We start from the raw sequence: 283344 nt of genomic DNA on the forward strand, positions 1-283344 counted from the left end.
GAAACTTCTCTTAACTCGCCATGTGGTTTCCTCCGACCCTCCCTGGCCCCCGAGGCTCCCCACCCCAAGAAGCCAGCCCTGACCCCAACCCAAGAGCAGCCCTTCTGTGGGGCTTTGGCACATCCTTTCAGAACTGTTCAAAAAATGCCAATCTTTCTTGCAAAACCAAAACTCAGGATCGGCGTCTGTGTCTGTTTCGCGCCTGGCCCGGCATGGGCCCAGCATGGCTCTCTGTGGGGTGAATGAACGGCCCGGTGAGGAGCCTGGACAACCGGCCAGCCTCCACCCTCGAGAATCTCCCGGCTTGCTCCGAGTGTGCGGGGAGGGCGCAGTGCCATGGGGCCGAGGGAGGACGGCCTGCAGGGGACAGCTTCGCAGGAGACGTGGGCAGGGACTTGACGGATGGAAATAATTTTGATTTGTGGAGACAGTGGGAAAGGGCTTTCTGAGCAGAGTCAACAGCAAGGATGCGATACCTTGAGTTTGGGGTTGCCAGGGAAGAGGCAGTGAAATTTGAATTTCAGATGAACAAAGAGTACTTTTTTAGTATACGTATGCCTCAGGTATTTCAGAGGATATACTTGCACTAAAAAAGTACCTGTTGTTTATCTGAAATGCAGATTTAACAGGGTGGAGACCCTAAATGAGACTCCAGTTCATGGAGCATCTTGGCGTCTCCTGGGCGGTTTCCACGGAGCAGCGGTGCCTTTATTCCCTGTCTCACAAACCAGAGGAAGAGACAGCGGGAAACGTCCTGCGACTCCTCTGTGGGCATCACGGGTCTAGGAGATGCCGTCTTCCCGTGCGCCCCAAGCTCACTACCGCGGGGTCCAGGCGGGCGCTAAGAAGCCATCCAGTCCTGTAGAGGCTCAGAAACATTCGATAACTTGTCTGCTCAGACAGCCGAGTGTCTGAAAACACAGCTGGCCCACTGCCCTCTCTCAGTGACCGGCGTGAGGTTCCTGGAACGTCCACAGTCCCCCAGACACGTCCACGCGGAGGCATCCGGCTGCCTTGCCACTTCTCCGCAATAGCTGGGAATTTCTTCTCTTTCAAACATCAGTGATAACCTGTGATGGAAAAGAATCTGATAAAGAATAGATTTATATGTATGTGAAACTGAATCACTTTGCTGTACACCTGAAACAATGTCGGTCAACTATGTCCAATTTAAAAAATGAAAAAAAAAAATCAGTGAGATTGTGCCAAGCCTGGAATTTCAGTTTCCCACTCCAGCTGCCTGAGTGTAATCCAGCGAAAGAAAACCAGAGAAATGTTCTGACCTCTTCGGTGGTGTCAGCACCGCACCTGACTTCCCGGTGGGGTGAATTTCCATACCCGCCCCTGCCCACCCCGGGGGTCTTACTCATTTTTCAGTACATCCAACACCAGCCCCAGTGATAAAACCAGACACTTTCACTATTCAGATGTTGATCTGCACTGAGAGTGGGTTGCTAACGACAACAAGCAGTGAAACAGCCCGACCGAATTTCCCCTGCTTTGCTTTTTGGGTTTCACCTTCGTTTCATTTTGCAGAGTCAAAGGGACTTGCTCAGGAGGCCGAAATGCCGGGCCAGCAGCAGGGCCTGAGATCGTGTGACCGTGGCTCCTCCTCGATCAGCACCTGCCTTGCCTGGGTTGACTTGTCTTCACTGTATTTTCCCAAGTGACAAGGAAGAGTGGGGTCAAGGACAGAGGAGCAACTGACTGACCTGAGTCTCAGACATTCCAACCTTGGGACCTCTTGCAACTGCCTCAGCTGGTGGACTGTGGTGGCCACGCCCACCCGCCAGTGTCCAAGAATGGGACAGGGGCCCCCAGACCTCAGGGATAGACAACTTCCCCCTTTTCTCTCACCCCAAAGATGGGGCAGTGCACTTTGTAGGCAGGTAACGTCCTTCAAACTGATTCATTAACCCACAAAACAGCGCCAGCCCATTCTCCTCACCAGTGTTTCCAGCGAATCACAAGACAGACCGCCCCTTGGCAGACTGGTGAGCACATACATTCAAGGCCATGTAATAAATGTAATACTCAGTTCTACAGGAATGCTCGAAAGAGCCCTTTGACAAAAATAAAATGAGGTTTATGATTTACAGTGTATTTAGAACAAATATTTGAAAGGGTGTTCCCTGAGAAAGAAGTCACCCTCGCCTTCTTTCCACTCTGCCTCCCAAGAGGGAGGAGAAAGTTCCCTGAGGGAGGTGGTGCCTTTGGGTTGAACCACGTGCAACATGAGATGTTAAGAGCCCTGAGCCAACGCCCAGGCTCAGAACTGGTACAACCAGACTCACAGGTGACTCTTCTTTAAAAAAAAAAAAAAAGAGCATCTCATGTGATAACTGTTGATACAGATCAGCAAGGAGGTCCGATTCCCCTTGCACTGTCCCCTCTGAGGGTGGTCACCATCCTCCCTGACGGCCAAGTGCAGCTGGACAACATACAGAGCTTCCCCTCGAATAAACAGGAAAGAGAGGAGAGAGGGAGGAGGCAGGTTACAGGAGGAAATTATTACTTATGCAGATGAGAATAGCTGGGGGGACTCCATGTTTTCACTGCAGGAGGAAGGAGTTGCTGTTTGATGGAACGGCTGCTCCTTCCATCAGAGAATGAGATGTGAAAAGCTGCACATGGTCCTGGTTTAGAATTGGGTCTGTGCCAGACTCAGCTTGAACAAGTTCCAAGAATTAGATTTTTTTTAATGCAATTACCAAAAAAACAAAAGTGTAGCTAAAATGGGTGATTTGCATTTTCTATTGCTAACTACAAAATTCATAAATGATCAAGTGCAAAAATGAAAAGGGGAAGAAAAGCCTCACGATTTAAAATGTTCATTAAACTCACAGTGTATGCATGCTAATAATGCAAACGATACAGAACTATGAGCACAGAAAGTGACAGTTTCCTGTTACCCTTCTCAGAGACAGCCGGAGGTAATGGCTTAGAGGGTGGTTTTCCAGGTTTTTCTCTATGTGTGTGCAATTAAATGTATACATTTTTGCAGGGAGAGCACACTACAAATAAAGATCATAATTTAGTACTTTCTTTTTGGAGTTCAGTTTCTTTTTTCTTATAACTGTATCTTGGACATCCTTTCGTGCCAACATTTTATAGACACAGTTTATACTTCTAACTGCTACATAGGGTTCCACTGAGTGGGGATAATTACAGGTATATATATATATTTTTTTTAAGAATAGTTGATGTACAATGTTGTGTTAGCTTCACGTATGCAGCATAGTGATTCAGTGATACATATACATGTATATACATTCTTTTACAGATTCTTTTCCATCATAGGTTATTACAAGATATTGAATATAGTTCCCTGGGCCAGACAGTACAAGATATCAATATCTTGTAATAACCTATAATGGAAAAGAGTCTGAAAAAGAATAAACTTATATACATGTATGTATCACTGAATCAGTTTGCTGTACACCTGAAACACTGTCAATCAACTATACTTCCATTTCTTTTTTAATGGGGGAAAGGCTCTCATTTTCATCAGGTGCCTTTCTTAAGGGCAGAATTCCCTTTCCCTGTCCTAGGTCACAGCACATGGAGTCACCCAGCACGGGGTGGGAGGGCGGTGCCAGGTTGGTACCCATTGGTCCATGATGGCATTTAGCCAACTGGTCATCTTCCCTCACTAGTCACTCCATTCCCATGGGGCCTGGCAGGAAGTGGACCGTCTTTTCCTGCAGATCCTCTGATTCTCTGCATCCTTTCCCGTACTTGTTATTATTTGTCTTTTCAACTTGGGCCGTCCTATCGGGTGTGAAGTGATTTTGATTTGTATTTCCCTGCTGACTAATGCTGTTGAGCATTTTTCATGTCTTTGTTGGCCATTTGTACGTCTTGGTTGGAGAAATGTCTGTCCAAGTCCTTTGCCCATATTTTAACTGGCTTGTCTTTTTTTTTTTAATATTGAAAGTACAATATTACAGTATTATATTAGTCTCAGATGTACAAGGTAGTGATTAGGTAATTTTATACATTACAAAACGATCACCACTTGGCTTGTCTTTTTGTAAATAAACCTCTGGACACTTTTGTTTCTTCCTTCCTTCCTCTCTCTCTCCCTTTTCCCACTAAGAGAGCACTCGACAAGGCGATCACGCACATGCAGTCCCTGAGCACAGGATGCCACAGTCTAGCAAAGGAGCCAACACAGGGGCAACACGTGTTAGCGGTGCGGCCCGGGAGCTCCCAGGAGCTGGAGCGCCTGAGGTGGGTTGAGAAGAGTGTCCCGGCTGGCCTGTGGTCTCTGTGAGTCTTGTTTCTCCAGCGTGTAAATTAAGAGGATGGCAGAGGGCGCCCCTTGGTGCACTGGTGCTCCCTCAGCGTCACCTGTATGTGGATTCAAAGAGCAAATACCACCACGGAGTCATCTGGTACACAAAGCTGTTAGACAGCAGCTCTGGTAAAGCAGACTAGGCTGTCACGTGTGGCAATTTGGGGATTATAGGAAGACCTCCTCCCCGTGAAAAATGTATGTCCAGGTACCTCCCATCTCTGCAAATAAGCCGCTGCAACCACAACAATCTCCTATTTTTACTCTCTTGAGACATGAAATCATGCATGATTCATCCATGATCATTTCTTCAATAACTGGTTTGCTAGGAGAGGTCAGTTTATTAACATTAAACTTAGAATTTGAATCCTATTCCACCACTAACCAGCTGATTGCCTTGGCCAAATCCCAATGTGTCCGAGGCTGTTCCCTCAGTGCAGCAGACTTGGTAATCCCCGCTTTGTGTGGTAATAACTTGGGTTAAGTGAACCGGCAGACAGTAAGTACGAGCCAGAGCAGAACCGCAAAGCAGTGGTTTGAATGGGTGTCGCAGACCTTGAAAGAAAGCAGATTGCAACCTGAGGACAGGGGGACAGGTGGGAGGGGATTCGTGAAGAGAAGCAGGGGTCTGCTGTCTATTAAAGGGAAGGTCTGGGGTGGGGAGGGTATAGCTCAGTGGTAGAGCATGTGGGTTGCCTGCACAAGGTCCTGGGTTCAATCCCCAGTGCCTCCATTAAAAATAAATCAATAAAAACCTAATTACTCCCCCTCAAAAAATAAAAAAATAAGGGAAGGTCTGGTGGGCCTCAGAAAGAGGGCCTTAATCAGAGAGGAGATGCCACTGTAGCAGGAGAGGGGCTCCAAGGACAGCCCCCCTTCCTCCGCCAGGCCAATTGCAGAGTGAACTTCGGGGGACACCAGCATCACCTGCGTTGGGCTCCGTCGTCTGGGGTTTCCAGGGAGGGCCGCTGGCCCAGCCCCCGAGGGCCCGATTGCCCGTGGCCGGGCAGACACGAAGCGCGGTGCTCTGAGCAATGGAAAGAAAGCTTCCAGCCTTGCAGGGCAGCAGTTCACCCCCAGAGGAAAACGTCCTTTGTGGCCGCTTCCTCTACACAAGGGCAGCTTTGTGCCTCCCGGGAAACCGCCGCCTCCCGGGATGCGGTGCAGCCCAGTGATGGGGCAGGGACGTGCCTCCTCGAAAACAGCCCTGCTCCGCTAAACCTAACGACTCCAGCAAGCCCAGCTGGGCTCGGGGCTGACCCTCAGGTGAAGGCCCTGCTCCCTGGTGAGAAGCACCGGCCTCCTTGCAAACGAGAAGGAACCGGAACCGCGGGCCCCCGCACAGCTGCGCCCACCTCCTTCACTCAGACGCAGCAGCTCCCCAGAGGCAATCTGCACCCGGAGAGGCTTTCCTGACCCCACCCCTGCCTCCCGCCCCGCCTGACTTCTCATATGCTTTGCATACCCTACATTCAACTTCAGGGGCACCTTTGCTTGTTTTTTTATTTAGGTGACATTCCCGTCACACAAAATGAACCACTTCAAAGTAAACAATCCAGTGGCATTTAGTGAAACCACAGTATTCTGCAACCACCACCTTTATCTAGTTCCAAGACCTGTTCGTGACCCCAGGAGAAGCCCCAAGAAGCAGCTACCCCTCCAGCCTCCTCTCCCCCAGCCCCTGGCAACCGCCAACCTGCTTTGCTTCTGTGGATTCGCCTGTTCTGAATATTTCACACGAACGGAGCCACACAACACGTGACCTTTGCGTAGGGCTGCTTTCACTTAGCATCCAGTTTTAGCGCCCGTAACAGTCAGCGCCTCGTTCCTTTCTGCGGGTGGAGGTTCCATGGCATGTGTAGGCCACAGTTCGTTTTCTGTTCATTCACTGACGAGCTGTTGGTCCTCGTGAAGAGCGCTGCTTTGAATGCTGGTGAACAAGTATGGGACTGGGTCCCTGCGTGCAGTTGTCTTGGGTGGATACCCAGGAGCAGCACTGCTGGGACTTGGGTGATTCTGTGTAACTTTCTGAAGAATTGCCAAGCTGTTTTGCACAATGGCTGCACCATTTTACATTCCTGCAGGCGGCGCATGAGGGCCCCTCTCTCTCCACATCCTTCGTTTTGCTTTTTGGTACCGCAGCCCCCCCAGCAGGTGTGGACTGGTGTCCGGTGATTTTATTTGCATCTCCCTCATGACTGGTGATACTGAAGGGCTTTTCACGGGCTGCTGGCCGCTGGTGTACCTTCTTAGGAGGAACGTCTCTTCACATTCTTAGTCCATTTTTCAACACTGCGTCTTCTGTCTTTTTCACGTTGAGCTGAAAGCATTCTTCGCATGTCCTGGATGTGCTCATGTGCCTTTGTTGTCGCTCTCAACACATTCCAGTTTCTTACATGTTTGCCTCCTCCTCTAGGCGGAGAGCACTTGAAGGCCAGGGCCCGTGACTTTTGAAGAAACTCCTCTAGTCCCTGGGCCTGGAACAGTGCCCGGCCCAAGCGGCCCCACTCCTGCGCTAACAGCTGGTGGAAGGAGTAAATAGTCGTTAGGGGTCCTGCTGCGAAGAGAGGGTCCATCCTTAGCCCTCATTCCACTCTCCACTGTTTGCACCAGAGTCTCGGCCCTTTGGGCTGCGCTCTTTAGTGCCAGGCAGATGGTGGGCGGGCTGCTCCATGCAGAGGGTAGAGGTGAAAAGCCACTGTGGGCCTGGTTTTGCTGACCAGCATCCCTTCCTCCACTGCTGGCAGCAGAGGCCCTCCGTCCCGAGGGGAGCCAACTCCACATCGTTCCCGTGAGGCTGCTGCCCACCCACGGGCAGCCACAGGCTGGGCCTGGCTCATCAACGACCCCCAGGCCCCACCGGCTCCCTGATGGGCCTGTCACCAAAACTAGGAGCCCAAAGCCCACCCCAGGCCACCACAGCAGGAGCGCTTCACGGGGGTGGCAGCTGGGCCCGCTGCACTGAGGGTTGAGCTGTGGTCTGAACAGCTGGAACGGGTTGAAAACACACCTTCGCTGCTGGGCCGTCCACCCATTCCTCTCCGTCTAAACAACCAAGCACAAGAGTCGGTTCATCAGCCACGTGCGTTGTGCCCAGCCGAGGCCCGGGGTGGGTACAGCTCAGAAGGCACGACACCCACCTCAGGTGTTTTAAACTGTCAAGAAACAAACGTGCCCAGGAGCATGCAGCGAGGGGCTCCTCGGACCACCAAGTCACAGCCCACCGCAGACACACACTACTATATAGAAGACAGACAGACAACAAGGACTGCTGCACCGCACACGGAGCTATGTTCAGTTTCTTATAACGAGCTGTCATGGACAAGAATCTACATGTGTACGTATGTATGTATATGACTGAGTCGCTTTGCCATGCACCTGAAACTAACATTGTAAACTGACTACACTTCAATCAAAAATAAGAATTTAAAAAAAAGGCTTTAGTGAAACCCTTCGGGGAGTTTGGAGTTTTGAGGCACAAGACACACATCCTTGCTCAGCTCTGCGATAGATCTTTCTCTGCTCCCAACTCTGATGTTTCAGTTCGTTTGGCCTCATTGTGCGTCCGACTCATGAACATGTGTTGGGTAACAAGTGTGAGTCTTTGTGCCCCTGGAGGACCCGTCCTTGGACCTGGGCCTGGGAAGGGCCTGGAGGTGGCTATCCTGTGCTGATGCAGCCCCTCGAGGGGCTGACAGGCTCCTGGTATTTTGGGTGATGAATTATTGGTGAAGGAGGTTGGAGGTGGTGCCTTTTCCTAAGCTATTCTGAATCACATCCAGACTCAAAAGAGTCCTGACCTTTTGAAGAGAAGATTGTTCCTTCTGGTTGGAAATAGTCACGGTGTTTCACGCCCGCCTTCTTGGAAACCTATTAGGTGACCACAAGGAAAGACGCACTTTGAAAGGAAAGGAAGAGAAAAACCAAGTCCTGGAAAAGGCAGATACTGGCATGAGGGGCAGAGCGGGCTAACCTGGTCCGCCGTAAACTGGACCAGGGCGTTGGTGATGCGTCGGACATCAAAGGAGGTTAGGAAGGCCTGCAGTGTAAGTGGTGGAAGGTGGCCTGTTCACCTAAGGGGCCAGAAACTATAAAAAATATGTTTTTACCTTAATGTCTCCCCTCTCTGCTCTCCCCCTGTCTCTGCACTGTTAACTCGGGAAGCAGCCCTGATCACTGCACACAGCCCTGCCCTGGTCCTGCCCAGGTGGTTTTCCTGGTCAGTGTCCACGCACCTGTCCACTGCCCCCCCCGCATCTTCTCAGTGGCCCCGACGTTTTCTCGTTCATCTCTGCGTCATCAAGCCACTCACCTCTCCGTGGCCGACGTCATGATTTGGTTACTTACCGGACTGCTACCATGCAGAGGGAAACACGGGCTTATGCTTCTGTGTGTCCAGAATGTTTCTGGAAGGACACACAAGAAACTTACCAGTGGGAAGTGAGGTCTGGGGTGGCAGGAACACATGCTACTTTCCACTGTATATTCTTAAGTTTTATTTTGACCTTTTTTTAAACTATGTGTGTTATCTTTAAGTCAAAAATAAATGAGGGGGAGGGTATAGCCCAATGGTAGAATGTGTACTTGGCATGTCCAAGGTCCTGGGTTCAACTCCCAGTACCTCCATTAAAAAAACTCAGTAATAAATAAATAAACCTAATTACCTTTCCTCCTTCAAAAAAAAAAAAAAAAGAATAAAAGTATCTACCTCTGGTCCCCACCCCTCCCCAAGGGAAGGCACATATTTATTCATTCATCTATAAATTTGTCAGGTTTTCTGGGGGGAAGGGAGGCAATTAGGTTTTTATCTATTTATTTTCATGAAAGTACTGGGGATTGAACCCAGGACCTTCTGCATGCTAAGCACACGCTCTACCACTGAGCTACACCCACCCCCCTGGCTTTTCAAGGTTCAACTGCAATGTTAGTTTTCTAACATCGGGGAAACTTTAGGCTCTAAGGTCCTGAGACCGCGCCTGAAGCTTCCTCCTGCCAACCAGCTGAGCCGCAGAGCTAGTCAAAACCACTTTGGTGTTGTCACACGGAGGGAGGGACGGTCCTTGTGCAACACAGGACACCCAGGTACTTCCCACAGGACAAGTGCCAGTGACCCCAATATGCAAATAAAGCTGTCTGAACAACATGCTCTTCCCCAGAACAGTGTTCTCGGAGGCACTCGGGTGAGCAGTAAGAAGGGTGCCCATGCAGCGAGGCACACCCTCAGTCCACATCCCAGTCCCTTCACTCTGCACCTTGAAGAGAGCAAACCCCCAGAGAGAGACAGAGCCCCGAGAAACCCAGCACCGAACAGCGCCAGGACAGAGAGACAGAGACAGACAGAGACAGAGAGACAGAGAGAGACAGAGACAGAGAGACAGAGACAGACAGAGACAGAGAGAGACAGAGACAGAGAGACAGAGACAGAGAGAGACCGAGACAGACAGAGACAGAGAGACACAGAGAGAGGGAGAGAGACAGACAGAGATAGAAAGAGATGGAGAGATGGAGAGACAGAGAAACAGAGACAGAGACAGAGAGACACAGAGACAGAGAGAGACAGAGACAGAGACAGAGACAGACAGAGACAGAGAGAGACAGAGACAGAGAGACAGAGACAGACAGAGACAGAGAGACAGAGACAGAGACAGACAGAGACAGAGAGACACAGAGAGAGGGAGAGAGACAGACAGAGATAGAAAGAGATGGAGAGATGGAGAGACAGAGAAACAGAGACAGAGACAGACAGAGACAGAGAGACAGAGACAGGAAGCCTCAGGGGCAGAGACAAACACTTCATCCCGCTTCCCAGCTGTGCTCACAGGTGGAGTTGACCTTCTCATGCTGGTGGCTTGGAAAGAAGCCGAAGAAAGGTAGAAAAAGGAAAAAACAGGGAAGGGGGAGGAGAAAGTGTGAGTAAGAGGCGCAGAGCTGACCAGAGGTTGCGCTCACATAACCCAGGGCGACCAGGGGCCGCTGACCAGCTTCCGAACCCCCAGCCGCCGCTCTGGTTTAAAAGAAAGAGTGACCTGAACAACAAGGTCTCACCGTACAGCACAGAGAACTATGGTCAGCGTCTTGTAATAATCCGTAATGAAAAAGAGTTTGGGAAAGAATATGCACATAACTGAATCACTGTGCTGTACGCCAGAAACTAACACATTGTACATCAACTATACTTCAATAGAAAAAATAAGCAAACAGAAAATAAAATATGAACTTTTATTTAAAGTGTGACTGGGGGAGTGTTTGGCTAGGCGGTAGAGCACGTGCTTAGCATGCACGAGGTCCTGGGTTCAATCCCCAGTGCCTCCATTTAAATAGACAAACAAAGAAACAAACAAATAAACTTAATTACTTCCCTACACCATAAAAAAGAAAAAAGAGAGAGAGATTCAAAGTGTGACTTAAGACAATGAAAGAAATGCTTCAACAGAAGTGGATGGCATCAAGGATACATAAACCAATGCATATTTTTTAAACTTGCATTTTGTTTGTTTTCCAGCTGTGCTGACCAGTCGGACAATTAGTGAGTTCCCTGGGCCAGCCGGCAGGGCAGGACCTGTCAGGCCCCTGAAAGTGAAGAGGCAGCACCTAGACAGCTCTGAGTGTGAGCCGGACTTCCAAGGTCAGAGGGCTGGAAGCTGAGGATGTTCTGGGTGTAAATTAAAATCTTCACAGCAGAAAGCAAAGCTTTCATATAACACAACAAGGTTGACAGGCCTCGGTCTGCAGAGAAGTTTAACACTTAGCCGACAGACCAGCTACTTTTTCATAGGCACGGTTTTCTCATCCATAGAACAGGGAGACTGAGTGGGGCCTCCAAAGTCCTTTCTAGAACATTCTAGAATCCAGAGGCTCTAAATTGTCTGAAGAGGAGGGTGGAGAGGTGAACTGGGCCAGCAATTCTCCACAAACAGCATCGGGAGACCCAAATCCTCACGAGGAATCAAAAACCAGATAAACACAATGATGAGCTCGTCTGAATAAATCGCTCAGGCCCACAGAGTGCAGTACCAACACAGACCCTGTCCCTTGTGGAAGTTTTCATATCCACAGAAGAGGAAAGGTCCGGTGGTCTCAGATATTTGCCCAAGCGGCAGGGAAAACCGTGAGGCCATAAAAACCAGAGGTACCAGTGTGGCCCCGCAGACCCACGGCTGCCTGGACGTGCGGCCAGCCGGTGGTCCCCAGAACCAGCTGCACTGGTGCTGAGATGCGGAGGGGTCCAGGCCATGACTCCCACCCCCCGTCATCTCCCGGAAGATTCTGACTGTCCTTGCATCACTGTTGCCACCTGTCAGGTGCCACTCAGATTGCTTGGACTTTGTGAAGTGAAAATACTCTTATTTTCCTCAAATGAGAACCTATGCCAAAGCATCTAACTATTTTTGTAATTTTTTAAGTATACTTTATTTTTTCTAATTTTTCTCTTCTTCTTAGGGTATTTATTTATTTATTTATGTATTTATTTATTTATGTATGTATTTATTTCAGGATACTTCATTTTTGAGAGTGGTTTCAGGGTCACAGCAGAAATGAGTGGGGGGTAGAGAGATTTCCCCTCTGCCCCACCCTCCCCCACCCTCCCCCATCATCCGCATCCCGACTCAGAATCCCGTTGATTTGGACGTGGCCTGCTTTTTCTTTCCAGATTCTGCCTGGAGTGCCGGGATCAGGGCCTCTCTGACTCAACCTGTTCACAGTCAACCACCTGCCTTGTGTGGAGGGGGCGGCAGGAGGAGGTCCAGGAGCCCCCTGCTCCTTGTCCATACCTCCAGCTAGCTCTGCTTTCACCCCTGCTCGAGGCCTGGCCCTCGAGGTTCCCCCTAACTTCTGGTCTAATGAGTTCGCTTCCTAACGCCTCACCTCTGTGTAGTCTCTGAAGTTTTGCCTTCCTCCGGTCTGTTGAGTCAGTTCGGTTTCACAATCTGCTTTCCAGCTTTCAAAATTCCATGAGCTTTTTTCAACAGCCAATCCCTTTCCTGTTCTTTTTGAACTCAAGGGTTTATGTCCTTTCTCATTCCTTTACTGCCGTTTTCGCAGGCTTTGAGGAAGGAATCATACTAAAAGCATGTGTTCAATCTGCGAAATATTCCCTCAAGTTCCTTCTTTTGTTTTATTATTGTGTCCCCCGCCCCCCTCCCCTGTAACGGGGAAGAACAGACCTGACTCCACACTGAGTCTATATTCCTCTAGCTCTAACCCTGGGCTCTGTTTCCTGCGCTTGGTCAGGCTGGTTCTGCACCTTTTGTAAAAGAACCTTGCCTGTGCCCTGAAATGTACAGGGTAGTCCATGCTCAAGGCTCTGACCTTTAAGGCTGTTACACTGTTCCATTCGTATAGAGATAAAAAGTTGCAGAACAGAGAATAATATTTGTCATGTTGAAGGTTTACAGAAACATTGTGACCAGACCTAGGTCTGCAAGAACAAAGAATTCCTTGCCAAGAAGTTTGCAACAGCCAGTCACACCCCCTCCCCTTCTAGGAGAAAAGATGCCTGAATTCTAACAGGAGTAAGATGGCTCCTTGGGACACTAGCTGACATTTTCTCCGTCTGCTGGCTTTCCGAATAAAGTCACTGTTCCTTGCCCCAGCAGCTCTGCTCTCAGTTTACTGGCCTGCTGTGCAGCGAGCAGTACTAGCTTGGATTCAGTGACACCCCCTCTATGCATGCACTCTCTCAACTTCCACTTGGGTATGTAAACGTACTTTGAACACTGTATAAGATGCATGTGTTTTCCAATTTTAAAATAACGGCATCGGACTGAAAAATATTGTTTTCAGCGACCCCCTACTTGGGTACATTGTAGTTTAATCCCTCAGATTGCTGGAGAGAGTTTACCTCCATCTCTTTGCTGCCATATTTTAAAATCAGATGAACATTTTAACCCATTTCCTTCTACACCAGAATATTTCTTTTTGATAGGTACTCAGGAGTAGAGAGATGGGACACAGGGGTTTATGCACGTTAAATTTATTAAATAGTACCGGGTTTCTCTCCTAAAGGGCTGGCAGCGAGAACTCCTCAGGGCCCTTACATCTGCACTGTGGCTCTCTTGAAGGAGGGTATAAATAAACAGCAATTCTCCAGTTTGTATGACCCTGAAACTCTCCTGGAAAAGCATCCTGAGCCTTTGGTGTCTCACAGAATACCCTGAGAGACACTGACACAGATTACTACAGACTGGAGGAGCAGCTCACCGTTTTGGGAGGTGGAGAGAGGCTAGTAGCTGTGAGCCTAGCTGGCTTTTAATCTCACGGAGTCATTGTATATACATGACTGCATAGTGGATCCTGATTTGTGGCTGGCCCAGTAACTTATTTTTCTGTTATCTGAGAAAAGACAAGATGTTTTTCCTAATACTTTGGGATTTTTTTGTTTGTTTGTTTGTTTTGTTTTGTTTTCTGCTAGGAGTCAAGATTGACCTTGGAATTTTTTCCCAGGGCTGTGGGCATCAGAGATTCAGCAGTCAAAACTGTGACTGTTCAGGAAAAACACAGGCATCAACTCACAAACTGCTGGCAAGAATACCAAGACCAATATTCAGGTCTGACAGGCAGACAATCCGACACTGGTGCAAAGAAGAGAACTGATTTTAACAGGTTAACATTTAAAATAGTAATTAGACATCAAAGGTTTTGGGGAGGGCGTAGCTCAGTGGTAGAGCACATGCTTAGCATGCACGAGGTCCTGGGTTCAGTTCCCGGTACCTCCATTAAAAAAAATAAAGAAAGAAAGAAATAGAACTAATGACCCCACCAAGTTTTTTTTAAATAAATAAAAGTTTTTAAAAATTACAAAGAAAAAAAAAAGTGAAGCCTGACTCAAAGGTTAAATAGCTTTGAAAATGAAAGCAATGCTAATTCAAACTAAGGCTATACTATTATAACCATTAGATCAGCCTGGAATTAGAACATAACCTCTGTGTGGACATGACCCAATCTACTTAGCTCACTAAAGCCTAGTCCAGGGCCTGCCCAGAGGAGACACAATAAGTAATTATTGAAGAAATAAATGAAAACAATCAGACATTTGTATTTCAAAGGCCTTATAGTGGAAGATCTGGGGTTAAAATATTAAAGTTGTATAGACATAAGTATGTCTCAGAAAATTTCCCCTAAACCATGTACAAATATAGTGCATGGAGTCAGGCCAGAGCACCTCACTAGGGCTAAGGAAATGTGATGGACACCTCCTAGGATGGCCATCCCTCTTTCCTGGGAACGGGACACCCCTCCCACAGGCGTGGACTCCTGGCAGCCATATTTCTGCCCTGTGACCCTTTGCCCTGACTATAGTTAATTGGATCAGACTGGACAAAGAACTCTAGCTGGGCCAATCAGATTCTCTCTTCTGGAAACCTGATGTTGAATCATGAAAACCTAGTTAGTCTAGTCCAATGGTTCTCACCCACGGTGATTTTTTTACCCCCACCCCCGGGGACACTGGCAATATCTCGAGACATTTTGGGGTCGGGGAGAGGTTGGGTGTTGTTGGCATCCAGTGGGTAGCAGTCAGGGACACTGCTGAATAAGCTACAAGGTACAGGACTGCCCCCACCAGTAGGAATTACCTGCCTACACTGTTGATGGTGTGAGGCTGAGAAACCTTGCTCTAGCGTGAGCACCTGAACAGGTGTCAGGTAACTCAGGTGACTGGGGCTGCCAGAGGCATCCACTCTCCACATCCAAGGGGAGCAGAGTCAACTCACAAGGAGAGGACAGTGAAGTCGTGCAGAGAGCATTGAGCTTAAAGCCAGAGTCTTCCAGTTCCTGAGTCCTCTTCCTTCCAGACACCAGACTCCACTTTTGCCCCTTTACCCCCCTAATATATTCTCCTTTCACACTTAAGGTAGCCTGGTTTTGATTACTTGAAACCAAAGTAACTTAAATTAATACAGTTGGGCAGCTTAGAGATCTTTCTAGTTTTCCAGGATGGAACAAATACGTAAAATGAAACTGCTGTCGTGAATTCTCCATGACAGCCACGCTGTTATCCCACAAATCCTCTACAATGAGGCACCGGAGTGAGTGGAAGCTCTCCAAAGGGCAGAGGGGTCTAGAACACGCCTGCCCTGGGCGTGTGAGTCTTTTGGGAATCGGGACCCCTGGCTCACCTACTCTGCCACACACCTGAGCCCCACCCAATTTCACCAACTCCCAGTCACTGTACACAAAGCGTCTCGCTGCTGCCAATGATACCTGGTAATGCTTTCCAGTTTGCACATGATTTTCTATGTCCATGCGCACCATCAGCTTGGATACTGATTTTATTTCTCCCTATACAGGAACTCAATACAAGTTGTGATGGAGGGTAAGCCACTGAAATGGTCTTTTGACATTTAGTTTCTTCCTGGAAGTTATATTGTTCTTTAGCTACATTTTAAGAATATTGTGAATTCATTCTTTTATCCATACCTATGGTTTCTTAAACATTTAGGAGTCACTGACCCCTTTGGGAACCTGATGGCGAATCCCCTCTCTGGAAAAATGCACGTGTGTGCTATATTTTGCATACAAATCTAAGGGCCAATAGACCATTGAGAGGCCATTATAATCATCCCCCAGATTATGAGCCCTGCCTTAAATATTTATTTAGTGCCTACTGTGATTCAGACGTAGGAAACAAAAGGATGAAAAGGGAGCGTTCTAACCTTGAGAGGAACACAAAGTAATAAAACTGCAGAGCAGTAAACACTCAGCTGCAACCCAGGTAACATTTGCTAAGAGAAGGGTGGTAGCCTCAGACAGAGGAATTTAATCCAGACTGGGCATTAAGGGAGGATTCCTGGAAGAGGTGACATCTGAGCTGGGAGTATGTTGACTGAAAAAAAAGCGTAGCCTGAAAGTTGAGAATTATGTTTTATTCGGCAGACATTGTGAGGACTTCAAGCCTGGGAGACAGCCTCTCAGTTAGCTCTAAGGGACTGCTCTGAAGAGGTAAGGGGGAGCCAGGGTATATAGCAGTTTTGGAGCAAAGACCAGGTAGTCAGAACATCAAAAGATTATGTTTATTAAAGAAAACCAGACACCTCAAGTTAAGGAATTTAGTGCTTTTCTACACTTGGGAAGACGCAAGGGTCTGGGCTCAGTAAAATCATTCCTCTGATGTGCACCTCTGCCATCTGGGGCCAGTCTCCTGTTCTTTCTCGTCCTGAGTTCCCTCAGGGATCCCTGTTGGAGGCGGCTGCAATGTGATGGCTTGATGGCTGCAACATCCTTTGTTTACTGACATGGCAGGCACTATACTTCATTCACAAGTATTAACAAGCAGGAGGAAGCAAGGTCCAGTAGAAGGAGGAGTGAAGGATGTTCCAGACAGGAAAGGGGAAAGACCGTCTCGTACGGAAAGTGTGGCAAGGTCATGGAATGCAGCTCTCTAATCTCTGCTTGTTAGCTCCCAGCTCCACTCCTGCTTTTTCCTGTATTGCAGGGGCTGACTCAGCAGATGTCATGAATCAGATCCCTCTGGCAACCGCTTCTGGTGAGGTTCTGCCGGGGGGAAGTGTCGGTGGAAGACGAGTCAGGACGGAAGGAAAAGCCACGTTCCCTCGCCGTCGTAGCGGCCCCAGTGAGCGGGGAGGACTCCTGGGCTCCGAGGGCAGTGGTGGCAAAGTGGGTCAGCCTGGACGGCCCAGCAGTCATGAGTGCTGGGTGACACACTTCCCTCCTGCTCCAGCCTAGAGCCCCAGGCAGTTCCTAACCGCTGGTTCCTAACCTTTTCTCTTTTGTCCCTCCTGCCCTTTCAAGTTTTGAAACCAATTCCCTGCGTAATGTAATACAGCCTCTGTTTAAGATACCTAGAGGGGCTCTGTTTTTGTGACTGGACACTGACTAAGACAGTCATGGACCAGAAAGCACAGTGAGGGGTGGAGGAGGGCAGGGGTGAGGATTTGGTTGACTAGGTAATTGGGGGCCAGATCATTCAAGAGCCTCTTAGGAAATGATCAGGTGTTTGAACTTTATCCTAAGAGCACTGGAGACCTGAGAAAAAATTTAAAGTCATGGTCAACTTGGTCACTATTGATTTTTATGAAGATCACTTGGGCTATAATACAGAGGCACCTAAACTGAAGAAAGTTTTTGCAGTTATCGAAGGGAGAATTTGATGGTGGCTGATACTGGGGCAGTGCCGTGAGGTTGAAGAGAAGGGACTGGAAGGATTCTGATGAGGTTGGAGGCTGGAACGTCATGGAACGCCATGGCACATTAGAGGTGGCTGTTTCTGTTGACAGGTGGGTTCCATAGCACCTCCATTTGAATGTGAGTGTGCTCTGTAACTGCTCTGACCAATAGAATATGGCAGGAGGGACACTGTGCCAGTTTCTGGGCCCAGGCCTTAAGAAGCCTGCAGCTTCCATTTCTTATTTCTTGCTTCTTGGAATTTATACTCTTGGAACACAACTGCCACACTTTGAGAAGTGCAAGCCCAATGGAGAGGCTCTGGCCGACGGCCCCAGCTACGCTCCCAGCCAACAGCCAGCATCAACTGTCAGCCATGAGTGTGCACCATCCTGGACGTCCAGTCCAGTGGAGCCTTCAGATGATCCCAGCCCCAGCCACTGATTGTAATTGTGCCACCGACCCAAGAGATTCCCACCCATCTGAGCCCAATGAACCCACAGGCCCTTAAGAGACAATAGTAGTTGTTGTTTTAAGCCACAAGGTGTTTTTTTTTTAAGCCACTAAGTTTTTGTTTGCTTGTTTATTTTAATGGCAGTACTAGGGATTGAACCCAGGACCTCATGCAAGCTAAGCACACACTCTACCATTGAGCCCTCCCCACCCCAACAAAGCCACTAAGTTCTAGGGTGGTTTGCTGCACAGCGAAAGAAAACAGGGATAGATGTGGAAGGAGAGAAGACAGAATCAAGCAGGATGTCTAGAATTCTGGTTTGGGCCCAGCTGAGCAGTTTAGGGGCGGGTGCAGGTGTAAGGTCTGTCATAAACTAGGAAATACATATTCTTGGAACGTTGTTAAATTTTTTTTTCTAGATGCTACCATGTTTTGTCTGCAGCGTTAGCCATCCAGATTTTAAACAGATTTATATTCTGTGGATCTCTATCTTTAAGACCCTCCAAAATATGAATTTTAGTATCTTCTGCTATAAGAAAAGCTGTGCTTCTCAAAGTATCAAGACGTACTGGTACCTATTTCATCACATTTAGTCCTGGTAGATCTAGGCATCAATTTCCAGGTCTTATTCGTTCATCAAATATTTACCCATCCTCTGCCAAGGACCCAGCACTGTTCTGGGTCTTAGGGGCCTAACTGTGCATGAGGCAGATACTATCCCTGTCTTCATGGAGTTTACATTCTGATTGGCAGGCAGGCAAAAAAGTAAAGAAAATAATCACCAACTTGATAAAAAAAAGAATGAAAGAAACAAGCGGGTGCAGATGGAGAATAACAGTTGGGGGGAACCTACTTGACATAAAGTGGTCAGGGAAGATTTTTCAGCTGAGACTTAAGGAAGTGGAAAGAACTAGCCGTGAGAAGAGGTACAGGAGGGGAAGTGAAGGTCAGTAACCATGAGACCAACAAGAGCTCAAGCCCTTGGGTGGTTAAACGCTGGACCAGATTCTAGGAACTGAAAGACTTGTGTGTTGGGAGTGTCGGGAGCCAGAAGTCCAGCAAGATGAAGCGAGAGAGGGACGAGGGGATGGTTGAAGCAATACCTCTTAGTCCCTGCGAAAGGGTCTGCATTTCATTCTAAATGCAAAAGATAGGCAGAAGCGTGATCATGCCCTGATTCATGTTTTAAGAAGATAAAGGTCAGAACACACAGGAGGGGAAAACTGGTTGAGAAATAGTTGTGATTTTGGACAGAAAGACGGCCAGGACTTAGGTTCACTCTAATCTCCTTTGCCTTGGACTCAGACTCTTCCTTTGTGAAGCACAGGCAGAGGAGGAGGAGAAACAGAGCAGCAAACACTTCTTCCCAAGGACCCGAGGATAAGACTCTTGCTTTGTGTAAAGATGTGGAACGTTTCCGAGATCGAGGGTGTCTTCTACTCCTCTCCACCAACCTACTTCCCCCAACCTACGGTTTCACTCTAGCAGGAACTGCCATCTGTGGCCTTCGATGCACTGAACCAGTTCGTGGCTTTCAAGCCACTTCATAAGCACTATTTGCTGTCTGCCAAGTTCCTTGGCAACTGAAATGGGGGGGGTGGAATTTGGATGGACTCAATCTCTGGAAGATTAGTCCAGTTTCTTTTTCTTTTCTTTTTTTTTTCGTCCTTCTGCAGGGCCATAGGACTTATCTGCCAACAAAACTAAACTTGCGTGTAAGAAATCAGACTGAGGAGCCTTATTAGCCTTAAATTCAGTTTCCGTGTCCAATGCCTTTAAGTTTCTCAGTAACGCCATGTGAATATTGGCAAACTATCCTTCATTTAAAACAAAGCAACACAAATCAGCTGAAATGCTTAGAAGCTTCTCCAACATCCAGAGGCGGATGGCAATGTGAAAAACGCTCTAGTTTAAAAAAAGTGGGGCAAATTTTTCTGTCAGTTCAAAAACATGGGTAATATTATAAACGCGGCCGGAGAGAGATCCCTTGTTCCTTCTGCCGCATGAGGACACAGTGAAAATACAGTGTGAACCGGCAGGCTTGTCCTCACCAGACACACCTTGATCTTGCACTTTCTAGACTCCAGAACTGTAGGAAACAAATTTCTGTCGTTGACAAACATGTATCTCCCGACTACTTGGAGGGCGACCCCAGGACTTCCTTAAGGCATCACCTGTTCAAAGAAAAGTCAGTTACCCCCACTGTTACAGTAACTGCACTTGATTTTTTTTTCTACTTATAAAAATTCATTTGGTCACTAACGTACTCAAATCCAATTTAGGCTGAATGTAAATTTAAACTCCTTTCTTCTCCCTCCCCCACAAAAAACGTCCTTTGTCCAATATAACACACTTTCTCAAACTCCTTCCGTGGTGAAGTAACATTGTAAGAACTTGTTACATTCTTTCCTGAATCATACTTAAACATGACGGAAGTTCTATCTACCAAGATTCGCTCTAAGTAGCTCTTACCCAGCTATATTGGAGAGTAAATCTTGAAGGAAATATCAACTCTTGCCTGCTGAGTATGCAGAACTATCAAAGGCTGAAATCACAGGCTGTCAACCCTTTAGGAAAATCATTTATCTCGAAGGCCTGTGGAGGGTCTGCCCTCTTTAGCCACTGATTACACCTGTCTCCTCACCCACAGCTGACGATGCCTAAGAGAATCCTAAAAAAAGGCGCGTGTGTTTGGAGCGGGGGCGGGCAGGGTAAAGGGATGGGCGGCTAAACCTGTTCAGAGCGGTCAGCTGGTTCAGGTCACAGCGCTCAGTAGGCGCTGACCAGCTTCCAATCAAACCTGACCTTCCCCATTATTTATACTTAGAGTTACTTTTTTTTTTCTTTTTTGAATTCTCTCAATTTCCTAAGGCCGCACACGGGCAACCCACCAAGCGGGAATGACAGGCCGGGAAGCGATAAAACAGTGACTCCCGAGCTCAAAACATGTCGGGTCCTCTTTCTTTCAGAAAAAAAGAAAAGCAAAACGAGCGGAAAAGGGCCAGGCGAGGCGCCCGCGAGGGAGCAGCGGGGTCGGTCAGGCCACTTAGCGTCAGGCGCCGGGCTGCGGGCGGACGGGCGGGAGCGCGGGGACCCGCGTTCCTGGAGGCCGGTCCTGCCCCACGTGGCCGCCGCGGGCCCAAAGTCCAAGGGCGCGCCCGGCCTCCACTGGGCGCAGGGTAAACGGGCTGGACCGCTCCGCCCCTGCCCGCGAGGGCCGGGCCGCCGCCTCCGCCCCCAACCACGGTGGCCGTGCGCGCGGGGCGGAGAACCGGAATCTGCGGGCGCGACGGCCCGCCCTCCTCTCGCGAGAGAGCGGAAAGGAAGAGGGTTGGGCGGGCGACGGGAATGTAGCCAATGAGCGGGTGGAAAGGGCGTGATCGACGGCCTCCTTTAAGCCCCGCCCCGGCTGCGGAGGCCCGGGTCGCCGCCCGCGTCTCCCTCCCCTCTTCTTCCTGCCCTCCCTCCCGTCCCCGCCCCGCTCTTCTCTTCCCGTCTGAGGTGGCGGCTGGCTCCCTCCACTCCAGCTCCGTCTTCCCTCCGCTCCCGCCTCTCTTGTCCCTCGGCCCGGCCCGGCCTGAGCGCTCCCCCCGCCCCGTCAGGGTCGCCGCCTAGCCCCCGACCCCTGGAGTGCTGCGCCTTGTCCTTTCTCTGGGCTTCCGTCCGCGCCCGGCCCCGCCATGAATGAGGAGTACGACGTGATTGTGCTAGGCACCGGCCTGACGGTGAGTCCGGGCCCGGGGGGCGGCCGGCGCGTCTGCCAGCCCGGCCCCCCGCACCCTCCCGGGCCGCGCGGCGCCTCGGAGGTCCTCCCGGCGGGCCTTCCGGCCTGCGTCGCCGTTTCGGGCCGCGCCTGCGGCGGGGCCTTGCGGGCTGGGGCTGGCGGCCGCGCGGGGAGGGCGGGCGGGCCGGCGCGTCCGGACGCGCAGGCGGCTCCGGGAGATGGGGCGCCCGGTCCGGCAGGTGCCGGGGAGGGTCGTGGCGGCCACGCGTAAGTGGGCGGAGAAGAGAGCTCCGCTCCGCCGCAGGACGACGGAGGAGGCGGCCGGGGCTGCGGCCGCACCTCCCGGCCGGGTCCCGGCCTCGCGCGACTGGAAGCGGAAAGGCACCCGGCGCAGTGGGGGAGGGTGGGAGCCGATCGCCGGGCGATTTCCTGCTTGGCCTCCCACCGCCGCCGCTAGTCTGGGTGGCAGGTCACTGGGTAGTCACAATCTGGTGAATTGTTCGAGTTCGGTGAACTCGCGTTTTTGGAGAAAATTAGTTTTCTTTCCCCTTCCCCCCTCCAGGTGAGAGGCATTGTCCGTTCCTTTTAACCACCCTCCCATCCCCCTTGAACAGCTTGATTTGGAAGTGAGTGTTCTCAGAATGTGCCTGTCTAATGCTTCTCACCTGACCTTTGCCATCTTTTGCTTTTTGTTGGTTCCGACCTTGCCTCCCTTATCTCCCCTGGACGCCTTCCCCCTGAGAAATGGATTAGTAATGGGTTGCTAGAGGCCAGGCTCTCTTCTGCTATATATACCTTCTTCAGGGAGCTAGAAGATGAATGGGTAACAAAGTACAGAGAACAGTCGTGATGCGAATGCATGGTGTTCCTAATACCATGCTACATTTGCTCTCCTAGCTATCTGTCTGTTTAGAGAACTTCAGATAATATTCTGCCAATAATGCAGGCAGGTGTTTTACTTCTCTTTGCGCTTTTATTTTTTGTTGGGGGGAAGTAATTAGGTTTATTTATTTTAATGGAGATACTGGGGATTGAACTCAGGACCTCATGCATGCCAGGCATGCACTCTGCCACTGAGCTATACTCTCCCCTCTTTGTGCATTTCAAAGAAAACGAAGACTAGTCATCTTGCGAAAGAATTTCCATTTGAAGAGAGGATCATTTCCGTTATCAAAGTTTTTTTTGAAATTTGGAATTTTGACTTTGGGTTGCTTAATTTTAAAAAGATGACCACTGATTTAGATCTTGTGTATCCCGTATAAACTGACCTCAGAGTCCTGAGTCATTTAATGTAAACCTGCTACAAATTTGTTGAAATGCGTTGTATTATCTCTCGGGATCAAACTAGTTTTTTTTTTTTCAGATAACACTCCCAAGTGACTAGTTTAGATTTCTCTGGACAAGAGAGAACCTTCGAACTTGCATTTGGCTGATTTCTGAGGAAAAGGTTGTTAGGAACTAGAGTGGCACTTCTCTGACCTGTCATTTGTGTGTTAAGAGGGACTTGTGGTGACTGTTGGATGATGCCCACTTCTGCATGCTCATGTTGGCCGGTCCGGAAGCAGATATGGGACTGGCTAGGACGTAGCACCAGGTGGATGAGGTTGCTCTCTAGAAAGCTATGTAGTCATTTGGACTGGGAGGTATTGGGTTAAATTTCTTTTTTGGTGGTGAGTTTGAAGACTGTTGGATGCCTAGCAGGATAGGCCTATCCACTGCAGTTTTTTTTTTTAATTTTTGAAGTGCTTAATTGCGATTCTGAGCTGAGCTTAGTAGTTTGCGGTGGACTTTGCCCACTGGAATGGGTGCCCTTGCTGCCAGCGTGTAAGAGCCGGTTAGTTGCACTGTTTTTCTACGGTTACTGCTGGTCTTTCAGATTTGCTCTCGATTAGGTCAGTTAAACAGACAAACGAGTGCAAATCCATCCTCATGCAAGTTTCCACACTCCTGGTTCAGAGGCATCACTTTGTATCAAAGATGGCACAGTCTTAACTGTACAACAACTGAGTTAAGATAATGCCCTTTATTTAAATCTTCATTTGGGTTAATCGTGACCTTTTTGATGAGTGGTAGATGTGTATTTAACTAGAAATCAGACCAAGTTCTGTCATTTTATAGCTGTGGTAACTTTAATCCTGTGAGGCTTCCTAGATTGTTTTTTACAAGATACTCTGAGAATTGTATCAATTCAGAGCAGTCACATTATTACTTTTGTAGACAGGAGGACTGGTGATGGGATGACTTTGGTAATGATAAATTTCGTACCTTCAGTTTTAGTCATACAGGGATTTTGATTACTTAAGTGAAGAGGATACCAAAGTTAAAAACCCTCAAGTTAGAATTAATTTTGAGTATTTGGTGTAAACATACCATTTAATTTTCTTAATTTTTGATTTGTAAATATTTAGTGCCTGAGGTTTAAGAATATAAAAACAGGCATATGTTATCAGTTATGGGTACCAAATATTACATGATGCCTGTATGTCAAGCACTTGGAGTGCCAGTAACTTGTTACTTTTAAAATAAAGTGTAAGGAAGTGTTGGAGTTTCTGTGTTGCCTAGTGTTGTCATTGTTTTATATCAGTTGTTATGGCTAAATAAGGTCATATTAGCCCACAAATAGCGATAGTACCTTAACAAAGAAGACCTAAAACGATTTGGTATAAACCAGAGCAGAATCTTCATTCTGTCCAGGAGAAATGGAATATTCCGTGTAATTGAATTTTTTAAGGAATTGAGGGTTATCCCCTTAAAGAACCACAGCTTTTAGATGAAGGTCTTTCCAAATGGTATCACAGCTTATCTAACAAATTAAGGACCGTCATTAACGGACTTAATAACTAAGATTTCGCATCAGGAGGATTGATGATTGTGTGCGTGCTGTCACATAATGAAGCCATTGAGACCTGGTGGGCTTTGTAGAAACTTTGGCCTCCTTACTGAGTCCTCTCAGACTGCTTTTTTATTAGTTAGTTCTACAGTCTGCTTTTCATTTGTTCCTTTTTGCTTATTTTGATGGTTAGGCTGGCGATGACAGGCAGCTTCCGAACATCTAATTTGCTGTTTCTGAGTGACTTTGGGCTTGGCAGTAAATTCATGAATCTTAGAAATAGTGTATAAAATAAGGGTAACCAGCTCCGCAGCTCTGCGTCCCAGCGGTATTTTGTTTTCCTCTGTGGTAATTCTCGTAAGGAGTTACGAATAGAAAAGGACACTTCAGTGATATTTAACCAGATTACATTCAGCATTATATGTTTAAAACATTGTACATCCCAGACATGCTTTTCCTCCTTTCTCTTTATTAAAATTTTGTGATTTCAAAGAGGAGTTTTTGTACCTAATTTAAAAATCTTAAATTGCCCTTTATATTTGCTCGTTGGAAATCCTTGCCATTACTGTTAGAGTTCTGTGGACAAGGACTTTCTGTCCACTGCAGCAGTGATCATAGGACCAGTATCCATGCAAATGTCTTATTTTTGGAAAGTTTAAATACCACGTGGGCAGTTTGTATTTTAAATCAGCCTTAAGCATACTGGCCCAATACAATGGAAGTAAAATCAGATATATTTCAGCGTCTAGAGGTGGTGGTGAGACATTTGGTTTGAAAGACCACGGGGTAAATGTTTGGCTCACGTACATGTTCTGCGATCACCTTTACGTCCCCTCTCACAGGACCTGATTAAAGGCTTCCTGGAGTAGTGGCTTCCTCACTTTCAGCTCCCTGTGACTGTTTTGCTCGATTATGGGCAATAAAAGGGCAAACACACCTGTCTTTAAGCAGCTGCTTCTCCTGTGGGGATGACTGTAATAAGTTAGTATGAGAAAGGTGCTAAGTGTCATGAGAGACACACAGGTGGGAATTCAGACAGGGTAATCAGGAGACCCTTCCGAAATACGGAAGTATTTAAGCTGGTTGTTAAAAATGCTGATAAATAGAGTGGGGGAGGGGGAATTAGATGAAGGTAGTCAAAAGGTACAAACTTCAAGCTACAAGGTAAATAAGTACTAGGGATGTAATATACAACATGATAAAGGTAACTGCTGTACGTTATGAATGAAAGTTGTTACGAGAGTAAATCCTAAGAGGGAAAATGTTTTTCTCTATTTCTCTAATGTTGTATCTTTACGAGATGATGGATGCTCACTGAACCTACTGTGGTAGTTGTTTCATGACATGTGTGAGTCAGATCACGCGCTGCACACCTTTACAGTGCTGTACGTCAGCTATAGCTCAAGAAAACCAAGTTTGGAACGGGAGGAGGAGCCTGATTTTCTGGGCAGACGGAGCAGTGTAGGTCAGTACTGAGGAGAGGATATGTGTAGGGAACAGGGAGTTTGTTTTTCCTGAGACAGAAGGTGTGAAGAGGTACAGTGGAAACAGGGTTGGAAAGAAGGTAAATCACCAAGAATGTTCGAGATACTAGGCTGAGAAACATGGGTTTTAACTTCTAGGCAACGAGAGCGGATTTTGAGCGGGAAAGATGTAATTAGAGCCAGATTTCAAGAAAAGTTATCTTTCTGACAGCTTTTTTAATGAGCTGCGTTAGAGGGGCAGGAACATTTAAAGAAACACTTACACTGCTGAAAACTCACATTCGTTTGCATTCTGTTACTGCTGTGAGACATAACACTGAGATTAACTGATTTAAAGTTTTTCTAATTAATACATTTTCCTTGTATTTCTAGACAAGCAACTTTCAAAAGGCACTTTTCTTTAACATCACTTATTAGGTGCCTTGTTTTCCTAATCACATTTTTGTGTGTATTTACTTTCTGTTTTGTTTTTTAAATCATAACAGAACTTTAAAATGCCGTAGGATTTAGAGTGTTAATGGTTTGGTCCCTTGGAAGTTACATCAGAATATCAATGTACTCTGGCTCTGTTTTCTTCCAAGCCTAAGCTGCTCTCTAAGTAGGAAAGGGGCTGGGCCTTCCCTTTTCAGGGCACTAGAATACCACTTAGTACCGCTGGCCTCTGAAGCTCTACTTAGATCCATCACAATTCATGTATAGGAGCACCATTCAGGCTGCTTCAGTACGTGAGAGGTACCTCGCCTAATGTGTGTAGGTGCTTTCCTTATCAGTTAGTTACTCTGATCATTGCACCCCCAGGGCTCTGTGTAGGTGCTGAAGGGAAGTGAGCCTCAATATCACTGATTCGGTCCTTCCTGACCATCTCCACACCCACATCCACACAGACTAGAACTTTGCTGAACTTTAAACATTTGGTTTAATCTGTTTACCTCTTCATGTAGGACAACATGGGTGTCCTAGCTGGGTGTCAGATGCCATTATCATAAAGACTTGGATTCTGAAGATGGTTTTGTAGTTTTAGTTATTTTGGATGTAAGTCTCCATATTCTTACTCTGCTCAGGTTGGTTGTGGATGATTCAAAATTCATTGTGGAGCACTGTCATCTCTTGGATTTATTTGAAACTAATATGTTGGCTAATACTCATTTATGTATGTTTTCTAGTACAAGTTATCAGTGTTCTTGACATGCGGTGGATGGTCCAGGTTTTCTTGTGTGAAAAAAGGAGCTTCATTTAGAGTTTTTTCTGAGTTTGACTTGCTTTGCTTGTTTATCCTGTATTCAGCAGGTCATAGTAGATTTTAGTTTTGAGTTAATTTGGAAAGATACTCAAGTTTTAGTATCGATGGACACCTTGTACTCAGGTATGATTGATAAGTTTCATCAGTGAATTAGTGGCTTCATCCCATGTTGTAAAGTAAAATTTAAGGTCTTGCCTGTGTGATACTATGTATTTTATTCTCTTGGCAGTGTAAGAGCAGTCTTTCAGAGATGGGTTCAGAAGAATCCGTGAACCTGCAGAGTTTTAACTGGCTTTTGTCTTTTTTGCTCCAAGTGATACCTTCAATATCAGCTCTTTGGACTCTGGTGAATCTTTATATTATTGCGTCCTTTATTAGGCCTTGGCCTTCAGTGCTTGCTTTAGAGCCACTGCTTTAGGCCCAGTGAGTGGGTCATGCTTATTCGCAGTGGGTGTGAAGTTGTGTATAGAGCTGTGCAACACGCAGAGTTTCTTGCTGTGATTTTGCTTCTGAAAGTTGAACTGTGAAGTCTACTTTTGACGGCTGGAAGTGTGACTATTTGGTCTTCGTCTGTTTGTGTCATAATCTATTTTTGAGATTGTAAATATTATTCTACTTTCATATCATATATTGAGCCGTGTATGTTAGTGCTTCTTTAGATTTTTTTTTAAACAAGTGATTTGATTTTGGTAATGTTAGAGTTGATTTTTACAGTTAAAATACCTTCAGTTCTGTTTATCAAGACCTTATGAAGAAATGAAAGGCTGGGCATGGAATGGAAGAAGATATTTGCAATGCATAAAACCAATAAAGGGCTTTATATATCCAGAATATATAAGGAACTTCTACATAGCAGTAAGAAAAAGACAGAGAGCCCATTTTAAAAGTGGACAAATAATGTGAATAGGCACTTACCAAAGGAAGATACCATTGTTACCAGTAAATTATAAAAAAAACTGCTCAGCCTCATTAGTTATCAGGAGATGTGAATTAAACCACATCACAACTAGACTGACTAAAATTAAAAAACTAAGAACACAAGTGTTGGGCATGGAATTGAAACAACAGGAACTTTCATACGCTGCTGACAAAGTGTAAACTGGTGCAGGCATGGTGGAAAGCTTGTTGGCAGTATGTGCTGAGGTTGATCATACTGTGTGCTCCTTGATGTGTAACCAACAAGTGCGTGTGTGAAAGACACACTGAGAATGTGTACAGAGCATTATTTGTAACAGCCAGAAACTGGACACTATCCCAGTGTGCGTCAGTCATAGAGCGGATAAACCGTTTGTGGTATGTCTGTGTGGAGCATTCCCTGAGCAGACTCCCCTGTCGCTTTGTTACCCAGGGTGTGGTCCATGGAGCACCTGCTTCTGTGGACACCTGAGGACATTACCTGCCAGTGCAGCAGGTTAGACACACTGAATCAGTCTGCAGTGTAACATGATCCCCAGGTGTTCAGTGAAGGCTGCGCAGGGCCTCTCCAGTTGTGGTTCTTGAGACTGGTCCTGGACCAGCAGCATTAGCATCGCCTGGGAACTGGTGAGACACGCAAATTCTCAGGCTCCACCCCAGGCTCAGAAGCTCTGGAGGTGGGACCCCGCAGTCTGTTTTAACGAGCTGCCCGAGTGATGTGGATGCAAAGTGAAGTTTCAGACCCTGCTTAGAAGTTACATTTCTAACAAGTTCACAGGTGATACAAATCAGGAAGCACTCTTTGATACCCACCGCTGGTAGGGTTAGGGTTAGGCAAACCTGTAAAAGTCAGGATAGTCAGATTGTAGGTTTCTCAGGCCATGTGGTCTTTATCACAACTGCAGTTCCGCTGTGGTACAGTAAAAACAGCCAGCATGTAAGGAATGGGCATGAGTGTTGACCAGTAAAACTTGATGTACAGATAGAGCCTGTGGACTGGGTTTGGCTCCTGTACTTCGGGGATCCCTGCCATATAGTAAGCAAGTAAATTTTGACCACAAACACACTAAAAGATGTGTACAAAAAGTATATACTACATGATTCCAGTATTCAGAGTTCAAAACCACGTAGACGAAGCCTTCGCTCTTCAAAGTCATGAACTGGCTTGGGCTGGCAAGGGGTTATGACCTGGGGGCGGCCTTCTGGAGTGCTCATAATGTTTTGATTCTTGATCTACATAAGAAATGACGAGGAGAGGGTATAGCTCAAGTGGTAGAGGGCATGCTTAGCATGCACAAGGTCCAGGGTTCTATCCCCAGAACCACCTCTAAAAATAAACTTAATTATCCCTCCCTCCACAAAAACTTAGGGGAAAAAAAAGAAAATCATGCACCCTCCCAGAATAAAATTTGAACCTGATAGTAACTAATTTAAAACATTTAAAAATATTAAAATAAGTAGGTATATTATGGAAAGTTTGAAATATGTATGAATTTTTGAAAATAAGTTTCTCAGAGTCAGGCTTCTAGGGTAGTGAGATTGTTCTGTTGTCTGGAGTCTTTTGGATAAATTCGAGAAGCATTAGGATTTATAAAGGTATAGGGTATTTCCTTAGTCTTTTTAAAAAAAGAAAAAGAAAAAAAGTCTCAGCCTCCAGAACTATGAGAAATAAATATTTGTTGTTTAAGCCAAAGGAAAAAAAATTAAAGCTTTTATCGCCTAAATTCTGGTTGTAGTGGCTTTGAGTGAATGTGTATCCCATCTCTGTGTTTCTTTTCATTGATCCATTAATTGGATTCTTCCTTGAGTTTTTCTGTCTTGATTTGGTCTGTCTTAGTATGTCCATGCCTTTTCCTCTTTCTGCGGAGGGTGCTCATTTACAACCCTCTGTTGATTGTCAGTTGTATTAACAGTTATCCTGGATGCTTCCTTTAGGGCTCCAGTTTTCAACCCCCCTGGTCTCAGGATCTGTTTAGTCTTAAAAATTGAGGACCCTGAAGAGCTTTTGTTTAGAAGGATATCTGTCAATACTTATCCTATTAGAAGTTAATGCTGAGAAATTAAAAAATAGTTTTTATTAATTCACCTAAAGATAACAGTGATAAATCCATTATGTGTTAACACGTGTAGCAATTTTATGAAGCATAGCTGTTTTCCAAGATAAAAAAGCTTGTGAGAATATCATCATTTTTCATTTACTACACACCGCTCTAATGTCTGGTTTAAGAGATAGCTGGGTTCTCATCTACTTCTGTGTTCAGTCTTCGTGAGTTTTGTCTCAGCTAAGTATATGAAGAAAATAAGGCTTTTGCACAGATGCGTAGTTGGAAAAAGGTGTATTTTATAGCCTTTCAGATTGTTGTAGATACTGTTTTACACCGAAACACTAGTGGCGAGTTTTTTAAAAAATTAATTGCAGTATGTGCACATCAGTGAACAATTCATATTTTGTTATATTAAAATCCATTAATCTAGCTTGCACTTTGAATTCCTCTCTCCCCGTCCCCCGCATGATTTTGTAACATCATTGGTCACTTGGAAAGTACTGGTTTAGTAACGCAGAGCTTCTGAACTGGTGACACATTTCATTATGCAATATCAGAAACTCAGATCTGTTAGTATCATCACTGATGTCTGAAAAGTCCTTTAAGTATTGGGGATCTGACATGCCTGTGGTGTTGGATGTAAGTTTTCCAAAATACAAATTTTCATTCAGAATTTTGACTTTTCATTTTTGGCAGCAAATACTGTCTGTTGTTTTCATTGACATTCAGTTTTGGGAAACTGCCAAATACCGAAGCCTGAGTAATCACAGTTTGTCAGTCAGTTCTTTTTTCAAGTAAAAATGATGATCCATGAAAAAAGTAGCTAGTTTAGCTTACGGATCAGTTGCACGAAAGGCTTTTCTTGAGCCAGAGTTGCCTTGTGTTACGTCCCATTTTGCTACACAGGATACGTAAAAGATGAGTGTTCAAGGGTGTATGTTTAACAGAGGTGGTTTTTAATGCTTCATCAAGGACAATCTTAAGTGAAATTGGCCTGTTTTTTCAAACTGTGAGTGCTTGGTGGTGAAGAATATAATGACTGGTGCGATTAGAGCCTCTGCCTTCATTTGTTTTATCCACCATGGATCTTGCACCATCACTGAAAAAAGTAAATAATGTCTTAGTGTTACTATGAAGATAGTTTTAACTTTGGGAACCACAGACCACTCTGAACCCTGGTTCCTTTAGGGCTTTGTCTTTACAATTATGTCATATATTGCATAAGAATTAATTACCAAAAGAATGCTTAATGACAGGCCTTTGTGTGTGTGTGTGTGTGTGTGTTTTAATTATGTATCTGTTTGAAATAGCTGTAGCACTTTCTTTGAAGATACTTGTGCTTTCCCTGTAGGAATGTATCCTGTCGGGGATAATGTCGGTGAATGGAAAGAAAGTTCTTCACATGGATAGAAACCCATATTACGGAGGAGAAAGTGCATCTATAACGCCGCTGGAAGATGTAAGTGTTAGAATAAGTTAATGTGCCTTTTATCCTTTGAGTCTTTTACTTGTGAATCTCAACTTTACTTTTTATAGATGGTTTTCATTTTGTTTTATTAAATAGATGATCTGTAGCATCGTAGTTTTCAGGAGCTCCTCGTTTGGGGCTTTTAGAAATTTAAACGGTGGCGTCTGTAGCTGTCTGGCGCAGTTGTCTGCTCTCTCTCGAAGTTCGTAGAGTGTACGCTGGGCAGGGTGCATAGAGGGTACCTTATGATGCAGACTAACTTGCCCCAGGCACATGCCAGTGCTTTCCACGCGGTCTCAGTTACCTTCCCTGTCACTCAGAGATTTTCTCCTATTTTTCAGAGGACAGAGTAGTCTGTGGGGGTAAGATCACAGGGATGGGCTGTGAGCCCAGGTTAAGACTGCAAAACTTAGTTCCTTTTGGTAGCCTCCCTGCTTCCTGCCTTTTCAAAGAACATGGGCACGTGAGGCATTTCCAGAGTATGTTTTACCAGGCACATTCGCTTCTCTGACGTTTGTTCAGCATCATGTGCATGAATCTGAGCTGTACTGTGCCTTCTGGGAGATAGATATCAGTTACTTTTTAAATAGTGACTTAAGTTAACTTAACGTTTATATCAAAAAGGTTTTTTTTTCTATATTTAGGCGTACAGGACAATATGTATGGAAAGAAGAATACCAGGAAAGAACAGTATCAGTGGATTTTTTTTTGTTCCATGTCTATCTGTCTTCATGTCCGTTGAAAATAACAGACATGATACTTGACCTAAATAGTTCATTCCCCTGCTAAGAACAGTGTTTTCCTACGTAATTTTAATACCATTTCACAAGTAAGAAAATTAACCCTAATATCCAGACCCTATTCAGACTCCCCAGTATCCCAAGAACGCCAGATACTGCTGTGTGGCAGTGGTTTGTTTTGTTTCGTTTATTTAAGTTAGTTTAAGCATTGCCTTTCGTGTTGTTTCCCTTTATTCTCTTAATCTGCGAACATCTCCACTTCCTTTCTTTTGGGAGGTCTGGGCGGATTTATAGACGGCACTGCTGGGCACTTCATGCTGCCTCACACCGTGCTGCTGGCTGTAGCTTCGCTGGGCACGGCGCTCGGTCTGACCTGGTTAAAGTGATGGCCCCCCAGCTTGTCACCCTAAATCATCTGTGGAGCGATGTGCTGGCACCATTCCTCCCTCACCGAGTGCATTTATGTATTAGCTCCTCGTCAGTAAGAGGAGCAAGCTGTATGCTTTCTTTTTTAACGTAGTCAAGAACTTGAGGTTTTTGAGTAAATATAGTCTGTTCCACCTTGGCAATAGAATTCATGAGTTTGAATGAGTATTCTAAAATTTTAAGCTGCAAGCTTTTTTATCTAGAGCTTCAAACTCATGTAAGTTATAAATTAACTGGAACTTACTTGATTTGATTTTTTATTGAAGTATAGTTGATTTACAATGTTATGTTAGTTTCAGGTGTACAGCAAAGTGATTCAGTTATACATACATATGTATATACTTTTTTGGATTTTTGCCATTATAACTTGTTTTAAGATATTGAATATACTTCCTAGTATTATATAATAGGTCCTTGTTTGTCTGTTTTATATATTATATATGTTAATGCTAAACTTCTAATTTATCCCTCCCTCCACCTCTCCCTGTTAGGTAACCATAGTGTTCTGTGGCTGTGAGTGTATTTCTGTTTTGTAAATAAGTTCATTTGTATCATTTTTTTTAAGATTCCACATATAAGTGATAAAATTTTGATATTTGTCTTTCTCTGAGTTCACCTAATATGATAATCTCTAGGTCCATCCATGTTGCTGAAAATGGTCTTACTGAATTCTTTTTTATGGTTGAGTAACATTCCTGTGTGTGTGTGTGTGTACATACACACCACGTCTTCTTTATCCAGTCATCTGTCGATGGACATTTAGGATGCTTCCATGTCTTGGCTGTTGTATATAGTGCATCTGTGAACACTGGGGTGCATGTATCTTTTCAAGTTAGAATTTTCTCGGGATATATGCCCAGGAGTGGGATTGCTGGATCATAGGATAACTTTAAGTTTTATAAGGAACCTTTATACTCTTCTCCACAGTGGCTGCACCAGTTTACATTAACACCAAAAGTGTAGGAAGGTACCCTTTTCTCCACACCCTCTCCAGCAGTTGTTATTCGTAGACTGTTTAATCATGGCCGTTCTGACTGGTGTGAGGTCACACCTCACTATTATTCTGATTTGCATTCCCCTAATACTTAGCAACGCTGAGCATCTTTTCATGTGCTTATTGGCCATCTGTATGTCTTCTTTGGAGAGATGTCTGTTTAGGTCTCCTGCCCATTTTTTGATTGGGTTTTTTTGGACATTAAGCTATTTGTATCTTTTGGAAATTAATCCCTTGTTGGTTGCATCATTTGCAAATATTTTCTCCTGTTCTGTAGTTTGTCCTTTTGTTTATGGTTTCCTTTGCTGTGCAAAAGCTTTTAGGTCCCATTTGTTTATTTTTCTTTTATTTCCATTACTGTGGGAGATGGATCCAAAAAAAATATTCCTGTGGTTTCTGGCAAAGTGTTTTGCCTTTGTTTTCCTCTAGAAGTTTTATAGTATCCGGTCTTTAGTCCATTTCGAGTTTATTTCTGTATATGGTGTTAGAGAATGTTCTGTTCTCATCCTTTTGCAGGTAGCTGTCCAGTTTTCCCAGCACCACTTGTTGAAGAGACCGTCTCTTCTCCGTTATGTGTTCTTGCCTCCTTGGTTGTGGGTTAACTGCCCACAAGTGCGTGGGTTTGTTTCTGGGCTTTCTGTCCTGTTCATTGAGCTGTGTCTGTTTTTGTTAACTGGCACTAATTTTAGTTGTTGTTTTTCTGATTTGAAGAATCTAAAATTTATTTTCAACTCCCTGCATAATTATAGAAGCAAAATTAAGCTTTTGTTAGCTTTTTATTCAGGAGAGAATGAGTTTAAATGATTTCTACAAATACTAAGGGGTGTATCTGCAGAAGTCGTATCTCACTGTCTGTGCTCTTGCTTTTCCACTAGTAAGAAAGCACACGCCACCTCTGCAGTATTTATTTCCGCATCCACGAGCTTAGTCATACATCTGACTTACAAGTGTATTGGGACTTTGCTAAATATTCTGACTAAAAATGAAATGAACTTGTTATTCTCTACCTCACATTGGTGATATTTTGTTCTACCAAAACCACTTCATCAAAAAAATAGTTGCATAGTATAATGAAAATTAAATTTTGCTTTGGTTTTAGTTATACAAAAGATTTAAGATACCTGGAGCGCCACCAGCGTCAATGGGGAGAGGAAGAGACTGGAATGTCGACTTAATTCCCAAGTTCCTTATGGCTAACGGTAAAGAGTGCTCCCTTAAACTTAATGACAGTACATTGAGTCTGACTTAAAAGTAGAAACTGGCTCGTGACAGAGAGTCTCAGTTCGGGTGTGTGGAAGTGGATCTTGTTGAATGGCGGCAGTATGGTGAGTAAGAGGTCCGCAGAGGTGTCCGCAGTCAGTGAAGAATGGAGGGAAGTGGGGACAGAAGCCTTTCATGCGGTTGTATTGGTCGACCTTCCTTTCACTGGTTTTGATTTGGAAGGATATGCTTAAAATTTTCTCTACCTCAAGGTTATAAAAACAGTATTTTCTTTTAATGGTGTTATAGTTTCATTTTTTTCACCTTATACATAAATTCTTCTGTTTTTCCATGTAAGTAAGTTTGGTTTTTTACCTGTCTGAGAAGTAGAGATAGGAATTTACTTTTTCAAAATAATTGTTTTTCAACACCATTTATCTTTTCCACTTTGATTAGAAAATTTTCATTATATATTTAATTCTTACACATGGGTCTCTATTTTTCACTGGTTTATGGATGAATTAATATACGAGGTACTGAAACGCCTGAATGCATAAAACTCTCTTCATCTTGTTCTCAAGAAATAATTTTTTCTTGATTGTCGTAGTATGTTTTTCCTTGCAAATGAGCTTTAACATAATTTGGTTTCTCTAAGAAGTTTACTGTTTTTAGCATACCAAAATTTCTTTAGTTTAGCCTAGCTTTTTCTCAATCCAAAATTATTGGCCATTTTAATAAATTTAAATAAATTAGAAACTCAAGAGCACCAACTACTGTAGGATTTTGCCTATCAGTTGCCCCTCTTTAAAATATGACAGGAACTTTAAAGAAACCCAAACCCGTTTGCAATAGTATTGCAATTCTAAGCCTCATACCCCTCATAATTACTGTATAACTTCTACAAAAGCAGTTTGATAGGGTTATTAACCTTGAAGTCGTAACATTAAAAAAGGATCTAACTGTGCTGAGCAGTAGGTGTGCACCTTGATTGTCCTACTTAAAATACGGCCTTGGAGAGTTTTGTAGGAGTTCCTGGACAGTGTTAAGAAAATACTGGAAAGCTGTTAGTATTAGTAAATGTACTTCTATTTCTGCTCATTTTTGAAGGCAGTAAGATGTAATTCACAGTTTGAATGATGTGACTCTTACAGGTCAGCTGGTTAAGATGCTGCTTTTTACAGAGGTCACTCGCTATCTGGATTTCAAAGTGACTGAAGGGAGTTTTGTCTATAAGGGAGGAAAAATCTACAAGGTTCCTTCCACTGAAGCAGAAGCCCTGGCATCTAGTAAGTAACTTTATTTTATTTTCGCAGAATATTGAGATTGTATAATGGAAAGGGATTTTAGAGATAAAATTTAAGGTCCCCGGTGTCAGCCAGCCACCCACTCTTCCAGTCAGTGAAGACTTACTGGGTGTCTGTCACGTGCCAGACCGCGTCCTAGCGGTGGAGACTGCATCAGTAAGCAGGAAGTTCAGAATTCTGCCCTCTGGAGCCAGGAGAGGGTTTACACCGGGGGCTTGTTGCCGGTGAATCCCAGCCTCCCGATCTCATGGCGCTTTGTCTGTCCATAGTAATGGTTCACAAGAACCATCGGTTTTGGAGTGTTTCCTCCATGCTAGGCGATGTGGGAGCCGCGTCACACCTGCTCTCTTACTTGACGTGTGAAGCCCTCTGTGGGGCAGGGGTTCTGTTGTACAGATGAGTTTGCTCGGGCCTGGGACTAACGCAGGGAGCGGGGCGGTACTGGAACCTGGTGGGGTGCTCGGGGCCCCTGCGCTTCTCCACGAACCACGCCGGCTCCGGGGCCGCCAGGACGGGGAGGAGCTGTGTGCTGGTGAAGTGCGGCCTCTCTCCAGGATGCTGCCATTCTCCAGCGTCTGTGTGTCTAGGAATTCCCAGTGAGCGTGGAGTGATTTTATTTTCTGCCCCAAATTATGCCCTTTACTAGCTCACCAAAGAGTCCTGGTTAATATTGTCTGAGCTCTTTGAAACAGCAGCACACCTAGAAAAGACCTTCCATCCTTGAAGGAGTTTCAGACGCCGTGCAGCGCAGTTCCAGGAGGAATAAAATGTGTACAACTAAAGGGTAGAAGAGTTTTACATAGTAAGTGCTCTTTGAGTTTAGAGGAGGGAAAGGTTTACATTGGGAAGAGTACCAATAAATTCTCCAGTAATTATTTTGGTATTTAGAGTAGAAAAGATTGCTCACCTAAAAGCCTAATACGAATTATTTTTGCAGTTCCTCCATCTCCATTATTTACGTCTTGCAATTAGGGGAGAAAATATTGGGCATAAAATGTTGAAAGACACTACAGCCAGAAAGTAAAAAATACCACTCAGAATCGTGGCCAGGTTGGGAGTGATAGCTGGGTGAGGGGAGGAAGGAATGGCTCCTGACTGAACGGAGGAGAGTCAATGGTGACATCACGGGTTAGAGACCATTTTACATTTGTTCATTATCGGTCAGTCTAATATAAGTAAAGTGTTTTCATAGAAATAATTCTAGTTTAAGAGTTTGAGTAGAATTTTTTTGAACAAAGTTTGTGGTTTTTTATTTAAATCTTTTGTTCTCTCTTTGAGCTCTTCTCTATATTAATAGCTTCAACTACCTTCATTTAATAAATATTGAAGGACTTTTGACAGTTTTATTTTTCCATTTTTGATTTAATATTTTCAAGTATGTAAAACATTTACATGACCTGAAAGTCAAAATTATATCAAAAGATACATTTACATACTTGTTCTTATCTTTTCTACTCCATTCTTTTCCGCCCTGATAGGTGATCATTTTTACTTGTTTCTGGTTTATCCTTCTTATGACCTTTTTGCAAAAACAAGCAAATATTTTAATGTATGTATTTTTTAAGGTTAGATTTATTGAGGTTGCATTTACATACAGTGAGATTTATGTGTTTTAGTGTACTGTTTTATGAATTTTTACCAATCACTCCCTTAGCAGCAAGTGGATAGGATAGGATTTTGAGCTCAGAATGGCAGGCATGACAGTTCTAGGCAGAATGAATGAATGGAATAAGAAGTGTGGATGGTGGGAAATTCAGGAGGAAGATAATTAAGAACAAATTATCTTATAGTTTTGACAGTCGCTAACGTTTTTGAACATCATGTGCCGGCATGTATGTCCGAATGCTTTATGTGTGCTGTCTGCTCTGCATGGTCCTCGCTGCCGCCCTCTGAGATGCGGTGCTGTGATCCGTGTTTGCAGGTGGGAAGCTGAGGTGTGCAGGTGGGAAGGAAGAGCCCAGACAGCCAAGCTCATGACTGGTCAGACTGGTTCACTTTTAACCACTGAACTTTCTAGAATATAAATACAGCTTCTCAGACATTTTAACAGCTGTCACATACCCGTGAGTTCTTTTTTGTCTCTGCTACGTGTTTCTAGTTGCTGTGATTGTGTTTCATATAATATGCCGTCTAGGTCTCTTGGCCGCTTTTCTTTGGAAATTCTGACTTCCTAAGATATATATATATATATAAAATAGAATTACAGCCAGACCTGGTACTCTTAAGTGCTTTCTGCCCACTGAGTGTCAGTGGGACTTCTACTTTCCTAGGAAAATATATTTCAATTAATGTAGCCTTGGTTTAAATTGGCTCCTTTAAAGAGCTGAATGTATACTGTTGGTTCTTGTGGTAGGTCATGATGCCAGCTAAAGCCTCAAGATTCCAATAAATGCTTGTTCACTGGTCAAATGTTATTTTAGTCACATTAATGAGAAATATGCTTGACCTCTAGAGTAACATTGATCACAAATACTCTGTTCAGAAATGTTTGAGCTGTTTTCATGAATAGCTTTGAAACCAGCCCAGCTAAGTCTCGTGTCTTCCGTTGAGACGTTAGCGTGTGTGTTCTCACTCTCGCTGCTGTGAGGCGTCTGTCTGGAGCAGCTCTTGCATCCCAGAGCGAGGTCACCGAGGGCTTGTCGGGGCAGCAGCTAAGAGCCTGCTGCAGCACCCGGCTGCCACCTGGCTGAGGCCGTTCAGGGCCACCGCTGGAGTCACGTGTCGTGTGCCGTGCCTTTGTGCTTCTCCTGCAACACTGATTCTACTCTCATTTTTTGTTTATTTTTCATTCCATCATCAAATCTTAAACCTGTTAGTTAATTGGAATGGTTTTTTTTCTGTTCTCTTATTGAAACTACTCTGTTTTTTGTAGCATTTTTATGTTTTAAAAGTCTGGACGTATGTGTCTTGGTAAACAAATCTCATTGTGCAAATGAATGAAGGAAAGTGATACCATTTGAAATGAAGTGAAGGGGGAGGGTATAGCTCAGTGGTAGAGCATGTGCTTAGCATGCACAAGGTCCTGGGTTCAATCCCCAGTACCTCCACTTAAAAAAAAAAAAAGGAAGCGAAGACATGACTTGGGACTAAATTGTGAAAAGGTTTTTTTCTAATCCTCTTATCACATAATTAGATTATATTTTCTTTGTATATTATAAATGTAATATTAGTCAACATCTTTTATATTCACTCCCATCAGACATCAATTACGTAGATTGACTGTTGAGCACCTGTGTGCCAGGTCCCCTTACTGGGTTTGGAGGTAGGGAGGGTTTAACAGAATGAGAAAAGTAAACAAAATGCTTTCCTTTCTGGAGCTTTCTTCCATTAGTGGGAGATAGGCAATACATAAATAAGGAAAAGCATATGAGATGGTGAAATACTGCACAGAGATGAAAGGATGGGGTATGGGAGGGGCCCCAGTTTTACGCAGAATGAGCAGGGAAGGCATCGTCACACAGAAGTAGCTGTCACAAAAATAATACGGTAGGAAGTATTTGACCCCTTGGAGTTAGAGCTTTTTCAGAATGAGCACTGGTCTCTGATGATGCAGTTGCACTGCTGTCGGTTCTGACATAAAGGGGTGGACGAGCAGTGGGGAGCCTCTCCTCTGCTGTGGGAGGGTCTGCGCGCGCCGGTGTTGGGTGCTGTGGGTGTGAGCGGCCCAGCAGGCTTGAGGCTTACAGAGGGAGGGAGATGAAAAAAGGAAACAGTGGGGAATTTGAGAACACGATAGTCATTTTTATTTTAGAAGTAGTCATGAGGTACCTCCACAATTAAGTGTTGGTAACAGCTTTAGGGTCCAAAAGGCGGGGTCCACCGGAGTGTGACCCCGAGTATTGGTGCACTGCAGTGGTGATGTGGGTTTCCTTTCGTGTCTTACCTCCCCTGACGACTAAGCTTGTGTCTTAAGTAGGGTGTAGTAATAAAATATTTCTTTTTAACCTTATGCCTTTACTGTGTATGCATTCTGTCCATGTTTTTAATGCTAGGTTATAAATATTAATTTAAACATGTAGTCAGCTGGCGTGAATAGCTTCTTCATGATCATGTTAATTTTCAGTTTTGTTGATTTCAACTAGAGTCTTAGGGGAAGTAATGTTTAAAATATCAAACTGTCAACAGATATAAAAGAAACAGTTAAGAGTTTATTTTTAAAGCTGTAGTTGTTTTTAAAGTAGCTGTGCAGTTGAAGAAAGGGGAAGACGACGGAACCAGAAAATTTTCTTCTCCTTTGGCTGTGTCTTTCTGCCAGCTGTACATGGTGGTGTGAGTACTGGCTGGTAGGAGGAGCTGAGGTTCACTATGTGGTGGTTTACAGCTTTCTCCTCGTCGTCGTCTCCGTGTGCAAAGCAGTGTACTGATTATCTCGGGCTTTGTTAAAGTGAGTGGCAGCATGACCAGCATCTAAATTTCTTCGAGGTCAGTTTGTTCTTGGAATCTAAGCTGCTTTTCCATTAAATGCCAGAATCTGTGTTGGCATACAGAAAAAGAAAAAAATGAAGAGCATTTAGAATTTTAGGCAATTGATGTGGTACAGGCCAGAGTTGTCAAAAGAGCACTCCGATAGATGCCTTCATGAAGAATAGTTTTTAGAATCATATTTATCTTGTTCCTAATAAGAGAGATAATTAAACATTCTACATTTAATTAATCACTAATTATTTGTAATTGTATTGTAAAAGTGAAGACTTAATAGCTGATCTGTTATAATTGTGACAGTTTATTTTAAAGTGTTATGAAACTTGTCAGTTTATTTTAAGGCATTGTCCAAAGCCCTGTATTTTAAATTGCACATTGCATTAGAGGAGCCTCAGATAACAGCATGGGCTACTTAAACTTTCCTCTCACACTTTCTTTCCTTCAGTGGCCTATTGTGAGTGTGTGCTTTTTGAAAAATCCTTTTTAGGCTTAATGGGGCTGTTTGAAAAACGTCGCTTCAGGAAATTCTTGGTGTTTGTTGCCAACTTCGATGAGAAAGACCCCAGAACTTTCGAGGGCATCGACCCTAAGAAGACGGTGATGCGAGAGGTATACAAGAAGTTTGACCTGGGCCAGGACGTTGTAGACTTTACCGGCCACGCCCTGGCGCTTTACAGGACTGATGAGTAAGTTTTCTGGGTTTTACATTTTTATTTTTCTCGGAATTCTCACTGAATTTCCCAGTTCCCCAAAGTGGAAATGCTAAGCAAACAAATGTATATCTGTATAACACTATTAAAGATGAAGTTCTAGCTGCAACTTAGTGTTAGAACCTTTTAAGTAAAATGTGAGGGTATTGAATCCCTTCTTAAAAATCCCTTCTTAAGGAGACTTTAAATTGAACATCAGAATGCAAACCAAAGCCCTTTTCTAATATTTATTTTCTTTTATCCAGCTATTTAGATCAGCCGTGTGTTGAAACCATTAACAGGATTAAACTTTATAGTGAGTCTCTGGCGAGATATGGCAAAAGCCCCTACCTTTACCCACTCTATGGCCTTGGAGAACTGCCACAAGGGTTTGCAAGGTGAGAGCCCACATTCAGCCTGGGACCCCGAACCCCACAGATCCTGAACCTCAGTTTCAGTGGAAGTGCGTGAGATACGGTTGTGAATGATGAGACAAATGTCTGAGTAGTAAGATGGATGCTTTTCATTTTTATTGATGAAATCACGGATCGACAGTTTTCAGAAAAAGTTGAGTTGGATGAATATATATTCCCGTGTAACCAAAACTCCAGTCAGGATGGAGAGCATTGTCCTGGCTGCGGGAGGTCCCTCCCGGCCCCAGCCCCCGCACAGCTGCGTTTGTGACTTCTGTCACGGTAGATGACCTCTGCCTGGTTTTGAAGTCTTTATAAGGGGAATGATATGTCCTCACTTCTGGCTGGCATTTGCCTAACAGTACTTTTGAGATTCATCCGTGTTGATACATATGCTGGTGGTCGTTAAAACCACTGAGCAGTGTTGCGTTATATGCATTATGTGAACATACCACACTGTCGTGTGGATGGACATCTGAGTCATTCTCAGTTTCCGGGTGTTATGAATGAAGCCACGGTGAACTCCGTGGAGAAGTGTGTATGGACGTCGATTGTCATTTCTTTTGGGTGCATATCCGGGAGTGGAATTGTGGGCTGATCGGCAGGTGTGTGTTCAGCTTCCTGGCACTCGCTGCCCAGCAGCTTTCTAGAGCGCTTGTAGCACGTTACACACACTCAGCGCCGTGTGAGAATCCTGGTCACTCCAGATCCCTGTCAGCATTTAGTGTTGTCAGTCTTTTAACTTTAACCACTCAGGTGTGTGTGAAATGCTATCTCATTATGTTTTAATTTGCATTTCCTGAGGACCAATATTGACACACCTTTTTGTGAGCTTGTTGGCCATTTGTACAATTTTGTGGTGTGAGGGCTCATTTCTTGTGCACATCTTAAAAGGCTGGGTTGTTTTGGTTTGTAGGCGATCTTGATGTACCCTGGCTGCAAGTCTTCTGTCAGTATGAGTGTTACAGATGTTCCTTCCGGCCTGTGGCTCTGTGGCTTGTCTTTTGATCAGCAGACGTTTTAAATTTTGATAATATATCAAGTTTTTTTTTTAATGTTTAGTGCTTCTTGGGTCCCAAGAAAGCTTTGTCTGCTTCCAGAGCACGAAGATACCCTCCTTCTTTTTCTGAGAAGCTTTATGGTTTAGCTTTGTGTTAAGCCTGTGATTTATCTGGAGATGCTGTTGGGGCGTGAGGCGAGGCTCGAGGTTCGTTTGTTTCTGTACTGATACTCAGTTGCTCCAGCACCATTTGTTGGAGAGACGTCCTTTTCCAGTTGCCCCGGTGTCTTTGTGGAAAATTAGTTGGCCGTAAATACAGGTCTGTTTTGTCCCAGTGATCTATTTATTTTGCCTGTTCCATTACCACACCATCCTGATTACTCTAGTTTTTACAGTAACTCTTGAAATTAGGGAATATAAATTCTCCAACTTTGTTCTTTTTCATAATTGCTTTAACTATTCTAGGTCTTTTGCATTTCTACATACATTTATTTTGTTTTATTTTTCAGCGGGGTAATTAGGTTTATTTTTTTGGTGGCAGTACTGGGGACTGAACCCAGGGCCTCATGCATGCTAAGCATGCACGCTACCACTGAGCTGCACCTTCCCCCTCTACATACATTTTAGAACAGGTTGTCAACTTCTAGAAGAAAAAGTTTGCTGGGATTTTGGTTGGGGTTGAGTTACAGCAATTTGGGGAAGAATTGGTAACAGTCTCCTAGCCCGTGACTGTGCGCTCTCCACGTTTTGCGGTTTCCTTTGGCTCAGCAGTGTTTTGTAGCCTCTGTCACAGACGTCTAGCACTTACTTTGTTAGATTTATTCGTGAGGATTCTGTTATTTTGATGCTATCAGTGAAAGCTCCATTTTTATTTAAGTTGTCAGCTGCTTATATACAGAACTACAGTCGATTGTTGTATACAGACCTGATACACTGTGACCTTGCCCATGCTAGTTCTGTTAGCTTTATAGTTGCCTCCTCCTCCGTCTCCTGGGTTTGTGAAGACAAACTTTTCTTCACTGTGTGAGGGAGTCACCCTGTGAAGCTGTCTGGGCCTGTGCAGCTTGCTTTGTGGGAAGGAGTTTGATAGTTACTTCATTTTTTCTTTTCATATTTTATTAAATAACCATTGTGCTTGATCGTTAAGGTCTTTAACCCTTAATGTCACTTGGTTATTCTGTTTGTTTATTTAGATAGCTTTGTTGTGGTATAATTCCTGTACAGTGAACTGTATGTATTTCAGACGTATAATTTGACGAATTTTAATAGACGTATACACCTGTGAAATGGCCACCACAATCAAGACAGCTAACATTTCCAGCAGTCCCCAAGAGGTGCACATTTCCAGCTCCTGATTTCTCTCTCCCCACCCCCCCCCCGTAACCATAAGTTTGTTCTCGATGTCCGTGAGTCTGTTTCTCTTTTGTAGGTGAGTTCATCTGTGTACCTTTTTTTCCACATATGAGTGATATCATATGGTATTTTTCTTTCTCCTTCTGGCTGACTTCATGAAGAAGCACAGTCAGGTGTGATCTTTTGGGGTTTCACTGGAAAGCCCGAGGTATCTACCAAGCTCCCCTGACATGGCAGTTTCAAACTGCAAACCATCTGTCCACGTGGCCTGGAGCGAAGTCGCTGCTCAGGTTTTTCTGCCTCTCAGCTGTTGGTGCCGGATTCCTCGGAGTCTCTCTCGTGTGTACAGGCACTTCTGGAGTTAGTTAAGGGTTTGAAGAGATTTTATGATTTGGTCGCGCCTCCTTTTGGAAGATTTCCCCCCACAATTTTAATCTACTTTGACACCTCAAATTCTGTTTTATGGCAGCTTAGATCAGTGAGACTGCAGGTTTTTGCGTCTGCTGTAGCTGCCCCGTGTTACGAGGCCTGGAGTGGCAGTCCTCAGGGGAAGACCCGTACGCGCCACGTAAAGGTCTCTCCCAGCTGCTCCCTTTCCAGTCCCTTCTCTGGTTCCTACTTGGTTTGAGTTGCTCTCCTGATAGGCTTGTTGTTCAGAGCTCTGCTTGCACGCAGGAGGGTTAGATGTACACAAGCAGTTCTCCTGTTGCTGGTTAGTGTTTTTTGGACTTTGACAGTCATAACTGTGAATGTGAGACATCATTTCATGGTTCTGTTTTATGATTGATGCTTTAATGACTTCTAAACCGCTGCCTTCTGGAAGGAAACGCAATACGTCTTGGCTATAACTGGTTAGATCTGACAAGAAGACCTGAGGATCTGGAACGATGATAAACGACTGACTGCGCTTTGAATACTTCTCTAGGCTGAGTGCTATTTATGGGGGCACCTACATGCTGAATAAACCGATCGAAGAAATCATTGTGCAGAATGGAAAAGTGGTTGGTGTGAAGTCTGAAGGAGAGGTAAGCAGCTTGCAATTTATAAAAACGTCATAAAAACGTCATACTCTTATTAAGAGAGCCTTACTGTCTGATAGTACTTACTTCTTGTGAACGCTGGTCCTAGGTTTCAACTATGCTGTTTTCTTTATGGTAGCTTGGTGTTCGCAATGACCGCAGAGTAATTACAGGTGCTGGCTCCCAAAGTTTCATTTAAATTTAGCTTTATTTGTACCACTGTTGGTGGGAATGAGGCTTGGCCAGTATTGACCACTTTATTATTTAGGATTATTAACAAATTATTAAATAATGTTAATAATCATTACTATTAACATTTATCATTTTATTTGGGTTTAGCCATGGAGGTGGCCAGGTGGTGTTTTGAACAGCGTGTTTCAAATTTAAATTGAACATAAATTGTCAGTTTTGTTAAAGTGCACGTTTCTACTCGGTAGGTTTGTGGTGGGCCTGTGTTTTCTTGAAAGCTTTCAGGTGGCGCCAATGCTGTTGGTGCGCAGACTGGACCGTTCACGTTGCATGAACTGTCACCCCTCATGGAAACGGTCTTCATGGGTTCAGACCGTGCGGTCCACACTCACTGCTTGGCCCCGAACCCTGATTGTTGTTGGAGGTCTTCTGTAACTGTCGTGTACTTTCCGCATTCACGTGATAGAGGTTTACCAGAGAGGAGTAAACGTGTCAATCTGATGCCTCAGAGCCCTTTTTATTGCAAGGTTTCATTCCATTCTTCTTTGCTTCACACAACTACTTCCTCTTACGACATTTCAAGCCTTTGATGGAAGGAGGAAGGCTGTGATATAATAACATATAATTTATCTTGCAACTTAAGTTTTACTTAGTATAGTTTTAAAATGAGAATGATTATGGTCCATTTGTAATATTTGTACCACTGACGGACAGTTACACTTTTCACTGAGTGTATTCACATGTAATGACAGTCCTTAAACACAGTTTTGTTTAATCCTAACCACATCCCTTTGTGGTTAGGTAGAGCCAGGATTTGAACCCTGGTCTGCCCAGTTCTAAAACCTACACTTCTGAACACTAGGCAACGCATTTTTCCTAATACTTGAGTAAGATTTAGGATTTGTTCCAGGAGAATTTGTAATCTGTAATTCACCAACACTTAACTTCACGAAGATAACATGAATTTGAAGGACCAGTGGCGCCAGTGTACAGAAGCGTCACTGACCCCGAGTGCCGCAATCTTGAATGTTTGTTGCAGATCGCTCGCTGTAAGCAGCTCATCTGTGACCCCAGCTACGTGAAGGACCGAGTGGAGAAAGTGGGCCAGGTGATCAGAGTGATCTGCATCCTTAGCCACCCCATCAAGAACACCAGCGATGCCAACTCCTGCCAGATCATCATCCCGCAGAACCAGGTCAACCGCAAGTCGGGTGAGCGCTGAAGGGCAGCGGGCGCCTGTGGACGCTTGTTAGACATAATTCACTTTGTGTTTTACCCCCGTATCTGCTCTGTTATGGTGAGGAAACTAGTTTACACTGGAAAACACAGTGTGATGGGTTCTTCCAGCTCACAGAGGCGCCAGGTCCTCGCGTGGGGGTGGACGTGGCGGCCGGGCCCCCCTGGCCTCGCGCCCACCGTGGTGTGGTGGTGCCCACCGCCACGCCGCTGGGGGCCTGTGCTGATGTGCTGACCTGATTTACCTGTTCGGTGTGTTTTTGGAGCCGATGACAGCACTGCTTTTACGTCATCGTTTGTCTACTTCATACTTGTCTTTGACTTTGATTTCTCTGATTAAGGTCAGGGTTTAGCTCTAAAATCGTAATTCCTAATCCGTTTGCTTTAACCGGCTGTTTTCACCCGGGAGCTGCTTCTGTCTTCCTTTCAGTTAGAAGCCCTAAATCTTTTATTCATCAAAGTTCAACTTAAAAGGGGTTGCTGGCTTTTAATGGCTGGTGGAAGCTGTCTGTGTTTCATTTTCTCCACGAAAGAAATGAAGTCACAGGAGATTATTAGTAGGACAGAGGGACTTAAACATCCATCAAGGGCTCCCAAGCGGCCTCTGGACCCGGGAGGGTAAAGGGAGCCCAGCAAGGATCTTCTCTGTGGGAAATCACCTCGCTACTTTGTGCTGTGCAGACACGTAGAACCTGTGAATTGTTAGATGAGCTTGTTCGCCAACTCAAGAATAGCTTAATGCTGTTTGCAGTTTTACATGGTTTAAATCAATGAGAAACCAGTAGTTAAATGAGTCCTTTCTTAGCTATTCAGAACCTTTCTAGACACAGGGTTCAGTGAGGAAGAGCCCCCCAGTGAGCTGTGGCAGAGCTGAGGAGTCTCATTGCCAGGCCCAGGGGCTCACTGCCGCGTACGCCCCTCACCTCCAAAAGGCTGAAAGTCGCTGGGTATTTGCCTGTTGTGTCTAGGGCCCTGCTTCCTCCGCACAGAGGTTAGGCTTAGACGACACTGTCTCTCCAAGCCGTTGGTCTCACCTCGGTGAAAGGTGGCCTTCCCGAGCGCACGCAGGGCCTGCAGTTTCGGGCCCTGTGCTGAGCGGCCTTGCTTGTTTCAGACATCTACGTCTGCATGATCTCCTCCGCACACAACGTGGCTGCGCAGGGCAAGTACATCGCCATCGTCAGCACGACCGTGGAGACCAAGGAGCCCGAGAAGGAAATCAGACCAGCCCTGGAGCTCTTGGAGCCGATAGAGCAGAAGTGAGTGACGCGCTCGTTTGCTTCAGCTGAGACGGACTCTGGCTCTGCAGTGGGGCGCACCCACGGGAGCGGGGGAGGCAGCCGCCATCTCCGCCAGCCTCGCCGTGTGTGCGCGTGCGTGTGCGCGCACGGAGCTCACCTGCTGACTTAATTCTCTCCCCCTCCAGATTCGTTAGCATCAGTGACCTCCTTGTACCAAAAGATCTGGGGACAGAAAGCCAGGTGAGTAGCCGTCTGCAAAGGGTAATTAATTACCAGGCTTTACTGGGGTCGTCCCTTAGTGGCCTCAAGTCTTGTAATTTTCGTTTTCAGATCTTTATTTCCCGCACGTACGATGCGACCACTCACTTCGAGACAACCTGTGATGACATCAAGGATATCTACAAGAGGATGACAGGGTCCGAGTTTGACTTCGAGGAGATGAAGCGCAAGAAAAACGACATCTACGGGGAGGACTAGCAGCAGCGCAGCCGCCGCCATCAGGACAGACGTAAACTTTGGCAGATGACGTGTATTGTATGAGATCAGTGTTGTAAGGCCTGCTTTTGTGATCAGAACTGAGATTGCAGAGCACTGTACCAGTAAATGTTCCTCCCCTTCCTAACATCATGTATTAACTTGTTTTCATGGAGTGGCTATGCAGAATTGGCAGGTGCCCACATTCTGTCCAATTTAACCTATACTGGCTTGATTTTTCTAGTGAAGGATCAGTTTTAAAACATTGTGATACTGATACAGAGAACTCGATACGGCATTTGTATCTTTTAATCAGTGTGTAGCCTTTGCCATTACTGCTTCTGCTGCTCCAGAGCGGACCGCGTGCCACCTGCTACCTGTCCTCCAGACGCGGAGGAGGAAGACTGGAATTGACTTCTCCATCACTGGGGACAGCATCCCCCACCATGCCCGTCCCCTTACGTGTCTGTCAAGTATTACGGCAGTGCCCAGGCAGCACGGCCCGACTCTGCTTTACGTGGGCCTCAAATTCTAACGAACTCCAGCGTCTGAGTCATTTTGGAGGGAGCCTGTGTGCGGTGTTTAACCTAGTGAGATTGATGAGAGCAGAGGGAGAGACCCACCATACAGCAGGTAAACCTAGAAGCTTCTTTGGTATCCCAGGTGTGGCCTCTTCCACGGACCAAGCTGCGACACAGTATTGACTTGACAGAGCCCCCACTCCAGCGGTGTCTGTACTGCAAAATAAAGCCCCCCTGGAAACCAGCTTCCTCGTGTCGGTGTGTCGTGTCCTGGCGGGGCAGAGCTGTAGGTACTGTGCCGGCGCGGGCCCTGGGGGCCCGTCCCCGGGTGCGCAGGCGGCCGTGCTGGTGCTTCAGAGCCCCGTCCTTCCCGCAGGTGACGCTGTTGGGTGGGACAGGTGCTTGACTGCTTTCATTTAATTTAAACTGTGGTTAGAAATGGTTTTTACTGGTACCTCCTGTGGCCTTGACAGTTAAAGCCTCGCCGTGTATGCCGTCACTTAGCTCCGAGGAACGAGGGGCGTCTCAGCTGCATTCTCTTCGTCTGAATGCTGAGTCTTACAGTTGAGCCTGACAGACAGACTAGGCAGGTGGTCTGTCCCAGGAATTGGGGTGTTAACAGCTAGCATCACTCAGTGATGACCTCAGCTCAGTTCTCAGTCTCACGCTCCTTTTTTGGCCAGAGGATTCTTTCTTTGTTGTGGGAGCTTCCCTGTACCCTGGATGCACCTCCCTGGCGTGATGACCCAGAGTCTTCCAGGGCACAGGCTCACCCGCTTGAAAACCACTGCTTGTCTGCGTAAGATTGAGACTCCAGCCGGCCCTTCCCCTCGCCCTGTACTCATGCCGTGAGCTGCTGGCGCAGGCAGAGGCACAGGCTGGGTAAGCAGCACGTACAAAGAGCAGCAGGGCCTTCTCACGTTCTCCAGGCAGCTTATTTACTGAACAGCTACTATTTCCGTGCCAGGCCAGCGAGGTACGAAGGTGAGGAGCCTTCAGTTCCGGAAGAGGTGGCCTCTTGGGCTCTTCAGCAGGGGTCGCACGAGTGTGTCAGGCAGGCAGCACCTGGCAGGTGACAGGTGCCTGCCAACGTGCGTTTCCTTCCCCTTAGTAATTGAGCTCAGGGTACCAAGGATGGTGACGGTCCTCTTACTAGATTCTTAAACGAGCGGGCTTCTACACAAGCGCTAATGTAAAAATAATTAAAACTATTAGCTTCCTCCTCCTGAGACAATCACAGAACTAGTGCAGCCAGCACGCCCGGCTGAGGAGAGGGTGAGCAAAGCAGGAAAAAGGCTTTGAGAGACGTTTCTGTACAGGTCTCATGTGACCCCGTGGAGGGCCAGGTGCGAAGTCCAGTAACTGTCCTGTCGCTGCTGCAGGGACACCTCGCCCTGCAAGGGGACGCCCTGGGCAGGTCAGTGGGCCTAGGCTGACAGATCGAGGCCAAAGTGAGGTAAGTGTTCGGATTCCTCTGGAAGCTAGTCCTTCCGCAAAATGGCCTTCCAAATTTAAACTATAGAACGTTCTCTACAAATTTAATTTTTGCTATGAAGTCAATTGCAGATGCATATGAATGATTTTTAGTTGTCTTTTATTAAAAAAAGAAACAAATTAGTTACAAAAACCTTTGTTCCAAACAGATACTATGTATCTTACAAATGTTTCTGCTTAGTTTTAAGGACTACTGTAGAAATGATTTCTAATATAAATAAGTGATTATTTCTTCCTCAGCTGATTTTGTAGTGTACTAGCTACAAAAACTAAGTGAAAAATTTGTACCATTTAGGAAGAAAAAGTGTCACTTTATGTAGTGTTGCTTGAATAACAACAAATAAAACCATTTAGGAATATAGTTTTTACACTGGTGTTGGAACCTGTAAAACAGTGTAACGTGCATTACATGTGCCGTTCTGACCTTCACATGCAAGAACAAAGCTACTGATTAAAACGGGTTTTTTTGTTTTTGCTAGTTTTTGCTACAGTTGAGTACATTTGTAAAATTCTTATTTTTAACATTAAGTTCAATTAAAAGCTTTGAAGGCATACTGTTCAAAGTGAGAATAATTTAGAACAATGGCAATACTGCAGCCCAGAGCTGCTGGGGACCAGGCCAGACGTCCCAGCGACGTGAAGATGGAGGAGAGCCTTCCCGCAGGCTGCAGAGCACTGATCTGAAGTTCTGTGTACCTCAGAGGTTTTCAGGGAAAAGGGAAAATACTAATTTCTTGTTGGCATCAACGATGTCTACGTAAGCTACAGTTGAATTACCTGGTAAGTACAAAACTTGACAATAATTCCATCTTTAAAACCAAATAACCAGGAAGTATCTCATCAGCAGGAGGCTGCCTAAGGGGGAAACAAGTGTCCGCGTCTGGGTCACAGCAGCTCCTGGCCTGGCGTCAGACGGCCTGCAGGTGACACGGACGTCGTTCCCAAAGTAGGTCAGTTACCTCACGAGTGACACTTGAGTGATGTGATGCCATTTATGCCAGACCAGCAGCAGCTCCACCCCTAAGTAAGCAAACACTTGAGATCTGCAGCCTGATGTGTAAGGTGCAAGACAGTTGTCGCACAGCTGGTCGCTCACGGGTGACGTTACCTGCTGACAGTCCCTTGCTGGGAGTGAGGGCTGGGTCCTTACCAGTAGCTACTCCTAAATGGAGCGGCTACTTTTTGTATATTTTCAACAAAGTCATTTACGTCTGTGATGAGGATGCCACTATTTTCAAAGATTTCTCTGGAGACCACAGGCTTTTCTGTAAAAAAAAAAAATCGGTGAAAAATTCATCTACGTACAAAGTAGCAGAATCCCTTTAATTAAAAAAACCAAAAGACAAAAAAACCCACCCTCATGCACGTGAGGGGAATTCCAAAGCAGCCACCGCCCCAAGAGCGGGGAAGGGGGGGCTGCAGACCTGAGCAGTGACAGCTAGTCATTCCTTAAGGCGTCCTCAGAAGCCTGGAGCAGGGGGCTCCTAGCGAGACAGACCCCACGCTGCCTCCCGCCCCGCCGCGTGCGGTGCCAGGACACGCCGGGTCTGAGCCTGTTCGGCTGCCAACTGGGGCAGGTCCGCACGTCTTACGGTGCCCAGGGGCTCCACGCGGAGGACGTTCTCGAGCGGACCTACTGTGGCGTCGGCTGGTTGGATTTACCTGTTAGGAAGACGGCAAACCTGGCGTGGACATGCTGAACTTGCAGGCTTAGCAGGCACTTCAGGGGCTCGGTGTTTGCTGACGACCGAGAGTCACACTGGTGGTAGGGGAGTGGCTCGGTGATGTCCGCGCTCTGGCACGACTTCAGGATCAGGCTCTTCCTGTGTGCGGTCGGGTCCACCCTGGAGGAGGTGCGCAGACGCGCAGAGCAGGCCCGGCGTGGGAAAGGTACCTTCGTTTTCAGTTTATTCCTACACTTTCCCTAGACGTCGCTGCTGTCCCGCCGAGTTCCCGCACAACATCACAGGCGCGCCTACTCCTCCTCAGGTAAAATACGGGGGCCTCGTCCCACAGCAGGGGCCCTACGGTCACCTGCCACCGCGTCCACCCCTGCCGCTTGGCAGGCGTTTCTGACTAGTGGCCCTCCTCCTGCCTCGCCCCACAGCAGCGCCCCAAACCTTACGCTCTCTTCAGAAGCTCTACACTTAACTGTTGGTCAGAGTCACCGATTTCTTGGAAAAAAAGTAAGAACAAGATTTAAACTGAGGTGGAAAAGAACAAGGAATTCTAGCTGTTACATGATTTTAATGAAATTGGTGACTGGCCGTTTTTCCTTCCAGAGGAAAATGTTCCCGGGACTTCTCCCCCTCCGCCCTCGGTTCCGTCTCGCGCCAGCACGCGCACCTGGCTGGAGGGAGCCCCGCCCCACCCCGTCCCACAGCCCGTCACGAGCGCTAGCCACCCCCGAGCTTCCCTCCAGGCTTCGTCCTGTGTGCACGGAAAGGCCTAAGGTTGGCGCCACGCTGTACGGAGGTTTTACTTCTATTACTGAGTAGACGTCTGTATGTGCTTCTACTGGGTTAAGCTCCATGTGAGGTCGCTTTGCATCCCTTTAAAGGGCTGCGTCTCCGCTTAGCCCTGTGCTCGCCCAGAGGTGGACCTGAGGCTGCTGCTGTCTTTACCGATCCCCAGCCCTGGCTATAAACGTCTCTAGAAACAGTGGTTTTTAAAAGCTAGGTTTTTTTGGTTTTAGTTTTAGATAAATTCCTCCCCCACAAAGGTCAAAATAATATGGCGAGTTTTCTGAAAAGTTATTATTATCCAAGACTGGCAGGCTCTGAAGAGCAGACTCGGGTCCGAGGGCGACAGAAGGCCGCGCCCCCCCCCAACCCAGGCACGCGGGGGCCGCCTCCTCCCCTTAGTCCTGAGGGCGACCCTTCCCCCCCACCCCAGGCGCTGCCTTGAGCCCCTCCCTCGCTGGAGCCCCAGCACCAAAGCAGGAGCGGCCGCCAGGTCAGGGAGGGGCCTGCCGCGTGGACGGCCAGCCTCCCAGCCCTCGTCCCTGTACTGCCGACACCCGTGGGGCCCAAAGTGGTCCTGTGACTCATGTCCCCTCCTCTGTAGACCTCCCTGGGTCTCGCACCCCTGTCCCCTAGCAGCCAGCAGGCCTCTTCAGCCAAAGAACCAATCAAAACGCCGCGAAAACCCCACTCACACTTCTAAGAAGGCTCGCCTACTGACAGGCTACTGTTTAAAGTGAAAATTAAGGATACGCGTGTTTCATGCATCTTGTAACTCTGGCAACTTAAAATATGAGTAACTCAATTTTTAACAGACAGTAGAGCCTGAACTGACGACACTTCAGGGCTCCAGCGCCAGTGTTGCGCGGGCGCAGACAGTGCTACTCAAAGAAGGCGCCTCAAACTCATGGTTACGGTTACAACTTGCGCTTCCTCCACCGCAAGCCCTGCTTTAAGAACAAAACCCAGACGCCTGTCAACGGACCTATACACCGAGCGCAGCAGCCTCGCTGCCGTGAAGGCCTTACCTCACGTCTTCTCTCAGCTTCTTAGTTTCCCTGTAGTGAAGCAGCCACTTCCACTTCCCATTTCCATTTAGTTTCTCCAGGATTTTGACAATTTCCTTCAGTTGAACTACAGAATAAAGTTAAGTTTGACAAAAGAAGATGTGTTTTAGAATTTGGGGCTTGTCTGCTCACAGTCCAGTCACCGCTACTTGCGAGTAGCAGTGCCCCTGTTTGTGTGTGTGCCATCACTGCCCCTCTCACAGCCGGGCAGGACCGCGCCTGCTCAACCCCTGGCAGCAGGGGGCCGCGCAGCGGAGCACTGCCTGACGAGCAGCGACAGCGTCTAACGTACGAGATCATGCAGTTGGAACAAAACTAGGAGGTCCAGTTGCAACAGAAAAGCCAGGTCTAGGTTCCTAAACACAGAATCTACAACTACTTTCCTCTCCAGTTTCCATGCAACGTTCATGCTTGTTCAGGGATGTCCTCACCTTCCATCGTGTTCAGTTCTAACACGCTATCCAGGCCCGGCAGATTCTGATTATGTGTAAAGTGTCTGCCCTGTGCCCGAACATTCTTCCGTCAAGTTTGTTGCCCCAAAAGGACTTACATATGAGTGTTCAAGCAGATAACTGAAGACTTAGAGCCATTTTTTAGATTTCCACGGCACTGACAAGATGGTAGGGGTGACGGCAACAGAAATGGAAAAGAGGGCTGATTCTAAACAAATAGGTAGTTGACTTGATCTGGCAAAGGAAGGAACTGAACATAGCCAGATCTCAGAATCAGTAGTTTAGCCACATTACTGAGAGGTTTGGTCGTGAAGGGAATCAGTTAAAACAAGAGGGTAAGAACGTGCTCAGTGGGAACCAGAATCACGTCAGACTGCGTGCACGGCCAATGGAGCCCTGTTCAGTGGGTGGTGACTGCTGTAATAATCATTTCTTTTTGATGAAATAATTTTTGGGTCACTGAGTGAGGAGAAATTTGACTAGATAAGAAAGTTAAATAAAAGACTAACCTAAGGTTAAAGTTTCTAATATTGTGTCATCTGACACCACGAAGCCTCCCGTCCGCAGGAGCTCCTGGTGGGTGCCGTCGAGCACGTCCTCAGGGCTGTCCACTCCGGCAAAGATGACGCTGGGGAGATGCTTCAGCTTCAGCAAAGAGGGAATCTGGGAAACAGGAAAGGGCCCCCCAGTGAAGACAGGTTCAGTGGGTCACTTCTGTCCATTTTATTCCAGATTCAGAAATAGCGGGAAATACCTTTAACCTTGATGACTGAGCGGGAATCCTCCCACACGGGAGGAATAAACTGTTCATTAGCAACACTGCAGACTCATTAAAGTCAGTTAATTACAAAGTGGTCTCTCCCGCTCCAGAGGCAGAGAAGGCGGGGCCCGGAGTCGGGCGGGTGGCCAGCTCAGCACCGCTCGCCCCGTCGCAGCCTGGCGCAGGTCAGTCAGTGCTCTGGGTTCCGGTCCCCCTGACACAGGCTGGTGCCCGCCCGGCCCGTAGGTTACACCTTCTTGGGGCAAGCAATTACTTTTATTTAACCAACATGTAAATATGGTAACAAAGAGTTAAGAAAATTTTCACAAATCCTTTTAAAGCAAAATTTGTTACTGTTAGGCAAGATGCAGATTCATATTTCAGGTGAGGAAACTCACCACTATGTCTCTTCACTGAACTTCTCCATTACTTTCTATGAGAACTAACCCTGAGACGTAATGTGCCCCGTAAATACCCTGGTAAATGACAACAGAGTATCACCTCAACCCCACTGCCTTCCCCCCAGACTCAGTGGAACTGTGGTTTAACTTACTCCCTAAATAAAAAGGCAGTGATGAGTCTGAGAACTATAGAACGTAAGGTGCCCGGACACGCTTCTTTCAAGAAAGTGGCTGGAAACCTACCTGGTGCAAGTGCGACGCTATGTCCTCGTTTCTGATGATGACCATCAGCGTGTCCTCCTCTCTGCGAGGAGCCTGGCAGAACCGCTGCGGGTCCGCTTCCACGTGGCCCCCTTTCCTCAGGATGTTCTGAAAGAGTTACAAACAGCCGTCACTACACGACGGATACTGCGCACAACTACTTGCAGGTTTACTGAGAACCTTAGGGGCGCACGCTGTTCACTGAGTTACATCCCAAAGGCATCGTCAATGGCAGCCTGGCTCCGCACTGGGTGAGCCTGGACCTCAACGACCCCCGGGGTATCACTGACACTGGGCTTTCCAAGTTTATTTCAGAGGCAAAGCACTTGATGAGCCCTTCGTGTCCACAAGGGCTGAGTCTTCTGAAACACGAGACTCGTACACACACAAGTCTCACCCTCTTCGAGGGAATCACCCTGGGGAGGCAGACACTACTCCGAAAATGCCACCTCCGGTCATGACGTTCCTAGAGCTCCTGACAATACCCATGATGCCTCTGCACGGCTTCGAGTGCCACGAACACGGGCTCCTTCTGGAGAAGCCAGCAGTCCCCCGGATCCGGGCGTCTCTCTTCCCCGGAGGAGAGTGGGAGACGCCCGCGGTGCTGCTGGGCTTCCGAACGCTGCTGCGACGCGGTCTCCCGTCCCCCCGCGCAGGACCGCCCTGCAGTGAGACGGCCGGGAGGGTGAGCTCATGTAGTTCCAGAGGTCCCTTAACCTCCAGCTTTGTTGTGACTTTGACGTTGTTTCCATGTAAAGGATTCTGGAGGTTTACCAAAAACACTGTCCGAGCATCCCTTCTTGTTTCCTTTATGAAAATAAGGTGTTACTTTGGTCTCCCCTGGATCTCAAAACAACTAAAAGTTTGACTATTTCAATTCTTCACTCAAAATGTACAGCAATGTCTTTTCAAAGACATCCGTACAGGTAAGATTTCTTTTAACGAAGAGCCCACTAAAATATCTAAATATAAATCCTCACTTATTTTACTAAGAAACTATTTGAATAATACATTTTCTGTTATGTTGAACATTTTCATCAGATCTGTGGAATTCTGGGCTATTCTGTCATGTGCTGTATTTGGACAGTAATAAACTGTCTTCCGAGAAACGGGGGCTTGACGCCCTGTCACTAGCGAATGCTTCCGGGCTCCAGGACAGACGCACTCTCCACAACAGCTTTCTGAGCTTTTCAAAACACTTTGCTCTTGATCACACTTTACTCTCAAATTTATAATGTGTCTACTCTGTCACTTGAAGGTCAGTTTTAACCTTTGCACAAAATCTTATTTTTTTGTTGTACGTAGAGGCCACATGATGGACTGAAAGCCATTTAATGCTCTAGTTTTTCAGCTACACCGCTCACTGAAATGGCGTGGGACTGTAGCAGAGACAACAGGAGGCGGAGGGCGTGGGGGGAGCCAGATCTGGCAACTGTGAAGAACCATGGACAATGAAAGGGTCCCTGACGGGGAAAAACCAGTTATACAGAAGGTTGGGTTCCACAGATTTGGAAACAAAGAAATAAAAATCCTATTTAAATGGCACAGCAGGAAGCACTGGCTACCTTGCAGGAGGCTACGCTGGAGGCCTGAAGCCGAGGCCTGCCCCCCCCAGCTCCCCAGTCTGTGCTCTGCCTCCCAGCGCAGGTCCCCCTCTTAATGCAGACACGCTGCTCGTCACCTTTCAGAAACACTTCTCAGTGCCTCCCACCACCTGCAGCCTCTCCGCGCCCCTCCAACCCGCCCAGCTCGGTTCCGAGGACCACGCTGCGCCCCAGGCGCTGCCCGGCCCCGAGGACCCGCCCCGGGGTCACTGACAGCTGCGGACGCTTCCCGCTCCTCGGAGGCTCAGCACTGACGGGTTTATCACTGGACACCCTCACCACGGGCCAGACACCCTAGGCTCAACACAGGACTTAGCAGGGCCGTAGGCCTGGGTGAACTGTCTGAAACAAACCTAGCCAAGCCTTCAGAACCGAGTCTTCCTGACCCAGCCGCCCACACCTGGGACAAGAGCATCAGTTCCCTGAGAAAACGTCCCTCAGCCCCCAAACCAGGCCCCCTGCCCTCAAAACAACGCTGACTCGCCTGCACCGCTGTTGTACGTCTGTGTGTCTGTTTCTTTTATCGTGTTTCTCTTGGCTTGTTAGACCCGATGGATCAGGACAGAAAGGCGACAGGCTCCAACACAGACACGGAGAAGGACCCTGTCGTCTGGGCCGGCGCCTGCTGTGAGGGGGGCCTGAGGGAGGTGCCGGTCTGCGGGGAAGAGGGGCTGGCAGGGCCGGGGCTGAGCTGCAGGTGGGGAGCGTGACTGCGCACAGGGTGCGGGACTGAGCCCCCTGCCCGGCAGCCAGAGACAGAGCGGCGGCTTCGGCACAGAAGGGTGAGCCTGGTGGTGGTGCGCTGCAGGGGAGACTGTTTGTTTAATGGAGGTACTGGGGATGGAGCCCAGGACCTCATGCAAACTAAACACGCACTCTACCACTGGGCTATACGCACCCACTGCCCCGCCCTGTTTTTGAAACGGAAACAGAGATGTGTGTGTGCGAACGGACACATACGGGTACTTCCTGGTCCTGCCCGCTGGGAGGACGCGGACACAGTGACACCAGTGGCACGGAGTTCACCCAGTGCCCTGACCTTGATGCCAAGTGCTGTTCTCCACTAACAAGAATCCCAGCTCCTTGGAGAAACGGTGGACTTCAAGGCTGGGGCAGGGGACACGCGGGCTGAGCCTGCACCACCACGCGGCACCTCAAAGGGAGACGTGTCAGAAGAATTACAGGCACTTCCCACCAGGACACAAGCAGCCAGCTTACAGGGACTCCCAGGGCTGGGTCTGGGACAATCGGAGCAGGAGAAGGAACAATGAAGGGCCAGGTGGTAACTGAGTCGGGTAAGAGGGAACCCTGGTCCATGCCGAGAGAAGTAAGTGGATAAATAAACAAGAGGAAGAGAAGGGAAAGCAACGAGCATGTGTGCAAAGAACAAGGGCGTCAGTGTCCCCCCTTGGCACCCGTCACAGTTGTTACCTCATCCAGGCAAGTGTCTCTCATGGGAGTCACACCCGCAGAGTGAATGGCGGCCAGTGAACGGCCTGAGGAGCAGGGTATTTACATCCCCCCAGGAGCCCCATTTACTAACAAGGACAACACGCTGATGAGTTAACTCTGCGCTTAAGCAAGTGAAGAGTGAGCACACCAGGAATGGGTCAGGGCACCATGTGTCCCTCCTGATGTGCCACGCTCAGAAGAACACATCCCACCTGGTCTCCTCACGGAAAGTGCGTGAATCACCAGGAAACGAGGGACAAAGGCACGCCCATCAAACACCTGGCCTCGGTCTTGCCAGGGAGTGGCAAACGGCGCCACTGCAAACTGACAGACACGACAAGCAAGGACCCGAGAGGCTGCACGTGGGGCTGCAGGTGCTCAGCGTGACGTTCAGATGGTGCCAGGGTCATGCGGGCGAGTCCGCACACTCAGCCCCCACACACTCGCGTGGTGGCTCCCCGGGTGGCAGACACCCTGTCAGCCTCAATCCGAGGGCACCCGTGTCTGCAGCACACGGTCAACTGGTTCAGAAATGTTAACAGCAGGACATCTGGGCGATGGGCACTGTTTCTGCAACCTTCATGTAAACTGAAAATAAAGTTTTTAACAAAGAACGCCGTCTTTTCTCAAAATACAAGAGAAATTCTGAGACGATAAAGTGAGACATTCTGGCTCCTACCAACTAAGGGTTTCACCACAGTTCCATCACTTAGATTTAAGGACCACGTTCACCAGAACATACATACAAAGTCCTACATACAAAGTAAGAAAAAAAATCCAAAACCAAACAGGTCCCTCTCAACTAGACACACTGATGGAGGAACACAAGCAGTGATTTTTTAGAAATCTGAATTTTACCTTTGGACTATGTTTGTGTTAACGTTTGAGTATGTCTGCCCTGGCGCTGTTCTGTGACAGTCAGTCACTGCACTAATTCTGGAAAACAGCACACATCTTTAAACACAGGACAAACTGCCGATCCCTGAGGCCTAACATTCTGTGTGCAGTGAAGGACTGAGCTGTGGAGCTCACAGACCCCTTCACGTCACGGCCACTTGCTGAGCCCGAGAAAGCTGCATGACATAACAAACCAAGTTAGATGCAGTCAGAATAGCGTGAACGCTAAGAAAGTGCTGGCACTTTACCTTCGTTCGCACAAAGAATGCCCTGTCCTCCGTCTCGACGAGATGGAAGAGGAAGGTGCTCGTGCAGGCCTCTTTCACCACCCTCTCCAGTTTGACACGCAGACTGGTGCACAGGTCCGAGACCATGTCCTCGTAGGAGGCCGGCCTCGCCGGGGAGGGGCCCAGCTCACAGGGCGCGGCCTCCCCAGGAGCACCGGCCGGCCCCTTGTCTGGGAGGACGGCCTGGTGGCTGTTGGCCATCACCTTGTTGAACTCGGCGTATTCGCTGAGGATGAGGGAAATGTCACTCCGGGACTCCTTCAGAGTGCTGTTGTATCTCAGTTTGTTGAGGTGGAAAGAAACAGTCTGGCTTCTGTCTGAGTTCCTCAGACGATTTCTACCGTAGCCGCACCTCTCATTCCAGGAGGGACGGCTCCCACGGCCAGGCGTGTGGGTCCTCGCCTGCCGACTCTGGTGTCTGGTGTCCTTGTGCACGACTGTCACCACAAGGGGACTCCTGCTCCGGGAGGCAGGGTGCCCCAGGGGATCGGGGGCTGACGTCAAAGGGAAGGCCCCGGCGGCAGTTGGGAGAGGGGGCTCCTTTGGAAAAACAGTGGTGGCAGGGGCGGGAAGCCAAGAACCTCCACCCTTCACAATCTGATTTAGCTTATATGCAAAGCGCAGATACTCCAGATCCAGAGTGTTCTGGGTGAGGCTGTCTGCTGCCTGCACAGCATCCGTCCAGAGGCTCAGCGGGCCCCACGTCGCCCAGATGCTGGGCTGCCCCCTCAGGCTGGGCAATGTTCTCGAGGCTTCCTTGAGCTCCTTTGTCACAGTGAAGTTGGCGTAGGACCTGGGTACCCCGCAGAGATCTCGGATCTGGACGTAACAGGGCACACGCACGTCTTCTTTCTTAAGCCCAAGGGGCCAGCTCCTGGGAGGGACGCAGGCCTGCGGCCCAGGGGCCTGGCCAGAGCAGCCCCAGCCATCACCACCGCTGCTGTTCAGGCTCCGAAAAGTGTCAGAATCGCCTTTTGAAGCACCTTCTTTTTTCTTGGAGTGACTGCGTCGCGAAGCACAGGAGTCTTCCGTGTCTGATTTGGGGTTTCCACAGTCACCAAGAAAGTCCTGATCCGAGTCTCCGGAGAGCGGTTCATAATGGATGGCACAACTCATCCCGATATCCATGCCTCCGCCCAGGGCCTCAGACTCCCCCTTGGCCCCTCGCCCCTCGCCTGAGGTCTCATTTTCTGTCTGCTCTTCAGAGACCCCACACACAAGAGGGGAACGAGATTTGGGAACAAAGGACGCAGACGGCTCTTCACTGCTATTCTCACCGTTTACCGCCGTTGTCTGGTAGGAATCGGTGCGTAAATACAAGGGGAGAAGCCCACCACTCGGCAGGCCCTGCGCCTCACACGTGGCCCTGTCCTGCAGCGCGCAGACGGGCTTCTGCCTGCCTTCTGGAGGGGCGGCGGTACTCAGCTGAGTGCCCGCGCTGCCCAGGTGGCTGGCTCTTCCATGTAACTGACCTTCAGTGTCATTATTCTTGAGCAAACTGGCCATTCTGACGACGGAGATTTCCTCAGTTTGAAACCCTGTCTCCATGTTTAAGGGGCCTGGACAGTAGGCTACCGCGGCGCTGTCTGAGGACAGGGCGGGCCTGGGCACCTCCGCGCGCACGCAGGCCGGGGCAACGCTGGCTGCAGCAGCTGGGCCGGAGCTCAAGGACTTAGCTGGCAGGTAAGAGCCTGCATCCGATTTCAGATCGCTGCTCATGAACTGCTCCTTACCACTCTTCAGGCCGGCCTGCTGTCTTAGTGACACACTCACACCACTTGGGGCGGAAAGAAATGTGTCAGGGAAAGACTTACTGTCTGTCATCTTTCTGGGGCTGGGTGGAGGCTCACCGGTCCCCAGGACAAGATGGCACAGGTCGGCGTCTCTGCTGTCTGTGCTCACTGGCTGCAGTGGAGTTCCCAATGTTGCCAGGGTTTCTGGAGAATCTCCGTATTTGGCAGCAGAAGCAGGCTGGCTTAACTCCGCATCACAGAATGGCACCTTTTCTGAGAAAGAGAAACCCTCACCACGCTCAGCTGGGACCACTTTCTCGGTTACTCGACCAGGAAGGGTTAAATACCTATCTTCTCTTCCTGGGCGATTTCTGAATGTGGGAGGCGTCTCAGCAGAGAGCTGCACCTGCTGCGCCTGAGTTATGTCACCGTGTCCCACTGGATGGGTCACACCAACAAAGACATTTTCTGTTCCTGTTGTGGCCAAGTCCACTGACTTCATCTGGGAGAACTTGTCACTTTTCCTACACTGTGTGTCAGAGAGTTTTAAACTACCTGGGGACACGGCCCGAGCTGGCTGTGCTGCTTCACCTGGTGCCTGGGGGTCAGGACTAGAAGCTGGTGACACTTCTTCAATGAAAGAAGCGAAGGGGAAGTCTGAGGCCACGTGAACCTCCTCTGCAACCCCAAGGGCACATGTTTCTTTAGAAAGTAGCAGAGTCACTGTGGATAAATTGTCACCTTCTCCCTCCTCCTCTTCCAGTGGTCCCGCTGACGTATTACCAGGAGAGCCCCCGTCTCCTGGCCCAGTTACTTCCTCCTCCGGCTCCTGAAGCTCGAAGCCGGGTAACGGGGCCGCCCACCCTCCTCCCGTTCCACCCGCGGGTACCTCTGTGCGGCTCATGGGCGGTGACACTGCAAAAGTCAGGTCAAGGTCAGTGTCTTCCTCGGACAACTCGAGGCTGACCTCCTCTCTCTTCGTGGGTAGGCTGGTTTGCTGGGTAAGTGCTGAATTATATGATCCAGATCCCCTGTTGTCACTGGTTAGACCACTCCTGTGTCCCTTGGGTTCTGAAGAGCCATCCACTGCACTCCTCACTGACGGGACGCGGCCAAGGGGATGCTTTCTCCCCGAGGAGGCGGGGGCTGACGAGGAGTCTACGTCTTCAACCTGGGACGGCTCTATGATCTCTTCTGAAGAGATGCTCAAGAGACTCTGAGTCTGCAGGAGAAATTCTTGAGACAGTTTCATTTCCTCTATCGGTAACGAACAATTAGAACTTTTAACTAATGATAATGCCACTGAGTTATCAGGCGGCGATGGTGAGCCTGGAACAGCCTGCTCCTTCGGTAATGAACATGTTTCTTTAGCAAGCGTCTCTCCATTTACTGAGGGTGCACAAAGGTGCTTAGTGCCTTTCTGTCCTGGCACGGCTAGAGAGGGGAGGGCCCTAACACTCTGTGTGTGTGCCTTTTCAAATGCGGGTGCAGGATGTGGAAGACTCGAAGACTGTATCAGCTCCACGTTCAAGGCTGTAGCTTTCTCAGGCCTGCTTTCAGCCTCTGTCTGCACCGGCACATAGGCACTTTTTTCAAAAGTGAGAGTAACTGGCTCCAGATTGATCATCACACACCCCGTATCATCCCCCCTTCCCGCCGAAGGCTGGCGTTCTTTGTTTATGGGGCTGGCACGCTGGACGAGGCCCTGCAGAGCACCTGCTTCTGTCTGCACTGCTGCATGAAAAACATCAACCTCGCCCTGAAGGGTGCCATACACAGACTGCTGACAGATCACTGGTGGACTGCTGGCCCCATCACACGTCTTGGCGAACATGGTCTGTGTGACAGCGTTGTTGTACGAAGTTACTCGTGTGCTATCAAGTGGCTCAAAGGCTTTATCTTCACTAGGAATCGAGGGTCCATTAGTCTGGGAGCCTCCGATGCCAGAAAGCACGCGACCAGAAGTCTCTACTTTCTCTGATGTCTCTTGCTTGGCTTTTCCTGCACTTATCTGAAATAATAAAATAATTAAAAATCAAGCGTCAGTTTTTTTAAAAAACACTCATGTACATGAAGAACAGAAGAGACAAAGGTCAATTTCAGTTTGCTGTGTTCTTCTCAATCTTCACAGCAGAGACGAGGCACAGCCCTCTTTTGGGTCCGTGTCAAACGCCCCACAAACAGGAATCTGTTTCCTTTCAATGCATACACAGGTGGGAGCTCAGAAACCTCCTTGACTGCACAGAACCTCCGCTTTTTTCTTTCAAATGGAATTTTGGGAGGAAAAGGGACCAGACCGTGGACCATTTAAGGACTTCAAAATGCAGCCCTGTTACATAGCACCACTTAACTCAGGAAAGCAGCACTAGAGGAAGAACCACTCAATTAACTTTGTCAGTAAGATTAAATTGACTTTTAAAGCAAAGAATAACTTATTTTAAACACCAGCTTTCAATCAGGCAATAAGCACACGGTCACCCGGCGCTCTCCCACGAGGAAACGGCGATCTCGCTCTCGCGCTCAGAGCGCGCTGGTCAGCAGCTTTCCCAAGCTGTCCGTCTCCATTCTGCTAAATAGAGGTCCCTTAGCTCCGAGCTAGCTTTCTGGCTTCTAACTGGAGAGAGTCTCTCTCTCATTATAATGCTTTCCAATTCGACAGAGCAATAGAGAACACAGTGTGGTTTGCAGGAATAAACTAAACCAAAGGGCCTGAAGCATTTAGGGTAAACATTCAAAGAAGCCCCTGTGACCCTCCCCATCTCGCTGTGGCCGATGAAGCCGGGCCACAGTGAAATCCAGGTGGTAATAACCTTGACATGTTTATAGTGATACATTTTTTAATCATAGGCGAAGTCTGATCATTTTAAAAAGAACTGCTAAATGAAACAGCCAACTGAAGGCAACACGCCCCTGGTTTCGAACACTTACTGTGCTGGAGTCGTCTTCACACCTACGTTCCCACAGAATAAAGGAGTGGAACAGAACTGTACGTGCACCTGTACAACAAGGCACGGCGTCCAAGAAGATTATGGGGGAACATTTGCAGGTATACACGACGGGAAGTGTTAGGTGCATGAATTTTAATATTCTGCCTTCTACTTCTTAATACTCTTCCACGTTTGCAAAAAATCATTCCTAACATCCTAAAGTAAAATTAGCACTGGTGATGGTTAATATACATTACCAGAACAAAGACTACTTCATAAGAAACCAGTGTATACATAGGGAATAACTGGAGTCTGCCTAACCAAACTACAGATGTTTTCTGATTCTAAACTAGTGACTCTTTACTGGATTTTATGCGTCTCTTTGAGAATAAGATGAAATTTATGGATCCCATCCTCGGAGAACCCCACTCCCCACATAACATATACAGATGTGTGCACATGTGAACACAACACCTGTAGGTACACATATGACAGACACACACACACACACACACACACACACACAGAATGCGGCACTGGGAGACCTCCAGGTCGTCCAGGTTCAAATCTTGGCCTGACAGCTCACTCCCTGTGTGACTTCAGGCCATTCTGTGCTGCTCCGCCCTCAGTCTCCTCATCTACAAGGTGGGGAGACACGGTCCTCACCCCCCCAGCTGTGTGGGATTCACTGATTACTGTGAGCAAAGCGCTCAGACTGCCCTCTGGCCCCGAGCACGCAGCTCTTCGCTCGATGAAGAGGAGCAGCTGGGGACACTCACAGATCCTCTGAGGCTCACCCTCGCACCTCCATGTTGGCCCAGGTAGAGACTCAGTGTTGACACGGGTCCTGCAGGCACCCGAACCCACGCAAAATTATCCTGGAATAAACCTGGGCTGAAAGCTTAAAAAGGCAGGTATTCTGTCAACCCATTTACTTAATATTTTGATTGAGCTTTGATTATCTGGCCTGGCTGAAGATCAGCTGAGAACAGGGGAATGAAACAAAGTGTATTTTCCACATGCACCAACAGTTATCGGCAGACCTGTGAAAGGTCTGGTACTTGATTTACTGTCCCAGTATTTTCTTTTAAAAACAATTCTAATATACTCAATTCTGGTTCACTTTAAGGTCTGCTGAAGATTTTTGATGTTTGTATTAGCACACGTGATCCGTAACCACCACTCGAGGCAGGACGGGACAGGCAGTACCCACCTCTTTTCAAAGGCAGTAAGCGCAGCTGAGCGCAGGCGTCAGAAGCCCCGCCTCCCCCGGGGAAATCGAGGCCTTGTTTGCAACGTGATTTCACATATTAAAAAAGTTTTCTTCAAACTACCAGCATTTACAGCATTCAGGGTTACTTACCTCACCGTTACTAGAACAGATGTAATTCTGGCTTTCTGGGGTCTCCAGATGACCCTCTGTCACAAAAACTTCTTTCTGCTCACTCTGCAGCCAGAGCTCCAAGCCCCTCGCGGGCGGTGGTCTCACGAAAGGAAGCAGGGAGTGCGTGTCGGGGAAGGATGCCTCGGCAGCACGACCCCCCGGAGCCCCCCTCGCCTCCAACAGAGGGTCCGCAGGGCACCTGTCCACGCAGGAGGGCTCCTCGACTTCACCGAATTCAAACGAGTCTAATGTGCTGTTTATAGACACATATTTTGCTGGGTTGCTGTGCTCTACCACTTTTCGGGACGATCGTACGACCTTGTTTTGATTGCTGTAAAACAGAGCTACCCACGTGTGAAGTAAAAGCTTCACTTCTTCCACGCCATCAGGCAAGTCAGTGTTCCAGGGCCTGAGATTGTAAAGAGAACAAAAATCACCAAAAATGATTGTTTTAGTTGATTGTCTCATCAAAGGCAAATGCCTTCATTATCAATGTTAGGTTTTGTATTCATTTTGTATTTTACAAATTACATGAACGTGAAACAATGAGTAAGATAAAAATGAAGTTGATTTAACAATTATAATGAGTATAATTCATTCTTTGACAGAGGAAGGAACAGAAAACCAGAACTTTAAAAGTGATTTCTTTTTAATCATAACACCCCTAAGCTGTACGACCGTGATCAGAACACTGGCTCCCCACTCCGCCCAGGACGTCTCTCGTGTTCCATGCAAACTCTCTCTGGACACAGCACACATGTTAAGTGAATCAGGGTTCCAGCAGCTTTCCAAACCCTCATCTCCTTGCTTCTGCAGTTTAAATATGACACTTCAAAGACTCACAGACATCTCAAAATGGAAAGCTGTTCACAAGGCTAAAGTCATCTCCCAAAAGTTCTCCATGTGATCACTAACAGACAGTGGCAAAACCAGCCTCGTATTCTTTTGTTTGTTTGTTTGTTTATTTTAATGGGGGAAGGTAATTTTAGGTTCATTTACTTTTTTAAACCGAGGTCCTGGGGACTGAACCCAGGACCTCGTGCATGCTAAGCAGGCACTCTACCACTGAGCCACACTCTCTACCCTCAGCCTCATATTCTCAACCGTCAGTAAACACGACTGCCTTGTATTATTACGAGCTGCTGGACTTCACACACACACACACTGCTGTCTCCCTCCCTGAAGTCTGTCACAAGTAGCCCTTCTCACTGCCTTTACCGTCACGCCCACTCACCCATGCAACGCTCTTACTACAGTCTTCTCCAGTGGATTATTGGTGTATTTGCTGTCTAAGCTGAACACATAATCTGTTTCACACTTGAAAGTGACCTTAAAGGAGCCGTCGCAGCTGAACACGGTGTGAGAGCAGGAAAAGTCTCTCAGGCTGGAGGGCAGCAGTCTGCCCCTGTGCCTGAGCGCCGGGTCCTCGGACAGCTTCTGCAGCGGGGAGGTGCTCTGCTGATGCCGAAATGGCATCACCTTCCCCACGGGGGTTCCTGCTTCGGGGCCTTTTGTGCCATTCTTGGCAAAGGCAGGGCCTGGTGCCCCTCTCTGCTGCAGGTGCCTCTTCGAATGTTCTGCAAGGAGCAGGGCATAGGAATGCTCCACAGCAACAAAAGAGCTCTGGCTCGAGTCGGAACTCTCCAGCGTTTCCTCGGGAAGTGCCGACCGGGCTTCGGCAGGGGCCTGACTGCCAGGCTCCAGGCTCCCTTCCTCCTGGCTGACCGCGGGGTCCGGCGTCGGGCTGCTCTCCTTATCAGGAGAGGACTTAGGTAATGGTCCACCTTTTGGACTTCTAACTCCTCTGTGGTATTCATGGTCTGATGTACCGTGCAAAGAATGTTCTTTAGAAAGCAAAGCATCGTTTTGTGGCAACTCAGGGGAGCAGGGAAAGAGTCTGGGCTCCGGTGACGCTGTGGAAGAGGTAGCAGCACGCAGTGCCAGATCAGCCAACATGTTCAGGGCCTGAGAGTCACAGCTGACAAGGGAGGCTTCAGGTGGGGCTTTCTGAGCCACTGTGATATCTTCTGGTTGAGCTGTATTTATGGTAAGAACATGCTCCTGACCATCTGAAGTTTCTGATTGAAGCTGTGAGGCAGTTTCTCCTTTGGCTTCAGTATAAAAGAAAAAAAAAAAGACACATAACATTTGATTTCCACAGCATTAATTCTTTGTCCTATTACTACGGCTTGGTGAAAATCAACAGTTAAGTCAATATATTTAAAAAATCGATTATGTTGCATAAATTGTATACTAAAATTTTGCTATCAGACAGGTCTCTTGCAACTCTCAGATGCATTATAACGTATTTACCAGAGGAACAAGTCTTAAGGATTTAAAAAGAAATCACACTTCAAAAATGCATGTACTGAACTACACACAAGGCATACTACTCAGCTAAAGAAATACAGAGAAAAAAACAAAAACAAGTAAGGAAAATGAGCGTCCTGCCCTCAGAGAGCTTACAATCTAGTAAAAAGAATGTCTAAGTTTGAAACGTATACTGTAGTACGTTAACATACTTATCTTAGAATCATTTTCCTTAACATGTTATTAGAGAAATCACCTAAATTCAAAATAGAGATGATTTTTAACCATCATGTTTAACCATTTTAAACATCAGCTAAATCATGTTTAGTTATAATGTGTAATTGATATGAATAAAAAAAGTCATAAGAGTATTCAAAACTGCCAATTAATTTCAAGTTTTAAAACTTTAGTTTCTGCAATGAAAACATTTCCTCTCTATTTGCAAAACAGCAAATCTCCTCACTTACTGATAATCAGACACACCCATCTGCCTCTAATTTGGAGAACTGGCGTTCTCAGGACACTGACTCAGCCTTCCTCACTGCGGTCCTCACGAAGGACAGAGTTCACAGCAATACGAGGCATGAGTCCCTGCAGCAGGTGGACGGATGGACAGAAAAGCAACTGTGCTCCTCTTTGTCATTCACAGCAGCAGGTCTGAAATGAACTACTGCCCTGTCTGCAAAGGCCAATAACAATACATTTATAGAGGAGAAGGCACTCTGGCCTATGAGATCATCTGGCAGAATGAGAAGAGTATGTGTATGGTGAGCTGGGTACAATTGATCAACCACTGCCCGGTTTTTATTTAAAAACAGCCAAGTCCAAAGGGGAAGGTGGGAGAAACTGACCCAAAGAACGAAGTCTCATGACCCCCGTCAGGTGACTGTAAACACAAATTTAACTTTAGGATCTAACGTGTCTGCCGACATGAAGTTCATTCTGTCCTTCTTACCACCACGGCTCTCACACCGAGTATCACTGTGAGCAAGGTCTAACATAGAGAACATGGCACTGAATCAAGAAAAAGGGTTCATTTTAATAAATGTGTGTCATCTCAGGCAAATCGACTTGTCAGAGATTTTCAACCAATTAAAAATACAATACCAATGATCTCTTTTAAGAAATACAGATAAGACAATGCCAAATGAATTATACAAAAATATTAAAAGTTCAGTAAATAAAAACAATATTAAAATCTTTAAAAAGGATAGAACACTATTAGTTTCAGTAAACAAAATGTGCCTCCTTGAACTAGGACATTTCAAGTATAAGAAATAAAACAGATTAGTATGGGGATTAAGAAACAGAAGAAACATTAAGAGACTATTTTGAAGGTGGTAATTCTAAAACTATAATTTGGAACGTGGCTGCACAACATATACAGACATTTGCAACACAAATCAGCCGATGTCTGAACACACATTCTGAAAATGTTTCATTTTTCTGGGCTCACTTTTTTGCCAATGCCCAATTGCATATCTCCTCCCACTAATCGATTAGTCTACAAATACTGGAAAGCCAATCCAAAGAGCTCAAATGACAAGGCATTATGTACAATCAACGCTCATGAAGTTGACAAATTAATTGGAAAGACAGGACCAAGATAAAATAAATAACTGGAAAGATGTATGAATTTAATTCCATAATGTTCTAAAAAACCCAAAGGAAACAGAAGGAGAGAGAGATGCGTGCAGATCAGAGGATCAGGAAGGCCTCCGCGCGGACTTTGCTGAGCAGACCCTGGACCGGGCGAGGGGCCTGCACAGCAATGAAAGCAGGCGTAACGTGTGCTCGGTGGCACCGAGTGCCTGGCAGGGAAGGGCCGTGCTGGGAAATGGCAGGAGAGAAAGGCGGACGCGTGGGCGCCCACACCTGGCCCGGGTGCCAGAACCGCAGCACTGCAGGCTGCAGATCAGCGTGGCTGGTGAGCTTTCAGAAAACCTGCAGTCATGAAACAGCACTAAAGAAACCGAAAACTAAAAACCAAGCTCATCCACAACAGACAGCGTCGCCCCAATGAAGCAAGTTTCTTTCCCTGACTTCCACTACATTTGCGCTTTTTAAAAAACAATCTAAAGACAGGTAAGAGAGAAAGTATAATCGGAGAATTAGAATTCTAAATACAAAAGTATGAGGAAATAGAAGTTAAAAAAAAACAACCCACACTACAACCTAACAGGACTCAGTAGCGAAGATACTGTAAGATTTATAGGTTTTACAGCTTGGCAGAACCGCGCTAAACTCAGAGGGGAGATAAGAAGGGGCGTGGCACTGGGAGAGAAGTGAAGTCCGTGGTGACAGGGAGCGTTCCAGGAAAGCGGTCCCAGCAGGTGGTACACAGAACTAGAACAGTCAGTCGTCTGCTCAGATAACGAGACTTTATCATTCACTTCTGCAAAATTAGTTTGGTAAAACTGCTTTTAAAATTAATTTAATGCCTTTTAAAACCAGACACAGGATTCGGGATTACTGACTGCTTTGAACAACTCCCTTACGGTCCTCTCCGGACAAACAAGCTTACAACTGTCTCCTTTTCACAACTGATTATGGTCCAGGAAACACTGCCAGGTCCTACTTGCCTGTGCATTTAGTCATAAAAAAGGCTGTTTGTACTTTAACACTGGTAAGCACCTCATGTTCAGGCTTTCTGCAAACTGGAGAGAAGGACTACCTGGCGAGGGCACTTTCCTCTCTCACCCCCGACGGAAGCCGGGCTCCTCATGGCGTGGGTGGCGTGGGAGGCGTGGGTGTCTTAACTAAAGACGGCAAGGCCATGACAGGGGTCAACTGCTCTTGTACTGTTACACTATCTTGCATCTCAACTACTCTACTGTGGTGTTTAAATTTACAGGAAGAATATTTCTTACCAGGTTGCGGCTGCTTTCTGATTCTGGGATTCTGAGTGCCTTTCACTATATTTACCCTCTGTTTTTGTGGAGATTTCTTCACAGGTGGTTTAGCCCATGGAGCAGTTTTGACTGGAGGTTTCTCTTGTTTCCTTGCCCGTTTAGCATCCGTTGCCACTGAAACATCTTTAGAAACGGGAGCGTCTTGGTTTTTCCTATCCAGTTTGGTTGTCTGTACAAACTGTGCGGTCAGCACTTCAGCACCTTAGGCAGAAAAGACACCGTATTTTAAAGGGTGGGCGCTCAGATATTTATCAGCATAGCTTCTCCTTTTATTTCTTTTGTTTAAGGGTGGGTAACTTTAGTAACAGAATAAAATACAAAAGTTTGGGTATTTCATTAAAAGGTTTTTTTTAAAACAAAGCAAGAGGTAAAAGTTCTCATATAAATACAGAAATACGAACTTGCTAAGTGTTGGTCTATATCCCTGTCGGGTTTAGAAGAAAAATACCAGAGTAATAACTACAAAAACAAGGTATGACTTAATCTTTGCTGAGCGATGCGCAGGCAAGGATGGACGTGCTAGTTCACAGCACTGGGTGACAGATAGTTCAATTCACTCAAAAGTGACACAGCTCCCATAAGGCCATGTGGTTAAAACTACAATCACACTGTAGACAAGAGGCGGTCGTTTGCAAAGAGCAATCTTACATATTTTACTTTACTACACCTAAATATCGAAGTCTTAATACCACTCGAAAAATCACCTTTTAAGAGAAGACAGAGGAAGGTACACGGAAGAAAGTCCTCATCTGACTTAATTTCCTATAAATCTACTCCAACTGCTCACTTCTCTTACGAAGTGTTCAGCTTTGCTTCTCACGGTGAAGGAAGGAAACAGCAAAAGGTGGAGAAACATGAGGAGAAAAAAACTACCCGCTTATATCACACATGGAAAGTTTCAGTATTTTAAGAGTTTAAAAAAAATTTTAATAAATGTTTCCTTTGAAAACTTCTTCCCCATTGACTTTTCATAATTTCAGTTGTTCCTACCAAAAAATTTAAGCCCAAAGATGTATAACACAATCACACATATGAATGCTTGCAAATATTTCTCAATTATGTTAATACAGAAAACACGGTATTTCTAACTGACGACAGAAAACACGATACTAAACAGTTTAAGAAATTGTGATGGCTAACAGTGAAATGCAGAAAAGAGACCAATTTCATATCACTCTTGGGGGTGAGAGAAATCAGTGGTTTTTAAGAAAAGCTTTTAGAATCTCTTAATGTTGAACATCTCTTTGGGTCTATTTTCCTCTCTACTGAATTATTAAAAGGCAATAAAGAATTATATATATATGTATATATATATATATGTATTTTTTTTTGAGACTAAGACTGCTGATTCTACACCAGTTACAATTTCTGAAATTTTTATAAAAAAAGGCAAAACATTAATCAAGAAGGAAAACAGTTAAGCCATCCCCAGGACCTCCATATAAATAAATAAATAAATAAATAAATAAATAAATAAATAAATAAATAAATAAATAAATAAATATCCAATTACCGCTCCCCTCCACACCCCCCCAAAAATGCTGAGATAATCCAAATCAGGGGAAGTGTAACATCTGCACAGACAGGAAGGGAGCATTTCCCACAGCCTGGGTCCTGGGAGGAAAAGGGGAGACGAGAAGCCACGGGTGACCCTGCAGGGGCCTCTCCACTTATCTGCAATACTCAAAGCCGTGTTTCTCAAACCGTGTGCAATAACCCACGGGGGTCTGCACAACAAACTTAATGGGTTCCAACCAGAATTCCATCTTAAAGGGAACAGAAGATACCAGATTGTGTTACACACAGTTAGGGTAAATAGTTTTTGAAATTTCTGTTTCAGTGTGTATGAGTCTGTGCTGGACTACAACAGAAATCGTGTTTCTTAGAGTGGATGAAACTAAAAACATGTGAGAAACAGTGACAAACATGTATGTTCAATTATAGACAATTTATTTACTACCTCTCAGTAAAATGGTTCATCTGGAGAAGAAACCCAATAAGGGCTGGCCTGGAATTTATAGTGAGTCACTGTGTTATACCGCCATTCTTTCCACCACCCTCCAAAACAGACACACATAGGCGTGTGTACACACGCACACACCCTGAGAACAAACTACAACTAGCCAGAAATAACTATTTGTTAAACCACAGTGTAAAACCTTAAATATCTAGAATCCTGGAGATCCACATAACTCCAACGTTTCTTCTTTAGGCACCAAAATTTCTAAATTCAAATACCACTGACAGGGTTGGCAAATATTCTCTGTGAAGGGCCAGACAAAATGTATTTTCAGTTCTGAAGGCCACGCAATCTCAGTCACAACCACTCAACTCTGCCAGCGACGTACAGAGGCAACAGGTAAATGCCTGAGGGACCCTCTGACCACAGTCTGCTGACCCCTTCTGAGGAGTCATAGCACATTTGTTCCCAGTTTTAAATAAAATACACTACACACAATCTGAGATGATGCTAAGCCAGATGGTGTTCTTGTCTATGTCCGCTAGGGTGCATCTGACTGTACATTAAATGGCTCTAGATGCTGACTCTCAGTTTTTAGGGGCAACAAAACCACTTGTGGAACTCTTTCAACATGTGAGCCTCCAGGCCACTGGGCATTTTTCCAGTGGGTCTGTAGTAGGATCCAGTGACCATTAATAAAACTCTGACATACAAAGGATTAGAAATTCTGCCCCAGACTGCTCTAGATTTGGAGGATCCAGGCCTTTCCCCCTTTACACATGTTCGGGTTGTCAGCGACCACTTTCTGCTCTTTGCTGTTAGTGTGCCAGACTTAGAAGAGCCTCTTCTTCCGCTCAGATTTGTCCGAGGACAGCTCAGAAACTGGATGACCTTTTCTCTTAGAATGGCACGTGAATACTGATGGTTTGAGCAGTTTTACAAGTGAAACCCAAGTTTCTGTCCTATTGCTTGATTTTTCACCTGTTATCCAGGTCAGCACCTCCCAGACTTCAGCCTACAGACCCATCCCCTGGACAGCAGCCCTGAGCGACACGGCTGAGTCGGGGACAGACAGGCGCAGGGCACAGTGGTTGTCGTAACTGCTCGTTTGAGAATCCGCACAGACCATGCTTACCTCTTTTCCTCTTCTGAGGAAACTGTCCTTTGACTAACTTGAGGGTCGTGGGAGAGTCGGGCCCCTTGTTGGCTCCAGCGGGGGTCCTTTTGGGGAGAGGGCGGCACAGGCTCACCCTTTTACTCGGCACCACGTGCACTGTGCTCCGCTTTCTCTTGGGCTGAACTCTCAGACTCACCGCCGAACTTAACGGGACCAGAGCTCCCTGCCTTGCTTTAATCATCTCCTCAGAATTCTTTTCTGTCTCTGTTTCTTTTCTTACTTCTGCCTCTGAGTCATGAAATTCAGGATCTGGAGGCATAACTAGAGAAAATGCAGCATCACAAATTCCATCTGAGATACAAGGAGACTGAGGACGCTCTGCCAATAAATCTAACACAGTGGATACTTCCAAAATGTACGCATTAGGATCGGAAAAATAAGACTTCAACTGAGTGAAAGACTGTAAAGGGCACTTTTCAGCGGGAGGAACCAAGTCAAAACCATTGGACGCTTTGCCAAAGAATGCAGTCTCTTTAACTTCGTCCTGAGATGCAGCAGTCAACGCAGGACTTCTTTTCACCTTGCATAATCCTTGGAAATTATGCTTGACTAACGTGTTTAGACAGATTCCTTTTTCAGTGACTGATTTCTTTGCTTCTAGCAGGGCACAGTTAAGGGCAGGTAAAACAGGTGTCACCTTCAATGAGATGTCATCTTCAACTTTCAAGTCTTTCTGCCCTAAAATATATACACAGATATTAAAAACCTGAAGTCCTTTTTTTTTTTAAAAAAATAATAACACGCAGAAAAAACTGCTTTAGATTACAAAATTATGAGATGGTTAAATATAAGACAGTGTTTCAAATAGTAATCTAGATGGCAATGAACAGAAGACTTACGGCTGCATTTAATGAATGTATTATCATCTCCATACACAGAAAACACACACACAAAACCAAAAAAGAATCATTCAAATGGAATCAGCAGGCAAGACTGAAGAAGGCAGACCTGCCTTCAGCTCCGTCTCACCTGACCGGGGCTCGGGAAGAGCTCAGTGCACCACTGGAGCAGCAGCACCGCCTTCAGAACTGGCAGCTCTGCCGTTCTGTTCTCATTTGCTGCTTTTAAAATGTGTCTTATCTGTACCTTAAATAACTTACTTCAAATCCTCAAAAGGCAGACTTCCAGTTGTAAGTAAGCAGGGATGTAACGCACAACATGATAAAACGTCATCAACACCGCTGACATCACCCAGGAAGGCTGTTACGAAAGCCAGCCCTAAGAGCTCTCATCACAAAGAAGGCTTTCTTTCCTATTTCTTTAATTTTGAATCTTTCTGAGACGATGGATGCTCACTAAACTTACTGTGGCAATTGTTTCCTGACGTATGTAAGTCAAATCATTACGCTGTACACCTTAAACTTAGACAGTGCTGTATGCCAACTGTATCTCAGTAACACTGGAAGAAAAAAAAGTCACAGTGCAAACCAACTGAACTAGCAAAAGTGAAATCCTTAAGTAACCCCCAAGTCTCCTGGTAACTACTGGTGTATAGTGCATCATCTTCCCTAGCAAATGAAATTGAAAAAAAATTTTTTATCTTAAGTAACAAGACTGACTAGTCTGTGTTTCCCCTCCTCCCCCGGCTCACTCTGTAACTGAAATGCTAATTTTTCAGCAAATCAATAACCTAAAGGAAAACAGTAAGGGGAAAAAGAAACGGGCAGAAGTGGACTAATAAAGACCTAGAAAATGTAAGAGTTGTCAGTACTAAAAACCCACAGGCAATAGACCTTTGGTGCCTTCTGAAACCAAGTACAACTGAACACCATTCTTGTTAAAGAAAAAGAAACTGCAAAATCAAGAAACACCTGGCTGAGTACATCTGTACTCGAGCAGGTGTCAGGAAAAGGGAAAGAATGGAAAGGGCAAGAACAAACAGGAAAATGTGACCAGACATTAAAATAAAAATTCCTTGTTTTTGCGGTTCACTTAGACAGTAACAAGGAAAAATAAAATATAAAGAAGTTCTCATGTACTATACTAACAGTTCCCAATGAATTAGCATTCTTCTAAACAACTTCGTTATTTCAAGAACCTGGGAAGGCAGAACCCAGAATGACTTACAACAGACTATTATGAAATCTATGAAAAAGAACTTTTTAAGTGATTCTTTTTAAAAGAATCACTCAGTCTAAAACAAACAACCACAGCACTGAACCTCTAAATGACAGAAACAGAAAACGTCGCAATGAACCAGAGGAGGTCGAGAACACTAACGCAGCACTCCAGTGTTTCTCCAAAGAGAAACCCTGTGCTGTTTGGCACCACACACGGCCACTGATGTTTCTTATGCGAGTGGTGGTAGACACTGAAAAACAAGAATGAAGGTAGAGCTCTGCCACACTGAGGGAGGCAGCAGGGCGGCAGCACAGGCGGGAGCCAGCTCGAGCCTGCTGTTTGACCCTCTGAACTGCTCGTAATAAAAACACCCGTTTTAAGGGCTGTTAAGTCAACTGCACCTAGCAGAATACAGACATCACAGACGCCCGAGGAATGCGAGCAGCTACTGCCATTACGTTGTCACCACTGGTGATGTTCTGCCTATTCCAAAGTGGTGCCTGAAAAAGTACAGTTCTCTGCTTTGACTAGCTGAATACAATCTTAAAACATCAATTTCTGAAACATTTTGTATTGATTGTAGCTTTATAAATACCATATAGAATTTTATGTTTAAACACAGTGTGATTATAAAACAAAGAGGAAACTTTCCTCATACGACAGAAACAAGCTGTTCGTTTACTTTCATTTACTTACTCGCTCAGCAAATGTTTTCTAGGTGCCTGACCCTGAGAGGCAGAAGGGATACAGCAGAACACAAGGCAGGCATTACATAATCACAGACATCATTATTTAAATCACGCCAGTGACAAGCCGAGGGCCCTCACCAAAGGAAGAGTGGTGATGGGGCTCAGTGAGGTGACACTTACACTGACACCTGACAGACACGAGTAACAGGCTAGATCGTGCTGCTCCTCAGATATTATCTGTTCTCTCTCCCCACCAGAGCCTCTTCAGACTTCGCTTCCTAGCTGCTCTCTGAAATTCTAATACTACAGATATTCTGTATCTCTGTGTACACACCGCATGAGCAGTATTTTTGCCCCTGACAGCCAATTCCTGGTCATGGTGGGCAACATCACCCGATAGGGGAAGACCAGCAGTCCAGACAAGAGGGAAGGGTGCCCACGAGGGCCTCGGGTCCTACTGACGGGGAGACTCTGACACATGTATCTCCTAGCTACTGCTGCTCAATGACAAATGAATCCAGCTTTGGACATGCTGAATGCAAGGAGCACCTGAGACATCTCAGCGGAAAGACAGTTCTGCAGGCAGGTGCGTGAAGCAGACAGGAAAGGCTAAGCCTACAGAGAAAGGAGATGAAGGATCCACCCGGGAGGGTAAAGGAAGACAGTCATTTGAGAAGACAGCAGTCACCAGAATCACGTGCTGCTGAGAGTTTAAGATGAGGACGGAAAGGTGGCGCACAGGTGCAGGGAGCCGCAAGCCCCGGGCCTTACCTGCTGACGGGGATAAGTGGAATAAGTGTAGCCCGTGTAGACCTGCCTGCTCCTCCCCGGAATCTGTAGAGAGAATCAGAAGAAAAGTTGGATTGTTCGTTCACACAATAGAAGTAAACATACTGAACAGCACATTTTCCACAAAGTCGTCCTTACTTGTTTCTGATATTAAGGCCGACGATGTAAGTAAAATGAAGAACTCCCGCTCTTCTAAGCATCTGATGATGGCCTTGAACATAAAAAAGAAAGAAGATTCAATTCCTCTCTCCTTCCCCCTCTGCCACATTCTTCAGTGGTTTTTAATCTCACGAAAAGTTAAAGACAAAAGTTCTTGAAATGTTAGTATTTATAGGAATAAGGACAACTCTGTCCCCAGTACCAGAAACTGCAAGTTCCTCAGTGCTCAGTCGTGGCCTTGGCAGGGCTACACCTCATAACTAACGGGAACACCAAGGCCTGGTATCAGGGTCATGTTCGACGACTTAACGAATCAATCAGAAACGACTTCTTTCACCTTCTCACTGGCTCGTCCGACATCTCACACTGCTGTCGAAGCAGCCACTGTAAACTCAAGGTCAGCCAGACCTGTGACTGACACTTAAGCCATGTTCACACAAAACGTATCAGACCCGTGAAACTGGAAAAGCTGGAAGACCCCACTGAAGGAACGCTTTCTGCAGCTTCCCAGAGATGGACAGTGATGGGAAATGACCTAATTAGGTCCCCTGGAAACGAGAAATCCAGACAATAGCCGTCTCCTCTCTTTCCCTCTACCAGTCCTCAGTGGTAGCTGCCATTCTGAACCACAAAGATAAACAGTTCTTCTTTCCTATTATTCACCATCTCAAAAGCCTACACACCCATAATGAAGACAAAATCAATGTTCATACAATAATTTTTCAGCTAAAAAAACTGAATAAAACATACTACTTTATGAAGTGAAAAAACAACCTATTTCAAAAACTGATAGGTCTAAGCCTACAAATGTGATAAATCAGTAAGTTCTTCAATAACAATTGAAGGGTGGAAAAAAGACATCTTGTCTAATTATTTACTGGAGCTAAGCTATGGCATTGACGCTTCCGCAAGAAGCAGCCACCGCCCGCAGTCCCCACGCGCCCCCATCACAGCCACTGTGCGTCTGCTGGCGGACGTTTCTGTCTCCTCCACAGTCGAGTGAGTCCCTTGACGGCAGGGGCTAGTTTGTATTTTTCGCTTCTGGCATGTAGTAAGCACTCAGGAGAGAACGACTGAATAAACGCATCAGCAGTTACATGTGCCCAGAGCTTTGGTACCTATTAGCAAATGCGCATAATTCTTGTTAGGGTTTTAATCAGTGTAAAAAATGAAAGTAAGTAATCGGCTACATTATTCTGCATTTTAGGTTTTAATAGAGATGAAAGTAAAATCCCTCTCTCTGCTTAAACCTGTAAGTTCTGCATTCCAAAGAGTGTGCAAATAAAACGGAAACACGCAGTGCTATCTTGCTAGTCTCTCAAATCATGTGCTGAAAAGACTACAGAAAGTTCCTGTTTTATCCTTTGTGGGGAGTCTTTGAAACGTCTACCTCTAGCCTCTTCCATTTACACACAGGAAAGCACTGCCATACGTGACTGTAACACCTCTTCAGAGAGACTGTGCTCTGTCCTGTTCCTGAGGCACAGGGTCGCCTACTGCTCAGCCATTACACAGCAGGCACCAAGGCGGCAGAAGTGCTTAAGACGTGATACCTGCGGTCAAGGGGCGCGACGTCTAGGTGGGGGACACTGATATGTAAGGATTCTTCCCAATATAATGGGGCAGGAAAGGCAGCCCGGAGCACCGAGGGGCAGGGCCTCCTGTGATGTGTAATTTCTGTAAGTAATTATCATGAACACACAGGTTTTGAAGCAAAGCCGGGCACTGAGTTCGACACTAGAAGCACTCGCAAGGCGGCTCCTCCCCAATGCATTCCTGAAAATACCTTTGAGCTTTCTTCCTTTCAACTTCCAAATGTAAAATGAACTATGCTACTTCAGAAACACACGGCCTATCATCCTGCATTCAGTGGTTATCGGCTCAGCGCCTGCTGTCACCCCCCACACCTCCAGACTGCAGAACTGGGGGGTGGGGTGGGGGGAGCTGGCCCCGCACCCAGTTCCGAAAGGTGGACTTGAGTGGCCTGAGCTAACAGTGAGGGCCGTTCCCTTTCCTGTTACTGGCCAGGACGTGTGCACACGATGGAACTGCTCTAAGGAAACACGCCAGGGTCTGGAGGAGGCGTTCTCTCTCTGGATGCAAAAAGGAGGCACGCCACCCTGCCCAACGGCCCAGGACAGAACCGTCACGCAGAGGAGGAAGCAGCTCAGAGCCAAATAGCACTTGAGCTTCCTGATCACTCAGAACTGAGAAGTGAGCCTACTGAAACTCTGTTTAAGACAGATTGGGTTTTGCTTATACGCAACTCAAAGCATCTCACCTGACCGTCCCCGAGGCAGCTCACCTTCACAGCTTCTGCATCTGTTCTGTTTAATTTACTGATTTCACGCTATCTACCATGGGGAGAGTCCATCGTGTCAGAGAGCGCTCGAACCTGCCGGGCCCCGTCCCTCCCTCACACGTTTCCTCTGGGAGCTTGAGGACTCGCTCGCTGTCAAGTCAAGTATCTACTCCCATCCTCACCCTGAGGAATGTGGCCAACGTAACAGAGGTCTTCCGCTCGCTATGTGTTTCTCAGTAGACTCTTACTTTCTACATCATGAAAACAGTAGAAGCTGCAACTTTTCTTTCTTTTTAAATGTAAGTATTGACACAAGTCACTTTTAAAGAAGTATTCACATGTGGTCCTTTGACTAATGCAGAAATACCAGGGATCTATTCAACTCTTCAGTCATAAAACAAAAATAACAACAAAAAAAGATCTAAGAAAAACTATCCTCTTATTCTTAAAACCAGGAGTGTAAACTGACTAGTGAGGCACAGAAGTGAACTAAGACACAAAGGGGTTGAAATGTTAGCCAGTAAACATCAATACATATTAAATGATAAACACCCTTTCAGCTAAAATAATTCGATCTAGCAGAGGGCCAACTAATAATTCGATGATTTCTCAATTTAAGGAAAAAATAATGATTACACTTGAAATGGATGATTCTTACCAATTGCTCATTTTTAATGTATTCTGTTAGCTTGTCTATTTTCTCCCCTTGTTTGTTTGACAGTTCCACCTCATACATATTGAAGCACATTTCCTGGCAACAGACTGTGGAGAAAAATCAGAAAAACAAGTTATTTTAAAGTGTGATTATGCGTTAAAAAATGCTATTATGCATTTTTATGACTGATTTATTCATGCTAAAAAGATGAAAGGACAACTAGGAATACTTTTTAAAAAACATTTATCATTCAAGGCTCTTGGTTGTAAAACTCCTTAATAAACAGTTACTGTATACAGTATTCAAAAACAATGCTTTTACTTATAACACCACTACTGCAGGATTAACACGACAAATAAATACTATATAAATAATACAAACAGCAATGTTCCATGAATTAATCTAAATGACCAAGAAATTTCCTTCCCGTGTCTTCTGCTCTTTTCCTTCATTTAAAAGTACATACAGTTGACCCTGAGCACCTGTCCCCCACTCCCGTGCAGTTGGAAACTCAGGTGCAACGCTGCAGGCGGCCCTCAGTGTCCGTGGCTCCACAGCCACAGGCCACGCGGTTCTGCAACACGCAGTGCTGGAAAGATGGCGTATGAGTGAACCTGTGTTCTTCCAGAGTCAGGGGTACATAAATAAATAAAAACAACCACAAAGCCTCTGCTCCCCCTGAGAGGAATGATTATAAACTCCCCACTATTTGTAAGCATACCTCTGTTTGCTTAACTCCCTCGGCATTCTATATTAAAGCTGGTCTTTGCCACATTAGATGAACTACCTTTCATTAGTTCTAGCCGGCCTCGCAGGAACTGAATCACATGGCAACTCTACAACTTTCATGAAAAACCCCTTTAAGCATCACTTATGGGAAAACAGAAGTAAGATTGTGTGTGTGTGCACGCGAGTGCGCGTGTATATACGAAACGGAGCATGGGAACAACTGAAACAAAGCTCAGGACAGGCAGTGTATGTGACATTTCAACAGACCTTTTTGCTCCAAGTAATTCTGTTTTTTAAAAGCAGCTTCTGGTAATCTTTTTTTCAAAGACGACACTTTTATTACATACTTAAAATCTAGTTCATGTGGTCTGAAAAACAAAACAACAATACCATGTAACATAATAAACACTGACACTACTGAGTCTTAGTTTTTGGTTTTCTAATATAAATGCAGACCAAGATATCATAACCACAAAAAGCCCTTAAACCTATAAACTCCAGGCTGAATAACGTGCATATTAATAGTTTAGATTTTCAAATATATGACCTCATAAACCATAGTCTAAAAATATGCTCACATTTTCTGAATGCATTTATTTTTGGCATAACCAAAATATCTACATGTGTGGAAGAACTATGCACCTTGGAACAAGAATTTTCTAAAAAGTATGCCTTTTAAGAGTTGAAAACTTTCAACAATGTCGGATTGCCCACCCCGCAGTGCCACAGAATGAACCGCATCCAGACTTCGGCACCATTTCCCCCGACTACTTTTTCCTTTTTTAAAACGAAATACTTGTTGACTTACCGATGCCTCCTTTGCCCCAAATACTTTGTATATCCTTAAGAAAAGCATTTCTTTATGTAACCACGAAACAATTAGCAAAATCAAGACAGTAACAATGGTATAGTATAATACTTTAACCTACAGACAGAACTTTTCACAAGTTTCCAACTGTCTCACTAAGGTCCCTTGTAACCAAAGAAAGTCCTTTTCCTGCTCTGGTCCAGAATCCAGTCCAGGATGACACATTACATTCAGGCACATCTCTTCAGTCTCCTTCAATCTGCAACAGTCTCCTAGTCTTTCTTCACCTTTCGTGACCTTGATATTTTTGAATAACACAGAACACTATCACTTGTTTTGCAGAATGTCCCTCAGCCTGGGAATGTCTGAGCTTCCTCTTGATGAGACTGGCAGGATACCCAGTCACTGTCTGTGCAGCACACTGGAAGCACAGGATGTTCACTCCTCTCCTGGCAGTCTAACTTAACCACTTAGTTAAGGTGGTATCTGCAGCTCTTCCCATCGTCAAGTCCATTTTCCCTTTTCTGAGACATGCAAATACCACGAAACTTTCATCCACTATATCACGCCTCCAATGACTGCTATGGTATTGCCAACTTCCGAATTCCGTCACTTTTTCTATACTTACTAGCAGAATTCGGTAGTGAGGAAGAACTTGCCCTTCTCTCCTATTTATTTATTCATAGAATTCTTAATTTATTCTATGGGCTATAAATTCCCTCCCTTTTTTAAAAAAGGGCCAATAGAAAGAAAATGAATTCACATAGCACACCAGTTTTCACCTCATATTTCAATTAAACCATGTATAACTTTCAACGGTTTGGGTGCAAACCAAGAAGAGGTTAAACAGGAAGATATCACAAGATGCCTTTCACTGTTCTCCAGAAGCAAATATTATAATTCATCCTAATGTTAATACATGTAATAGCTACTCTTTTTAACACCAGTCTAGGAAAGTCATGTGAAAATTAGGAAATTAGAGGCTGCAAATCTTAATAAAGACTCTCACAGAATTAAGTGGCTATAATCTGCTGCAACTGTAATTCAGGCAAACCCAATCTGTTTCCTGGGGAAAGTCAAACTTTCGGTATCAAATAGATTAGTTTAGCCTGAGAGGTCATTGTCCCATGAATGGATTAAGACACCAAAATTTAAAAAGTGACTTGTGAAAGATGAGAAAACCAACTTGTTTCGAAGCAAAGGTCAGAATTCAGGTCTGAGTTTCGGTCTCCTGCGTCGTGCTCCTGTGCTCTGTGCAGCTACCCGGGAGTAACTAAAATCCAGCACAACTGCTACATCTCACTCCAGTGCCAGCAAGCCAGACCTCAAAATGAGACTTAAAAGACTGTACAAGCATTAGTAAAGGACACTGATTCAATACTCACAGTTGTGTTGGAACCACTGTACCGTAAGACGACCAAAGAGTTATATCACATAGCAGACAGCCCTGAATGGTTAATTTCCCTTTCCATGGAGAGATGAGAACTGTAAGAAATGAGGGTAAGAAAGAAACTGATTATCTTACTCACTAACAAAACATTTACTTAAAAAAAAATGAAAAGAACCAATTAAATAATTTCTTACCATTTTCTTTGAGTTCAAGTCTAGGGGGGGAAAAAAAGAAGCATTTTTTATAAGAGCAAAGAAAAGAAACCCAGCAAAACAAAGTGTGCACACAATTACTCACACGCTGTTATGATGAGGAGCTGGTGCTGCCATCTTTTTAGGTTCCCTGTACTGAAAAGCTACAATCACGTAAGGGCAGATCTGTCTGGGTCGCTCAGTAACAGTGCTGCCTGAAAGTTCATAGAGGTAATACTGAAAGAAGAAAAATAAATATTATCAGGGTAGCACTACGGAATTCCACGTGCACCAAGTTTATTGCAACCCCACCCAGTCCCGAAAAGTAACTCATTAGACTGAGAAACGTACTTTAGGAGTTTGTTCCCAGGTGACTATACCTGACTCAGCTCAAAGGTGCGAAAATGACTTGTCTTGGGAGAGACCTTGTCAGTATCTGCAGCCACGTGGCAGTCACAGCCAGAAGATGGGCTAGTATAGTTAGTGGTATAATTCTCAGGCACGAACTTGACTCTTCCCTAGAATGAAAATATTAAGACTAATCAGATGTTGTCAAAGAGGAATAATCTTACTCCAGGATTCATTTAATAAAGATGTGGATATGTTAGTCGACTAACAGTTAACTGTGTAAAGAACTACAGTTATTAGAAAATTATCTTAAGGGCAACAATAGTTTTAATCATCCACAAACCCCCTTATATTTCTATTTAACCCTTAAAACTGTATTTAAAAATCTGGTACGTTTGGGCATCTTCCTGAGGCAAATGTCCATAGCTTTTATCACACTATCAAAGGAGTACACGAACTGTCTCAAATTTAGGAGAACCATTTCTTTAAAAGAAAAGTTACACAGCCCACCAAATGTACTGGCTATTTAATGACTATATCATAAAAGATGACAAGTGAAATCTAAAATTTCAAAAGATGAGTTTCCAAACTGAAGTATTACATAATTAATTGTAAATTACAGGCCGAGAGCCTTCTGTTACACCAGGACCCCATACGTCAGCAAGGAGCAAATACACAGTGAACCCCTTAACAGGCCGATAGCCCTGCTAACTAAACAGCTGACAGTGTTTCCCATATAGATTTCTTTTCATCAAGAGTCATGTATCTCCCAGATAAGGGGGAGGGAGCTGTCAAGTTTATCATACAGTGTTTTAAAAGAAGTTTTGAATAAGATAATGACAAACATGGAAAAGATAAAAATATACAAAACATACATCAAGATGAAGTGCGAAATTACAGGCAATTTTATCTGCATCTTTATAAGATGACTTACTTTAAAAATATATATATATATATTGCTGTTGAGGTCCTGCCTCTTCCTTCACAGGGCCAGCAAAGGCAACATGAGACGCATAACACAAACAGGACTTCTCAGTGAGCAGCCAGAACCCGCTGGGCCTGGCTGGCTTTTGAGCAGGAAAGTAAGGAGGACTGAAAGCGTATGGGCAAGAACTAAGCAGCAACACCCAGCAGACAGGGTGGGACAGAGGGGCAGGAAACCAACGGAGAGGCACAACCCGACATAAACAAACAACCAGCGTTCGCTATCTGAGCTGACAGGCGCATCTTCTGCAGCAGGACCACAGCACTCAGCACGGAGCAGGAGCGAAAACCAGCAAGAGCAACAACTGTGTGCCAAAGCTATGCTACCTTCCCTCCAGCTCTTGGGGACAATTTTGGAATATGAACAGTTGACACTTTTGAAAAAAACAAAAAACAAACAAGCCAAAAAAAAAAAACAAAACCCAAGAAACCCCAGTAGTGTTGGGTTTATAACCAAAGAACTTAAGGTAGTAAAAAAGCTGAAACAAAAGCAAAAACAAGACCACAGAATATGTCCTCAAAAATCAGAGTTTTCCTATTATTTGAGTTCACAATCTCCTATTATTTGAGTGAAAATTCTAATCGTGTGATTCACTTATACTGGATTATTTAAGGGCATTTAAAAAATTTCTGAGATCATGAAGCTGTCAACAACGGAGGTCTCGATGTTCTAGGGATAAAAAAAATAAAGATTTTTGACAATTTAAAGTAGACAATTAAAAAAAAGTTGCTTTCTGAATTCATGTCTAGTAACTGAAATCATAGTTTTATAAGCAGCTACTTGTTTTCTGTTATTTAATGCTTAAAAAGTGGCATCGTGGGACAGAGTGAGAGGAAGGGTTTTCACTGAACTTGTTTTATTATTTTGAAGTGTTTTTTTAAAAAACATATTCATAGATCATCTTTTAAATTAACAACAACAAAAAGCTGTCTTTTAAGGAAAGCAAAAATAGCAGTTATTTTTTCTGAATTTGGAGAGCTTTCTTCAACAAGGACTATGTTTAGCAAATGATCTGCAAAGAATATTATCACAGACTGATAAGCTTTCAGTTTTAAAAGAAAAATCACACAGAAGTACATTTCGGTTTTACCTTAATTAGATTAAAAATTACAATATAACCAGACTTTCCATGATACCAAGGTCTTGCATGAAGATAGTCTGAGTATTTGGAAATATATACACCTAGGAAAGTATAAAATATACATTAATTTACACCATAAAAAGACTGTTCACCATATATAATTCACATGTAGGGCTACTTGGAACAATACAAAAGACAAACAAAAGCTAATATTAATAAACGACTTTGAAACTTCTCACCTTTTAAAACCTACTCGAGATGTTCTACACGTATGGAAACGTTAGCGCTAAGACAGAATGTATGTGTCTGACAACCAATTTTCTAGCTGGGTGTAGTAACGGGAAAGGGATAAAAGTATCAAATTTTTGGAAAATTTTTCTTTTGTTTTTTTCCCCATGCAGCCCCTCAATGAAAAGACCTACAGTTACCTGATTCTCAAGTAATTTTTTGCCAAAAAAAAAAAAATCTCAGTAAGCACTGTATCTTAGAATGTGTGCTAATGTCTATCACTGTACTTCGTGGCTGGGCAGCAGAGACATAAAAGGAAACAGAACAAGTCTGCTAGACTGTAAAGTCCAGTAAGGCAGGGAATGAAGTGCACGCTACAACATGAATGAGCCTGAAAAACACTGAACGAGGTAAAGTGAGTCACAACAGATCATATATGATTCTATGTACATGGAATGTCTGGAACAAGCGAATCCATAGAGGTGGAAAGTGGCTGCCCAGGCTGCTGGGAGTGGAGAGTCACTGCTAACAGTTATGGGACTTGCTTTTGGGTGATGAAAATGGTCTAAAATTGATTGTGCTGGTGGCTGTACAACTCTGTGAATGCACTAAAAAACATCAAATTGTATACTTTAAGTGGTATGTGAATTTTCTCTCAACAAAACTGTTATTTGGGGGGAAAAAAAAACCATCAGCAGGAACCTAGCCATGAAGCCCAATGACCCTTCTCGGTCCTCATCTCCACCTTCCGCAGCATCTGACTGCTACGCGGCCCTCCAGACGTCCTCTGCTTTCTGCCAATGTCCACTTCCTGACTCTTCTCCTCTCCCCACGCCCCATCCCTCGTCCCATGATGACCCCAACGTTTTGTTCTTCGTCATCTTTCAAACTTCTTTGCTGTCCCATGTGACAGTATCTTTGGTTTCAACTCATACCCTCTCCCTGCCACCTTGAGCCCCAATCTCCAGTCCTAATTCCTTTCCCAACTATTTTTTACGACCAGCAGGACAGCTTCCAGAAACACTCAGAAAAATCTCATTACTTCCCAAATTTAACTCGTTACAGTAGTGGTGTCCATTCACTGAGAGCTAAGTCCTTCACATGGTCTCACGTAATCCCCACAGCAAATCTAGAAGAGAGTCTCATCTATTTCACAGATGAGGAGAGTGAAGCCTAAGGAAACTTAAGTGCTAATTCACATTCCTAGCGATCAGATGACCTTTCTCCTTTACCTCGTCAGCCGCCCTACACTCTCCTCTCCTTGTGTATCTCTTTTCCACTGATGAAGTCGCTGTGGTGCAAGTCTGAAGCCTCGCATCCGATCCTCTCCTTTCTCTGACCCCTCGCATTCCACGGTTGCCAGGCCTGGTCAGTTCTGTCTGTTCTCCATCCCCGCTGCCACTGGGATAGTTCAGGAGAGACCCTCACCAGCCCCGGATGCCTGCACTCAGCTCCTGGCACTGATAGGTTATCTTTCCTAGTCTAACCAACCTTTAAAAAAAAGGTAACTCCTGCTAGAAAAGCTCAAGTCTTAGACTCAAAGCTCATTTACATGTTTAAAGTTCTAATTCTAAAGATTATTATTTATCATCAATGAAACTAACTTTTAACGCAGGTATCTTAGAAACTGACCAAACCCCACTTCGCCTTGTATAAGAAGAGATTCTTTTTTCTTAAAGACATACCTTTCGCCGGGTCACCCAGAGTGGTGATGGCACTGCTGCCCACACAGAGTCCACGCTGACATACCAACTTTGCCTTTAAACAGATCGGAGTTTGCTTATTATATTATATCATTCTTGGGAGAGTCAATGAAGTAACACTATAATCTATGAATTTTCCATACAGAATCTGTACACTGTATTCATGGCACAAAGCAAACTTACATAAAGCAACTGTGTTTTAGTTCAAACTTTTTCATGAACTTCTACCATTTCTGTTAACAGACATGTCATCAGCAAAACTAAATGAAACAAGCTCACAGATAAGTCCTCTCTTGAAGATTTGTTTCAATTACAGCTTGGGAATCATGAAATTTGAAAATGTCTTACCCCAAATGCCTTTCTTAATATGCATCCATAACATACCTTAGTTGGAAGTGAACAATTAAGTAAATAAACTCTCTGGTATTTCTGTATCATCTTTGTTACATGCTAATGTGAACAATTCTTTAGCAAATCTACCCTTGTTCTTTAAAAATCATGAACCCAACCAAAACATTACCTTTGAACTATTTTAAGTTGGATCACTAGCACTGTTAACACCGTATCCGGACACCATATACATCTTTGGAGACATACCTGCACACAGCAGTTTCCTTTTCCCACAATTTAGGTACGAGCTAAAATATGTATGTTCAATTTTCAAAGGCAGCATGAAACGACTCCAAGTAACTAGAATGCTGATAAGATACCCCGAGCCTTGTAATTTAAACTTGAAAAAATTTCACAAGAAATAGAAAATGTCTTTGTAAACAATGATCCCAAAATGGAAAAACATCTATTCACTCCATTAAAAGGCATAATTGATAACAAACCTGTACTAATCCAAATGTCACCACGAGCTTATAAGTGTATTTAAGATAGAGGACCTGTGAAAAGTAGAAATCAAGTCTCTTTCCTGACAAGCTTTCACTGTCATTTACGATGCCACCAAACTAAGTAACAAAAAAGACTGATGGTAATCTCACAAACTTTCTAGAACTAAAACACTGATATTTAAATTTAATGATATATAATTTTGTACATTAATCTCACAAAATTAATTTTCTAAAACCTAATTCCCTTACCTGATTTTCAGTTTCAAACAGAAGAAATCCATAAGTTTCTTGAAGTTCTTCGTGAGTATAGTTACTTGCTTTCTTTTCTTGGTAAAAAGTTTTATACTGTATAAAGAGAGAATAATCAAATGCTATAAACATGTTACTTTGCCTTAAAAATTAATTTTTAAAAATGTATCATCTGAATTCCTCCTGCTAAAAAGCTAATGAAGTTTATTATTCTTCTATTCCCTAGAATATATTATAATTACCTTTCAAGTGACTATTTCCAAGGATCTTTTATCTCAGCTGAAATGTGATAGCTAAAAGAACTAGACTTATACATAAAAAATGATGGGTCTATTTCTTTTAAAACTAAAATAAAACTAACACACAGACACAGTGTGTACCAAGCACCTCACCTCATTTAAGAAAATGTCATTTTTCACCAAAGTCACTTGACTGTACTGAAAACCATGCTCAGATGCAGAGTCCAAGTAAGAAGTATGGAGAATGGAAACTGCCCTCTGGAAGAGAGAGTCTGAACTCAAGGACACTGTCTCAAAAACTGTAAAACACAAACAAAAATAATGCAACTGTTTAAGATAGCCGAAGGACTGGGGGAAGGGGCACACTGAGTACCCTGCACATTCCAGCTGCTTCCTTCCTGCGTAACTGAGACGCTTACAGTGTGTTTTGGCTGCTGTATCCACACTATCTTAAAAGACCTCGTACGTTAAAAAAATAACCTAAATGGATTACAACTGAGGGGGATTTACTTTTTGCAAGAGCAAACCCCTTGTGCCTTCGGTGTAAAGCTGGGTGCTGTAACCACAGGTGGTAAAAGCAGATCCAACTGTGGTGTTGAGCTGGTGGTCAGCAACCACTCAGACTGATGTTTCTTATCCTTAAGCTTTTTTTTGAACCCTATGTCACATTTTTTGGATAAACTTACCCTTATCGTTGTCTCACAAATCCCCAAGTGTGTTAGGTTCCCTGGAAGGCAACTACTACTGCGCTCCGTAAACACATTAGAAACCGTGTTTCTTTGGGGTTTCCTCACCAGACTGGACACATCTATTGAAATTCACTTCTTATGGATTGTTAGAAAATGATCTTTTTATACAAATAAAACTTTATTACTTTTTTTGAAAGTGTTTTTTTCAAACCACACCCACATGCTATGGAGATTCTGATCTGCCCCTCCCAAGAGAGGCCTGTGACCTAGTTGAGAATTACTGACTCAATCCAGTAATTCCCTTCGCTGAGCCTTTGTGCATTTTGATTTTACAAGTCCTCACTCTAGCAAGAATTGAGCTAAGTCTCGTAACGCTTAACCACTTGATTTCTCTGTATCCTCTCTACTCTCTTTAACAAGGTTGGGGGTGAGGGTACAAACTGATTATTCATAAATAGTAGAGAAAATAGAGTAATTTATGTAGCACTGAAAGTTTTGGCCTTACAGTATAAATGAGTACATTAATATGGCTTCCTACTTTTTCCAGAACTCTGCCAGTTACAGAGAAGTTCAAAAGTTAGAGAAAATAAAAGCTTTTAAATTAATTTATGAACAACAGATTTAAAAAACCCTAGACTATCACAGAAATGAAAACAAACATTTCAGTAAAATTACTTTGGATTAAATGGTCCTAACACTTCAATTAACAAGGTAATTTAAAAATGCTTTTAATAAACACAACCTCCTAGTATAAAAAAATAAAAGATTATAAATAGCAAGGAAGGAAAGAAAAGAGGAAGAATCATTTAAGAATATTCTGAAGTTGGTATATCTGATCTATATTCTATTTTACTTTTTCTCAGTTTCACCTTCTCTCCTTTAATATCGTGTACCAGTGCTGTACAAACTATGGATATTCTAAAGAGATTCAAGTATCAAAACACCTGGGATAATTAAAAGCATGGCTCTCTTTAGCTAATTGCTCAAGACAAACTGGGAAGCCTATGCATTTGCAAATTCATTTTACAAATAATCTGCACTGCTGGCTCAAAATCAATTCAGGATTCCTTTAAAAGTTAAAATTTTGGATTCCTTGTATTCAATATTTTTCAAAACATTAAAATTTAAAATCTAAAATTTAAAAATCTAAGCAGCTCAATATTTGAGAAAGACATTGCTTACAAGTGAAAGAAAGAAAAGTTGTCACAGCTTTGGAAATGAACAATCTATGATTATCAACTTACATAAATTCTGCAAGATGTTAAACTAGTAGACACAGATTTTAAGTTTCAGAAGTACTGAATACTACATATATCACCATTCTTGAGTGACAATGCACAGTAATAAACGGAAAACTGAGAAATAATGCAATTAACAACAACAACAAAAACCACCACCTATCTAACACAGTGTTTCCCAAATACATGTGGTCAGGGCACACCTGACACACGTGGGGAACACTGTTCCCGGTAAAGCTACGACTAACGGTAATGATTTGAGCAAAGAGGAACAAGTAAGAAATGACTTGTTTTGTGCTTATATATTTTGTTTCTAAAACTAATATGGTTAAAAATGCTTCCCCTTTAGGTCAGCACTATCCAAATGGCCATATATTATAAAAGTAATAATTTTATGGTTAGCAGAAGGAAAAGCATGTCAAAAGCAAAGTTGCTAGAAACCCACAGTAAATTCTGAATCTTTCATGACTTCATAATAAATAACCTCAAGTATACTCTCAAGAAAGCACAAGCTCCTGGCTCTATAGATAAGGAAATAGATGAGGATTTCACCGAGAAATTACACAACGCACTTTCACGTAACCCTCTAACAAGTGTACAAAGCAATGCGAGCACTAAATAAATGGATGGCTTCATTGTTGCTGAGCAATGCACATGCTGTATTTAAACATTCAAGATTACCAGAATGTTAAGAGGATGAAGATGGGGCCATTCCACAAAGAAACCTAAAACAATATCTAAGCAGGTTAACTTGAAAAGTGTCTATAAAGTGTAAAGACTGTCTCTTAGGGCTTATGTGACCAAGAAAGGGCACACGGGGGAAAATTTAAGTTCAGTTGAAATGACTCAGGTAATATTCTTTCCTGTAGAACCTAGCTTTGGGCACATTTCTGTGCTATTTGTGGATGTGATCTTAAAAGCAAGGTCCAGCTTAACACAACAGGCGGATTCTGCTCAAAGTGCCCTGCATCAACCTCCTCCTGTCGCAAAAGCTCTTACAGGGATACTGAGTGTCTGGGTTTGGACACTTCTCTTTTTAGCTTCAAGTAAGAGAGAAGAAAATGATAAACCAATTTCTGACGCTATGCCACAGGTACCTCTTTTCCATTCTATAAGCAGTTGGTCTGAAAGCAAATCTTGAGATGAACCAGTGCCAACGACTCAGGTGTGACAATACCTCTAACAAAAACCAGCCACTTGTACATCTCCCCACGACTGTCATGACCACATCTGTTTGTGAATTAAGCTCCAGAACTCAGCAAAGACAGGAACACTCAGAACCCAACGATATTTTCCGTTAAGGGCGCTCACTAGTAGAACGCAGCCCACATACATGAATACGCTCGACGCCCACATACTCTGTCTGGTCCCAGCAGGCCATCTGAGAGCTGCTGCAGGAAGAGCCCACCCTCTGATCGCCTAAGCCTAAAATTAACATAAATACAATTTTTTCAGAGCAGAATTTGGCCAGAAGTAACACAAACTTACAAGGGCATACCAAATAACCATTCCATTTCTGGGAATCCATTCCTCTGAAATACTAGCATAAAGCACAGAGGATACATGCACAAGGGTGCTCCATACACCAGCAGCATCTCTAACAGCAAAAACAAGCCAGATAACCTAAACTGCCATCAACAAAGACAACACCTCGCAACTCCTAAATAAAAAATAAAGTAAATCCTTATATACTGACATACAAAGATATCTACTGTATACTACTCAGGAAATAATATGCACCACATAATATCATTTTGGTAAAAAAAATGAAAAAAATTATGTGTTTGTAAGTGTACCATAAAGACGTAGAAACATGGAAAATACATAACTGTTTAACAGTGTTTATACCAATGTTACTGAGATTGGGGAGCAGACAAAAAGGAGAACTTACACTTTTACCATCTATATTACTACAATTTAGATTTTCCTTGCATGAGCATGTATTACTATTCAATACATTGCAATTCAAAAATAAGTAAAGTGAATCCTAATTTCAAAGAAATACAAATAGAGGAATGTGACAATTTCCCTTGGACACGTATCTCTTCTGATACAATTTGAAAACTTAATCACCTATCACTTTTGGACTAATAAGAAATCTGTAGCTATGGGAAATTAATTTTTTTGAAAAGTCCATTCATTTTACATGATTTAAATTAAAATTTTAAAAATTATACTTTTATACTCAGGAGTCATTAGTAATAACTTATAGCATTTTGTTTAATACCTACTCTTTTCTGATATGAACCCTGTCTTGGTCTTCTCTAAGAGAGAATGTAGCTGGGAGGGTGGTCTTAATTCATTTTCACCAAGTACACCCCCAGAATTCTTGATATAGTCCTGTTCTCTGTTAATGTCATAAATGCTAAAATAAAAAAGAAAAAATTAAATCATAAAGTGAATAGTTCTATTTCTAGCATATCTACTATACAAATAAACGTCTACTGAGCATCTAATTTACACAAGGCACAATTTTATGTTTCCCTTTGACAAGTCTCCAGCGCTAAGGGCTAAATTTGCTCTGAAAGAAATAACATGCATGAATTGAAAGCTTTTCCTCCAATTCTTTAACTTCTAAAGAAAATTTTCTTCACAGAAATAAGTTATGCTTATAGGAATCAGTTTTGCCTCACTGAAAAAAAACTTTCAAAATAAGATTATAGGACCATAGCTCTGTTCTACTGGCTGGAAATAATTAAGTCAAATAGAACATAATTAAATAAACTCTCTCCCCATCCCTAAATAAGTATGTGGTTCACCCGTTCACTAAACAAAACTAGCAGTGGTGACTATTACATATTCAGTACTACGCTATGCCCTGGATTTTGTGGACAAATGAGAAAATGTCTCTACAACGAAAGCTCTTAGACTAGAAAAGGAAGATAAAAACCTATAAAGAAACCAGTACTAAGCACTGTAGGAGAATCTGGAACGTGACTCAGAGGGCGTATGATGGTAGTCACCCAGGTGACCTGTCAGGAGACACTTTCGAGAGGCACGGATACTTGAAATCTGAGAGCGTATTCAAACGTAAGGAAGCTGAAAAGCAGCACTGGTGTACATGTTTTCAAGGCACTAGAAACAGGAGCAAACGCAGAGGTAGAAACGTGACACACATCAAGACTACAAGCAGTTCATTATTTTTGGAATTCAAGATGCTTTACCAAAAAAAATAGCACATATAGTTTTATAATAACACACTTTTTTCAAAAAGGATTTGAGGTAGAATTGTGTGGATATATTTAAGATTCTTTAGAAAAAGTCACAATACTGATGATATTCATTCATTATTTATGTCAAGAGGGGAGAATTAAACTGGGAGTCAGGAGACCAAGATTCTAGGGCCGACCTACCTCTAACTTGTTCTGAGACCTTAGTGTGATGATGTGTTGACTGCCTTCCCATGTCCCTTTTTCTTCCCTCCCTCAAACCACAACGGTGTTTAGACACCGTGGTGATCCCATGCTTCAGGAGTGGCTCGGGAGGGTGGGAGGTGAGGGCTGTGTGAATATCAGTCACTCTACGTTCATTATGGTGACTCCACTCTCTTTGCTTAGTGATTGTTTCAGGAGTAAACATGTGACTCGATTCTGGCCAAAGAGATGTGAATGGACGTCTACAGAGAGGATTCTGGGGAAGTGTTCCCATAAAAGGACAGAAGATGCACTCTCCCCACCTTCATCTTATTCTACCTTTAAGAGTCTCATCTAAAGATGAGCTTGAGCCCAGAACTCCCCGCCACCAAGACTGGGTTGATCAGCCAACACACTGAGGATGGACCAGAACAGACAGAAAGAATCTATATCCTTGATGAAGTCCCTGAACTGTTGAATAAACTAACCTGGGGCTGTCTTGCCTCTGCGTCTTTCCAAAAGTGAAATAATAAATGTTCCTTAATTTTTAAACCACGATTACTGGCAGCTGAAAGCAGACTAACCATGGACTTTGTTAAATTATTTAGTCTAAAGCCTCCTTTAGTTGTGATCGTCCTTGTAAGGCTCCTTTCAGTTCACTTGTGACTCCACAAGTGCCTCACTGAAGGCTGTTACGCATGAGGCATCGCGCACTGCACCAGATGACAGATAATCGAAACTTAAAATACAAGGTGTTTAAAGCCTCTGGCCACTTGATTCCCACCCACGCAGTACACCTTCTCTCGCTCCCAGGCACAAGGCGAAGCGCCCCGGCTCAGGTCACTCTGCAGGTGGTTTCCCCCACTAGCTATACACAGTCTGATCTCATGCCCCTCCCCGCTTCATGTCCATGTTTTCCTCATGTTTAAAGCCCACCCTAAGACCTAGCTTCTCTGATGTCTTAAGATTTTTCCAGCTCACATTAGTTGCTCCTCACAAGTGTTCCACAGGTACTCACCATAGTCCTGTTATATGCATAGCTCTGCACTGGAGCAGGAGAAAACTGAAGACCAGGTGCCTACCTGAAAGAGTGGTCTTTAACCTTTGGGTCATAATTTCAGAATTATGTGTGAAACAACTGTGTTCAGGACAGTCTCCTCTACAGACTAACGGGGGGATGTGGAACACGTGATTAAGGGCTTGGACTTTGGAATCGAAAGGACATAGCAAGATAGGATTTTGAATCCATATCTTTCTAGTTTTGTGACTTCTGAGAAAGCCACTTAATCTTTTGTCCCTCTCTTTTTGAGAGTTAACATCAACAAAACTTATAAACTAAATTAAAAGCCCAGTACCTACTAGGCTGACTAGTCACTGCCCCCACCCTCCCAGGAAGTCCTCTTAGGTGACCACTTTCAACTTTAGCTGTATCTTTTGGTTTAACTCTGTTCCTAAATAAAATACCCATATAAACTTTAGATATTCCTTTAATGAAAAACACCTCCCGCTGCCGCCCCCCAACACACTTCTGACCATGCTGTCATAGTTGCAGCCACGTTTTGTTATATCAGTACTCAGTGTTTCACTGCTGAGCCCCACTGGGTAGTCAATTTCCTTTTTTACATGTTGTTTTGTTTTCCAGAGTTTCAAATTACCTCTGCTTAATTTTCAGTTACCAATCATTATTCCAGCCTAAAAGTCTCCCAGAGAACTAAGAATCTCCTCTGAGTAGATAGATACAGCAAGTGTTTTTGGAGACGTCCTTCATGTAGCACATGTTGTCCAGCTTCAGTCTGCACTTGTGCACTCTACCGCTGCTGCTTGGCTTTGAGACCTTGCTGCGAGATGCTGAAATACAACACTGATCTACAGACGTCCAACACAATTCCAGTTTGTGGAAACTGATGACCTGGTTCCAAAATTTATATGGGAATTCAGAGGATTAAGGACAGCCAAAACAACTTTAGAAAAGAAGAGCAATGCTGAAGGGCTCACCACTTGATTTCAAGAATCACTACAAAGCTAAAGGAGTCAAGACCAAGGTGTCGATGCAAAGATAATGCATACAGAGAGATTAGATACTGGTTGGGAACACCGCCAACACAATAGGTAAAGACCATCTTTACAACAAATGGTGCTACAAGCACCAAAATGGAAAAAAAAAAATGAACTCCAACTCCTACCTCAAACCATAAAATTCAACTGGAAATGAATCACAGACCTAAACATAAAAGCTAAAACTATGAAGTTTCCAGAAAAGATCATAGGAAAAAAAATTCTTAACCATGATGTACGTAAAGATATCTTAGGACAAAAATCAGTTACCATAAAAAGAAAAACTGATACAACAGACTTTATGAAAATTAAAACCTTTTGATCTTCCAAAGAAGTCATTAAGAAATGAAAATATTTGCAAAACGCTTGTGTCCAGAATACATAAAGAATTCCCAGACACACTTCACAAAAGACGTAACACTGGAAAAAGGTCAACATTATTAGTTATCAAGGGGGCGCTAAATAAAATACTACTTGCCCACTAGAATGGCTAAAATTAAAAAGACAGAAAATACTCAGTGTTGACACGGACGAGAAACAACTGGAACTCTCATATATTCCTGGTAGTAAATCAAGTCTACCAAGACTTCCAGCAAATGGCTGGTGATCCTTGGCTGTCCATTTACGTTTAAGTGTGAGGCACTTAAAGCTGATGGGGCAGGGGTTGGACAGCTCAGTGACAGAGCACATGCTTAACCTGCATGAGGTCCTGGGTTCAATTCCCCAGTACTTCCTTAAAAAAAAAAAAAAAAAAGGTTGACAAAGTTTGGTGCATGAACAGCGCGTCCTGACCGATAGTCCTCATCCTTGCAGGTGACCTGATGGTGATGTAGCTGTTCAGTCAAGCGAACCTGAAAAATCCGAGTCTGCTAAATATTCTGCCATGGGCTCTAAGTTTCCCCAGAAAAGAAACTTTATTATCTTGTTTAGGGGAAGTGTAAGCTTAACTATTAGTTCTGGGAACCACTCAGAAAAAGACAACTCTGGTTTCACTGTTGCATATGTTAATTTTCACTGAATCTGTATTCTCATTCAGGTGCCTCACCCCGACCTCAGTTGTCCAGCGCCTGCCCCGTTCACGTCTCCTGAGTATAAACCTTCCATCTTCTGTCAGGTAGAAGACAGACAGCTGTCTGCGTGTATGGAGTGAAGGGGATGGAGGGCATCAAAATTCTAAAAATCATCGATCAACCCTTTTATTTCTACTCCACCTGTATTCCTGACTTGAGAAGTACTTGGTACCTCCAAATCCTGAGCCTTTTCCAGGTTATGTGAGGGTATCAGCTTGCTTCTCTTATTGGCTTAGCTCTCTGCAGCATTCTCTAGTCCACTAAGTCATTTACAACTTGACCACCTTCTTTCTAGTTTCCCAAATATTGATTTCACTACCCTTTTTTAAAATCCCCATTTTTTAAATTAAAGAATCCAAATGACTTTGCGGTAGATATGCTGTTTGCAGATAATGAAGTAATTATGGGTAAGATATAAAACATAAATCTGAGGGGAAGAAAGCACTGCTTTGAAATTTTTTCCTTTAAATTCTGATGGAAAATTAAGAACATCTCCACTTGGGCTCGCATCTTTAACTGAGGATGAACTCATCGGCCAATGGAAGGAGTCCACACCCTAACGGAGCAGCAAACTACAAAGTGCTCGTCCCCCATCAAGAAGCCGGTAACTTTGCATTTGATTTTTCCAGCTTGGCTCAGTTTCCAGCGTTTATGCTTGGGATTCCTAAAGTCCTCTTCAGCATTTAACTAATTCTCTGTTGATGGAAGGGGCTGGGACTGCTTCTCCACACGTAAACTGATCTTTGTCATTAATCACTTTTATAATGAGAAAGCAGCCAAGGCACGCTGCCACGTCTTCCCCCTTCTCCAAATCTTCCTTGGCGATGCAGAAGTTAACCCTACATGGGCAGGGGTAGAAGTACGTCTCCGAGTCCCTGTCATATTGGAAGTCCTCGATCCCCACCTCATCATGAAACACCGCTATCGTCACTGGGGCCAGCACAAGCCTGTCACCCCAGCCCTCCAACCCAGGCCGGGGCCAGTCTGACTTCTGATTTCACTATCTTCTCGTCTCTCGTTCTCTTGATCTTCACGGACTTACACCTTTATTCTTTCACTATAGTCTTAGTGGAATTTCCAGAGGGTGTGTACAATTGGACATGTCACAGACACAACTGGAAGTGTTTACTTAATGTAAGCCTTAATTTCTTCAATCAAAAAATGTGGAATATACCACCTACTATAGTCGCTACTATTACTATTATTTTTTATTTCAACTTTTATAATTATGAAGACCTCACTTTATTTACTTATATATTTATCACACACCTAATTACATATCAAATCTTCAACAAATATTTGATTAATTTAAAAGAATTAGCTTTTAGTGCATATGTCCACAATAACCATTTACTCAAACACATTAAAAAGTACAAAGTGGATTTTCAATTCTCTCAAAGCTTTCTGTTCTTTCCTTTCAGAGTACTTACCATGGTTTATAATTACATATTCGTAATTACTTCACCCATGTCTATTTCCCTAATAAACCAAGCCCTATGAGGACAGGAATTACGTTTTGTTTACCTCCAATTACCCAGCATCAGCCCAATGCCTGACACACAGTGGATGTTTAGTAAATATGTATTTGGTAATTGAATGAAAGAATAAATACTACTAATGCAATTTAATCTGTTCCAAAACTCAGAAAAAGGAATAAAGCTTCCCAATTCTTTTTTATAAAGCCGTCAAACGCTAACACCAAAATCTGACAAAGAATATACACAAGGAAACTATAGATCTATTTCTTATGACTACTGATACTAAAATCTTAAAATACATGTGCCGGCAAAAAGAATCCATCAGGACGTTAAAATAATTACAGAGATCAATTAGGGTACATTCTAGGAATGTAAGAACTGGTTCAATAAATAGGAAATCCATAAATTCAGCTAGCCACATTGACAGGTCAAAGTTACCACGAGGGGCTGCTGCAGCATGAGATGACGCAGGAGAGCCTCGCATCAGACTCTCTAAAGGAAGTTACTTCATAATTCTTTTCCAACAGATGATTTAAAGAAGTTTTTGTTGCTGCACAGTATTTTTTTATTTATGTATTATTTTGGCCACACTTAATCTAAAAAACAAACTGATAGTTCCAAAGAAAGCTGTTAATTTAGTAACAGAAAAATGGCCTACCATAAATTGTTTAGGGGAAAGAAAAGTAGATTACAAAAGAGAAGGGTATGTATATATGAAAGTCTTAAGAACATACAGCATGATTTAAACAACGGTTATCTTCTGTTTAATGCTTAATGCTTTATGTTTCTTGTTTGATTATCCCCCCATCACCAGATTGTTAGCTTCAGGAATGCAGGGAATTTATCCTTTTCCATGCTGTAACCCGCCTGCCCAGTACACAGTAAGGTTTCAATAAACATTTATGTAATGAACCAATCAATTCGTATTCCAGATCACCTCATTTCTCTACTCAAAGCCCTTCAGTGGCTGCTCGCTGCCCTCAGAACATAACACACACTTCCCGCCAAGGCCGTGTGAACGCTGAGTCTTGCTTAACTCCCATACCTCACCTTGATCCACCTCCCGATTTATGCTTATAACCACCTTCCCACTACCCTGGGAGCTGATTCAAGCTGTTTGCTCCTTTCAGGCCTTTGCACTTGCTGTTATTTCTGACTGGAATGCTCTCTCTCCCATTCTGCCAAGCTTAGCTCCCTCTCATATTTTAGTGAAATCCAGAAGTTATATTATACCTTCAGATAAACCTTCTCTGATCACCCCACTAAAGTAGGCATTTTCTTTAAAGCACTCATTACAACACACAACTGTTTTGTCAGTGTACTTTTGTGTGTGTGGGGGGACCTTCCACTAAACGGAAGGTCCGCAGAGGCAGCTACTCTGTCTTGTTCACACAGTCCCTCAGTATCCAGTAGAGCTCCCAGCACCACGGTAGAAATCCAATACTCCACCAAGTTATCTTAAGTGGGTCAAGTACAGGTAATTTTTGTTTTACTTTTTATGGCTTTATGTATATATACCTGAGATTTTACATAAGCATAAACATAATCTGGGGGAAGTAAAGTATTTTCATTTTGGAAAAAAAATCTCCCATTGCCCTACGTAGAAGTTAGTTTTTAAAAATGATGACAAATAAGAGAAAACAAATGGAAATACCATTTTCCATAAGCCAAAATAATACAAGAGACTCCATAAAATAAGGCTTCTCTATGAAAAAGTGGAAAATACTATGGAAAGAAGAACGTGTGATTTTCATAAAAAATTTTAAAATATATTTAAAAAGTCTGCCATGTACAAAAGTTTAAAAATAATCATGGACAGAAAAAATAAAATCCAAGGTACCGCTTGCTATTATTTGAAGTGCAAAGTCCATTTGGGATCACTGCTTTGTATTTCAGAAGATCATCTGAAACACAAGTGGACACACACAGAAGAGCTGTAAGAAGAGATGCCATCTGTCCGGCAGCCCCGCAGGGGTCTCCTCCCCACCACCACACCCACCGAAGCCCATGGGGAGCTCTGTACATCCGTAAGTACACAGACCCACCTGCCCATCACCTAGTTCGGCGGCCCCATGAAGCTTCACTCCCTAAAGCCCCCGAAGGTGGGACACCTAGACCCGCCCTCCTCCCAGCGCTCAGGCTCGCCGGCGGGTGGGAGCCTCCGGCTGGGGGTGAGGGCCGACCCTCCTCCTCACCTCATGGTGCGCGGGGGAGGGGGCTGTGCCTCGGCCCTGCCGGCCCCTGCGGCCCCCTCCCGCCAGCGAAAGTCAGTGCGGCCGCGGCGCGAGGCTGCGCCTTTTAAAAGTCAACGAGCTCGGCAGACCTCGAGCCCGCACACGGCCGGGAGCGGGGCTACGGCTGGTCCGAGGGCTGGGCAAGCCAGCAGAGCGGCCTCGTCCTCGGTTTCTGACGACTCCCAGTACTGCGAGTGGGCAGTTTTCTATTTTACAACGATCGCTCCAAGCTTCAATTTCCTCGAAGGTCTGGCCCGCAGGTTATTCAGTAACCATCCCAGACTGCAAGTCCCGACCTTACCCAAAATCTATGTCTTTTCACCACGATGACCCCCAGGTACTCTGACTACTGCCGCTGTAAGGCTTTCTCATTATTGTCTACGTAACTCACCGGCTACAGTTTCATGGGCCTTTGTTATGTAATTTACAAATGTAAAAGGCCTACCGAATAAGGTTTTGAATACTCCATACCTACCCAGGAGATGCTGATACCAGCATCCTGGGGTCGAGATGGGGGTGCCCATCCCTTCCACTAAGCCACCCACCAATAACAAAATTCACCAAAAATAAAACTGAACGTGGGTGGGGTGGTGGGAGGTGTGTGTGTGAAGTGTCTGGCCTGCTCTCAGAACATCTTTACTTTTGGCCCATGTTTTAACTAATAATGTGAGATATCCATATGCATTCCCTGGGCCACATCTGCATTTGCTAGAAGAAAACTAATCAGGAGTTCCCAGAGAATCACAGCTGCTACGTACTGTACAATTAGAAAACATAGGGAAATCTTAACTCACAAAGCAAATGACTTGAATTCACACAGAATCATGTAGACTAATTACTACTTAAAACAGCAAATTAACTTTGGGTACTTAGATATACAAAGGGAGAGAAACTGCCTTCTTTTTTTTTAAACTTAAAAAAGTTATTTCCATCGCAAAAAATGAGTTATACTTATGTACTGACTTTTTCACTTAACTGCGGCTTGCTTACTTTTAGACTTAATATTCAATTTTCGAGGACTGTTTTAACATTCTCAATATCCAATCCTCCTGTAAAAAGGATTTCTGTAATCAGACAGATACTTAACAATCTTTCACCTATCAAATTTTGCCATCTTTCTTGCTATGCTGTGTAAAACATCAACAGATTCTTTGGAGATCATACTTTCCACATGCCAGCATCTTTTACTAGAATCATTTCAAAGTTTCTATGCCATTTTCAAACATCTGTATAAAGAAACTGACCTTTTGTTCTGGCTCCTCATCAAACTAGGTTTACTAATTTGTGTTTTAGTATTAAACTATCAGCTGCAATGAAAAGGCTGCATTAAGCTCGTTACTGGATTTACTACAAGGATATTGTTAAGTAGTTCTGTCCTTCTTACAAGAAAATCCTAACAATAAATTTCTCTCAGATTCAATTACATTTTAAGACCTGCTCTGGATTATTCTGATGACTACCTATAATAGAAAGTGACACTTAATCCAGCCATAACAATGATTTTTTACTGCTACCATCCCTAGATACATCTCATCACAAATATTGTGGGCCAAGAACAGGCCTCTTCACTAAGGTGGCTCACAGAGAAGTAGGGGATAACCACAGGGTGAAGCAGGTGCTTCCACTGGTCAAAACAGGCCTCAGGAGTTGGGAGTCTTGAGTATTCCTTCTCCTAATGAGGGAGCAGGTGTACCCAAAGGTTCTAAACAGGGTCTATTTCACCATACCAAGGAGGGTAGTGAGTCTTTAACACAGAATATTACCAAGGGATTTAGGTTATCCAATTAAGTGTTACTAAAATCTTGTTAAGAGAAAACAGAAAGTATACCCCATTTCTTATAAAATTTATAATTAAAAAAACTGAAGACAAATTTAAAAACAAAAACAAAAACAAAAGGTCAACTAAGGTAATTAATAAAAACAAAAGCTGGTTCTTTGTGAATAAAATAAGCAAATATAATCAATAAAAAAGGAAAAAATATAAAAAAGGAGGCTACAATAAAAAATATGGGGAAAAGTTTCTAAAATTATAAATTATCACACACTATACCAATAAAATTGAAAACTATAAAAATAATGTATTAACACTGGTTTAATTGGAAGGAATTGGAATAAATCAGTTATGATGAAAAAACTGAAAAAGTGGTCGCAATCTTACTCCTTTTCTCAAAAGACCAGTTCGAGTTTTATTGTCAAGGTTCACTTTTCACTTATCAGATTATGAAAAATCCACAAGTTTGGCAATGCAGTCTGTTGGGCAAACTGTGGGAAACAAAGGAAAAGAAAAGCAAAAGACCAGGAGAGAAGATTTACTATGAAGATTATAAAGATTTATTTATACATTAAGATAAACAGATCAACAGAATATAAAAATGGAAATTCACAGTTCAGGAATTATGAATAGCCAATAAACACATTTCAAAACACCTTCAATTTACATACTTAAAGCCAAGTAACCCCAAGCAAGATAAATATACATTACAGTAAGACAGTAGAAAGCTAAAAACAAATAGAAAAATATCAAAGCAGGCAGAGAAAAGAAATTGAGACTGACAGCTGACTTTTCAATAATGGAAACCAAAAGACAGAGGAGTAACAGCTAAAAGACAACTGCCAACCTAAACTGTTATATTCAGCAAAAACATCTTCCTTAAATGACAGTGAAACAGAGATTTTCAGGTAAACACAAACTGAGAGAGTTCATCATCAACAGACCTTCAATAAAAGTTATTCCATAGGATATACTTTAAGCAAAAGGAAAATAGCCCTATAGATGGATGGTCTAAAAAATAAAAGAATAAATGAGTAATACAGAAAGTAGCCAAAACGTGGGAAATATAAACAAGTACTGACTATAAAAACACAACAGTTATTTTAAACAGGGCTCCTTCTGTCTGGTAAGAATATTTTTTAAAAAATTGGAATACATGATGGTAACATGCAAGTCATGATGGGGCTGAATGAAGTCAAACTTCTAAAGTTCTTACATTGTCTAAGAGGAAGGTAAATATATTGGTTAGTTTTAGATATTGAAAAATCAAGGATGCATGGTATTTCTATAAAAAGGAAAAAAGGATAAAATTTCTAAATTAGTTTATGGGAAAATGAAATAAGGTATTAAATCAATATTTAAAAAAAAAGAGAAAAATATAAAACAGCTAGGACAAATAGAAAGCACAAAATAAGAGCAACTGTAGTTAAATAAGCTATATGTCCCAGTTAAAACTATTGTAAAATTGCATTAAAAATTCCAATAGATGCTCTTTTTTAAGAGACATATCTAAAATATAGAATTGCATATGAATGTTACAGCTATCAAAAAATAGTAAGTGAAAAAACAAAAAATAAACAATCAAAGAAAGAAATGCATGTTAGAGACAATCACAAAGGCAAGAGAGGATTCACCGAAACGGCTGATACAACTGATTAACTACAGGCAAGGTGAATGAACAGAATGGCAGAGGGAAACTGGGAACACAGATTCACAGTATCAGAAATGAAAAACGGTGACATAATTACACACATTCTTCAGACATTAAAAACAGGAAGAGGGCACTTTTAACAACTCTGTGCCAATAAATATTAAAAATTTAGACAAAATGGACAGAGTCCTAAAAAACTAATTTACCAAGATGAACAAAATTTTAAGAATTTAAGTAATCCTGTAACCAATAAAGAAATTAAATCACTAGTCAAAAATCTGCCACCATCAAAACTTAAGACCTAACTGGATTCAACGGTAAATTCTACTATAACTAATTATCCACATGAGAATAAAGTTAAATTATAGCTACACTCCAACTACACACAACAACTCCAAGTATACAGACATGAAATAAAAATCTTTAAAATCAAGAACTTCTAACACCACAAAGAGAAAAGGAATTTGCAACCCATTTAACTATCAAAAGATTAATACCCAGAGTATGTTAAGCAGTCCCACAGTTCAACAACCCAATAAAAAAACAGAAAAATGGACAAAGTTAGTACAAGAAAAAGGGGGGAAAGATCTCTACAGATAGGATATAAAGAGATGCTAAGATATAAAAAGGTACTCAAACTCAGTCAATAAAATGTAAATTCAAATAAACTGATACCAGTTTTCAATCTATCAAACTATCAAAACCTACAAGTTAAGCACATTCTGTGAGGGGAGGCTCTAGGAAAACGGTCAGTTTGGTATACTGCAGGTAAGAGCGCAAAATCCAAGGAAAAGCAGTTTGACAATATTTACCAAAATTTCAAAAGCATTTATCTTTTGATACAGTAATAACAGTTATAGAAATTAATTGTACAGAAATTTCCCATACAAAATGACAAGTCCGGCGGGGGTGGGTACAGCTCAGTGGTAGAGCACATGTTCAGCATGCACGAGGTCCCGGTAAAATCCCCAGTACCTCCTCTAAAAAATAAATAAATATGTAAACCTAATTACCACCCCCCAAACAAATAAATAAAGTTAAAGAAAAAAAAAAAGACAACTCTACAAAGTCACTCCATGCATCTTTTTTTTTAACAGCAAAAGATTAGACAAAACTCGAATACTCTAACTAGTACAGACTATAGGTTAAATAAACTGGTACAGCCACACAACAGAAAACAGTTTTCCCTACTATGTGGAATGAGCCTACTTCCTATATTTCCAGAATATACCGGTAAGTGGAGGAAAATACTGGAGCACAGCAGAAATTAAAGAAGGAAGAATATAAAAAAAATACTGGGGAATGAGTTGGACAGGTACAGGGAAGAAAGATTTTCTTCAATGTACACCTTCACATATTTTTTAATTGTTTAAATAAATGATTCCAGTAACTTTTTTTTTAAGCAACAGGAAGAGGTCATCAACTTGTATATATAATGTTCATTTTAATTTGTAGATAGAAGAGAAAACAAGCACCCAGTAGAAAAAGTAGGGAAAATCTAACATTACACAGAAGAAAACAGACCCTAAATTTCTTTTAACTTTTAAATTTAAAACCAGAGTAATATATCACTTCACTTCCACCAGACCAGCAAAAATTTAAAAGTTGGACAACACTGTATGTGGAGAGAATGGTGAGCAAAGAAGGGGTTCATTCACAATTGGTGGAGTATAAATCAGAATCACCATTTGGGAAAAGTTAGATATTCTCTAATGAAATTGAACATGCCCATATCCTCCCAATGGAAACAGCAATTGCACTATTAATATGTCTGAACAAAAGTATTGTATATATGAACTTGGAGACAAACAAGAACATCTATGGCACCACTAATTATAACAGCCCAATGTTGGAAATAACCATTATGTTCATAAAGAATAAAATGGATAAATGCATAACATATTCGTACAGTAGATAATTATACTTCAACAAAAATGAATGAATCACAGGAGTGGTTCCCAAGTGGTGATGACAATGTATGTGACTTTTTGATATTATATACTGAAATGTGTCATCATTTGGGAGATCTACATAATTTAATGAACTAAAGTCTTCCACATGAACAATGCATTGGTGAAAAATCCCTTTAAAATGCAAAACAGATCAACAGGTTTTTACATCACAGAGTTTGAGAAGTCCATTGATTTCAAATTCTACATGGCTAACTTGTAAGAAACTACTAGGTTTTGATGAGTATTAAAGAAAAATATAACTATTTAAAAGATTATTAAAATATTTCCCCCTTCTCCTAAATATACAGCTGAATGAGGCTGGATTTTCTTCAAATACTTCAACCAAAACAATATATCGCAACAGGTTGAATGCAGAAGCAAACATGATGCTCTAGTCATTAAAGATATCTGTGAAAATGTAAAACAATGCCTCTCTTGCTACTAACTTATTTTTGGTTTTGGAAAATAGTTATTTTTCATTAAAAATGTTGTTTAAGATTTAATACATTTATTATTATTACTATTTTGGAGGTATCAATAAATATACCATATGCTTACTGACACATGTAAATATACCAATATCTATATTTAAAATTGGTTAGTTTTAATATCTAATATGAAATAATCCACATAAGCAAAAGATCTTTGGGGTCCTCAACAGTTTCCAAAAGTGTAACGGAGTCCTGAAGTTTCTAAATTGCTGACCTACAGGCACATACTTCAACAGGGATGACTCTCAGAAGCACAATGTTTAACGAAAGTAATTCAGAATATCCAGTATGATTCTACTTAAAGTGCAAGAACAGGTGAAAGTGCACATGCTGGTTAAAGGTACACACACAGTTGATAAAACTGTAAAGAAAAGCAAGGGAATAATTAACACAAAATTCAGGATGCCCATGGTGATGGAGGCAGGGAATCCTTTGTTTCTGGCAAGAGGCACACATTAAAAGCTACTAAGATACTTGTTTTATTCTATTAAGCAGAATACATAGATACACTTTTTAAAAACAGTACATACAAATGGTATGTTTCACAACAAAAATTTTAATAGAAGAAACAGAGACATACCTATTCTCCTAGAAGGAAAAACTCAAAAGAATGTCTCTTCTCAAATTAGTCTATAAATTCAATGGAATCACAAATAATATCCCAACAAGATTTTCTATAGAACTTGAAAAGATGATTCTAAATTTCATTTGGAAGAAAAACGCAAATGAGCCCAAAGCTTTTTTGAAAAGAAAGCACCAACCATATTATAAAGCTACAATAACTAAAACAGTGTGGTAATACATAAATGGGTCAAAGTAAATAATAAAGCTCAGAACCCAATTAAAAAAAAAACTAGCAAAGTATATGACCTGGCCAAAAATGCTTAATTTTCTTATTACCCAAGCAAGACAAACATTTAAATGAGATGTTATTTTCAATTATTGGAAAATTAGTAAAATATTAGCATCAAGCACTGGCTAGTGGGGAGATAAAAACAAATTCCAAGAGAGTGAATGTAAAAGGGTACAATCATTTGAGGATAATTTAATAGTATTATCCATCATTCTCAAAAGGAATCAATTCTGTGATTCACAGAAATACTATAATAAGCACACGGAACATTGTTTGTAATGACAAAAAAGATAATCACTGCAGCATTTTAATTAGAGGAGAAAACTTGAAAATAAATGTCCATCAACAGAAGAATGAAAAACTCATTTGTTAAACAGATGCCATATCTATTTAATTATACTAAATAGATACATCATATTGCATTTATTTAACAAACACTGTCTCAGGCAAATTTTTAGACGCTGCAGATTTTAATTCATTTAAGTAATTACGTTTGGATTACAAGAGATGCTCATGACACAGCTCTTTTCAAAAAGAACTGGCTGCACTTGGACAAATGTCCTGAAAACACGAAGTTTCAAAATTTCTTTCTCTTCCTTAAAATAACTGAATAAACACCATGTCACTTTTAATTTTTCTCTAATCTAGGTTATTTACTGATGTACTGAACATATTGTGTAGAGCTATCCAGTTCTGGAAGTCAGTTTTCAATAGAAAAGTATACTTAACGCTATTATGGAATTAGGAACTTTGCTATAAACCTCCAGAGAAGGCTAATAGCCAACGTCAGAGCCTATGATATTAAATACCATATCCAAACCCCTGTTCCCTTCCGGTGTTTTTCCGGAACACCGTGGGCCCTGGATCACTAATGTTACTGCAGTTAACACCATATGCTTGTACAACACTTAGGTTTAGAACATATTTTCAAAGACCTTACCATTCTAATTTTAACTTACAGGGAGAATAAACGGTATTTAAATTTCTGGATTTCAAATACACAAATGGTGATTAAAGTGAAACGAGGACTTTCAAAGTATCTCCCTTAAATTTGGAGGTTAATGTGCCACGTTCTTCCAAAGTGCTGCCTGGTGCCACCTTCAGACAAACTGCTGGGTTGCATGGACCAACCTATTGTGACACTCCTTTCGCACTACCTCGGTTTCCTGCTAGATGACCCTCCCGGTGGATAGACCTCTTCGCTTTCTACCTACATGAAACCTCTACAGAAAGCAACTGTTGGCGCGGACTTTACAAAGCATCCACAGCCCAGGCCAGACCAAACGAGCAAAGCTTCCCCCCAGGTGGTTGTAGCAACGTTCGCGAGGGTGGAGCGGTCCTCGGACAGGCAACTCCAAGGCAAGGCTTAAAGCATATCAGACTTTCAGAACGGGGACAGAAGGCCTCGGAAGCCCTGCTCGAGCCCGTCAAACGCTGACTTACTGGAAACAAGTGAAGATCCAGGTGTTAGCAACTGAGAACAGCCGCACGTCAAGTGTTTGGGAAAGCAGCAAAGCAAAGCAAAAGCGATTCTGAATGCCCCGACCCGCGCCACCGCACGCACCCCGGAGCAGGGCAGACAGGCAAGAACGCGCTAGTGGCTCGGCACGCGAGAAAAGCAGAGTCGCCTGTGATTTTCCGTGAGATGACAAGTGCCAGCCCCCGCCCCGCCGCCCCTGCGCCCCCCGGGCGCCGGCGAGGGGAGGTTTACCTGTCCTAGGCGCCGCCGCCGCCGCCGCCCCCCGGGACTTGGGGTTAGGGTTCAGTTTCTTCCCCATGCTCGGAGATACTGCCCGCTCCTCCACGCGCCTCCTTCCCCTCGGTCCCTCGCGGCCGGTGTGACAGACCCCGTCGGACCCGCGAACGAGCCAGGGAGCCCTCGGGCCGCCCCTTTCCGGGACTCCCCGCCTTCCGGTTTCCACGGGGCGCCGTCGCCCGCGTTCTCGCAGGCTCGTCAGCGGCGCGCAGGACCCTCCACGTCGCAGCCCGTCCTTCCCCTCCGCCCTGGTGCCAGGAGCGCGACGTGGGGCGGCCCCGAGGAGCCAGAGGGAGGGACGCGGGCCCGGCGTCCAGGCTTGGAGCCCGCAGGCCCCGCCGCGCTCGTCAGCCAAGCGTACTCCCGGCCCCAGAGGGTCATAGGCAGGCACCGACGCCGAGACGCCCCCCCGCCTGAGGGAACATGTCGACTTTCCCACTGACGGGCGCTGGGCCCCGGAAGTAAAACTCCGCGCCCACAGGAAGAGGAGGGGGGGAGGAGAAAAGAGAGAAAGTGAAAACTGAACTGTGGCGTCTCTCTAGGCGGCAGGAGCCAATCGCTGAGGAGAACTCGACGCGCAGGCGCCGGCTGCGGCCCGCGTCCACGCGGCGCTCGCCGCTTCCCTCTGCGCAGGCGCGAGGCCGCGACGGGCACCCGGACCGCCCTGAGTCTCCTGCTGCAGCTGCTGCAGCGGCGCTTGTTTTGTGTTGCCCCAGAGCTACGTCGCCGAAGTCACAACCTTGTCATTTAATAAACGATAATCCATGTAACCTTTGTGTGCTGGTTCCCTAGGAAGGCACCTCTGGGACTTTATAGTCCAACGCAGAGACAGCTGAGGGAAAGCAAATAGCATTAATTCTACCCATGAGAGGTAGCAGGTGCTACAGACACTTAACTGGGAGCCAGGCACTGGGCCAGGTGATGGGAATGGAGTGACTTATTACCGTTTACTGGGGCCAGTTGCTGAATTAGGCACGAAGATCGCAGTGGTGAATAAGCCTGACAAGGACCCTGCGCACAATAGAGCTTATTCTAGAGGTGGACGACAGTTGCAAGTAAACTACCGCGACCACCAAAACAGAATTTAATAATTCTGTGAAATGCTGGAGGAAGGGGTTGGAGGCTGGAGCCAGGAGCAGAAGAGGCAGAGCTACAAGGTTTCACTGAAAAAGGGACATTTGAGGTCAAGCCTCAATGATAAAAACACACCAAACCAATACTTGAAAGATGTGGAGGACGAGCTTTCCAAGCAGAAGACAAAGCAAGTACAAAAACCCTGGATGTGAAATTGTATTCAAGAACTGAGGAAGGTTGCCTGTAGAAGCAGAGAATAAAGTATAACATTTTTAATATGTACAACTCCCTGATGTATCACAAAACAAATACTCATGAAACACCACACTGGTCAAGAAAGAGAACACTGCCTAAACCCACCCTGTCCCCTACCATCAAACCTAACCACTAACCTAGCTTCCATGGTAATCTCTTCCCTTTCTTAATAGGTTTGCTGCCTAAATATACATCCCCAAACTTCATCATTTAATACTGCTTGTAGTTTGAACTTTATATAAATTGAATGATTTTGCACCTAGTTTCTTTGGGGTAACATTGTGAGACTCACCTTTCTGTGTGCACTTACTCTTTCGCTTTCATTACTATGTACGTAGATGTGGATGGAGCACGTTTTCTTTATTCATTGTGCTGTTGAGGGACATTTGCACTGTTTCCAGTTCTTGGCTGTTACGAACGATGCTGCTTTCTTATTCATGTCTCTTAGTACCCATGGGCATCATTTATGTTAGGTGTATGCCATGCTGGATGTGCTGGACATGATAATTTGCATTTTTGTTTCAGCAAGTATTTATCCCCTTCCCTCTTCCATGGTTGGTCAAGCTTACCTCTTGACGTCACTGGTATTGTTCTTAGTCATATGAATTCTTTTGACTGATGGAATAGTAGCAGGCAGGAGATAAGCAGGAGTCTTAAGTGTGCTTGTAGAGTTTGATTTGGCCCTTGAGCTCAGGTGATGCATATGAGGAGACCACTGTCTCATGTAGCTGTTGACCTTTCAGTCTGCACCCTCAGACCAAACATATGTGGAGCATGTGAATCCAAACTGCGGGCCAAACTCATTAGATTAGATTAGCAGAACCTTAGACATCCTGAAGATTGGTAAGTATGAGAATCAATGCTGTTGTCCTACATCCTGAGTTCGGGGTGGTTTATTATACAGCATTCTTGTGACAATAGAGAATGCTATGTTCAACTTTAATAGATAATGTCAAACTCTTTGAAAATTGGTTTTACCAAATTAAATTTCCACAAGAAAAGTATGAGAATTCCAGTTGCCCTAGAGCTTGGCCAATATTTTCTAATTTTAGCTACTTTGAAGGGTGTGTTATGGTGTAAATATGCATTGCCTCCAGCTTTGTTCTTTTTCAAATATTTGAATAGTTTTGGCTATTCTAAGTCACTTTAATTTCTCTATAAATTTCAGAATCAGTTTATCATTTCTACCTAAAAAAACCCAAAAAACCCACAGCTGCTAGGTTTTGTTTGGGATTGTGTTGAATACATAGATCAGATTAGAGAGAGAAATTGAGAAAACAATTCCATTTACAATTGCATTGAAAAGAATAAAATAACTAGGAATAAATTTAACTAAGAAGGCAAAAGACCTGTATACTGGAAGCTATGACATTTATGAAAGAAATTGAAGACACAAATAAATAGAAAAACATGTACTCATGGGTTGGCAAAATTAATATTGTTAAAATGTGCATAATACTCAAAGCAATCTACATATTTAATGCAATCCCTATCAAATTCCAATGGCAGTTTCCACAGAAATAGAACAATTTATCCTAAATTTGTATGGAACCAAAAAATACCCTGAATAGCCAAAGCAATCCTGAAAAACAAAGACAAAGGTGAAGGCATAACAATTCCTGATTTCAGGCTATATTACAAGCTATAGTAACCAAAATAGTATGGTATTGGCATAAAAGCAGACAGATAGATCAATGGAACAGAATAGAGAGCCAAGAAATAAACCCATGCATATATGATCAGGTAATTTACAACAAAGGAGTCAAGAATATACAATGTTGAATGGACAGTTTCTTCAATAAATGGTGTTGGGAAAACTAGACAGCTACCTGCAAAAGAATGAAAATGGACCTTTATCTCATATCATACACAAAAATCAACTCAAAATAGATTAAAGACTTGAACATTAAACGTGAAACGATTAAACTCCTAGAAGAAAACATAGGCCATACACTCCTTGACATCAGTCTTGGTGATGATTTTTTGGATTTGACACCAAAAGCAATGGCAACAAAGGCAAAATCAAACAAGCAGGACAACATCAAACTAAAAAGATTCTGCACGGTAAACAAAACTATCAACAAAATGAAAAGCCAACTTACAGAATGGGAGAAAATATTTGCAAATCATATATCTGATAAGGGGCTAATTCCAAAATAAAGAATACATACAACTCAATAGCAAGCAAACCAACAATCCAATTTTAAAACATTTAAAAATGGGTAAAGAATAAACATTTTTCCAAAGGAGACAAACAGATGGCCAATAGGTATATGAAATGATGCTCAACATCACTAGTCATCAGGGAAATGCAAATGAAAACCACAGTGAGATATCACCTTATATCTGTTAGAGTAGCTATTATCAAAAAGATAAGAAATAACAAATATTGGTGAGGCTGTGAAGAAACAGGAACACTTGTGTACTGTTGGTGGGACTATAAATTGGTGCAGCCTCTCTGGAAAACAATATGGAGGTTCTTCAAAAAATTAAAAATAGAACTACCATATGATCCAGCAATTCCACTTCCAGGTATTTATCTGAAGGAAATGAAAACACTAACTCAATAATATGTACCTTCTATGTTCACCGCAGCATTATTTACAGTAGCCAACACATAAAATCAACCCAAGTGTCCACTGATGGATGAATGGATAGAGGAAATGTGGAATCATTTGTAAACATGTTCTTCCCTTCTGTCATGAGACTTCAAAAGTTAGTTTTTTTTTTCTTTTAAACGAATGTGAACAATTTGGACTTTACGATTTCTCTGGAAAGCTGAAAGAAACAGGGAGTATTCTGGGGCCAGTAGGAAGTCTGTCCTTAAAAGGAAAGCATGAGAAGACTGGAGAGTTGCTAAGCTCGATCAGTGCAAAGGAAGGTAGTGAGTTGTAGCAGCTGGACGCGTTGCATATGGACACCTAGACGCGTGGATATGTTTTGCAAACGGACACAGACACGCTCTGCACACAGACACAATGTGCACGTGGACACATTTTGCACACGGGGGCATGCTTTGCACGTGGACACAACACAGTTTGCACAAGAACATGTATCTTGCGCACGATCACACATGTGCCCAGGAAAGCCTGTGGCAGCGACCACGGAGTTGGACGCAGGTGACCGCGGCGTGGCGCTGGCCCGGAGCCCGGGCAGCTGCGGTGGCCGGGCCGGAAACTACAACTCCCGGCGCGCGCGGCCACCTCGGGCGGACGCGCGGCCCGGCGCCGATTGGCCCCGCCCAGCCGGCAGCGCGGTCCCGGCCCAGGTCCCGGCGCAGGTCCCGGGGCGCGAGTGACCGGGCCGCGGAGCTGGGGCGCGCGGGAGTCTGCGGGCCGCATGGAGCCCCGCGGGGCGGACGGCTGCTTCCTGGGCGACGTAGGTAGGTGCGGGACCGCAGGCTGCGGGGAGCGCGGGCCGGCCGAGGAGCGAGCGCCAATGGGCCGGCTCCTGGGACCGAAGGGTGCACCTGGGGACATTCGCCCCGAGCGGTGACGCGGTGACGGAGGGCCAAGTCCTTAACTCAGCAGGTCGGTCCCGGGATCCCATGCATCTCAGACTCAGCTTCTGCGTCCCGCGCCTTGCTCGTCCCCACAACTCGTGGCCGGGATCGGCGCATTGCAGGGCTGCTCATCCTTGGGAGGACTTCAGAACTGCAGACCCACCGGAGCGCGGTGCACCCCGGTGGGGTTGGGTGCGGGGCAGGGGGGTGCGCAGTCGTTGCCAGGTTCCGAGGACAACTTAGGAGATGCCTTGGCGGGACCCCTGGCCCGAGCCCGGGGTGGGAGCTGGACCGTCTTCCAGGCGCCCTGTGAGAAGGTCAGGCGCGGGGTCATTAGCATTCTACGGACACCCAGGAATCCGATCCAGGAGGGGGATGTGCCCTGATCGCACTGTGCGAACCATGCACCTCCGATCTTCACTGAACCGTCTCTACCACTTGGCCAACCCAAGAATAAAATGGACTGGAGGGCAAAGGCAATTCTTTGGGGGAGCAAACTTTCCTGCCTAGGAAGCAGTTTTAGAGCAAATGAAATGAGCAGTGAAAGCACTTCGAAAACCTGGAAAGAAAAAAAAAAAACAAACAACTGAAGTATTTTTACGCTGATTGAAAAAAAAAAGGAGCCGAATAAAAGTGAGAAGTCTTAAGGGTACATTTAGCTTAAGGGGAATTGCAGTTCTAGCAAAGCAAAGCAATTTTAATTGGTTTTGCAGAACAGCCACTTCGGACATGATCAAAGGCATTTAATAAGCGTCTGTTTTTACTTGGCATTCCGCCCCAGACAGAGGCAGGGCTTTGACCCTGCCAGTGGGATCTGTGCTTGGTTGGTTCAATTAAATAAGCAATGAACAGCTCACCAGGAAAACCTGTTTAAGCTCATTTTAATATTTTTGTTCATGTACAACATTCAGCAGCCAGCATCGCTTCTGAACACATTGTTTGCGGGAATGTATGTAGTTCAGGGAATGCATCTTGAGAAGAAAATACATTCTGGACTAACTGATGCACGGCTTCTGGGGTTCCTGGCCACTTTTGACTTTGTTATTGTTTTATTTCATATATTTCTCTAAAGACATGTCCTGCTGACATATTTATTCTCAACACTAATGAATCAGCTCAGTGTGTTGAATTCAAAACAACCCTGCTCTCCCAGCAGAAGTTTCCATCATAGGAAGTTTAACCTAATGTAACATTCTCATCTCAAATTCTGTATATGTGGTGTACCCTAACCAAACCAGGTAGGTTTGTTTTTCATATGATACCTCTCAGAGGTAAAGGCTGCAGTCTTAGGATATGCCCTTATAAGTAAGAATGTAGGGAGAGTCACATCCTAAGCTGAGTCTAGTGTTTATTAGCAAATGTAATACACATCATTATCGACCCAAGGTTAAGTGTTATTTGCAGAGCTGAAAAAGGTGATCTCCGAATTCAGCCTGTGTGCTCAAGAGCTTCTGACTTGGAAGGAAGAGGCTGGCAGAAGATGAAAAGGTGCCTTAGGGATCTGGGCTCCAAGCAAGGTGGGCTATTATGTTCTTCATTTATCCTTAAACAGTTCATTGGCTTCTGGGGTGTTGAGAAGGTGAGATGGAGCGGGAAAAGGAGAGGCAGCTCCTGGGACCGCGACGAGAGCCACGGAGCTGCTAGGTTGTGTGCCGGGCACGGGCCATACGCCCTGTGGTAGACATGGGACATCATTATTGGTAACTCAGAGGTGAAACTGAGTCTGCATAGCTATAAAGCCGTCAAGCCAAGGTTTTAACTCAGGTGTTTCTTTTTGTTTAGTTTTTGCTTGTTTCATATGTTAAAAGGGGTCCAGGTTGTTTTCCACTTCTTGATAACCTCTTTCCACTGTTCTCTTTTGCTTTCACTTACTCTTTTTCACTTTCTCTTTTCCTCTCTTCATCAAGTTTTGACTTCTTGTCCCCGTAACACATCTTAAAACCACTAGTTCACCAACAAACAATATTCACGGCATTCATATGAAAAACCTGTTGCTGAAAAACCTCTTAAAAAGCAACCAAGTACTCAGCCCCAATCTCCTGAGTGAGGGTTTCCTCATATCAAAATGCAGATTTCCGTTTTCCCTTGGAATCAAAGTGGCCGGTCATTCCCCGCAGGCTGGGCTTTACTTCAGACTGCACTGTTAAACAAGGGTGATCACGATAAAGCACTTACTAAACACCCGCTTGTGCCGGGCTCGCTGCATATACCGTGTCTTCGGTTCCCATGGCAGCAGGTGCATTCTGTGCAGCAGGTATGTCATTCTTAGGCACTGGTCTCATCCTTGTGGGGTTTTGCTCCCTCCCCCCTGTTTTCACTCTGTTACTATCTAAAGTATATATATATATATATACACACACACACACACACACACACACACACACACACACACATACACATTCTTTTTCAGATTCTTGTCCACTATAGGTTATTACAAGATACTGAATATAGTTCCCTGTGCTGTACAGTAGGTCCTTGTTGTTTATCTATTCTATATATAGTAGTGTGAATTTGTTAATCCCAAGCTCCTACCCTGTGACATTTTCAGAGTGTCTAAAAGACTCCACTCTGTCCCAGATGCTCTGATGGGTGCTGAGGAGACACCCTGTGATTTTTTGCCAGCGGGGAGTTCACACCCTGTGTGTTTGCATGCATTTCTCTGCACCTGGCTTAGACGGTGAAGAAACGCCAAGCTCGCAGCATGGGAAGCTGGGCTGTCGGCGGGCTCCAGGCCCCATGTGATCAGTGATTCACTGGGTGCTCCCATCTCCTGGGCTTGGCCATCTCCGGGGTTCTGGTTCCGTCTTCAGGCAGGTAGCCCGATGGCTGCAGAAGTTCCCAGCTCGCCTCTAGGCCATATCCCGGGGAAAGAGGGAGACAGACTTCGCCGGTATCTTCTTGGGAGCCAGGGGCGTGTTGAATCTGTGAACCGTCTCAGGAGGCTCTCCCTCAGGTCTCCTTCACTGGAGTTGGGTCAGATGTTCTATGGGAAATGGGAATTCTGTGATTAACTTGGACCGCTCGTCTGTGGGGGGTGGCACTGAGAACCCGTATCAGGGACCACTATCTTGTCTGCTTCTGCTGTGCGGCAGGCAGACAGGTGGGACCACAGCACAGTAAGGACTGGTGGGAACTGGGGCAGGCGGTGGGGGGCACCCAGGAGGGGCTAACCCAGCGTGGATGGGGGCTGAGGAGGGGCAAGGCCAATCAGGAGAGGTACAAGTAGACATTACCTAGGGTAAGGTTGGGTGGTGGGTGAGAGAGAGAGGCCAGAGGTAGGGAGAGAAAGGGGCTTTATTCAGGGGGAGAAGTGTCTGCAGCTGGGGTTCTCCATGTGCAGTCCCGAGACCAGCTGCGTAAGCATCGTCTGGGAACTTGTTAGACACAAGAGAAGGCATCTTGATTAGGAAGGAAGAAGCAAAGCTAGCTCTATTTGGACCCCATCCCCGGCGGTGGGGGTCACTCGAGGATTTCGAGTAGGGCTGTTTGGACCAACTACATGATCACATGTACAGTGTCTTGGGTTTGGTAAAAGGTCCCCAGGGTTGTGTGTACGTTCACTGGACCTGGCCAGAAGTGGTGTGGTCCCAGCACTCGGTGTTTTCCTTTCCAGGTTTCTGGGTGGAGCGCACCCCCGTGCATGAGGCGGCCCAGCGAGGGGAGACCCGGCAGCTGCAGCAGCTGATCGAGAACGGGGCCTGTGTCAACCAGGTCACTGTGGACTCCATCACGCCCCTGCACGTGGCCAGCCTGCGGGGCCAGGCCCAGTGTGTGCAGCTGCTGCTGGCTGCCGGGGCTCAGGTGAGCTGCCCTGCAGCACGGGCCCCTGGTGGGGTGGACGAGACCAGCTCGAGAGGAAAAGAGGCTTGGGAATAGCGTTCCATGTGATGCAAACTCATGGAAAGAAAGGGAACCACCGGAGGCAGCCGAGATGGGGAGGAAGGAGGCCATCAGAATGGGGGTCGTGGCAGCTGAGGGAGGAGGGAGGGAGGGTCGCTGTGTCAGTTGCACACTGAGGGCCGGTGAGGATGGTCGTGGACCTGGCTGCTGGGAGGTCACTGGTGGCTGGAGAGAAGGCAGTTTAGCACAGTAGTGGGGTGCTGTGGTCTGCACGTGGGCAGGGCTGGTGGGCCTTGGCTGCAGAGGCGTCTGCGCTCAGAAAGCAGGATGACTAAGTGGGGTGCTGGCCAAGCAGCTCTGGCAGGAAAGGTAAGAAGGAACCAAACCAAGATGCTGATGGGTGGCTCTCCCTGGTGTAAATACTCACCCCACTGCGGCATCTGGCTGGTGGAACTGCTGCATATTTAACGGCCGGCTGGGCTGGGTGAGCTGGTTGGAGCCAGCCCCGCTCGCCCACCGCTGGACAGAGGTGGCGGTGAGGAGGAAGGGAAGCTTTGTGCTGCTGGGCCTTTGCAGAACTTGGCTCTGAAGGTGGTTCCAGAGGAAGTGGCACACGCTTCAGTGTGAACCCAAATAACAGCTGAATTTGGACAAATTCTGAGCAGATGCTGCCACTGTGGGGAGTTGCTGTTTTCCTGCCCTGTAATTTTCCAGCAGGAAGAGGCATGTTAAACAGTTTCAGGCACTCTTTCCAGCCGAGGCTGTTTTCATGCCCTGCCTGTGCTTACTAGCTGTTTGGGGTGGCGGCTGGAGCAAGGCTGAGTGGATCCTCCCCAAGAGAGAAAAAAGCCTCAAGCCGCCTGCCCACTATGCTCAGGAGGTCAGCAGGCACCCCCCTACTTCTCTCTCTAATGCCTTTGCCTGGCATGGCACCTCAGCTCTTAGTAGAAAACCAAATACTTAGAAAAAGTACGTGGTGTCTTTGCAAAGACGCAGAGCATCCATCAGGAGGAGCAAGAGAGTAGCCTGCATCTTCCCCTCCGTCCCCGGCACTGGTTTCTTCCCTCCTGCCAGGTGGACGCCCGCAACATTGATGGCAGCACCCCGCTCTGTGACGCCTGTGCCTCGGGCAGCGTCGAGTGTGTGAAGCTCCTGCTCTCCCACGGGGCCAAGGTCAACCCGCCCCTGTACACGGCATCCCCGCTGCACGAGGCCTGCATGAGCGGTGAGCCGTAGTGCGGAGCAGTCTGGACGGGATGGGGAGGCCCTGCTGGTGAAGGGGGCTCCCGGCTGAGCCGTGGACTCCTGCACTCTTCCTCCTGGCGAAGTGGTCCTCATCTGGGACTGGGCGCTTTGTTTCTAAGGGAGGACTCTGCGTCCAGCTGAGTCAGCGCCTTTCAGAGGCTCAGCCTGGAGCTGTTCCCTCTGCAGCCGCTCGCTTGGTGGCGGCTGTCCCTCTGCCCTGCAGGCCCCGCATGTCGCTGGGAGGTGAGGCCCGGAGTATCGCCTGGGCAGGTGCCCTCGGAGGATGGGGAGCTGGCGGGCTTTCAGCTGCCCTCCAAGCAGGGACGGAGCTCAGACGGTGGGAGATCAGAAGCGCCTGGAAGAGGAGCTGCAACGGGTGGAACTGGAAGTTTAGGTTGGGAGCTATTGGGAAGTGTTTTAAATGACAGACTGAGGAGTCAGACCCCTGCTGTTTTGAGCAAGGTTTGCACATTGTGTCCTGTGCTTCGGCCAGCGTGGTGTTTGTCTTCGCCGTGTTTCGTTGGGGTGTGGGCTCCTCCACCGCCCCACCAGGGCCACTGTTCTCTGCTGCCCCCACCCTGATTCCCACAGCTAGGTCATCTTTGTCACCAGCAGGCACTGAGGTCCCCACAGGCAGCCTTGAAGGTTTTTGAGCACTTGCTGAACAATAGGAAAATAACATTTTAAAGGGTGGCTTCGTGGCCATCCGTGTACAGTGCAGGGGAGGGAAGGTTACGTTCGCTGGCCAGGGCCCTGCCCGTGAGACTGACAAGGGAGCGATTAACAAGAGAAGCCGAAGTTTGCTAGGGTTTGCCTTGCACAGACACCCAGGGGAGCTCGGGCAAAGGGTGGTTAGAATTGGGGTTTATGAAGCATCTTAATAAAGAGCAGTGATGAGACAAAGGAGAAGGACTTTGAGCTCGAGGGTGGCAAGTTATGGGAAGGCAAACCTGCCGGGAAACTGCCAGGAGACAGGGCTGGTTAGCGAGGACTGCTGCGTGGACGCCTCTGGTGCTGGCTCTCAGCCGGCCAGGGTCGAGTTGTCCCCGGCGATTAGCTTCCTGGGAGAGAGGGGAGGGGACAGCTTTACACATTTACATACTGCTTTTAGGCAAGTGAGGGGGAGCAGAGAATTTGTCTTCTAGCTGCGTCTGCAACTATCTTCAGCTCAAAGAAATCCTTAGACCAAAGTGGCGTATTTTGGGTGGCACATTCTGCTTCCTTCAGGAGACGGTGGTGGTGGGTATCTCAGAAATGGGGAGATGAGGTGGGGGCTGTTGTGGGGATCCAAGGGCGGAGCCCTTGCGGCTTAAGTGGGGTAGGTTCACTTGGAGAGCTTTGCGGGGAGAATCAGTGGGACTGGACGGGCTGGGAGGAGAGCACAGGGTCAAGACCGACTCAGGGTGAGCGGGGAGACCGGCTGGGGAGGGGACGTGAGGACCTGGTAGTGGGGGGTGTCCAGCGGACGGCGTGGAGGTGGGGCCAGGTCTGGGGTCTGGGGAGAGGCTCAAGAGCCAAAGACAAAGTATGGTCAAGGGAGGAGAGAGGATGGGCTCTGGGACAGAATGAAACCCAGACCCCCAGATGGGGGTTAAAGATGCCTACAAAGAGGCCGGGAAGGTATCTGCTGGGAGGGGTGGGGAACCCGCTTGGTGGGGGAGTGTAGGGAAGTTCACCCAGGCGGTCTGGACGTTCCTGACACAGCTTAGTGGGCAGCCAGTGGTGGGGAGCCCCTTTCCCCGCCCCCCCCAAGGGGGAAGTGAGGCGTCTTCTCTGCCTCCGACAGCTGGTCCCCCCAATTTCACGTTCTCCCATCAAAAGTGCCAGCTGTGACCTCTCTCTGTTTCTCCCGCGGCCAGATAGGACGCGGACCCGCTGCTCCGAGGGCCATGTGGGGCGTGGACTGCCTGTGGTGGGGATGTAGTCCCGGCCGCCCCCACCCCCACCGCTGCAGCCAGGCTGGGCTCACCTGTTCCAGCCGCGTCTCTGCCAGCCTCGTTATTCCAGCCGTGTGTCATCACGATGCCTTTCATCCGTCTCTGTTTCTTTGAAGGAAGTTCCGAGTGCGTGAGGCTTCTTATTGACGTTGGGGCCAACCTGGAAGCTCACGACTGCCACTTTGGGACCCCACTGCACGTTGCCTGTGCCCGGGAGCATCTGGACTGCGTCAAAGCGCTGCTCAACGCAGGTGCGTCGAATTTATACCTGCTCTGCTCACTGCAGGTGTGTTGTGTTCATGCCCGCGGCTGCTCAGGGCAGGTGCGTCAGTGTTTACGCAGGCTCTGCTCAGCGCAGGCGCGGTGAGTTCGCCTGCACCGTGAGCCGGCTGAGAGCTGGGAGGGGGCGTCAGACGGCCCAGGTGGGCCGCTGGCTCTCCCACCTGCCCGTTTCTCTATTTGTAAAACCGGAAAAATAAAACCAATCTTTTAGGGCTGTTGGGAGGATTCGTGGTAACATTTCTGCAGCCCCTGGTGCCTAGTAGGTGTGCACCAAAGGAGAGTGATTCTTCTTGGTGGTCAGCGTCTTCCACCAGCTGTCAGCTCCAGACATCTGTCGTCCCTGATTCTAATCCCAGGTGGCCTCTTTTGACACCCTTCCTAGACCACATGCATTCTTTTTCCCTTTTTTGTTTAAAACTATTTTTGAACTCTGGAAAAATCTCAAAGATACAGAAAAGTAGAGAGACGAGGTCAGCGTACGTTTCCTTCCCAAGGCAGTGATTCATGACTTTTTGCTGGGTAGGTCACAGGCCCCTTGGAACATCTGATGAAAACCACGGGCCACGTCTCTAGAAAAGTCTGCATGCAGGTGCCTTTGCGTGTGAATTTGGAGAGGGTCCCTGCCCTGCTCAAGGAGGGGTGCTGTGGGGGGGGGGCACGGGGTGCCCTGGGGACGGATACAGAGGCTGTGGGTCTTCCATAGGCCGCCAGGCTAAGTCACTGAGCTGTGGATTACTTGTGCAGAGGAGTGGGGGTCAGGCAGGTGAAAGTCCACTTATTCCTGGAGGGGTACTTTTTAATCTGCGCCCCAGCAGTACATACTTAGCTGCGCTGGGAGCCTTCAGAAGGAGCTTCCCCCTTCCCTTCCCAGCGCAGTGCTGCTCAGATGTGTGTCTGCTATTATTCCAGCAGGCAAATCCCAGCTCTCTGTGCTCGGCACCCTCCTGCTGCCCCGGCATCGTGCTGAGTTCTTGCTTGGCAGGCGCGTGACAGCACTCCCCCGCCCCCGGAGCCTGGTCTTTGTTCCCTAAGATTTTACTGAGTCCACTCTAATCCTACTTTGCTTTGAAATCAGGCTTTTGATCCCTAGCAAGCGTGGACCCCTCTTCTCTGAGCTGAGAACTTTTAGGGCCCGGGTGGCATTGGGCGCTGTAGGCTCAGGCTCTCTCTGTCCCGACTTCCAGGTGGTGTCATTCTCAGTCCCTGCAAGGCCACTTTCTCCCCGGCTCCTCCTTCCCTTCCTTCCTCTGTCCCCACCCCTCAATCCCACCATTCTAATTTGCCTCTGTGTGTTTTTTGTAAAATACAAAGTATCGGTTGAGGCATGAAGTTTTCATGGAGGTGACTGGTGTTACGGATGAGACTCTGCTTCCTGTCTGATCACTCAGCCCTGTGTTTTCAAGATGCACTCACGTGGCTCCATGTCCCTCTGGGCTGCTGCTTCCAGCTTCTGCAGAGGACGCCAGTTGGTATTTTCTTAAAAAAAAAATTCGAGGAGATTCCATTGTATAGAATTATGATAGCTGTGCCCTAAGAATGGTGTTTTACCTGAATCATATTTTTATCAAAATCTTTTTTTAATGCATTTAAAAATGGCTGTGTTCAGCTACTTTATGAATGTCTCCTGTCATCCTGAGTACAAGGTGGGGCAGAGCTGAGTTCACAGGATGCCTCATCTGGATCTGAACTCCAAGGAATTTGGGGGAACGTTCCCTGTTTTCCCGCTGAGCCTCCCTTTTGTACAAGATTTCTCATACTTAAGGAAAATTCATTCATTCATGCAACACACATTTTTAGAGCCTCTGTCCTCGGCCGGTGATGTGTGTGCATGGGATGTGTGTGTCCCCGTGGTGTGTGTGTGCATGTGTGGGGTGTGTTTCCATGGGTGTGTGTGTGTGTGTGTGTGTGTGTGTGTAGGGAGCCTGAGTAGCTCAGCCTGAGAGTCCGGAGCCTCAGACTGCACAGGACATCAGAGCAGACTCTTAGCTCACCGGGAAGGTTTTTGTCTTGTTTTTCTTCTTTTTGGTTCTGTTCCCAGTTATATTTCTTCTTTACTGCTCCCTGTCCTTGTCTCTCTTATCCTAAGCGGGGAAAAAAGGAATCACTGCTTCTGGATTTTTAAGATTTAAAAATTTAAAAAAATTTTTTTCAAATTGAAGTATAGTTGATTTATCGTGTTATATTATTCGTTTCTGGTGTACAGCAAAGTGATTCACATACATACACATATATGAATTCTTTTTCGTTACCAGTTGCTACAAGGTATTGAATCTAGCTCCCTGTGCTGTAGAGTAGGACCTTGTTTATTTATTCTGTACACAGTAGTTTGTATCTGCCAAACTGCTGGAAGGTTTTGAAAAAGGCTGCAGCAGAGTCTTGGTCTTGTTTCCCAGGAAGGGCTGTTTTGGTGTCCGGTGCGCCTTGGTGATGTTGACTAGTATGTTTTTTTTAAAGAATTTGCTGGGGATTCAACCCAGGACCTCATGCACGCTGAGCACGCACGATGCCACAGGGCCGTCCCCGCCTCCTCCCCACCCCGCCCCCTTGGTGACGTCAACTCACCTATGGACACCCCTCCCACAGTCCCCGCCCCCTCCCCGCCAGCCCCGCCCCTCGGTGACGTCAGTCCCCTCTAAACCTGCAGTCCCCACCTCCTTCCCACCCCGCCCCAGCCCTGCCCCTCGCTGACGTCAGCCTCCTCTGGACCCGCAGGCGCCAATGTGAACGCAGCGAAGCTGCACGAGACGGCGCTGCACCACGCGGCCAAGGTGAAGAACGTGGACCTCATCGAGATGCTCATCCAGTTCGGGGGCAACATCTACGCGCGGGACAACCGGGGGCGGAAGCCGTCCGACTACACGCGGAGCAGCAGCGCCCCCGCCAAGTGCTTCGAGCACTACGAGAGTGCGTGTCTGGGTGCGCGTGATGCCGCGCGCTGTGGGGCCTCGCGGGAAGCTCCGCGCTGACCGCTGAGCCATGAGGAAATGGGCCCTGTACGCGGGCCGGCCCCCGGGAGGCTGGTGATACAGGTGCAGCCCCCGCTTTTCAGGAAGCAGTACGCATGATCTGGCTGAGACAAGACCTCTTCTCTGGGGGCAGGTTTTTAAATGAGTTCACATAGAATGACAGCCACAAGAGGCTTCAAACACCCATCTATTGGGGAAAAAAAAGCCTATTTATTCAAAATCTTGCCAGCCTTCCAAACCAAAATCTATTATGATTTTAGAGGCAGATACCATCGGTATCTGTCGGTGAAACATCTAGAAAATGTTCCGTTTCCTGCAGCCAAATAATTGGGGCGAGCAAGTAACATGGGAAAATGAATGTCACTAATAATTCTTATTTTTCTTCCAAAGAGCTTTTTCTTTCATAACGTTTCCTGCATTGAGAATACTCTCTTTGGTTCATTTATATGTTCATCACAGATGATTCTAAAGGGCAACCTCACGCAGCCAGGCTCTGTTCCATACACAGTTCGGTGCCCCAGTTACCAGGGACCCCCAGGCACCTTCCTTCTTTGGTCCTGGTTTGCATCCCTCCTGAGCTTCACTCCAGGCCCCATTCCTGCCATCCTGACCCTCTGCCACCAGGATGCACATTTGTGGACTGTGTGCCCACGTGGGTCCATCCCAGTGGGTCCTTTGTGGCCTGTGGCGCTGGGGAGCAGAACCCAGCTTGTGTCCTGAAACAGCAGGAGTGGAGAGCCAGCTCCCGGTGCCCCAATCCTTGCCCTGTCCTTATTTGTCTGGAAGTTTGCCAGACAAGACTAGTAGCTGTCGATTACTGCTTTGCTTACAAATCTGCATGAGTTATAATATTATGTGGAAAAAGTAACAACCCCCCACCCCAAAGCCAAAAGCCCACAAAGTGAAATCCCGGTGGCCTGCATCTGAATTCCATTTCCTGGCCTCCTATGTTCCGTCCCTGGCCGTCCTTCCTGGTAGACTGCCAGAGAAGATGCGCGGAGTTCAGCCCTTTTCCAGGACAAGGCGGGTGTTTTTAGTGCCATCTTGGTGCTCATTAAGTTGAAGGATACTATAGTGCTTCCTTAAGCTGACCTCATGTGCGTCTTGTCCCCTTCTTCCAGAGACACCTCTGACCCTGTCCCAGCTCTGCAGGGTGAGCTTGAGGAGGGCCACTGGCGTCAGAGGGCTGGAGAAAATCGCCAAGTTGGACATCCCTCCCCGGCTCATCGATTACCTTTCCTACAATTGAGCTGCAGGCACGGGAGGCAGGGCAGGCTGGTGACACCTGGCTGCTGGCCTTCCTGAGTCCAGTGTCGGGCGGCAGGGGGCTCTGTCTGGTTTGCCTGAAGCTGTGTCATCGCCGTGGAGAACACCGTGCCCCAAGTCCCATCTGGCTGCCCCGCGTCATCTTCTCTGCAGACTTCTGGAAAATGTCTCCGAGGCACTGGGCGGACCCTGGCCAGCCCTCCTGGACTTCAGTCTGACTCCAGTGTCCTCCTGGCCGTGCACTTGTCCCTCTCCACAGACCCGCAGAGGGACTCTCAGGAAAGACTCTCCCAGGAGCCCAGGGTGGGGCTGGGGGTCCAGGGCACTGCTGCTGATTCCACTTGTCTGGGAGGCACCATCTGATTCCTTCAGCACCAGGCGGTCCAGAGTGTGCAGAGGGAGGAGGCCGTGCTGCAGGGGGTGGTCTGGGTCGGGTGGGTCCTGACTACATGCCCTGGACGCTGCTGTGGGGACAGCCAGCCACTTGGATGCTGTTTTCTGGAGCTGCAGTTGGCCCTTTCCAAGGTCCACCTGTGCCCAAATAAACCCATCACTCAGGGAGCTTATAGGGGAGACTCAGGCCTTTTATTCCCCACAACAAGCACAGTGTTTCTTGGGAAGTTCTTCTTCAGTTTTATGTAGGGGGTATACACGTTTAGGGGCCATGTAGGTGCTCACACTTAGGTTTGGTTAATGAGTCTTTAAAGCAGCAGGTAACGTGAAGGCATCTTGGCACGTCTTCCTGGGGTCAGGATTTCCAGTATGAAGCCCTGTTAGGAGACTCTTTAGAGATTATTTTTTATCTGTTTTGACAGTTGTCTAATGATTTCTTTTCCTGCTCTAAATTTTGCACATTCCTGGAAGCTCTGAAATTGGCAGAAGAGGTTGCCGGCCCCCAGTGGGTACTGTCAACCACGGAGTTACGCATTTTTGGAGCCACTCGAGGAGCATCTGTTATGCTTAAGGCATCGTGTCTGTGCTTTGAACTGGGTAGGAATCAGACTCATCATCGAGGCAGGGCAAGAAAATGTTTCATAATCTGTAATTCTCCATTACAAGCCATGAGGTAAATGTTATGCAGTATGTTCAGACGGCGTCTGTCTGCTTAAGATGCTGTATCGTAGTTTGAAAAAGAAAAAAAACAGAAACCAGGGAGTTAGACTAGAGGACTTTGTATAAACAATTCAGCTGTATTTGGTGTCGGGGGAAATGGGCGAGGTACTTGTGGACACTATTGTGGGTCATGCCTGAAGCCGGCGTCCCCAGAAACGTGAACGCACCAGGTGCCCCCAGAGGGCACAGGGGCAGGAGCCTGGATGGGCCCGGGGGGCGCCAGTCGCGCTCATGGCCAGCGGTGTCTCTCGGCAGAGCTCCTTGGGTGGGGCCCTGATCTGGTGGAAAGTTCCGTGCTGGTGGCTGTGGGGGTTTTCCAGCTCCACTGTCCCGGCTGTTGACATGGTGGTGCTCGGTTGGATGCTGAGATAAGAGCCCCTCCTGTTTGGCTGCAGGGGCAGAAACACGTTCTGGATACATCCCTGTATCTGCACGTGCTGATAACAATGGCCAGGAAAGCATGGGGTTCTGACCTTCCATTTGTAACAGAAACTTGCCTCTAGCCGTGAGAGCAGCTGACGTTTCCCCATGTGCGACACTCAGTGCGGAATCCGGTCCCCACACTTGCTGCTCAATAAAAGCTGTTGAAGAGGGTCCATCCTTGTGTTCATGTGGTCCTTTTCTTATTGGGGGCAGAAGCGCCTGGTGGGCCTCACCCGAGGGGAGTCGACAGGAGTCCACTATCCTCTCCCCCGTGTTTTGGGATGTCTGTCTCACCTTCCCACCTTCCTGCCTCTCTCTGTCTCCTGATGCTGGTCTCTGTGCTGCCCGCAAGGAGAGACACTGCCCAAGGGATCAGGGGACTAAGATTTTAAGGGCCTCCTGTACCACCCCCTACTTGTACTGAGATGAAATCAACATGAAATCCTTGGGTCTGGACCCCTCAGTATGATGCGGCTGAAGGCAGATCTCTCCAATCCTCTGAGCTGGGTCTTCTCAGCTGCAGAAGAAGGATCAAAGGTCAGACTTTGATCACTAAAAGGATATTGATGATCAACCACAGAATCTTACAGTTGAGAAAGTGAGGCCAACGTTAGGCGATTAGAAGATGCCTTGGAAAAGTGTTACGTGCTCCTCAGATACAAGTTACGTGGTCATGACTCCTATGGCTGTGTAAACGATTCTCCTCTGACTTTGAGACAGGACCACCTATTTCAGGAGTCATCGATGTACAAGACCTCTCAGTTTACATTTGAAAACTCAACCTGCAGCTGACAGATTTGGAGAAGACATTTGCAACAGATTACAAATGACTGGCGATCAAAATATATAAGGATCTTTTACACATCATTCAGAAAAAGATCAACAACCCAATTAAAAACAAACAGGCTAAGACTCTGAACAAGAAATTTACAAAAGAGAACGCCAATGTCCCCTGACAGAAAATGATGGTCTGTCATGATGAGGGAAACTCACTGAAATTAGTCAATATGCAATTCAACAAAAAGATACCATTATATGCCATCATCTTGATGCAAATTAAAAGGCCTGGCAGTTTCTTAGTGCTGATGGATCCTATAGGAAAATGAGAACTCACAGACTACCAGTGGGGGTGTAAGTTGGAACGTGCATTTTGGAGAGCAATTAGATGGTACCATTAAAAGAGCTTACCACAAGTGCTCAGTATTTCTACCTTTTTTGGGGTGTTTTTCTTCCCTTCCAGTTTTGTTGAGCTATAATTGACATACGGCCCTGTGTAAGTTTAAGGTATACAACATACAGCATGAAACATTCACAAGAGATTTAGTGAATATCCACTGTCTCCTGTAGATACAACATTAAAGAAATAGAAAAATTTCTTCCCTTGTGATGAGAACGCTCAGGATTTACGGTCTTCACAGCTTTCATGTAACATACATTAGTGTTTATTATCTTTTTTTGAACATTTTTTATTGCTTTATAATCATTTTACAATGTTGTGCCAAATTCCAGTGTAGAGCACAATTTTTCAGTTATGCATGAACATGTATATATATATATTCACAGTGTTTATTATCTTTATCACGTTGGATGTTACACCCCTGGTACTTACTTGCGTAAATGGAAGTTTGTACCTTTTGACTGCCTTTGTCTGATGCCTGAGTATTTCTGCTTTTGCAAATAAATGTGACCTTAGAAGAAGCCCTCCGTCGTACCCGAAGGAGGTGGGTGGGGTGTTTAGTGCCCGCTGTTAGTACTAAGCAGTGGAAGGCCCTGTTAGTAGAGGGGGAGCTGTAGAATATGTTCGTTTAGTGCTTACGTTCTGTGAAAGTTAAGATGAATGAGTGCTACATGTTTTAACACTAACAGACCTAAACATTATAATGGCAAACAAAAAAAGAGCTGCCAACCTTATTTAAGGTGGTGTGAATCCATGTGTATAAACTGAAATACAAAATAGCCTATGCGTCGAAGGATAGCCATGTGTGTAGTGAACACGTAACGTCATGGAACCCACACACCCGTCACGCTGGGTGCGGCAAGGACATGTGACTTGGGGAAGAGAACAAAGTTGAATTTCAACTCTCTGTGATGCTTCATTTGTTAAAAGAAGATGTGGGCGGAGGGTGCAGCTCAAGTGGCAGAGCGCATGCTCAGCCTGCACGAGGTCCTGGGTTCAATCCCCAGCACCTCCTCTGAAAATAAATTAATAGCCCTAATTACCTCCCCACCACCAAAACAAAATAACTTAATACAAAAATAAATACATAAAATATTTTTAAAAATTAAAAAGAAGATGTGAAGCAAATATGACAGAACGCTGCTGTTTGTTTACACTGGGTGGTGAATCCATACACGGTGTGAGCGAACATGCGGTAGTGCATGGGTTAACACACATGCAGTGACACAGGGATGTTATCCTCCATGTGTTTCAGATTTTTCTTCATGATAAACATTTAATGCAGAGGAGGGACAAAGGGTGGAAGTGTCTTTAAAAAAAAAGCGATCTTTGTGACCATTATAAGGGGGGTTCTGTTTAAGAATCCCTTCCAGCTTCCTGTTGGCCATGGAGTCGTGCTGTTGGTTCCAAGAGGCTGTGTCCCATGACACATGCTGACACGTCTTTCTGACCCACCTCATCTCTGGATGAGGAAACCGCTTGCAGCTACTTTCTCAGGGAAAGGCCCTGAGTGCGCTATGTGGCTCGCGGGGCCAGCCCGCATCTCACCCGGAGGAACGTGTGGGGTAACATCCTTCCATCGCTTAGCCTCTCCTGCTTTGAGTCTCCGTTCACACACACTTAGCTTCACTGGCTGATGACCCGTGGGGGTGAAAGGTGCCTTTGGGCAGAGCTCTCCTGCTCTGACGCGACTCGCTCCCTACGTGATTGTGGACCTTCCGAAACCCCCTTCTTCCCCAGCTTCCAAATCCTAGCCTTTGGCGAGATCAAAGCCAGTGCCTTCAATGGAGGACCCATTTCCCAGCGGGAGGACGCAGCCCCGGCTCCTGGACATCGCCTGCCCCCTGCGGGGTGGGGGTGGGGGCAGGAGAAGGGGTGCAGGGAAAGACAGGGTCTCCCAGCAGCGCCCTCCCTCCCTTGCTCGCAGCGGGGTCTCCCCCTTCCTCCTTCCCTCGCTGAGCCAGCACAGGGCCACTACATGGGTCACCCATCGATACTTCTGGATGAGTCTGCACAAAGCTTTGGCGTTTGTTAAAAGCAAGACAACAGGCCCCAAATAAAGTCACTTTTGCTGAGCCCCACGTCACGGAACCGAGACTTGATTACAGTCCCGGCTCTCCCAGAAATGGAATCTAGTCCGTCGGGAATCGCCTGGTGTGCACGCGTGACTCAGTCTGCCCCACAGAACCCTGCATCCCCTACAGGAACGTGGCCTTGCAATAACCAGCCCTCATTTCACCGAGAATATGTTTCTTGTTCCGGCTCCCCCGTCTGTCACAGTCTCTGATTTTACACAGCATCTTGGAACGCCTTTCTATCTGCCCGATTGGACTCGATTTTCTCAAACAAAGTCTCACCTGTTTTCACAGGCCTCAGTTTATCTGTTATGAGTTCACTGGGACACAAAGGATGGATCTGCACATCCGCTTCCCGCCCTGGGTTGCTTTGTTGGAACCACGGCTCATGCTTGCTTTCTGGGGGGCAACACCCTTCACCTTCAAGCATCTGAGTTCCTTTACGCGGGAGAATGAGCCCAAACCGGGTTCCCATCACCAAGCCGCCCTGCTCCCGTGCTGCGCAGCTGTGCCGGCCCGCGGGAGCGCCTGTCGGGACCCCGGGCCCTAGCAGGCCGACTGCTCCCCCACCCTCAGGCAGCTCTGCAGCTTTTACTGCTCTCCCTGGAATGGCTTGGAACAGACTTCCAGACCCTGAAGCTGTTGCCTTTTCTCTTTTCCAGTGTAGGTGCCAGTTGTTGACAGCTAAGCCCTGTGACGTTGGCGTCAAAGACCTGTGATCTCTGGCAGTCTGAATGCAAATATGTCTTTAGCTGGTCCAGTCTAAACAGAGTGCCTTGGAAAAGCCTAATGTCTCAAGATCACAAATAAAGGGAGAAAAGGTTTGTGACATGTCTGTCTCTCATACACACACTTACTTCTTTGTATAGAATTTTCCTTTCCAGCAGCTGGTCTCCAGGTGTGCTGTTGTCATGAACTCCAGAGATGAGAATCTGCAACTGAACTTCAGGCTGCGTGTGCAAGGAGTTTAGCTCTCTGCTTTCTGCACGATCAGCAGAGGGATCTCCCTTGCTTCTTGGTGTTAGCCGAAGCTGGAGGCTCCTTCTGCAGTGCTGGAGACAGAGCACTGGGTGAGACAAGGAGCAGGAACATCCTCTCAGCCCTTGGTCCACTTTCTCCGTCCTGCCTTCCTTCCGTCTATCAGGCCACCCATCTTTCCTCCCTTTCATCCATCCATCCACCTAGCTTTCCTTCCACCTGCACACCCATCCATCCAGTCCTTCGAGGGCCTGAATAGAACAAAGAGACGGAAGACGGGGTGTCTGTGCTCTGCCTGACTGCTGGGCTGGACAGGGGTATTCTCTTGACCTTGCACTGGGGCTGGCAGTATCGTCCGCAAGCCAGGAAGAGAGTCCTCACCAGGACCCAATTGCGCTGGCCCCTCGTTTCAGACGTCCAGCCTCCAGAACCCCAGGAACAAAGGCCTGCTGTATAAGCCCCCGGTCTGCGGGTTTCTGCTACAGCAGCCCTGCACCTTCTGTGCCTGGAGAAGTCTCAGTCGCTGGGTGGGCTGCTCTGGGGGAGGGGGCGTCCCGGGCTCTGTAACTGCTGACACTGGAACCAGGGGAGATCCCTAAGTCAGCTTTCTAACCACAGCGGTCTACCCCCTTTAAGCTTGGGGTTCTCTGCATGTCTACAGCTTCCACAGGTGAGGTCTGTCACCAGAGGAGCACAAACTCTGGCCTTGAGTGTCTGTTCACACAGACTTAGCTTCACTGGCTGATGACCTGTGGCGATGAGAGTGCAGGGGAAGGGTCCTCAGCCTGGTGTTTTGGCATCTGGCCACAAGGGGGCACCAATGGCCCAGCCTGCTGCCGGGCTGCCCAGGCCTGGTCCTGCCTACAGGGACAACAGCACTGTCATCAATCAGTCTGGCTGCTGAGCTGTGCCAGGCCCGGCCAGGCCCCGGTGTTTTATCTAGAAGACCCCTCTCTCCCTGCCACCCTCAGGGACCCCTGTAACATGGGGGACACTGAGGGCAGCTCAGTTCCAGCAAAGCACCGATCCGGGAGGTGGTGCTGGGCATCACTACTGAGCTGTGTGGCCCTGTGTGGCAAGAGTGTCACCTCCCCGGCCCCAGGCTCCTTATAGAAACTCTCAGGTCGGACCGTAGAGATCTCTGAGGCCACTTCTGCTCTCATGTTTTAATTCTGCAGGAAGTGCTGCCGGGCCAAGGCTTGCCTCACACAGAGCTGTGGGCCCCAAGGCCCATTTCCTGCTTCTGCTCTGCCCGTACCTTGGCTGGGCGACCTGGGGCCAGCCACTGCCCTCTCTGGTCCCCACTTGCTTGTCTGTAAGAAAGAGGCCTTTAGATGGGCCACCAGCCTGTCCAGGGTGTCCCCGGGGCCCAGATGACCTTCGATGTCTCCCTCTGGGGCTGGGGACTGGGCTGTCTCAGAGCCAGGGCAGCCCCACACCTGGAGCCAGAACCTTCCTTCCACCTGAGGCCTGGAGGTACTGCTGGTCTGGGGGCGCAGAACCGAGCCCCAGGCACAAATCTCACCCTCTCATCCAACTGTAGACCCCCCAACAAGACCCCATCGCAGGGGGTCACTGGCTCTGCCTGGACCCCACTGCAGTGAGGGGTGTGGACTGGTTGCTTTTTGTGCAGTGTCTGGGGCGCTGTGAATTCCCTTGTGTTTGAACATCTTGGGGTCTCCAGCACCCGGCCTGGTGACAGGCAGCACCACCCCCACCCCCCAGCAGTGGTGCAGAAGAGTCAGCTGGGCTCTGACTAAAAATACAGAGTTCCAGGCCTGCTTCTGCGACTGATCTTAGGTCCTGGCTGGCCCAGGAACCAGCATTCTTTTAACCAGCCACCGGGTGAAAGAACGCCAGAGGAATGCTGAAAGAATGAATACACTTCATTAGTGGGTAGTTCCCCCCCGACTCCACATCTTTTGTTTCTTGTTTCTTTTTGTTTCAAATCATATCTCAGCACCTTGGAATTTGGGGAAGGGGGATGTAAAAATAGCCATTTTTCAGAGCCGGCCTTTTCTGTCTCATGTTTAGTCTGGGGCCGTGTTCTCGGCCTCTCCGGGGCTGCGGTCACTGTGGGACACCGAAGGCAGCTCACACCCGGCCCCCCCAACCCCCTGGCGTTCTCCGCACCCTGTGCCTGTCCGGGGCAGCGGGCAGCCACCAGCGGTCTCCAGGGGCTCATGTCTGGGGCTTCCTTCGTCCTGGAGGGCCTCGGAGGCCAGAACCCAAATTCTGCCCCTCGATTACCCCAGCACGTGAAAAACAGTTGAGCGGATGAACGGTGCGGCCCTGGAGAGCAATCTAGATCACAGACACTGACACCTGCACCTGAGGGCTCCTCCCCTCTTTTCCCGCTGACTTCACCCACCTCCTAAAACCCAACACCCGTCCAGGTGGGGTGCTGCTGCCCCTCCTTCCCTGGGCACTGCTGGGAGCCCAGCCCCCGGCCCCTCAGGGCAGAGGTCCCCCGGCCCCCGCCGGCTGCCTCCCCTTGTCAGGGCCCTGACATGCCCACAGCCTGCATGCTCTTCCCCCTCCGCCAGCCGGGCTCCAAAACCAGTCATAACAAGCTCACAAAAGAGGAGAGGAGGAAAGAAGTGAAAAAATGTATCTTGGCCTTAAAACCCAGAGCCATATTCACATCCAAGCCACTGCAAACAGCGACGTGACAAGGTTCCCGTGTGGGCTGAGGGCTCTGCCTCATGGGGTCCCCCAGCTCGGAGGAAGGTCTCTGCTGAGTGCACGGGACCCGGGGATGCAGCGGAGGGACTGGTCCCCGCGGGGCAGAGCTGAGGGCCCAGCCTCCTTCACACGGGGGGCTCAAGGGGAGGAAACAGGCGTCTGGAGGCACTGGGTTATGGTGAGACCGGCCTTCTCACCAGGCCCCCTGCCCGCTCCTTCCAGTGCTCCGCCCTCCAGCCAAGCCCAGCCTCCTGGGGAGCAGAGCGTCTGGCCTGTGGGCTTCCTGCTAACTCTTTCCACGTGTGTTTCTGCTGCAGGCCCGTGCAGTTCAGTGCTTTCCTCCCTGCCCGAGAGGCGGCCCAGTCCCCGGCCCCTTTCCTCCGGGGTGGGTCCTCCTGTGCTCGGGCCCTCTTATCAGCCCAGGGCTGGAAAGTGCTGGAAAAAGGGGGCCGCGGCTCGTTCACCCACGCGTGCAACATTTCAGCTGTAGTGAGCACCTGCCCTGCTCTGTCTTCTTTTCTAGATTGGCAGGTGCGCTGTTCTCGACGTTGGGCTGGAGAGACCCTGGCTCTGGGCCTGGGCTCCGGCAGCAGCCCTGAGCTACAGCTCGGCCAGGCTACAAAACCACATGGAGCTGCAGCCTGAGCCGGGGCCGGCCGGGCCGGCAGCCACAGCTGGGGCCCGTTGCCGGGCACGGGGAGGTGTCTTTCTTGCTTCAAAGAGGAGCCGTGCCGGCCCATGTGGTCTGATGGGGCCGGCCAGGGAGAGCCCCTCCAGGACACGGCTGCCCCAATGTTTTGTGCCCCTGAACTAGACAGTCTATGAGGCTCAGGCCTCATGTCCCTGCCCCAGGACGTGCTGGGAGATGAGACTCAGGGCCAGCCTCCCAGCTGACCTTTGCCCCTGGTACAGCGGCGCGACGCTGAACACCGTTCAACCTCCCCACGTTCAGTCCCCTCAGCGGGAGCCTGGGGTTCCCTGTGGTTCCTCCCTCTGAGACTCTCAAAGGACTCATTATTATTCAGTCCTCCCCAGATGCCTTCAAAGCAAAATGCTAGACAAACAGTCCTCCTAAGGACTCATTTTATGACGCCTACGAGATGCCAGGTGCAGTCCATGTACTCACATGTGTTCTCTCTTGACATCCCGGGACTACGTCTGTGGGGGTAGATTTAACCATGATACCTCGTCTGCCAACGAGGACGGCCGCGCAGAGCAATTAGAGAGCCTGCACAAGGTTGCACAGCTGTTAGTGGTAGAGCTGGGGTTCCAGCCTGGGCGTTGGACCCCAGGACCCACGCTCTTTTTTTCCAGCTTTATTGAGAGGCAGTCACCACCCTGTCCCACCTTCCAGTGTGGAAGGATGGGTGGTCAGGCAGAGCCCTGATTGCGTTTAGAGCCCCTGGCGTCTCCTTCAGAGCTGAGGGCCGCGTCCAGCCCGCCACAGCCTCACCCTCCTGCCTTTGGGTGAGGAAGTGATGCTGTTGTGCAGAGAGAACGCCCAGCGGAGGGGCAGGGCTCTTGCTCTGAAGCACGCACTCTCTCCGCTTTCAGAAAATTCCCCGTGGCTTGAGTCTGTGCAGAGATCTCCAGGCTCCTTCACATCTTGGAGCCGCTGGGTTCCACTGGGCCTTCCACCCACTATGTACGTCCGAGAGGCCCCAGCCCGGCGCCCCAGGGATGAGTTGGCAGAATCTCCTGCCAAGCACCACCGACAGCTTGCTAAGAACCCTTGGTCCTCACGGAAAACCCAATCTCCTTGGCATGGTAGTCAAGGCCCTGCCCACCGGCCCCGACCCACCTGCCAGCCTCACCTTTCCCGGCTGCCTCCTGCTCCTGTCATCCCACATGCAGAAGTCAGTTCTCGGATCCCTGGATGCCCCTCCCCAGGGGGCCCCCGTGCCCTTCCTCACGCTCACGGTTCACATGCCCAGCTGCCCCATCCGCTCCTTCAGGCAGCCACCTCCGCTTCATCGTCCTCACGTTCCCCCAGAAAACTACGGGTGCCAGACAGGCACAGAGCATCCCGCAGACGAGAGGCGCAGGAGCAGTGATGGAGACGCGCTTTCCGTCCTGTCCGTCCCCAAGAAAGTCAGCATGAGACGCGGAGCCAGAGCCCAGACCCGTGGTGTCCGGGGTGGAGTTGTTTACGGAGGGACAGGGCCTCCCCAGCCACGCCTGCCCCCGGCACGAAGGAGCCACGGTGCGGGCACTCATCACACATGAGCCGAGGGCTGGCGAAGCGCCCCCCAAACCTACATGAGCGTGCTCCCGACAGGGGAGCATCTCCTACCAGGAAAACCTACACCCCAGATCCCTGTACCCAGAGTGAGGGAGTGCGGAAAAATGAAAAACGGGAGGGATAAATTAGACATTTGCAATTAACAGATACACCCCACTATATGTAAAACAGATGGAAAAACAAGGTCCTACTGTACGGCACAGGGAACTATATTCAATATCTTGTAATAACCTATAATGAAAAAGCATCTGAAAAAGAATGTGTATATAACCCGATCACTTTGCTGCACGTGGGAAGCCAACGCAACATTGTAAATCAACTGTACTTCAAATACAAAAAGAAAGAAAAAGAAAAAACAAAACGAAACATGTCCCCCACCCCCGCCAGTCCCAAACACCCCTTGTTACAGTTACGCAGAGGGTTAAACGGCTGGTGGGGACCACACGATTTTAAACTCAGGCTCCTGTGGTCAGATGTGCACCAAGGACAGGAGCCCAGAGTAGGAGGGACGGCAGGGCAAGTTGGCAGGCAGGCTGGGGCGGCGGCCAGACGAGGAAAATCGAGCTGGTGTGAGCAGCAGTGACTGGGAGAGGCTTTTCCAAGAAACCACAGTGGGTCTCCTTCCAAGGAGCTGGGGGCCCCTGCAGACGTGAGCTCATCGCCCCTCCCACCGTGGCCTCTGGGGGACCGGGGCCGGGGTCTCTGCCCCCTCCCGAACTCGAAGGAGGCTCCACCTGCCAGCTCTCCCAAAGAGGCCTGGACCGGACGTCCGCCCACTGACAGCAGAGGGCCCAGGCTCCCCCGCGGCTGATTCAGCGCCAAGTCTGCTTCAGCTTCAAGGGTCCTTAAAAGCACTAGACATCTCTCAGGACAAACGTACTGGGGGAGGAAAAGCAGTTACTCAAACAGAATTGTTTTGTTCTGTACCAACGGGCTGATTGTCTCTATTACTTTGGTAAGAGGAGAGGGACCAGGACCCCCCGCACTGCCCAGGGTTCTCTCAAAAGGACATAAAGGGATGTACGAAGGGGATGCGTGCTGGGCTTCGGTTCAGGTGATCACGGAAGCCTCGGTGTCCCTCGATCGGCTGCCACTCATGTGTTTCAGAGGAAACAGGACTGTTTGCTTTAGTTGCTGACGTGATTTATCTTAGGGCTGGGAGAGACTCGCTGAGCACGGCCCCTGGAGGACGCTTCAGTGTGACCAGAGGCTTTCCAGGACTCGCTTTACCTACCGAGTTTGAAGAATACGGATATTGTGGCTAGCTCTTGAAAGAAAGAGAGAAAAAAAGAAAGGAGGAAGTAGCTAAACTACCACAAGCAAGAAGAGTGGAAACCCATTGCTCATCCGTCTCCCGGGGAGCCTCCCTGCTGATAAATGTTTGCTGACTTAATGAAGATTCCCTGTCTTGTGCTGTGTTGTTGTGGAAGAGGATGGATTGAATCTGAAACTTGGCTGTGAAATCTGAGAGCTGTGAATTTCAGTCTGTTATCCTCTGTGGTTGCAAGGAAGGCAGAACTGGTACCCAAGGCACCTGAAGACCACGCCCCAGTGAGAGTGTCTGCCCTGGTCTGTCCCTGCTCCCCAGGCTCCGGGGCAGAGGTACCCCACTGGGACGGCTGGGGCAAGGGGAGGAAGTCAGAGTCTCCGTCCCCGTGGTCGCGGGGCTGCGGTCTGAGGCAGAGACGAGAACAGGACGTCCTCCGGAGCAGCAGGTCCAGTTCCCTTTGCTGCCAACCTAAAGAAACTTGAGGAGTGTCAGCAGCTGGGCCGGGGCGGCGCCTGAGCGGGCGGTGGTGTGCAGCGGAATCGCAGGTGGGGATGCCGTGTGGACCCCACAGAGAGACCCGCAGGAGCCGCTCCCTTTCAATCCTCCCTTTTTCCAGCTCCCAGTATTTATCCTGGCTCTGGGCAGCAGACCCCTGTGGGGACAGAGGGACCTCGTGGAACAGGGGCAGGGAGGAGACCTTCAAAAACCACAGGGCTCGTGATGAGACAGGGTGAAACAAACCCAACCAAAACATGGGCTTTAGGGTGGGGTGTGCATGCTGGATTTCACGGCTGTTCCATGAAGGGCAGGGTGCAGAGCTAAACACACCCAGATGTCTGGTTCCCGGCTGACCCTGATTTCCTGAAAAACCTCCACAAACTGAAGTGTTCCCAAAGCCAGGATGCACCGCCCCCTGCCCCATTATCACAAGCAGCAGCCTTGGGGTTGATGAATTCGCCCTAAGGACCACCCTCCCAGCCCCATGCGGCTCCCTGGGTTGGGTGAGCTCAGCACCTGTGGCCCCAGCAGATTGGACCAGCCTCCCAATTCTGCATCCCCAAAGACACCACCCAAGCTCCTGATTGGCTGGAGCTGGAGGTCCGTCCCCTCCAGCGACAAAGCCTCCCACAGCCAAGGGTCCACCTGGAGCTCCAAGGACAGGGCCAACCCTGTGGGCCTAACCTTCCAGACCAGAGCTTTCAACCTTGTGTTGGTGCCTCTTTTGTTTGTCTTGCTTGCAGGGGCGAGGGAGGTGGTGTCCGGAACTGGATGGATCTCAGGTGGGATGCTGAGGAGGCACCTTCCCAGTGGGAGGTCATGTGAACCATTAAAACCTCTCCCAGCCTTCCACCATCTTTCTGCTGGGTCTGGACACGTCGGCCCCCAGCATCCTTTTCGAGGACCTCATGGACTGCCTGTTTGTCCATACTGAACAAAAGCCCTGATCAGCGGGGCTGGTGGGGATCTGCCTGTCCCCGGCTTACTGGCCCCTGGACCGCCTGTTCACACATTTGAGTGCTGGGCCCTTAGGACCTTAACTGGTGAAGGGCCAGCAGTCACCCTTGGTTGTTTCCAGGCTCCCCACTCTCCCCATCCCAAAAAACACACAAGCAAGTAACAACCGTGCCCACCGCCCAGACTCGGCCTTCCGGGGAGGGCAATTCTGTCCCGGCCAGTGGATTCAAGGAGATTATGAACGCGGGCCTTCCCTCTGCTTCCTGACTATACAGGTCATCCCAGGAGATGGTCTGGCCCGGGAACTGTAACCGGGAGGCAGGACCACGTGGGTTCGGGGCTCCTCCAGACCTCTCCTCGCTCCTCCTACTTCTGCGTGAAGGCGTCGGATCTTTTCAGTCCGCTCCTGGTCTGGTTCCATTATCTTTAGGACGTCTGGTTGCGTGGGACCAGCCCCACAGAGGCCACGTCTTTGATTCTATGCTGGGTGACCAGGGGTGCGTGGTCAGGAAGAGGGGCCAGCCCGTAACGTTAACACGGCAGGGTTGTTCAGGAATGCGGACACCGGTACCCAGCACAAGATAAGAAAGCAGTGGAAACAGAGAACTAAAATTAGGTGCAGATGAACAATGCTTCTGCTTCGGGCCATGGAAAAATAAACCATACCCACATCTCTGTTTTTCCCAGGGTCTGAAGACAGCCCTGGGTACTGGGGCTGTTGGCTATTCCCGGGGACATTTCAGAAATAACTCATGTTCATTTATGAGTGGGTATTTATAACAGTGTTTCAGAGCAGGTCTCCAAGAACCCCGCAAAGGCGCGTGGGCCCCAGCCCTGGCGAGGGGCGGGGCGGAAAGGGCGGGAGTCCTCTCCCGAGCACCTCTGCTTGCTGAGGCCACAACCCGGGGGCGGGTGTGGCCGGCGGAAAAGAAGGCTCCGAGCTTTGTTTCTCTGCAGAGGCTTCCCTGAGAGAATGCCAGAGCCTGAATCGGATTACTTCTAGCATTTGATGGAATGGGTGCATGCGTGCGCGCACACACACAGGCGCACTCTGGGCTCAGGCAGAGATTAGCGGTAACATTTCTGGAGGCACAAAAGGAAGGCGGATTCCTGAGCAGTCAGCCACAGACCTGAGCGGCCCCGGAATGCTGCCGGCTCCCAGGGCTGACATCATCTCCCCTTCTGGCTCTGGGAGGAGCCCTCTGACCCCGCAGGTCTTAGGGCGACTATTTCTAGCTGGGAACCCATCCTGCGGCGTTCCCCTGGTGCACTCGAGGGAGCCAGGATTTCGGGGAGGGCCCCTTTGATTTTCTTGTGCTCCTATCTCTGCCTCTGCCTGTGACGTGAGAGACTGTTAAGGATGGAGCCCACGAGTCCAGCATCCTCACTGGGTGGACAAGCCTGGAGAGGTCGACAGCCAGCTGCAAATCCGCCCTCCCGTCCCCCTGCCCCCACCTCGTCCCTCCTGCTCTGTGTCGGTTACAGCAGTTTCCAAAGAATTTGCATTTGGCACCACCCTCCCCCTCAGAAATTATTGAGGGCACCAAGAGCTTTTGTTTATTTGGGTCACAGCTATCAATACAGGTCGTGTTAAAAGATCAAGCTGAGAAATTGAAAAAAATATGACTTATTCATTCATTAAAATACATTAATAACAGATTCACCCAGAAAACAAACTTATGGTGATGGGGAAAAGGGGGTGGGAAGGGATAAATTGGGAGTTTAAGATTTGCAGATATCAAGTATTACATATACATATAATAGATATAAAACAAATTTCTTTGTCTAGCACAGGGGGCTGTATTCAATGTCTTGTAGTAAGCTATAATGAAAAAGAACATGCAAATGAAGGTATGTGTATACATGTAATGTCTGAAACATGACGCTGTGCACCAGAAATGGACACATTGTAAACTGATTATACTTCAATAAAAAAATACGTTAATAAACTCATTGCATGTTAACACAAAATATTTTATGACCCATAACTAGAGCTTCCAAAACAAAAAGAATCAGCAACAAGAGTGGCATTATTGGACATTTTGCCAATGGTTTTCACGCCTGGCTTAACTGAAGACAGCCCGCTTGTTCTGTGCGCTTCCACGTTCAGTCAGCTGCACGACCACACGTCATGTAGCCTCTGGGAAACTCCGCTGTGAGAGACTGAGAGCGAAAAAAGCACCTTGGTGTCTTCAGAGTTATTACGAAAAGATCTCGGATCCCGTCGGGGTTCCCTGTACCACACTTTGAGAACCGCCGGCCTGTGGTCTGTCAGGAGGTGCCTGATCTACAAGACTCTCTCAGGCTCTGGCCCCTGCAGTCACTGCAGAAGCATTCATTGGAGAACTGCCAGGAATGTAAAGAAAAGTGTAGCCCAACATGACTCTCAGTCCAAAAGCTTGGTCATTAAAGAAACGGAACTGACTTTATCTTTCCGTAACGATGTGACATCTGATTTCTGTCCCATCTTCATCCGGGCCGCTGGGGTCCTTCCTGGGCTTCCCCCACCCGAAGATTGCAACATACTCCCAGGGCCTTGAGTATTGCAAAGGTTTTGAGATGTGGTCCTTGGCTTGAGGCTGAGTCCACAGGCGAGCTGTTAGAGGCTCGTGTCCCCACCTGCCTCTCTTCCTCAGAGGAGCCAAGGGTGGGCACAGGGCCGCCCCGCCCCAACCTAGGAACCGTGACCCTCTCTCTCATCGCCCCCTTTCTCCCTCTGGTTCCTTCCTACAGGCCAGACGAGTCTTCTTCCCGACGGAGCCAGGGACACAGGCCTGCCTCCTGCCTCCCTCGGGATTAAGCGAGTTAATAATAAACGTGCTGACCCACACTGAGTACCCAGTAAATGCTGCTATTCTTGTTCTTTCTAGGCACAAAGTGGGAACTGGAAAGGGGACATTCAGGAAGAGAAGCCCCCAGAGTTCACGTTGCCACTTGTCCCAGCTTCACCAGCTGCCGCAATGGTAACTTGATGCAGCAAAGACGGCCCATGCTTCCCCAGGGACTCAGTCCTCCTTCAGGTGACCGCCTGCTGCCCCCCCTGTTTTTAGGGGCATCAGCTGTGAGCTCAGTGCTCCTGGGATGCACCCCCCACAGTGAGACGGAGCCACTGGCCAGTCCCAGGCCATTTCCCTGGTGCAGGTCCACCATGGTGGGTCCATCTTGTAGAGTCAGCAATATTTATGGAATGAGAGGATGTGAACCTCCGTGCAGGCTGAGAGCATCCTCCACCAGACGCAGGTGCCACTTCCTCTCCCACCAGCTGGAGCCCCGGAGGCAGGTCTGTCTTGGCCAAGACCCATGCTGTTCATCCATCCCTTTGCCACCTGTGGGGCTGCTTATGCAAGGCCCCACCAGCTGTACGTGTGTGTGTCCACAGGCACACAACACACAGAAAAAGGGCACAGGATGGGGTCTCCTTTCTTTCTCCCAGGCTGTCAGCTGCCCTTCCCTCCAGCAGCCTTGGTGGATGATTAAGACCCTTTTAAGGGGAAAGCACTCTCGGCATTTTTCTTCGGGTGTGACCTCCGTGGCCGGCCGGGTGGGTGTCAAGCCTGGTGAGAGCGGCTGTCAGCCTCTTTTGTAAGGCCAGACTGGTGACGGGCAGGGGCCCCCGGTCTCCTGTGTGCTCAGGACAAGTGAGGTCTCGTTCCGACTGTGGCTGGACCCGGAGCTCCTGGGAGCCTGGCGGCCTCATCCCTATTCCCCAGCGCAGCAACTGGAGATGAGTGGGGCGCACCCCAGGCCCAGCCAAGTTCAGAGCAGAGAAGCAGGGTGAAGACAGCCCCAGAGGCCCCAGATCCTGGCTTCCTGCATCAGCTACGTGACCTGGGGCCGGGCTGAGGGCACTCAAGTTCAGAACCACAACAGACCTCAGCTCAGGAAAAGTCCCCGCGCTGTCTGGTTCTGAGCAGACTCGACCAAGGTGAATCAGAGGTGAGTCGCGCCTTCGAGGAGGAAATGACTTATCAGGCAGCCCGTCCTGGCCAGGGCACCCATCAGTCACTCGCGAGAAACAAGAGTGCAAGAGAGGGGGCAGTCTGCAACCTCCTGGCTGCAAACCTCCCTCTTTTTCCAGGATCTGATGGAACTGCTGTGGCTCATGAGCTTCCTCGGGGCACTGAGGTGTCTTTTGTCCAAGTCGGGCCTGTTCTGTGCGGTGTGGGAGCTCCCTGAAGACTTCTCTGTGTACTTCCCAGGGCCCCTTCTCCCAGGGCAAATCTTTGCCCCTTCTCCTGAGGCGGGGGGTGACCTGGAAGGCAGGATACGGCTGCTGAGGGGCTGCAGACCCTGCCCTGCTCAGAGCTTTTTAGTGGCCTCCAGGCGCAGGGCTACGTGGTGTAACCCCCACCTCCCGTGTCTGCGATAGCGGCCGTCTGAGGCTGCGGACCCTGGGGAGGCGCCGCCTTCCCGCGGTGCTGTGGTGCCTCTCAGCCCAGCAACGCCACGGCTACGGCAGGGTGACTTCTTGGGCCAGGCGTGGCCTTCTCTGCTAGAGTCCTAGGGAGCTGGAGATGGAGGGAAATCTCGACGATCTGAACCCTTAAACTGACAGAAGAGGAAACCGAGGCTCAAGGCCTGTGATGTGCCCAAGGTCATGGGGAAAATTCACAGAAGAAGCAAGACACACCCCGGGTTTCCTCTCATGGCTCCACCGTGTGCTTAACGGTTCCCATGAAGCTAGTTAATAACAACCAATATTTTGTACGTTGTGTTGAATAATAAAAATGATGATGATGATGACATGTTGTTTCTGTAACTCTGGAAATTACTCCTTAAGTTGGGGTCTTCGGTCTCCGTGGCCTGACACTCGTAAAGCAAGGTTCGCGTGCAGCCTGAACTCCAGACGCAGTGAGCTGCCGATCGTGATCAGGCATTTGTGTTTGGGGAAGGGGGGCTGATTCACCTAGAATCTGGATTTTTTTCCTCTCTGTTCTCACCGTGAACACAGGATTCGGTCTCTGTATGATCTGTGAACTGTTCCCAGCAAGATTGTCCTCATTTCATCTCACGCCCCCTGTCGGTAACACAAAGGCTGTCACTGATGACTCCAAGTCCACACAGTTAACAGGAACCCCCTGTGACTGGACGGCGCCAACGGATCCAGCGCCTGGCCTTCATGGGAGGGGAAACCGCTAACCGATGACCGTGACGCTCGCGGGCTCCCGCCTCTGGCCTCCAACCAGAACCTTTTCTGACGGCCGCCCGTCCTCTTGACACGTGCACCCCAGATGTGGGTTATTTACAGGCCGCCCAGATCCCGTGATGCCCAATGTATGGCAGCAGGGCTGCGTGTGTGACGGCTGAGGTCATGGCTATTCATTTCAAGCTGCAAAGACATTTGGTTTATAAAACCCCAGCAAGTCTGCTGAGAGGGGCTTTCGGGGATGAGAAACAGTCCCCCAGGCATCCTTTTCATATCCAAACACCGGTGGGATCAGCACTCACATCACTGGTCCCCATTCCACCTTCGGGGGCAGAGGGAGGTCCTGAGCTTGCGCTGGGCGGTTTCGCCTTTCGGAGGAAGATGGTGTGAGTCACGGCGATTTACTACCAGCTCACTAAAAACGTGTCTGATGGGTAGATGCCCCAACCAGGAGGCACAGAAACTGTCGAGAAACTACACAAGGGCTCAGAAACAGACATTTTGAGGCTTTGGTGTAAGTCTGGAACCAGCTTCCTTATCTGCAGTGTCGAAGCGGAGAGTGGGGAGCCAGGCTGTTCCTCAGCCCCTCAGCCCCTCCCTAGCTCACACTGCGCAAGCCTGCGCCCACGGTAAATCGTGTATTACGTGGGTGGTTTTAAGCCACATGCCGCCTCTCCCAAGGTCGACGCTTCCTTGAGGTCCGAGGCCACGTCTGTGTGTACCCGGCTACTTGCTACCTCTTCTTCCCTCTGTGGGTTCAACACTCTTGAAGCAAAGAGGTTACGTGAGAGGCAGGAAGGTTACTTAGAAGAATTTGAAATAAGCCTCACCCCCCGCACCGTGCCACCGACAAGCACCACAGAAAACGAAGGAGAAACGGGACGGTCAACTACCTGGTAGGTGGAGGGCTTGTCTTTCCGTATCCAAAGATATCCAGGTCGATGGGTGACAGATGACGGTCATCACTCCCACAGGGGAGCCCTTTACAGCCCCCTGCACACAAAAGGAATCAGCGCTGGCAGTGAGCTGCCTTGGAACACATGCAACGCTAGCACAGGCTGAGATAAATGTGCCCCAGACCGATCCTCTGTTTGGCACGTTGCAGTGGACAAAACTGGCACACGCAGGGAACAAAGGCTGGCATGATGAAGGCCTTCCTGCCGCCCCTGGGGCGGAACCGGCTCATTCTTCCTCCCTCTTGGCTGGGATTTGGGTGACTTGACACACTCCGCTTACATCAGCACCTCACGTGGGATAACATGACCCCCCTGGGAGACGCTCAGTCTTGTGGGATGCCCGTGGCTGGACGAGTCCTCGCTCCTCCCAGGCCCTTTCAATTCCGGACCGTGTCTGTGGGCCCCCAGCTGTATTCCTCCTTGTGCTCTTTGCAGTTTGTCCGTCCAGGTCTTCAAGCTGGTCCCTTGAGAGTGGTACTTGTGTTCTCTTCCTTATGTTTTCTTTTCTGTCTGTTTTTTGTTTTTCCAGCTCCGCTGAGTTATGAGTGACACAGAGCCTTGTGTAAGTTTAAGGTGTACAAAGCAGTGTGTTCTATGCATGGATCGCAAAATCATCCCCACAGTAGCTGCAGCTAGCACACCCAGAAGCCTGGACCGCCTCACGAGCGTGCGTGTCGTCCTTGCTCAGGGGCCATGCTAATCGCCTCTGGATTGTTCTGATTTTAGCATTTACGTTATTTCTAAAGGCCTAGCTTGGTGCTTCCCGTACATTAAGCATCGAGAAATAAATGCGAAAGGCAATTGTGTTTGAAACACACTGAGAGCATCCTGCCTAACTTCTGAGAACCTGTAAGACAAGGGCTTCAGGGCATCTAGCTGAAGTCTGCCAAATATGACGCAGAAAAAGGATGCGCTCTGCGCGTCGGGGCCTGACACCCGCTAGCAGGCCAACCGGCAGGGCAAGGCCGTGAAAGCCGGCGTCACGGGTCATTGCATTTGCCTCCCACGTGGCTGAGGAGTCTCTGTGGCAGGTGTGGCCTGGAGGGGCTCCCAGAACAGGCCCTGACAGAAGGCACAGACTGGCCGGGCTGTCCTCTGGGTGTCTTCCCCGAGGGACAACCAGCGGGAACTCAGGCCAGGATCCCGTGACAAGCACAGCTTCAGGCCGTGGTGGCATTGGGACTGGGAGGCTGTGCGTCCCGCCCTGAGCGGCTCCGGCCTGAGTCTCGGCCACATTCCAGAGGACACGTTTGCCGTGCTGAGTTCCTGCCCGGGCCACACAGCCGGCCTCCCCTCCGCCGCTGGCCCCGCTCTCAGCTCATTCATCTCCGCAGCTGTCAGCCGAGAACAACAGGTGAAGGCAGGCCCTGCCCATTGTCCCCGGAAGCCTGCTGTGCCTGCCACCCCCTCGCCAGCAGCACAGACCTCCAGCTTAGAGCGGGTCTCGCTGGGCAGTCCGCTTTCTGCACGACTGTGACCTGGAAAAACCTTGATCCAGACCCAGCCCCGAAAGTTCCCCTCATCTGGGCCTAGGAAGCTGCCCTGGGGCCTCTGAGGGGCTGGATGAGATGCAGGGCCAGGTGCAGGTGGGGGGCCCTGACGGCTGCAGGTCAGAAGGTGCATCCTGCCTCGAGGTGGGCCGGGGCCCCTGTCACCAGCAGGGCAGCCTGGGGCACTTGTGTTTCAGGTCCCTTCGTCAGCCCACTCCCTACATCTCAAGCGAGCCACTTGAGAGGGGTCATAGTGTGTCTTTCTTTCTTCCTTTTCAGTTCTTCTTAAGGATTAGTTGAGTACTTTATCTATGGATTAAGCCTCGAGTGATAAAAGCGAAATGCTATTGTGTTTGAATTGCACTTATAGCATCTTCTCTAAAGTCTGAGAAACTATGAAGACTTCAAGGCACCCTGGAGAAATTTGCCAAATATGACAAAGATGAATGGGAAAGACTGAAGGACATTAATGAGGCAAAAACATGCTGGGAGAAGGAAGGAGGGAGATGGGGGACTCCCTCAAGCCCGGGGAGAAAGAGTTTGGTCCTAGTCCTGGGCTCAGTTACAGCTTCTGACCTCCTGCCGCCTTCTTTAAATTTTAAGTGAAATGGGTGATTCCGAGCAAATGGCCTGGGGTGGGTTACATCAGAGGGTGAGCAGGCTCCTTCTGTGCACACGGTGGGGGCTCCACGAGACAGCGGTGCTCCCTAAAGCTGGGCGTGGGAAGGTGGACGTGGGACTGGGGCCTGCCCCGGGGAGGGGGGCTTTTATCCCCCACCTGGAAGGTTCCTTCTCCCTTCACCTTTGTGTCTGCAGCCCAGAAGGCAGCGCGCAGGCCAGTCACATGCACAGAAAGAGGGCAGGGGTGGGGACAATGTACCACAAATTTAGCTTCCTCCCGTGTTTGAAATTCTTGGCACCAGCCTCACACCTCATGGAATTGCTTACGCAGATGTCATTTAATTGGGCAGCTGAAGTCATCTGGGAGGGTAATTAGCAAGTGTCCCTTTCTTGGGTTTTCTCGTCTGGAAACTGTGGAGTCATCATTCTCCCCTCCCCGCCTCTCCTGCCCCCACCTCCCTGGGTCCCCGCCTCTCTGCCTCACGGCTGCACCCTGATCAGGGCCCTCCAGGCTATTTCTTCTCTCCAGTGCAGTCAGACCACACCCGGACTGATCACCTGAGAACCCCACTTGGCCTCCCCCCGTTTTAAACCTTTGATGGTTGCCCACTGGCCACGGGGCTAAGGCTGAGCCCCTTGCCCGCAGTTTTAAGCCAGCTTCCTTCATCTCTGCCTGATCCCTCCAACGGCCCCCTGGAGGAGAGCTCGGTCCTGTCGTGGTGTGCTCCTCCGTTCCCGCTGTGGCCCCTCTGTGTCCCTGCGCTGAGACGGGTGTCTGAGTTCAGTTCAGTCTCCAGCCTCCTCTTCAGCCTGGCCAGCCCCGGGCACGGGCGAGGGCTTCTTGTTCTCCCCACTGGCCTCGCCTCTCCCTTTTTCACTCATGTATTCTTTCCAACTAGAGGACAATCCCACTTGGTCAGGGACTGGGCCTCGCTGATTGAAGCTTTGGGACATCCTTGTAATCATTTCTCAAGAGAATCTGAATTATTATCACGAAGCAGCCACTCAAGCCTGCAGGACACAGGGCCGTGCAGAGAGGAGCAGAGGTGGGGGGCGTCCCTCCTCCGACGGGGATAAGGCACGTCCTGGGGAGGACGCTGAGTCTCTAAGGGCTGGGATCAAGTCTCAGGGCCTGGAACATGCCTACCCAACTGGGGACAGACAGGATCCACCAGGCGCGGACCTGGTTGTGGCCGCAGCCAGAATCCCAAGGGGGAGTTTCTGCGGCAGCAGGAATTGTCGCAGATATTGGGACAAGACAAGAACCTCCACACCTGGCTTGTTCGCTATAGGAAACTGCCAAGGGGCCTCTCTGAACCCAGAGCGGTGCTGGATGTGTGGCTGGCCACACTGGCTTCAGCCCAGGGGTGGGAACCCCCCACAGCGCCTCCAGGACGGACAGGGCTGTGGCCACTCACTCGGGACATCTGGGACTTGCCTGCTTGGCAGAGCCTGTCCACCTGGAGGCTGGAGCCCTCTTGCCACCCCTTCTCCAGCCAAGGCCTGGAAGTGGCCGGAGGCCCCCTGAAGTCCCGGATGTCACCTTCCAACTCCTCACTGCTGCCCCCCTTCTTCCCCCACGTGGGCTGACCCAGCTCCCCTGAGCTGCCCGCCCCATCGTCCCCCTGCACCCCGGTGCCTCTGCGTCACCACGACATCACAGGGGAGCCGTCCTGGCTGCCCTAGAAACCGGCTTCAAAATAGCTTCCCTAAGCCCACTGGGGACACCCAGTCTCCCTGGCTCCGGTTCCCCAACTTCGCCACCTAGTCCCAGCTGTGCCCACGGAGGGACTGTCACTCAGCACCCTGGAGTGCAGGCCTATTTTTAGGCAGCTCCGGGTGCGGGCTGGCCCCCTCTCTCGGGCACCTTCCGAGGTCCCTCAAAACCACTCTCTGGCTGACAGTCACTGCGGCGTGTCCCTGGGTTTTCCTAAGGGAAGGCGGCTCTGGCCAGGAGCGTCCTGGAATCTAGCGGAGGAGGAGGACCAGGGTGGGGGCGGTATCCAGGTGGTGGTCTCTGGAGAGAGGAATTACTTGCTAAGTTTGGGTCGGGGTAAGGGGGCAACCATAGGGTCCTGGCCTCGGTGCCTGTCTTTACTTCCATGAAAGGGAGTCCACGGGCTGGGACCAGGGGAGGCAGGCGGTGCACTGGCCCCCAGTTTAAGGAGGCACTTGGTCCCAAGTTTGCACGATTCCTCCTCTCATTTCCCCCACCCCCGCCTGGTAACCGAGCTCCACGCAGGGCAGGGGTGCTGTGAGACCAATCACTTCTCTGGCCCTGGTTCGCGTATCTGTAACGGGGGCACAACAAAGCCCCCGCCTGTCCCCCTCCCAGGGTTGCTGTGAGCACGTATCCTGTGTGTGCTGGGGTGGCCCTCGGAGGGCCCTGCGGCCTGGAGAGAAGCAGAGAGCAGGGGAAGTCGAATACCTTCGTCCTGTGCCCTGGACCCCCACATCTGTCCTCGCCCGTGGCGAGGGGCTCCACGCACTCTGTAGCAGTGGGCTTGAGTCGTGTGCTCTTCAGAGCAGACCTTGTGCTGTAAACCTCAGGGCCTCCTGGAGCCAAGCTCCCTGTGTGCTCGGAGACCCTCCAGCTGTGGGGCTGGGAGCAGACCTCACCAGGGCTGGGGAGATGCCTGTCCCCAACCCGTGTGAAGCACATGAGAGCTGTCGCTCCTCCATGGACATGGGGGCAGGTACTGGTGTGCGTCATGAGGCAGATGCCAGCACCGAGTCCTTTCTCAGCAGGGCTGCGGCAGCCTGCCCAGACCCCAGGGCTCAGGCCCGCAGAACTGCTGAGCCGGGAGCCAGCTTTGTCCCTCCCAGCTCAGCACCCCTGGTGAGTGAGAGAGGGCCACCCCCTTTCCCCGCAGCTGCAGGCTGCAGCAGGGGGCATCTGGGGACTTGCCCAGTGTGCGCCAGTGAGCCTGCCCGGGGGCCTGGAAGAAGCGCCGCCCGTGCCTGCTGCCCGACTTCCTTAGAGAACAATGAGAGAGAAGGTGCCGTCTTCCTGCTGGGGAAGCTGGAGAGGGTGTGGTGGCCACAGGTCCTGAGAGGTCAGCTGGGGCCGCTGAGAAGCCCCTCCCCCAGTGGAGACCGCCCTCCCCAGGGCCTGGGAGCCTGTTAGGGCGTTTGGGCAGCAGCTCCCGGGGGAGGAGCCGGCTCCTGCGTCTCGGGCTGCCCGCGGCGCTAATCAGTGGAGTGGTGGTAAATGGCACTTCTGGGTCAACAGCTCCTAAGTCATGTGCTGACTCCCTTCCCTGTAAGGTCTTTTTATGAACACACTGTCTCTGCCTTCTAGAAGGCCCTAGGCTGCATACGGACAACGCAGACCAGCATGGCCGGACGGGGGCTGAGACCAGGGACTCCCGAGCCTGCTGCCCCAGACTGAATTCTGACTCGGCCACTCACTGGCTGGACACCCGCGGCAGGTGCAGAGCCGCTCGGTGCCTCCGTCTCCCCAGCTCAGACGGATGCAGACAAGGATGGCGTCTACCGTATCGCGCTGTCACGAGGGTTAAAGGAGCCCCAGTCTGCAAAGCCCTTGGAACGGCACCCGCATGACGTTCGCACGGCGTTGGCACGAGAAGAGGACCTGCGATGAGGTACGCGGCCATTCGGGGCCACGACCAACGGAGGAGACGGTATTCTGGTTTTAAGATCCAGCCGAGTTCCTGTTGCTTCGAATCTGATTTGGGTCTGGGGAGAGGCACGCGGGCAGGAAGGCGGTTCCCAAACACGGAACTTGACAAGCAATTACAGAGCCGGCCTCCCTGCGGGGAGCCGGGCTCCCGGGACAGCGGCCTGCCCTCTCGCAGGGCCCTGGGCACGCCGTTCACTTCTGACCAGCTCGATGACGGCTCCTGAAATCCAGGCTGACGAGGACAAACGATGAGGGAGGTCTCAGCTGAGGTCCCGGAGCGTGACGGCGTCCGAGGGGGCGTGCGGGGCCGGTTGCAGACAAACCTTCTCGGGACTGGACGAGAAGAGGGTTCTTCTCCTCGGGACAAGCAGCTGTGTGTAAATGTTTTAGCTCCACCGGGCAGTGTCTTCTCCGAACTCCCCAGACCCAGTGGGAAGAAGAGATGACCCCCACACTACCCCGTCTGGAGAACGGGCTTCCATCTGCTCCAGCACAGGCGGGGGTGGCGCTGGGGATGGAACTGTGATTTTCTGGCACCCAGGGGCCCTCGGAAGAGTGGGTCCCTGTGGACCAGCCAGGGGAGGGCCAGCCCTCTCATCTGTGGGTCCCACCAAGAGCAATAATGGGCTGGGGGCTTGCTGCCTCAGGCTGCCCTGGGGAGAGAGGGTCCCTGGTTTCTCCCACTGGCAGGGCTACCTGGCAGTGGACCTCACCCCTAACCGGAGGAGCTGGGCACAACCTCATGACACCCGGGGCGCCCGGGGGTTTGGAGGTTGGGTTGTCCAAGCATACTGAGGCTGGCCAAGCCGACAGAGCCTGGGGCCCTCCAGGCCAAAGCAACTCATCCACCTTGTAAAAGCACACGGCTGTTACTAACTCCAGTAACAACCACTTAGAAATATTTACGAGGCGGTTTATCTAGAGTAACCGGCTCCATCTGCACCAAAACCTTGGGTGTCTTAGCTTCAACTTATAGATGAGGCAACTGCCACGCAGAGAGGGTCATAACTTTTTCAAGGACACACAGCTTATAAATACTGGAGTTATGGTCCCAACCCAGCTGGTTTCCCCACACCATGAAACGGCTCCTGAAGCACGCAATTCCTTACGTTCTAAACACAAGCTTGGAACCTGCATTTAAATCACCTCAGCCACCCTAACTTCCACGATCCACACGCTTTCCGAGGGGCTCCCAGCCTCCAGGCAGGAGCAGCTGATGGGCAAGCACACAGGTGTGTCCCAGTCCCATCTGCTTTCTACGATGTCCTGTTCCTACAGGCTCCCACGGGGTTTTGTGAGCGCTTAGACGCCTCCAGACAATTTCTGTGCAGCCAAGCCTTCCCTGTGATGTGTCGCTTAAAATGGCTGGTTTTGGCCCACGATTCTAATGCAATAAGGCCGCCTTTCCCAGTTCAGTCGTCTGAAGCCCACCAGCACTGCCTGGCAGCGAGCGGGGTGGGTCTGAACAGCGCTATTTCATCCCAGTCGCTGATGAAATGAAGGACGAGGCTGGGACCAAGACCCTTTCTTCAGCTCCTCTGACTTAGTGTGGCTCTCACCCAGCTTTCTGGTCCAAAGGCTGTACCAGGAAAGGTCCTCATGCCCCACCACCCCACCCTGGCTGCTTCTTTCCTAGGGGCACCGCGCTGTGGCCCCGTCTTCACCTTTCCTCCCAGATCCTGTTCCCTTGCTTGGAGGGTGTCCCTGGGGACAGGTCGGAAACCAGAGCTGCCCCGTTCCCCCATTGTCTTCAGAGCCAGCGGAGTGGAACAAACCTGCCTGAGGGTCAGATTACAGCTGGGGCTTTGGAAGGCCAGGGGCTTGTGGCAGCTGTTGCCAAGGCAACCAGCGGTGCAGAAAAGAGTGATAGAAAAGAGCCAGGCTCTCAACCAGCCTGGCCTCCGGGGGTCAAGGAGTTGAGGGGAGGGCCAAGGGCTGGGCCCACGTCCACTGATTAGGGGCGGTTGTTCCAAATTCAACCACAAGGAGCCGGCTCCGGCTCCCCCTGACAGGTGCTCCTAGTGTCTGCCTGGTCAGGGGTCCACTTGGCCCTGCAAGTCCTTTCTTTGGTACACCGCTCCCGTTGCAACCCCCACTGCCCTGGCTGTCTCCTGTTCCATCCTCCCCTTCTCTCTTCCTCTGTTGGGACTCCTTCCCCCTCCTCTCCCAGGAATGAGAAAGGCTCAAACAGTGAAACATAATCTAAAAGGCAGATGAAACAAGGCCTGGGGAGGGACTGGTGGCCGCATGGGCAGATCCGCCCCACAGGCTCGGCACCTCGACTCCTAAAGGGCTTATTCTGACCTCAGACCCAGGTCAGTGATGTGTGGGGGTCCCCCTGGGAATCAGAGGGGCCTTGTCCTTCGAAGGCCGTTCTTTGCCCCCAGGGCCTCTCCGGCCCTGTTCCGAGCGGCCGTATCTCAGGAGGCGGGCTTCACGCAGTGCCCAGTGCTGGCTTTATTTTTCTGTGAGACGGAAGCTCTAAGACTTAGGTGCTCACAGACACGTCCCCTGGGCACAGGCTTAACTATGCCTGATTCCCCCCACCTGTAGCCGCGTGTCTTTCTTCCTTTTTTTAAACTGAATTTTTAAAATTGAAGCGTAGTCGTTTACAACCTTGTGGTAATTTCTGGTGTACAGCATAGTGATGCAGTTATATTCAGGAATATATATATATAATTCCTTTTCATATTCCTTTTCATTATGAATTATTACAAGGCATTGAATATAGTTCCCTGGGCTGTACAGTAGGACCTTGCTGTTGATCTGTTTTACATATAGTAGTTTATATCTGCAAATCTCAAACTCCCAAATTATCCCTTCCCACCCCCTTTCCCTCCTGGTAACCATAAGTTTGTTTTCTATGTCTGTGAGTCTGTCTCTGTTTTGTAAATAAGTTCATTTATGTCCCTTTTTCTTTTCAGATTCCACATATAAGTGATACCATATGGTATTTTTCTTTTCTTTCTGGCTGACTTCACTTAGTTGACCATCTCCAGGTCCATCCATGTTGCTGCAAATGGCATTATTTTAGTCTTTTTTATGGCTGAGTAGTATTCCATTGTATAAACATACCACTACTTCTTTATCCAGTCATCTTTTGATGGACATTTAAACTGTTTCCATATCTTGGCTATTGTAAATAGTGCTGCTATGAACACTGGGGTGCATGTATCTTTTTGAATTAGAGTTCCCTCTGGATACATGCCCAGGTGGGGGATGGCTGTATCATAGGATAAGATTATTTTCAGTTTTTTAAGGAATTTCCACACTGTTCTCCATAATGGCTGTACCAGGCAGGCTGATTTCTAATCCCTTGATTTTGCAGTATTTTAGGGGTTTAACTTCATTTTTCTCAAAATCTCCTGATCAGAAGAATCACTCGGAAGCACATGTTTAGGATTCAGATTGCTGGGCCCCACCTGAGAACTGTGGAATCCAGAACTCTGGGTGGGGGTGGCCTGGGGATCCATTTTGGAAAAAAACTGCCCCCGTGATGCTCGTGTTTGGGTACATTCTGGGAACCAAGGTCAAGTTGTGCATTTCCAGCTCCTGGTCTCCAGGCCTCAGGGGCACCTCCCAGCTGCAAAGGGAAGCAATCTCACTGCTGGGCCAGCTGCCCACACGTGGCCCAGGACAGGGAGGCGCTGGAGGAGGCGGGGCTTGGGGGGCACAGCTGGGCCCACTCTCAGCCTCTCGCGGCCTGACTGGCTTGTGCAGTCAGACCCGGGTTGTCTGGGCACCCCTGGCCGAGCTGCGGATGCCGCCGTGGTGTCTGAAGGTTTACAGCAGCAGGAGCCCCACCAGGAGCGGACGGGAGCCCCAGGGGGCCAACCAGGCGGCTTACATCTCCGGGCTGCGGTTTTTAACATAGACCCACCTCTGACGTGAGCTGCCAGCACTTTGTGTGTGTTCCCTGTGAAGACCCAAATGTGTCACCTGCTGTTCCGCTGTGACAGTGATACACGTGGGGTAGGGTGTGGGGTTTGGGGCACCATCGCCCTGGGTGGCTGTCCTGGCTGCAGTGGCTCCTCGTGGGACCTCAGAGCACCGCACTTCCTTATCTTAAGATGTGGCTGACAGTGAACTTCACAGGGTCGCTGTGAGGCCCAGCGGGTACGAAGTCCAGCAGGGGCCTCGCAGACAGAGCTCTCAATGCCTGCCAGGTCCTTGTGTGTTTATCTGCTCTCTCTGGTTATTTCTCTTTTCTTATCCTGTTAAAACACTTCTTAAAAACGGTCACACGACAGCAATCAATTGTATTTCTCCATACGAGCATTAAACAATTGAGATATGGTATTTAAGAAACCGATGTCATGTCCAATATTGTTAAAAAATAAAACGCTTATAAATAAATTTAATCAAAGACGTGAAAACGTTAATACTGAAACCACTGAACATTACTGAGAGAAAGTAAAGACGACACATAACCTGAGGCCACAGTGCGCTTCTGGCTTGGAAGATTCAGCATGCGTACATCAGTTCTCCCCAGACTGACACGTAGCTTCAGTGCAAATCCCAGTCATAATTCTGACCAGCTTTTGTTTTTTTAAAATAGAAATTGAGAAGTGGGTTCTAAAATGTATTTGTCCCCACCGAGCGGAGCTCACTTCTGAGCGGAAAGGGCAGAAGATCATTCAGCAGAGCAGGGCCTTGACTCGGAGGCTGATGGCACACAGAAAACAGGGTCGACTGTCCCCTCCGACCGTGGCCACAACTGTCTGTCCAAGCAAAGCAAGCCAGGGGGCCATGGTTCCCCCGGCTGGGGCACCAGCTTGGACACCTGGCCTGGAGCTCAGCTGGAGGGTGTCAGATGCCAAAGGTGCAGCGTGAGGAAAGGCTGGGACAGCTCAGCCTCTCTTGTGGGACCTGCCAATTCCCCGACCAGGACTCCTCCATCTTCACCACAGCTACGCGAGGCGGGGTCCCCTCTCCCAGCCAGGGGTCTCCTGTGACTCCATCAACATTCCTGTGAAGATTCTCCTGCCCATCCAGACTTGCTGGGCCGCTCCAGAGCCACCACCCTGCACTCGCCGGGCAGGGACAGCTTTCTATTAACCAGCTGTCAGATGGGCAGCTTGATTAACTGAGGGCTTTCCCCTTTAAGGAATGATGCCTGGGAGTCAGCGTGACTCATCTGCCCACCCCCTAAGTGTACCAGGAAGATGATGAAAGATGAGTCCTCACCAGCAGAAAGCCAAAAGTCAGTTCTCTAACTTAGGAAAATGACAAGGGCTCTTTCCCGCTTTTTGTTAAGTGTGACATTCTGCATGTTTGTTGCAGAAAAACATGTTACACCAGCAGGCCCACAGAAGTAACACTCCAAGCTCTGGACCCTGTCTTTACACAGGCTTTTATACGCTGCCACTTTACACTTTGCAACATCATATGCAAATAAGGTATAACCAAAGTTGACTAATTAGGAACCAGCTTTGTAGAAATGGACCAATCAGGAGGGAGAGAAATAACCAATCAGGAGTGAGCTCAGGGAACCAATAGAATTTTAGGGGTAAGTAAGCCATTTCAGAGGCAAAAAGTGAGATAGAGCCTCTCGGCCAGGGAAGCGGATGGTGCTGTCAGGAGACTAGTGGCCCTGCCTGGGGGTCCTGAGGGTCTTTTTTGGGGCTTCTCATCTCCTGTTCACATCATTAAAAAGGACCGTTTTCTAATTGGGGTTATTTACATTTCACTTTGCACAGATACTCACGAAGGGTCCCTCTACTAAAGGAGACATCACCTACTGTGCACCTCTGTAGTGGGAACTAGGGGGACAAGAGATGTGGTCCCTGCCATCAGGGGGTCCCCACGAGGGGACAGAGACCATGGCTGCCATGGCAGGAGGAGGAGTGAGCATCATGCAGACACAGGGCTGGTACTGCCTCACACGCACTGGCCTGTCTAATCCCATGGCTGTGGAGTTTACAAATGAGGAAGTGGAGGCGCAGAGAACTTCGGTGCCCCTGAAGCCCAAGGTCACATGGCGAGCGAACTAGGTTTGAAGGAAGCCACACTTCAAACCACTGCCCTCTCTGGCCTCGTGGAAGTGGAGGCTTAGGGAAGGCTTTCCAGCCTGAATGGTAGATTCTGGGCAGGTGGGGGGGGGCAGGGGAGTGACCCCTGAGCTCAAAGTGGTTCCATCTGTTCTTCTTTCTCCTGCTTTGGGCTGTGGACTCGATCAGGACAGTCCACACTCACTCCCGCTGGGTGGCTGCCCGGCCACTCGGCCCTGTGCTGGCAGGAGGCTCTGGGACTGTTTGTGGTGCCTTGAGGGGTCTCTCAGGCTTGAGGGCTTGTGGTAGCCCTCTCCCATCTCTGTCATGGCCACCTTTACCCTCTGCAGGCCTCTGAACAAATAACCCCATCTCCTTGGTGAGCCGGGCCTCAGAAGGGCCAGGGTCTCAAAGCCACAAGTTCTTTGCAGCCCTGGTGCCCGGGAGGGTCATGCTGGGCGTCTCCTCAGGGTTGGTTCCTGGGGGCACCTCGCGCCTCCTGGCACGGGCATCACGTGCTCACTGGACCTGGTCCATTTGGCCGTACCCACCTGCCTTACAGCGGAAGAACCCAAAGTTCAGGGAGATGAAGCGTTTCGCCACGGGTGATGACGGTCCTGAGTCACTCAGGGCCGCCTGACAAATGTCATTTCAACCAGGACAGAGCCAAGGCCAGGCCCCCCGACGGAAATGAGACGCGTGGAGAGAGAAACCCTGCAATGGGCAAAGCGGCTCCTTTAAATGTCAAAGGAAAAGGGAGACTCACAGCCCTGCCCTGGCCCCTGCTGATGAGAAACACACCGCCTCTGAGATGTTTCCGCCTGCGGCTGGTACCTACAGAGGCCAGCGGGGGAGGGAGAGGGCTCGGAGGCCCGCGGAATCCGCAGATAAATTTAAGTCAGCGTGGTTGGGCCTTCCGGTTGGAAGGATGAGTAATTAACGAGTGTTCGTCTGAGAGCGTGTGTGTGGGGACCTGGGCTGAGTTTTCTCTGCACTATCTCAGAAATGCTCATCGGAGCCCCGGGAGAGGCGTGTGTCTCAGGCCCCGGCGACCGGTTTTGGCTCGTAAGTCCAGGGCCCGTCGCACAGTCCCCGGCCTCTGCTGTGCCTCAAGGCCCCCATCCCTGACCTAAGACCTAACTCCATGCCCGTCTCACCTAGTGCAGCGCGCCTCCAGGCGCGGGGACCTCATGCAGGGCGCACCCGACCTGCCACTCTCCTCCCCCTCCCAGCGCGGAGGTCAGCCCGGAGGAGGCCGGGGGCAAAAGGCAGCTGCTCCCTCCGGAACAGGCAGCCCACGGCGTTCTTGTGCCTGGCAAACCTCCCAGGAACTTCATTATCTGACGGGGGAAGCTCTCAGGCTGCCCATGCCTGCTGCAGACAGGGAGACGCAGCCTCAAACCGACGGCCCCGCAGAGACGGGCTGGGGAAGGGGACTCTGGGGAAGACGGAGGCGCTGAGTGGCTGTGGGGTGCCACCCCGCTGGACAGGAGTCAGACACGAGCCTGGAACCCAGGATTCCGACCCTCGTAATGACAACAGTGCTCCCACATAGAACGTTTCAGGGGTCCAGCAATGACCAGGGGATGGAACGGCTATTCAGTCCCTCAGTCCCCTTGGCTGCCGTCTGCGTCTCACACAGGAAACTGAGGCAAGGGACAGGGGCTTGCCCAGGGTCACAATGTCTGGTTAGTCCTCTTGCCCGTCACACCCCTGGTGCCTCGTACCAGGAGGGCCACCTGGTTAATGACTGACACGGTCTCAGGATCCAATGTGTGCAGGCAGCGTGCCCAGCTCCCAGCTCCCAGCTCACCAGCCCTTGCTGTTTGTCCTGTGACCATGAGGACACCAGTTAGGAGGCTCTCAAGGCACGTCCAGACCCACACCAGCTGGGTGGCCGCTGGGACACTTCCTCCTCATGCCAGGCTTCGCCCTACACCCCACTGCAGGGTTTCTCCAGCTGCAGGGTTTCCTAACACCACCCCTGGGTCGCAGGAGTGGAAGCAGGTGTGAGCAGGTGTGCCCACCTGCACGGGTGAGTGGGCAGATGTAACTTCCTCTAAAAATAAATAAATAAACCTAATTACCACCCACCCTGCCGAAAAAAGAGGAGAAGGAAGCCCTGGAGTGTGTGGATTTATCCTCAGATAATCCAGGAAGTGAATCATTCATAAGTAGGTGTTTTATTTGAAAGTGTAGATATAAGGAAATAAAAATTTCTTTAAAACCAGTCAGCAACTCCAGATTTCAGCTCTAGAAAGAGAATGTCTGGGGGGGAGAGGCGGGGGTGGCAGATGGCTTCTAAGTTACCAGCAAAGGTTCTGCGTCTTGGCATTTACTCCTTGTGTAACCCCTGCCCCTTGGGTGTGGGCTGGACCTACTGACGACTTTTAACGAACAGGATACAGCAAAATGGGGGGTGTCGCTTCTGAGATTGGGTTACCAAAACATAGGACATTCTCTCTCATTCCTCGGCTTGTTCACTCTGAGAAAAGCCAGCTGCCGGGTTGTGAGCTGCCCTACAGAGGGGCCCCCGTGGCAGGATCTGAGGTGTCCTCCGGCCACCAGTCAACGAGAGACAGAAGCTCAGGGTCCACTGGCTCGCAAGGAGCTGCACCTGCCATAGACCGCTCAGCTGAGCTTGGGCCAGACCCCACCCTCCGCCACCACCAGCTGAGTCTTCCGATGGGACTGGGACCACAGCCCCATCTGATTCCTGGATTTCAGCCTCGTGGGAGACTCTTAGCCGGAGGACCCAGCTCAGCCACACCTGTGTTCCTAACCGACAGAAACCCTGAGAGAATAAACGTTGTTTCAGGCTATTCTATGCGTGGGGTAATCTATTACAGAGCAACCGATAACTGATACGCGTGATGATCTAATGACCGTTTGGGAGTTTTCCTTCTGGCGGCTGCCGCCGTCAGCACCGCCCTAGCACCCACGTGGGCCACGCCCAGTGAACTTATGGTCAAAACAAAGACCCTGGCTTTCAACCATGGCTGATCTTTGTGCTCACTTAGGTGGGGGTGGGAATTGAAACAACAACAAAACAACAGCAACACAAATGCCGACGCCTGGCTTCCCTCCCAGAGATGCTTAATTCATTGGCCGGGAGTGTGGGCTGGACCTTGAGGGTTTTAAAAGCTCCCCAACCATCGGCACCGCCAAGAGGCTTCCCTCTTAGTTCCTTGAATCACAGCTAAACAGACACAGTGGATCCTCACTCTTCATGGATTCCGTATTGGCAAGTTCACCTACTTTCTAAAATCGATCGGTCACCTTATCGATACTTTCAGACCCACTCATGAACCTGCACCAAAAGCAGCGAAAACCTTGAATCACCCAACGTGCACGCTCCCAGCCGCGGCCGGCCGAGGCGATGCTCTGCCTTCTCAGCCCAGCTCTGAAAAAAAGGTCCTTTTTATGCCACGCTTTTCTCATTTTTGTGCTGCTTGCTGGTGACTTCCCATTTGAAAACGGCCCAGCGCAGAGTGCCAAAGGGCTGGCGGGTGTCCCCGGGCAAGAAGGCTGCGATATAAGTCACAGAGAGAACATGTGTGCTAGTTCAGCTTCTCGCAGGCGTGATCACCGAGCTGGTGGCCGTGATTTCAGTGCTTATGACTCAGCGGAACACGCCAAACGAGGTGTCCTTGACCAGAACCGCACACGACAAGGCTGCATGTTGGCTGGTTGATGGAAAGTTGTGACCAGAAGCTCACAGGAGCCTAATTCTGTATTTCCCCAGGAGCAACGGTTGAGTATGTGCTAATTCAGTGTTTGTGGTTATTTAGCAAACGTCACCACCGTGAATAAGCAACTGTACTTGTGAGAAATAAAGGAAATAAATGGAGAGAATCCGAAACGCATAAAACAAAGTCGCTTACAAAGTCCGAGAGAAGCCAGCATTTGTCACTATTTACTTAGAGAGGCAGCCCCCAGCCCTCACTGGTTGCAGCATCGCGCAGGTGTGTTACCTGGGCCCCGCTGTCCTCCCTTCCGTCCCCTCTCTGCAATTCGGCGGGTCTTTTGACGCTACTATGGTCAAAGCCGAGAGACCTGAGATGTTCTCTCAAGTTCGCCTGCGGCACACCTTCTGATCCCTTATTCTATTTTTCTGTAGGGACGTGACACGGTGTAGTGAATTGTACAAAGCTGCCTGTACAGGTGGATGGATTTTTATGTGTGGATATGCCCGTGAAATCACCCCGGATCAAGGTTTAACGATCACTTTAGATTTCCGATCCTCTGATCATTTTAGAGCTGAGCCACCTACCTCTTGTTACCTGGTGAGCAACGTGAGGAATGACCTCACCTGTCAGAGAGACCTCACCCTCTGCACCCACCGCCGGGTGTGGCTTTTCCCTCCAGGCTCATCAACGTGGCCATAAATTAATAATACACACTGACACCCTTCCTGCCACAAAACAAAACAAAATGAGCACACTGACTGGAAAGGGGTGCTTACTGCCTTCAACCACGGTGAAAAATAATGTTGGTATTACTGAATTAGCTGATTCTCTTAAAACGATTCCTGAAGGAACACAAGTCTTGAGCAAGGGCGTGGTCCCCCTTATCACTGGACAAACATTGACGGATGGTTACTTTAACAAAATCGACGTAAATCCATACCTTCTGAATATTTTTTGGCTCACAAATATTTTGATAATATCTTGGGAAGTCAGACGGGCGCTGGTATGTTTGCTTCCCACACAAGACAGCAAGGTTTGTGAGACGATTTTCATTCATGCCAGTCTTTTGTGGATTTATGAGCAGCTTAGTTTTTTGAGCAAAATCACCCATAAAAGCCGTTTGTGATTGTGTGTGAGAAAAATCCTCAGAGCAGTTCTTGTTATGTGTAGTGTGTGTGTGTGTGTGCATGTATGTCTGTATTTATATAGGTATACATTTATACTTAAATATGTATTTAAATATATATTTATCTAAGAAAATACACATTTTAAGACGGTTTATGATCTTGCATCACAGATTCTGTTCTGTAGGGGGACTGAGGGCCGCCTCGATCTTATCAGTGGAGAAGCCAGCCCCAAAGCTAGCGTTGATTTGCAGATACTACTATATATCACTAGATAAACCAGTTTCTTCTGTATGGCACAGGGAACTATATTCAATGTCCTACAGTAACCTTTAATGAAAAGGAACATGAAAACGAATGTCTGTATGCCCATGTAAGACTGAAACGTGGTGTACGCCAGAAATTGACACATTGTCACATGGATGACTATACTTCCATTAAAAAAAAAAGGCAAGTAAGCTATTTCCTGCCCCCAGGGAAGGACTTTCCTGCCCTACCCCAAGCTCACCAGTCATGGCGTTTTCTTAGCTATGAAGATGGCCGTGGGGGAGGCCGAGCTTTGACTCACTTTGACTAACACGGGAGAGGACAAGCCCCCGCCGGGGGGGGGGCCCTTCCTAAGAGGTGCGTGTCGGGGGGTGCTGGGAGAGGGTTGTTGGGGTGACGGCCAGTCAACATAATGAAAGAGAAAAGGGAAATTTGGTTTCAAGTGAAATATGAGTCTTAAAAGTGGGGGAGAGCGCAGATGCGGGGAAGGTAGGAGAGACGGAGGGCGGTGGGGTTGGGGGGGTATCTGAAGGCCTAGGGACCACAGGGTCATGGAAATCTGGCCTCTCGTGCTGTCACTGGCCACGGGCCACAAAACAGCCAGAAGCCGTGACCACCGACGTGAGTCAGGGAGATGGTGCCCTGGCTCTGGGAGGGACGTCGGTTGGCATGTCCCCAGCTTCTGTGTTAGGGTCCTCGACGGTTTTGTCCAGACCAGATCTGAACATGCGTGCGTTTCCACGTTGTGGCTTTTCTGGAGAAGGGAAAGGGAGCCGGCCCACGGGAAGTGAGGTCTCCCCACGCTTGGGTGCTCGCGGCCAGAGGCGCCACGTTCTTAGGCTGAAGATGGTGGGGCCTCCTCACCTCCCAGATCCTAAGAGGTAAAGGGAAACAGTCAGCCCGGAGAAGGAGGGGTTCTGATGGCACTGCTGTCCCTGCTTCCCTCCTCCTCCTCGGGGGCCTGGGAGGTGAGAAGCAGGTGTGGGAAGAAGAGGGGTCTGGAGGCCAGGCCACGGAGAGGCCCGGGGATCCGGGATCAGCGGGTGGCGTGTCCCCGGGGGGTGCAGGAAGGTGGTGGCTGCCTGAGGGACAGGCCACCTCTTAACAGCTGGAATCTGGTGCTGCCTTAACCCGGAGTGAGGCGAACACAGGATCTCCCAACTCAAGATGAGAACGTGCTGGGGCTCCTCCTGGAAGCCGGTGACCCGTGGATCTCCCAGGAGGGTCCCTCAGCCTGGAGGGAAGACCCTCAGAGACGACCAGCCAGGACCACGGTCGGGATGGGGCCCCTCCAAGCTGTCTCCCGTCACCACCCTCCCCTTCCCTTCCGGGGCGGCCGATTTGTCTGCTGCTGCTTCACTGTTTCTGGAGGCGGGTCTGCACCCCCGGGAGCCCCCCGTCCTCATCCTCATCTCCCCTCGAGCATGGTCTCTGCCCCAGCACCCCAACAAGCCTCAGGTAAGGGCAGGAGGAGAGAAGGGGGAGGCGCTGGGAGAGTCTGAGTCTCCCTGCTCGCTGGTGTCTCATCCCCCTGCCTCCGAACGCCTGTGGGAACAGCTGACTCCGCCCTGAGTCACCCCCTCAGCCAGGGACACTTCATTCCCTGGCTCTGTCCCCTCAGACAGACTCCTTAAGCCTCTTTAATCTGCACTGAGGAAATTTGGAACCCAGTCACCCTGAACCTCCGTCTCCTTCTGGAGCAGGGTGGATCTGCGTTTGTGACTGACAGGCGTGGATGGAGGTGTAGCGGGTACGTGATGTCTTGGTACTTAGTGCATAGATTTCCAGATGTTCCAGCAAATCAGGGTGACCTCCCGGACACCCCCGGGCCTCTGATGACTGGCTAGTGTCTCAGAATGCCTCATCTGCAGGTGCTTAAAAAAAGACAAAAAGACCTCGGGCTCTTTTTTGTACAGAGATCATTCTAGAAACCTTCCAGCCCAAACCAGTGACCAAAGGCAAGGAAAGAAGGATACTCATTATTGTAGTGCCTCCCACGGGCTGGGACCCTGGGACCCTGCCTTTTCGTGTTGTTCTGTTAAACACATTTGTGACAGAAGCAATGTGGGTGTTTCCTGAAACACTTCGTTTCCCCCATTTCCCACCCCACCTTCCCCTGTTTCTGGATGGGGCCACTGGACATGGGCTGAAGCTGAGCACTCCTCTTCCAGGCAGACCCCGACCCTTGAGTGACTGTCTGCCCCTCCTCTCTGCCCCCTTGGCTGGTTTAGTGCAGCAGGTTGTGGGGAGGACCACGTGGGGGAAAAACATGGAGCCCTGAGCTGGGGGCAGCACCATGTGGAGAACACAGGACCCCAGCTCTGCGTGCGCGTGAAGCATGTGCTTTGTCACTGCGAGTCACCACGGTTTGGGGCTGCTTGTTACAGCAGCTGGCAGTACTTCCTCAGACTAATACAGCTGGGATGATACACGTTTTACCTCTGACACAAGTGGCCCAAAAAGAATGCATGGTAAAAACAGTGCTGAGACTCAGATCTGCCCGACGGCAAGGTCGCTTTCCTTTGGGGGCCTCTGGGCCATGGCCTTGGGTGCTCATTTCACTGAGATTTCATTTGCGTTAAAGGAAACGTCTGTGTCCTCTCCTCCTTGGGGCCAGCCCTCGTCTGTGGGAGAACTGTCACCACCCCCGTCTTACAGGCGAGGAGACCCGACCTTCGGGATCTCAGCGACTTGCCCTGCGAGGGACAAATCCTGGTATGTGGCGGAACCGGACCTTGACTCCTCATCGGCCTGGGACCAGGGAACTCAGCCCCTCCCCTCCAGAAACTGCATCACAAGCTCTTTGAGAGCCAGGGTTGGGTGGTCATTTTTCTGCTGTTCTCAACAAACAGCCACTGATCGATTGCTTGACCCACAAGACTGTTTGAAATAAAACAGAATGTGTTTCTTTGAAGGCGTCCAAATCCTTTAGAAGATCATTTACAACTTGTTTCCAAAGAACCTCTGGGCACAACCAGTCTATTACCCCCAGCCTTGCGGTCACACCCCCTCCCCCAGTGCCCACGCCGACCTTTTCCCATCAGCACACGCTGTCTGGAGGCAAAGCTGAGAGCAAGAGGCCAAGATTCAAATCTATTTCAGGCAAGAATCTGAAGGAACGGAGCTAAAGTTCTGCAAACAACACTGTGTTTAATTTTAGACGAGAACCTGACTGACCTGTGCCCGTTCGTTGTGCTGATGTGTTATTGTTTAAAGTTTCAACAGTCTTGGTATTTTCCTCCTGAGACTGAAGTTAAATAAGAAGCTGGCACGAAGGACCAGATATTTCTGGCTGTATGTGTCTGCTGAGTAGGCCTGGCTGCCCGTGCGTTTTCCGAGCCACTGGGGAAGATGTGCTTTGTACAGAGCAAGAGGGGATGTGCGAAATGTTCTTGGAGTAATGACTGTGAGGTGCTCAGAGAAGACTCGACTCTGTTTAGACATTCTGTTTCTTCGCAGTTCCCTCCCTGGGGGACTCCTGGCTCTCTCTCCAGACGGTGTGTGTGTGGGGTGGGGGAAAGGCAGCGTGCAGGGAGTCTGGAGGGGGTAGTTGGGACTCCACCATCAGGGAAGCATGGATTTTTCTTACGAGGGAGATGGCATCATTCACACTTGGAAATCCCGCGTGGAAAAACTTGATTAAATACTACATGGCCCAGGTTACCCAGAGGGATGGTGGATCCTGGGGAAGAGCTTTTTTAAAAAAAGTCCACTGGATCACAGATCACAAGTTCACCGATGGCAGCGGGCAGGGCATAACGGCACCGAGGGTCCACACTCTAGAACATTTGCTGGCACGTTATCCTCAGTTTATTAAGCACTACGCAGAGGCACCCTCTGTGGCGGGGAAGACCCATAAAAAAGCTTGTGCGCTTAAAAATGTGCATCAACATGAATCTGAGTTATGGCTGTTGGGACAGATCTCCCATATAAGGACGCCTTGCGGGGAGTTCAGATGGTGTCATCTGTGATTCATCTGGGCCCCAGGATGCCGAAACACGCTATGATCTTGAGTTGGAACCACATCGACGTCCTCCACAGTGTCTCCCGCCTCCAAGACAGGGATTTCGGGTCCCTCGTCGCTTGGAAAGGGACGTCTGGTTGATTCTGTGATGCTGGAAATACCAGCGCCGTCCCAGACCCTGGGCTCCTTGTTTGAAAGGTGGTCCCATAAGTATCTTGGAAGCACTTTCTTTGTGCTGAACACTCTCTATCCAGGGCATCTGTGGGTCAAAGGTGAGGTGCACACCACACACATAGAGTTTCAAGTCCTCGGGGAGGAGCCCAGGGGACATCGTCCCTGGCTAGTGGCTTGGAGGTAGACGTGCAGGATGGTGGTGCCTCCTTCCGGTGTCCTGGTGGAGGCCGTTGCCCCTCATTTCTACCCAGGAGCCGCTTCTGAAGCCGGTAGCTGGAGTGCACAGTGTCCTCTCCGACGCCAGGATGGGGCCTGTGTGGAGAGCAGATGTTCCCCAGAAGTGTAGGGGAGAGGTCCAGCCCCGCCCAACCTTGCAGCTGCCCTCCCAGCTTTGGGCTGGAGCCTCCTGGGCTCCTTGGGTCAGGATGAACAGAAGGGATGCGGGTGGCAGTGATCCTAAGGGTTCTGGAGCGGCCTCTTTGCCCCGGGCACCCTTGCTGGCCTTCCCCGGGAGCTGGGTTTGCATTCTGGATGAGTCCCCAGCCCAGTAGCATTCCCCGGTGTGGGCAACACCCCCTCGAGCTGGGCTCCCGTCTCCTCCCCTAAGCTCTGCTCTGGCTGCACACCCCTGCCCCCCAGGAGCCGTCTCCCTTCTGGGTGATCCGGTCCCTTCTGCCATATCCACTCAGCTTGTGGGAGGACTCATGCCACCCTCCCACGCCACGCAGCGGAAGGTGCTAGGTTCCCCTGGTCCTGCCGGGAGACGGTTCCCCTGGTCTTGCCGGGAGACTGCTCCAGGCAGGTGCTCCGTTCAGTCTTCTTCTGGGAAGAACCTAGTCTTCCAGGCACCCCCACCCAATGCTTGGCTGCATCCGTGGTACCTGGAGGGCCTCTGGGGTGCGACCTCTCAGCCAGGCAACTCAGTGAGGCGCTCTCTGTGACCCTGCATTTGGCTCGTGATCAGAATGTGGGGCTGAGGAAGGAGCCCCTCCCCCGGAGGGGACGGAGAACCGCTCTGACTACCCAGACTCTCTCCCAGGAGAAGGTGCCTGGAAAGTGCACGTGATGGAGTAGACAGTGCGGGCAGTGGCTCAGGTGCCCCGAGATCTCAGGGAGGGCTGGTCAGCCGGATTTCCTTCCAGAATGCCAGGTTGAACTTGTCCTGGGATTGTAACAGGACCATCCCTACTCTCAAAAGGAGCTGCCTTTGATGTATTGTTTGCTCCCAGCTCCGTGATGCTCAGATCAGATGTACCCGCGACTTCCCCTGGTGCCCAGACAGGACATGCACGGAGATGAAGTGCTTGGCCCAGTGGGTGACTAGGGGAGGAAGCGTCCGGCCCAGAGGACACCGGGCGACTCTCATCGCCGCGAGGTTTCTTTGGTGTGAGACGAGGCCTTTTTATCTAGCGAAGGGCCGGGATCCAGGGTGGGGAGCTCCCACACATGGGGGGCCCAGCAGATGCCCCGGGGGTGCGTGCGGCCGGGGAGGAGGGTCTGGGCTCCCCGCGAGGGAGGACTTCCTGACTACCAGGACTTTCTCCCAGTGTGAGGTGGAGAGCTCCCCGTCAGCAGAAGTGTTCAAGCGGAGTCTGCACAAGGCAACACGTCGTGGGACTCAGTGCTGCTTGCCAGCCCCGCTGGATTGCAAGCTCTTGGAGCCGGACCGTCATTTCTTTATCAGGGGATGACTGATGCTTTTATGGTTTTGACCTCATCCTGTGAGGTCAGCTGGGAGCGAACCCTTTATCTCAGGAAGGCAGCAGGGGCAAGTGACAGGCTCAGAGCGGCACATGTTCAGGGAGAGAGGGTTGCAATTCACACACCCCTTTGTTTCTTGAGTCCCCGGGAAAGGCACTCATGGCAGCACCTGCGTGGCCAGAGCCCTGGGGAGCGGAGCAGCCTGGCTCTCCTGGCACCAACTGCTGGGCCCACCAAGGAGGCCACGATGCTCGACACTTAAGTACCACTTCACCCCCAGGCCTTGGATTTGGAGGGGAGGAGAGGGGCGTTTCACTTCTCCTGCAGTGTAATTCTTTAGGATACTAATTGCTTATACAATTTTAAAAAATGCACAAAATAGGTTTTAACATTTCTCACTTGGAGCCAAGTGATCCCCACCACAGCGCAGCTCCCCTGGGGGCTGGACTGGGCCGTTAACCTGATAATAGTCCCTGAGCCCTGAAGCACGGCTAGTCCGTCAGGTCCCACCATGGGATGGCCTGGGGACAGGGGATGCCCGGCTGGTTTCACGGGTGGTGGGTGGTGGGTGGTGGGTAGTGAGGAGGCGGTGTTTTGGATCCAGGGTCTCCAAGGAAACCCAGGATCATGGCATTTCCGGGCTGCAGGGCCCTTCGGAACCTGCTAGCTGAGCATTTTTTAAAGGTGCTTCCCAGAGTCCTAGGGGTCAGGGGAGGCCTTCCCCCACCTTGACCCTAACCCTTGCCTTCTTCAACTGGAGAGCCCCTGTTTTGTTCTGCCTTGTAGACCTGGCCTGGCAAGGGCTCTCGTGTGTCATATTCCAGACAAGGAGCCTGGAGTTCAAGAGAGGAAAGGTCCCCTTGGTGCAGCCAGGCCTGGAGCCAGACGGGGGCTGTCAGCACGGCCAGGCCTGGCAGAGGCACGTGGGGTCGGGGCCGGGGCAGTTCTTCTGAGAAAAGCCAGGGGTCCTGAGCGTTAAGGGCAGCTCGGGGCGTGGGGGGACGAGGCAGTGGGAGGCTCCGGGGAGCTGAGCGCTTCCAGTCAAGGTCTGGGGGTGCAGGAGGACAGACCGCTTCCTGGTCAGGGGCGCCCGGCTCCGGTGCTGGGACGCCGCTGGTCTGCCCTTGGCCGGCCTCACAGGCCCGCGCTTCCTGACCTTGGGTGGAAATGTGATGTGTGCGGGCCGTTCTGGGGGGAGGGGAGGCGGGGCGCCTGTGACGCACTCTCAGAGGGGTTAAGAACGCCTGCCAACGGTGGCCATGTGGACACCCTGGGCCGTATCCCCTAGTTTTCTTGCTCCAAGTCACTTTTTTGCTGCCTACCCCTGTGATTCCCTCAGGGTGGGAACAAAATACCCTCCATCCTTGGAATTTGGAATCATTATTCTGCACTAGATTGACTACCTGTGTGTGTGGGGAGAGGGTGGGAGGGTCCCGGAGGGAGAGAGACCGCTTTCCATCAGAGTGTGTGTGTGTGTGTGTGCGCGCGCGCGCGTGGATGAACCGGCATTTGTACCCTGGCTGTGACTCAGAGTTGGAGGCGCCCCCGTTTCCTCCCTCTTCCTTCTTTCCGCTTGCACTCGGCCTCCCCTGCTCCAAGGGCTCTGTGCGTCCTCTGATCTGCGCTGCTTTTTCCGGGCCCGGCTCCAAGGGCGTGCCAGCAACCTGGCCCACGGCAGCAGCGGAAGCCAGCGCGGCTCTGGAAAAGCATCGGTTTAATTAGCAGAAACGATCTGTGGAGTCTCCCAGGGATCAGGACCCACTTTTCAGTGGCTGGCCCCACGCCGAGCCTGATGAGTTTTCCAGCAGGACTGTTTTGTTTTGTTTTTTAATTAAAGTATAGTTGCTTTACAACGTTGTGTTAATTTCTGATTGTTTTGGGTTTTGAACTGAGTCACTGGCGTTGGGCTCTGACCCGAAGGCCGGCCTGGGGAAGGTCCAGACGTGGTCCTATTTGGACCTCTTGCTTGCTCTTGGTGGGCAGTGCTGGGCACACTGGGGGAGTCTCCAGGGACGTGCAGGGGGCACTGGGTGCCGCTGGCTGGGGAAGGGGGCAGTGCCACACAGACTGGGCTCACTGGACTGTCCCTCTCAGGCGAGGAGGCTGCTCCGTGGGTGTGGACTGCTAGCTGGAGAGGGAAGTGGCTTCAGAGGATGACATTTCTGGAGCCCGTGTTCTTCATGCAGCTCTGGATGTGCTGGAGGGCAGGAGCTGCAGCGGGGAGCCTCCGGTCCCCCGAGGGAAATCCACTGGGTCACAGAGTGACACAGAGCGAGGCAAGTGGATGGTCCCAACAGGTCATCTCAGGTTTGGTTTAAATCAAAGAGGCCACTGGAGAGCCCCAGGTTCCACAGAGAATGTGCTGGAGAAAGGATGAGCTCAGGGAACCCCCGGTTCTCAGCCCCCAGGTTCAGGTCTCTGGGGATACCTGGATCCCCACAGAAAGGTCCAGATCACTCTCAGGCTGTAAAGCCATCCTTGTCACTCTGGGATTCCTCTTGGGGCTCTGGACTGTCCTGTGCCCGACAGGCCTTTTTGGGGGAGAGAGCCCTTAAGGCCTTTTTCCAAGAAGTCTCTTTTACAGAAAGGTAGGTTTCCTCCAGGGGACCAGGCTGCCCTCCGGTCACCCCTCCACGTTTGCCTGCATCCTCCCCGAGATGGGCCTCTGGACCCCTGACGCCCTGACCCTGACTGGGGAGGAGAGCAGGGCAGGTGTTTACGCGGCTTTGCTTCTGGCTGCGTCACGCAGACCTTCTGTGTCTCCCACCGGAGGTCCAGCTCCTCTCAACCTTTTCTCTTCTTCTGCTTGACCACTCCAGTCCCTTCAGGGCCCTGACACTGCTGTGTGGTGCCCTCCACTGCCCCGTGGTTTCCCTGCACCCTAAGCCTTCACAACCAGTCCCTTTACCACACTTTCCTCGGACTATCCTAGTTAGAAAACCATCTTTTCTGGACTTTCCTAAAAAGTGAGGTTTGACAGGCACATGCTCTGAGGGCAAAGCTCCTTGGACACATGTGATGGAGAGCAGAAAAGTGGTGGAAAAGTGAGAAAAAGAACTCCAGGGCTCAGAGCTGCAGTATTATTTGGAATTACAGCCCACGCTTGCTGGACTGGTCCCACAGGTACACCCACGACTGGGTGATCTCACAGCCGTGGCTGAGTCCTGGGGTGAACCACCTCTGCCCAGTTCACAGGGGCCTGGATAAGAATCGGGGTGCCAGCCTGCCTCCTGGGACCCCTCACTGAATGCTGATGATTACTGGAAGTCCTTTGTCCCAGGGTCCCAGCCCTGGTAATTAAACTGAAAATCTCCCACTGTCCTGTGTGCACCCAGCCTCCCGGCCCCAGATAGGGGGATGCCAGACCAGAGAGAGACCCTGCTGGATGCTATGACACTATATATAGAAAACCTGAAGTTTCCACCAAAAAAACTATTTAAACTAGTAAATGAATTCAGTACAGTCACAGGACACATGATTAGTGTACAGAAACCTATTGCTTTTCTATACGCTAGTAATGAACTATAAGAAAGAGAAAGTAAGATAACAATCCTATTTACAGTTGCACCCAAAAGAAAAAAATACCTAGGGATGAACTTAACCAAGGAGGTGATAGACCCACACTCTGAAACTATAAACCTTTGATGAAGGTAATTGAAGATGATGCAAAGAAATGGAAAGATATCCTATGTTCATGGATTGGAGGAATTAATATTGTTAAAATGTCCATACTACCCAAGGCAATCTACAGATTTAATACAATCCCTGTCAAAATATCTGTGACATTTTTTCACAGAACTAGAACAAATAATCCTAAAATTTATATGGAGCCACAAAAGACCTCAAATTGCCAAAGCAGTCTTGATAAAACAAAACAAAGCTGGAGCCATCACACTCCCTGACTTGAGATTATACTACAAAACTATAGTGATCAAAACAGCATGGTTTATGTTTTTTTTTTAAACTATTCAGCCATAGAAAAAGAATAAAATCATGCCATTTGCAGCACCATGGATGGACCTGGAGATCATCATACTAAGTGAAGTAAGCCAGAAAGAGAAAAAAAAATACCATATGATATCACATATATGTGGAATCTTGAAAAATGACACAAATGAACTTATTTATGAAACAGAAACAGACATACAGATATAGAAAATAAAGTTATGGTTACCAAGGGGAAAAAAAGGGATGGGAAGGGATAAATTGGGAGTTTGAGATTTGCAGATACACACTACTATATATAAAATAGACAAACAATGATTTTCTACTGTCCAGCACAGGGAACTATATTCAATATCTTGTAGTGACCTATAATGAAAAAGAATATGAAAAGGAATATACATATGTACATGTAAGACTGAAACATTATGCTGTACACAAGAAATGGGTACCACATTGTAAACTAACTGTACTTTGAAAAAAAAAAAAGAGAAAAAAACCCCAATAAAACCCAGCATGGTACTGGCACAAAAAAAGATTCATAAATCAGTGGAACAGAATAGAGCCCAGATGTAAACCCATGCACTTATGGTCAATTAATCTATGACAAAGGAGGCAAGAACGTACGATGGAGAAAAGACAGTCTCTTCAATAAGTGGTGCTGGGAAAACTGGACAGCTACACGTAAAAGACTGAAATTATAACATGCTCTAACACCTTATACAAAAATAAACTCAAAATGGGTTAAAGGCCTAAATGTAAAGCCCTGAAACTGCAAAACTCCTAGGAGAGAACCTGAGTAGAACACTCTTTGACATGAGTTGTAGCAACAAGTTTCTGGATTTGTCAACTAAGGCAAAAGAAACAAAAGCAAAAATAAACAAGTGGGACCTAATTAAATGTAAAACCGTCTGCACAGCAAAGGAAACCCTCAACAAAGCAAAAGACAAACCATTGAATGGGAGAAAATACTTGCAAATCATATGATCCATAAGGGGTTAACATCCACAATACACAAACAGCGCATATAACTCAACGTCAAAGTAACAACCTGACTGAAAAATGGGCAGAGTCCCAAGTAGACATTTTTCCAAAGAAGATGTATGGATGGTCAACAGGCTCATGAAAAGATGCTCAGCATCACAAATCATCAGAGAAATGCATATCAAAGCCACAATGAACTATCACCTCACACCCTTCAGAACAGCTATCTTCCAAAAGCCTACAAACAATTGTTGGCGAGGAGAGGAGAAAAGGGAACACTCCTACACTGTTGGTGGGAATGTAAATTGGTGTGGCCACTATGGAGGACAGTATTGAGGTTCCTCAACAAACTAAAAATAGAACTACCATGTGATTCAGCAGTTCCACTCCTGGGCACATAACTGAAGAAAATGAAAACACTAATTCAAGAAGATACATCCACCCCAATGTTCACAGCAGCACTATTTACAACAGCCATGACGTGGAAGTGACCTAAGTGTCCATCGACAGATGATTTGATAAAGATGATGTGGGTGTGTGTGTGTGTGTGTAATGGAATACTACTCAGCCATAAAAATAATGAAATGTTGCCATTTGCAACAACATGGATGGACCTAGGTAGATGCTTAGTAAAACAAGTCAGAGAAAGACAGCTACTCTGTTATTACTTATACGTGGAATCTAAAAAATAAATGAATGTATATAACAAAACAGAAACAGACTCCGAGATACAGAGAACAAAGGAGTGGTTCCCAGTGGGGAGAGGGGAGAGGGGAGGGGCAAGATAGGGGTAGAGGATTAAGAGGTAGAAACTACCACGTCTAGAATAAACAAGCAACAGGGATATGTTGCACAGCACAGGGAATACAGCCATTATAACTAACTGTAGGTGGAGTGTAGTCTATAAACATGTTGACACACTATGTTGTACAGCTGAGAATAATATAATACTACAGATCAACTATACCTCAATAAAAACTCAATATGAAGGCCTTCAAGGCAAAGAGAAACCCCGCTGCTGTATCAGCCAGGGTTCTCCAGCAGGACATGCAGAGATTCAGGAGATTGATGCTGAACCGGCTCACATGATGACGGAGGCTGAGATGTCCCTGCATCTGCTGTCTGCGAGCCGGGACCCAGAAGAGCTGGGGTGCGGTTCAGTCTGAGTCCGAAGTCTGAGAACCGGGAGCTCTGCGGTCTGGGGGCAGGAGCAGGTGGACATTCCAGCTCAGCAGAGAGAGCGACTTCCCCCTTCCGCCACCTTTTTGTCCCCTTTGGCCACAAAGGATGAGACGAGGCCCCTGCACCAGGAAGGGGTCTGCTCTCCTTCACCCCCTGATCCGAATGTGAACCTCTCCTAGAAACACCCTCACAGCCACAGGCAGAGACAGCGCTTTGCCAGCTCCCTGGGCATCCCTCAGCCCCATCAGGCGGACACATTACATCAGCCGTCACCCAGGCTGAAGTAGCAAGAGAGAGGGGTCAGGGTTGGGCTCTGCGGTCGTCCTAATGGGTTCCAGGACTTCTCGCCCTTGGCAGACACTCAGGCTGGTCGAGGTGCAGGAGGAAGGAGTCAGGGAAGGACGTGATTCTTTCCACGTGAATGTGGTTGTGTTTTCATGACAAAACTATTGGAACACTCAGACTCTCAGAGGCAGAGGGTCCGGGCGGGGAGAGGAATCCATCTGTGGCTTTTTCGATACTCGTAGGAACGACTTTGCTGTGTCCCACCTCAGACACGCCGGCACCAGCTAGACCCCCTTCCTCCGAGGCTGGGGTCCCGGGCCCACGTTTGCAAGCTTTAATCGCCCCAGTCGGCTCCTTCTGCTGCCTCAGCAGGGAGACGGAAGAGTTCTCTTCTCACCTTCTCAGTTACCTGCTTAGCAATTTATACTCTTGCAAGTATTTGCATGGAGTCTTCTCTGTTCAAGGCCCCGGCATGGGATGCTTTCTGTCTGAACCCTGCCCTGCACCTTTGCAGTTGGTGGCAGTGAGTGACTCCAACCTGGCCGGGAGGGGCCAGGGAGGGAAGGGAGATTGCAGGGAGCAAGCAGGGGCAGGAGGCAGAGAGAGGAGGGAGCTTGGAAGGCGGCTCTGAGTCACTTCTGCTGCCTGGGGCCAGGTGTGGTGGTGCGGGGGTGGGGTGGGGGCACTGCTGATGCTTGGAGAGCAGGGATCAGGAAAGCCATCCTCTCTCAGGGCTTCAATCTTGGGCTGCAGGTGGGGTGCTGCCTGCTTTCCAGGCTCTCCCGGCCTGTTAGCGTCCCTGTAAACTGTCCAGCTCCTGACCCGGCTGCTTGGCCCTTGGCCACCTGCCCCTCAGCTGGCTCCCTGGCGCCTTTGGTGGCCTGGCTGGGACTGGGAGTGGGGGCTGTGGGGTCCGGCCTGGAGGAGACTGAATTACCTTATGCCCAATTCAGAATCCCCGCCGCCTGGGTCCTGTCCCTAACTCCAGTCCTCAGGAATCCCTGTCCCTTCTGCAAATCAGCGCCTCCGTGGCCTGCCTGGACTTGTCCTTCAGGCAGCTCCAGCCGGTTCCACCGGGAGTGGCTATGTGGGTACAGGCTGGGCCCGAGGGAGGTCTGGAAGCGGCTGGAGAGGTGAGAGGGCCTCGGGGGAGAGAGGCCGGCACGGAGGCCCCTCGTGATGCGCTGATTTGTGGTCCCCCAAATTCAGACGCTGAAGCGCTCACCCCCAGCACCTCTGAATGTGACCGTATTTGGAGACAGGGTCTTGACAGAGGTGATAAGTTGAAATGAGGCCCATAATCCAGTCTGCCTGGTGGCTCTCTAAGAAGAGGGACACGGACGCCAGGAGCGTGCGCCCAGCAGGACCGCCGAGGAGAACACCATGCCTGCAGGCACCTGGCTCTCGGGCTCCCAGCCTCCACGTGAGGACGCGGTGGGCGGCTGCGGCGTGAGCCCCCAGCGTGGTGTTCTGTGGGGGTGGCGGGCGCGAACCAAAGCCGTCCCCACATCTCCTCCAGCGGATCTGAGTCTTCCACTGCTCTGGCCTCCCTCCTGGTGGAGGCCGAGACCCAGGCCCACAAACTCAGTGGCTTAATATAGCCCAGAGGTGCCCTCGGGCGGGTCGGGGGGTCAGAAGTCTAGAACCAAAGCTCTGGTAGGGCTGGTTCTTTCTAGACGTGTTGGGGCGGGTGGGGACCTGTTTCCTCACCTGCTTCTTGAGTTATTTCAAGCCAAGGGCCGGGCTCCGGGCATCGCTCCCTGGATGTAGGTGGCCCGGCCAGCCCGGGCTTGCCCGGCGTGAGAGGCCCCGCAGGGCGGGGCGCGTTTCTAAGTGGCTCTCCGGTCCCTGTCAGCCCTGGGAGCGTGCAGGAGTTTCCCGAGCTCGGAGCCTCGGCATCCTTATCTGAAAAAAGGAACCGTGGTGCCTCCCTCGCTGCGCTGTCTTGGAAACTAATGGGAAAGCTCTCTCTTTGCATGGAAAGAGCTCAGCGGAGAGCTCAGTGCTGACTTAGTGCTCGGAGAAAGCTGGTCGTCACGATGTTCAGAATCTCTGGTGTTTGGTCCGTTCAGCCCTGCAGTGTCTGGGGAGCTGACCGGGCCCCGCTGCGTGTGTGTGTGTGTGTGTGTGCGTGCGCGTGCACATGTGTGCGTGTGTGCGTGTGTGTGTGTGTGTGTGCATGCGTGGTGGGGGGGCTGCTATGAGGCTGGCGGGACCAGGGCAGGTGGTACCGCTGACGCTCAGTGCAGTCCTGATTTCCTCCAAGGGACCCTCATGGACCCCTGCCCCAAACGTGGGCTTTGAAGTAACTTCCTTCCCTCCCCCTGTTCCAGGCACTCGGATAGGACATGGAGTGACACTGACTTTATCCCTCCACCCCGACACCCGGCCCGCCCTCCGAGTCGACGCCCACGGTTAGCCACCGTGGGACTGTGCGCGGGCCGGACGCCACCCCGAGGGGAGGCAGAGCCCCTCGTCCCTGGAGGGTGCCTGTGTGTTCTCGCCTGCGGGTGTGTGTGTGTGTGTGATTGCAGGGGTGTGAGGGGTTGTGTGTGATGTGGGCAAGTGTGACTGCATTAGAGTAAGTGCAGGAGTGTGTGTGAGCAGCGGGCAGGCCGGGCGGGGCCGACCCCCCAACACCAGCAGACGCAGCCCCGGGGTGGGGGGCGGGTGCCGAGGGCGCAGAGCTCACAGGGGCTGGAGTCGGAGGGTGAACCTGTCTTCTCCCCGAGGTTGGGGAACTGACCCCAGTCTCCAGAGGCCGAATGTCATTGCAGGCCTGGCTGTCCCACTGCCTCCGGGGGGCCCTGGTTCTGGGTTTGGGATGGATGACTGGAGGCTGGGGCTTTCTGGGGAGCGGACGTGGCCCATGAAGGAGCAAAGGCAACAGGGTCGGACTCACCTGGTCCATGTGGCCTTGGTAAAGTCAGGCAGCCCCCGGAGTCTCCGTTCCTGACCTGGAAAATGGGCTGTGCTCCCTGACGCCCTGGGTGGAGGAGAGGAGTCGGTGAGCTGACTTAGGTGGGCTCCACTCATGTGAGCAGGGGCTCAGCATGGTGCTAGGTGCGTGCCTGGTGCTCACAGACATCAGCCGCCTGGCTCCCAGGTACCTGGCTTGGCAGGGCACCTGCAGCCCTGCTCCCCCGACTCCTCCCCGCCGCCCCCCTGCAATCTGTGTGGAAGAGGCCTCGAGAAGGCCTGCCAAAAAGCTCACTTCCCAGGGCGGAGGGTGGTCCCCGCCAGGTTCCTGTTTGCCTGAACCAAAGCCGCAAGCCCTTCAAAGGAACCTCGCAAACCCGGATGGAACGGTTTGTTTTCTTCTCACACAGGAGGCAGGAAAGTTTGCTAAGTCAGGCTCCATTAAACCCTCAAAAGGCCCTTTGTTCCAGCTAAGACGAGGGAAAAATTACAGAACAGGGAGAGAGTGTGTGCTTGTTTCTTTTCTTTGCGTGTCTGGGTAAAACAGCCACACCTGGCCCCCTCCCCACCCTTCCCAGCCTCCACTGACTCCTCTGCCAATCAGCTCTCCTGTTTGTCTCAGGACGACCCAGCCAGCAGCGACTCCCAAGGGCTTTGAGACCAGTTGGATTTTCATTTTCCAAATAATGACGTGTACTACTCATGAAATCACAGAGCTCTGTGGTGCTCGCAAGTGTTTATATTACCGGCAGTGATGCAGCCGAGGCTTCTGCCTAAGTTACCCGGCTAGTCCCCGGCTGAGCTGGGGCTGGAGCCAGGCCCCTTGGTCTTCGGCCTGGGCTCAGCCCGCGGCCCTGCGTGGTCCTCCTGGCGCTGGCGTGGGCAAGTCCGCTTGTTCCCGACCCTTTTGTCTACAGTGAAGGGAGAGCTATGTTTAAGATTTGTTTGTCCTCATGGAATCATAGAGCCCTCCAGGCAGGTCACTGCGTACCCGGCACCGCCGGCAGTTGTGCAGTGTGCAACCTGTGAGATGGAACGGGGCGGCCCCACTCCCAGGGTTAATCTGATAGTGTTCATCCATCCCTCCGGCACATGGAACGATGCCCTTGGCGGGGAATGATGACTTTGCTCCTGAGATTGGTGGTCCTAATGCACATAATCCAATAATCCAGCTGTGTGGAAAGAGGCCAGCGGGCACGGGCCTCTACTCCTGGACACCAAAGCTGTGGGAGGCCCCTGTGCTCTTAGCTGGGCTGGGCTGGGTGGGCGTAGGTGTGTGGGCAGGGGAGCTGTCCTTAGGGGGCAGACAGGCATTTGAGGGTGGGTACTCTGGTGGCGGAGCGCTCAGGCCCAGGTTTTGTCCCTAGGCAGCTAGAGAAGGCGGAATGTCAATAGTGTCTGTCTTGACTCAGAGGTGATAGCCCAAATTATGGCTCCCCTCCCGCTGGCTCCATTTCCTGATCTACTAAAACCAGGCAGAGCAGCGCCTGGCCCCCACCTGCCCTCAAGGATGGACAGGCCAAAAGGGGTTGGGTTTTGTGAACTATCACCGGGGCGTGGCTTGGTGTCACAGCACGGTGCCTGGGCGTTCCTGGGGGACACGGGAGGAGGCATCTCGGCTGTGACCCATCTCCATGCTGGGTGCTCTGTAAGGGCACATTGCTCCTCTGTGCCACCAAGGAGATCACCTGCCATCACAACTCTTTTAGGGTGAGCTAACCCTGAGTTAGGACTTCTTTAAACAGCCTTGTTGAGGTGTAATTGACATTCAAGAGATTGCACCTGTTTAAAGTGGGCAACTTGATATGTTTTGACAAGTGAATAGACAATTGAAACCAGCCCCCAAAATAAGATCACGAACAGAGACATCACCCCCAAAAGTCTCCTTGTGCCTCTCCCCCCCCCGCCTTGAACCCAGGCAACCACTGCTGAGGTGGTAGGGTGTGCCGTGACCTCAGGGATCTTAAATGCAGAGGAAGGAGGCTGAGGGGAGGTCAGGAAAGGCTTCATGGTGGAGGCGGCACTTGAGGGAGTGGAGCACGGTGAGGGGAAAGCGCTTACCCTTAATGGACTTTGGCAAAGGTCAAAGGTAAGCGGGCTGCCAGGGCTGGGGAGGCAGAGAGCCAGGTGGAAGGGGTCTGGCTGACCCCACTGGGAGTTCGGCCCCTGCCGCTCTGCTGTGTGATCTTGGGCGAGTTCCCTGGCCTCGCAAGCCTCAGTTTTCCTATTTGTGAGATGGGGATGTTGATCGTACCTCTAGGTTTGTTGTGAAAACTAAATAAGGTCGCTTAATGTCGAGTGCCCGGCGCGTGGTGGACCATCAAGACACGGCGTCTGCTGTGCCTGTGCTGGATTTGTGACGCGCGACACTGTCAGAAACACGCACTCTCACCCTACTGTCTACACCTCCCTGACTGGGGGCCGGTGTGGGGCCAAGAAGTGAAGAACCCTCTGTGCCAAGAGTGATGTCTTCAGTACAGACTGTGCCTGCTGCCCTCCCGCCTAGAATTTCATCTCCCCTCTCTGAAACACGTCAATCAAGGACTCACTCAGGCCTCACCACCTCTAGGAAGCCTTCCCTGATTACTCTACTCTAGGACTCTAAATGCTGAGGTGTTCTCTCCTCTCTGGACTCTAAAAACGTTTTTAGCTGCAACCACACCGTCTGACATGTGAGAGTGTAGCATCCGGCACTGTTTTCTGTTCTGCATATTCTGAGAACAAGTTTCTTGAGGGCAGATGTTCTGTATCCTGCTTCTTTGTGCCCTTAGCCACATCCTTAGGACAGAATTAAATAAGGACTGGAGATCATCAAGTGGGTGAGAATCTCTCCAGACACTGCAGAAAGTACCAAGGCCAGTCCTCATGGCCGTCACACATGGAGACTACTTTGAATGACGGAGATCAGTGTAGGGACAAGCCTGAGTGAGCTCGGGCCACTGGCACAGAACACCACGGGTGGGTGGCTTCTAAACAGCCAGGCACAGCTTTCTTCCAGCTCTGGAGGCGAGGCATCCAAGATCAAGGTGCCAGCAGGCTTGGTGTCCAGTGAGGAGGGACTGCCTGGGTCATAGACGCTGTGTCCTCATCAGGGAAGGGGCAGGGAATTCTCTAGGGTCCCTTTTATAAGGACACTGACCCAATCATGAGCCTCGACCCTCTTGACCTCATCGCCTCTCGAAGGCCCCACCTCCTGATGCCATCACACTGGGGGCGGGTAAGGATTTCACATGGATTTGGCATGTGATACAGTCCGTAGCAGTCTGTGGTGGTGACCGCACGGATGGTGGCCTCCCTAATGGCTGGAAGGTTTTTGTGTGTCCCCCAGGGATGCCCTCACTTGCTGGGGCTTCAGCTCCCATAGCCTTGCAAACCAGAGCCCCGGGCCGGTCAGCCCACTGGCACTGTCTCCTGCCCAGGGCTCCGGGCAGACATGGGGCCGGTGCCTTCGGCCAGGGGGCCCTTTGGCTCTGACAGCCTAGGCTCAGGGACATAGAGTCTCTGTGGCTTTCCATCAGCTGTCCGTTGCCGACATCTCTTCAGCCTGGGATCTGAGGCTCCTTCCCGGGGGCTGTCCCCTCTGTCCCATAGGGACAGTCAGGCCTGCTCCTTACGGCCGCCCGCAAAGGTGCAGGGAGGCCTCACCGACACCAGTGTTCTCCAGACCCATGCACGCCAGCCCTGCTCTCTGATGCTCTGCTCTTGGAGTGACTCGTCCCTGATGCTTCCCGTCCACACAGCAACCTCTGAGGAGGCCCGGGGCCCTCCCTGGGTCACCATTTCTTGTGACTGAACTACAGGAAACCCCATCCCACAAAGGGCTTTGCAGGTAGGAGGGGAGATGGAGCCGGAGCCAAATGGATGGGACGTGGGCCAGACACTGGGCTGGGTGAGCGCTTGGCGGCCAGCGATGTCCGACCCACCTGCTCATGCCCCAGCCCTCGGTAGGGGCCCTCCCAGCCGTTCCGGGAGGATGGTCCACCCCAGGCAGACCCCGGGCACTGCTGGCTGGAACAGACCTGTTCGGGGGCGCCCAGGTCACAACCCCATGTGCTCATTGGCTGTGTGGCCTCAGGCCAGTTACTCTACTTCGGCGAATCTCAGTTTCCTTATCTGTAAAATGGGTGTAAGGCTGACCTTTCAGATCGCTGTGAGGATGAAAGATGATTAAATGTGGGAAGTGCCTGAAATGCAGAAGGAGACACTTTTTACCTAACAGCTAATCTTACTCCATTAAATATCTCTGTCTCTCCAGTCAGCCCTCTGGGTCTAGTGGAAAGAGGTGGAGTTAGAATTCGGGCCTTTCCAGGGGCGACATGTGGCTCCTCTGGACAGAGTGTATCTGCTTCACCTGGTCTGTCCCGAGGCCCCCGCGCCTTGAGTCTTGTATTCACATCTGGATCCGGCGGGATCTCATCGCCAGGCCCCAGCCAGATGCTGGGTGCCACCACGGCCTCTCCCCCGATTCCCGGCCTCTGCTGCCCCTCTCATCACCCTGAAGGCTGGGGACCTCCCATCAACCAAGGGACAAATGCCCTGTGGTGCCTGGTAGAGACCCTCACTCACCGTCCGGGCTCAGGCTGTAGGGTGTCTGGGTGGGTGGACGAGGGGCCCACTGTCCGCAGGGCCACAGAGGAAAGCCCTGGCTGGGGGAGACTCAGGAGGGCAACCTTGCACCGGCCATGGCTGTAGGACCGAGGCGGGGTGAGCTCTGACGGTCAGAATTCCAGAGGAGCACATTTCATCCCAGTGGAGGGTGAACTTTCTGTCGGTCATAAGGAAACCCCACAACCGAGGTGCGGGCTCCCTGGCAGCCCAGCCTTCTCTGCCCTCCTAACTCAGCCGTGCTGGTGGCGGCTGTGGGTGTGTGTTTAGCTTATGACGCATCAGTGTGCTGTGCAATCACACTTGCGGTAGAAAAAGGAAGCGTTGTTTGTCCTCGGGTTCTGTTGAAGTAGATACATTTTGAGCCAACCAGCCACGGACCCCCACCCCCCGAGTTCTGCCCCAAATCTCGAGGCTCCGTGGACAACCCAGTTAAGCAGCGCTTCTCAAAAAGTGACCCCTTGGCCCGACTCTGTGTCTGGGTGTGTCCACGTTACAACAACACGCCCGCACCGCACTCCGGCACCGGTCCGCCAGCGCCGAGCAGGGCCGGCAGACAGCTACCATCTTCCATCTTCCTTTGGCAGAAGAGGAGATGAATGCCTTGCTGGAGGTGGTGTCGCCACCCAGCAGCAGGCCTGGGGGACGGGGTGCCCGGTCTCCTGGGTCTTTGTACCATGCCTCGTGGATCCCTGCAGCTCCCAAACAGACCAGGTAACTGTGGGACGGGTCCTTCAGGCGCCACTGGAGCGCAGATGTGCACGCTCAGGGCGTCCTCCCACGCTGCTGGGGGTGGGGGCAGAGGTTGGCACAGTTTTTAGGAGTGTAATCTGGCAACATGCATCAAAAACTTCAAAGAAGCCCATGTGATTTGACCCATTAAATTCGTCAAGAAGGAGCTTGATTCTCACTGTGGGGAGAAGGGCTTTCTTCCATGGGCCTCCAGATTCTGCAGTCGACACTGTTCAAGTCAGTTTCCACTTGTGTAATATTTAGAGGACACCCAACGAGGTGTGCCCTGTGAATGCAACAGAAACCAAAGCAGAGGGATCCTCCCCTGATATGTTGTAACCTGGTGTTGGGGTGGCAGGAATGTCCTTTCCTGGGCTGCGGCCATGCAGCTCTGGTCCCTGAAACCGTGATTCTGATGATGGGGCTGAGCCCAGAGAGACTCCTGGCTTCTCTCTGCCACGTGGGGACACGGCGGGTGAGAAGGCGTCCGTCCACAGCCAGGCGGAGAGCTCCGGCCAGAAACCACACCCGGCCAGACCTTGACCTTGGACTTCCAGCCTCCAGGGTGGGGAGAAAGAAAACTTCTGTGGTGGAAGCCACTCGGTCTGCGGCATCTTGCTGTGAGCCAACTAAGTCAGTCTGTGATGCACGGTCTCCGTGATGCGGAAGCCCCACCCCTCATCCGCTGTCACTGTCCCGCCAGGCCGCCCCCTTGCTCTCCTTGGACTCTCCCCACCCCACCTCGCCGGTCCTGAGGTTCTGGATTTGCTCTTGCCGCCGCTACTCCTTTAAGACGCCCTCCCCTCCTCCACGGGCGGCACAAGTCCCACCCCTTCCAGGTGTCCCTTGATTCTTGAGGCTCACGATGGGCTCTCCCTGCTGTAACCTGCCCCCGATGGTCATCACCGCACAGTTGATCACTCAGATTTCTACTGTGAAGTAAAATGGATATTTTACGGCAAGACAAGAAACACGTAAGCAGAGGAGATTGTTCCCGGCCTCTGGCCCCCTCTCCCCGCACTGCGCACTGCGTCTCTGCGCTGGGCATCCACCAGGCCTCCCGGGCCGGTGGGGACGCCGGCTCCACCGTAAGCGGCCGCGCTCTCCCAGCACCAACAACTCCTTAAAAGACAGCATTCCTCCTTGACCTTGTAAGGCGTCACACGACCCACTGGGAGGACGGTTAGACCTGCGTTGTGTAAGCTGTCAATAACGCATTGTTGGATGTCCAGCCCTCTGTCTTAGAAACCTTACATAACTGGGTCTTGATTTCTAAAGGGCGGAACAGCTCTCAGAGCTTTTTTTTTGGGGGGGGCAGATTATAATCCTCAAATTTGGCTTGAATAAAATTGTCCATTTCTTTCTTAGACTGACTGGTTAATTTTTCGTTGGCACCAGGGGATGGTTTTCTGTCTGCAGACCCGGGACCACACGTTTCCCGAGGACAGGGACTTTGTTCTGTTCTCTGTGCTGACAGAGGGCGTTCAAGGCTCTAACCCATGAACAGAGTGAGGAACACACAGGGGTAGGTTTCTGTAGAAAGTCAGACAGAAACAGATGGGATCAGAGAAGAAGCGAAGAGTTAAGAGGGATTTCCAAACAACTGACATGTTCTTCTCCTTTGTGTCTGAGACACAGGACGTCCAAGAAACACTTGCCTCTGGGCCAGCGCCTGCAAAAGCAGAGGTGAGAGGTCCCGGCGTAGCTCTGGCTGTTTCTGGCCTCGCTCCCGTCCTGCAGCCTGGAGGGAAAGGCCAGTCAAGGGCTTTCATGCCACAGGAAGGAAAAAAAAACCAACAAAAACCCAGCTGCAATAAGGCTTTGTCCCGAGAGCAAGTTCTTAAACAACTAGCAAATAGAGATGAAAAATGCGAGGATGGCACAGAGGCTGGTTGTATTTGGAAGGACGCAGACGCACCAGGGAAAGACAGGGGAGAGAGTCCACAGTGAGGACGGAAGATGCAGAGACAGAGAGAGGTGACAGAGGGAAGGTTTAGAGTCGAAGTGAGGGTGACAGCGAGGGAGAGGAGAGACGGAGGAGACGGGCAGGACAGGTCTGGGAAAGGGGAGAAGGGAAAGAAAGCGATGAGATTTGCAGAGTGAGCTGAAGGACGACAACTAGAAAGCGGACAGCACAGGAGGTCTGGTGGAGAGAAGCCCGCGCGTTGGGGAAGACGGGGGAACCGAGGGGGGCTGGGGGCCGAGGTCGGATCCAAAAACAGGGGCCATGGTTGGCATCACATCTTTTCTTGGCATTTATGGAGAGCCTGTTTTAAGTGTTTGCAACTCTTGGACACAGGCCTCAGGTGACCTGCGGGGCTGAGCGTCTCGGCAGCGGAGATGGCCTCCCCAGATCTGCGCTGATCTTGGTGAAAAGCAGACTCAGGCTTCTCTAGCGGGACCCTCTCCAAAGCCCGGGCCCGGGCGCGTGGCCGTGTGCGCGCGCAGTTTGTGAGTGTGGTCGGTCACGGCGTCCTCTCTGATTTGGGACGTTTGTACTCCTTCCGAGTACACGTGAGTCACCCACAGATGTCCTGGTAGAGACACGGCTTTGGGATTCCTCTGCCACCCCTGGCATCGTGACGAGGAGGCAGTGCTCGGGTCTCACCGCCACGGGCAGGCATCCGGAGGTGCCAGGGCCCGGAAGGATGGGGCGGCAGCAGAGAAACGAGGTTTGAAATTTATAGAGCCGGAAGCTGGGTTGGGGGAAGCCTCCTGCAAGGGTTGGATGGAAGTTACTAAGGGGGTGATTTAGTTCCTCTCAAGGCCTCAGCAACTCTCAAGTCCTCTGCTCTCCTCTGAGATGAGCATGATGACGTAGCGTGTGTCCTCATGACGCACCTCACATCGCTGGGTGACACAGGAGCTCCAGTCCTGGAGGTGTTTTAGATCTGCTGCCCACCTGTTGGCACTGCTAGCTACCCGAAGGCAGCTGCGTCTCATCTCCAGGGAACAGCATCGTGCCTGGCGTGGAGCAGACATTCGACAAGTAACTGTCAGATTCACACATGAATGAATAGAACACAGTGAAGGGAACACATCTGGGCGTCGGTTCTCCCGACATATCCGTGTGGCTTTGTCTGCACAACAGCAAAGGAGCCATCGCAATGAAGACGTGGTCCCAGATGAGGGAACTGCCCTTTCTCGTACCTGTCACCCCCCCTTCCAGCAGGGCGCGGCAGGTTAGAACTGAGAATGTTGGCAGGACCAGGTTCCAGCGTCTAGTTTCACCCCCCTTGTTGAAGGCGCTATGTTCTAGGGTAAAGAGATCTTGTTTTCAGCCAGTTCTTTGGAGTTTCCTGACGTCCCCGCGGTTTTTTAACCAGAGGTCTTGCTTGTTGCAAAACCCCTTTGCCTGTTTTTGTTCCCGTTCAGCGGAAACCTCTCTTTGGCTCCAGAACTAAAGTTTCCTCACAGGTTTTGGGTTACAGAGTCTTGCTCCATCCCTGGAGTCTCTCTGTGGGGAACACAGAGTTGGGTATTATTTTTTGAAGTTGTGACTATGCAGAATCTGAGACTTGGATAAAGCCACCAGGACGCTGCATCCAAGAGCCGAAAGTTTGCTTTTAAAATTACGTAGAGGACTTTGGACCCAGATTTTTATTTGGATAGCCTGATTCTTGGAAATGCAGCTGATGTCTCTTGGGATGCATTAAAGCAGCTTTTGTGAATAACTTCAGACACTGACTTCCCAACACCCAGTGCCAAGTCTGCAACAGGGGGTTCGTGGCCTCTACAGACCTCCCCTCGGCCAGGCAGTGCTCCCCCCAGGCTACGTTTTCTCTGGTTTTGCCTCCTCCGTGGGCCTCTCAAAATCTATGTTATTACAACCTTCTTTCTCACCTCTGATCGAAGCCTTCTCTGTGGAAGGCCAAGACCATTTTTTGCGGCCACTTCTTGGAAAGGAAGAGCCTCTCTTTACCAGCTCCTGCCCAACCTCCCTTCCTGGACTGAAAGGCCTAGTCCAGGCCCCCTGCAGTAATTTCCCTCCTTCGGGGATGATGATGGCGCAGGGAGAGGGGTCCGTGAGGGATTATTTATGAGCTCAGCTCAGGCTGATCACACATTCCGGGCTGTTAGCACCTCTTTCCCACGCAGATCTGTCATCTTGGCTGAGCCGGGCCCGGAGAGGTTCTGGGCTTCAGGCCCGGCCGGGACCTCCCCTGTGGGGGTCACTCGGGGTCTGTGTCATCTCCAGGACACGGGGATTGATACCTTTAGATTTGCCTTCTCCCCCGTCAAGGGGTCACCTGAGCACCAGCAGTGCTTCCTGGAGAAAGAAGCAACCAAAAGGAAAAAGAAAGAAAGAAAATAAAAAGGCAGGTGGTGTCAGTGGACCCTGCTTTGTCTCCAGTGAGGGGAACGGGGGTCTGAGAGGAAACGGTCTGGGGACAGGGCTGCTCGCCCGTGGGTCTGGGCCTCCGCAGGCAGGGCCCCACGCCGCGGGGGCAAGCACTCACCGTGCTCACCAGGGTCCGGGGTTGCACGGGATCTGTTTCCAGGGCGAGGGAGGGGGTGGTCTCTCCCCTGAAGTTCAGCTCCTCTGCAGGGCGGCACCAGGTGACTGGCCGAGACAGCCTGGGCCCCCCGACATCAGCCTCCAGAAGCTTCTCCTCCTTCTGTACTGAGTGCCTGGATCCTTCTCCTCCCTGGAAATCCTGAGGCCACTGGAAGGAACAGAAGACTCGAGAAGGTGTTTGGGGGACCGTGTGAGATTCCTCCATGGATTGCCCCTATGGGTACTGTCTCCCCTGGGCATGGAAACCCTGGCATCCTTTCCAGCTTTATGACAGACCGCCACCCAGGACCACTCCCTCATATTTGCCTTCCCCTCACTTGGAGGAAGGGTCCCCCTCCCCAGCACCTGGCACCAAGCCGGAGGGCGGAGGGCGGGGTGGGGGGCCCTTCAACCACTGGCTGCTGGCCTAGTCCCTTCCCTTCTCTGGGAGGGTCCAGGGTCTCTCTGAGAACCTGGTTGCTATAGAAACAGCCACCCAGAAAGCAGGATGGTGGGGAGGTCGGCAGGTGGGTTGGGCCCAGACTTTCACAGAGATAATATTTTTCTTTGTTTTTTTGGTGGAGAAACACACCTCACAGTTCCCATTCATATTTATCCTGGGGCAGTCTCCACCCTGCACGTGAGTTTTAGTTTTAAATTTCTCCAGTGGAACAACGGAGTCATTTTTAGCCGGCTGGTTCAGGGAGACTTTGAACGGCCCCTGGAATCCGTGAGGAGTCAGCGGGGCTGAGCTGTGTTTGATTTAAAATTGGAAACACAGGAGGCAGAAGAGTGGCTTTATATAGCCTGGGAGGTCCAGGAGCCTGGCACTGATTTATGGGAGGTGATATTTATAAATTCCTTCCCCGGGGATGGAATGTTCTGAGCTGCAGTCAGATAGCACCTTTTTCGGGGATGAAGGAAGGTGGTTTGAGTCCAGTTATTTGACGACTGAAAGGAAAAGGGAATAGGGTGAGGGGGGCTGCCCCGAGTCTGTGCTGGGAGACATGGCTGATCCGCAGGCCTGGGACCCTCACTGACGTCCCCAGGGCCCCGCTCCGGTCAAGGAGTATTTGGTGCCTCCTTTCTGGCGCTCCAGCCCCCTTCCCCCTGCGCTACTCGTCAAGGCCAGGGACCGACCTGGCAACCACAGGGACTGCATTTTACCAACAAAACGTCCATCTAGGTGTCTAGGGACAGGACAGGTCCTGGCGCTGTGGGGAGGGAGATGGGGAAGGAAGATGGAGAGGAGGCGGGAGGAGGCTGAAGGCAGACGCCGTGAGCCCCAGGGGCCCGAGTCCTGCGTCCAGCGCGTGCCTGCAGGGGACACACTGAGTCCAAGGCGCCCAGGCCTGGCACGGAGGTGGGCACTGCGAAGGGCCCCACGGCTGTCGGCCACCGGGAGGGACATGCACCACTGCATTGTGGACCCACCCCGGCCCAGGCCAGGGACCCCCTAGAATCAGACAGCACTGCCCAACTGCATGCCTCTGCAGCCTGCACCCCTGTCCTGAACCCGGCAGGTCAGGAGAGGGGCTGAGTCATGTGGCCAAGCTGGCGGAGGACATGGATTAAATGAGAAAGGACAGTGGAAAATGTTTTTTTAAAAACTGTGTTCAGGAAAGTAAAGCCAGGGCGGGGGGAGGGGGCGTATTCAGCTCTGCGGCCCCTTGAAGCGCCTACAGGCCCACCCGTGGGCAGACAGGAGGCTGGCGCGGCGCTCACCTGCCGGTACCGGTTCCCGGGGGCCTGCTTCCCCCCGATGCTCAGCGTCACGAGAGGTGGGAGCTGCGGGCAGTGTCACCTTGGTCCCAGCCTGCCCGGACCCCTGTCGTAGCCCGGCTTCTGGGCGTCACCGGGAGACCAGCCGCGTTCCCTCTCTGGCTTCTCCCGCATCCCCTTCCCAAGGCTTCTCCACGACAGCCACTAAGGCTTGTTAGACGCAGGCAAGGTGGTTCTGTGTGATGCTGGGGTGACAGGGAGATGTGCTTCACCGAGTGGCCAGGAGGCCAGGTGGAGGCGCAGAGAGAGCCCTCATCCCTTCTGGCTGAGGTGCTGGCAGCCACACAGGTCTCCATGCTTCGAGGGCGCTGGGAAAGGGGGGCGTTGAATGCCAGCTTCCCAGCCGGGTCCGCGCTGGCGACTTGGGAGGGAGACCTCGAACCCATCCCCGTCCTAACCGGTTTCATTCCCCCTGCAGCACTGAGGACACGTCCTGTCAAAGACACTAAGACTGGAATCACTTCGTTCCTGGGAGTGATGTCACCGTTTCTTTCGGCAGGTGGGACCGGGGTGCTCGTCGGAGCCCCCAAGGTGACCACGGGATTGGCTCTCTGCTCCCGGCACTGAGGGAGCCGCGCCTGTGGCATCTGGATGCTCCGTCTGCTCTCACAGGCTTGTTTCCGGGTCTGCACCTGCAGGGGTCAGCCAGCCCCAACGGCGGACGCTGCGGGAGGATGAGCCTGACGTGGCCGAGGCTGCAGGGCGCCGCAGTCAGAGCGCGAGCCTCGTCCTGCAGCGTGAAGGGGGCTCTCCAGCTGCACCGCCCGGGGCCAGTCCCGCCTCTTGGGCTGTTTCAAGGGGTGGAAATACATGTGCAAGCCTCACAGAGTGCTAGAGCTGGACAGGGGACAGCAGTGGGAGCTGTCATTTACTAAGCACCTACTGCATATCAGGCACACGGAGATGATTTCTGATGCTCACCAACGCCTGAGCAGGCACCCTTATCACCAGGTCACCGGGAGGCCAAGGGGCTGTGGAAGGCGGAGAGCGTGGTCGGGGGCACAGACCTGCATTCAGTCGCAGCTCTGCCACTTGCCGGCTGCGGGACGGCAGGCAACTCCCTTAAACTCTCTGCGTCTCAGCTTCCTCGTTTGTACGACGGGGAAGTTACGATGGCAGCCACCCTCTAGGGTGGTAGCGCGTTCTGTCCAAGCAGGTGCTCACAGCAGGGCCTGGCGCCCGGGAGGGGCTGCGACAGTGTCAGCTCTCCACATGGGGGGTGAGTGATTTGGGCCCAGGTCTTGGGGCAGCAGTCACCTCCAGGCCAGAGATCCCGGGCTGTCCGGCCTCAAAGCCCAGGCTCTTCGTTTGACAAAACGGGAAGCCTGCACAGCGGGAGGGGTGTCAGGACAAAGGACTGGTGGAGATTCTGTGACCGCCCCAGGGCCAGCAGCCCTTTTGGGTGAGCCCGGTGTAGTGTCCGCCCCATGAAACACTGCCTTTGGAACGAAAGTCAGCTCTCAAAAGCGAGCCCCTCGACCTCTGGGTTCTTTGATGTGACGGCTGGCGGCCAGGGTGGAACGCAGGAGCCACTGCCTCTTAACTGCTTTTGCCCCAGACGCGTACCCTCCAGCCCTGACTCTCTTCAGACCGTAGAGCGCTTCCCAACAACCGGGTGTGGATGAGGGAGAACCACGACCAGGGACCAGCGTGCCTGCAGATCGCAGGAGATCTGCGTGGATTTCTAACTACCCTTTACTACCAATCTTTCCATTTTATTTGAAATAAATATTCAAGATTAACCTGCCCCAGACACCTCTCTTTTTGCCATGCCCACCCATACAAGATTTCACCGCATTTCCATAAAGCACAGAAAGAGAGATTCCTGCCTCTTTTAGACCCTGGGCTTAAAAGGATCGTTTCAGCGGGAACCAGAGGAAAAGGAAACGGGATAGGAATGCAGGCGTTTTTTTTCAGTCCCCTGAGGCTTCTTTCTTTGATTCAAATTTCCCTCCAAGAAGATGAACACAAACGAGTTACAGCCGACTCCCAGCTTCAAAGGGTGAATCACCGGGTCTGGCAGAGGCAGACAGGAAGAAGCCGGCGTGTGCGGACGGGAAGCGGTGCCCGTCCAGAGGCCTGCCCCCAGCGGTCAGCCTCCATCCCTGCCCCTCTCTCCAGGGCCTGGATTCCCTGTCCGCCCGGATTCACGGCAGACAGAGGGTCTGGGGACCTTCTGGGGATGCTACTGGGGGTGGGGGCTCTCCGAGGCCACACTGTGCCTTCCCCGTGGACGGGCGGCCCGTGTGGCTGGGACCGTCCTCCTGTCCCGACTGTGCACATCCCTGCACTTTCTTCTGCTCCCGAGGGACACAGCACTCGGGGCTTGGGGGCTCAGTGTCATCCTGGGTGAGGAGAGGGTGGGGAGGTTGGCAGGAACGAGGGAGGAAAGTGAAGTGTGGAAGCTGGATCTGGTCTGCCGCCTGGGGAAGTGTCAGTGCCCGGAGGGGCTGAGGAGCAGAGGGAGGGTCCCACGAGAGCCAGAGGCAGGAGCCCGGGAGAAGCGTGGAGCCAGGATGCTCTGGCGTCCGCCCCAGCCTCACTTGAAGACCAGCACGTGGACGAGTTCCTGGCAGTTCACCTGTCCCTGTCTGCGTCCACCCACCAGGTCATCTCGTCCACCTTCTGGTCGCTGTTTGGTCTCAGCAGCTCAAGTTCCCACTTGTGACTTTCCAGCCCTTAGTCTCCCAGAAACGCCCAGACACGCCTGCGTTTGCAGGGGGTGCACGGTTTGTGCTGTTGTTCACAGTCTGAGAAGCAACAGCACTGGGGTGTGGTGATGAGACGCCCGCAGTGATGTTCTAGCTCGTCTGGGGACCGCGGTGAGCTGTGCACGTGGTCCTGACCAGCTCCTGCTGCTGCGTCTTGTTCCCCAAGGCCAGGAGGGCCTGGTGACACAGAGGCCTGTTGGCTCTGCCTTCCAGCGTGTACTGGTCACGGGCAAAACCACGCTTTCTTAATCACCCTCGTTGCCGGGAGAGGGTCTTCTCCAATGACGGGGGAGCCTTCTGTGGGAGCCAGGGGTCCTGGGCCGGCCCTTCTCACCTCCCTACCGAAGGCTGTTCCAGACTCCGTGGCTGACCCGACTCCCAGGGTGACTTTCGGTCCGTGTTGGTCTCGTGTGAATCAGAGATGCCTGCAGGCCTGTCCTGGGCTGGGCTGGAGCTGGAGTTCAGGGGGGACACCATGGACTGGGGTCAGAGCTGTGCCCTGTGTAACTGAAATCTGATAAGTAACCAGGTCCGTCACCCTTCAGGATGTGGGGACGAGGGACCGCCTCTCCCAGGGCTCGTGGGGCCGCCGGGCACCGCCTCCTGCTCGGTCGTAAAGTGCAATGAGAGGTTCGCGTTTATGACCCGAGGCCTCACCCGCAGAATGAAGTCCACCGAGCGCGGGGGAGGCCGACTATTGGATTGTTTTGAGCGTTTCCTGGCTCTTCTTGGGTCCGCGTGTCCTCATGTCAGGTCCACTGCCCTCCACAGGCGGCTGCTTTCCGAGGTCGGCCCCCTGGGGGCCCCGCCTGCGTCCAGCCTGCCTTCGGGTCCTTGGCTGCACTGTCAGCGTCCTGAGGGCCTCCATCGTGCTTTCACGCTCCAGGCGACACGGGGACGCAGAGTGGCCTGTATTTAACTGCTGAGAGCCACTTTGATTAAATCAGGGTCAAATGATCACCCCGAACCAAAGCACAAAGATTCGTGCTGAGTCTCACACAGTAAAAGCAGCCACACAGGTCAAAGTCTCCCCCGGGCCTCCTGCTTCCCTGGGAAAAGGGTGATCTTTCGTGATTGGTGCCGAGGTCGCTGACTTTGCCGGGCCTGCCCTCCCTGTGCTGCGGGCGAGTGAAGGGGTTCCGGGCCAGGCCTGGGGGCGGGGGTGGGGAGGCAGGCTGGAGGGGGCACGGCGGGGAGGCAAGTTGCTGGTTCTGGAAGGAAGGGGTCAGGTGTATGACCTGTCTGCCTTTCAAACTTCCATTTGATGTTTAAAAAAAATTGACCAACAGAAAATATGACGGGGGGATTGTTGCTGAGGGGCCAGGGCCCCACGTGGCCAACGTGCCCGCGGTAAGTGGCTAAGGAGGCCCGTCTGTCCCTCAGCTCCCGGCACCGTGGGGTGAGGCGGTCATGTTCAGGAGGACACGCGGATCTCCCTAGAAGGGTCTGGAACTCACTCAGAGGCCAGAAAGGTGTCTGTTCCAAGCTCCAAGCCGTTGAATCTCATGAGGGCGATGAAAACCTTTGAGTTTAACGTGTATGCACATGTAGCCCAAGCCCCCACGTGTGAACAAACACGTGCGCCTGCGGGTGAGCACGGGAGGCGTGGAGGAGGGTTCGGGGTGTGAGCTCAGTGCCTGGACAGGAGGCCCCAGGTGGGCTGGAAAAGCCCGGGGGCAGCTCCCTTGGAGGTCATTCACCCAGTGGCTCTGAACTTGCTCTTTGGGACCCTTAGACTCTCCAGAGGTCCCTCCCGAAACACAGGGGGAGCAGGAGAGGATGAAGGGAGCAGCCCGACCACCTTCCTTTCCCCAGTGCTCCCGACTCACGGTCCTCACCTGCAAGACGGGCCCAGCATTGCCCAGGGCACTGGGGGTTAATACAGGGAAGGGTTGGAAGGGTGGTGGGAACAGTAAAGGCTCAATGAACATTAACTATTGTTCATCAAATGAATAAGATTTCATGGGAAGCGTGGCTTCTACTGGTAATTCTGAAAGCTACCGTCCAGCCCCACTCCCGTGTTTTCCAGACGTAACCTTCGAACGTCGCACTTGCCCAGGACGGTACGACTACTTTGCCAGGGACAAAGAGGGCCTCGCAGAAGGATCTCCTGGCTCCAAGCCACGTCCGCTTTGTGCTGCCCTGGACGGGCCATCCTTGGGGGATGGACCGCGGGCACTTCCAGTTGCTAAGGGCACCTCTCGCAGCCTCAGGCCCCCTGAAGGCTCTCGAGGTCCAGCCCAGCCCTGGCACATGACACGAGTTCACGAAATATCTGCTGAATGGATGATGAAGGCATTGACCAAGGTCACGTCACTGGGTGGAGACTGAGCTGGGATGGAACTCGGGTCTCCTGGGACGAATGATTAAGAGAAACTGGGTGAAGGCGGTGGAGGGCGTGGAGTCCCCGTGTGGTCTGTGTGGCGGGGAGGACTGGGCCGGAGGGCTCATCATGCTGCGCTGTCGACACGTGAATCCCACCCCCAGGGTCCCGCCCATCCTCCACTTCCTCACTCAGACCACAGGTGTTGTGCCTGATCTGAGTTCTTGGGAGAGAAGGGACTGAAGCTGGCATCAGGTCCCCAGGGTTTGCCTGAGCTGGGCCTTGGCTGTCTTCAGGGGGTGGCGTGCGTAGGACGGCTGAAGTCATCAGACACTGAGAGGCGCCGCGATGCGGTGCAGGAGAGGCTAGGCTCTGCAGCAAGGCGAACCTTGATCCAGATTCCTGGCTCTCCCACGAACAAGTTTTGTGACATCTCCGAGCCTCGGTTGCTTCATCGGTAACACAGGAGTAAACAGTGCGGACAAGATGAGGTCACCCCCCCGGAACTCTTCCCACGGCACCTGGCACACAGGGCTCAGGTGTGAACGTTAATGTCACCCTCTCCCGCAGGTAAATGGGGCAGAGGCATCAGCGTGGCTCTACCGGGTTAGGCAACGAGGTGTCAACAGGCTGGGATGGGTGTCCGAGGAAAGCATAAAGCTGGTGGCAGCAGACATGACCGAACACGGGCGCAAAAGGTTTGCAGCAACCCCGTCCCCCAGGGCGGCAGGAAAACCAGGCGCCGTGCTACCTCAGGCACAGACCTCTCCTGCCACCAGGAAACAATAGATACACACGTCCTCACCGTGAACCAGTTAAAGCTGATGTGGGGCTCCAGGGCCAGAAAGAGCAATTTCTCCAAAGAAGGAAGCAGGGGAGAAACACATTCTGGTTCTGAGAAACACTGGACAGGATGGCGGGAAGGAGAGACCCCAGCCGTGGGGGCCCAGGAAGGAGGCAGAAAAGGAGACCCACCAATCATGTCAATGAGACAAATTCTCTGGGCCAGCAGACGCACGAGCTCTTAGACTGTAAAAGATCTTCGGAGATCCTATGATGGGAAGAGGGGAGGCTGAGATCCGAGTTCAGGGGTGAAGCTGCACAGGAAGCCTGGGTGGTGAGACGGTGGAAATGGGGAATATGGACCTTTTTTCACAACTAAACATCTATCCAACGGCAGGGAGCTCCAAGACCTGAGGACGTGTGTGTCTTACAGGCGTTGGAAGTAGATGCTCAGGGAACACGGGCGGTGGTGCCCGGACACTGGGTGACAGTCGGGGTGGGCGGGCTGGGAGCCGACACCACCACAGGGCGTGGGGCTGAGTCACGGGTCACATCATTGGCTTCCGGTTTCCTTCTGAGGAGCCAGTTCCTGCGGTCTGCTCTGGAACGGGGTGACCTCTGCCCGCCATCACGGCAGCCGGCCCCAGGAACGGGAGGGAAGGGCCGTTCCTAGGTGACCCTGGCGTGCCTTGCACATGAGAGGAGGGGCTGTTTGTGTAGCAGGAAAGCACGTGTCTTCTCCTCGACCCAGTCATTTCGCCGGTGGGAGATGCCGTGACGGCGGGAGGCGCCGGGTTTGTTCACAGACCACCGACGCGGTGCCTCGGCCGGCGGAGGGGCGGCGCTGGGGGAGCGGGGACACTGGCCAAGGTCCTGGCCTCAGGCGCGACGTGGGCCGGGAACTGGACCGCGTAGTCTTGGTCTCGACTCGGCTGTTAACCTGGTGTTTCTTAGTCCACCTCCTTGACCCCTCGAAGCTTCATCTGGGGCGTGAGGTGGCAAAACCAACCGTAACCCATTCAAAGGACGGCAGTGAAGGCGGCCCAGTCACTGATCCTTCATTCTCTGGACGCATTCCCCGCACCCACCTCGTGATGAGGACGACGTACTGGTTGGGAGACGGAGATTAGACAGACCCCCCCACCTCTGACAGCAGAGGCTGGAGGCCGGGCTCCAAGTGTGTGTGGAGGAGGGCGGGTGACTCCCCGGAGGCAGACTGGCTTCCAGGCTGAGGTGACTCTGCGGTGATGGCAGAACATGGCCTGAGACAGGCCTGGAGGGGACTGGTGTCCAGTCCCAGAGGCTGGCAAGCCGCCTCATCCCAGGAGAGTGAGCGGTGGCCTGCAGGGAGGGGGGTGATGGAGGCTGTTTTGGGGATGGTCTTCCTGCCCTGGGCCGCCAGGCCATTCCAGGCTCTGCCCTCAGTTCACCTCTTGTTCGAACACTTCGGTGCCCGTCATTCCGACTGCAGACCTTGGGCAGGACCCCAGCTCTGCCTCTGGGACCCGCCCGGGATGGGAGCCCTCAGATGCAGGGTCACAGCCCTCCTTTTGTCCACTCCTCTGGCCGCCCTGGAGCACAGGATGGCTCTGCGGAAACAGCTCCGACAGCTCCCCGGGGGCAGGGGCGTAGGGGCTGGTCCGCCTCCCCCCTCAGGTAATGAGGCAGCAGCGCGGCCCCCGCCCGGGTGGGGCGATGAGCTTGTCGGGCTGGGGTGGAGCCGGTCCTGCCGCCCCAGTTCCAGGACCTGACCCGGCTGAAGCCGGCGCCCCCGCTCAGCCGTGCAGGTGCTCCTGAGGACAAGCCGGGTTGGTGGGGGGCAGCGCCACGTGGTCTGCAGCCGGGCGCCACCTCGTTTTGCTGGGCCCACTGTGCTCTCTCCTTTGGGCTCTTCTGTAAGTGGCTCCAGTGACGTCTGAGAGGTGGAGGGAAGACCCGCGAAGCGGGGCCGCCGGCCCCAGGGCAGGTGCTGGGCGTGACCGGCGAGGGAAACACAGCCAAGGGGGACGGCACCGCGCGGCTGGCCCGCACGCCTGCCTGAGGCCCCCTGGGCGGGCGCAATGCGACAGGCTGCCCGGCCCACGCGTTGCCTCTGGCCACTGGCGTTCCCCTCCGCCTAGCTCTACAACGATGGGAGGTGAGGCATGTGACGCGCCTTAGAGAGACTTCCCTCCAAGGTGGTCACAGTTAGAGGCCCCGTGCTTACAGGGCTAAGGGTCAGCCCCCTGGGGAGACACTGATGAAATCACTGCTTGCAGAACGTGCTGGATAACAAGTCCATCGTTACCGGGGCCGGGCACGTGCGCGGACTGTGGACAGAGTCACCTGTGTCCCGCCAGCCTCCTGACAAGTCCAGGCAAACTGTGGGCCCTGAAAACACAGCAGCCCTGACCGCAGCCCTGGCTGGCGAACGGCTGTGAGCACAGAGTCCCAGACACACAGACACATGATGTGATGTCTGCCCCCAGCAGCCCCACCTCTGCTTGGACGGGGGCCTGAAGTGAACAGGTGACCCCCAACTTCTGGTCATTTCCTGGAAAATGATGTTTATCCATCAGGTCTGCTCTGCGGTTTCCCACCGCTCACGTAATCCCCCGGCAGCCTGTAAAGCAGGCGCTGTGTGGTCTCCCTTAAAAGGGGGCGGTGTCACCCGCCCCAAGAGTGGGGAGCCAGCTTGGCCCCACAGCTGCCGGTTCCAAAGCCAGAGATGAACCACCTGTTGCACGGCCTCCAAGGGCAGGGGTGCGGCGGGGACTTGACATTCAGGACACGGGCACCTCGGGGCTTGGGTGCAGGCCGCACGATCTCGCCATGTCTACTGCTCACCCTGCGAGGGCAGCCGCGATTCCCACACAGGCAAGGTCCGGGCAGGGCCGTCCCTGGGGGGACTGGCTCTAGGGGAGGGACAAGCAGGTCCCTGCAAGTTGGGGGAGCCAGAGGCACCCCCAAGACCCATGTGGCAGGTTCCCCAGTGTTTGGCCCACAGAACCCAACAGCAGTGGAAACGCGGGGGTCTGCTCCCAGGTTAGGCTCCTGGGACACCCGAGCCTCACACTGGCTCTGCGGGCCTGGCATTGCACACCTCCTCCCAACACACGTGAATCACATGCCCACACGCACAGTCACACACGTGCACATGCATATCACACACGTGCATACATGTATCACACACACACAGTAATGCCTGCACATCACACCCATACTCACAGTCACACACGTATCACACGCTCATGGCAACTGCTTGATGCTGTCCGCACATGATGGGTCCCCTATGGACTGACCGGCCACCTTAGAGGGGTTCACACTTTATGTAACATCTACAGGGGTGTCACCCTCCTCCAGGAAGGGGACGCCCTCCTCCCCTAGGACCAGGGCTGCTCTCACTCGGAGGAGACGAGCATCCCGGGGAGATAAAGTAACTGGGGCAGGGGAGGGAATGAGGCCTGGGCGGGAGGGCTGACCTCTGACAGGTGACCCCAAAAGGCTCGAGCTCCCCTGCCAAATCCTCACCCTCTCTGTCCTCCTTCCTCGGCAGACCTAGGACCCCCTCAGCACGGCCACCCTGTGCCCCGGCCCCCCCATCCTCTCCCTGCAGACCACGCACCACGACGAGCTCCACGCAGCGAGACTGTGGCCTCCAGTGCATCCTTCTCTCCCCTCCTGTGCACGTGGGACACCCAGCAAGTGGCCTCCTCCAAACTCAGGCTCCTCCCCAGAGGGACACCCTCACCCCTTACCTGGGGGAGCCTCGCAGCAGGTGTGGCCTGTAAGAGGTGCCCCAATCACGAAGCATCTCTGGTCCCTCCACTCCCTCCACAGCCTGGGTGGGACCTTAACTAGGGGAAGAAAGGAGCTTAACTAGGTTTTGGCCAGAACGTCGAGCCTTCCCCGTTTTCCTAGCCTCAGTTCCACGGACACTCTTGAGTGGCCATCCCTGCTGCCGGCCCAGTGCCGCAGACCCCTTGCCCACTTCGGCAGAGGCTGGGCGGGAGGAGGCAAGAGCGATGTCAGGGCTGATCCACCCTGAAGAGAGAAAGAGAGAAAGCCTGCGTCAGGGAGGAACGGCAGAGAGGACGCAGACGGGCTTGACCGGCGGTCAGGCTCTCCCCTGAGCTCCGGGTGGTCGTGGGCACCGCGTGTGACCTCGAGACCCCACCTCCACGTGGAGAGAACACAAGGTTACCTCCTCTCCCGGGGCTGGATGCTCTTTCAAACAGAAGCCCCTGCTCCGTGCGGGGCTGCATCTGCCCAGGCCCCGGGGCTGTGTCTGTGACAAACCTCTGGGCAGACAGCGTCATCAATCAAGGAAGGAATCAGAGCGAAACTGAGCCAGGTTCCCCCGGCGGGCACTTCCTTGGGCGCGGGTTTACACCGAGTGCAAACAGGACGTGTGTCGCAGGACAGCAACACTGCCGCTGAACAGAGCTCCTTCATCTTTGATCCTGAGGGCCCTGACCAGACGCGGTGGACCTGTTACCGTGTTGGCAGGTGAAGATAAGGACGCACAAGTTAAGTTCCCACGTCAGGGGCAGAGTTACACCTGAGAGCTCAAGTCTCCTGTCTGGAGAGCTCGCCGTTTGCAACGTCGTGTTTCATACCAGGTAATGAGGGAATATTAAGCATCTTGGCTTTTAAGTCAAGTCCTGCTAATAAGAGGAGGACATTTAAAAGATGTGGACTTAGATCTTCAAATATTCTGCTAAAAACCAAGTCAAGGGGCTGGGCTGATCCAGCGATTAGGAGCCCCGCCCTTCCCACCTCGCTTACGAAGCAGCTGCTTCCCGGTGCTGGTCTCCGGGCTGGACCCACGTTCTCCACCCGATGCTGCTGTCAGCTTCATGGAGAAATTGATTGCTCATTATGTATTGAGGTCTCTGTACTCTTCCAGCTTCAAGATGCCTTTACAGGAGCATGTGTCTGTCTCCAGCCGGGCCTCCGGGTGGCCGGGGGCGGGTGTGCGGGGCTGGGGGCAGGGGAGGTGTTTGCCTGGCTGCTGTCTAGGGAAGGACAGACTCCCAGGTCTGTCTGATGGGCTGAACCAGGAGGCTTGGAGCCGATGACATTTCTCAAGAGGAGGGAAGCTTGCTCCTTCCACCGAGGTGGAGGTGGGGGGAGTCATGGGAACTTATAGGGACAGAGAGGGGATTTGCTTGAGGAAGTCACTGTGGGGCCTCAAGGCAAACGGCCCCTCCCAGCCTTGGGTGTCACTTCTGAGGGGCCGGTCCCCGAGGCACGAGCTCTTGGTCTAAACTCTGCTACTCAGGGCAGCGGGCAGAGGTGAGACAGTCCGGGCTGGGTTTCTGTGCTGACAGCTGACTTCGTAAACCCAAGAGTCAGGCCAAGTTCGCAGTTTCAGCCACCCCTTTCCAGGTCCTCCCACCCCCAAGCATCTCCGGGGCTGGCCTGCTCCGGCCCCATGCCCCTCAGCCTCCCCCCACCCCTCAGGCAGGACTCCTCTGGGAGTGCAGATGAACGGCCCCCTCCTTTGCGGTGTCTCTTCAGGGAAACCCGCACTTACAGACAGGATGGAATCAGAGGAATTGGGGGGCTGGAAGAGAAGTATTCTGCGGGGACATAAGTCCTGCCGTCACCTCTGAGGTCACACTTCAAACATTCGTTCAACAATTCTCAGCACCACCTGTGCGCCAGGCCCTGCCTGCAATAGGCTCCCGCTTTCTGGAGGGCAAAGGCAGACAGGCAGCCAGCCGCATCCCCATCTAACACCTGCTGGCCACCCCGATGCGAGATGGACCAGAGGATCCGGGGAGAACCCCACTACGTTCCATCACCTTCCACCACCATCTGCCCCCCGCCAGCCCTGCCCTGCAGGACGAGTGCTGGACACAGCCCCCAACCCCGCGTGCTGTGTCTGCTGAGGGAGGCTCCCCTCCCCTCCCCAGCCCGTCCCTAAAACTGGGGGAGCCCTATTGGGTGCCCCCCATCAGCCGGGGTCTCTGTGAGAGCCACGTGGGCAAGAGCTTCTGGGGCGCGGGGTCTGCGGTTGGGGCTGGGTGAGGCCGCCCCTCGCGGGTTCCCTCAGGCTCCTCCTGGGCGGGCCTGCCTCTCCAGTTCCTGCATTTCTTGTCCTCAGCTAGTCTGTTCCTCCCTGGGAGGAGAATTTTGCCTGAGGACTTGGGGTGGGTGGGGAAACTTCCTCCTCCTTCCGTTCGGATCTGCAGAAAAGGAGGGGGCTCCCGGCCCGTGGGAAGGCTGACACCTGAGCTCCGTCCTCCGGCAGACGCAGCCTTGCGCCGCCACCGGTCCAGCCCTGACGTGAGCCCTTCTGGCGGGTCGGCAGTGAGCGCAGAAGCCCCGCAGCAGGTGTGAGCGATATGGCTGAGCAGCTGTCCGAGGAGCAGGTGGCCGAGTTCAAGATGGCCTTTGACAGTGTTGACAAGAACAGGGACGGTGTCGTCAACATGGAGGAGCTGGGTGCTGTGATGCGGGCCCTGGACCAGGCCCCGTCAGAAGCCATGCTGAAGGAGTTCATCTCCCAGATGGACACGGACGGGGACAGCGCCATCAACTTCCAGGAGTTCCTGGTGGCGATGGCCAAGATGAAGGCCTTGGGCGGCAAGGGCCACCTGCGGGAGGCCTTCCGTGCCTTTGACCTGGATGGCAACGGCCGCATCAGCGTGGACGAGCTCAAGCAGGCCACGGCCAAGCTTGGGGTGACGCTGTCCCTGGAGGAGCTGGACGTCATGATCCGGGAGGCCGACGTGGACCAAGACGGGCAGGTGGACTACGAGGAGTTCCTGCACATCCTGGCCCAGAAGTGAGGCCGCCTCCTCCTGCCGCCGCCCAGGCCCTGCTTCCGGGGGGGACGCAGAGGGGCCGTCTGGGTCGTGGGTGGGGTGCTGGGCCCCTCCCCGGCCTGGGTTCTGCACTCTCCCCAGTGAGACTTCAAGTGCTCATGGAATGGGTGTGCTCCCTACCTCACAGGGCTGTTGTGAGGAACCCTAAAGCATCGTGGTGGCTGGAATAAAAAGGGGTGTGAGCTCCAAGGGGGGTGCACTGTGCTTGAATGGGGGACACCTGAGGGCCCCAAGTGGTGGCTTTTGGGGTTGAGACTCCATCTCTCCTGCTCAGCCCTAGTGGGGGACCCACCTGGAGCAGTCCACCCTCTGATGGATGAGGAGGGGAGGGGGAGGGCTATGGGGGAGGGGGAGGGGGTATGGGGGAGGGTGAATGGGGGAGGCTCCAAGCTCAGGTGGGGGCACCACCTGCACCGCACACAGTCTATCGTCCTTTCATGTCACCAGCTGTTCTTCAGACTCAAGCTGGAAGAAGGGGTGTGTGGGGGTGTGTGTGTGCTGTGCACACGAGCGTGCCTCATACCTGAGACACGGGGTCTCACGGAGCAACATGCTGAGCAAAGGTGGGGGCCCCGGAGGCTCAGGTCCGCATCGCCTGGAGGCAGGACAGTCAGGAAGCCGAGGGACCAGAGGTGCTGGGACAGGTGAAGGGGAGGGGGCCGCACATGCAGGGGACACGGCTCAGGGAGGAAGGAGCCCCCGGGACCCGGACCCCCTGCTGCCCAGACCCTCTTGGCTGCGACCCCTCAGGGCCCCACCGTTGGGGGTGCTCTGAAGCGGCTTCCACGCTGCGTGTGCACCCTGCGGAGGAGCTGGGGAGAGTCGGGGAGGTGGGGATGGGAGACGAGGGTGCGCCAGCCGCCCCCCGCCCACCCTGACATCCGCTTGGGTTTGCGGTATCGCTGGGTGTTTCCTGAACTGTATCCCAGCTTGTGCCGAGGCGATGGTTCTCAGCTCAGGGTGGGGAGAGGCAGACCCAGATCGCCTGCGGGGTTATTGCAAAATAGTTACTACACTGCTCCCTTGTTCCGGCACGTGGGTGGAGGGTGACAGAGCTGCCTGGTTCGTCCCTGTGCAGGGGGAGGCGGGACATGGAGGCATTACTGCGGCATCGATGAAGTTTTTCTATTTGGTGACACACTCAGTGAGTCACTCAGTGTCCTGGAACCCCACACAGCTGCCCCGGTCATCCCAGCCCCATCCTCAGGGTCTAGCCGCGGTCCCCTGAGGCTGGACACGGTGAGGGGAGGTCCTGGGTTTAAGGACTGGGAGACAGAAGACAGAAGTTCCTGGACCCTGAGGGCGGGCAGGAGGGGGTGGGTTGGGGAGGCAGGTGGGGCACCTGGTGGAGGTAAGACGTGGAGATGAGGAGGTGGGGGACAGAGGCTGCTGCCCATCTGGTGTGTGGTCTGAAGGGGGCAGGGTGGCTGTGCCCGGGATGGGGGTGGCCCCCTCCAGAAAGTCCCCATCCTCTTAGGGACACAGGTCACACAGTCTGAGTTTCTAAAGTGCAGATTCCTAAGAGCCAAGCTGGTCCCGGATGAAGGTCTCCAGGCTCTGTGTGGAAAGGAGAAAAAGGTTTGGACGAAACTGAATGTATTCAGATTTAAATTCTGAAACTATGCTTTCTTTACTTTCTGTATTAAGTGTCCTTTCACGATGTGACTGGTGGCAGACGAGTTTTGTGAGTGCTCTTTCACGTACTGCCTCTGAAACACGGGGAATCCGACGCGTGCCCCACGTTCATTTTGACCTTTTCCTGCCCCACGAGGCCCAAGCGTCCGAGAACCACGGCTCAGGTCTACTGAGTGTGTAAAACTGAATCTTTCCTTCAAAAAAAATTCTCTATTTTTCTGATTCTGAAGAATGATGAGACTCAAACCTGAGAACAGTGAACTCCACGTTCAAGACGGCCGCTCCCTCTGGGGCGGGGGGCCGGCCGGCGCAGGGGGCCCCCGGCTGATGCCGCACTGTGCTGTTTTCCAGGCTGGCTGGTGGCTACACGCACGCTATTCTATTCTCCGTGGTTTTGTCAGTGTGACGTCTTCTACTGCATGCAGTTCATGGAAGGTTAGAACTTACAGAAGGAAGGAGAGACGCCACCAGCAGCCCAGGGAGACGGGGGTCTGCCAGGGGTTTGTGAGGAGAGCTTTGAGGCTTAACCCTGCTGCGCTGTTGCCCCAAGGCAAGAAGAAACCAGCAGAAACTTCTTTATCTATTGTCCCGGGAACAGGACGGGGAGCTGTGCTGTCTGGGAGAGGAAGTGACTCACTCTGGGTCTCGGATGAGAGGAGGACCTGGGATGGACTTCGGGGCTCCGAGGGCCTCGCCCCACCTGTACGGCTCTTCTCCAGGGAGACCCCTGGGCAGCCCAGCCCCCGAGGAAGTCACCCTGGGAGGGGCCTGGTGGGAGGGCAGGTGGGGACCAAGGGCGGACGGTCTCCTTGCGCTGACCCTGCAGGAGCCACAGAGAAATGGCTTCACGCTGGCTCCAGACGGTCTGGACAACCTCGGAGGGTGGGGCCCAGTCACCCCCAGTCTAGACCCTGAGGGCAGTGGAGAGGGAGCCAGAAGTTCAGGTCGGGGGAACTGGTTCTCCGTAAGCCACTTCTCTGAAACTCCACTGGCCGAGGCTAGTTCTGCAAATGGTCAACTTGCTGGTATTTCCCAAAAACTTTTTAAGAGGATACTTTAAGGATGAGAGCCACGTCAGATGAGATGCTCTTAGCAGCTTTTGAGTCAGTTTCGCCAAGCCTGAGATTCTAGTTTCGTTCCGTTTGACATGTGGCTCGGCAGCTTCAGTTGTTGTCACTTCACCTAAACGTTGAAACATAACTTGACAGGGATGAACGTTCTTGGTAGCTTTTTTTTTTTTAAAGCACATTATTGGGCCTGATCTTGGGGAAGGAGAGCTGGTTTGCTTCGCAACGGAGAAGCTGCGCACGCCTCCCACACAAAGGGGGTAAGAACTGTGGGTGGGGCGGGCTCCCCGCTGAACTTCGGTGCAGACCGCGGCTCCGATGCTGCGTTCCCTGACGGTTAACTGGCTCAGAGGGATATTTTGCAAGGGTTTCAGGTATTTGGTAAACGCTCGGTGTCCGAAATACGAACCACACACTGACATTTGAGCAGAACTGAACCGACGTGTCTACTGGACTGGCTGCGGTGAAACCAAAACTAACCTCAACTGAAGTAAAAACTTCCCCCCCGTCCTCCAAGACATTAACTCTGGACGAATGATGTCACTTCTGGTCAAAGCAGTTTCAAATCTTCACTGGATTGCTCCTGGAGCTTTTACGTCCTATTTTATATCTGTTCCAACAGGCCTCTTAAGGTCCTCTTTTAAGGTTCACATCAAATCCTCCTTCTCCAGGAGGCGTTCCAGAACAAGACCCGGCACGCTGCGGACCTGCGCTGTCGTGCACACTCTTGGCGGGAGTGACTGACTCTCTCGGTGCGAGTCTCACCGAGGTGCGTCTGGTATTACAATTCCTTGTGAACAAGGCCAAGTCTCCTTCCTCAGGACCCCAAATAAAACTCTTCTACATTTACACGAGGCGGTAAACCCCTTGGGCGCAGGGCGTGTGGATGCCCGGAGCGAGGCTGGTTCAGGAGACGCTAAACCAGGTCTGCACTAGGTGTCGGGGGCCGGGGGGGCTCCCTCCTCCGTGAGGTATCACCCCTGCCGGGCAGAGATGGCGTCCGCGATGCCAACTGCATGAAATCTTCACCACGTCCCAGTCGACAGGAAGAAGGAGGGCCGTGGCTGAGAGAGCGGGCGCCTGCCTTACGCCCTGTCCTCTGAGAACCGTGACAACGGTCTGTGCCTGGTCAGGAAGTCCCAGAACTTCTGTGCCAGGCCCCGCGGGTTCTGCTTCTCTGGAGAACCCCATGCAGAGATACAAGAGGAAGTTTGATATGGAAATTGGCTCCCGTGTCAGGGGGGCGGACAGGTCCCAGGATTGGCACCCCCAACTCCCCCCGCTAGCACAGACTCAGGGGAGCTGGGGTGGAGTTCAGTATAACCTGCAGCCTGAGGATCGAATCCGGGGGCTGACGGGGTCCCATCCTGATCTGAGTCTGAAGGCTCAAACCAGGAGTCCCACGTCTGCAGGCACAGGTAGGTGGGCGTCTCAGCCCAAAGCAGAGAGCAAGTTCACCCTTCCCTTTTGCTCCACTGGGGCCCGCCATGCCTTGGATAATGCCCCCCCCCCACTGGGGACGGAAATCGGCTTTACTCAGTTCACCAGATCAAACGCTCATCTCTGCTGGAAACACCTCCCAGACACACGCAGAGAGAAGGTTCCGCCAGCCCCCTGGGCCCCCACCAGCCCAGCCAAGACAACACATCAGATCAACCATCATGAGTTCTCTTCCCTCTTGGAGGAGGGAAATCGGACATTCCAGGCCGTGTGCCTGGTAGGACAAAGGTTTAAACGTCAGGCCTCTTGTGCCAGTGGGTAAGAACTCAGACCACTGCTTCTCTCTGCACAGTGCACCCCCTCCCCTGCTCCTGATGGGTCGTGAAAAGCAGGTTCTCAGCAGAAACAGTACATTGCAGATTCTCAAGAATAACCTAGATAAATTACCTGGTCCTGTTTTCTCTATAAACTCATCCAGGTTCTGAGTTTTCGGCTCATGAGTATGGCTGACTGATCCCTCCTTCACCACAACTGCTCGGTGGTGACCCTCCAGCGGGTGCAGCCGGGCATCCAGGAAGCCAGGGCCTGCCCCCCCCGCCCCATCATCACCCCACCACACACACATGACCTCGCCCCTCCCCTCCACGGTCCCCCTGGAGTTTCTGTAACCTGGGAAGCGGCCCGAGCGCCTGTGTGGGCTCCTCGCTCACCTGCAGCCGCCTTCCAGCGGGATGCTCTCCTCTTCCACACAGGGGCCCCTCTCAGGGCCAGGCACCAACTTTCCAGCCGCTTCTGCACTTCTAGCCTGAGCCCACCTTTGCTCTAAGCCAGGATTCTCCGTCCTGGCTGCCAATGAAAGAACTGGAGAGCTTTTGAAAAAGGCTGTGTTTGTGGGCCCCCCTGATGTCCCAACCCCCCAAAGTCCTGGGGGCCCAAGGCTTGGCCACCTGCTTTATGCTCCCGGGCACCTATGTGGCCAAGGCTGAGAGGCCAAGAGCACGAAGCACCTACTTGCCCTGGAGACCAGGGTTCACCCGGTGCCCCAGGCCCAGCCGTCCCTGGCCCACTGGGCAGGGAGCACGGGCCGTGCAGACCATGTGGGAGGCTTCCGGTCACACAAGTCAAGTCTGAGCCACCTTGTCTGGGGACACATGGGGGCCTGCTGGGTGACCCCACCCCTGCTCTGCCCCTCGGGGGCTCTGGGTGCCAGGAATGTCGCTGACCCCGGAGCTCCGACCTTTCTGCCTGGCTGCCCTTTGACTTAGATGGAAGTCAAATCTTGGGGAGGGGAGCTGAGCACTCTCCCGCGAGCCTCCATCGAGGACCAACCTGCCTGCTTGCTCTGACGTCTGGCCTCTGGAGCTATGAGGACAGAGCCACCAGGTCTGTGGTCATATGTTCCAGCAGCCACAGGAGACGAAACACACGGAGGTGGAAAGTGTCATGCAGTCACTCACAAGTGTGTGACGAGGAAGGCGGTGCACAGCTCCCCAGGACGTCTGCTGCCTGGCCTCTGAGCGGCCCCGCCCACCCTCCATCAGCACATCTGGAAAACAAATGATGCAGCAATTGTGGTCTGTTTGCTGCAAAAACAAAACACTCAACTTGGGGAGGAACAGGGGCACTGGGTGGGAGAAGGGCTGGGAGCTGTTGGACCTGAGGTTCTTAAAGACCCTCCGCTGTGAGGCCAGTGCGGAAGGATGGAGGCCTCCCAGGGACCCTGCAGTGACAGCCAGGGCTTTGTCTGAACACAGGGCTCCGTCCCGAGCCTCACTCTGCCTGCTGCTTCTGAGCAAGGAAAGGCAGGGCCTCCTGATTCCAGCTGCTCTCGGAGGTCTGGAAAGAGCCCGGTGGAAGACCCCGGCCCAAGCCCTGGGTCACACACCTGCCCCCAAGGCGGAGCTCCGTTTGCCCCAGGCAAGGGCTCGGGTGGCAGGTGCTCCTGGACAGGAGGGCCCAACCCTGTCACTGGGGCTTAGCTGCTCCCTGGGGCTGTGTCCCAGCAAGGACTGGCGTCATGATTCTTGACAGAGAGGAAACGCTGGGAAGACTGCGGGTGGTGGTGGGGGACCAGGACAGAGCCTGGCCCCGGGCCTCCCCCTCCTCCCGGCTCTCTCCCCTTTCTCTCACTTCAGCTGCTCAGGCCCACGTACCCAGTGGCCTCAGAGGACTCAGTTTCACGAGCTCTAGAGGAACAGGGAAAAGCGGTGAGGTCGTACTCACGCCCACCACGGACGGGAGGGAGCAGAGCTGGCCTCGGCGCTGACCTTGAGCTAGACCTCGGGCAGAGCCCTCCGCCCCGGTTTTCTCGTTTGCCAAAGGGGTGCAGCAACAGCTTTTGCCCTGTGGGCCTTATTAAGTGGCAGGTCGAGTCCCAGCCAGGGCGGACCTGATGAAACGAGCGGCACGGGCGCGGGACGAGGCCTCGGCGGGGTGTCCTGGGTCCCTGTGAGTGTGCTCACAGCCCGTGGGCTTCCGCACCCCGCGCCTGAGCGGCCGCGCTTGTTTCACTCCTACCACTGTGGGTGGGGCCTGACCGGCCCGTGGGGCGCTGCCCCCCCCCCCCCAGGGCGTTCCGTGAGGCAGAGGGGATGTCCTGTCAGGAACCGCCGCCATATCTGCCGGGGCCAGTGCGGAGGGATGCTGGAAACAGCCCGTTACCGCTGCCCAGACAGTGCGGGTCTCTCGTCCCGTGGGCTGGCGCTGGCAGAGAAAGCAGGTCTTCAGCACGTGCTTTTTGACCGGAGGGATGTATTCGTGTTTGTGGTTACAGGGAAAAGAGGGAGGGGAAAATGCACTGGCAGCTCTGAGAGGGCGTCAAGTTGGCCCAGCTTGGGGCCTGCACCACAGGTGGTGCCCGAGGCGGTGCTGGGACCTCACCCAGCAAAGGTAACAGGAGGGCGCGGACCTCCCTTTCCTCGGAGAGGGCGTCTAAGGCAGGGCTTCTGTGCGTCCTTTTGTTCTCAGGACACTTAGTGTTTCCTGTTTATAAGCAAGGGAGGCTGGCTCTCCACTTATCACGGTCATTTAAGGTAGTTGCTAAGTGAAGCGCGTGCAGGTTACAGAAACAGCAGGTGGAGAATGGTACAAGGAGTCGGACAGTGACCCTAACAAACGGGGGACAGCAGACAGGTCACCTGGTAAACCTGCCCACCTCTGAAGCAGGCGGCTCGGGCCAGGTCACTGCTGGAAGCGTCTCGTGTGCACAGAAGCCTACAGACAAGTGTGGTGTGGAGCTGGAGGGAGCGCACCCTCCCGACGTGTCCCTGCCGGCTCTTTTCTGCATCTTATTCTGCTGCCATCCCTCCCAGCGTGGCGGGAGTATGGTTGCAGAGGCTGGAGGCAGTCCCAGCTCTGAGAAGTGGTCTCTGTGGAGACTGGAGCAGGAGAAAGCCCATCTCCAAGGGCCGGGTGGCAAGAGCCCTGCTGGGGCCCAGGGGTGGGTGGGCAGTTGTGGAGTGTAGGGGTCCCCTGGGGAAGGCTGCTGACGCCACTCAGCCTGGACGTTGTCTCCTCAATGAGATGCAAGAGCCACCAGAAGCACGAAGGACAGGCTGTTGGGGGAGTGACCGCTGGCCCGTCCAGGGGGCAGGGGTAGGTGGGGGTGGCGTGGGGAGTGGGTGAGGGAGTCGGTCAGCCTCGAAGCCGGTCCAAGGCACAGAGGTAGTGAGTGTGCAGGGAGAGGGGACCCCGACTAGAACGTCTACAGCCCTGAGGACCTGTCCTTTCTCACACTGTTGTAGTCAAGTTGCTGGGGAACTCCCCTTAAATTCACCTAAATTCCTTGAGCTTTGGTCATCCAGCTTGCCATTTCAGTGGCCTTCAGATATTTCAGTGGCCTTCAGATATTTCAGCAGTGAAACACTTCAGAATCCCAGGAGGAAGTCTGCAGTGACGTGGTTATTGATTAGTGGAACGTTGTCCCAGGAGTTCAGACGTAGGAGGGGAGCGTCGGGGAGCTGGCTGTCCCCACAGTTCCCTGGGGTACTGGTCACCAGTCCACTGCATCCATCCCGAGGCTTCTCCCTTGCAGAAGGGTGTGCAGCCAGCCATACGCTCTGTCCCGCACCTGCACCTGCCACCGAGCAGAGCTCCGGGACCCTGACTTCCGATCCCCCTGTGCTCTCTGCCCTCAGCATCTCGACCCGCCCAGCACGTGTGTCCCCGTCACAGTCACCCGGGGAAGGAGGGCTCCGTAGCTGAGGGTCCCTGTTAGTCTGTGAGAAGCCTGCTGGACACCCGCCATGCTCCCCAAGTGTCAAGAGTGCTGTTCAGCCTAAGAAAACCATGCCACTTGCAGCACCACGGATGGACCTGGAGATCGTCATTCTAAGTGAAGTCAGCCGGAAAGAGAAAGAAAAACACCGTACGAGATCACTCATATGTGGAATCTTAAAGAGACACATGAACTTGTTTACAGACTCACAGACACAGAACATAAACTTATAGTTACCAGGGGGCAGGGGGTAGGAAGGGCTAAATTGGGAGCTCCAGATTTGCAGATACACACTACTGTATCTAAAACAGACAAACAAGGTCCTACTGACGAGCACAGGGAAGTAGAGTCAATATCTTGTAGTAACTTATGAAAAAGAATATGAACAGGAATGTGTACGTACTTGTATGAACCACGCTGTGCCCCAGAACTTGACACAACATTGTAAACTGACTATATTTCAGTGAAAAAGAGAAAAGTGCCTGGCCGATGAGTTTAGGTCTGGTCGTTCCAACCCCCAGCCGCAGAGTCAGTGAGAATGCCTCCCGGGCATTTTCTTGTGCTGCAGTGACAGAGGCTCATCGCACTTAGGACAGTGAAGTTCAGGGAGCAGCAGGCGCTCGGGCTGCAGGGGGTGAAGTCGCCAGTGCTTCTCGCGGGCGGTGGCCGCGCAGCCCTGACACCTGAACCAAACACGTGTGGGTTTTCTGTGGCTCAGGCCTCCTGAGCCCACCTCCACTCCCCCAAGGCGGCCTTCCGAGGCCCGGCTCTGCCTCGGGGTGACCCGGAGTCAGCTTCCCTCTTGCATCCGTCCTGAGGATTAAGCAGGATCACGAGCCGTGGTCTCAGGCCCTGCAAAAGGCTGCCCTTGGGCCCGGGGCCTCTCCCAGCCCCTCACGTCCAGGGACCTGCTGGGCCAACGGGGTCATGCTGGCCAGAACCTGCACCCACTTCTAGCCGCCTTCCCCAGTGCCCTCCACAGGGCTCCGCACGCACTGCCGGGTCTGGGCTTGTCCTGGGGGCTGGATCGCTGCCACTCACACAGCCGGGCCCGAGGGCCTGGAGGGTGAGTGGGGAGGGCGGGGACAGGACCCGGATGTGCTGGCTGGGCTCGTGTGAGGCCCTCCCGGTGCAGGACAGCTGGGGTGGGGAGGAGGGGGCCAGACGGGACAGAGGCCTGTTTCCAGTTTTCGCCCAAACAGCAGGGCCGGGCTGTATGCAGAGGGCGGGTACCTAGTACACAGTCGTCCTTACTGATGTGTGACTGACTCACCAAGCTCCCGCGTCTGACCGAGCTCCCGTCTAGGGTTAAGACAACTGGGAACATTCTGTGTGGGAGGAGGAAGGGGGAAAGGGGAAGCCAGGAAAGGAGGGAGGGAGGCAGAAATGAGAGCCTTGCCATCCACCCGTGTGGGCAGTGCAGCCCAGCAGCCCGGCTGGGAGCCAGAGGACCGGGCCCAGGTCCTGGGTCCACCACCGAGTCAGGCCCCACTGTCAAGACAAGAGAGACTGAGTAAGCCCGGGGCATCCCAGGTCAGCTCGCTCGCCCTGGCCCCTGGGGTGCAGATTCCGGGAGGGACAGCAGCGAGCCTCAGGCCTCAGCCACGCTTGGTCAGCCTTTGACCTCCTCCCCTGTTCTGGGCCCCGGGGGGCGTCTCGTTGCCTCTTTCTGAGATTCCCTTACTTGTTCCCTCTGGCTTGGTCCTAACCCCAGGGCACTGACGAGCCTCTGGGGAGGGGGCCCTCCCACGAGCCTCCCCACCGCAGCTCCAGCCCAGCCGAGCTCTCGGGCCTCGGACTCACTGGGACTACGTGACAAACTCTATAAAAACTGTTACAAAGCCAGGCTCGCCTGCGCAGCCAGCCAGGTGCTGACACGCCCGGATCCACAGCAGAGGCAGCGCCTTCTCAGGAGACAGCTGAGTGAGGAGACGGAGGAACAAGCCTCAGACTGTCCCCGGAGGCCCGGGGCTGGGGTGTTTGTGGGATAAGGAAGCGGTGGTCTGAGGCGTGGGGCGCGTGGGGCAGGGCGGTTGGAAATAAGAAAAAGGTGAGAAACTTCTGCGCGGGTGTGAACTAAGCTGCAGGCTCTTTCCTGGGATGCTCGCTTAGGAGATGGAGGAGCTAGTAGGTCCCAAAAGCGGTGTTTTTGACGCTCTGATGTCAGAAGGTCTCTGAGCGGACACTGGTGCGTGCCCGGTTGCCCAGCTGGGAGGTGGGTGGTCCTAACTGGTCTTAACCGGCTTGAGCTTGACCTAGACACAGCGGACTCCAAGCTCCTGGAAAACAACTCGGGCTAACGTCTTATTGGTTAGGCCCCGTGATGGGTGGGGGACACGTGTCTTCCTTAGCGGCAATTAACGCGAGCTTAATCGGTAAAGGCAGGTTACAGGTGTGATGGATTTAACTGGTGGTTACCCTCAGTTTCAAAACCTCCGGGCTGAAAACAGCGATGAACATGCATCATCTCGCAGTTTCTCTGGGAGCCAACTAGCCAGTGGCTCCGGCCCCGCGCCCACGACGAGGAGCCGGTGGCCGGGGCTGCTGCGCGAACCAGCGCCTGCTGCTGAGGCCGAACTGACTTGGTCTTTCTGGTTCCTTCAGCAAACGTGTTGGAGCGCCCACTCTGCGTCGGGAGGACGGGTCACGGCACCCGAAGTCCAACAGTCTCACAGCTGAGAAGGGAGGGCGCAACCCAAACTGTAAAGTGTCACGGGGGCAGTACCAGGTCCCTGGGCGGTGGGACCCAGCGAGGGGAGGGGTCTCAGGGGTGTCAGAGCAGGTGCCTAGAACAGGTGAGGCCGAGCTGGGTCTGAAGGAGTGAAACCCGGGGAAAGCGGTAGTTAAACCATCACACCTGCCTTTACTAATCAAGGTTGTTTGGTTTTTGGCTTTTGTTTTTTAAAAATCTTAATTTTTTAATTGAAGTACAGTCAGTTTACAATGTGCCAGTTTCTGGGGGACGGCAACATGTGTCAGTCATACATGTACATACACAGGTTCTTCTTCATTACAGGTTATTACAAGATATTGAATGTAGTTCCCTGTGCTGTACAGAAGGAACATGTTGGTTTTTTATATATATATACTAGTTAATATTCACAAATCTGGAACTCCCAATTTATCCTTCCCCACCCCCTTTCCTCGACCCACCCCCATAACCATAAGATTATTGACGATGTGAGTCTGTTTCTGTTTTGTATATGAATTCATTAGTGTCTTTTTCTTTTTTTAGATTCCACATATGAGTGATACAACGTATTTCTCTTTCTCTTTCTGGCTGATCTCCAGGAGGAAGCTCTAATTTGAAAAGCTACGTGCACCCCAATGTTCAAAGCAGCATTATTTACAATAGCCAAGACACGGAAACAACCTAAACGTTCATTGACAGATGACTGGATAAAGAAGCTGTAACACATTTATACAGCAGAATACTACTCAGCCATAAAAAAGAATAAAATAATGCCATTTGCGGCAGCAACATGGATGGACCTGCTTGTCCTCTGAGCTGCACAGGGCCTTAAACAATAAGATGTTTGCCCGAGTTGTTGTCCAGAAAGTTGGGAGTCAGCTGCATCTTGTTCATCTGATCAAGTCCATGGTGTCCAGTTGGATTTGAGATATTTTTCTCTCGTCTTCTTGCAAATAAATCCTCTCTTTGCTGCAAACCTCGGCATCCCAGCCTTCTGGCTTGCTGTGCATCAGGCAAAACGAACCTGGTTCAGGATGAGGAGGTCACCGGGTAGAGGGAGAGGGAGGAGGGGGCTCGGCGGGTTGGGGAGCTGGGTGCCTGGCATCGCTGGGGCAGGATGTCACCTCTCTCACTGCTCTGAGTTCGGAAACTCCTTGGACCTGTGCCGTTGAGCAGATGCCAACGGCTGCCCTTGTTTGCCTATTACTGCAACAAAGCAACTCGTTGGAGAGTCCTGGGGGGCTGCAGTCCCGGAGGGTCTGGCTGTAGGTAAGAGCAGCTGACAGTGAGGACGGAAACCATTTCCACTTGTGGAACAGGCTGTTTCATGCTCCGGCCCTGCAGGCAAACTTACTTCCATGGTTTCAGGGACTCTGCCCGGCTGCTCTCGGAGACGGGCTGTGGAGTGTGTCCTTACACGCCTGTGTGCCGTTTCCCGGTGTTGCGGGGAAGTGTGCTGCCCGCTGGGGCCAGGCGTGCGGAGGGCGGCGCGCACACCCTGCCTCAGGCCGGTGGGCCCCGGGCGCGCGGAGGCTGCGTGATTTTCAGCTGCGTCTGCAGCCTGGCAGACGCACTGTTCCTTCGGGCCTATGGGACAGTCACAGGCCGACTCCTTGTCCACCCGTTTGTGAGCGGGTCCCGTGTGCACACCTCTGCTGGCTGTCTTAGACCACACGTTCCTTTGGGGCAGAGACTGGTGTTAAGGCCCTCTCTCCTGTCCTGCCCTAGAGGGGCACTGAGTTCGGGCGCCGGAAACAAGACAGAGGAGAGGAAAGGAAGCTGGGGCAACGGCTCCCACCTGTGCCCCAGTCCCGTGTCTGCACCCCACGGGCACCTCCTGCCCTCCCTCCGCCCCTCCGTCCCCCGGGTCATCATGGCTCCCATGTGTTTCTCTGACAGTAGAGTGCGGAGCAGAGGGCTGAGCTCACAGCTGGACATCGCCCAAGATGAGGAGGATGCCTGTGGGCGGGCGGTGCTGGGGGCTACGGAGGAGCTTGCCGGGGAGAGGACAGACAGGCTCTGTGCCTTGTGGCTGGTGAAGGTGCCCGATGTCAGATAACAGCCTCTTTCCCAGGCCTGGAGCAGCTTCCGGGAATGGAGGGAGGCCTGGTGCCAACCTCCCAAGTCATGTTCAACAGACAGTTGTGGTCTGAGCAGCAGAGAAGGGGGACTGGAGGGGGCCAGGGTGGCAGCTCTGGGCCTCCATCCATGGAGGACAGAAAGGGTCCCGGCCTGACTGCAGAGAAGGGGGAGATGCAGAGGTGGCGAGGGGACCTCTAGGACAGACAGGCGTTTTAATGAGGAGCACGAGGAAGAAATACTGAAGAGATGGCCACTCCGGTCTTTCTGCATCTCCATCACCAAGACTGACTGATGGGAGCCTTAACTAGGCATTTGCTCATGTCTGTAAAATTAATTTCATGACGAGATCCATACCTACCCTGTAGGAAACTAGTGTGGTGCTGGGTCTACGCATGCACCACACAAGGCAGCGCCGACCAGCGCAGAAGCAGCTAGTCGCCTGCTGGGCCAGCTGAGGACAAGGCAGTCTCATAGAGGCAAGGGCGACTTGGTGACACTGGTGTCCACCACAGAGTGAGTCCAGATGCCCAAGTCCCCTCCCACCTGGGTGCACACAGCCTGAGACTGAGCCTTAGGTTTAAAAAGACCTCCTCAGGGATAGACTATCCTTTGTGCAAAACATACAGACACACTCACTGATAGAAGCTAGAAGGAAAACTGGACTTACTGCAACTCAGGTTCTGAAGAGTTTAAAGGCAGCCTGGGAAAACAGGAGACAGGTCAGTGCTCACCATTACATACCGGCTGGCGGCCGGGGCAGAGATGACCGAGCGCTGACCAAGGAGTCCGAAGTGGGAGCGCTTACAGACAGAAGTGATCAGCTCCCTCACCCCGATACTGATTCTGTGAAACAGGCGTGGGGACTGGGGAGCGAGTTAGCGGGTGAGGCCCAGCCACCTTTCTTCTTTTCAGAGCACCCCTGGTGATTCTGATGCCCAAACAGGCTTGAGAACTACTGGGCTAAACCATCAAATGTTCTCAAACACAGATGCAATTTCTGAAGTCTTCATTCTATGTAATTCTTCGGTTTCTGGGTCTTATTTTTTCCCTTGAGTGAACCCAACCAAGGAAGTCAGAAATCTCAATAAAACATCATTCCATCAACCACACTGAACCACCACTTGTTTCTACAGCTTCAGATGCAGATCAAAGGTAATAACTCTGGAAGAATCTGTGTCTTTTAACATCTCTGGAAATGAGCAGAAATCTTGCTTTCTGCTTTTTTGGGATACAACCACTGGTGTAATCTACACCACTGAGCCTGAACGTCCAGAGGTAGAGACCTGAGACACCGCCATTAAAAGCTGAAGTTCAGTGGGTTGCTCTGCACTGGCTTTCCTGTCGCACCCAGAACGCAGCCAGGTGTTCAGCGGTCCTCACCTCACCAGCTGCTCTCTCTGATGCGGGGTGTTCTGAATGGTCTGACGAGATTCACAGAACTTGACCTACCTGGATCTTTCTATCACTTGCCAGTGAATTTCAGAGGTGTTAAATACTCAAGACTCTTACGTCTCCTTGAGGCCTGCCAGCACCTCCTCTGCTGTAACAGCATCTCCTGGCACATGTCCCCCAAACGTCCACCAGCCAAGAAACTTGATTATGTGTGTGACTTTTTTTAATTGTATAATTCATTTATACAGAGAAATCATCTGGATTTAATTATTTACAGTCTTTTTCAATTTTCATTTCCACTGGCCAGAGTTCACATAATAGTCAACATTTACTTGAACTGGTCACCATCACAAACCCGCCAAGACGCAGGGCTTTTAGTCCCCCCCACCCCAAGACCATGATCTCATCTGAACAGGAACATTTCATAGCAAAGGGTTCACCAGTCTCCTTCCCCTTGTATGAATAAATTCACCAGAATTCATCTAATATGGTCAAATTTTCAACATACTTCATTTTCTTTTCAAACCCATTATTCGCAAGTATTGTAAATCAAGTCAAACAGAGTTCACTTCCCCCAACCCTTCTACGACTTACTACGCACCCTCAGGTTTAGCTTTGACTACCTCCTTTCATAAACGTCTGCACAACCAGACAGCTTACATGAAAACAAAACTACTCTCTTTTTCCTTCTTTTTTTTTTTTTTTAAACTTATTACCAGTCAACTGCCTTCCCTTTTGCTTTTATAGCATTAAAACTTTCAATGAAACCCTGAACGTGTTTTCTTTCTGTGGTCTGGAGCATACTAGGTCATTTCACTGGGTTCACCATCTTAAAATACTACACTTTACAAATTGTAATTTTCTTAATTGGCTCAAAAACAGTATGGCTTGGTTTCACTTGGTAAAGTTAACATGATTTAAAACACACACACACACACAAACACACACATACACACACATTTTTAATCAAGAAAGAAAAATAAAGACATGCCAATTTGAAAAGGCAACAAAGTAAAAAAAAATAAAAGCAAATACTAAAAACTACTTTACAATAAAAAAAATTAAATAATTGGCAGGTTAAATCAATGAAAAATGAGGAATGTGCAGTGAAAAACTAACAAAAAGCATTCCAGTTGGTAAAGTGGAAAACCTATTAAGTTTTGTTTTCAAGGAACTTATGCTTCAATGTAGATTCTGAAATATTACATATATTCCAAGTAGATCTTAGGTGCCAATGTTAAAATTTCAAATTCTGCATGAAAAGTTTATCAAAGGAACACCAGTAAAATCCCAGTATTTGCAAAATTTTAAGCTTTGGCGAATATTGTAACTATCACAATTGGTATTAAAAATGCACTCATGATGAATGCAAAATGAGGAGAAAACCCTTTTCGGAAGTATTTCATTTGATTAAAAATACCAGGCTTGCATGTTCTAAATAATCTGAGAAAAAAGACTGCAGTTCAACAGCAATCTGTATATGTATCTTTAGCTGCCATTTAAAAAAAAAAAAGGAACAACATCCAAAATCAACGGAAAACACAGACACCGGAAAACACAGACACCGTGAAGACTGGTCTCAGCCCTGCGCCGCCCCCGCCCCGCCCGGCCCCGCCCCGCCCCGCCCCCGCGACGGGGAAGGATCGCCGCCTCCCCGGCCCGCGGGCCGCTCACACCACCGTCTCCCGCCGCCGCCCGCCGCCCTGCGCTCGGTCCCTGTCCCTGGCTCGCCGGGAGCCAGCCTGGGCGCGGGCCGCTCTCCCGCTGCCCGCGCCGCCGGCCTGGGAAGCGTCGCGGTCGGCGCCGCCCTGAGCCGCGCTCTCCGCCGCGCACGCCGCGGGGAGCTGGGGCGGCGGCGCGCCCTGCGGCGCGGCCGGGCCGGGGGCCTGCCGGAAAGGGGCGATGGCGGTTCGGATGCAGTTGAACCACTGCTGCTTGTGGAAGACGTCATTGGCTTGGAGAGTGTGCGACTGGCCTGGAGAGGGGTCTTGGAAGCGAACTCGAAAGATATTTTTAGCTAGAAACATAAAAAAGGGAAATCCAGATAAAGTGGCTGTACTGCCTCGGGGTGCGGGCGTTTGTGTGGCGGCGCATCTCAGGGAGGGACGCTGGCCGATGCGGGGCGGCGCCCGCGGGCGGGCCGTGTGGCACCTGAGGGCCCAGGGAGGGCGGCGGGAGCAGGACCGTGGAACACTCAAGTTCCAGCGTGGGGACAGAATTCTTAAAGAGAAAAACTACGTCCACTCCGGCTCTGAATCTATGTTTGTTTAAAGGATTTTAAAGCGTGCGCTCTACCTTTGTCGGAGGTGCTGAAAGCCCCTCGGAAGGACCCGCCCATCCTCGCGTCCCCGTCCTGCAGGTCTTCCAAGACCAGGTCCTGGACCGGGATCGGCTGCCGGTAAACCTGGTACGAGTGACGCTCACTCCGGGTAACAGGTCGAGTCAAGACCAAGATGTCTTGGAACAGGAAAAGGTGCAGTTTCTGGAGAAACAAGAAACAAATGCTTCCTAAATAGGGAGCTTTGTGATTTTAAGTGACTAAGATCCATGGTTAAGACAGCTCGATTTGACATTATTTTACTTTCATCAAACTGCCTTACTAAGACTCCCCTTCCCAACGACTCGCAGACATGGTTTTACAGCCGTGCATGTTCTGCTTGGAGAGCTTGCTGGGTCTCAACTGTATGAAACATTTTTTTACCAGCAGTAACATTAGATTCAGCAACAGCTGAGTAAACGCTGCACACCACAAAGACCTGCCTGCTGGCGGTAACGTGACCAGGAACAGCAGAGCTGTACACCAGTCTTCTAACAAAGTTAAGAATTACAAAATGTGAGCTGGTAAAAATGTTAATGGTTCTGTTTTGTCCCACATAAATTTAAAAAAGCTTTCATAGAACAATGAGGCCTCACGATAGAAATCAGAGATGTCAGATTTCAGCTCTTTCCAGGAAGAAATCTCAGCTTATAAACTGGGCTTCTGAAAAGCACATAATGAAATAAAATACCACTCCATGCGGGAACCTTTGTAATTAAGATTTAAAAAGTTTGCTCTCATTCAATCTGCTGCAGAAATTTGCTTAGTAGTGCTAAAAACGACTTCTATTACTATAAACTCTTCAAAAATGCTTTAAAGGATATGCTGTTTATTAAAAATGTAAAGCTAAAAATGTAAGAAAGGAACCCCTAGCCAAACAAGCTGATTCATGCTTCAGAACTGAAAAATAAAGTATCACTATTCTCCACTAAGACATTTACGTCTTCCTGTAATGACAGATACCAGATGGCTGAGTCACGTCAGATCCGGGAACCCTCCTCCTCTGAGAGGAGCTCGCTCCAGAAAGCCGCGTCACACGCGGCGGGAGGTGGCACGGCGCCTGGCCGGCGCTGACACTCACGTGCCCGTGTTTGCTCCTTAGCTCCCCGTGGCACAGCAGCACCTTGCTGGCTTCAATCCTGGGGTCCCTCTGCTTCTCGTCCAGGTACTCCAGCTTGTCGACGTAGTACTGGCACTCCGACTCCCCCTTCTTCAAGTTGATGTCAGAGAGAACGCCTTGTATTATCAGTATCTAAAAATACCCAGAACACCCCACGGAGCATCGTCAGCGTGGCAACTTGCCCTGTGCTCCTAAAGGACTAAGGGTCACGCTGAAACAATACAACTGTAAAGCCTGGGCTCAAGAAGTCAGGCAGTGCGGTCAGTCCCCTCATTTTAACACCTCAGCCAGATGGGGTGTTTTGCCCAAAGTCACACACAGCTGGCGAGTAGAAGAGATCAGGCCAGAATCCAGTCTTTTGATTAAAGTGTAAATGTAAAATGTGTCACGTGTCTTTACTAGTGCACGGGGCACTAACATATGAGAATGTGAAACTACAGAAAACGTCACCGTGCTGACTGCACGTGCAGAGGGGAGCGTCGTGCCGCACACCTTTCCAAGGTGCGTGAGTATGTAAACCTGAAAAGCTAAGACGCCTTTACTGGACTACTTACAGCCTCCTCCAGAAGCTGAACGTCGGGGTGGTCTTTCGGAGTGTGTCTAAGAATCTCCTTCAGCAGTAAAGGGTATTTGACGAGGCGGCTTCGAGGAATATCTAGGAAGCTCCAAAGATCTAGTTTTCGACTGAAGGGAGACTCAAGACATCGCTGGAGGAAGTCCTGGACTCTCGGATCCTGCTTCTTTTGATCGAGAAGAGCTTTGGCTGCCAGCTGGTTACTGCAGTAGCCTTTGTAGGCATTCAAGCCTGGCAACTGCGGGGGAGTAAGAAAAACAAACGGTAGTTAAGTCCCGGTCACAGTCGAGTCCACTAGCGAGACTGAACACCAAGCACAAAACTTGCAGCTACTCTGACGGCTGTAACGGGCTGCGAAAGCTCCCCTGCAGGTGGTGACGGGGCTTGGATGGTATTCCGGGCCAACATCGGAATGCCCTTTTTCAGTTTCCTCATCTGGCTAAATCCAGAGACTCACAGCTTCTACTGCCCCTGACCTCAGTCAGATGCGAGTCTCCTGCACTCACAGGACACCTTCCTCTCTCACATGCCTCTCCAACCTGGGCACCGTTCACTGACCTGACTATCGCCCCCTGGACTACGAATGTGGAGACCGTCTTTCACCACTGAACCCCCGGCCACCCCTCCGAGGACAGGGCCTGGCAGCCAGATGTTAACCAGAGAAGAAAACAGATAACTAAATGGTACAGAGTGTGGGAATTCTGTTCAAGGAGGAATGTATTCTTAAAACTGCATCATTCATGAAGTGTTTTTAAAACAGGGACTGTAACTTCTTATAGCTATGCAAATTTGTTCAGCTGTAACGCCTTATTTATCGGGTTTTAGAGTCCAGTCACTGGATCTAATCAATCATCACAAACAACAGGTCTGAAGTAAGCGGGCTGCACACCCAGTTCACAAGAATGTGGCCGATCTGCTCCACGGCTCCGCCAGGCCTGGTTGCTTCTCCTATTCTTGCCAACAGATCTGAAATGTAAAGGACCAATCATAGGTTTATTTAAAACATAATTCAGGGAGGGGCAAGGGGGGGAGGGGATTAAGAGGTACAAGCCACCATGTATGACACAAGTAAGTGACACGTGTGTGCTGTTCAGCACAGGGAATATGGCCAATACTTTATAGTAAGCTTAAATGGAGTATAATCTATAAAACACTAATCACTATGTTGCATACCTGAAACTAATCTTGTAAATCAATTATGCTTCAAAAAAAAAATCAGCACTGAATTAGAGGTTCAGATTTAAAATGACTTGTCACTGCTGACCAGAATCTAATGAAGACTGGGGGACATATCTCACCTTCGTGCAGAGGTATGTAAGCATCCAGATCACCAAATATGTGCGTGAGTTCCTCCTCTGACATAATGGACAACTTTAACATGGGGTCATGGTAGGCCTGTCGGAGGGGAGAAACGTGTCACACACACAGATCAGACAGACGACACTGAGAGCGCGACATGTGGACGCAGCACGACTGACTGTACAAAAACGCGCGTGGACTCCACTGGTTACACATAAAAGAAATTAAAGTATATGTTAGTCCCTAAAGAGGCCCCTTCCTGATACTCGTCCTTGAAGAGATGTGTCTGAGAAACCGAATCTAAAGGACATACTGGCCAGCAGATACTTCCCACTTTCCCACACCTGCAGGTAAGAAGCCCAGCCTTTAGAGTGAGGCCTGCGGCACGTGATAAGGAGTTATTTACTGACCTTTCTTGCCAGCTTGAGATCCTCGATTAAATCCTGTTCACCTCGGGACATCTCATATATTGCCTAAAAAAACCCAGCAAACATCGTTGGTCATTCCTTCCTCTGAGAGAGGAAAATCAGATACAACTGGTATTTACCATTGTTTAACTGACATTTTGAACAGCGCTTTTTAAAGCGACTCGGTCTGAAAACTATAGTTCAGAATGGAATCTCCAATAAGAGGATCCGCGTGTTTCACAGCTTCACCCCATCAGAGCTGTAGGTCTGCCGACCAGCTCCCACCACGCGAGCTGCTCCGCTCACGTTAGGAAGGAGCACTCAGACACAGACACGCCAGGCTGTCTGCCTTCGGCGTGAGTTCGCTATTCTCCTGGCGAAACACCTATTTATCAAACGGAGCCTGCCTGTGTCCCGTTAAGGCCAGTAAACGTGGTCTCGCTACCGGGTGCCAGCGTACCTCCTGACGCTTGATCTCTTTGGTAGTGAGAGACTCCTTCGTGCTGACGTCTAACATCTCTGACCACAGGGCACTGCTTCTCCTCTTGGCAGGTGTGGGGACTGTTGATCTGCTCGAAAACTTCTGAGCAGAAGCTGGGGATCTGCTGTCACCACGAAGGGTAAACGACTTAAAAGAAAATCAAAGAAAAAAAATTTGGAGGATACAGTAATTATTCCTTTTTTTTCCTTAAAAAAATAATGGAAAGACAAATTAAAAACAGGGTTCTGAGAATTTCTCAATGCATAAAACAATCATTTATACAAGCTTCAATCTATTATTCTAAAATATTTATCAGCCAAAACTACTTTTTGGGAATAAAAACTATCCAAGATTGTGCTTTGATATAAGATGCAAATTAATATAATGAGGTTATATAAATACTGTTCTGGTAACAGTATCTCTTAACAGCATGTTCCAAAACAGGAAAGTTATGTTTAAGTGTAATAGTACAAATCCGTTTGTACGACTCAAAGAATATACAAATTTTAGGCTTCTATAAAGTCCCCTCACCACATTATTTGGCCCTGGCCCTGGCCCCTACCTGTATGGTTTGACCAAAGCGTCTGACGGCTCCATTTCTTACAGGAGAGATTAAATTTGCCAAGGACGTGACCCGAGCTAGAGGTCGAACTCTTTTATTGCTTGGCTCCTGTGAAAACAGAAACAAGTTATACTAAATGTGTTTTCTGTGTAATCATTTCAAACAAGTTTGGACAGAGTTAAGCCCTCTCAAAACCCAGATATTCGTACAGTATAAAATACAGAAGCATGTAACTCTGCAAGTGAATGTTGTTTTTCATTGTTGAAGTACGAAGAACACTAATGAGTAACAGTAATGTATCAAAAAATAAATGGTAGAAGAAAGGCTAGTCAAATATCTGAATGTCACTCTGAGAACATAACAAATATTATCATGAAGCCTAAGAAAAACCAAAATTAAAACAAAGAAATCAGACTCTAGGACCCTATAGAACTTTTCACTTTTGTGCAGAGACTATCTTGGGGAGAACGGCGGGCTGGATCCCGTGCGCTCATCACTCAGCTCCGGCCGTCTGTGGTATAACAATCTGTTTCACCTCTGCCCCTCCCTAAGTATTTCAGAGCAATTCACTCTTAAGTACTTCAGTTACAAAACAGCTTTTACAAAACTCTGACATTGGAATGGGTCAGATCTAAAGGCAGTGAGGTCCCTGTCGTGGCAGGCATTCAAGTACAGGTAGGACAGTGGAATCAGACTGACTGGGCCCAGATCCTGGTCCAGACACTTGATAGGGAACATCCTGGGTCTCAGTTTCCTCATCTGTAAAATGGGGTTAATGTTAGACCTTCTCTTCATTACGAAGATTAAATAAGATATGTTTAAAGGGCTCAGAACAGTCCTTGGAGTGTATTACTAACATTCTTTCTTATTAGGAATATTTCCATTTATTACATAGACATAAAACATAAAACATAAAAAATAATTAGATCTTCTCTCATACATTTAATTGATTAACTTCAAGGAACAATATATACAAATTCAGATGAAATAGTCACTGTTTCACATGTACTGTTTTTAAAATAATAATAGTATAACAAACACAGCAATTATCATTCAAGGATCTCAAAACTTTACAAACTGCATTATTCTGACTTTACTGCTCGGGAAGTGGAGTGTACCAGCAGTGACTCACGCCGCTGCTGACATGAAGGGGACCAGGCCATAGAACAGGCCTGCCCTTTATGATGTCTACGGAGCATAACTACTTGTCTGTGTTTGGTGTCTTTGATGATTGTGGCATATTTGACAAAACAATTTTATGAGAATTTGGAAGAATACATGATGAAAAATTGTATTAAAATGGCCACTTAAAAATAAAAACTACCACCTAAACACGGCAGATGAAAAAACTTTTTTCTGAAAATTCTTTGATATGACCAACATCATAAAAAAGAGGTGAGGAAGTGAGTAAAAATAATCCCCTGAGAATAATTTAAGAGTAAAGTGGCAGAAAGTTAAAATCTTCTGGAAAGACACTTAAATGATCTCCATATTCAAAGAAGCAATTAGACTTATTACAGCTCCAAAAGGTGTCCACACATGTCAGAAGGGAACTGGACCAACATGACTCAGGCCTCTGAAGTCCTTAAGAGGTGGCGTCGCAGACCAGCCCTCCTCTGCCAAAATAATTAACTCCAAAATAAAGCTTTGAAGATAAAGTCATTAATGTGTGAATGTTAAATGAAGCGAACAAGAGGCCTTCGAGATGCGCAGTAAGAGGACACACTGTGTGGCCCAGGACACGTGTGAATGCCTTTACCACACCATCTGTGCAGACTGCAGGGACACAGGCAGCCAGAGGGGCCGGCAGGAGGCATTCCTTTCTATTTAGTGGAGACGGGACAAAGACGCTGCTGTTTGGATGGAGATATAATTACCTCACCAAGTAAGATGTGCCAACATTAACCAGAAACCAAGCAGCTGTCAGAAAGTTCTGTTCCGCATTTTAGAATCAGAGGTTAACTCCTCTTCCTTGTTCAGAACGTAACGAATGTGACTTCCCAGTAAATTATAAAATACTTAATTTCAATTTAAGAGTCTTTGGAAAGGTGCTCTTCCCAGTGAATTTGAAACAAAAAGTTAGTTTAGCTGGAAGGAAAGGGATTTTTGATATCTATTTTATTACCTAAAACCAAATTAATGACCCCCAAATCCTTATGTTTATAGGATCACTTACTGGACAACTGCTAATTTCCTGGTAACTCAAAATTCTGATATTTAAAATTAAAACTACAGAATTTAGACTTAGATCATTAAATGAGTATATATGTAAAGGAACTTTCTGAAATTAGAACTCTGAAATGTGGATTTTGTTCACACCATCTCTAGGGCGGCAGGGTATTCTGCTGAGCTGTACTTGTGTTAACACGCCGCACGGTCCTGGAGAAACCCATCTATAATCTCACTTCTTCACCCCGGATGTGCGGGTCCTAGACATCTAATCTAGGATGTCTGCAGGAGCGTGCCCGGCTAGCCCTGTCAGCAGAGAATCACACTCCTCAAGTGTCTGGGGGAGAAAGTTTGGTGCTGAATCAGCAAATCCAGGGGAAGGGAGTGGGTGCGAGGACACGTCTGTACTTTTCGCACATGGTTTCTGATCCACTTTCCGGTCTTACTGAAAGGACACACGTGAAGAATGTTTGGCAGATGTAACACCAACTTTTAGCATATATATTTATTTCAAAAGTATGAAGAATTTTAATGAGTAACTTAAAAAGTGTGACTGAAATATAAAGGCATAATACTGAATATGGCTCACTGATTTCAGGGTAAGGACATTATTTGAAAAAAAAAAGTCATACAAACAACTTCTGTGGATAAGTAATATGAACTAGGCATTCATGGGTCACCTATAAGGTTGGGACAAAATTTTCTCTTTATAGTTAGAATCTGGCACATGTGAGCTACAACCAAAAGCAGTTTTCCTTTACACGTCTAGACGTACCAGTGTAATTATCTTGGTTTGGTTATTAAGAACCTAAACATATTTCGAAGACAGTTTTTTGAGAACTGGGGTTACACCCCCACCTGCCCCCCGCAGACACGGGGTGCAGGTACAGTCTGAATCTGAAGGTGACAGAGGCAGACAGGGGCCGGAGTCCTCCTATCTTACTCACCATCACCCCAGATAAGGCTTACCTAGTGGTTTTGTTGTTGTTGTTGGTTTTGGAGTGTTGTTAACAGCATGATGGTGATTACAAGAAACTGAAAGGATGAGCACAGACACCGAAACTATACATCTCAGAAGACAACCTGAGAATGTGTGGGAAGAGAGAGAGACCACCGCCAGCCTTCCGCGCTCAGGGAGCTTCCTGCCGGAGGCCACCTTTCACCGGGGCCACCAGGGCTAAAGTTCACTAAGACCGGGCTGGGGGCGGGCACACAACACCCTCTAATATAAATTCAGGTTGTTTATTTAGGTTAACTTTTAACCAGACTATCTAGCTTGACTAGGCAAGCATATACATTGTTACAGGGACTCTGCCTTGAGACTGGGTTTTTACTCGATCTGTTTATTTGACTAAATCCACTTGTAGTCGGATATTATACGTTAAAATATTTTCTGGCTACCTAGTAATAGAAAATTGTTGAATCAATTTAAAGTCTTTTACTGGGATGTACCTTGCACATAAAAACAACAACAGGGATAAAATCTGTTGTAAGCTCAGTTTTTTGTAAACAGATTTTTTTCTCCTAAATGATGTCATGGAAGAGGATTTATTTTAGGAGGGTCTCTTCTATAGTCAACCAGACCAAGAAACTTAAAAAAAAAACAAGTTATGTGCCTGGGTTTTTCATCTGGGTTACTGGATAAATAATCTTCTCCTTGGTCTGGCAACAACTTGGAGAAGAAAAAGTTATTTATAAAAAAGATAAAAATGAGTTGTGATCACACAGGATTTCTTCCCTTTCCTCTTAGTAATAGAAACAGTCCAGTTTAGTTATTCACTTAAGGCTGTGTTGCTAGTGCTAAAAACCGGACAACATTCCTGGTGTTTTTAATCTTCGGAATAAAGGTATGCCACAAACATGGCCGGTATCTGAAAAAAAGACTAGCTCTTGATGGTCCAGAATAATTAGTTTTAGTATTTACACTGATGATTTCTTTTGAGAAAACTGAAACATATAAATAAGAGCTAAAACCAAACAGTAAAACAAAAACCAAAGCCCAATTACACCAAAAGCACCCCTTCTAAAGATGGCAGCTGTTTTAAGTACCATGTACGACACACAGCTTTACCAAGATACGCAATACACCGCACATATGTTAAAATGTATAGCTAGGTAAGTTTTGTTAGATGGACACAGCCACAAAACTGTCACCCCAATCAAGATAAGAAGTCTACAGTTAATTGAATGCAGGAACACCATTTCCATCACATAAGTGACAATACAGCATACATCACAGATATACTGTGCTATGTGATATAAACAGAATGCCCACATAGTATTAAATCAACAATCAAAATTAAGTAAAATGGCATAAAAATCACTTATTTTGATAAGTGTTCATAAAGGCTTTTAAAAACTACAATGACTTCAGGTAATTACTAAAGCAAGGAGGGCAAAAGCACCTAAATAATGATTCGTTGGCTTAAATATTTTAACATAGCTTTCTTTCTGAAGAACAAAAGTCGCAGTACACTTACTAGATGTGGAAAGAAAATTTACAACGAACACTGGATCAGATGGCAGTTTGTTCACTAGCATTGACTTGCAAGGAGGGAGTCCTCCTTTCCTCCTGTTCCACAAAGCAGTCCCCAAGACTCACTAGGTAACAAATGCAGGTCAAAACCCCACAAAAACAGACACACACACACAATCAAACAAAAAACAGCCGTACTAAGCATCAGAAATGTGACCCATTTAACCAAAGTGAACAGCATATACATTCAAAATCTTTAAAAAATCTTTTTGTAAAAGTTTTTGTACACTCAGGCTATGCTATGTACAAATCTATCTGCACCAAGTTCCTAAACACGTTTCAAACCTGCATGTGAATCAGTCATACATTTTAATACTCACTAAAATCAAAAGTTAAGTTTAAAATCATACTGTTAGTAAACTGTTAAAAACTGTGAGAGTTCCCTAGAGTTAGAAAGCATTCCTCTGGCTTTAAGTCTTACCTCTTGCTCCCTGAAGGACTGACTGTTAACATCCAGGACCCGTATGGTCCTCTTAATAGGCAGGAGACCCCCGACCTCATCGTGCGCCACCATGTTTTCCCCGGGGCCCCGACAGTCCGGCCCGCGGCCGGAACCCGCACCCGCGCCGCCCTGCAGGGAGCTCAGCCGCCCTGGGCAGCCATCGGCACGACCTCCTCCTGCCGCCGGACGCGCTGCCTCTGCCGGCGGGCGGGCGGCGGGGACCGCGGACCTCCAGGCCGGTGGGCGTGGCTGGCGGGGGGCGGGGCCCGAGGGGCGGGCACCTGGGGGCGCATGACCGCTCTGCACCCTCGCCGGGCACACCTAGGCCTCTCGGCTTTCTCTGCGCCTTTATCAGGAGGTTTGGAATTTCGACAGTGAGACCAGAAAGGAAAAGGAAACTGGGTTAATGTGTGGCTTTTCCCGATTAAAAAGTACTCCCAGAGACAAACGAATTGCTTATCTCGGTTACCTTCTCTAGTACTTAGTTGCAGACAGGGAAGGTAATTTGGTACAGACAGCCTGGCAACTGTAAGTAAGAAAATCGTAATTCAGAGTTAAATAATGTATATACTAAAGAAAAGCCGAGTTATCCTAGTTAGCCTTGCTTTTAGAGAAGCGCGAGCGTATTCACAGTTGTAAAGGAAGCTGAGTCTTGCAAGCCGGTTTCCGCCATTCCTGAGACAGCAGAGCCAGCCTCGTAGGCACTTCCCTGTTTCCACTCTCTTCCTAAAGAGAACTCTTCCACAGGCTACGGGCCAAGTGTACTTGGGCCACCTCAGATTTTAAAGCTCACCGTTTCCTACACGGAAAGGTAGATTTTTTTTTCCCCTGTATGTTTAAAAAACTTGATCTGTGTAACAGATGTTTTTATAACATAAATACATAAAAAAATGATTTCTGTTCTAAAAGTATACGTAACAGGATTCTTCCCTACTCTGAATTAACTGACCTTCGTTAAGTCTTAATAGGATCAAAGGACCTACTCAAAAAGGTGAAGGAATAACAGTCCCTAAATTTCTAGTCCAAAACCTCTGTTGGTTTGGGAGTTCTGTTACGAAGGAGATTTTCTTCTTTAACAGTAAATACTGTATTCTATTTTGAAAAGTAGGATTTTAGCTTAACTGTATACTTTGAATGATATGATGCTGGCAACTTGCAAAGACATTTCTATTCTTAGGATTTATTGAGATCAGAGAAATCTGATAAATCTGTGTAGAAGGCACTAATTCTCTAGATGCTGTGGGTGATTTTAAAAAAAAAAGGCTTATTATCTGCTCCTAAAGTGCCAGGAGACCACATATAAAGAAAGGTAGACCACGTAAAGAGGCAAGTAATACAGGACAGCTTTTGACGAGTCCAAAATAAGCTGTGCAGCTAGTTAAGGGCTACATGAGTTAAGGAGAGGTAACCACTTCTGTAGTTTCCGAGCTGAGGGGAGGGCGGGAAGACGAGGGAAGAGGTGACGAGATGCCGTTTCAGTGCCTTGAAGGCCGTGTTCTGTTTTCGTAGGTCTGAGCAAGGGAAAAGCACAAGCCTTTCCCAAAGGAGCCCGAGGAGAGAACTCAGTGTGAGGTCACAGGCTGTGGGTGAAGACAGAGCAGCAGAGGGTTTTATGCAGCAGGTAAGAAAGAACGAAAGTTATGTTGTAAGGTGGTGTTTAAGATGGTTGAAGGAAGGCTGGAACATAATGCAAAAATCATAGTCAGGTATCTAGAAGTCTGCCTAAGGCAGAGGCAGTGGGAAAGGAAAAGCATACATGCAAGGGGCGACTTATGCAGTTAGTCAGAGATGCCTACGATTTCAAACTTAGGAGAGGCACCTACTAGTGCAAATACAGAAGTACAGGAAAAGCTCTGAAAGAACATTCTGCGTTTCATTTTAGACATACTGGTCTGAGGTGGCAGAAAAACATGCAGATAAAAATATTGAGCTAGTACTTGGAAGTGTTGGACACGGACTTGGAAGAGGTCAGAGGGTGGATTTACACTGGGGAGTCAGAGACACAGGGACCAGAGAGGAGGCTCTGGGAGTGAAAGAGATGTGTGCTGAAGAGCTGCAAAAAAGAGGTCCAAATCTAACTTTGGAGAAACGCCAAGGAAAAAGAATTTTACAAAAGGAACAGCCAAAAGGAAAGAAGCAAAGCAAGATGCCAAGGGAAGAAAGGTGTTAATTATGGCAAAAAGGTTAAGAAGGGTGAGAAAAGATTCATGGATTTAGTGATCACAAGTTTAATGAAGACCTCAAGTGTGCTCATTCAGTGGAATAAAGAGATGAGGAACCACAAAGGCTGAAGAGTGAATAGAGCAGAATGATAGTGCGCATAGACAACAATGGCAAATAATCTATAAAAACCAATTTCCTAAGGTTTGCAGGACAGTGTTACTTCTTGTAGGAAGGCCCAAAGCTGCCCTTCTACAAACACCAATGTGTTTTGCATTCAGTTAATGTTAATAACTGAATGTTAACAATTTGTCTTTCTGCTTTGAGACTTTTGAAAAAAGGCGATTGGTTATGTTTCGTCATCTGTTCTATTACCCGGTCACACCCGGGCCGTAGGAGGGGCTGGCTGTTTGTGGTGGACAGTTCAGGTCTATACAGCATCTACGTGGAAGCACCGTAGTGACAGACCATGGAACCCACTTCTCTAATTTTATAGGTAAGAACACTGATCTGCCTAAGCCCTCAGGCCTGGTAAGAACCCAGGAGTCTGGTTCAGTTAGTTTCATCCGTTAAAAAGTGGCTGCCAGCGCTTCACAGCCACTGAGTTTCGTGAGGGAATAAAGGACTTTCGCAGAGTGGGAGTCAGGAAAGAAGCTGCCAGGACGTTCTCACGGGCCTCGGTCCTGATGTCTTTCTCCAAACTTTTTCTATTTAGTTCTGATAGAGGAATGGCCAACACAATGAGGGGAAAGGCTCTCTCTCATTTCTTTCCTTCAGTGAGGATCCAAGGGGTAAAGGCAGAAGTCTTTATATGTGAAAATAGAAAGCCCACAAGAGCCAAGTAGCGTCTAACGGGGATAGTCCCAGTATGAAAGCCCCAGCTCACCAGACCTAGAATCTTAGGTTCATTCTGGACGTTCAGGAGCTAACTATCATGTAGACAGTGGCAGAGAGCATCCATCAAAGCAGCGAGGCACGTGGGGTGCTCAGTTAGTGCTCTGAGTGATGAGCCCGCAAGAATCCAGACTCGAACGATGCTCCACAAACTCCCAGGGCTGAAAAAGTCCTTTGTGATCACTAACTCATCCACCTCAGTGTTTTCTGGAGGAAACCAGCTAGTGGTGTAGACGAGAGGGAAACATGAGTCTGTCCGCTGTGCTGGGCGCTTCCTGCACGTTACCTTATTTAACCAACTCCATGAAGTCTGTACTGTTACCTTCATTTTACATACAGATGGAGGAAGTCAGGACTCAGAGGTTTAGGAAACTTGTCGGGAGATGGAGCGCCGTCAGCGTGGGTCTGCAGCTCAGGGCTCAGGCTGCGCGGCCGTCGTTCTGAGTCAGGAGCAGAGCTGGGCTTGAAACCCGAGTTTCCTAGTCCCAGGCTAGTTTTGTTAAATAATTGCCAACATTTTACAGAGAAGGAAACCATAAAAACAGTAGAAAGGTCACCTGCCTCATAAGAGGGTAAATAAAAAGATAATAATAGGACAGTTCCAGCTGCTTAAGTCTTAGAAGCGTTCCCATTTCATCAGATGGTTTACATTAATGAGCATGTTACTATCAGCAACTCTTTTTGTGACTATCTATACCTGGCATAATTGAGGCACAGGTTGGTTAAGTGTCTTTTCTTTGTGCAGGAAACCTGGTATTTATAAACTTAAAAATTTAACTGAGTTATTTAAAAATAATAATGCAGCTTTGTTAAAGATGCAAGTTTTTGGTAAAATTACTGGTTTCCCAAGACTTGGTTTAGTTATAGCCTCTGTTCTTCTGTATGTGTGGAGCCTTCAGTGCTTTCTTCCTTGAAATATGAATAACGTAAAGAGAAAGGTAAGTTTCCTTTTTCTTTACAAAAAGGACTAGTAGCCTGCTTACCTTTGTTTTCCCTTTTAATGTGAAATTAGATTTCTGAAATTTAGAAATAAATTCGAACTGAAGAGTAACTATTACTTTTTTTGGTTTCGATATTATTTGTTTTTGTTTACTTTCATCTGAAACAATATCAGCAACTGAAAATTACAATAGGAAAATTATGGGTAAAGGAAACACAAAAATCTTAGCTCTCTGCTGCCCTCTGCAAGAGACATTGTGAAATGCCATGTTTTTCAGTTTGTTTTTTTCCCATGTTAGATGTCAGTAAAATTTTTATCTGCGGCCCTTGTGTAACTCGCATGTTTTATATTACTAAATTAAATACAGATTTAAATAACACACAAGTATATAAAAAGATTCCACAGTTCACAAGAAATACTTTAAGGACTTTTTTCTAAATATAAAAAACTATGTTCCACTTTAAAACTCTAGAGCTCAAGATTATAAATAACTACTATGTAATCTCACCAAAAATAGGCTACTTAAAACCAATCTTCAAATATTACTAAAAAAGGAAACACTGATTGAAATACTAATAAAATGGAACTCCTGGAAAACCAGAGTTCCAGGATATCTGGTAATGAGTTAAAAACAACACCCCAAAAGGCAGCTACACTTGACGAGTATAAGAGAAGTTAGTAATGAAGTTGTATGTGGATCTGAGTTTTAAAAATCATTTGGATTAAAATTTTGAGTACATCCAAGATTTACTAAGAATATTTTGGGAAAAGATCAACTCAGATCAGTTAAATACTATTAGAAAAACTATAAACAGAATAGCAGGTAGGCTAAGAAGTTTGGTATTATGAAAACCATGGTTCTTTTTGCAATCATAACACAAATAGCAAATAAAATTGGGTACTGGTGCTGTTAGTGGTGACTTTTTATCTCAAGGACACAGGGTGACAACTGCCAGTATCATGTAAGATCACTTATGCGTATTTAACAGAATGCTGAGTGGGATTTCCTCCCGAAACTCAGCTAAGGCCAGACCCTGGGGACCAGTGATACCGTGCCTCATGCCCAGCCTCGTGCCCGGCCTCCTGTTTTCTCAGCCCACTTCTGACTCCAGTTGCTGCTTGGCAACCAGCTCCACGACAGCACCTGGCCTCGCTGAACCGTGCATCTCCTGCTTTCCACCTGGGCTTCTCGGATGCTGGAGTGTGGCATTTACACAAGTGGCCTGCAAGTGTGAGGGACTAACACCCCAGGCGATGACCACTGACAGTGGATCACAGGAGCCATTAGTGGATGAAGCTCCCTCTTCAGCCCCCTGAGAAGGCAATTCTGTGGCGTCCTTTACGTGGCTCTTTAGACGGTCCCAGCAAAATCAAGCCTCAGTTGCCCATAGCAGTGACCGGCTTAACAGACACTTGTATCAGCTGCCTCCTTGTTCCCTGGAACACCACCTCACAACAGACTACCTGTCAATTAGCTCAAGTCTCAGGCTCTGATTTCTGGAGGGAACCCCGTGAGACACCAACAGGAGGACTGGCCCTAGCGATTAGATACACAGGATGGGATTCTGGAAGTGGGTCACTGATTGATGAAATGGTGATAAGGACCACAAGTATGGACTAGGCTGATGGTCCGAGGCTTGGAAGGAGCAAGACTTGTTGAGACAAAAAATTCTGGAGAAGAGGCATATAGGTGGACCTGTGGAGTGTGCACAAAGCTGGAGAATCTTTGTGTCGTGTTAATGCTCATTGAGAGTACACGGAGGTGCTAGGTGAGCATGACTGTTTTATCCTGTGTCTCCGGGACCACCCCTCACTTATGCGACAGGCCCACAGAGAGGGTAGCTATGCCAGCGGGCACAAGGTTATGTGTGGGCCACCAGCAGGGGCTCTCTCTTATGAAGGCTGATCTAGACGTGGCCACTGATGAATGCCCAGCCTGCCAGCAGCTGAGAGATGATCCTGAAGCCTGGGCTTACAGCACCGCCCCCTGAGCAGACCTGGTGGCTGGGTGATGTCAGCCCCCTGCCTCCACAGTGGGCAGTGGCTGTGAACTGAGGTCTCGACTGGATGTTGAATTTCCTTCTCTGTCTTCAGGGCCTCTGCCAGCACCATCGTCTGAGAGAACGTACAGTGCCTGCTTTACTTGCATGAGGGCCCACCCAACATTGCCTTGGACTTGGGGACTTATTTTACAGCCAAGGAGTTGCAACAGTGGAAAGCTAATTACTTGGTCCACTAGTTCTTCCATAACTCCTTATCTAGAAGCAGAAAGTTGACAGAATGAGACAATTATTTACTAAAGGTTTCACTCTTGTCCAGCAGCTCAGGGATAAAACCCTGCAGGTCTGGAGCCCTGTCCCTCAGAATGTGACACACGTGAAACAGCCCACGTATGTTGCTTTGTCCTCAGCAGCCTCAACACTGGGCCCCAGGAATCAAGGGGTGGAAGGAGAACTGTTCCCTCTGAATGTCACTCCCAGATGTGGGGCTTCCCCTTCTGTAACCTGGCTCTGCTGCAAAGGGCTCCTGTAGCCATCACAGCTCAACTAAGGAAAAGCAACTACGAGTGAGACTCCCCAAGGACAAAGGAGGGGCAGGCCACTGCAGCGCGGGCCAGGGTGAGGGACTCTGCTACGGCTGGAGGAGCGAGATGCTTATCACCTAGGGCTTCGTGCAGCAGCACAGGCTGCAGCCTGTTCCTCTGTGTTACAGCTTCGGTAGAGATTGTGGCTGGCCACACCCTGAAGTCTCTGTGACAGACCGAATTTCATGGAATGTTGAGCACGTCTGACTAGTGCAACGAATGCACAGTATTGAACTTGCATCCCCTCCTCACACCCTCAACCTTTCCATCAGTTGCACTGCAACTTACTTTCTGCTTTAGGGCTTCGTTAATGCCTTATGGTTGTACAGTCCACAGATACTGGGGAGTACATTACCGACAGGGGGTGAGAGCAGGAGAGGAAACCCTCCCCTCCGGCTGCTCCTCAGAGGGCCAGCTGCCAAGTCAACAACACACCTGGGACTGGCTTTTCCTCCTTCCTGGCTTCACTTTCCCAGCCCCTTAATTACCCACATTAAACCACCTGCATGCAACCCTTGCCTCAGTTTCCACAAAGTCACACAACTAGCAACACAGTTGATAGGTCCAAAAATTAGAGTTCATAACCTCTAAATAGCCTTCACTGGCCATAACATAATTTCATTTGATTTATGGCTTATTTTATATTAGTTAACAGAGCAAACAGAAGGTGACATTAAAAGAAATATAATTAACATCCCCAGAAAAGTAATAGAGGAAAATATATTAATGAAAAGAAAAAGACTTATGAGAAAACAAAACTAAGAAGTAGCGATTATGGAACAAAAAATTGTCAAAATAAAAATGTTAACAGTCAGGCTAAATAGCAGAATAGACACTAGTGAGAAATTAGCAGATTAGATGAAGTTGAGGAATTCTTCGAGAGAACAGCATGAAAGACTCACAGATGGAAGAATAAAAGAGAGTGATAAACAAAGGAAGTAATTCCAGATGTTCCAAAATCTTGTGAATAGAAGTTCTAAAAGCAAAGGCTAGAGAGCAAAAGGGTGAAAATAAACTAAAGAGCAAGAAAAGTTTGCAAATCTGAAATAAATATTACTCTTTAGATTAAGAGGGTCCAAAGAATGCCAAGCAGGATGAACAAAACATTTAACAACAATAACAAAAGAACCCCTCAAACTACAAAAATATCAGATAAATGATACCATAAAGAGACAGAAGCAAGAGACGGGGGAAACAGCCTGGTATATTTATTTACGTTGCAGAAGTGCTGTAGGTTCAGCACACAGCCCTGACAACGGTAAATTTTATGTCATGTGTATTTCACCATAGTTTTTTAAATGCGAGGGAAAGGAGGGGGAGACAATGTTTTATTCTTTTACAGGGCAGCCATTTACATCGAAATGCAAGACAAGGGCAGTAAGGTAGCCATAGTTATGTGAAGTCACCAGCTTTAGCCTCCAGCTAGCTTCAAACTATTCACATCTGTCCCTCAGGAAAATTACCAATTACCTGTCAGTCATTTAGGAGTAAAATATGTAATTTATTATTATGTTTAATCTAAAATTGCAGCATACACAATACTCAAAATATAACACTTCAGTATACTTTTAACTTTTAAGAAAAGGAGATTCCCCAAATCCAAACATTTAGAAAAAGAACCAAACGTTCATATATTTTAAAGCATTTCTTTTGAAGTGTTTTGGTTTGTTTTTTGATCATTGATTATATCGGAGTTAAAGAACTTCAGTTGTAGAAAATGACTCAGTATTACTCATCCCAGTATTATTTCACATTAATAAAGTCAACAGTCGCTTGTGACTCTTCCTATCGGAAGAAAAAGGCAAGGCTGCTAAGAGACAGAGCTGAGAAACACCTTTGGAAAACAAATCATGTGTTCTTTCTAAAATAAATACATTTATACATAGTCTGGTAGTAAGGCAACCTGATAAAGGACAGTGCTGAAATTTTACTCAGAGACAAATCTGATAAGCAATCACAGCCTTACGACAAAATAGTCAATGATCCATCACATGATAACTAACGTTAGTATTAAATTCTTCATGTAAGAAGAATTCTTCATTCTGCGATACAAGGCAAAATCCAGAACACAGTGCCCATGTTACGTGCGTGCCAAAGTCCAAGGTCTTACTTCATTCATTTGACCTACATTACTTCATCTGTTCATTCATCAGATGTTTACTAAGTACCTGTTCTATATCAGGTCATGTGGCTAGGCAGCTGAAATAGAGTGGTAAATAAAGTGAATAATTTCCAGCAACAGCCAGCAAATGAGCATACAAACTGATTACATTTAGCTTATTACATGTTAACTGCTGTACTTCGATGAAAGTCCATGCAAAAAACAGAGGTTGGGAAGTTGGCAGAGTATTTGTTTTGGGGGGTAAGAATAACTTTATGAATGTCAAACCCAGTGGTTTTCAACCTTGGCTTAAAAAACCAAAAAAAGTCTCCAGATGTTCCTGGGTCCCAGTGTCACTCTCTCTTGTTCGTTACCCCATCTCCCCACTTGTGTACGGTCTGGGATAGGGCCCAGCAGCACATTTCTTTCCCTAAAAGCTCCCAGGTGCCTCTGACCTGCAGCCAGGGTTGAGTACCTGTTTCAGCCAGTCATTATTTTCAAGGTACAAATACAGCTTAAGGCTTCTGTGATCATCAGAACTTTACTGCTGACTTCTTTCCTTCTCCTGAAATCCTAATTTGCTCCTTCCTCATTCAATTCTCCCTACCTAGAGGGCACACCTCCCAGGCTGGTGAGGGATGGACTCCTGGGACAGAAGTTAGACTCTGGGGAGGATCCTGGACATAACAGCTGTGTAGAGGATAGAGAGGCATCAGCAGGCAAAGGGACTGAAGAGGAACAGTGTGCAAAGGAGGGGACAGGAAGTGCGGTAGGAGAGATCCTGGAGGCTGCAACGGGGCAGCTCATCCTGACGGGGCTTACACGTCAAGTACAGGACTTGGACTTTATCATCACAGCAATGGACAGCTGTGAAGGAATGTAAGCAAGGTACTGAGAAGGAGAAAGAGCAGTGTGGTGTCACCGAGAGGCTACAGGCAGGGAGGCCAGAAACAAGGCTCTATCTCTAGAAGCAACCGGATAAAAAGATAGAAAATCAGGACTGTGATCTGTCTTGAGGGTTCAGATTAGGGAGCCTTCAGTTTCAGACAGAAGGGTCTGCTGAGGGAATGAGTTCTCCGAGAAAGATTAACCAAGCGGAGACGACGGGTAAGGAGGGAACCCCATGAAGGCTCTCTTCACTTCCACAGCCGCTACCCTAACTCAGGGGCTCTTGCCTGTTCCAGACCCTCACTAACCTGTACCTTCTCCACAGACGGAAGGGCCGCACCTCAGGAAGTCAGTGCAAGAACCCAGAATGCTATTTCTGTGGACTTTCATGGGAGAGCCATCAGTTCTTCAGCCTGTCGTTTACAGCCTTCAGTTCAGTGGCCAACTGACCCTCCGTTCGACTTCATTTCTTAGTTCTTCCTCGTCTATGTCTTTGAATCTTTCCAAATCATCTGCTTCTCATTCCCTAAACATTTAACTGATTTTAGCTCTTTGCAGGGGTTTGTAGATGCCCCTTCCCTACCTAGCTTGGTTTCCCCAGTTCACATTTGCCCTCGTGGAAACCCAGCTCCACATCGAAACCTCCAAAACATCTTCTCTTACTCTCATTCCGCCTTCTAGACCAGTTGGTACTTCTGCACAGTCTACTGCAACCTCTGCAGGAGTGGATTTTGTCACAGGTCCTGGTTCCTGCTTGTACAGTCTTATCTTTAAGGCCTAGTACAGCACTTGGAACATGGTGGGCGCTCCATGAACATATGTGGAATTGAAAAATAAAATAAAACAAAGAATTTAGACCAGACTCCAGTGGAGTTCTGAGTATACAGGGATAACACTCAGTAAAGAATTATTTCAGATTCATTCTTTCCTTATCGTAGTTGTACATGAATCCTCAGCTTTGGGAGACAAGGAGACGACATCACTGCGTTATTCTCTGTGCAGCTGGACGTGTGTTTAGCAAAACCAAAATTTTATAAGGATTTCCTTTTTGAATGTAAGTCCTCAATCTAAAGAAGTTAATAATAGTACATACAAATATATGACTATTGCCCTAAAATGTGCTTAATTTTGAAGGACAGTAGAAGCCTATCTTTGGCTAGTTGATGAGTATTATCTCATAATATTTTATCCAAAAAATGATAGTAATTCAAAGAATTCCAGCAAATTCAATGTCAATAAAATCTGCTACAAGTAAATTAGGTTTAGAGGAAAGCTGAATTTGGATTTTACCTTTAAAGCAATGGACAACTATGAAGGAATTTCACCACCCCGGGAACAAACCAATGTGAGGCAGAATTCTGGGAATAAGTCAGTGGCAGCAGCACAGTTTTACAATTTTTCTAAACCCTTCCATAAAAACACATAGAACAAGGACAGCAAAACCAAAACGCAAAGTCAGTATGCTCAGCCTGTGTAACAAGGTGCACATCTCCATGAATCCAAAAGCACAAGTTAATATGGATAAATCGGCAACAACGGTAAGACGTATACGGTACTAGAAAAGAGAAGAGAAAAATAACAAAGCGTCTGCCAGAGCTGCGCAGAGGAGAGGCCCAAGCTGCAGAGTGAGGCAGGCCACCTCGAGAGCAGCAGCGGACACTGACAAGGGCTGGATGTGCTCAAATGACAGCAAGGTGTGTGGCTGGAACACCTGAGCCTCGGGACTCTCCAAGCTCATCCCCAGGACAAAAGCCCTCCACTGTGGCACAAGCTCTGGGAACAGGTTTCAAACACAACAGAACAGAGGTGACAGATACACAGGAAAGAGAAAGTTCAAATAAATGCTGAGGAGAAAAACAGGTCCTGGAGAACTCGGGAAATATATCTATATTTCTTACTTCTTACAGACCACAGAAGAGGGAATTTCAGAGTCATGAAGATGGAAAAGCTCTCCTGACTCAACTCCTCCTTTCTAAAACTACTTTCACATAACAATGGCCAATAAAAAAGAATCGTGGTTAAATCCATTGCAAAGTTTTTATAAGAAAACAAGGTGTAAGGGGAAAAAATAACATCCCTACAAAAAGTGAAAGCATGGTAGGAAAACATGCTCACAAAAACTGTAACTATTCCAAAACCAGCTATGAAGGAACATAAATCAGAATTAGAAAGGTTATAAAACTAAGGAAAGAATTACAAATAAAATATCCAAAACTGGAAACCAGACAAAAGGATTCCTGAATGCCTCTTCATTGGAGAATCTCATTTTCTAAGGTGTATACCCTTTTCTTGATTCACTATTTGCAACTGATTAGGTTTTTGTTTTTTTTTTACAGATCTGTAAGGGTAGATGTTAACTCTGCAGCAAACTGAGAGCAATGCAAATATGTTCTGTAGGCAGCGATGAAGATGAGGGTATTCATCTGTTTCGTATCCAATTTAGCAGTCTTATCCCATCGTTCTCTCTCTCAGTGACCAGAATACTTCAGTGTTTCCTATATCTTTTGACCAGCTTTATCATTCTGTTGGCTTACTCAATATGTTAATGACAGATCTTCACTTCTTAAAGTAAAAAAAAGCAGATGGAGCAACTAGCATAGCGAAACAGAAAACCCAATGTACACCAAAAAAAGAGACCGTGTTTCCCCCAAAACCTTTTTGTTGGTCAGATAGTGGCAAACTGAACAGCTATGAGACCCGCAAGGCTTCAGCACTTGGGCCCAGAGAAGCAAAGGGAAGCCAACGTTCAACATTTAGGCGACTGAGCATAAAACCCCGATTCCGACAGGGCCACACAGGGCGTGGGCTAGAGCACAGGGGACACTGCCCCCCGCGGTGCCGCCCGAAGGGGCAGGCCTGGTGCCTGGTCTCCCTAGGCGCCTGGGCTGTGATCTCCGTCACAGCGCAGCACTGTTTTGGAGGAGGTTTTCTGCTCATTCTTACCAAAGAAGTAGAGCAGAAGAAAGAGGGTATCTTAAGAGCCAGTGTTACTCAGTGTTACCCTTAAAAATGCGAAATGCAAAAACTCCCAAAAAACAAAAGAATCAGCTTCCATTATTCTTATAGCACAGAAACAAAGCACTGTGTATTTTAAACTGCTTTTCTTTGCAAGAGCAGCGAGGCTTACTTTCAGATCGAGGCTGCTAAGGCTGACGACATCATCATCTTTCTCTCTTCGTTTTCTTTTCTATAAAAAAGAAAAGATTTCATTCTTAATTAGAAGGAATGCATGTTACTCCATTAAACAACTAGTAAAATCACTTTTATAAAGTGAAGTCTTAGGCTGTGTTCATAAGAAAATTATTTTTGAGGGATGCTCATAAACGATCTCTGGCACGTTATTATTTACTGTCTAAAAAGTTCCCTCTGACTAAACCATCTCTTGTTGTGAAGTGATCCCACCCTATTAAAACCTCACTCATGTAAAGTTTTTCAGAACAGAACTGTCATGTAAGTCAAGTCTATACTTGTCAGAGAAAATGCAGATGTTTTATATATAAAGTCAGTAAGTTTTTAAGGAAAGGAACACATACTATTTATATTACGGAGGGAGGGAGGTGAGGGTTCTCCACTAGAAAAAAAAATTTCTTTTCTTCTGGCCCAAGTTAATTAAGATTTGTTGCCTGAAGCAGGATTTATCAGGTGGAAGATGAACTTGCGTGTCCCTGGAGTACTTTCCAGTAATCACTCATCACCTGCATTCAGTCCTACTGGTACCAGCTGTGACAAAACTGTGTATAGGTCTTTAATTTCTAGTCCTTTATCAGTATTGAAGAAGAATCCTTAAGTACATTTCTTCTCCCACATCTCAGATTAACGTTTCAGGTTACTTGTGATACAGCCTCGTTCTCCTGAACTCTCCAAACTGAGCAGCCAGGGCTCCCTCCCAGGTGCTGGCCCCACCTGAGGAGAAGCTGGTGAGAACCAAATAAAGAAAAGGAAAAATAAAGTCCACACAGAAGTGGAGAAAATATATCAAGCCTGGAAGTCTCAGAAGCAAGCCCTCATGAAAACAAAAGAGGGCGCGCTACGAAGTTGGAAAAGCTGCCTGAACCAAGCCTCTTTGTAGAAGTTCAGGAAAACTAAATCCCCATTCAAATGAACAGAAAGTTCTCCAAGTCAAATCCTACCCACAGTGACTCTAAGAAAAAAGAGCATAAGGGGCAGAATAACATCTCTACAGGGAAGGAGGTCACCTCAGAAGGAGATGCTCGAGGCAGCAGAGCAAACCTGTAACACTGTACTTCAAATTCAGCTAAAAGACTCAAGAAAATGATACAGGACACGAAAGAATGCTGTAAATCAGAATTGGGAAAAACTAAAACAATGAAATGACAGAACTCAAGAAGTCCTTCCTGATCCTAAGGTTATATCCAGAAGATGCAGACAAGTATGAATAATATAATCGTATATTATTTGTATATGACATTTATATGTATTTGTATATTACTTGAATAATATAATTTGTAAGTGATTTTACGAGCAGAACACAGAGGGACACACACAGCGTTGCTGACGGGTCAGAGTGCAGCTGGGGAGGGAAGGACCTTCACAGGAGGACACTGCCAAGCAAAAAGCAGATCGTACTGATGGGAATAAAGCACGTACATGGTCGCCCTTACGTACTTACAGAGACTCTTACCCATGCTCATGTGGGGGCAGTTGTATAAAGAAATTTGACAGACTTTTAAATATTCTAGTGTATTTTCATTTAAATATTTTGAAGTTCTGCTTTCCATATCTGTATGTTCAACCCACCTAGAATGTAGTTTTGTACGCATGTGGTATGAGGTGCTTCAGCCAACTGCCCCCGCACCTAATACCCTTGTTGAGAGCACCCCGCCTTCACACGGCCTGCGACGCAGTGAGTGCTCACATACGTGTTACTCAGTTTCTGGGCTCTCGATTTTATCCCATTGGTCTATTTATCTAGACCTGCACCCATATTATGCTGTGTAATTTCTGTACCTTTGGAGTAAGTCTCACAGATCTTTTCATAGGTTTATTCCTAGTTTTAAGTTTTATTTCAATAAAAGCATCATTAAAAATTTACCCCTAATATATGTATACATACATATATATAATATATATAGACATAATATAAAATAAATGTATACATGTATACATATATAATATACGTATACATGTATTAGGGGTGTGTGTGTATACACACACACATATTCTATTGATTGATTTTTGTAATTTTTATAGCCTTGCTCAAACTCTTGTTAGTTCTAATAGTTGCTATTAATATTCTCTTGCATATTCTACATAGACAATCATATCGTCTCTAAGTATGAAATCGTACTGGCTCTTCCTTTCTAACTTTTGTATCATTTGTTTTCCTGTCTTACTGTGTTGGCAGCAGCACTACCACAATGCTGAGTAAACATGATGACGGCATGCTTTCTAACTTCAGGGGAATGTCCCTAACATTTCATCATTACGTGTGTTGTCTGTGTTTGTCACTTTCTCTGCTCTTACTTTTCCTCCTATTTTCTTTGATTTACTCTATTGTTTTTTCTCACCTCTTGAGTTAGATGCTTAGTTTTTGTCCTTTTCCTTTTTTAAACTATGTATTTAAGTTATAAATCTCCCTCTTAGTATTCCTTAATCATATTTCAAAAGTTTTAGTACATGAACGTGAGATATTTCTTTTGTCACAGAACCCTCTACAAAAGTGCTTTCCCGAGTGAGATGTCCCCATCCCAGAGGACGTGCAAGTTACCTTCCCTGCAGTGCAGGAGGAAAGTGTCAGCACTTTGTTTCTATGTATTTCTCAATCCTTAAAAATAAGCTTTACTAAAATGTAACATACAGGTGATGAGCTCACCATCACCTACATTTTCAAATGTGAGTTAAAGACAGTGGCAGTCTAATCACATCCAATTTAGAAGTCAGCCCCAAGCTATGAAACTGTCCTGACTATTTGACATACAGATTTATGTCCACTATCATTAACCTCACCCGAAGTGAGTACTGTGCTTTGAGACAATAGCTATAATGTACCTAAACATGATAAAAGACTGTATTAGGGTAATTAATGCTCAAAATATTTTTGCTGATAGGCTTGCAAAATCAAATTTGGAGACACTTCTCTACTACAGTTTTTCTATTTAAGTTTAGGATCAGTTAGTAAGGGAAGGGACCAAAATGAAAAAGGTTTCAGAGGAACATGTGGAAGTGCATTAAAATCAGGAGACTCTTGCTATGAATGCTTTACCGACCAATTAATGTACATAAATGAGTACAGAAATCTTGAGCAGAAGTCCCCAACAGAAACATTAAATACAACAGAATGGAATTAAATGAAATGTGTGGTGCTGAACCCAGCAGCACATCATCAGCACATGCACACAAGTAAGGTTTGGCAAACCAGAAAAGAATCATTTTTGCTATTTCCCCCAAATAAGAAAAGCGTAAGAATCATGCTGTCTTTGTACATACTTTATTTATAGGAGTATTATGAAATAATGAGTGTTTAATTACAAAAACTCCTCAATTTTCTGGTGTCACTTTGCACAAGGTTAGATGCCTCTGTAAAGTCTCATTCTAAAAATAATGAAGCAGTCCCTCTAGACTAAGATGATTAATAAGAAAATCATCCATCCATTATGTATTTGTTATCTATAATCATTTAAGTTATTTTTCAACCAAGAAAAAGCTGTTAGAGTATGTACATAAAAAACCTTCATGTTTCATAACATATTCTCTTAATTTTAACACTGGTAGGAATAAGAGAAAGAAATGCATGGAGTTCAAGATGAATAGAGCCAATACTTTTCAAATTGTATCTTATATTTAATTGAAATAAAAATTTCTTTTTTTAGCAGAAAAGAATTAAATCAGGCTGACAAAGATGGTGCTAGAAACCCCACACCTAAAGGTTTTCAGGGAGGTACAGACAACTGAGCTGTACACCAGACAGAAAGGCAACCCAGGAATGATTTCTGTCTAATGCCTTGAAATAAAAATCCCAGGTGCCTACTCACCAAAGTGAAGTCCCAATGGGGGCCAGGTGTTAAAAATGTGAAGGAGCTACCTCTCCGAAGGGAGTATCTGTTAACAGAAAATTCAAACAATAAATACACTGAGTAACTTCAGTAAAATAAAGCACTAGACAGATAAAAAGCTATCTTTTTCATAGTTTCAAAACTGTTCAAAGTAGCCTTATTAGTCATCCAATTGTAGAAATAAGGAGGGTATATTAAAAAGATCCATAAAACCCAAAAAAACCAAAAAAACCAGGGTGTAAGTTCTGGTCACTTTTTGAAACTTTACAAAAGTGAAAGAGCCGTTAGAAAATTAGTGAACAGATTAAGAGTATTTTATGAAAAATAATTCACCAAAACAATTCACCAAATACACAGCCAAGTAATATGAAATGTATATAATGTTACACTAATAGGTTAAATAAAAAACAGTAAATGGTACAAAAATTATTTGATAAAATTCAACATTCATGCTTAATATTTTAAAAACAAGAATAAAAGAATACTAAACCTAAAACCTAAATGTATTTATTTTGTATTTGATGTTTAAATCTCTTTCATGTACTGATTTTTTTAAAAATTATGATTTAATAAACAGAATAAAAAGCTTTGAATGACAATATCTGAGACAAACATCTCTCATGAGACTAAAATTTGGGATTTTGTTCTTTACTTAACCTGTCTTCACCTTTATAAAAATATAAACCTCTGCTTATAAAACATGTAGAAAGTTATAAAACATAGGTAGCACAGGAAATAAGGTCTATAAACTATACTGATAGAAAAGCAAAGGCAGTTTATTCGGAGCGTGCTACGGCAAGGGAGCTGGGACTCAAAGGCAAGCTGAGGAATGAGGTTTTATTTCCAGGGGGAGAAGGGGCGGCTCAGTGCTCCCTGATTGGAGGCTGTCGGCAGGGGCTGCTGCTGGCGGGCTGACCGGGACTGGAGCATCCTCTGTGATCTACAGGTGCAGGCATGACTTGCTCTAGTTGGCTTCAAGTTGGAAGCAAGGATGAAAATTCGGGAGGCTGGTAGTTACCGATGGAGTCCTGGCCATTTGGGGCCGATTATTACAGAAGTTACTGCTTAGCTTCCTGGACTGTCCGGCTATTATCCCTTTGTATATTCCCTCTCTCACCCTTGACCCCTGATGCCACTGTAAGTTTTAGAAACACCACGACGGCAGTTATTTCTGAGGAAATTTACAAGCTTATATCAAACACAAGGGCCTCTGTAGTTTCCTACGCTAAACATAAAGCAGGAGTTTGTTTACATTTTGACAAGGAACACACGGGAAGATGGCTCCAAGAAGAAAGACAGTATCAAAGCGGCTTCACAGAGGAATGAATACTTGAGTAACACCAAAGCTGAGTCAAACAGAAATAGCAATTAGCTAAGCATACACAAGCCAGGAAGGCCCTGCAGGCAAAGGAAAGGGTACACGTTCAGGGGGAGTGAAGTGGCTTACATTCGGGAAGCTGCAAGCAGTTTCTTACATCTGAGTATCAAAAGAAATAAAGATGGGCTGGATCATGATAAAGGGCCTTACATATAACCCTTAGAGTGTGGATTTGATCTTGAATATGTGGGGCAGCTCTCAGCGACTGAATTCTTAGTAACAAGAAGACAAGACTGATCAGGAAGACCAGTTAAGAGGCAGCTCCATGCTGCTTACAACAGAGGAACACCAGCAAGGCTGGAGGGGAGAAGCTGATCAGAAAAAGGGCTCCCTGTAAAGCTGGTAGGAAAATTTCCTTCTCCTCCCTCATTATTAAGGCTCCTGGCATAGTGAAATATGATGCCATGTACAGTAATTAGAAACAGATGGAGAAAGATCTTCAGATATTTAAAGTAAACATTTCCTAAATAGCTATTTAGAGTTCAAGAATTTTTTTTGAGGGCCTCTTTAGTGGAGCAAGATAACTTAAGGAACTGATGATTTTCCTTGCCACTGCAGAAAAGTCAAGCAACAATGAAGAAAACAGTGTGATTTTTGATAAAACACTAAGACATGGGAATATATTATAATTCATACAGCTGAAGAATACATATAGTATTATAGCATACATAGATATAGTATAAGCAAATGCCAAAGACTACAGGGAAAACTGAGCCTTCACACTGTATCATCCACAGATGACACTTTCTGAAAACACTGCTCTAGGTGAGCGCTGTCATGTGCTACGTGGTTGGAAAGAACCATCAGTGGGGACTGGGTTGAGAAGCAGCAGTTAACGACTTTTCAGAAGATTGTTTCTAATCTAACACAAATACTCATTACAAAGCAGTAATCGTGGTAGCACTTAAAATACTCAATAAACACTTCCTTTCTGGTATAAGACAAGTATTAGAACAGAAAGCCAAAGCTATTTATTTCTTAATTCCCTAGAATCGTCCACACTGACCTCAGAATGAATTTGATGCTTGAAAACTGGAAAGATTTAGCTCTTAGGAATTTTAAACAGGTCAGCAAACTGGAAAAATATTTCCAACTGGATGGCAAGATTCTTTCCAGCACCAGCTGTAATCAGCTTTGTGGTACGCTATTTTTTCCTATTTCAGTAACAAGTACCTATTTATTTTGAATACCCACGGAAAACAGAAACCCAAAAAACAAATTGTGCCCGGAAAGCATGTGAGTCAGTGCCAACTTTCAAAGATCTTGGAAAGACACATAAGTCATTTTTTCACAGGGGTCAGACTCAAAATATAATAGCTATTTTAAATCCTTGTGGGAAAAAGTTTTGATTTCATAAAACATTAAAAGTGGCCTTTCTAGAAGAGACCCAGTACAGTCCGTTTAAAGGGAGTTCAAAGGCTGAAATAAGAATTTTGGTCCAATCTCTTTTTCATGTATCCAAATAATTACAATATTTAAGCCACAACTTAAACTGATACCTGAAGGAACTAGCTTGGTATATGAAAGTGTTTCCCATTAACCCCATTGTGATTATTCCTTGGCCTCTAACATACTTCCCTTTGCATTATTCGGTGCGTTTTCAAACTATGTAAATTATTTTTACAGGAAACTAGATTTAGTCTGAATGAAGCATAATTATAATGATAAAGCTGATGTTCAAAAAGAAAATCATCCTGTTAATTCATTCTTAAGCCAAATTATATTTTCAGAGATTAGGATTTGTGTCACTGCCCTCCTCCATTAAGGCAAGTAACTAAGAGCTGAACTGGAATTATAAACGGCAGAAGGGCAGCTCAACACCATCTTCATAAAACGTACCAGACCATACAAGTGAGGTAACTCCTCTCATGACTTCTTTGTTTCTGCTCTCTCACTATCTCTTAAATACAGGCTGTAATCAGTATAAAGGTTTCAGGCTAGGATTATCCTAAACTTCAATATAAAGATCAGTATCTAATGAAAAAGTCTAGCTCTCTTTATGGTAACTTATAGTGAGTTTATAAGAGTTGATCAAAGTGTTTTCCTTGCCCTCAAAAACGGATTGGCACATGCAGGCATGACTGGAATGCAAATTATTTAAGGAATTGCAGTTTATCTCAAGCAATAATGTGTAGTGGACCATAGGGACTTCTGAAAAGATAGAGCAGATGTGGAATTAGTCTTATAGATAAAAATCAACAAACAACAGTTAACATTTGGAGAGAGCTTTGTGTGTGCAGGCTTAGATGCATTATCTCACTGAACTGCACAACTTATGGGGGGGTACTGTTATAACCCCCACTTACGGATGAGGACATAACCTTAAAGATGACAGGTCCAACCAGTCATTGGGACCTACCACATCCAATGCTGTATGTCTTCAGTACTGTCTCACACAGCTCCTCTTCCAGACACAGAAACCCTTGTCTGTTGTCCACCCTTTGCAGACACACCGACAGCGTGAAATTTGTCAACAGCTAAAAAGTCAGTGACCATCCTCTTCCATCTCTTTACCCAGGAGGCTGGAGCCCTGAGCTGTGTTCTGTTCACCCACTTGGCCAGTTCTCAAAAAGAGGGATTCTGGCCCCGACAAAACATTTTTTTCAACTTTTTTTTTTATTGAAGTATAGTAGGAGGCATTAACATCCCTTTAACATCACTGGACAGAAAACATTTTATTTTAATGCTTGCTTTTAGGCTAGAAGTCCTTTGGCTCCTGTGGCAATTCCTCTCCACAACCCCCAGCTCCTCGTTGGCATTTAGGGATCACCCCAATTCCAGGCTGCCAGGTGTGGGGAGAGGACCTTCTGAGGGAGGTGGGGGAGGAGGAGGGGAGATGGGGGGGAGATGGGGGGGAGGAGGGGAGATGAGGGGGGAGGAGGGGAGATGAGGGGGGAGGAGGGGAGATGAGGGGGGAGAGCAGGGGAGAGAGGAGGAGGAGGGGGAAGAGGAGGAGGAGGAGAGGGAGAAGGAGGAAGAGGAGGGGAAGTGCGGGAACAGGGAGAGGAGAGAGGACGTGGGGGGAGGAGAGGAAGGGGAAGGGGGAGGAGGAAGAACGGGAGGACGACGAGGAAGAGCAGGAGGACCGATGGGACGAGGAGGAGGGGGGAGAGGAGGGGAGCAGAGGGAGGGGAGGGAGGAGGAGGGGGGAGAAGGAGAGTAAGCAGCCCGCCCCTCCGCAGCCCTACCTCACCCCCTCCCCGGCCCTCCCCTACCCCTCCCCGGCTCCGCACGGACACGCGGGCCCCCAGGCGCCGCCGCCCCCGCGCTCACCTGCCGTCAGGCCCCGGCCCGGGGGTGTCGGCCGAAGGCTCTGTGGCGCCGCCCGCGCTGAGCCCGGAGGCCCGGCGGCTTCGCCTCCGCGGCCGGCCCTGCTTCCGGGCCGCCAGCTCGGGCTCCATGGTGCGGAGGGGTGCGCGGTGGCCGGGTGCCCGGGAGGCCCGCAGGGAGCGGCAGGGCGCCCGACCGCCTCGGCCGGGAGAGGAACTCCTGTCAGGAGGGCGCCGCCGCCGCCATCTTCCGGGGTTTGAAAATGGCGGCCGCGCGGCGACCAGCCAATCAGGAGACGGCGCGCGGTTGCTTGGAAACATGGAGTCCCGCCCCCCCTCCCGGGGTTTAAAGGTGCAGAAACTGGAAGGGGAGGGGTCTCCCCTGCTGATAAGCTGATGGCCTTAGAGCTAGTTCTGACTCCGCTCCTAGATCCCCAAGGCCCCGTGACTGGCTCACTGTGTATTAGGACTTGCACCACAGGCGAAGGCAAATTGGAAGCGTTTTAGGTCGTTCTTAGCATTTCGGGAGAAGAGAGGTTGGAAGTGATGACCTAAAGCGAGGTTTGTACGCGCTGAATTGTTCCTGTGCGATAAATCCCAGTTACCAAAGGTGATGGGGCTGTGTTCTCAGGGCTGTCTCTAGGAAGCCAGTGAGATCTGGTGACTGGACCTCCCGTCTCGAGATGCAGGATGCAGCACCTCCTTAGCGAAAGCGTCCCAGTGCCTTCCCCCTGCAGTTGTAAGTAGGCACCACAAAGGGCCTTCTCACGTGAAAGAAAAGGCAGCTGTTAAATAGCAACTTCTTTAGTTTAAACGACTGCGTAACCCAAAGTGTGTTAAAGCCTTTAAAAATAACCTTTCCTTTGACACTGATTCCTTTTCTAGAAACCTTTCCTAACAAATAAAATTATATATACATTGAAGGGTGGCAAAATGTGCCACCCCCAAATATACTTCGGCAGTAGGATTATTTTGAGCTACAGGCACTTGAAGAGCACCAGGTTAAAGAGAACCCTTCTGACCTCCCCCCTTTCTTCCTGAAAGCAGGAGACGATAGCCGCCCTCCCCCACCAGGAGGCCAGAACCATTCTTACCACCACAGCTGGCGGGAGTCAAAGGACAGAGAATTCTGCACCAGCAGACCTTGTTTGAATAACTCATATCTTCCTTTCGTCTCCCCGTGTATTTTGGTTACTTTCCCACAGTTCCCTCGCCTTGTCCGACCCAGTGCATAGGCACCGCGGTTTCCCTGCCTCTTTGGGTCTTAATTTTCACACCAGGTCTCCCGTGTATAGGAAACCATCTCTCTGCTTTTCTCCTATTAATCTACTTTCTGCCGTTTTAACTCTCCTGCCCTGCTAAGAGGGCAGAAGAACAGTTTTATTTCCCCTACAACATGAAGCTATTAATGGCATTGTTGTTTATAATATCAGATAAAAGACCATCTTAATAAGCAATGATAGGAAAATGGCTAATTATGATTGAACCACTGGAAAGAATATTTTGAGCCAATAAAAGTTAACTGTGAAGTGTGGGATAGAATACTGTAATTTTTAAAGAAAAACTTGGACTATGGCATCAGTATGTTCAGAGTTATGAACGCAGAGATTTAACAGAGGAAATGATGACATCAGTGTATTCAGATGTCTTTAGGTGGTCACACTTTGGGTATTAAATTTTTTTTTTTTACTTTCTTGTGTTTTGTGTATTTTTTTAAAGTCTTGAGGTACCAAACTTGCACTACAATTACAACACACAGGACCAAAAGTTTTAGCTTTAAAAAGAGTAAGAAAATAGACTGTAAGATGCCCATAGCTAAGAACCAGCTCTCTTCTACCTCCGCCCCAGGTTAGAGACAAGAGTATGGCTTTGTAGCAGTAACACGGTACAGACGTGTCGTCTGGGAAGGTGGGCTCTGCTCAGACAGAGCCTCATAAGATGCAGGGCCTTAGACTGTGCCCCATGAAATTGCTGCCATTTGACGTTTTTACTCCCAGAAACAGCAATCTCGTCCTTTTAACCTAGTGCTTAGGTGGAATCTTCAGAGTTGGAGTCCGTCCTCAGCTTTTTGATGGTGCAATCAGAGATGATCAGTTGTTTGGGAACTTGCCATCATTCCCACAGCGAATTTATCCATAGTTGCGCCAAGCCTTGATCCCAGGCTGTCAGGCCTGCTAGAGCTGCTTTGAGCCCAGTGAAGGGAAACCCTGAAAAGAAGTGGTGTTGCTTTAAGTGGAAGCTGTGTCTGGGCCCTCGGGTGGGGTCACTTCTTGCCCCGGCATAAAGCTCACCTGGGCAGGCTCCTCGGTGATTACCCCGGGGCGTGGGGGCACCTTCAGATCAGCATGGTAAGTGGCTCTGGGGCTTGTGTGTCGTTGACAGTGTCGCTGTGATGTAGCAAATTGTATTCTTCACATTTGCCCCCACAGGACAATTCTTAATAGATTCTTAAGTCCAAGAGAAGAAGTGTTTAGAGACATTTGTTTCTTTCCATATCTGCCTTTGGGTCAGACTTGAATCTCTTCTGTTCATCTGTAATGCTGCTGCTTTTGGGAGCAGCTTCACTGGTCAGCAGTTGCTCACTGCCTTTAACGGGAGCACCCAGGCAAGAGCTTCTTCTTATAGTTTTTACGCTTGCTTTAGACCAAGGGTGCTGATTTTTCTGTGGAAATCAAAAGCTTGTGTTTGAGGTATGCTCCCAAGAGTTTCTGGGGACTTCAGACCCAAGTCACGTTGCTAAGCTCATAAATGTGTGGCAGGGTGAACTGCAGGAACCCCTGTCTTGTCCCCTCTGGAGTCTGACTCTTTGGGGGCAATAATGAATACAGTTACAATAATTCTGTTTGGGGTCACCTCTTAAGATCCACTTTCCTTACAACCTCTTGGGTTTTGTTTTTTAAATTGATGTATAGTTGCTGTACAATATTATGTAAATTATTGGTGTTCAGTATAGTGAGTCACAATTTTCAAAGGTCATAGTCCATTTATAAATGCTATAAAATATTGGCTATATTCCCTGTCTTGTACAATGTACTGTATCCTTGTAGCTTATTTTATACCTAATAGTTTGTGCCTCTTAAGCGCCCACCCCTATAGTGCACCTGCTGGTAACCACTACTTTGTTCTCTGTATCTGTGAGTCTGCTTCTTTTTAGTTATATTCACTAGTTTCTTGTATGTTTTTAGATTCCACGTGTACATGATGTCATACAGTATTTGTCTTTCTCTGACTGCTTTCACTTAGCATAATGTTCTCCAAGTCCATCCCTGTTGCTGCAAATGGCATCATTTCGTTCTTTGTTGTGACTGGGTAGTATTCCAGACTGAGAAATATACCACATCTTCTTTATCCTTTCTTCTGTTAATGGACGCTTAAGTTGCATCCATAGCTCGGCAATTATAAATAATGCTGCTGTGAACACTGGGGTGCATGTCTCCTTTCTAACTCGTGTTTTTATTTTTTCGAATGCATACCCAGGAGTGGAGTTGCTAGGTCATATGGCAGTTCTTAGTCTTTTGAGAAACCCCCATATTGATTTCCACAGTGGCTGCACCAATTTCTCTTTTTTACCAACAGTGTAATTTCTATGTGCCAATCATGGTAATTTTTAGTATCTTAAAATTTTTAATTCTTAAATGGAAGCAAGTGTTCAAAATGCTTTTCGTCTTTGATCTTCTCACCCCGTTGGACTCTCTCGCCAACATTTTAAGGATGTTTATTTCATTTTTTTTGCTCTTAAAAATCATGCCTTTCTGCATGTGGGATCCTTGCAGCAATGGAAACACTCTGTCTTGACTGCATCAGTTTTGATATTCTGGGTGAGATCTTGCAAGGTATTTCCCCTGGGCAAAGATGGGGAAGGGGAACCTGAGCTCTTTCTGTGTTATTTCTTACAACCACACGTGAACCGACAATTCATATTTATCTCAAAATAAAAACGTAGTTAGAAAACTGTGCTGTCCGAGTAATTCCAATAAGCTTAAACAGCATCTGCTCATACGCTGTGACATCACTATTCATACTCAGCGGGCATTTTACAGTCACTTTATTTCCTAGTGTGACTAATACTTTAACAGATGGTTTGGAAAGAGGAAAAGGCTAAGAGAAGAGTAAGGTGGAGATAGCTTTCTTTTTCCCCCCAGGGACCCAGTTATGTGATAAACGCAACTGCTTCTCAAATCGGGATGGGCAAGACTGGTCCTTCCTGGGCTAAGCATTCCTGCCGAGTTCACAAAGCTCGGTGTCACTCCCACGTCTGAACCACTTGGGCAACAGACCCCATGAAGAGCAGCGACTGTGTCCCTGAGCAGGACCCTGCGGGGCCTTCAAGGGTCAGACCCTCCCCCACATCCTCTGCTGCAGCTCGTCTCTGAAGCACCCCATAATAGTATCTTTTGTGTATTTCCTGAGCTTTTCAGATGCTTAAAACTGCCACCAAAGGGAAGAAATTAACTCCTTGACGGTGGAGCGCACATGGTCCTCAGACCTTCTGGCGCCTGGGGGTTGATAGTGTTGACCGCCCTGTTACCTGGACCCCAGCCAATCAAAGAACTGTGCACGAGCTGATCAGGCACCCTGTGACCCCCCTCCCTCACCTGAGCTTTAAATAGGCTTTGCTGAAACCCTTCGGGGAGTTCGGGGATTTTCTTGGGCATGAGGCACCCTGTCGTCCTCACTTGGCCCTGCAATAAACGCTTCTCTGCTCCAAACTTCAATGTTTCAGTTTGTTTGGCCTCATGGTGCATCGGGCACACGAACTTGCCTTCGGTAACAATTGTTTTTTTATGTTGGTGATTATTTTTACTGTGACTGTTGTGAGCAAGTGTGTGCATGCCCCGTGGACTTGGCGGTAAACAGCTGTGGACAGATGTTACCAGAGGAATTACATGTATGTAGTTTTAATGATGTAGAAACAACGAATGCCTCCCCCCTCCAAGTTCTGACCTAAATCTAGGGATGTAGGGAAGTTCTGATCTGATTATAGTAGCTAATGTACTGAGATCATTTTAAATCTATCAGGAGGGCAGAATGAAATGGTGCTTTGCCGACGGGGGTGTGAGAAGGCTGTTTATGATGGAATGTGTTGTTTTGATTTTTCTGTGCTGGGTAGAGGTTGGAAAATTGGCTGGTACTAAGTGAAGTGCTTCCTAAACCGAGTTCACTGCCTTTGTCGTGAGAGACAGTTGCACAGAAAAGAAACGAGAGGGACAGTCCACTCAAGTCGTGAACTTGAATTCCTCGGAAAGCGCAGAGCACTGTGTTGCGCCCGGTGAATCAAGGAGGCAAAGTGCAGGGTTCACGGGGCTGAGCAGGAGCAGAGTCCAGGTCAGATTGCTGGGGTGTGACCGGCCAGAGGTCCCTCCCTCCGACTGGTGGTCTTTTTGTTGTGGCATCTCAGGCCTTGGGAAAGTGCAGCCGTGGGTGGAGGAGGGCAGGGTTGCCTCTTGGCTTATCAGGCAAACAGCTTGAAGGGTCCTGATGAGGCAGAAAACAGGCTTCTCACCCTGCAAGCCCCCTGCGTAGACTTGCTCCGTGACCACTGACAATCAAAATGTAACTCTATTAAGTCAGCAATCGCTGTCCCTTTCGAGTTTTAGAAATTTAACTTCTTCTCTTTTAACTCTCTCTTAGATGGATAGATATTTGTGTCTGTTTAAATTACCAAAAAGAAAAAAAAAGTTTTTTGCCTTAAAAAAAAATGTGAATGGTGATTTAAAAGTGGGAGAGGAGAGTGGAGGCTAATGAGGGTGAAGAAAAATAGGAAAGTTTAAACAGGAAGAAAAGAAAAAAAATCGTTACCCAGATACAAGGAGAGTTCATATTTTGCTGCATTTTGAAGACCTTTTCCTATGCTTATTTTTAAATGTATTTGACATCATATTTTATAGACAATCACATAACTTATATGCTTTTTTACTTAATATTTTAACATAAGCATTTCCCATGTCATACAATTTTTTTTGGAGGCGGGGTAAATACTTAAGGATAGCATAACATGCCATTGTATTAATGCACTTTCCTTTAAGGGCCCAACAACAGGTGAATGGTTACGTAGATTGGTTCTTGGTTTTTACTTTTATAAATAATGATGCTGTGAATGCCATTGTGCTTGAATCTACGTCTTTTAGATGATTTCTTTCTTTTGTAATTCGTTTGTTTATGTCATTTGCCTATTGTTTTTGTAAATATATATATTTTATTGAAGTCTAGTCAGTTTACAGTGTGGTGTCAGCTTCTGGTGTGCAGCCTGATGCTTCAGTCATGCATGTCATTTGCCTATTTATCTAGATGTCTCGTTTTTTTTTGAATTGCTGTATATAAAATTGCCTTATCTACAGCTCTCATATATGAAGGGCTATATGGAAATCCCCTGTTATATCCATCGGCATTCTTGTTTATTACGGTGTAGAGTTTTTACATTTTGGGGTTGTTAAATCTCTAGCATGCTTCTTTGGTAAACTTTGTGTTACTTTTAAGCTTAGAACATCCTTCCTTATTTAGAGCACGTATGGATAGTAAATGTAAAAATCTCAAGCTATGAAAAGGTAACAACTTCAACTTACAGCAGTGGGTTTTAATATGTGTCAGGCTATACGTTGATTTTTGTTTTATTTCTTTCTAACAACTGATTTTCTTTTTCTGGGTGAGAAAGCTTGATTTGATACATACATGATATGTCTTAACTCATTCTTAGCCCGTTACACAATAGGTGCTTGATTTATGTTGTCTGAGCTGGGGTGCTTGGCTCAGCTGTTCCTGGAGCTCACCTGTACCTGATTTTCGGTTTCCGTGAGACACTTCTCATCAGCCTTATAATAAAGTTCCCTTGCTGGCTTGCGCTGGCCTAGCTTCCGTCAGGGATGGGCGGCAGACTGCGGAGTGATGTAGCTGGTGTTGCCATGTTAAGAAGGCGTGCTCAGTTCTAACTTACCGCGGCTCGTTCCAGAGGGAGTGCCTTTCTGTCCACGTGGGCCAAGCTGGCGTCCAGATTGGGTCTGCCTGCTGGGAGCTCTACTGCCTGGAACATGGGATCCAGCCGGATGGTGTTCGCCTCCACAGCAGGAAGGATCAGGCGGCAGGTGCTGAAACAGACCCTCCGGAGGCATCCTTGGATTCCTTCTTTTGTGAGACAAGAACTGGGAAGCATGTGCCCAGAGCACTCTTCCTGGACCTGGAGCCAACTGCTGTAGGTAATGTGCCCTAACCAGGCCCCCAGTCAAAATGGACATGTCGGGTGTCAGTGGGCGGGATCATCAGATGATATGAACATATCTGATCAGGATCGTGTGGCCCTTTTCCAAATTTACAGGATCACTTGGTGGCCATTAAGGGTGGTCAGCATGACAGACATACCCAAAGGGAGGACTAGCTTAGCCTTCTTTTCCTGTGTGACGGGCCAGGTGCACGAGTCGCTGAGCAGAGTGGGAACGTGCTGGGAATTAGAGTGGGCCGTCTGTGTACTTATGAACGATGCTGCTGTATCACTAACCTCCCAGAAAGTGGATTTAACTGAAAGAATTTATGGACCTAGCTACCCTCAAGAACTCAACTGGATATTATCAGGAAGAAGCGGGCTTCCATAAATTCCATAAATTCCCTCCTTAGACTGGGCTCCGCCTGGAGCCTCAGGTGAGAAGCAGGTGGTCCATCTGGAATGATATGCCCACTTGTTTAGAAATATATCTTTTAAAAAATTCCAACTTTGATTTTTTTTTGCTGTTTGTGGATTAGTTAATAGTAATTTCAACTCAATTTTATTAAATTTAAACATTTAGGGGTGCGCAGAATTGTGGTTTAGAAGCTCATGGTCATAAACAGGAGGGCAAGGTGTATTGAGAGGACCACCTTGCTCTTAGGAAATGAGCATGTTTCCTCTTAGGCTGTGAGCTTCTCGGACTCACTGCAGGTATCTGGTGCCAAGGCCTGTGGGCACCTCTGCATATACACGTGTCACGAAGCCAGTTTCATCATTATTGTTTATAATTGTCACATGGGCCATGCATCGTGCCCCTTGGTCATACTTAGTCCTCATGATGATAACCCAGGGAGGGTCTTGTCATTATCCTCACGGCAGAGATGAAATAATCGAGGCTGAGAGACTCTTAAGTAACCGCTGTAGGGCTTAGGGAGGAGGGCCAGCTATGAACCCAGGAAACTGATTCTCGAGCACCTGCCTTTAACTGTGCAACGTGCACCCCACGTGACCAGGGCAGCGATCCCAGAGCCCCGCCAGCCCCCAAACACCGCTGAGTCGGTCTTCAGGAATCCTGCCGTTCGGGTAATTCTCCGGGGCGGGAGTGGGACACAGCCTCAGAAGTGCTGTGTTTTCTTGTTTTCTCCTGCTGCCCCGGATATGGGAAGCGAATGAAACCAGCAAGGGTTGTCCATGGTTGTAGCGAATCCTGCCAACCTCTTAACATCCCTGCTTCGTGCGTCTGTGTTAACTGCAGAGTCCGGTGGGCGTTCGAGTTTGCCACACCTTCTCTGTTCAAGCCTCTTTTGAAGCATAGTGCCCCCGAGTTAGATTGGTAACCTTTCCTAGCACACAGTTGGGTCTTTGTCTTAAAATGCCAAAGTGCCACGCACGTGTTGGGGGTTGAATGGAGTCTCCCGTAAATGTGCACCCACCTGGAACCCCAGGTTCTGACTTTATCTGGAAATGGGGTCTTTGCAGATACACTTAGTTAAGATGAAGTCATTCCAGAATAGGGTGGGTCCCGTATCCAACCATCTGTATCTTTATAAGAAGAAGAGAGGACACATGGACAGGGAAAGGGGGCCCTTTATGATGGGAGCAGAGACTGGCGGGGTGGAGCCGCAGGCCAAGGAACTCCCAGAACTGCCCACAGTCTCAGAAGCTGGGAGAGGGTCGTGGACGGTTTCTGCCTTGGAGCCTCCGGAGGAGCCAGCCCTGCCAACACCTTGATGTTGCCCTTCTGGCCTCCTGAACAATACGCCTCTCATTTTAAGCACCAAGTGTGCTGCAATTTTCCAGCAGCCCTGGGAAGCCAATAAAGGGTGTATGATGGAGAAACAGGCTTTCAATTTATGTGGGAATAATTGTACCTTTTCCTTTTCCTAGACCAGGGAAGGCCGATTCAGCAGTTTAAACCCGTTTCTTTCCCACAACACTGGGGGAGAGCAGGGGCTCGGGGACGGGGCTGTGAGACTTAGCAGGGTTGGCGGTGCACTGGAGGGGCACGCGCTGACCAGCCCTCCCCCCGCAGACGGCATCCACTCGGGCAGGTACCGCTCCCTCTTCCACCCCGAGCAGCTTGTTAGCGGCAGGGAGGATGCTGCCAACAACTACGCCCGAGGTCGCTACTCTGTGGGGCCGGAGGTCATCGACCTGGTGCTGGAGAGGATCCGAAAGCTGGCAAGTAGCTCCCCCTCCTGCCCTGGGGCTGGGTGTGAGGGCCTGGGCTCACGCGGGACCCGCCCGGGCAGCACCAGCTTCCTACCTGCAGCTCCATCGCCTCCCAGCCGCTCACCCGGGGGCCCCCTCGCACACTCCAAGCTGGGCGTCGTGACGCGGCCATGCATCAGGCTTCCTTTGTACTCACTGCACAGCCTGCATCGCCTCCTGCTTTTCTTTTTACACTCATGATGCAGGGTTTTGCTTTATTTCCCCCTGATTTATTGAGATACAATTGACATACAGCATTGTGTGAAGTTAAGGTGTACATCGTGATGATCTGGCACATGTGTAGATTGCAAAGGGATACATCCATCCTTCACGTAATTACCTTGTGTGTGCGTGTGTGTGTGTGTGTGTGTGTGGTGACAACATGTAAGATCTGTGCTCTCAGCAACTTTCAAGTCTACATACAGTGTCATTAACGAGAGTCACCACGCCGCCCATTAAGTCCCCAGAACCTATTCATCTTTGAAGTGAAAGTTTATACCCTTTGATTAACGGCTCAACATTTCCCCCACCCACCAGCTGCTGGCAACTACTTTTCTACTCTGTTTCTGAGTTGGACTTTGTTCAATTCCACATATAAGTGAGACGATACAGTGTTTGTCTTTGTCTGACTTAGTTCACATTGCATGATTGCCCTCCACGTACACCCGTCTTGTTGCAAATGGCAGGGTTTCCTTCTTTTTAATGGCTGGCCAGCGTCTGCTCTTGCTTCTGCTAATTCACGGCTTATCTTGCTGTCGGAGACTTCCGGAGCCCCCTCAGACGTGTCAGGTTCCAATGTGCCAAGTTGACAGCAGGTACATCCTACCTGGAGATCGGTCCCTCTGTTTTACTGACAGTTGATTCTTGTTTGTTAAGGACCCGTGTCTGGAGAATCCTTTGGTAAATACTTTGGTCTTTGGCATAATCACCACGGAATCCAGTGCCTTTTACCCCAGCACAGCAGACTGGGTGTAGCGGTGAAGGCTTCTTCCTCCGTGGAGGGGGGAGGGGAATATATTGCTTCAATATTTTCTTTTGTTAGAATGAAGACCTTACTTTAGATCGCGAACATGTAAATTCATGAAGGGAAACAAAAGACAGTTGAATATTTATCCTTTGCAGAAGTAACCACTTGAGTATGTCTCAAAGTGACCGTGTTTGTTGTGCAGTTAATAGTGATAAACCAGCCCTTTCTGAAAGCTTTTCTCCGTTTTGGGGACCTGGCCGTGCCCCCCCGTCACCACTGCCTCTGGGTTTGCCTGGCTGAGTCTTCTCGCCTCATTTCCCGTCCCCAGGCGGAACAGTGCAGCGGACTTCAGGGATTTATGATTTTCCGAAGCTTTGGAGGAGGCACTGGGTCAGGGTTTACATCCCTCTTAATGGAGCAGCTCTCGGCAGAATACAGCGGGAAGACTAAACTGGAGCTCTCTGTCTATCCGGCCCCCAGAATCTCCAGCGCGGTGGTGGAGCCTTACAACTCCGTCCTCACCACGCACTCCACCCTCGAGCACGCGGACTGCACCCTCCTGGTGGACAACGAGGCCATCTATGACATATGCCACCACAAACTGGATGTCGAGCGCCCCTCCTACGCCAGCATCAATGGGCTGATAAGTCAGGCAGTCTCTTCCATCACCGCTTCCCTTCGGTTTGAGGGGGCCCTGAATGTGGACCTCATCGAATTCCAGACCAACCTCGTACCTTACCCGAGAATACATTTCCCCCTGACAAGCCTGGCCCCCATCATCTCTGCCGACCACGCCCACCACGAGCAGCCGTCCGTGTCGGACCTCACCGCTGCTTGCTCCCAGTTCTCCAACCAGCTGGTCAAGTGTGACCCTCGCCTGGGGACGTACCTGGCCTGTTGCCTGCTCTACAGAGGGGATGTGGTCCCCCGGGATGTGAACGCAGCGATTGAGGCCATGAGGACAAGGAGATCTGTTCGGTTTGTAGATTGGTGTCCAACGGGTTTCAAGGTGGGCATCAGCAGTCACCCGCCCAGGGCGGTGCCGGGAGGGGACCTGGCGGAGGTCCGGCGGGCCGTCTGCATGCTGAGCAACAGCACGGCTGTGGTGGAGGCCTGGGCCCGCCTGGGCCACAGGTTCGACCTCATGTACGCCAAGAGGGCGTTCCTACACTGGTATATCAGGGAAGGCATGGAGGAAGGCGAGTTCACAGAGGCCAGGGAGGACCTGGCAGTCCTGGAGAGGGATTACGAGGAAGTGGGGCAGAGCTCCTGACGCCAGGCTGACTGGTGAAAATGAATGTTAAGCTGAAGTGTCACGCTGTGCACTTAATGGGTAGAGTTCCCTTGATGAGAAGAAAAAGGAAATCAAGTCAAGCAAGGCCCCGCGTTCCAGGCTCAATCAAAGGGGCTGAAGGTAACAAGGAGCACGTGTTTCCTTGTCTCTGAGTGTCACTCAGCGCTGCCCCCGTGAACCTTCCCAGGTTTGGAGTCCTTTGAACTTGCGGGTCTCATTTTTTTTTTTTCCTGGTTGGAATAGAAACCTGGCTTTGTCCTTTGCTTTTTCAACCAAGTGGCTGTGAAACCCTAAAGTGAATGCCTTCCCTTTTGTTCCTGAGGTGGAAAACAGCACATAATGATTATTGGTGTTATTTCCGCCCTGTCTGTGTTTTGTACCTTGATTAAATAATGGATATTCTCAGAACGCGTCTCTTCCTTCTTCCACCTTAAGGTCTTGATTTGTTCTTTATACAAATAAATGACAAGAATATTCTTGGGTTTTTCAAAAATCTGCATCTCTGTGTCCTGCAGATCTGAAGGTGAAAGTAATTTCGTTCATCTCATCTGTCCTCGAGGACATTTTCTCAAAGTGTGGCCGGCAGGACCCTGCATCGGAACCACTTAAGAGATTTAGGGAAAAAATGCAGGTTTCTGAGCTTCACTATGAGCTTGCTAAAAGAGAAGATCTGGGGATTGGGGGGAGGGGCACCTGAGGATTTAAGTTCAAAACCACTTAATGGAATTAATTTTGAAGACCAAACTGTCCCATGTACAGACAAGTAATAATTTAAAGTGGACGAACATGCATTAAAACCACTAGCCAGATTTAAAAGTCCGTGATGCTCAGTCCACTGGTTGGAATTAAGGTGAACTAGATCCTGAAAGATGCTCAGGTGGGTTTCAGGTGCCTCCTTCGTCTGCGGGGCTTCCCTTTCATCCTGCATCCTCCAGGTAAACTCTCTCGGCCTCCCCATGGTCAGTGCTTTTGGTCCAGGTGAACACCTGAAGGTAACAGCTCCACAGCCTTGGCTGGAGGCCCAGCGCGGGGGGGTCTTGTTGGAGATTTACCAAAGTGCCCGGCTACCACCTGCTCCTTGTGTGTGCCCCGAGGCCCAAGAACTGGCACTCTGTCTTGGAGACTTTCCTGGTAGACGCTTTTACGAATTAAAATCACTGCACTGAGATGTGGTGTTCGAGAGCTCAATTTTGCCTGTTGTCACCTTGGAGGCCAGTGGCCGTGGTTCAGTAGAAATGATATTTCGGCCCTCCTCACCATGGTCTTGTGCTTTCTGTTCAGGCTAGATGCTCACCCTTCCGCAGCATGTGTTTCCTCTCTCTCCTCTGCCTACCTCCATTAAAAAAAAAATTTCCTCCCCCACCAACCAAGAAAATAAATTAAAAAATAAAAGAAGCTGTGCCCTCATGGAATTTATATGGTAGTGAAGGTGGGGGTGAAAGGTGACAAACATGATAAGTAAGTTGCGTTGCGTGTTGAAGGTGACAGTTACAATAGTGCCCACGGGAGACAACAGAGCTTGGTGGGGCTCTTATGTAGGTTTCCACGCTGTTGCGAGCCACACAGTGGTTGGGGTGGCGTCGATGAGGTGCGAGAGAAAAGGCCAAGTTGTTGGATCAATGTGTTGAGCGGGTGAGAGGGGGTGGGGGGTCAGTGCCCAGCACAGGGTTGTCCTTGACCAGGAGCAGGGAGGGTTCACCTGACCCAGGAAGGAGGCCAGCGCGCCTGAGTCCAGATGCTTCGGGTAGGTTGATGAGGGGTGGCATTTGTTGGAAGTTTGCTTCTGCAGCATCCGGTTTCCTCAGTGAAGTGGGAAGCAAGCTCACCAGCCGAGACTGGAGAGAGGAGGGCGAATGAGAAGTCTGAGGGGAGAAGGGAAGGAGTCTGGGGCGGTGGGCGTGTGAGCGGCGGAGGGAAATGTGGCCAACTGCTGCAGACCTGAGGGAGTCCATCTGAGGAGGCTTGTCAGGATTCGCAGGGAGATCCGTCAGCATGCACGTGTGTGCGCGCGTGTGCACACGTGTGTGAAGCTGTGTTTGGCTTCGCCATGAGGGGTGGAATGTTGGGGTGTTTACATTTATCAGAGTTTAATCAATAAGGCAGAGCAGAAGCCGGACAACGACTGACCACTGGCGTGTTGACACTGGCGAAGAGCAGAGAGACGTTAGGAGCAGGGGGGGAGGGACAGCGGCAAGGTAGCAGGGTCAGCGGGTCACTGGGCTCAGTGGGGCTGAAAGACCGCCGGAGTCGGCGTCCTGGAAAGAGCGAGCTGGAGAGATGGGGGGGTGGCCCCACAGTTGACGGTTTGTGGTGATGGATCAGGGGTGTGGCCGTGGGAGCGAGTGGCCGGCTGAGAGAGGGCACTGGGCAGAGTCAGGGCCTAGAACGGAGACCCAGGATGTGGGACGGGTCACCTATAGGCATGTCGAAATCACCAAGCACTAGGGCGGGAGAGGTGTCGGAGAGACTGACGAGCCAAGAGCTAAATTGCCCAGGAGCAGAGGTGAGCTGCCCCAGGGGGTGGTGACTGACAGCCGTGACTGGGTGGTGAGGGTGATTCAGTCCCGACTGAGGAGGTTCAAGCTGGGGAGTGATGGCTTAGGGAGGGAGGACTGTGTCCCAGGACTAAAGATGCTCACGCTTTAAGGAAACACCGGGTCACTCCCGAGGCTTGGGGTGATTTTCCCAAGAAAATTCTTTTTGCCTTTTGCCTTCTCAGTTCACCGAGGCCTCTTAGTGACGTTGACCAGGCTGTGACAGGATCTTTGCGGCTATCATGGGCGTGCTGAACCCTAGCAACAGCCTGTAACAGGAACTTCATTAATTAAAGAATGAGGTGGGGGGGGTCATTGTGTTGTACCCCTGAAACTAATAGGACAGTGTCTGTCAATTACATCTCAATAAAAGTAAATAGTTTTTTTTTTTAAAGAACACAGTATTTCATAGCTCATGCCTAGATTTGAGTCATGTGGTTAATTTTCAAGTCAGATTACATCTGTAATTCTTACTAAGGTAGCCAGCTACACCATTTGATTAGATTTTGTATTTTTGGCTCTTAATATCTATCATTGTCTATTAGTTTAATACTACATACTCTTCCGCTCCTGTATCTCCCATTTTCTTGGAATTATAGAAACTATCTGATTGAATTCTGGGTATGACTTGGCTTTCCCGGATGGTTTGGTTACAGCCTCCAAAATAATTCTACTGTCGGGAAGCAGGCACTGCTGTTTGCTGTCGGTGTTTGTTTTTCGGGGTTTCTCGCCAGGTAGACCGTCTGGAGACTGGATCCTCCATGCACTTGTCTCCTTGGAGGAGGTTCACTGGGTGTTTCAGCCTTATTTTTATTTCTAAAAGAGAGTTTAAACTATTTTTTTTTTCAAGGGAGCTCAAACCAACACCAAGAACCTGACAGAGACTGTGTTCGGAATTTTCACACATACAAACTCATTTTTATCTCCCCTCCAAATCACTTTCAAATTTGTGTATTATTTTTCTAATGAACCTCACATGCCTTGATTTTCATGGCATCGTATTTCTCTCGCAAAGCAAGTTCCAGTCACAACGTTAAATCCTTGGGTACCAGGAGCCTGCCGTGGTTACCACATTCTACTCAAACACTCTGACCTCAGCTGCCTGCCGCTGCACTGGCGCGGCAGATTTTTGTGGCCAGTGAGGCCGCTCCATCTCTTCTTGGCTTCTTCCCAGACTGAGAAGGCAGAGGAACCAGGGCGTTTCTTCCTTTTAGGGCAGCTAGGATGGACACCAGTCCCCCTCCGCCCCGCCCCCAGTGCTTTTACGCGGTGGGCTCAAGAGTGGCGGGGGAAGGAGGCGGTCCTGATCTCTGGATGTGGCGCCTCCACCTGCCATGTGGTGTTGATGTGACCGTGAAGTCGTGCTTAGAAGCAGCGTGGACACTCAAGTCTGGTCCATTCTGGGGACTGGAGCTGAGACAGCAGAACACTGGGCTCAGTGGGAGCCCCGCTCCCCGGGAGGAAACCCCTGCATTCCCACTGTGGTCGGTGGGTCCAGCTTTGGCACATTCTCCCTAGTTTGTGACCCAGATGCTTCTGCTCACATTTAAGTCGCCTGTACGGCTCTGTGGGCATTCTGAACAGCTGACCCTCCTGCTGAGGACAGAGTCACCCTAAGGCTTGGCATCTGTGTGGGGCTTTTCCACCTGAGTGGCTCACCGGGGTCGTTGCTAGCCCGGTAAGGCAGTGACGTGGCTCGTGATTCTGTGCCCTTTGTCCACATGAAGGGTCAGCTCTGCGTGGAGGGGCAAGCAGAAGCTCTTGGCTGGGTGGACTTGACTCTGTCACTTACCAGCTGGGGACCTTGGACAGCTCCCACCCTTCTCTGGGCCCCCACCTCCTGCTCCAGAGGCAAAGCTGAATCCTCTAGAGTTCTGTTACATATGCAATCCCCTTACCCTGCCAGCAAACCTCACCGCCCTAGGACACATTTTAGCTTGTGTATGATAGTGTATTTGCAAAAAGAGCGACAGAAAGTCTGGTATTTGCAAGGATCTGTGCCTTCTCTGTTCTTTTAAAGAAACCAGTCTCTTGTTTGGAGCCTTTGTGATGCAGGTACCATGATTCAAAACAAAGCAAAACAAAAACAGAACTTTTTAAAGCTGTTTTTAAGTGTCCACTAGAGATCGCTGTCTTCAAAGCTCTTTCATTTCGTTAAAGGTCCTAGGAGGAGCCGGCTGTGAATTTGAGCGCGCTCGGTGGTACCCCCTGCAACTTTTAAGTTCTGGTTTTACGTTGTTTATGGAAATGTAACACCTGCTTGGTTTTTCCCTCAGCCACGTTAATCCCCCGCTTCCTGTCCTCTGCACCTTTGATGTGAACAGAATATGCACGATTAAAACAACAACAACAAAAAGTTCAAAGCAAATTAAAAAAAAATCTTCAACGTGAAAAAAACTATAGTGCTTTAAAATATACTCTTGAGAACTCAGTGAGGGCACGTTCATAAAGAGGGTTCCCAGCACATCAGCACTCAGGGAAGTTATAGGATTTGCTCAGAGACACGAAGAAGAGGAACCCAGACTCACAAGTGAGTATTCTGAGTCTCGAGCAAGATTCTCTCTGCTCTATCGTGAGGTTTTCCCAGGATGGAAACAACAGTTGCGTTTCAGTTTTTTTTTTTTTTTGTTAAGTATTGGTCCTGTTAAGAGATGAGGTATTTTTCAGTGCAAGGTTAGGTTAACATTAAAAAAAAAAGAAAAGGATACAGTTTTTCTTTTTCCAATAATGCCCACCAGAAGCAGGATTGCTGAGTTAAACTGAATTTGTGATTTTGAAAAGTATTTCCACATTGCTTCTCAGTTTATTTTCCCACTAGCCAGCAGTGGAGGAGGGTGGAACCTTACCTCCTCAATTACAGTGCCAGCCAGTTGTCAAACAGGGACTTTGCGGGGCTGATGGCGGAGAACGTGTATATGAGTGCACTTTGAATTTGTTTTACTGGGAATAAGTTTAGCGTCTTTCCCTGCCTCTAAGGATCATTTGTGTCTGTGTGTCTGTGTGCCTGTGTGATCTGTTCACACTTATTTTTCTTTCGGGTTCGTTCTTTTCAGTTTTTAGCAGCTCTTTACATATTTGATCACTAATCCATCTGTCTTGTATATGAGTGGCAAACATTTTTCCAAATTTGTCATTCACTCGCCTTTTGACGTTGCCTCTGCTGGTGTCGGGGCTGGTTGCTGGTGTGTATGCATGTGGTTTCTTTTCCCTTTTCTGTCCTCATGACTGATCGCCATGCACAAGGCTTTGCTGCCAGAGGCCATCCAAGTTCTAACTGATGTCCATGCTTGGTGACATTTTACTCATGTCGAACCTCCCACCTCACTCTGAATTCCTCATATGTAATGTGTATTTACACTAACTGCCATCACTTTGCAGTTCACGGCTTATACACGCCCTGGTGGTGTTTGCTTCTTTTCAAATTTTGCTTTTGTCCGTTCAGTTAGGCTGTTGGCTCCTGGAGAACAGAGGCCTTGCCTCCCATGTCAGTATCTCCCCACGTGCCCAGCACCGGGCTGGACGGTGGCCAGGGGTTTAAGAAGCAGCTTCTCAATACTTGGTGACCCAACCCCTAGCAAGCCACGGAGGAGGTCCGGATGTCCCAGGGAGGTAGTTGAAAGCACCCCCTCCCGCCAAGCCCCAAGGCTACTCTGTAGCAGAGCCCAGGCTGCGCCCCTGGGTGGGACCAGGCTGTGGAGGTGGCTCTGGATATGGCAGCCGGCACAGACCTGCCAGCTTGGCCTTTCCCAAGCTCTTCTTCACTCCTCCTAAGACCTCCAGAACCATCTCCCCCCGAGGAGGGTCGGGAATGGACACACTCATAACCTCCCTCACTGTGAAGTGGAAAGCCCCATAAAAAGACCTGCAGGACCCCCAAGCAGGGCCACCGCTCTCCTGCCGGCACCACCCGGTTCCCTGGCCCAGAGGCTCTAGCTCACTTTTTGCCTCTGAAACGGCTTACTTACCCCTAAAATTCTATTGGTCTTCTGGGCCCGCTGGAGTAACAAACCTGAGTTCTTCACATCTCCAGCGCTGCTTGGTCTCTCCCCCGGCCCGGATCCAGGTTACTGTCACAACTGAGCTGTAACACCGAGCTGTAACATTTTTTTGCAACAACTGGCTGTCCCTTTTCCCAGCTCAGAGGCCGGAAAGCAGCCAACTGAAGGACCAGGAACCGAAACAAGACAGAGCTTCAAGGAGCCACTTTTTAATGGGGGCGAGAGGGTGGGGAAGGGGTCTGGTGGCCGGATGGTGAGCAGTGTGTTTCCTCGTCTTCCGGCCTTGGCTGGGGATGGAGTGCGGGGAGGAGGGGAGCCCTGCTTGCCTCTTCTCAGGTGAGGGGGTCACCAGGGAGAAGCGTGACCTTTGCCTCTCGTCGTGGGGGAGGAGAAAGGAGACAGAATATGGGGAGAGACGTCAGTAGCCTTGTGGCGGTGGAGCTGGGATAAATCCTGCACGGCTGTGTGTGTGTCACAGAGGAGCGGGGAGTGGGGCTGGGGAAGGAAGGAAGAGGGTAGAGGGGTTGAGTGTGAAGCTGCCCGTGAAACAGGACTGGTCCCTCCAAGTGCAAACCACCCCCCCCACCTCCGTTCTGGTCCCTGATGGGCCGCTGTCCCTCCAGCCTCGGCTTCTACTTCTTCCGCCCGATCTGAGCCATCAGGTGGGCGTTGGCGGCCGCCTTGGCTTGCAAGTTCTTGGCCTTGGCGATGTTGAAGAGGATGTTCATGATGTTGGTGGGGACATCGAGGGACAGCGTGAACTTGGTGCGCCGGTCACTCTGGGCCTTGTCCTGGTACAGCCGCCCCCTGAGCTGCGCTGGGGACAGGTACTTGTACCGGGTGCTCCCAGCTGCGCCGCCCCCGCCGGAGCCAGGGAAGGCCCTTTTCTCCTTGTCTTGCTCCTCCTCCTCCTCGTCCTCTCCTGAGGATGGGTCTTGGCTGGGCAGGTGGGGGAAGCTTCTCCTACTCAGCAGGGGTGCGTCCTCCAGCGGGCTCTTCCTGGCCTCAGACAGGGCTGTGCTGATGCAGCTGAAGACAGACCCGGCTTTGTGGAACCTCCCGGCGAGGCCCGTCCGGGGGGCCCCTAGGAGCAGCAGCAGCAGCAGCAGCGGGACGTGGGCCGATATCAGCATCTCTTCCTGCAGCAGAAAAGAGCGACGTGGGAAAGCATGTGATGGGGGCTGAGGGCTTGGTGGGAAATGGGCTCAGATCTAACAGGGCTTTGTTCGTGCTCAGCCTCAGCAGGTCTCCAAGTGCGGTCTCTGGACCAGTGGCAGCCTGTGGAAATTTGCTACAAATGCAAAGCATTCTCAGGTCTTGCTCCAGAACTAGAAGATCAGAAACTCTGGGGCCAGCAACCTGTGTTCTGACAAGCCCCTCAGCTGCCCGTGGTAATGACTGATCCTTGGTTTAAATGATCCAAACGTATGAACCAGTTACGTCTGGGCTTGTAGCCCCTAGGGAAAGCCTCACAGACTCTGGAGTCAGACAGATGGTGGTTCAAATTCCAACTTGGTCCGGATTTGCGTGAGGGCTGTGGACGGACTACTTGACCTCTGAGAATTTCAATTTCCTCATCTGATAATTGGGGATAACCATAACTACCTTATCAAGGTTAAGTGAATGATTAAATTAAAGTGGAAAAGTTCTTGGTTGAACCAAATACTTAATGAAGAAGGGTGGTTCATATCTGTTCACATATAAATAATCTCCAGGTCCTGTATGAATGAGATTCAGTTCACATACAGCCATCTTAGCAGTGATACACTTGAGGGGAGGGCACAGCTCAGTGGTACAGCACATGTTTGGCATGAATGAGGTCCTAGGTTCCATCCCCACTACCTACATTAAAAAAAAAGCTCTAATTACCTCCCCCCTGCAAAAAAAAAAAACCCACATCTAAAGAAGTGATATATTGATAACTCTCTGTCTTTGTCTCTGTCTCTGTCTGTCTGTCTGTCTATCTATCTATAGCAGGTAATTTGATCCTACAGACCAGTATCTTTGTTGTGTTGCATTTCTGGCTTTTATCTTTTGGCTGTATACCATTCTCTCTGCCCTAACCCAGGAAGGCTCTCCTGGCCTTGAACTCAGTCTAAGTAACCTGCTGTCAGCCTTCAGAGTGTTCAGAATCCCATGAATGGGTTGTTCAAACACGAGCTTCTAGGCCCCATCCCAAGTGTTTCTGAATCAGTAGGTTTAGGATGAGGCCTGAGATCTTTCATTTCTAACACGTCCCTGGAGGATGCTGAAGCTGTGGGTCACAATCTGAGGACCACTTTCTCAGTTTTCCAACCCATCTCTGAGCCCCTTAGAATCGTGTGCCCAATTCCCGGAGGACGTCTTACAAGGGTGTGTTGACTGTGGAAGGGTGGACTTTTTCCTTCTTTCAACAGTGTGTTCAATCACCAGACTTCTGGCTTTATCATTTACTGAAGATCTCGTTTTGCGTAAATATAGCCTGAATAATGGCATTAGCTGTTGGACACCTGGGAGGCACCTTGAAGCTTGGGAGCACTTTCAGAGGGTTTGTTAAGCCTGAAAAGGTTTAAAAAGCCAAAATGCAATTCACAGAGAAAGGGTTAAGGCTGAGGGGAAAGCTGTCTCTCTCTGTCACTCTTGGGCCTTTGTCCCCAGCTCCTTTCACCGACCAGACTCAGTCCTGGCCTCCCGCTAAGTCACTCAGCAGCTAAATGCTCTGGGTCCCTGCGTTGCTGTCTGCGAGGTCAGGGGACTGAGTTCCAGACTCGCGCTCTCTCTCTTCTTTCTGTTTAGCTTTGTTTAGGGGTCACAGGGGAAAAGAGAAGAAATGCTCCACAAAGAAAGGAAGGAATCTCATTTCCATGCAAGTTCCCCTCTTACGTCCTGCGGCCTCCGCGGCCGTGACCCCCAGAGCAACAGCACGAAGGGGGGAGATTTCTCCACTACCTGCTCTGAAAACAAGAGGTCCCCACCGGGCTAGATTTAAGGGGCAAAGTTCTCCATCTCTAGTTTTCTCGTTTGGGAACCTGAAACTCAGCTGTTCTTTGGCGTTAGTGTAGCCGTGCTTTTCTGAAGATGCCCGCTGACTTCTGAGAGCTGTGACAGTCACACCCTAGGGTCTGTCAGTCACACCCTTCAGTCACACCCTGAAGCCTTTCAGAAGGTGGCACAGCAACGAGCTGCGGGCTCCTGGCAGTGCTTCTGTGTCTCATGTACACACACCGACCTCCTGGCAATTCACCCTCAAAGTCAGCAGAGAGGGTTTATTCATGAAGAGGGCGGAACAGCCAGGAGAAGGTTGACATGTAGACAACACTGGTCACTGGCAGGATTCGTCTCCATTTTCTTATCCCACTCAGTCTCAGAAGTGGGGTGTGTGTGTGTGTGTGTGTTTGGTAGATTGCTGTCTTAGGGGAGAACACTGCAGGCAGGATTTCTCAGAAAACTTGGACACCAAACATCCCCGTGTGGCTCCTCCCCTTCACGGGTGGCACCTAGTCACTGCAGATGTCTGTCCCCTTCCTCCAGGGTCCCCGGTGTAGTGAGAGAAAAGGGGTTCTGGGCTTTGAGGGCAGAGGACCTGGGCTGGAAAGCTTCCTCACCCTCAGGTAACTTCAGTGAATGACCTAACCTCCCAGGCTCCACATCCTAAAAAGAAGCCATTAGCTGCCTCAGAGGTATGTGGGGAGGCTGCAGGAGACGCGCTTGGTAACCAGTAAGCGCCCGCCCGCCCTCCTGCTGGGGCAGGCAGTGGGGGGCCGTGCCCTGTGGTTTCTGCCCCCCATGCCCCCGTCTTCCCCCCCGTTTACGAGCACACTTTTCACGTTCACAACTGGACTCTGTTCAGAAAGATACACGTGTAAGAACCCACGCTGCCTCTGGGCTACCTTTGCAAAGCAGGTCTCTCTACACCAACAAAGGGAGGGTTGCTTGCCCCCACCCCGAGGAACTTCCCTGCGGTCTCTCTGGGGCCGACTCCTCCTTACCTGGAACACAGACCTCGGTGTTCAGTGCACTGAGGCGCACCCCTGGGTGCTTGCAAACATCGTCTCTCACCCCGTCCAGTCCCCAGCACCTCCTGCCTAATTTAGGGCAAATCCGCGTATCCCTCACGGAGAAGTCCCCGACCAAAACCTTACCTGTGAGCGGACTTCCCTCCAGAGTGAGAATGCTCAGTGAGGCGGGTGGCAGCTTCAGGACTGGGAGGTCTGCCCTGAGAGCATCCCTGGAACTTCTGTCTCCACCGGGGTCGCCGGCTCCTTTTCTTGTATCGCTGGTAAGTGGGCCGTGATATTTCCTCGCTATGGAAACCACTCCACTCCCTCGTGTGTGTGTATATAAAACTGACAGGTCACAGGGTGGATCGTAAATCCAGACGCGGTGTCGACCCTGGGATGCGATATTCTTTAGAAAATATGACCCAGGCCAGCGGTCCGCGTCACAGAGATGACAGGCTGTCTGCATCCTCACGCCCTCCTCCCTACCTTCCCTCCCATCACCTCCCACCTCCCTTCCTGCCCTTGCAAACTGCTTCATTGATAATAAGAGAAAAAAAAAAAAAAACCACTCTGCTGAACTGAGGAGCAGCTTATTTGAAGAGTTTTATTATGGATCTTACTTAGTTCTTATTAACTCCAGCCTTCTCATCTCTCTGTCCATCTGCCCCTCCTTTTGGAAGCCTGGAGCCAGGTCGTGCTTTGAAAGTGGACAAGGGGTCTGGAAGTCCACTTGCTGCCCTGGGGTTCTTGTGGGTTCTGATCGGCAGTGTTCTCTCTGGCTTCTCACAAACCTCTAGGTGTTTGCATTGATCAAAGGGCATGCGGAGGGGCAGACACAGACCTAGAGCTTTTGGTGGGAAATCACTTGCACTTGACCCATTTTTATTCACCCATTCATCCAGTGTCTTTGGAGCACCTGCTGTGTGCCAGGTATGGCTGGGACCTGCAGGAATTCAACGTGAATTAAGACCCCTGTTCTTATAGGGCATTGGCAGTTTAGAAAGATAGGTAAAAGCTGTTAAGAAAAATATGTAATTTCAGTGTGGTAAATACCATAGCACAGAAGGTAGCACCCCCGTCCTGGACACTTGAGGCAGGTAACGTGCACCAGAGCACAGCAGAGGGGTTCAGGCAGCAGGTGGTCTGGGACAGAGAAACCGGCACAGAGAGGGAGCGGCAGAAGGCAGCTGGGCAGGAGGCGGGTGGACGGCGTGGGGCAGAGGCGGGGCTCACACCAGGAAGTACCCTGGAAGTAGCGGTGCAGGTGCCTCCCTGAATTCCCAGATGAGCACTGTGAGAGGGGTGACGGGGGTCCCCCAAGCACAGGTGACAGAGTCAGGTGAGAATCCAGGTCTCAGGTGGGCCCAGAGCTCTTTCACGTCCCCCTTGAACCTCAGGCTTAACCATCATGAAGGGCCGTGCGAGACCCACATTCTCCCCAGCCCTCTCCACCATGGTCGGGCACATCCCCCCCATTTAAAAAAAATTGAAGTATAGTCAGTTTACAATGTTGTGTCAATTTCTAGTGTACAGCATAATGTCTCAGTCACACATAAACATACATATATTCCTTTCCATTGTAGGTCACTATGAGATACTGAATATAGTTCCCTGTGCTGTACAGTAGAGACTTCTCGTTTATCTGTTTCATATATAGAAGTTAGTGTCTGCAAATCCTGAACTCCCAATTTATCCCTTCCCCCCTGGTAACCATAATTTTGTTTTTTATGTCTGTGAGTCTGTTTCTGTTTTGTAAATAAGTTCATCTGTGTCTTAAATTTAAAAATTTTTAATTTTTAAATTATATATCTTTTTATTGAAATATAGTCAGTCTACAATGTTGTGTCAGTTTCTGGTGTACAGCACAATGCTTCGGTCATACATGAACATACATATATTAATTTATGTGTCTTTTTTTGGTTCCACATATAAGTGATGTCATATGGTATTTTTCTTTGTCTGAATTACTTCACTTAGAATGATCATCTCCAGGTCCACTCATGTTGCTGCAAGTGGTATTATTTTACTCTTTTGATGGCTGAGTAGTATTCCATTGTATATATATGTACCAAGGCTTCTTTATGCAGTCATCTGCCGCTGGACATTGAGGCTGCTTCCATGACTTGGCTACTGTATACAGTGCTGCTGTGAATACTGGCGTGCAGGTGCCTTTTCTAATTAGAGTTCCCTCCATATATATGTGGACAGGCGCTTTTAGCTCTTGAAATTCTCTCGGTGAGGAGGTAGGTGGACTTCTGGAATGATCTAAAGTCTTTAATGCTCACAAGTATTTCATGGAAAAACAGAAAGCCCTTCTCCAGAAGGGCCCGGAGCCCTGCCAGCTTCAGCCTTCACCACTTCACTTCAACATATCAGAACTTAGCCCACGCCTAAATGTTATTTTATGGGTTGTGGTCTGTGCTCTTTATAACATGAAGAAATCATTGTTCCTTAAATCCGTATTATCCTGCTGTTTCTTCTGAGTCCAGCAGGACAGCAGAACCCAACTGTAACTGAGGATTCGAATGTATGTTGGTAGGAATTATCCGCTGTTAAAAAAAAAAAAAGAAATCCCATTTGGCTGCAGGGTAATTAATGTCCTTATTGTTGTAACTGTGATAAAGAATATGTGCTCATCCATGTAAGGAATATTGATTGTTTGGACAGTAGAGTGGGAATAATCCAGAGAAAATTCTCTGTCATCAAAGCAGCATCTCTTAGTAGAGTCTCCTCGTCCTTATCCTCTAAAAAGAGCCTGTAGGTTGGGCCCTGGTGGCCCAGGATTTGTGACTGTGTGCTTATCACGGATGGAAAACTGAAACCCAAGGATTACAAACCTGACCCCATGACGAGTGAAGGAACAAAGTGGAGCTTGGTTTTCCGTCTGAAAGGTGGTCCCAGAATTGCAACACAGATGTAAAACTAGATATTGGCAAAAATGGGTAGAATGCTTTTCTTTATAACGTTTCACTCTTACAGATGCTTCAAATTCCAGTGTCCACATGGAGAGAGGAAAGAAAAGCTCTAGATAACGGAATAATAAAAAATGCAAAACATTTTATCTGAACATGCTACTGAAGACGTGTGGGCGTGCAGAACACCGCTGGTTTCTGCTCGGACATGTTTAAAGGGATGTTGGCCAACTGGAGTTGGGCTTGAAGAGGCTGAATAAGATGCTGAAGGACCAGAAGGTATACCACAATAGCCAAATGTGGGGAAATTTCATTGAAGAAGAAAAGAAGGGAGAAATGCTAACTCGTGTGGAAAGGGCTTCACATGGAGGAGGCAGTAGATTTACCTTTTAAAGAACGCGATTTCTATGGAAATAGAAGTAGGTTTAGTGAGTAAGAATTACCGAGGGACAGGATGTGCTTAGGCTCGAAGCCGCTAGGCTTCCTGCACACACACAGGCAAGGTGTCCTGCCCACGGACGTGGGCAGAGATGAGGGGACCATGGTGGGGGTGCTGACACCCCGGGATTCCGTCAGCTGTTTCTCAGTGAGGGGGCAGGAGGGTGAGCGGCCTTCCATGCTTTAACTGGAGTGTCTGCTTTAATCTGTCTCATACACTGGGGATCTGCACAACATTTTGTTTGGAAGAAAAAAAAGCTCTCATTATTGTAACAAATACAAAGAAAGAAACCCAAACTCAGGCCAAACAAGCCTTCCAAGCCACAGGCCCGGAAATGCCTTTGGTAAAGACAGGATTGGGTCAGCGGAATGTGGTGGTGGTGCGCGTGCGTGCGCGTGCGTGCGTGTGCGTGCGTGTGCGTGCGTGCGTGTGCGTGCGACTCTTGCTGAAGAATCACGCTGGGAATCCATGGCAGACTGAGGAAAGAATGCAAGTCATTGGACTCCTAGACTTGTGTGAAATATATGTTAATCTGTAAAATCTGGAAAAGGTAGAACTTACAAAATTTTGCACATATTACACACACGCAGATAGATGTATATTATGCATAATATATTAGTGTTATAGTATGTAGTATATTCATAATGTATTTTTTGCTAATATATATTTCATAGTATCATCATTTTACATATGTATGAAATGAGGCCAAGCATTTAAAAAATACGTATAAATTTATATACAATTGCAATCAGTCACATGTATCTGAACACTCTTTGGCTCAATGCTTTAATGCCTTTGTTTCTGTGAATTCTTCTAGAATCATAGAATGTTTGCCCTAAAAGAGACCTCATGGTCGAGTGCAGTCACTTAGCTGGGGCCCCGCACAGGCCGCCCCCAGAGCTCAGGCCCCGGACCCAGACCCTGACTGGAGCATTCCCGCAGGTCGTTCCTTCTGCAGAGCTGGCTGAGGCGGTGCCCCTGACCGCGAGGAGGGAGCAGAACCGCGCCTCGGGAGCGGGTGACTGCTGTAGCTGCGGAGTCTGTAATTGAAGATAATACTATTGAAATGAAATTAAAATGAGAGATCATTATCTACGTCCAAAAAGACAAGTGAGGGGAGTCAGCTTGCATTGAGATGACGTTTCATCTCATAGTCAAGGACGGGTGACGAGTACGTACATGGGTCTGCGCAGCGCCAGGGCTGGGTTAGACGGCGGTATTGCCGGTACGGTTCGCTCCGGAGAGTGTGAGATCATGCCATGCACTTGTGTGCGCACGCGTGTGCGCGAGTCAGGGAAAGCAGGGAGGGTGAAGGACGGGTAAACCCGCAGCTTGGGCCTGTAACTGTCGTGAGGGGAGAGGGCAAGCTGCCACAGGCAGGAAAGACAGGTTCACCCTCGGACGCCAGACCCTGGGGCAGAGTGCGCAGGACCCTCAGCTGTCAGTGCCGTCTCTTGTTTCGCTCCACAAGCCAAGAAATAAAATGAACACACTTTGCCAGTTCCACCTCCACCCAACAGTGCCCTAGCCTCCTTACTCCAAGAAAAAAGAGGAACGTGAGTAGGATGAAAGGCAGGTATCTTGATAAAGCGTGTTCCTTTTATCCCACTATTGCAGAAGCATTCAGTAGGTTCGGGCATCCCTCCCAATCATGTTTACTGGAGACCTACTGCGGACAAGGAACCGCGGTGCCAGGGACTTAGTACTAAGTACTGTAGCAAGTGCTAAGTACTGTGGAAGCCTGCTGCTCACGTGTGGTCCATGGCCCTGCAGAACCAGCATCCCTGGGAGCTTGTCAGAGGTGCAGAGATAAGATCACTTGGGTCCCATGAGCATCTGTAGCTTTTTTTTCAATTGTGATGCAGTCAATGTGTCCATCTCTGGTGCAAAGCACAATGTCCCAGTGATGCATATACGTACATATATTTATTTTCATATTTTTTCCCACTAGAGGCTATTACAAGCTATTGAACATAGTTTCCTGTGCTAGACAGAAGAATCTTTTTTAAAAACTCTGTTTTTATATATGGTGGCTAAAGCATCGGGGCTTTCAGGACACTGAGTGACCATGCTGCGGGCTGGAAGTGGGCAAATTAGAAGTATTGTCCAGTAGCTCATGTGAGACACCCCCAGAAATAGTTTGTTGGACCTTGGGGTGGTGTGGACGGCAGGTTATCAGACCAGAACATGAGCGCCTGGGCTCATAGCCTGAGAAAATGTGGGTCCATGTATTTGTAGCCACAGCATAGATGTTATTTTATATTCTGGCCTTCCCAATCTCCCTGCTCCCCACTGCATTTTCAAACATCTAGACATCCTCTTTCTCGCTCATCGGAGACTTACTTTCCCACCCTGTGTCCTGGGGATGATAGCATTCCGACTCTCATTTCACACTCTGCGTGTCGGGTGGCTGGCTGGCTCATCGTGCTCCGCGGGGTCCTCCCAGTGCCCCCGTGGGAAAGCGAGGCTTCACCGGTCATCTTGGTAAGCAGCAGGTGCCAGCTCAGGCCCCAGTGTTCGCAGAAAATACTGCCAACGTCAGTCACACCGTGCAGAACACAGAGAAACCCGGGCTGAGCCCGAGCTGCTAATGAGCGCATCGCCGCTCTCTGGAGTCTTCCTGCAGCAGCTCGGAGGTGAAAACGAGATCGCCCCAACAGTGACGCATCGTTCACTTCCAACCGGCCTGTCCTTCCCTCCTCGGCTTACTTCCGCACATCCTAACTTTGCTACTGAAGAGGTGGCCAGCTTGTCAGTCCTCTGCTGTGATGGTACCTCCACTATCCCCCTTGTAAAACAAGTGATTTGTCCGGATAACTCTCTATGCGCTTTTTTTAGCCCCAAGTTTTTATTTTAAAAATTTCCAGAAAACTAGAAACAGGAGTATAGTGAGCACTGGGACCCTCTTTATCCAACTTCACCAATTGTCAACATCGTGACTTCGTGTGTGTGTGAAGCACCCAGGCCGGGTACCTTGCAGAACGCTCCACGTCCTGGGTTTGCCGGTTCCCTCATGTGAGGGCGCCGGTTAAGTATTTCTGGCAAGAACACCACGCTGACGGTGTTACGTACTTTTTGTTGCGTCATATCAAGAAGTCTGTGTTACTGGCGATGTTCATTTTGATCACATAGTTAAGATGGTTTTGCTAGGTTTCCCCATTGTAAGGTACCTTTCGTCTTTTCTAGTTAATAAATAATCTGTGTGTTGATGTTTTGAGAGCATGTGAATCTCCTGCTTCCCCATAACCTTTCACCCAATGGTTTTAGTGTTTATTGACAACATTTGATTGAATAAATTATAACCTCAGGGTTTGTCAATGGTGACTTTCTAATTCTATAATCCTTCACGTTTCTCGGCTAACATTTTTCCCTAGAGAGGAATTTTTCACCTCCACTGTTCTCCTTCCTCTCCCTCCCTCTCTCTTTCTTGTTTCTGAATATCACCACGGATACAGATTCTTTGTTTAAAAAATTCTATGTGTTAGAATCTCTTACTATACTTTAAAAAATTCTCAGATTATTCACATTGTGTCCAAGCTCCCGTGTCCTTTGGCATGTCCCTGTTAATTTTTCTTTTTTAATATATTTTTAGTTTCTGGTAAAAGAAGATCTTCTAGGCTTACCTTGCAGTTTCATTATCCAAAGCCTGGGATCAAACATTGCTCCAAGGAGCCCTGGTTCCTTTTTGTTGGGGGTAGTGTATAGAAATGGTATTTTAGTGGGGACCTCCAGGCATGCTTCTTGCTGCTAGGCGATTTTATTATTCTGTCCAGGCCCTTTCTAGAGACAGAGCTGGGAAATGTGTTTTAAGAAATAATAATGAGTCCTCCCCAAGTTGATCCATGGATGTAATGCAGTTCTGGTTCAAATCCCAACATGGCATTTTGCAGAAATTAGCAAGCTGAGGTCAAAATTTATTTGAAAAAGCAAAGGGCCTAGAACAGTTAAAATGAATCTTGAAAAGAAGAACAGAGTTTAAGGACTTAGTCTACCAAAGTTCAAGACATTATAAAGCTATAGTATTGGATGCTGTGAGTCAACAGATGGATCAATGCCACAGTGGCGAGAGTCTAGAAATAGATCCATATATATGTGGACAATTGATTTTTGACAAACACACAAAGTCAATTCAATGGGAAAAGAAAAGTCTATTTAACAAATGGTGCTGGGGCAACTGGATAAAGGAAGGAAAAAGAACCTTAACTCACCCCACATCAGACACAAAGAAGAATTTGATATGGACCATAAACCTGAACATAAAAGCTTATAGAGAAAAGGTGGACATGTATGGGTGGAAAAGGATTGAGCCCAGAACTGACCCATACATACGTGATCAACTGATTTTTAATAAAGGTGAAAAGGCAGCTCAATGGGGAACGGACAGTCTTTTCAACAACGGAATATCCACGTGCAACAAAATTACTCTCAATCCATACATTACACCATATATAAAAATTAGTATGAAATTAATCATAGGCCTGAATGTAAAATCTAAAACTATAAAACTCCCGAAGAAAACATGGGAAAAAATTTCTTATGGCTTTGGGTTAGGCAAAGATTTCTAAGACACAATGCCAGAAGCATGATCCACAGGAAAAACTGGTGAGCTGCATTTTATTAAAATCCAGGCCTTCTGCTCTCCGACAAAAGAAGGAAAAGACAAGACGCAGACTAGGGGACAATATTTGCAAGTCACCTTTCTGATAAAAGACTTGGATCCAATATTTATAAAAGAACCTTTTCATACACTAAAAAGATTTGTGACCCTCTAAAGCAATGCCACTCTTTGCACTAAATTTAGTTTTTGTTTTTGATTCTATAGCAATTTTTTCATAAGATACTGTTGTTTATGTTAACAGGTGAGAGATTTACTATTGTTGTTTTAAAATGAATTAATATGTATTGAGAAAATGTCCCTGCTTTAACGTTGATCAGGACACATATCGGTAGATACAGCCCATGTGAACAAGTCTCCCTGGCATCCTCTTCCGAGTGTGGATGGATCCTGAGAACGAGACATTTGAGATTCACTGTTACAGACGGTGGATAATACGGGAGTTTGGCAGTGGCATCTTCTATAATTGTTTCAGCCAAGGGTTCCATGGGGAGAGGCTCTTGTGGAAATTAAGGAATTGTTGTTTTAAGACCGGTTTGCTTTTCGTTAACTGCCTGGGCTCTTTCCCAGATGAGTGGAGAGCGTCCAGAATGCATGTCTTCTGACCACACTGACGAGTGTCATCGCGCTGCGCTCACCTGTCCAGGGGCTACATTAGGGCTTTTTCTGGCTTGGAGTGTGTCCACGGATCTGGAGTCCCAGACAAAAACCTGTCTTCTGTGTTCGCTGCAACTTTCAGCCACAACGCATGGTCCTTCGCTGTGTGCTGGAACAGGCGACTGGTTCCTTTGTCTCTTTCTTCATTCTGACTAATTGTCAATTGAAGCTCTGGGCTTACTTGATTCTTTGGTTGTCACATTTCTCCAGTGCCCCAACCTTTGCTAACACTCCTCCACGGAGTGTAGTCTGAAGACAATTAGATGTAAATGAGGCTAAATCTGTCCGGAAATGAAATTTCTTCAGAAATATTTGTGAGAGGGGAGTAGGTGGGAGAAACACTTAAATGTCAGTAATGAATATCTTTCAGTTTTCAACAAAGGAAGTGCTTTGGAGGGGCCCTGTTTCGCAGAGGGCTGGTTAATTGTCCCATTTGGAAGAGGAACACGCTGGGCTTATAAAAATAGATTTTTACATGATGAAGGAAATCCGAATTTTTGGAAAGGTCACTTGTTTCACTTATATATTTATTGAATGCCTGTGGGTGTGAGGGACAGTCTTGATGTCTGGGGATTAAAGATGGAGCTGGAGAGTCATGATTCTTGCCTTCAAAACAGCATCTTTGAGAACAAATGATGACCTCGCTTCCTGTTGAGAAGGGACCACTGCTATTCATTCTTCAATTCTTAGATTAAGTGTTAGGTCAAAGGATCTGTGCTTTTATAATTTTAAAAGATATTATAATATTTGCAGAATATTGCCAGTTGCCCTTAAGAGTGATCGTACCAGTTTGCACTCTTAATAGCAATGTGTGAGAATGCAAGCTAAGGTCTGTTGAATCTGAACCACCTGCCAGGTGGGCTGGAGCGGCTGAGGATGGTTAAAGAGGCAGTGGCAGGACAGTGGGATGAAGGGCAGGCTGCTGTGACGACATCTCGAGGGGCCCTTGTCCAGTCTTGGGGCCGCCAAAGGATTTGTGAACTCCGAAGCTCACACTTAACACGAGAGTTGAAGGATGGAGAGGAAGCACCCATTCTTGATGGGAAGTAAGTTCACCATTTGCTCTGTGAGATGTTGCCATTTGTTCATTCTCTAATGTTCCTTTCTCCAAATCCTCGATGAAGATAAGATTTCCTGTCTCTCTGCATACGTGGAGGGGCTGCTTTTTCCTCCCTTTCTTGATCCTGCACTTGAAAAAAAAGCACGTTTAACCAATACATTCATTATGACTGAGTTTCCCTCAAGCAAAGACCTTTGATGGATTGGTTAGTGTTCTCCCTGAGCATCAGCTTCCGACGTCCTGACCAGGAGAGCAGAACTTTGTGACCAGCAAAGTAACAGGGCTGCTTCCACGTGTGATCTGTCAAGCCTTAACCACAAATTGTACTATAGGCCTGACATCCTTAGAATATCCGAGAGCCTTTGCCCCACTGGCCTGTGCAGAAGGAAGCCCAGGAAAGCTGGCCTGAGGGTAATCAAGTTGACACGATGGACATGAGAGAGGACAGCCGAGGCTCAGCAGAGCCTCCGACTCATCCATGGCTTCCCCTTCCTTAGTGGTCTTGCTAAGAAATGCGAGTGAGAATCTGGCTCAGCCGTATTCAGAAAGCATTTTCTGGAACACAGTTTTGTACCAGGTTCCGGTCACGGGCTTGTGGATCCCAAAACAGATCTGACCGAGCCGCTCCGCTGTCCTCCGTGAGCCCCACGCAGAAGGAGAGACTAGAAGCAACGTCGTTCAGTCATCAATATGAAACAGCGCTAGGTTTTAAAAAGGCTGGAAAAACGGAGCAATTCCGATGAAAGTTGGGGGTGTGTGGGTGTCCTTGTTAGGAAAGGCAACACCCATTCCATCACCACCAAACCACTCAGGAAGGAAAAAGAAATACATTTACAAAGACTGGGTGTACAGGCGAGGCGGGCACGTTACTCCTTTCCTTGAAGCTTCTCCATCTCTGGGTGTTAAGAATTGGTGTCTCTGAGTGACAGGTTCTGCAAGGGATACAAAGATGAACAGGGTTGGCACCCGTCTTCAAGGGCTTACCGTGTGTGTGTGTGTGTGTGTGTGTGTGTGTGTGTTTGTGTGTTATTAGTGACAAAAAAATAGCTACCAGAAAAGCTACCATATATTGAGTACATCCTACATGCCAGGCACTACTCAAAGTCATCTTCAATCTCATTTAATCCTCTCAACCACCATGCTAGGTGGGTATTGTTCTTGGTTTACGGCTAGGTGGCTTTCTCAAGGTCATGAAGCTGCAAACAAAGTGATACAGGGGCTCAGAGAAGGAAATGCCATATCAGAATAAGAAGATATCAAAAGCTTCATCACCGAGGGTGTTTTTGCAAGGCCCCAACATCTGGGAAGAATTTTGAAAGGCAAAGATTATGGGTGTGGGT

At 48.8% G+C, this 283344-nt stretch overlaps 8 protein-coding genes, 4 long non-coding RNA genes and 2 other non-coding genes across 20 annotated transcripts; 7 read left to right on the top strand and 7 right to left on the bottom strand.

Annotated features, from left to right (window-relative positions):
- Positions 1–21328: 21328 nt before the first annotated feature.
- GDI2 (GDP dissociation inhibitor 2) lies at positions 21329–49044 on the top strand. The gene is made up of 11 exons (XM_072955218.1): positions 21329–21598; positions 31463–31570; positions 34839–34938; positions 36091–36225; positions 41153–41351; positions 41621–41752; positions 45046–45145; positions 46368–46539; positions 47679–47823; positions 47991–48045; positions 48136–49044. The coding sequence occupies exons 1-11, from the start codon at positions 21554–21556 to the stop codon at positions 48280–48282; spliced, it is 1338 nt and encodes a 445-aa protein (XP_072811319.1). The 5' UTR covers positions 21329–21553; the 3' UTR covers positions 48283–49044.
- TRNAA-AGC (transfer RNA alanine (anticodon AGC)) lies at positions 39218–39290 on the top strand. The gene has a single exon. It is a non-coding gene; the product is annotated as a tRNA-Ala (tRNA).
- Positions 49045–50377: 1333 nt separating the features above from the next.
- TASOR2 (transcription activation suppressor family member 2) lies at positions 50378–110797 on the bottom strand. 2 transcript variants are annotated; one of them, XM_072955215.1, is made up of 24 exons: positions 101861–101964; positions 93941–94074; positions 89936–90081; positions 89544–89639; positions 88441–88513; positions 86537–86628; positions 84494–84631; positions 84220–84350; positions 84117–84136; positions 83918–84017; positions 81992–82092; positions 80999–81102; positions 78018–78090; positions 77862–77924; positions 74299–75018; positions 71162–71404; positions 67216–68092; positions 65961–66390; positions 59899–63681; positions 55680–55805; positions 54785–54938; positions 53785–53890; positions 51957–52138; positions 50378–51559 (listed from the first exon to the last, which is right to left on the bottom strand). In XM_072955215.1, the coding sequence occupies exons 1-24, from the start codon at positions 101863–101865 to the stop codon at positions 51441–51443; spliced, it is 8016 nt and encodes a 2671-aa protein (XP_072811316.1). In that variant the 5' UTR covers positions 101866–101964; the 3' UTR covers positions 50378–51440. The 2 variants fall into 2 exon arrangements, with proteins under 2 accessions (XP_072811316.1, XP_072811318.1); XM_072955217.1 differs by lacking the exons at positions 86537–86628; positions 88441–88513; positions 89544–89639; ... (1 more) ...; positions 93941–94074; positions 101861–101964 and adding an exon at positions 110329–110797.
- Positions 87855–95620, top strand: LOC140691540 (uncharacterized). The gene is made up of 2 exons (XR_012067253.1): positions 87855–88222; positions 95267–95620. It is a non-coding gene; the product is annotated as an uncharacterized lncRNA (long non-coding RNA).
- On the bottom strand, positions 98758–99656 carry LOC116277048 (diphthamide biosynthesis protein 3-like). Its single transcript, XM_072954957.1, has 2 exons — positions 99653–99656; positions 98758–99117 (listed from the first exon to the last, which is right to left on the bottom strand). The coding sequence occupies exons 1-2, from the start codon at positions 99654–99656 to the stop codon at positions 98864–98866; spliced, it is 258 nt and encodes an 85-aa protein (XP_072811058.1). The 3' UTR covers positions 98758–98863.
- Positions 101988–111916, top strand: LOC140691541 (uncharacterized). The gene is made up of 2 exons (XR_012067254.1): positions 101988–102146; positions 109579–111916. It is a non-coding gene; the product is annotated as an uncharacterized lncRNA (long non-coding RNA).
- A 2821-nt stretch (positions 111917–114737) lies between these two features.
- Positions 114738–128449, top strand: ASB13 (ankyrin repeat and SOCS box containing 13). 5 transcript variants are annotated; one of them, XM_072955466.1, is made up of 7 exons: positions 114738–115084; positions 116609–116721; positions 118818–119005; positions 120119–120269; positions 122343–122477; positions 125221–125412; positions 126596–128449. In XM_072955466.1, exons 1-7 carry the CDS (start codon positions 114753–114755, stop codon positions 126721–126723), a joined length of 1239 nt encoding a protein of 412 aa, XP_072811567.1. In that variant the 5' UTR covers positions 114738–114752; the 3' UTR covers positions 126724–128449. The 5 variants fall into 5 exon arrangements, with proteins under 5 accessions (XP_072811567.1, XP_072811565.1, XP_072811566.1 ...); XM_072955464.1 differs by having other exon boundaries at positions 114874–115084; positions 116591–116721; XM_072955465.1 differs by having other exon boundaries at positions 114874–115084; positions 116597–116721.
- Positions 128450–146903: 18454 nt separating this feature from the next.
- LOC116277059 (U6 spliceosomal RNA) lies at positions 146904–147008 on the bottom strand. Its single transcript, XR_004186524.1, has one exon. It is a non-coding gene; the product is annotated as a U6 spliceosomal RNA (small nuclear RNA).
- Positions 147009–170451: 23443 nt separating this feature from the next.
- On the bottom strand, positions 170452–185394 carry LOC140691593 (uncharacterized). The gene is made up of 3 exons (XR_012067348.1): positions 182802–185394; positions 178219–178705; positions 170452–177221 (listed from the first exon to the last, which is right to left on the bottom strand). It is a non-coding gene; the product is annotated as an uncharacterized lncRNA (long non-coding RNA).
- Positions 185395–187400: 2006 nt separating this feature from the next.
- On the bottom strand, positions 187401–190019 carry LOC116277030 (uncharacterized). Its single transcript, XR_004186498.2, has 3 exons — positions 189796–190019; positions 188033–188239; positions 187401–187842 (listed from the first exon to the last, which is right to left on the bottom strand). It is a non-coding gene; the product is annotated as an uncharacterized lncRNA (long non-coding RNA).
- An 11755-nt stretch (positions 190020–201774) lies between these two features.
- On the top strand, positions 201775–202673 carry LOC102542241 (uncharacterized). The gene has a single exon (XM_015244053.3). It carries the CDS (start codon positions 202002–202004, stop codon positions 202446–202448), a length of 447 nt encoding a protein of 148 aa, XP_015099539.1. The 5' UTR covers positions 201775–202001; the 3' UTR covers positions 202449–202673.
- A 15954-nt stretch (positions 202674–218627) lies between these two features.
- Positions 218628–250401, bottom strand: NET1 (neuroepithelial cell transforming 1). Of its 2 annotated transcripts, XM_072955445.1 has the most exons (12): positions 250147–250401; positions 245475–245541; positions 241610–241669; positions 223769–223876; positions 223186–223353; positions 222729–222791; positions 222318–222414; positions 221909–221985; positions 221000–221257; positions 220407–220577; positions 219304–219490; positions 218628–219025 (listed from the first exon to the last, which is right to left on the bottom strand). In XM_072955445.1, exons 1-12 carry the CDS (start codon positions 250272–250274, stop codon positions 218679–218681), a joined length of 1731 nt encoding a protein of 576 aa, XP_072811546.1. In that variant the 5' UTR covers positions 250275–250401; the 3' UTR covers positions 218628–218678. The 2 variants fall into 2 exon arrangements, with proteins under 2 accessions (XP_072811546.1, XP_031526776.2); XM_031670916.2 differs by lacking the exons at positions 241610–241669; positions 245475–245541; positions 250147–250401 and adding an exon at positions 228895–229142.
- Positions 250402–252465: 2064 nt separating this feature from the next.
- On the top strand, positions 252466–262250 carry TUBAL3 (tubulin alpha like 3). Its single transcript, XM_031670878.2, has 4 exons — positions 252466–252490; positions 257089–257332; positions 259370–259518; positions 260844–262250. Exons 1-4 carry the CDS (start codon positions 252488–252490, stop codon positions 261786–261788), a joined length of 1341 nt encoding a protein of 446 aa, XP_031526738.2. The 5' UTR covers positions 252466–252487; the 3' UTR covers positions 261789–262250.
- Positions 262251–268753: 6503 nt separating this feature from the next.
- UCN3 (urocortin 3) lies at positions 268754–269517 on the bottom strand. Its single transcript, XM_006220144.4, has one exon. The coding sequence runs from the start codon at positions 269472–269474 to the stop codon at positions 268974–268976; it is 501 nt and encodes a 166-aa protein (XP_006220206.3). The 5' UTR covers positions 269475–269517; the 3' UTR covers positions 268754–268973.
- Positions 269518–283344: the final 13827 nt, after the last annotated feature.

This window comes from Vicugna pacos, chromosome 35 (genome assembly GCF_048564905.1).
Source record: "Vicugna pacos chromosome 35, VicPac4, whole genome shotgun sequence".
Lineage (NCBI taxonomy): Eukaryota > Metazoa > Chordata > Mammalia > Artiodactyla > Camelidae > Vicugna > Vicugna pacos.

What these genes read in the sequence shown, in the direction of transcription:
- UCN3 (XM_006220144.4), bottom strand. Translation starts at nt 269,474, where the DNA reads ATGCTGATATCGGCCCACGTCCCGCTGCTGCTGCTGCTGCTGCTCCTA.
- GDI2 (XM_072955218.1), top strand. Translation starts at nt 21,554, where the DNA reads ATGAATGAGGAGTACGACGTGATTGTGCTAGGCACCGGCCTGACG. An exon ending in AGCAGAAGCCCTGGCATCTA is followed by an intron (nt 36,226 to 41,152) that starts GTAAGTAACTTT and finishes AATCCTTTTTAG; the next exon opens with GCTTAATGGGGCTGTTTGAA. An exon ending in CTGCCACAAGGGTTTGCAAG is followed by an intron (nt 41,753 to 45,045) that starts GTGAGAGCCCAC and finishes ATACTTCTCTAG; the next exon opens with GCTGAGTGCTATTTATGGGG.
- LOC102542241 (XM_015244053.3), top strand. Translation starts at nt 202,002, where the DNA reads ATGGCTGAGCAGCTGTCCGAGGAGCAGGTGGCCGAGTTCAAGATGGCC.
- TUBAL3 (XM_031670878.2), top strand. An exon ending in CCTGGAGCCAACTGCTGTAG is followed by an intron (nt 257,333 to 259,369) that starts GTAATGTGCCCT and finishes CTCCCCCCGCAG; the next exon opens with ACGGCATCCACTCGGGCAGG. An exon ending in TGGAGAGGATCCGAAAGCTG is followed by an intron (nt 259,519 to 260,843) that starts GCAAGTAGCTCC and finishes TCCCGTCCCCAG; the next exon opens with GCGGAACAGTGCAGCGGACT.
- NET1 (XM_072955445.1), bottom strand. Translation starts at nt 250,274, where the DNA reads ATGGAGCCCGAGCTGGCGGCCCGGAAGCAGGGCCGGCCGCGGAGGCGA. An exon ending in GGGCCGGGGCCTGACGGCAG is followed by an intron (nt 245,542 to 250,146) that starts GTGAGCGCGGGG and finishes TTCTGTTAACAG; the next exon opens with ATACTCCCTTCGGAGAGGTA. An exon ending in GCTTTGGTCAAACCATACAG is followed by an intron (nt 223,354 to 223,768) that starts GTAGGGGCCAGG and finishes TTTTCTTTTAAG; the next exon opens with TCGTTTACCCTTCGTGGTGA.
- TASOR2 (XM_072955215.1), bottom strand. An exon ending in TAATTTTTAATCTAATTAAG is followed by an intron (nt 84,632 to 86,536) that starts GTAAAACCGAAA and finishes TTTTCATTCTAG; the next exon opens with GGAAGAGTCAAGTTCGTGCC. An exon ending in ATTAGAAACTTTAACCTTAG is followed by an intron (nt 53,891 to 54,784) that starts GTTAGTCTTTTA and finishes TTTATTCTGTAG; the next exon opens with TTCAACTGAAGGAAATTGTC.
- ASB13 (XM_072955466.1), top strand. Translation starts at nt 114,753, where the DNA reads ATGTATCTTGCGCACGATCACACATGTGCCCAGGAAAGCCTGTGGCAG. An exon ending in TGCTGGCTGCCGGGGCTCAG is followed by an intron (nt 119,006 to 120,118) that starts GTGAGCTGCCCT and finishes CCCTCCTGCCAG; the next exon opens with GTGGACGCCCGCAACATTGA. An exon ending in GCACGAGGCCTGCATGAGCG is followed by an intron (nt 120,270 to 122,342) that starts GTGAGCCGTAGT and finishes GTTTCTTTGAAG; the next exon opens with GAAGTTCCGAGTGCGTGAGG.